At 44.9% G+C, this 288,358-nt stretch overlaps 1 long non-coding RNA gene across 4 annotated transcripts; it reads left to right on the top strand.

Annotated features, from left to right (window-relative positions):
• The first annotated feature begins 95,216 nt into the window (after positions 1 to 95,216).
• On the top strand, positions 95,217 to 217,994 carry LOC130297470 (uncharacterized). 4 transcript variants are annotated; one of them, XR_008849556.1, is made up of 7 exons: positions 95,265 to 95,577; positions 159,636 to 159,785; positions 175,536 to 175,666; positions 203,385 to 203,424; positions 204,680 to 204,800; positions 217,067 to 217,136; positions 217,426 to 217,994. It is a non-coding gene; the product is annotated as an uncharacterized LOC130297470 (long non-coding RNA). The 4 variants fall into 4 exon arrangements; XR_008849554.1 differs by lacking the exons at positions 95,265 to 95,577; positions 217,067 to 217,136 and adding an exon at positions 95,217 to 95,264; XR_008849553.1 differs by lacking the exon at positions 217,067 to 217,136.
• The last annotated feature ends 70,364 nt before the right edge of the window (positions 217,995 to 288,358 follow it).

Here is a 288,358-nt window from a genome sequence, read left to right as displayed (position 1 = left end):
GTGAAAAACGTATCCCCTATCCTAAGGATAGGGGATAAGTTTGAGATCGCGGGGGGTCCGACCGCTGGGGCCCCCTGCGATCTCTCTGTATGGGGCCCCGGCTCTCCGCCCAGATAGCGGGTGTTGACCCCCGCACGAAGCGGCGGCCGACACGCCCCCTCAATACATCTCAATTGCAGAGCCATAGATTGCCGAAGGCAGCGCTTCGGCTCTGCCATAGAGTTGTATTGAGGGGGCGTGTCGGCCGCCGCCTCGTGCGGAAGTCGACACGCCCCCTTCCCGCGGGCTGTCGGGGCTCTGTACAGAGAGATCGCAGAGGGCCCCAGCGGTCGGACCCCCCGCGATCTGCAACTTATCCCCTATCCTTAAGATAGGGGATAAGTTGTTCACCACTGAGTCACCACTGGACTACTCCTTTAAGGTGTAAAAGGGCTCAGTCCTTAAGGGGTTAAAGGGTGCCAGAAAGTTAAACAGATTTGTAAATTACTTCTATTTAAAAACCTTAATCCTTTCAGTACTTATCAGCTCCTGTATGCTCCACAGTAAATTGTTATTTTTTAAACGTCTTTTCTGTCTGACCTCAGTGCTCTCTGCTGACACCTCTGTCCAGGTCAGGAACTGTCCAGAGCAGGATAGGTTTGCTAAAGGGATTGGCTTCTGCTCTGGACAGTTCCTGACATGGACAGAGGTGTCAGCAGAGAGCACTGTGGTTAGACAAAAAGAAATTTACAAAGAAAAGAACTTCCTGTGGAGCAAACAGCAGCTGATAAGTACTGGAAGGGTTAAGATTTTAAATAGAAGTTTACAAATATTATTTACAAATAATGTCACCGGAGTACTCCTTTAAACACTATTACTTCTTAACCCATTACTAAAATGTGACCACTGTCCAGTTTTTTTGTGACATATTCTACTCTATGTTAGTGGTAATTTTTTGTTGATACTTGCATCATTTCTTTGTGAAAACTTCCAAAATTTGCTGAAACATTTGAAAATTTGCATTTTTTTTTAAACTTTGAAACTCGCTGCTTAAAGGGGTACTCCGGTGCTTAAACATCTTATCCCCTATCCAAAGGATAGGGGATAAGATGCTTGATCACGGGAGTCCCGCAGCTGGGGACCCCCGGGATCATGCACGCGACACCCCGTTTGTAATCAGTGCCCGGAGCGTGTTCGCTCCGGGACTGATTACCGGCGACCGCAGGGCCGGTGGTGTGTGACGTCACGCGTCCAGCCCCGTGTGACGTCACGCTCCGCCCCTCAATGCAAGCCGACAGGAGGGGGCGTGATAGCTATCATGCCCCCTCCCGTAGGCTTGCATTGAGGGGCGGAGCATGATGTCACACGGGGGCGGAGGCGTGACGTCACACGCTGCCCGCCCTGCGGTCAACCATAATTAGACCCGGAGCGAACACGTTCCGGGCACTGATTACAAACGGGGTGCCGCGTGCATGATCCCGGGGGTCCCCAGCTGCGGGACTCCCGTGATCAAGCATCTTATCCCCTATCCTTTGGATAGGGGATAAGATGTGTAAGCACCGGAGTACCCCTTTAAAAGGAAAATGGACATCCCAAATAAATGATATATTGATTCACATATACAATATGTCTACTTCATATTTGCATCATAAAGTTGACATGTTTTTATTTTTGGAAGACATCAGAGGACTTCAAAGTTCAGCAGCAATTTTCCAATTTTTCCAAAATCAGAATTTTTCAGGGACCAGTTCAGTTTTGAAGTAGATTTGAGTGGTCTTCATATTAGAAATACCCCATAAATTACCACATTATAAAAACTGCACCCCTCAAAGTATTCAAAATGACATTCAGAAAGTGTGTTAACCCTTTAGGTGTTTCACAGGAATAGAAGCAAAAGGAAGGAGAAAATTCAAAATCTAAAATTTTTACACTGGCATGTTCTTATAGACCCAGTTTTTGAATTTTTACAAGGTGTAAAAGGAGAGAAATCTCGCTAAAAGTTGTAACCCAATTTCTCTCGAGTAAGGAAATACCTCATATGTGTATGTAATGTGTTCGGCGGGCTCAGAAGGGAAGGAGCGACAATGGGATTTTGGAGAGTGAGTTTTTCTGAAATGGTTTTTGGGGGCATGTCACATTTAGGAAGCCCCATTGGTGCCAGAACAGCAAAAAATGACATACTATTTTGGAAACTACATCCCTAAAGGAACGTAACAATGGGTATAGTGAGCCTTCACACCTCACAGATGTGTAAATTAATTTTATTTATCACAAAAATGCTGTTTTTCCCCAAATTCTACATTTTTACAAGGGGTAATAAGAGAAAATGTCCCCCAAAATGTGTAACTCGATCTCTTCTGAGTATGGAAATACCCCATGTGTGGACATAAAGTACACTGTGGGCGCACAACAGTGCTCAGAAGAGAAGGAGTCACAAGTGTTTGACGATTTTTCTTTAAGGTCGGATGTGTAAATTAAATTGTTTTTTTTTCACTTAAATGCTGGTGTTACCCCAAATTTTTCATTTTCACAAGGGGTAATAGGAAGCAAATCTTCCCAATTTTTTTTACCCCATTTCTTCTTAGTATGGAAATACCCCATGTGTGGATGTAAAGTGCTCTGTGAACTCTACAATGTTCAGAAGAGAAGGAGCACCATTGGGCTTTTGGAGAGACAATTTGTTTGGATTGGAAGTTAGGGGCCATGTGCGTATACAAAGCTCCCATGGTGCCAGAACAGTGGACCCCCCCCCCACATGTGACCCTATTTTGGAAACTACACCCCTCACAGAATTTAGCATTTACACCCCACTGGCATTTGACAGATCTTTGGAACAGTGGGCTGTGCAAATAAAAAATAAAATTTTTCATTTTCATGGACCACTGTTCAAAAAAACTGTCAGACACCTGTGCGTATTAATGCTCACTGTACCCCTTATTACATTACCTGAGGGGTGTAGTTTCCAAAATGGGGTCGCATGTGGGGGGTCCACTGTTCTGGCACCATGGGGCTTTGTAAACGCACATGGCCTTCAAGTCCAGACACTTTCTTTCTCCAAAAGCCCAAAGGCGCTCCTTCTCTTCTGAGCCCTGTAATGAGCCGCAGAGCACATTACGTCAACACATGGGGTATTACCTCAAATGTACATTGCGCTCTCACTGCTGCCTTGTTATGCGCCTGAAGAGCATTTTACGTTCACATATGGGGTATGTCCGTACTCGGGAGAAATTGCGTTACAAATTTTGGGGTTCTTTTTTTCCTTTTACCTCTTGTGAAAATGAAAAGTATGGGGCAACACCAGCATGTTAGTGTGAAAAGTAAAAAATTTTCACAATAACATGCTGGAGTAGACATCAACTTTACCTTTTCATAAGGGGTGAGCCTCCCAAAATAAGTAAGGAAATTTCTCCCGACTACGGAAATACCCCATATGTGGCCCTACACTGTTGCCTTGAAATACGACAGAGCTCTGAAGTGAGAGAGCGCCATGCACATTTGAGGCCTAAATTGGGGATTTGCATAGGGACGGAACCGAATGCAAGAATTAGACTTGCCTCTGATACCAAAATTTACCTACGGCAGTGTTTCCTAAGCAGGGTGCCTCCAGCTGTTGCAAAACTCCCATCATGCCTGGACAGTCAATGGCTGTCCAGCAATGCTGGGAGTTGTTGTTTTGCAGCTGTTTTGGAAACAGTGCCGTACCAGACATTTTTCATTTCTATATGGGAGGGGGGGGGGGGGGATTAACAGTGTAGGGGTATGTGGGTACTTTTCATTCCATGTAGTGTAGTGTAGTGTTTTTTAGTGTTTTTGTAGTGTAAATTCACATGGCCGGGGGTTTACAGTGAGTTTCCCACTGGGAGTTTGAGTCCAGCGGAAAATTTGCTGCATCTCAAACTTGCAGTGAGAATCTCACTGTAAACCCCTGTCTGTGTAAATGTACCCTGTACATTCACATGGACGGGGGGGCAAACCTCCAGCTGTGGCAAAACTACAACTCTCAGCATTCCCTTTGCATGCTGGGGGTTGTAGTTATGCAACAGCTGGAGGAACACTGGTTGCAAAACACTGAGAGTTTGTTACTTAACTCAGTGTTTTGCAACCAGTGTGCCTCCAGCTGTTGCAAAACTACAACTATGTACAGTCTGCTGGGATAGGGGATAGGATGTCTAGGGGCGGAGTAACCCTTTAACAGTAAGAAAGTGTAAACTGGAACTAGAGGGTCTAAAGATGCGGCAAGTGTATCACAGTGGTAATTTGAGTTTAACTTAAAAATCCATGCCTATATTGTGGAAATAGAAAGGGGAGAAGGTGCTCTCATGTTCAGGACTCCAAGTAATCCCACAGGGAGGAGGGGGAGGAGGAAGATGGCCTCTTACCACAGTTGATTGTGTAACATACACAACAATAGATTTTGACTGCAGCCGTCCTGTCAAGAGGTAGTATCGAGTAGGAAAGGATTTCAGAGGATACACAGGATCAACAGGGGCTGTCCGGAACAGGAGAACAGGAAAAGTGGAGCCACAGATACTTCAGGTGAGTAGCTTTATTGCATAAAACATGCAACGTGTTTCGCTGTGCATGCGCAGCTTCATCAGGCATATCACATGGGTAACATACACCTGGTTAAATATATATATATATATATATATATATATATATATATATATATAAACTCTCAGTTACCGTAATTATCCTATAATGTCCGCTCAAAGAACTAGATATATATACAAAAGCATGATTTAAACAGGGATAACGGCTTCATGTGAACAAACACATACAGTAAACATGAAGACTGGCTCCATGTGAACAGAGGCATATACAGAAATTAAATAGTTTCCGTAAGGTCAGCGGCAAACAGGTTCAATGGTACAACTTTTATCCTATGAATAGTAAAAATGTGTACCGCATGGATAGAACTAGCATATGAACAAACACATAGATATGGGTTAAACACCAGCCAAAAAATAAACAAGAACAAAGGTACAGCATAGACATCACCTGCAGATGAAAAAAATGCATGGAGGGAGCATGCATAATTATCACATACAAACAAACACATAAACAATACAAAAATAAAACACAATAAAAGTGTATACAGTATGTTCTTTATGGTAAAGTCACATGTAGCACATCCCCTGTGGGTTCCCTGCAGCTAAAATTCCGCTTGCAGATTTTCTATTGCGGAATTTACGCAGGTGAATATCTTCAAGCAAAACCTATTGACTTCAACTAAGTAGCAACATAATCTGCTTGCAGAAATTCTGCAACGGTAAATCCACAAGCAGAAACCTGCGGGAAACGTGCTGCAGATGAACTCCTTGTGACCCTACCCTTAAGCAGCTTCCTATCTGTTTTTTTGACCAGTATTTTACTCAGCCCCAAGATAAAACATATCATCAAAATAAGCATTAATTCAGCAATAAATAATGACATTTTATTTTAAGCAATCCAATGTCAAATGAAATAATTTATGTATACAATATTATGTATTGCTGAATGAATGCTTATTTGGATTATATGTTTTATCTTGGGGCTGGGTAAAATACTGGTCAAGCTGCTTGCCTATTGCAGATTCAGTCTTCCCAGTCTGGTGCAGGTCTACAATTTTGTTTTTGGTGTCCTTCGACAGCTCTTTGGTCTTGGCCATAATAGAGTTTGGAGTGTGACTGTTTGAGGTTGTGGACAGGTGTCTTTTATACTGATAACAAGTTCAAACAGGTGCCATTAATACAGGTAATGAGGGGAGGACAGAGGAGACTCTTAATGGGGTACCCTTCTGTTCAGCGTTTGGAACAAAACAACCGTCACGCCCCCTCCCATAGACTTGCATTGAGGGTGTGGGGCGTGGCTTCATGAGGGGGTGGGGCTATGACATCACAAGCTCCCAATGCCGGCTCCAGCATTCGGAACAGTTTGTACCAAAGTACCCCAGTTTGAGCAGAGTACCCCTTTAAAGAAGAAGTTACAGGTGTGTGAGATCCAGAAATCTTGCTTGTTTGTAGGTGACCAAATACTTATTTTCCACCATAATTTGAAAATAAATTCTTAAAAAAATAGACAATGTGATTTCATGGGTTTTATTTTCTAATTCTGTCTCTCATAGTTGAGGTATACCTATGATGAAAATTACAGGCCTCTCTCATCTTTTTAAGTGGGAGAACTTGCACAATTGGTGGCTGACTAAAAACTTTTTTGCCCCACTATAACTATATACCTGGATGTCTAACTACCTACCTACATACCTGGCTACCTAACTACCTACATACCTGGCTGCCTAACTACCTACCTACATACCTGGCTACCTAACTACCTACATACATACCTGGCTACCTAACTACACACCTGACTATTTACCTACCTACATACCTGGCTACCTTACTATGTACATACCTGGCCTACATACCTGGCTGCTCTAAACCTACCTATATATCTGGCTACAGAACTATATACCTGGCTAACTACCCAGCTATCTAGTTACCTACATACATGGATACCTAAATAGCTACCTACATACCTGGTAGCTGGTATCTACTGCTATATGGCCCTGTATATAATCACTTATATGTTATACAGATCTGTGTACAGCTGGTATCTACCACTATATGGTCTGGTATATAATCACTTATATGGTATACAGAACCTGTATACTGCTGGTATCTCTATATGGTCACTGTATGGGGAATACTGTATGGGATTTTATTAAGTACAGTATGGTGGTATTATCCAGTTATTGTGTGGTGGTATATATATCCTCCTCATATAATAGTATTATTGGTCATAGAAAATGATCTTACCTACGTTAATATGTTATATCTATATATTCATACAATTTATGCATTTAAATGTTATTTTATTAGATTTTGTATGTAGGGGTGGTGTATGAGGAGGGAGTCTCAGTCTCAATGGTAGAGTGTTGTCAGTCCGCTCCTGCCTCTATCTGTTCTTCTTTTTATCCAGCGCTTTATTAGACACTCTTCTTTGCCTCAAATTTTATTAGGCCATGGTGTGCAGCCGCACTCTGCCAGGTCGCCGTACTGTGCCCTTCTATGTCCTGATACTCACCCTTTATTACTGTGAACCCCCTTCTAGGCCCCAACAACAATGTTCATTTTTTTTGCCCTTTCACCATGACTAACACCACCATTAGTTGTGAAAACGAGAAAAAAACAACAACTCACCTCTCAGATCTCAATACAAAACCTGCGCCAGGTAGACATCCTCAGATGCTCCAGATCACTTGTAGGCCACAAAGAAGGCCTTAACAAGCCTTTTGCCTGAAGGGGAAAATCAGAAGACAGAAAGCTGATGGTCTTCCGCTCTATGGTAGCTTTTACCTGTGTTTACATCTTGAAGGCGCAAACACAATTAACCCATTAAGGATGCTGCCTGTTTTGACCTTAAAATGGTTATCCATCATAAGGGATTTTAGTACTTCTCTGCTAGACAGTAATGGACATGCTTAGGAAGGTACTGTGCTTATCTTAAAGTCTTGAAGTGGTTTCGCTTTGTGAAATTTCCAGCTGGAGTTCCCTCCTTCCAATTAAAAGTCCCAGGATCCCTTATTTGTAAGTGTGAGGTCACTTTTCTCCATCCCACACATCAGCCACCCCACCCATTGAAGCATACCTGGGACAATTCCTTGCAGTCCTGTGGAGAATTATTCCCCCCACCCAGCGGTCGCTCCACCCATTGAAGCAGACAGGCTCCCTTTCAACACCTGACTAGTGTTGTAATGTCTCTGGCTGCACTGCAGCCCAGGAAAACCTGAGATAAAACTCATTTTGTATACTGTTAAAATAAAAATTGGGACAAAGATCACAAAAGAATTGTGAGACCAGCCATCAAACACAGGTAGAGAAACTATATTATGAAGTATTGAAGTATACAAACTTTACAGCCCCTGTAGCATAGTCTAATAAAAAAAAATCCTGGAATACCCCTTCAATGACCAAGCCCCATTTTTTAAATCTCACATTTGTCTCTTTAAAGGGGAACTCCGCCCCTAGACATCTTATCTCCTATCCAAAGGATAGGGGATAAGATGTCAGTGCGCCGCGGTCCCGCTGCTGGGGATCCCCGGGATCCCCGCTGCGGCACTGCGCTATCATTACAGCACAGAGCGAGTTCGCTCTGTGCGTAATGACGGGCGATACAGGGGACGGAGCCGCGTGATGTCATGGCTCCGCCCCTCATGACATCACCGCCCATATCCTTAATGCAAGTCTATGGCAGGGGGCGTGACGACCGCCATGCCCCCTCCCATAGACTTGTATTGAAAGGGGCGGGCCGTGACATCACGAGGGGTGGAGCCGTGACGTAACGATGCTCCGGCCCCTGTATTACGTGTCATTACGTGCAGAGCGAACTCGCTCTGTGCTGTAATAATAGCGCAGTGCCGCAGGGGGATCCCGGGGCTCCCCAGCAGCGGCACCGCGGCGATCTGACACCTTATCCCCTATCCTTTGGATAGGGGATAAGATGTCTAGGGGCGGAGTACCCCTTTAAGTGGTAATAACTTTAAAATGTTTCTACTGATCAAAGCAATTCTGAGATTGTTTTTTTTCCGTGAACTCGCTCTGTGCTGTAATAATAGCGCAGTGCCGCAGCGGGGATCCCGGGGCTCCCCAGCAGCGGCACCGCGGCGATCTGACACCTTATCCCCTATCCTTTGGATAGGGGATAAGATGTCTAGGGGCGGAGTACCCCTTTAAGTGGTAATAACTTTGAAATGTTTCTACTGATCAAAGCAATTCTGAGATTGTTTTTTTCCGTGATATATTGTACTTTCTGTTAGAGATGAGCGAATTTTAGAAAAATTTGATTTGGCCGATTCACCAAATTTTCCCAAAAATTTATTTGTGGCAAATCTGTCTTAAAAATGGCTATTTCTGACCTACAGAGAGCCTCAATAGGGGTGTAGAACACTTTGCCTTGCTGTTACGATAATAGGGTGTGTGCTGGGTTAGTGAAATAATACTGTTATTCAGTATGACATGCAGATTAGAGGCATCGCTATTAGAATCACTGTCGCAGAGCTGCACAGTGACAGAGCCTGGACGTAGCATCAGTATGAGGAGACCATATAGTGGTTTAATGGCACAGCGTGGAGGTGGCGGCACCATGCGGAGACATATAGTGGCTGAATGACACAGCGTGGAGGTGGCGGTAGCATGAGGAGACCATATAGTGGTTTAATGACACAGCCTGGAGGTGGCAACAGCCTGAAGAAACCATAGGGCCTCACAATTGAAAAGATTAAAGATATTTTTTAACATTTAAATAGAAAATGTCAAATAGATGAACCTTAAAACTTTTATTTAATGTGCCAGCAGAATGAGGAGACCACATGGCGGTACAGTGACACAGCCTGAAGGTGGCGGAAGCATGAGGAGACCATATAGTGGCTGAATGACACAGCCTGTAGTTGGCGGAAGCATGAAGAGACCATATAGTGGCTGAATGGCACAGCCTGTAGTTGGCGGCAGCATGAGGAGACCATATAGTGGCTGAATGACACAGCCTGGAGTTGGTAGAAGCAAGAGCAGACCATATAGTGGCTGAATTACACAGCCTGGAGTTGGCGGCAGCATAAGGAGACCATATAGTGGCTGACTGACACAGCCTGGACTTGGTGGCTGCATGAAGAGACCATAGAGTAGCTGAATGAAACATCCTGGAGGTGGTGGAAGCATGAGGAGACCATATAGTTGCAGAATGAGACAGCCTGGAGGTGGCAGCAGCAAGAGGAGAACATATGTGGCAGAATGAGACAGCCTGGAGCTGACATCAGCATGAGGAGAACATATGGTGGCAGTATGAGACAGCCTGGAGGTGCCAGCAGCAGAATCAGGAGTCCTGAAAGTGACCTGGTGACATAGTAGGGCGTGGGTGGCAATTCCAGTACCCGATGACGAAGGTGGGTGAAAAAAGGAGAACTTGGCATCAGTTGTGTGGCATCAGGCGGGTGGCAGGATCAGAATAGTAGCTGAGGCAGGTAGGCCGAAGAAAACGGTCTCTTTTGTAAAAGTGTTAGTGTGCACAAGTAAGTATTGAGGATATGCATTACGTAAAACTGGACCCAATTTTTTTTTTAAATCAAACAAAAGGAAAGGTGTGCAAAAAACACCATGTGCCACCTACACCACCAAGTATACATGTGATGCAGAGACCTCTAAAAGGTGGAAGGGAACAACGTATTGTCCATTGTAACTGGTGGGGGTAAAAACTTCCCCTGTAAGGCCCTACTCTCGCATTATTAATTCCCTTCTTGGCAAGTGTTACTCGCCCTAAAAAGGGCAGCCCCACACAGGAAACTCCCTATTTCCACCTAAAAACCCCGTGAAATGGCAGTGTTTGTAGATGGGAACGGGAAGAGGTTCCTGTGTGGGGCCACCCTTTTTAGGGCGGGTAACACTTGCCAAGAATGGAATTAATAATGAGAGAGTAGGGCCTTACAGGGGAAGTTTTTACCCCCACCGGCATATCCTCAATACTTACTTGTGGTCTGATGCTGAGGAATGTCTGTAACTGGGGAGCAGCACCTTAAATATGTTTTGCTCAATTCATATTTGTGAAGTGTTGGTGTGGTACCATGGTCAATCTACTCTGATGCATCAGGCATTGGTGGGTGGAAATCCTGGCTGATCCATGCCTGATTAATCTTCACAAAGATCAGTCTCTCCACATTTTTCGTGGACAGACGAGTTCTCCTTGGGGTTACTATAGCCCCTGCCACACTAAACACCCGCTCTGATGGCACACTACTGGCCAGGCAGTGCAGCTTTTCCAGGGCAAACTCTGCTAGACTACGTAAAATGTCTCTGTAGTAGGTCAGTTTGTCCTCCCTCTCAGTGGGTGTAAAAAAGGTCCCCATTATGTGCTGGTAGGTCCAATAAGGTGGAGAGCCAGAAGTCATCCCGCTGCCGAATGTTGACAATTCGACAGTTACTACGCAAGCAAGTGAGCATGCATCGTGCCATTTGTGCAAGTGACTCGGAGGGACTGCCTGCCCCCATCTCCACTGCATACAGCCACAGTGTGTCTGGGTCCTCTGTCTCACCTTCCTCATAACCCTCTGGCTGTTCCTGCTCCTCCTCTCCTGTCAGATGACTAGAAAAACCGCACATCTTGCGAAACCTGTGCTCCACTGTGCCCCTCCCCCTCCTCCTCCAGTTCAGCTCCCACAGGGCTCATGTGGCCGTGAGATGTAGGCACCACTTTACCAGTGCCCTGATCAGCCATCATTTCCAACACGTGTTGTAGTAAATGAAGCAGTGGAATGACGTTGTTCATCCCGTAATCCTGGTGACTGACTAATAAGGTGGCTTCCTCAAAGGGCCTGAGAAAACGGCAGGTTTCAGGTATGAGCTGCCACTGGTTGACTTTGAAGTTACACAGGGGAGTCACCCTATGCGCTTGGATCAACAATAAATTGGTGATAACTTTTCTCTGTTCGTATAGTTGGTCCAACATATGGAGGGTGGAATTCCAACGTGTGAAAATGTCGCAAATCAGGAGGGGATACCGTTCTGACGCTGCAGCTCAAGGAAGGTGTGCTTTGCGGTGCACGAGTGGCTGAAGTGCATGCAAAGTTTCCTTCCCATTGTTAGTATGTCTTGCAGATGGGGAGAACACTTCAGGAACCGCTTGACAACCACATTGAACACGAGTGCAATGCAGGGCGCATGCCTCAGGCTTCCTTGTCGCAGCGCAGACAAGATGTTCTTCACGTTGTCGGTCACCATGGTTCCCATTGCCAGTTTTCGTGGAGTAAGCCATGATTTGATTTCTTGATGAATGACTTTTAGCAGTTCCTCCCCTGTGTGACTCTGTTTGCCAGGGCAAACCATGTAAAGAACAGCGTGGGACCACCTTGCCCTGCACACAGGGTATGCTGGAGGGGCACTGAGACTTGTCTGTGCAGTGGAGGCTGAGGGCATGGAGGAGGATGAGGATGCAGAGTCGCACACTGTCACAGGACCAACGGCCTGAGAGAGTGGAGGCGGAAGTGGCATGACCTGTCCAAATTGCTGTTGTGGCTGTGCAGGAACCCCATTCACCCAGTGGGCCGTAAAGGACATCTATTGTCCCTGACCGTAGTTACAGCTCAACACAATGGCGATGCCGCGCACTTTGGTGCACACCGACAGGCTCAAGGACTGGCTCAAATGATGACTTGGGACTCTCCACCTCGGCTCGACACAAGCCATCAGTTCTCTGAAAGGTGCCGAGTCCACCACTTGAAAAGAGAGGGACTGCAGCACCAGCAACTTGGACAGGAGCACATTCAGCTTCTGCGCCATTGGATGAGTGGGCGCATACTGTTGTCTCTTGGACATGGCTTCGCCGATGGATTGCTGGCGGAATTACTGACTCGAAATAGGAGGAGCAGGAGCATCTGGAGCGACAGAAGATGGGTATGACACACAGCTCCCTTTACGGCTAAGGTGGTGGAGCCTTGGCTGGCTGAAACAGGGAGCGGCGTGCCACTGCTGGGTGATGCAGCAGACTGGACCACCACATCGGAGCCACAGTTTTCCCAGGCCGCTGCATATGGTGACGCAGGGCCGTGGTGCCAACATTGGGACCCTGGCCATGCTTCACCTTCTGCCGACACATCTTGCATGTGTCCAGGTTAACATCCTCTGGATACTTGATGAAACACTGCCACACCACCGAGTAGCTGATTTTCCCACCAACAGTCCGCACTGATTGACTGCTACTGCCGCCGACTCTAGGAACCCCTGTTCCACTACCTCCTGGGAAGTTTGGCTGCCGTGAAGCAGGTAGTCTACCCTGGGCACGTTTGGCTCCAGACTTTCCACTTCTGCAACCATGCTGACTGCCAACCATGCTACCACCTTGCTGGCTCAGCTGCTGCCTGACGGGCAACCTACAACCCTCTTCTCCTGATGATGATGAAACCCCTTCTGCACCCTGCTCCCAAGTGCCATCGGCTTCATCATTATCAAGTTTTGTCTGCACGTCACTGATGTCCTCCTTCGGTCCCTCAACAGTGTCTTCTTCAGGAGCCTGAATGCTTGCAACACCACTTCCCACGCCACTCTCCTCATCACTACTTGCCCGCCTAGCGGAGGAAGCGGCGGATGTCTCCTCCACTTCTTGGCTGGGCAGTAACTTCTGACTGTCCGTTAGTAGATCATCCTCACTAATAGTGGAGCTGAACTCACAGCATAAGATACTTCTGTGGGGGAGGGAACAGAATAGGATAGAGGCAATGGGAGGACAGGGACTGCTACCGGGCCATGCCAACTGAGGTTTGTGTCTGAAGAACCCACCGACTGTTGACTGGGGGTGTCAGAGGTCACTTGTGATGAAGTGGATGACCGTGTTAAGTAATTGATGACAGCAGATGGATTGCTGGTCAAGACAAGACCGCAAGCTGATACCAGGAGCTCAGGCCTCTCGCTTCGACGCCTGCTGCCACTCACCCCTAGTCTGCTGCGACCTCTGCCTGCGCCTGATGAATTTAGGTCTCTGCCACTCCTCTGTGCATGTCCTGGCACTTCTCTGCCTGACATACTTAGTGCGTATATGAGGGGATTAAAATATGCTCCACTACGCTTAAAACAGTATTTGTCTACACCACCAGCAGGTGTGTACTTTGGGCTGGCCTTTCACAGTATCAAGGTCCTTAAGACTTTAACAGGAACAAATTGGTACACCACTTAGATGTTCTTATGTTGTATGCACTTATGAGGGGAGGCCAATGCGCTCCAGTAGGCTTAAAACAGTATTTGTCTACAACACCAGCAGGTGTGTACTTTTGGCTGGCCTTTCACAGTATCTAGGCCCTTCAGACTTTAACAGGCACAAAATGGTACACCACTTAGATGTACGCACAGGTTACACTTAATCGAGGACAATACACATTTAGTGCTCTACTCACCCGCTCTGCTCACCCTAACTGGCTGGCTACTATTAGCTTTTCAGTTGTTGTACACACCAGTGCTGCAGCACACAGTCGCTGTGTACTACACCCAAAATTGCACTTTCTCTCTCAATCTCACTCCCTTCCCTATTACTGCTTCTAGGCTGGATTTGAGCCTGAGGTGAATCGCTGCTGTAAAATAGCTTTTCTGTGCAACACACTGCTCCCTGTCCCTCTCTCTCTGCAATAGAATGCTGGTGGGACTGGGAGGTGAATCGCTGCTGTAAAAGTGTTTTTCTGGGTAACACACACTGCTGTCTGTCCCTCTTTCTCTGTAACAGAATGCTGATGTGAATGGCCGCAAGATGGCTGCCGATTATATAGGGCTGTGACATCACAGGGGTGGCTGGCTGCTGATAAGCAGCATCCTGCATGTGATTCAGGGTCATCCCGCTGACCCTTGTTCCCGCCTTCCCAGGATTCCTTGCCCTGTGTCCTCTCATGTGGTGGATCTGCCATTTTAGATGCCCTGGAGCCTGGATCGCACTAAATGGAGTTTAATGAAGCAATTTGCTAGATCGAATCGCGGCGATATTTGCATTAGTTGCAAATCAAATTTTTCCTGAAATACGTAACTAATTCGGATTCGTCAGATGCGATTCGCTCATCTCTACTTTCTATTAGTGGTAAATCTTTGTTGATACATGCAACGGTTTTTGTGAAAAATTCCAAAATATTGTAAAGAAATTGGACGATTTCTGACTTTAAAAAAAATATTTTCTTTTATGGCATTCGATGTTTGGTAAACATGATTTTATCTTTATTCTGTGGGTTGGTAATACACAATTTTTATAGCTTTTTAGGTTTCTTTCCTTTTCACAACAAAATCCTTTTTTCCCTTTTACATGTCACCATGTTCTGACAGCCATTACCTTTTCTTATTTTTTATCTGATAGCATTGTGGGAGGCCTGATTTTTTGCAGGACGAGCTGTACTTTTTTTTTGTCTGCTGGGCCTGGTTGTGTTCACACTATTTGCCACTTAAAATTTTGCACCACTGTTTATGTAGGTGCTACATGTCAAAGTAGCAAAGCACTTTGTTTTGACACCTTTGTTCCATAGTACTGCATTACAGTAGAATCTCCCATTTATCACCCCTCTTTATGAAGTAACACAGGGGGATAAAGGGGGAATGAAATGGCACAGGGGGATAAAGGGGGAATGAAATGGCACAGGGGGTGGTAAAGAGGAGGTGATGAATTTGCACAGAGAGTAATAAAGGGGGAATTAAATAGTACGGGGGATCAAGAGGAAATGACGTGACACAGGGGGTAATGAAGGGTGAGGGGTTAATTTGGCACAGGGTAAATAAAGTGGCATGGGGGGATTAGGGAAGTAGCGGGATGAATGATGTGGCCGCCGCATGGACAGAAGCAGGAGACCACTGTTTAAACAGCAGTCTTCTGCTTCTGTGCTGGGCCTTCTGCAGGGGGTGCAGCCAGCAGGGGCCTTAGCCCCTTACTGGTGTATTGGCTGTACCCTCTGACGGCGGCCCTGTGTATAAGGTAAGGCCAGCATATAAGCTTGGTTGTCTCCTTTTGGGAGTGATTCCTCCCATAGTGGGAGTGTTTTATCCCCTATTGTCCCCTATTGGGAGTGTTTTGTCCCCTATTGGGAGTGTTTTGTCCCCTTTCGGAGGTGTCCGCCATTCGGAAGGGTGCAAATACATTAAGTCTTATGGGACTCTGCCAGGAAATTTTTTGCCATTGGGAGGTGTCCACTAAAGGAGATTTTACTGTAGTTCTAGACCAGCCAGATCATCCTTCTCTTCCCATGTGCATCAGTGAGACTTGGGCAACTATGATCCTGTCATTGGTTCACCAGTTGTCTTTTCTTTGACCACTTTTGGCAGGTACTAACCACTCCTGTCTGTAATACGCTTTGACTCAGCCAACTTGCTATCTTAAATTGGCCTTTGTCAAAGTCATTAAGAAAAACTGGAGAACTTTAACAACCAATCACAGCTCAGCTTTCCTACCTTAACAAGATCTGGTAAAGGCCATAAAGTTCAAGAACTGACTTTACTTGCCGATCAATGTTATTCGCTGATATGTTGTGGATGATAACTGTATATGTGGAATACTACATCCAATGTTACTTTCAAAGCTTGAAGAAATACTTTCACTGAGGTTCCAAAACTGGTTCAGAAAATGCTGAGAATCTAAATAAAACATCATTCAAAAGGACAAATGTACTCAATGCCCTGATTATGTTTTCTGCTTGTGCTTATATTAATGACAATGTATCCATAAGTGCTGATTGTGCAATATTATGTAGGACAGAGAGGGAATGAAACAGTGTATATGTGTACATAGCATAGCAAAATAATAGCGGTTGAAGCAATGTTTTATTCATCATATATATATATATATATATATATATATATATATATATATATGGTGAGGAACTGTGTGAAAAGCCTTGTGGGGTATAGGCTTGTTGGAGTGTTGCTGTTCTAGATACTGAAAGGGCGCTGTTAACCCTTGTCACTCGTGACGCCAAGGTGAGGGTTAAAACTCTGTATTGGTGCTGGGCCTATCGTCACCCTTCCCAAGAGCGATAGGTGAGTGTGAAATAAAGAGATTGTCCACAGCAGTGCTGAACTTAAAACTTGCGGAAACAGCACAGCAGTGATTGACAGATGCTTAGGACCGGAAAGTTCTCTTTAGCTTTAGAGGATTGTATTTGCAGAGATCCACTGGATTTAGGGGTTTGATTAGGTCCGGAGATCTTGCTGAGGTAACATGGAATTGTATGAACTATCTGTCTCTAGCGCAGGCTAAGGCCGCAAGGCTTAGGCCTAGTAATTTGTCTTGTAAGCTGCGGAGATCCTACCTCATCCAGAGTCAGCAACCCAAGAGAGGGATCAAAATGGCGCAGGTCCCTTATATGGGCAGGGGCTGACCGTTTTGGATTGGTCCATAACAACTGTCACTCACCGTTACAGTGCATTGTGGGTTAACATGTCATGGGAACCTCCAAAGGTCCTGTAGCAAAACCATAGAGTTCTAACCTAATCACGTGACTAATCACGTGACTACGCTTGAATAGGTAGGCAATTAAATATATACATATATCTATACTTATATTTATGAAAACTTCTTTTCAGTTATGGACTAACTGAGGGGTGACAAGGGGATAACTATAGGAGAAGGACCCCGACGTTCCTAGGGACTCTGACTATGGGGACCTCTACAAAGGTAACGTATAAAATACGGTACCGGGACACCCACATATGTATATATATATATATATATATATATATTTCACTTGTATATACCATAGCTCTGTTTATACAGCAGGATCCCCTACTGTTGGACTGTTGGAGGGGTTGTTAACTAAAAAAATCTTACCCCACGTAGGCAGGCTTCTAAAATTAAAGGGGTACTTCAGTGGAATTTTTTTTTTTCAATTCAACTGGTGCCAGAAAGATTTTCTTCTATTTAAAAATCTTAACAGGGTACTTCGGTGGAATAATTTTTTTTTTCTTTTAAATCAACTAGTGCCAGAAAGTTAAGCAGATTTGTAAATTACTTCTATTTAAAAACAATCTTAATCCTTCCAGTACTTATCAGCTGCTGTATGCTTCACAGGAAGTTATTTTCTTTTTTTAAGGGGCATTCCAGGATTTTTTTTATTTGACTATGCTACAGGGGCTGTAAAGTTAGTGTAGTTCATAATATAGTGTCTGTACATGTGTGTGATGGTTTTCTCCCAATTCTTCTTGTGATTTTCACCTCTATATTTATTTTTAACAGCATACAAAATGACTGTTGTCTCAGATTTTTCCCAGGTTGCAATGCGGCCAAGACCTGACTCACTAGTCAGCTGATGACAGGGAGCCTGTATGCTTCAATGGCGGGAGCGATCGCTTGGTGGGGGAGAGGGGGACAGAACGGGCAGCGGCGCCGATAGCCAGGGGGAGAGAAGGACCGGCAGCAGGGCTCTAGACCCCAGGAAAGGCAGGGGGAGAGAAGCGGGCAGCGATGGCCTCTCTCCCCCTGCCTTTCCTGGGGGTGTATCGGGTATACACGCGCACACACGCACCCTCATTTTACCATGGATATTTGGGTAAAAAAACTTTTTTTACCCAAATATCCTTGGTAAAATGAGGGTGCGTGTTATAGGCCGGTGCGTGGTATACCCCGATAAATACGGTACTTATTCTTGATTTCTAAATTTCATATGGTTTTATACACTCGCTGGCCACTTTATTAGATACACCTGTTAAATTGCTTGTGAACACAAATCAGCAAAACACATGGCAGCAACTCATCGCATTGAGGCATGTTCATAGGGTCGGGAAGAAAAAGGTTCTAGTGACTTTGAATTTGGTTGTTGGTATAAGACAGGCTAGTCTGAGTATTTCAAAAACTGCTCAATTACTATCTCTAGGGTTTACAGAGAATGGTCCGAAATAGAGAAAATATCCAGTGAGTTGCAATTGTGTGGACGATGCCTTGTTGATGTCAGAGGAGAATGGACAGACTGGTTAGGGATGACAGAAAGGCAACAGTAACTAAAAAAAAAACACTTGTTACAACCAAGGTATGCAGAATAACATTTCTGAATGTATAACACCTTGAAGCCGATGGGTTACAGCAGTCGAAGCCAACACCAGGTGCCATTCCTGTTTGTTACTGAACTGGTAACTGAGGCTACAATTCACTCAGGCTAACTAAAATTGGACAATGGCAATCTAGATAAATGTTGCCTGGTTTGATGAGTAGATATGAGCAAACTTTGGTTCTACTGGTTCGCCAAACCCTGGCAAAATGTTTTGGTTTTGACCAGACTATTTCTGTCAGAACCTTTACTTCACCATTAGCCCAATGACATTTGTATTATGCTAAAAGCCAAAAAAGCCTGTTTAACACGGTTAGGTCACCTGGGAGTGTATCTATATACTTCTGAGCTAAAATTAATTTCAAAGTTATGGCAACATGTATGGCAATGGGTAAACAGATGGTGCCCGGTGGTAACTAACAGGTTAAACAAAAACAAACAGCACTCAGACTTTTTATGCTCTTTTAAAATTATTGTAAAAAACTATCCCTTTTTGGAGGCAGATGCCTGCCAGTATTAATATTCGGAAGAAGCTATGGCTTTTTCAATGTGGTACAAAAATTGTCCCTTTTTGGCAGTAGCAACAGGTTTTGTGCCTTTAAAGTGAAGAAGCAATGGCTTTTAACATGCTGTAAAAAAAAATTCTGTTCTAGGGTAGAACAACAGGATTGGTGGCCTACAAAGATTGTAAAAGGGACACAAAACCCTCAATGCAGCTTTTTCACAATTTGTTTGAAACAATAAAAAACTGGCAGACAACTTTCAGTTAAAACAGATTTTGCACTGACAGACAAACTGCAGAACACTCTTTGCTGATTTACTTCAATTATTAAATATGTGTTTCCCTATCTGTGTTGTTTAATGCTTAGTGTCCCTCACAGAGATCTTCACCTAATACCTGTTATCTCTAAAATGGCTGCTGAAGCTACGTACATAGGTATTTATAGTGACTTTGACATCAATCCTATAGAGCAGGAGCAAATCCCTATAGCAAATCTTTCCTGATCTTAAAAGTTCCTAAGACAGACAGAGGTATCAGCAGAGAGCACTGCGGTCAGACAGAAAAGAAATTCAAAAAGAAATACACCTTCCTCTGGAGCATACAGCAGCTGATAAGTACTGGAAGGATCAAGATTCTTAAATAGAAGTAATTTAAAAATCTGTTTAACATTCTGGCACCTGTTGATTTAAAATTTTTTTTTTTTTTACCAGAGCATCCCTTTAAAAGGAGCTTGTTTTTCCATGAGATTACACACCACCACCTCTGTTATCTGACTTCAATCTGACTATGAACTTCTGCTGTTAAGTCTCTTGGGTGTGAATTGAGATAAAGTGTTATGTGCTTGTGCTGACCACTAAGTTATCTTGCTGTTCTGCTCTGAACATGCTGCAATTTACTCTTCATCGATATAGAGACATGGAGTCGGACGACTTGGAAAGTAGCAAAAATGCAATTACAACATTATGAATTGTGCAGTATAAGAGGGAAACAAAGATGCCAGTGTCTTTTTTACTCTTTATAATCAAATGGATGCTTAACAATTAATGAGTTTTAAGAATCTCGACCACAAAGTGTCTATGTTATCTGAAAAAGAAATACTGTACTTCTCTTTCGGATTATTAAATCACTTAAATCATAAGAGAAATGCAATCGTGTTCCCAGGGGATTGAGAAATTTTAAAGAACCATCTGAGTTTGCAGAGGACTCTGTGTTCATCCATCAATGGAATCAAGACTACTTAGATTATTCCATAAATATGATGTAAATGATAAATGCTCGCAATGAACAAGAATACAAGCTCATCAAGAGCGATCTCTGCAAGAATAGAACCAAACTACGAATTCGTATTGCTGATGGTCAACTTTACATTTTTTTTTAAATAGAAAAACTGAAACATAAACTGGTATCCATTTTAGCAACAATAAAAGATCAAAAACAAGATAATTTCCTATGAGAAAAGTCTGACCCCAACAAAAATTTATAAAATTAATAACAAAAAAAAACAAACGGATGCAGTGGAATAAAAAGAAATGCAGGGGTACAAACTTCTGGACAACAGTGATTCCAAGGATATGGGTCTTGTTCTACTATTCTTGATAAGTGTCCTGATACAACACATTGTGATCATAGCATTGACGCTACCCCTTTAGTGTACGTTCATACGTGCCGTAGTTTGCTGCGTATTTGCTGCTGTGTATTTTCTTACCCATTGCAGTCAATGGGTAGAAAAATCAGCTGTGTAATTTGCTACCCATTGAGTTCAATGGGAAAGAAAATACACAGCAGCAAATGGTCAGAAAAGTACAGCATGTGGGAACGTGCCCTTTGGAGAAGAGTCAGGAGGGGAAAAATGAAGAAAACCAAAAAAGAAGGGCACATAGGTAAGAAGGTGTCTTGGCAGCATCAAAAAACATAAACATGAAAATCTCACTCTAGATATAGTTTCTTTTATCTAAGGGGTTGAACAATAGTCTGTCAGATGTCAGGTTGAATCTGAAGTCAACCTTTTCAGATCATCTGTGAAATTAAAGGGGTACTCCGGTGGAAAACATTTATTTATTTATTTATTTTAAATCAAAGGGTTCCAGAAAGTTATACAGATTTGCAAATTACTACTATTTCCAGTTCTTTCCAGTCTGACCACAGTGCTCTCTTCTGACACCTCTGTCCATGTCAGGAACTGTTCAAAGTAGGAGCAAATCCCCATAGAAAACCTCTCCTGCTCCGGACAGTTCCTGACATGGAAAGAAGTGTCAGCAGAGAGCACTGTGGTCAGACTGAAAAGAACAACTCAACTTCCTCTGTAGTATACAGCAGCTGATAAGTACTGGAAGGATTAAGATTTTCTGGAGCCAGTTGATTTGAAAAAAAATTGTTTTCTACCAGAGTACCACTTTGATTTAGTATAAAAGAAGGAAAAAATCCTTATGACCTGGCGCTGCTTCCTCTGTGGTAAAGGATGGAATTCAGAGATTCAGGAGTATTTCTTAAAATGTTTATTGTAGAATGCAATTACGCATTTTGGGGGTCACCTCCCCCTTTTTCAGATTGCTAAAGCAATGGGATCCAAGAGTACTTCTTAAAACATTAATTGTAAAAAACAGTAAAAGATGCATACAGAGGGTTTAAAGATGGGCAACTAGAGTAATATGGGGAATGGGAGGACTACAATACCCAGAAAGATTATTAGTATTAAGGTTATTTAGTTTAGAAAAAAGACGCCTCAAGGGCGACCTAATAACTATGTATAAATATAACAGGGGACCGTACAGAGATCTCTTGATGGACATATGTCTTTTCTTGATGGACATATGTCTTTTTTCGACCGTACTAACTATATGTAACTATGTAACCTATTTATACCCAGGACTGTATCCATAACAAGGGGTCATCCTCCATGTCTGGAGGAAAGAAGGTTTTTACACCAGCACAGATGAAGATTCTTTACTGTAAGAGCAGTGAGACTGTAGAACTCTCTGCCAGAGGAGGTGGTCATGGTGAACTCAATAAAATTATTCAAAAGAGGCCAAAAGAGGACATATTTCTTGAGTGTAATCACATTACAGGTTATGGATAATAACTTAATAGGGACAGAATGTTGATCCAGGAATTTATTCTGATTGCCATATTTGGAGTTGGGAAGGATTTTTCCCCCTAGTATAGGGCAATTGTCATCAACCTTATAAGGGTTTTTTGTCTTCTTCTGGATCAACACCGGAGGGACAACATAAGGTTATAGGTTGAACTTGCTGAACTCTTGTTTTTATTTTAACCTTAAGAACTATGTAACAATGTACATGCTTCAGGGGTCACCTCGCCCTTCTTCAGATTACAAACATAGTAACATAGTTTGTAAGGTTGAAAAAAGGACATGAATTCATTGAGTTAAACCAAACCCCTACTGTGTTGATCCAGAGGAAGGGAAAAAACCCCTATGAGGCTGATGCTTATTGCCCCATGACAGAGGAAAAATATGGCAATTGGAATAAATCCCTAGATCAACGTTCTATCCATATAAATCTAGTATCCATGGTATGGATGCCATGAGACAGTGAATGTCTGGCTACTAATGGTAACCAACAATCACTGCTCTGAAGCAAGCGCCGCTCCTGCGCTTGCTTCAAAGTTACTTAATGCTTTAAAGCATTAAGGCCCAGGGGACAAGGGCATACCTGCACTCCCAATGTCCCCAATAGGTTGAAAATGTCATGCTGTCTTTTGTAAACATCTCCTTGTCTTACATCACAGAATGCATGCATTTATTCACCTGGTCATAAGTGAATGGGCATGGTCTGATGAAGCATGAGAGATGTAAGAAACAGCTGTAACCAAGCTGAATTCACTGGCGCCTGCACCAAGTTTATGTCTCTACTGTACTGAAAGTAAATTAAGAGCTATCTTCTGCGGTGGGGGGGGGGGGGGGGAGGGGGATGCCTCTCTATTTCCCCTTGAGGAAGGGGTGATTGTACCCCGAAATGCATCATTGGTCCTTTTGTTATTTTATTGTACTTATTGTATTAATTTATTATGCCTCTCTTTTTCCCCTTGAGCTAGGGTGAGTGCACCCCAAAATGCATCATTTGTCCTTTTATACTTTCATAAGTCCACTTTGGATTTGAACATTACTCCTGACTTGGAATGCATTTTCATTGGGATAAGCAGCTCCTGACATTAGAAGGGTATTCTTTAACATGCATTACAATTGATGGAGCACACAAATGATAAAGTTATTGCTTTCATCTGTATTAATGCAGTCACAGTTGTCTGTTTTTAACATAGCCATCACATGGGGCGTAGGTCATCCTTCCAATTTTGGTGTTCTTATGTGAGATATCTGTGCTGCCTACTTACCTGAATCCTAATGGTGGTGGGAACTGACAATGCTCCTGCATCAGTGTGCTTAGCCCACATGGTCTCACTTGATTCTGGATTAGTAGCTAGCATAATTTGTGTGCTTAAAAACTTTTGTCCAAATCAAGCAATATATAGATGGGATGGTCTGCCACAATCACTCACACATGTATTCCCATTTCAAAAATTATTATAGTTAAAGTTGAAATTTGAATAATTACAGTTTGAAAATACAAGACTATCCATACGGACTTTCATATTGCCCATGCATATTGTTAAAATAAAAAAATGAATAATTTTGTAAGACCGGTGTAAGCACACAAGCAGTACTTGCCCACCCATTGCCCACTAAGCTCTTTGTAAAGGACACCCTACTTGGCAACACTCGGCATGAAAGCGCAGCCGAAAATCAGACAGCTTGGCCCTGATCTACTAAGAGTGGAGTGTTTGTTTTGTCGGGTTTTCAGATTTCCTGACTGTTTTTTTGTCATGGTATTTACTAATCTGTCCCTTGCTTCTGATGTTTTCTGTCACCCGGAAAAATTCTGTCCCATGGGAACTTTTGTTGTGCGGGAACTTCTGTTGCAATGCGCCAGTTTTTTTAAAACAAAGCCCGGGAAAAAAAACTATGAGGCTGTGCTGCACTAACCAGAGTACAAGAACCTGTGTTCACTGAGGGCTTGTTGGAATCGAAAAAGAAGACGTGCAGCTAGAAGCAATTTTGCAAGCTTTTGCTGCTTTCCTTGAAAAACATTTCCCACAGTAGGGAGACGCTAGCAATGCCCGTGGCAGTTCACCAATAGCCTTAACAAGACCAATGGAGGAAATACCTCAGGTAAACATTACTGATGAGGAGGAATCTGAAGACGATGATGTACTTGGTCAAGATATAAGGAATATAAGGAAACAGCGTTTAAAAGCTGAAGAGAAAAAAATACCGGTTGAGGAGGTAGGTCCACGTATTCACCTTTTGTTTACAAGATTAAAGCTAATGCTATTAAAGTTGATAAATGCATACTCCCCCCCCCCACCAAGTACTAGCTAAAATATGTCTACTTCTTTGTAATCAAATTTTTTTGTCAAAAGGATTAACCATCATGGGATGACCACAGTTTATAAATTGTAGTCCATTAGCCTGAGCTTTCTTTAATCGGTCACTCACTGTGAATTAAGATCTATACCTTGAATTTTTACTGGACATGACTTGAATTCTGTTTTGCAGATACCAGTCTTGTCATAATGTAGTCTATTGTTTGCCATGAACTCTTTTTGCGTTAGAAACTGCAAATTGCAGAGGATGAAAATTTGGACCCTCTTGGCGCTCACCCGATGAAAGAATTAGCCGTGGAGGACAGTGGATAAAATATTAAACATTACTTTAATCAGCGCTAGAGACTACGCGTTTCAAGGGGTGGGACCCCCTCTTCGTCAGGTCAGGGTCCCACCCCTTGAAACGCATAGTCTCTAGCGCTGATTAAAGTAATGTTTAATATTTTATCCACTGTCCTCCACGGCTAATTCTTTCATCGGGTGAGCGCCAAGAGGGTCCAAATTTTCATCCTCTGCAATTTGCAGTTTCTAACGCTGATTTCCCCGATCGCTACTGTGGAACACAGAGACGGGCAGAATCCAGGCTGCTTCCTGACTTCTTACCCTATCATTGGGTTACAAGCATCAATAGGTGTTGTGCTCTAAGCATAACGCCCTTAGATGAGCGGTTATCCTTACTGTTGCTTTCATTTATCTCTGTACCATCGGAGTAACGGCACATGTCCTTTGCGCTTTTGTCTGTTTTATTTCTTTTTCATATTGTACAAGTATGAACTCTTTTTGGTGTAACTATGTACTTCCTTTTTGGCCCATATTAAGGTTCTTTTTACTCATTGAAAATAACACTTTATTATTGTTTCATCAATTATTTGATATAAATCTTCTTAATTTTTCAGGTATCCACACATTTTGAATACTTTTTTGGCAGGGAGGCAGACTGGCTTCCCCTCACTAACAGCAAAAAAATGTGGCAGGGTATAGTGCGAAAAGTAAATGCATTGGGGGTGGAAAAGCGGTCATCCGGAGATTTACAGAGAAAATGGTATCATGTGAAGTGGCAAGTTAAGTTAAAAATGGTAAAAATACACCAACATGCCAAACATACTGGTGGTGGACCACCATGCAAACTGAAACTTACTGAATTGGAGGAATAAGTAGGTGAAGCCTTAGAATGTGAGCAAATTAAAGGGATGGGTAATTATGATGTCATAGCTGGATTGAATGGTAAACTGATGGATGATTGCAGTGAAAAATTGAAATGTCATCTCCAAAATCAGTTTAAAAAAAAAATTAACATTATACACCTCTCTCAAATAGTATATTATTCAGTGCAAGACTTTGATAAATTACCGTATATACTCGAGTATAAGCCGAGTTTTTCATCACGATTTTTCGTGCTGAAAACACCCCCCTCGGCTTATACTCGAGTGAACTCTCCACCCGCAGTGGTCTTCAATTTGCGGACCTCCAGAGGTTTCAAAACTATAACTCCCAGCAAGCCCGGGCAGCCATCGGCTGTCCGGGCTTGCTGGGAGTTGTAGTTTTGAAACCTCCGGAGGTCCGCAGGTTGAAGACCACTGCGGCCTTCGACATCATCCAGCCCCCTCTCACCCCCTTTAGTTCTGTACAGTACTCGTCTCCGCTCGGCGCTGGTCCGGTGCTGCAGGACTGTCCGGAGAGGAGGTCGTCCGGTGGGATAGTGGTTCCGGGCTGCTATCTTCACCGGGGAGGCCTCTTCTAAGCGCTTCGGGCCCGGCCACAGAATAGTCACGTTGCCTTGACAACGACGCAGAGGTACGTTCATTGCCAACGTACTTCTGCGTCATCGTCAAGGCAACGCCTCTATTCTGGGCCCGAAGCGCGGAAAAGAGGCGCCCCCAGTGAAGATAGCAGCCCGGAACCACTATCCCACCGGACGACCTACTCACCGGACAGTCCTGCAGCACCGGACCAGCGCCAAGCGGAGGCGAGTACTGTGCAGAACTAAAGGGGGTGAGAGGGGGCTGGATGATGTCGAAGGCCGCAGTGGTCTTCAACCTGCGGACCTCCGGAGGTTTCAAAACTACAACTCCCAGCAAGCCCGGACAGCCGATGGCTGCCCGGGCTTGCTGGGAGTTGTAGTTTTGAAACCTCTGGAGGTCCGCCGGTTGAAGACCACTGAGGGCGGTTGATGACAAGAGGATGATGAAGGGGGGGGTGTGGGATGATGACAAGAGGATGATGAAGGGGGGTGTGGGATGATGAAGGGGGGTGGGGATGATGACAAGGGGATGATGAAGGGTGTGTGTGGGATGATTACAAGGGGATGATGAAGGGGGTGGGGATGATGACAAGGGGATGATGAAGGGGGGGGTGTGGGATGATGACAAGGGGATGATGACAGGTGATGATGACAGGTGATGATGAGGAGGGTCTGGATGATGACAGGCGGTGATGATGATGAGGATGTTAATGACTGGTCTGGATGATGACAGGGGGGGGTGATGTATTTCCCACCCTAGGCTTATACTCGAGTCAATAACTTTTCCTGGGATTTTGGGTTGAAATTAGGGGTCTCGGCTTATACTCGGGTCGGCTTATACTCGAGTATATACGGTACCTGTTTTTTTTTACGCATGCATTTTATTCAAAACAAAAATAGGTAATGGATTATCTACTTTAGGTTTGGAATAGAATGTTAAAAATTACATTTACTAGGACGATAGCATTATGTATTTCAAGTATAAGCTTTTTTTGGTATTCTTAATTTTAGTGTTTAATCTTATTGATTCAAATAAGTCAAGTGGATGTCTTCTTTATTTATTTTTTTGTTTAGTTTTGAAATCATTAAAAAAGTAAAAAATCTGGATCAAAATGTATAATTATATAATATCCCCCTGCCTTTTTTGGTTGATTTGAGTGGTATCTCCTATCAAAGAACATCTCAAATCATGATTGCTCTGGATAGCATCAATAACTTCTTTAAAGAAAAAAATATATAAGCCATTATTCTAAAACTGCATGTACTGGTGCTCAAATTCTGGAAGTGCTGGGTGTACATAGAAATGACGTTGATCTTGGAATCCCTGTCCAAAAAAACAGTGTTTACAGTATGGCTACTTTATGGCTCCTGCATTTCCCCACTGCCAGATTTCAGTATCCATAACACAGTCTGACTTTGCCCCTATGCTGATGAACCACTGAAGATTTTTGAATAAAGTAAAAAAAAATTTGCTCCAAAATGTACCCATGTAATTAAAATTAAAGTGCAAACTACATTAAATGGGATTTAAAAGTACGTGCTTGGCATGAAATGTATAAATTGTTTTAGAAAAAAAATATTTTTCATTAAGTGCATCCACAGAACTAACAATGTCGTGAAGAAGATAGTTTGCAGGAAAGAATTAGTGTGGACTTAGAATGTGAAACCCCTGCAACTCCTGACGTTTCAGTTCGAAGTCCAGACCACACACACGGAGTAAATGTTGCTGCAGATGATGTGCAGATATTAAAAGGGCTTGGTTAGAACCTATATGGAAAAGAATGAGGCCAATTTTCACCACATCATTAATACACAAACTAATTTAAATAACACTCTTCTTCAAACATCTGAAAACTTATGTATGGAACTAAGAGGTATTCACAGTGCAATTTCGGTCCTGCAGAAACCAATGCAGCAGATTGCAGACTACTTGTCAAATAATCGTAAAATTGATCCGAATCCAGAGAATGTCACTGGAAGTTCGCCAGCACGCATATTGGACAGATCAGTGAAAACTACTCCACAACACCCATCTTTTCATAACAGTCCACTAATCGATAAGGACGTGTGTCCCGTTCCTCGCGATACTGGCAGTCCAACATTCTTGTCCAATATTCTTGTCTAGCCTAAGTGACTTGAGTGACTTCATTTTAACTAAAAGCAACCCAAAGCCAAGTGAGGTAGAGTTGACAAAAAGCCACATCGGCCAAACTCGGAAAGCCACTAGTTGCTTACCTGGGCCTTCTGGCCATGCAAAATATCTTCTGAATGTTAAACAAGAAATTTGTATGCATGAAACCTCTGCTGTAGTAAAAGATCCTGTAAAAGTCCGGACGAAGAGAGATGCTGTCCTTGCAAGTGGATCATTGAAAACTGATGCACTTCCACATCACGGGAAAGCCAAAAAAAAAAAACATCTCAAAAGAATCTAAGCGTGGACGTTTCAAAAAAAAATAAAAAAATAAAAAATTGTCCATAATCTAAATATTTCCAATAAGAAAATATATTAGCAATAGGCTGTTTTAAAATCCTGCCATAAGTTAGACTCCTTTCTTCCCTTTTATGAAAAATGCAGGTTTTCTAATTATATCAATGTGACTGGTTTATGACATTTTGTTGTTAATCTTGTTATATTCCTTTCTTTGGTTTAAGCAAGGGTGGGATTTTCCAAAAGATAGGGAGAGGAAAATTGTTCTCGTTGCCGATAGTAACCAAACTGGCGGCTTCTCTCATTTTAATCAAGGCATGTTAAACATGAAAGATGCATTAAGATTACTTGCTATGGGCAATGGGGCAAATCTGCCTCTCAACAGCTTTTCCGAACTCTCAACCAAAAAAGATTCTGCTTTCATAAGATTTAACTGAATATTTGTGGGTGAGATGTAAATGTCAGCAATGGATAACCTTCCACCCTGAAATGTGTTATCTTTTCTTTAACGTCTGCTTTGTTACTTTTAAAACTCCAGGTTTAGAAGGGTGCCTTATTTCAAAGTAAAATTTTATATTTCAACATACGTTTATTTAAAAAAAATATATGGTTCTACACATACAGTATGATAATGGAATGACAAGTAGAATATTTTAAGAATACTTACCTGTTGATTGCCCAATGTGATTTATTTTTGAAAAATAAAATTCTGTTGCTGTTTGTGTTTAAAGTAGGGATCAATTTGCAGTCTTGTTCAATTTTCTAAAAGCTGTTTGCTATTTGATCAAAAACATCACCAAAAAATGACAAACCAAACAATGACATGCTCACACGTCACTAGACTTTAGATTGTGAGATTATCTTACTACATTAGCAAGATGGGCAATTTGCAATTTAAAAACCGAATTAAATTTCTTTAAAAAAAAAAACAATTCTTAATGCAAATTTTTTGTACAGTAAACATGGATTATAAAATATAAAATGCTCCAAAAGGCGGCTGTTGGAAGATCCTGATGTTTACATACTTTGAGGAATACTTCGGTGTAGGTTTAATTTACCCGCTGTGCCCGGGCTTTCAAGCAACACATAATAAAATTTAATACACTACGTTCCCCCCTCGTAGATCTCAATGTCCCCCTCTCCGGGCCCTATCTTCTTCTGCTTCCTGTAAGTCGGTGTGTTACATTGTACTCAGCATATGAACGGGCGCAACAATGTCCCCCTGTGGCCCGTGATACGCTGAAAGCAACGTGACTCACCGACTTACAGGAAGTGGAAGAAGACAGGGACCGGAAAACGGAACACCAATATCAGTGCAACGGGGAAATGTAGGAAGTTAATTAAAAGTTAGTTTTGGGTCGCCTGGCAGCCCGGGAACATAGGGTTTCAAATACAACCCACAACATAGTAGTGTGAATGTAGCCTTATTCATTGTATGGGGTATTGTTCAAAACAAAAAGGGGAAACAACAAAGTCTAAGGCCATATTTATTAGTCCAAAAAAAAGATAAAATGCCAGACCCCCAAGCGTGGGGGGGAGGGGGGTTTGGGGAGTGGCAAATTGGGGCAAAAAAGGCATAGCCTCTGGCCGTCCACGCTCCCCAGCAGAAACCTTCAGACCACCCGTGCAAACATGTTAAATGTTTGAGATACATTTATATATTACTCTCTCTCTTCTCTCTCTCTCTCTCTCTCTCTCTCTCTCTCTCTCTCTCTCTATATATATATTTGTGGTCAGGACTTTTTACCGTGCATGAGCTTACCTGTTAACATCTACCAAAGATACCTGAAAGAAACTAGATTAAGAAATCTCAACACTTCTATATATATGACTTAGAATAGCGGTTGAGGTGTGCCTGAAAACCATGCCGAGGGTCCGCCTTTAGAAGGCATTCCCTCAGGTAGTGAAATGGTGAACAGATGGGTGAGGCGGGTGGGTTTCGCCAACCCGGCATACGCACAGAGGGCGGGGTCGGCGGTTGTTAAATAGCCAAAACCCCTCCCACAAATTCAGCCTTATAGGCTTCCTACTTGTGGTCAGGACTTTTTACCGTGCATGAGCTTACCTGTTAACTTCTACCAAAGATACCTGAAAGAAACTAGATTAAGAAATCTCAACACTTAAATTCAATATATATGACAGCGGTTGAGGTGTGCCTGAAAACCGCGCCGAGGGTCCGCCTTTAGAGGGCAAAAATACACCACCATTTAGGGTAATTGAATGATATTTATTTATAGTGCCAAATATTGAAATGCATCTGCCATCTCCCTAGAGGGATCTGGGACATAAGTGGTGTACGCGTCCGAGCGCCACCTACCCAACTTCTGGATTACATGTACCGGTACCTTATGCCTAGAAGCTGCCGACGCTGCTCCTATACGAAAGGAGTGACCTGAGAACTCCCTGGGGTTGTGCCCTAATGTGCGAATCAATGTGCGGACATGAGATGTGAATAAAGAAGTAGTAAGAGCCCCCCCACCGAACGGCAAAAGTGGCCACTCCGGAGGCTCCTCGTGTAGGAAGTTTGCCAGCTGTGACAGCACCGCCACCGGGCACAACTTGTTGCCTGAAGGGAAGAACTTCACCACAGCACCCCACCTGCATGTTTTGGTGACAGACAGTGAAACTTCGAACCAAGAACCCTGCCACCTTAAGTGAGCTTTCTGTAAATGTGCCGCGCCCTGCCTGGCACATGAAAATGTGCCCGGCCGAAGGAAGCCGTAGAACGCAAGATATATGGCAGACTTCAATATTAGGCTGCGCTCAAAGCCAAACGGGTTGTTGTCTAATGCGTCGGACATGGCTCTGAACAGTTCACCGCTAATAGGTCTCCTGAGAGGCAGCGCTGTGGAGCTGCGAGCCACCACCCCTCTTAGTGTGGCCTTGACCGCCTGAGATGACAATATGGACGGCCTATCTGGGTGAGATAAAGAAATGAAATGCTGTACGCCCAAAAGGTAAGATTTAATGGTGCTGTGAGATAGATGCAGAGAAGAGTGGCAGAACCCGATAAAATATAGGATGACAGTGGTGTCATAGGAGAAAGGAATACTGTGTTGAGATAGATAAGAACTAAAGGTGTTGTGAGCTGCATGATAAGCCTTCTTGGTGTTGGGTGCCAAGGCGTCGGATATTAACTCCTGGGCCACTTGTGTGTAGTAACTCAGTCCAGGATTAATTGTTCCAAGCATGGGGCCTGTGCTCCTACCGCCTCCGCTTGCGGAGCCACCTGCGAAAAGAGATGGAAATTAGCCCTGGACAGAGCATCTGCGGCCGTGTTGTCCACCCCTGGTATGTGACTGGCCACAAAGTTGAAGTTATACTGCAAGGACACCCACACTAACCTAAGCACATATCTCATGACAGTGGCGTGTTTGGAATTGCCCTTGTTGACTATAGCCACTGTCGCCTGATTGTCACATAGAAACTCCACCATCTGCCCTGACCACTTGTCGCCCCATACCACTGCCGCCGCTACAATAGGGAACACCTCAAAAAGTGCCGAAGTGCTGCCAAAGCCCGCCAACGACAACACCTGTCTGGACCATTGTCCCGCCATCCACCTGCTGCCCCACACTGCACCATACCCGGTGGAAGACGCATCGTTGCGGATCTTGGGGGACAATTCTGAGGCCGGCAGGACAAACATAGCTGTCCCGTTCCATTGCGCCATGTATCTGTCCCACATGTGCAGATCTGCCAGGGCTTGGTGATCTAAAGACACCCTGCTGTGTTGTTGTGGGACTCCATGCAGCAGAGACAAGATACTGGACATGAAGGCTCTGCCCTACGGAATTGCCCTCATAGCAAATGCAAGCATGCCCAACAAGCTCTGAAATTCGACCTTGGTCGTGACACGAGAGACCGTGTACTTTTGGATGGTGTCCCTGATACGATTGAGCTTGTCGGTGGGCAAACTGACTTGCATGGAGACCGAATCTAGGACTACTCCCAGAAAGGTGAGGCACTTGGCTGAACCAACCGTTTTCTTAGGAGACACCGGCACCCCAATATCTGCAAACAGTTTAAGCAATCTGACCAATTGGTCCGGCTCTTCCCTCGGGCGACTGAGCAGAAGAAAGTCATCCAGGTAGTGGATGACCTGGCTTGGCTGCATCCCGAGACATTAACCAGCAGCCAGTGCAATGCCTGGGCCAGTTGGTCAAACAGCCACGGGCTGCTCTTGCATCCGAACGTCAACTTGGTGGCAAAGTAGTATGAACCCTGCCACTTGAGACCGAACCATTGCCACTGGTCCCTGAGCAAAGGAAGCATCTTGAAGGCATCCGTAATATCTGTCTTTGCCATCCAGGTCCCTGGACAGAGTGCCAAGATGACCTGTATGGCCTGGTCAATGGATGCGTACTGCATGCTAAACTCCTCAGATGGGATTGATGCTGGGAATCGCTGACCCGTGAGGAGCCGACAAGTCAAATATCATCCTCTTCTTCCCGTCACCACCCCTACCGGGCTGACCCTCCATGACGTAAAGGGAGACACTTCAAAGGGCCCAATCATATAACCTTTAACTAGCTCTGCATTTATTAATTCAGTGACAACATCGGGGACAAGCACAGCAGACAGCAGATTGTCACATTCGTATGTGGATTGCGGCAGAGTTACCATACCGGTGTGGAAGCCCCTGTCAAAACTGTTGACCAACCATTTCACCCAGTCCGGGTCTGGGTGGTCCATGAGCAGTGCGGCAAGGACCGGGGCTCAAACCCCGCCTAGTCATGCTGGCCCTTTCTGCCTGCATGCAGAGCCCGGATGTGCTCTGAAACAGTAGAGACAGACATGCAATAATCTGCAATTACTATAATTGCAAGACGCCATGAAAGAATTATTGCATATGTGTGAGCCGCCGAGGTAGTGTACAGGACGTCCCAACTTGTCCACGGAAGGCGCGGACCTGGAGGAACTATCCATGGAGGTGGAAGGTCTGGCACCACTATGGTCACGCTGCTGCGCAAGCCCTGCACACCACGCAGTGGTATGCGTGATTGATTGACAGGAGGCACATGACGGGAACTTGAGATTCGCGAAGTGGCTGCAGAACATCTGCGAATCTTCAATGCTCCAATCCGTGACATACCCATCCTGGCTATAAGCCGCCGCTGCCATGGCCGAGAAACTCCTATGATAATCGTAGAAGTGGGTCCCACCGTACTTCAGTAACCCTCAGCAAATACAGGTCGAGCTCCTCCCTGCGCTCCGGCCTGACAGAGCATATGACCTCCCTGTATTTGCTGAAGGCAATCACAAATTCGTGAATGTTTAACTTCCGCTTCAGCCTGGTGTCCTTGCTCCTAAGGACAACTGATAAATCAGCACACGCTACAGTCCTAGTGTCCTCCACGTCAAAGGCCGACATCAAAAGTGAAGCCAGATTTATATCCTTCTCCTCAAGTATGTCCTTTCTCAGGGTTGCTTGGACAAAGTGGACTGGTGACACCCTAGGCGGCCCTGAGCGTCTACCTGGGTTGACTCCCGGTACTGGGGCCAACACCGGTGTTGGAGCCGGCACTAACGGTACTGCTGGAGCTGGAGGTTGCTGAATGTCCCTCTTCTCGAGAGACTCCAGCCTGGCCAACATAGAAGTCATCATAGAATGCAGTTCGGACAGGGTGGACTGGTTCGAGGTCCCCTCTTGACTTTCAATAGCACCCTGATCTGCCATGAGGAGCTTGTATAGAACCGCTTTACAGGCGGTTGCTGGGAACGGAATCGCCCTCTTGCGCAACTCCTCCATTAGCTTGGGGATCGTCCAAGCTCTGTATGCTGCAGCGGTGGACAATCCTTGCACGGAGCTCCTAGCTGGCGTCTCAGGGATAGATAACGGTTCCTCTATGTCTGATACGTGAGACATGACCTGTCCGGGCCGTACCAGGTGCCGGGGAAACAAAAGCGGTAATAAAGAGAACCCTGACTGAAACTTACACCCCTCTCACTGAACCCTGACTGACCTTACCACCACAGTAACACCACAGCAAGTTGAATGAATCGAATGGGACCGACTGCACCACCTGCGAATAACCGATCATATGCTTAGATTAAGCGTACTGCTAAACGTGAATGTAACGTACGAACGGTGCCCAAACTAACGAGTGTTGACCGTAATGCCAGTGCAATTCCCCGAGTCCACCTGGAGCGTTTAAATGAACTGTCAGTGAGCTTAACCGTAAATGTATACATGATACGTGTAGCCATGAAGTAACTGTAGAACGGTGAACACCTCCTGACGATGAGCCAAGATTACAGTATGCACCATCCCTAACTAACTAGCAATGGCTCTGAAGACATGTCAGCAACCACCGCAGGCAAGTGGTCACCCTTGAAGAAGAGTCAAGATAGCAGTGACTACTACCCGTGTAACGAAAAATGATCTGAGTACGTGACAGTAGCAAATGACGCACTGAACCCTATCTGACGGTCATGTCAGATTAGCAGTGATTCAGTGCCTATGTGTACCAGCTGCTGTGCTTAACGTATATCAAGTGTAGCGGGAGTATTGAGTATTTCACCGGTGATGACGGGCCTTAGCGCCTACTAGCGGAAGTGCTGATAATCGTGCAACAAAAAATAGCATGAATAAACCGACGTACGGTTGGTAATGACCATAGCCAACAACTGTATCTTGCAATGAAACAGGAACGTGACGACCACCTAACCGGATACAGACCACGCAATCTGCAAAAGAAACAACCAGTATTCTAGACCACAAGAGTTGCCATCGCGCTTACCGCCTCTGACTGATAGTTACGGCTGACTCCTACTAGCCCTCCCCCTATACCTACGACTATCCCCGCCACACTACCTTATGCATGCCATGCACCAGTCCCAGTACCCCAAAATATGTCTCTTTTTTTTTTTCATCCCCCCCACCGTGTAACCGGAAGGATGCATGTGTATGGTGCCCCGTGCACCTACCCGGTGCCCATGAAACCACAGCCTCCTCAACAGCAAATATTGTGACGTCAGCCTGATACTGTAAGGGAACCCAGCTCTACCCTTGACTGAGACCGTGCATGTGTCCTGACAACGCCGGGCCAGCAGTGCATGATCAGCGCCAGGCCTCCCCCACACATACCTACTCACCTGCATACATATATATACTTTGCCCTTTTTTTTTTGAGCGGCACAGCACTGTTCAGCTGTGACGTACCCAACCCGCTGGGACTCCGCCCACCCGGAGTCCAGCGTGTCACGTGAGACGCCGGAGCCAGGCGGCCCACGTGGGTCGCATCCCCCCCCCCGCTCCGGCTCCCCACTCCGTGCCGTCGGATCCCAGATGCCGGCGCGTGACACGGTAAGCCCAGGCACATGCCGCCCCGCTGAGACCCGCCGCCTGGTTTTCGCGCTAGGTGCCGGAGCCTGCCCGCCATGCGAGGGGAGCAACCGCTACAGACCAGGGCACCCCATGTGAAACCTGCCAGTCACCCGGCACTTACCTGTACCACCACGCACACTGCCCAGCGTACACAGCGAAAGAACCCCTGCAATTTCGCCAACCCGGCATACGCACAGAGGGCGGGGTCGGCGGTTGTTAAATAGCCAAAGCCCCTCCCACAAATTCAGCCTGATAGGCTTCCTACATGTATATGTATTTACCCATAACATTGAATAGATTGATAAATAAATATCCATTACAAATAAACATTAGCACGATCTGTGTTGAAAAGACTCAATAATTTAATAAGAAAGCCAAATTTTTTTTATTTAAAAAGAAAAAGAACCCAAAAAAAAATAAAGTAAAAAAAAATAAAAATAAAAGTAAAATGCTTTTTACAGACTGTTTTGGCTAGGGAGCCAACAGCAAAAGAATTTCCTCTGAATTCTGAAACTTTATACATGCTTTAAAGTGTAGGGTTTTCTTTACCAAAAGTTCACTTGATATTCAGAGTATTTTTCTTAAAAGACAAGAGTTTTTGGAAGAAATGTGGGGAACATGCCCCTTTTCCCTTAAGCCACTCCCATTTTGTAGTTTTTTTTTGCACTCCGAGTGTTTCTGAATCTGTTGGTTTTTTTCTGTCACACATTCTGTCGCAGGGTCCGTGACAGAATTTAGGTGCACAACCCGACAAAAAGAGTCGGGATGTTGTTAGTAAATCAGGGCCAGCTTGTGTGCATTATATTATCCTAGCAATGCAACATAAAGCACAATAAGTGATAGCGGAGATATACAATGATGACAACACCGGAGGAATTCTCATATATTAACTCCCTTCTTGCATGTGCAAATTTAATGTTTTTTATTTCAATTTTTTTCTCTTCAAAGAGTCATATGAGGGCTTACTTTTTGATGAACATAATGTACTAGCTACCTTGTAAAAGTTACATGTTACATATGTTCTATAGGTCAGTATAACCCTAGTACTCGGCGTTGCCCAGTCTTCCTGCCTAAACCTTGTGGGAAAGGAAAAGTAACAATGACGCTCTTGTCCAGATATCCCGACCTCATTTCTTATCTGCATATCCGGACTTCATATCCCATCCTCATATCCCGTCCACCTATCCTGACCTCATAACCCAACCTCATATCCCGTCCTCATCTCAAGTTCTCATATTACAACCTCATATCCTTTCCTCAAATCCTGCCCTCATATCTTGACTTCATATCCCATCCACCTATCCTGACCTCATATCCTGTTCTCATATTAAGGTTCTCGTATCCTGACCTCATATGTTGTCCTCAGTTGAGACTGAGCTGTGAGAAAGAGATTGTAGGGCAAAAATAAAAGTTGGCGTTGCTTTGCAGGAGCCTTTGGGAGGGGGCGTGGCTTGCAAGCTGAACTAACACATTAAGCGGGATGTGGGTGTATTGAATGTAAATGGTGCTTTCGACTTTGAGCAGAAACAAAAAAAAAAGGGGAAAAATAAAGAAAGGGAATCGTTTATTGTAGAGGCGGGGCTTGCAAGTTGGACCTAAAAAGTGCCAGGGGATGCAGAGTGGAGCTTTTGGAATTAGGTACCGGAAGTCCCATAGACTTGCATGGGACTTTAGACAAAAATCCCAACCCTGCAAATAGGGTTAATTTACCTATCCAATAGTTTTAGTTGACATAAGTAATGTGTATCAATTTTCATTTAACTATCTCCAGTGATGCTGAAACATGCATACATACATACACACGCACATACATTGGCCCTGATTTACTATCATAAACCTGACATGTTTTATTGGGTTGTGCGACAGATTCTGTCTCATTGCGACAGAATTCTGTCTGCACCAGAAATGAAAAACCCGACCAACTCTCCATTTTACTGAGAGAACCTGAAAAGGGGGCATGGCTGTCGAGGAAAGGGGGCGTGATTACAGAAAAGGGGTGTTTTCACAAAAACCCAAAATCTTTACTAAGGTTTCCACAGAAAATGTGGTGGAAAACCGGACAGATCAGAACATGTGTAAAAAGAGCAAAATGTAGGGAAAGTGGAAAATGTAGGGAAACCTTAGTAAATACTATGGAAATAAAATTGTTGCGAATTAAAACCCACAATGAAACCTACACAACACTCTTAATAAATCAGGGCCATTGAGTTTTATATAAATAGATAAAGCATATGCTTTGCATTGCCATATTCTAAATCTTATAGATTTTTATTTTTCCATCAATGGAGTTACGCGGGGACTTGATTTTTGTGCAGTGAGCGGAGTTTTTACTAGCACCATTTTGGAGTAGATGGGACTACTATTTGCATTTTTATCAATTTTTTTGGGACACAAAGGAAGCAGAAATCATCAGTTCTAGCACTGAGTATTTTTTGTTGTATATTGAGTTCACATTTGGGACAACAAAACATCATATCTTTGGTTGTATATTGCCACATATGGCATAATATTAATTGCTCTGTAGTTTAGATTTGCCTTAAGCAGGGTAGAATAGCAGCACAAATATAGCAACAACTAAGGCTTTCAAAAGGCCCTTAGCTGTCATAACTGATCCACATCCTGTGACTGCATCTTATTGGGGGGGGGGGGGAGCTTTTAATCAGAGGCCAGACAAGACCAGCATCTGACCTCCTAGATGCCATGGTCGCTATTGACCTTGGCATCTTTGGGGTTAAACAGCCACTGATGGCACTTGCCAGTTACAGATATCATCCAGTTCTGTACCATACACCCATACTTGTCAGGAAGGGGTTAAACCAATTGCCTTCTTGTTCCATTTTGTTGCTTCAAAAACAATTGCCAGTTTTTGATTTATTTATCTTTTTGCCATTTGGAAGGCAATCATTTTGTTTATTAGGAGTTATTACACTACTGGTTAAGATCTGTTTTTTTCCTCTGTTCTTCTCCTATGAAAGACTATATGTTCAGGCAGACCATGCCATGTCCCTGCAGGCACCTAATTCACATTCCTTAAAGGAAGAACCTGTAGACCAGCAAAAATAGAAAAATCAATGCAGCAGCCTACAAATGATAAATTCACACATGTGTTACGCCGAGCGCTCCGGGTCCCCGCTCCTCCCCGGAGCGCTCGCTACACTTCCCTCACTGCAGCGCCCCGGTCGGTTCCACGGACCCGGGGCGCTGCGTTACCACCTCCGGCCGGGATGCGATTCGCGATGCGGGTAGCGCCCGCTCGCGATGCGCACCCCGGCTCCCGTACCTTACTCGCTCCCCGTCAGTTCTGTCCCGGCGCGCGCGGCCCCGCTCCCTAGGGCGCGCGCGCGCCGGGTCTTTGCGATTTAAAGGGCCACTGCACCGCTGATTGGTGCAGTGGTTCCAATTAGTGTTTACACCTGTGCACTTCCCTATATCACCTCACTTCCCCTTCACTCCCTCGCCGGATCTTGTTGCCCTAGTGCCAGTGAAAGCGTTCCTTGTGTGTTCCTTGCCTGTGATTCCAGACCTTCTGCCGTTGCCCCTGACTACGATCCTTGCTGCCTGCCCCGACCTTCTGCTACGTCCGACCTTGCTTCTGTCTACTCCCTTGTACCGCGCCTATCTTCAGCAGCCAGAGAGGTTGAGCCGTTGCTAGGGGATACGACCTGGTCACTACCGCCGCAGCAAGACCATCCCGCTTTGCGGCGGGCTCTGGTGAAAACCAGTAGTGACTTAGAACCGATCCTCTAGCACGGTCCACGCCAATCCCTCTCTGGCACAGAGGATCCACCACCTGCCAGCCGGCATCGTGACAGTAGATCCGGCCATGGATCCCGCTGAAGTTCCTCTGCCAGTTGTCGCTGACCTCACCACGGTGGTCGCCCAGCAGTCACAACAGATTGCGCAACAAGGCCAACAGCTGTCTCAACTGACTGTTATGCTACAACAGTTACTACCACAGCTCCAGCAATCATCTCCTCCGCCAGCTCCTGTACCTCCTCCGCAGCGAGTGGCCGCTTCTGGAATACGACTATCCTTGCCGGATAAATTTGATGGGGACTCTAAGTTTTGCCGTGGCTTTCTTTCCCAATGTTCATTACACTTGGAGATGATGTCGGACCAGTTCCCCACTGAAAGGTCTAAGGTGGCTTTCGTAGTCAGCCTGCTGTCTGGAAAAGCCCTGGCTTGGGCCACACCGCTCTGGGACCGCAATGACCCCGTCACTGCCTCTGTACACTCCTTCTTCTCGGAAATTCGAAGTGTCTTTGAGGAACCTGCCCGAGCCTCTTCTGCTGAGACTGCCCTGTTGAACCTGGTCCAGGGTAATTCTTCCGTTGGCGAGTATGCCGTACAGTTCCGTACCCTTGCTTCAGAATTATCCTGGAATAATGAGGCACTCTGCGCGACCTTTAAAAAAGGCCTATCCAGCAACATTAAAGATGTTCTGGCCGCACGAGAAATCCCTGCTAACCTACATGAACTCATCCATCTTGCCACTCGCATTGACATGCGTTTTTCCGAACGGCGTCAGGAGCTCCGCCAGGATATGGACTCTGTTCGCACGAGGCGTTTCTTCTCCCCGGCTCCTCTCTCCTCTGGTCCCCTGCAATCTGTTCCTGTGCCTCCCGCCGTGGAGGCTATGCAGGTCGACCGGTCTCGCCTGACACCCCTAGAGAGGACACGACGCCGCATGGAGAATCTCTGCCTGTACTGTGCTAGTACCGAACACTTCCTGAAGGATTGTCCTATCCGTCCTCCCCGCCTGGAAAGACGTCCGCTGACTCCGCACAAAGGTGAGACAGTCCTTGATGTCTACTCTGCTTCTCCACGTCTTACTGTGCCTGTGCGGATGTCTGCCTCTGCCTTCTCCTTCTCTGCGGTGGCCTTCTTGGACTCTGGATCTGCAGGAAATTTTATCTTAGCCTCTCTCGTCAACAGGTTCAACATCCCGGTGACCAGTCTCGCCAGACCCCTCTACATCAATTGTGTAAACAATGAAAGATTGGACTGTACTATACGTTTCCGCACGGAGCCCCTTCTAATGTGCATCGGATCTCATCACGAGAGGATTGAACTGTTGGTCCTTCCCAATTGCACTTCTGAAATCCTTCTTGGACTTCCCTGGCTTCAACTCCATTCCCCAATCCTGGATTGGTCCACTGGGGAGATCAAGAGTTGGGGGCCCTCTTGTTCCAAGGACTGCTTAAAACCGGTTCCCAGTAAACCTTGCCGTGTCCCTGTGCTTCCTCATGTAACCGGTCTCCCTAAGGCCTATATGGACTTTGCGGACGTTTTTTGCAAAAAACAAGCTGAGACTCTACCTCCTCACAGGCCTTATGATTGTCCCATTGACCTCCTCCCGGGCACTACTCCACCCCGGGGCAGAATCTATCCTCTGTCCGTCCCAGAGACTCTTGCCATGTCTGAATACGTCCAAGAAAATTTAAAAAAGGGCTTTATCCGTAAATCCTCCTCTCCTGCCGGAGCCGGATTTTTCTTTGTGTCCAAAAAAGATGGCTCTCTACGTCCTTGCATTGACTACCGCGGTCTTAATAAAATCACGGTCAAGAACCGCTACCCCCTACCCCTCATCTCTGAACTCTTTGATCGTCTCCAAGGTGCCCATATTTTTACCAAACTGGACTTAAGAGGTGCTTATAATCTCATCCGCATCAGAGAGGGGGATGAATGGAAAACGGCATTTAACACCAGAGATGGACACTTTGAGTATCTGGTCATGCCCTTTGGTCTATGCAACGCCCCTGCCGTCTTCCAAGACTTTGTTAATGAAATTTTTCGTGATCTCCTATACTCCTGTGTTGTTGTATATCTGGACGATATCCTGATTTTTTCTGCCAATCTTGAAGAACACCGCCAGCATGTCCGTATGGTTCTTCAGAGACTTCGTGATAATCAACTCTATGCCAAAATAGAGAAATGTCTGTTTGAATGCCAATCTCTTCCTTTTCTAGGATACTTGGTCTCTGGCCAGGGACTACAAATGGACCCAGATAAACTCTCTGCCGTCTTAGATTGGCCACGCCCCTCCGGACTCCGTGCCATCCAACGTTTTTTGGGGTTCGCCAATTATTACAGGCAATTTATTCCACATTTTTCTACCATTGTGGCTCCTATTGTGGCTTTAACAAAAAAAAATGCCGATCCCAAGTCTTGGCCTCCTCAAGCGGAAGACGCCTTTAAACGACTCAAGTCTGCCTTTTCTTCGGCTCCCGTGCTCTCCAGACCTGACCCATCTAAACCCTTCCTATTGGAGGTTGATGCCTCCTCAGTGGGAGCTGGAGCTGTCCTTCTACAAAAAAACTCTTCCGGGCATGCTGTTACTTGTGGTTTTTTTTCCAGGACCTTCTCTCCGGCGGAGAGGAACTACTCCATCGGGGATCGAGAGCTTCTAGCCATTAAATTAGCACTTGAGGAATGGAGGCATCTGCTGGAGGGATCAAGATTTCCAGTTATTATTTACACCGATCACAAGAACCTCTCCTACCTCCAGTCTGCCCAACGGCTGAATCCTCGTCAGGCCAGGTGGTCTCTGTTCTTTGCCCGATTTAATTTTGAAATTCACTTTCGGCCTGCTGATAAGAACATTAGGGCCGATGCTCTCTCTCGTTCCTCAGACGCCTCTGAAATTGAACTCTCTCCTCAACACATCATTCCTCCTGACTGCCTGATTTCCACTTCTCCAGCCTCCATCAGGCAAACTCCTCCAGGAAAGACCTTTGTTTCTCCACGCCAACGCCTTGGGATCCTCAAATGGGGTCACTCCTCCCATCTCGCAGGTCATGCGGGCATCAAGAAATCTGTGCAACTCATCTCTCGCTTCTATTGGTGGCCGACTCTAGAGACTGATGTGGTGGACTTTGTGCGAGCCTGCACTATCTGTGCCCGGGATAAGACTCCTCGCCAGAAGCCCGCTGGTTTTCTTCATCCTCTACCTGTCCCCGAACAACCTTGGTCTCTGATTGGTATGGATTTTATTACTGACTTACCCCCATCCCATGGCAACACTGTTATTTGGGTGGTCGTTGATCGATTCTCCAAAATGGCACATTTCATCCCTCTTCCTGGTCTTCCTTCAGCGCCTCAGTTGGCTAAACAATTTTTTGTACACATTTTTCGTCTTCACGGGTTGCCTACACAGATCGTCTCGGATAGAGGCGTCCAATTTGTGTCTAAATTCTGGAGGGCTCTCTGTAAACAACTCAAGATTAAATTAAATTTTTCTTCTGCATACCATCCTCAATCCAATGGACAAGTAGAGAGAATTAACCAGATCTTGGGTGACTATTTACGACATTTTGTTTCCTCCCGCCAGGATGACTGGGCAGATCTTCTACCTTGGGCCGAGTTCTCGTATAATTTCAGAATCTCTGAATCTTCCTCCAAATCTCCGTTTTTCGTGGTGTACGGCCGTCACCCTCTTCCCCCCCTCCCTACCCCCTTGCCCTCTGGTCTGCCCGCTGTGGATGAAATTTCTCGTGATCTTTCCACCATATGGAAAGAGACCCAAAACTCTCTCTTACAGGCTTCTTCTCGCATGAAGAGATTCGCAGATAAGAAAAGAAGAGCTCCTCCCATTTTTTCCCCTGGAGACAAGGTATGGCTCTCCGCTAAATATGTCCGTTTCCGTGTCCCGAGCTATAAGTTGGGACCACGCTATCTTGGTCCTTTTAAAGTTTTGTGTCAAATTAATCCTGTCTCTTACAAACTTCTTCTTCCTCCTTCTCTTCGTATCCCTAATGCCTTTCACGTCTCTCTTCTTAAACCTCTCATCCTCAACCGTTTTTCTCCTAAATCTGTTCCTCCCACTCCTGTTTCCGGCTCCTCGGACATCTTCTCTGTCAAAGAGATTTTGGCCTCTAAAAAGGTCAGGGGAAGAACTTTTTTTTTAGTGGATTGGGAGGGTTGTGGTCCAGAAGAGAGGTCCTGGGAACCTGAGGACAATATCCTGGACAAAAGTCTGATCCTCAGGTTCTCAGGCCCCAAGAAGAGGGGGAGACCCAAGGGGGGGGGTACTGTTACGCCGAGCGCTCCGGGTCCCCGCTCCTCCCCGGAGCGCTCGCTACACTTCCCTCACTGCAGCGCCCCGGTCGGTTCCACGGACCCGGGGCGCTGCGTTACCACCTCCGGCCGGGATGCGATTCGCGATGCGGGTAGCGCCCGCTCGCGATGCGCACCCCGGCTCCCGTACCTTACTCGCTCCCCGTCAGTTCTGTCCCGGCGCGCGCGGCCCCGCTCCCTAGGGCGCGCGCGCGCCGGGTCTTTGCGATTTAAAGGGCCACTGCACCGCTGATTGGTGCAGTGGTTCCAATTAGTGTTTACACCTGTGCACTTCCCTATATCACCTCACTTCCCCTTCACTCCCTCGCCGGATCTTGTTGCCCTAGTGCCAGTGAAAGCGTTCCTTGTGTGTTCCTTGCCTGTGATTCCAGACCTTCTGCCGTTGCCCCTGACTACGATCCTTGCTGCCTGCCCCGACCTTCTGCTACGTCCGACCTTGCTTCTGTCTACTCCCTTGTACCGCGCCTATCTTCAGCAGCCAGAGAGGTTGAGCCGTTGCTAGGGGATACGACCTGGTCACTACCGCCGCAGCAAGACCATCCCGCTTTGCGGCGGGCTCTGGTGAAAACCAGTAGTGACTTAGAACCGATCCTCTAGCACGGTCCACGCCAATCCCTCTCTGGCACAGAGGATCCACCACCTGCCAGCCGGCATCGTGACAACATGGATACATCTAACCACTTCTGTTCCACTGTAGAAGTTGCGATGAGGATTTTTTTCTGAGAGCATTAACATTACCTGTATGTTGCTATTGGATTGCATTCATTTCTATCTTGTCTATCACTAATAATTGCTTAATATTTTTGACGTCTTCTTACATCTCATGTAATACATGTGAGAGGAATATTCCCCAATATAACCTCTACCTGGCAGAGGTATAGTAAGACCTGGAGAGTCTGGTCAGAATCAATAGCTTAAGATGAGAAACATAAAGGAATTGTAAATCCGGAGGGAAGGATATGGTCAAAGTTTGTAGGTAATTACTAAGTTGATTAGATTTAAGACCTTATAAAAGACCTAAAAACTAAGAAACAAAGTTAAAATTGGGTATTCTGAGTCACATTCAGCAAATTGAGGAGGTCTATGTTTCAGATTAGAATTCAGAGAGAGAGAGAGAGCGAGAGAGAGAGAGAGAGAGAGAGAGAGAGAGAGAGAGACAGGTGATACTGAGGAAGAAGTCATTCCTACTTCGAAACACACAGAAATGGGCATTAAACCATGTTTTAGTAAACCAGCGTTTTCTCACCCAAGCAATACCTTATTTAGAGCCATTTTTTTAAATAAGTTTGGACAAGGCATTTCAAAAGGCAAAGTCCTTTCTTCAGGTCCATGATGATGGACCCGAAGAAGAAAGGACTTTGCCTTTCGAAATGCATTGTCCAAACTTATGTACAAACAAACATTTTGCTTTCTGCACCCAATGCACTGTTCTAGACTTATTGTAGAAGCGCTACCAGCTCTGGTTGTTTTTTAGGGGCATTCCCCACCAGGAACACACCACACTCTTTCTACAATTCTGCATCTTCTACTGATCCAGTACAGATCCAGTACCGATGGGCCAGCCGCTCCCACGAACCCTACGACGTTGAATGCTTTAATCAGTGTTGTGCCTGCCAGCTCAACAAACAAAAATAAGCATACCCTTTGTTCCACATTCTACTATACACCCGCCAAGGGTAACGGTAGACCGCTAACTCTGTGTTTTCTTTTTCTACGCTTCTACAAGGTAAGAATGAGGGCAGTTCAACTGACAAAAATCAGAAGGGATACATTTTGTCATTCAGTTGGGCAGCCACAAGTTTTCGGCCTGTAAATTCAGTAAATAGTATTGTAGAAATTAAGAAAGATTAAATCATATACTGTGGAAAACTATAATGTAATTGGGATATAGATTGGCACTGCCCTAAATGTTTTTATATAATTGATAGGCTGCTACGATCACATGTCCAGGTTCCTGTAAAGATCAGTGACAGACCTGTTACAGGAACAACGGGGGGTTATTCTGAGCCATTTAAAAAAGCATATATATATATATATATATATATATATATATATATATATATATATATAGATACATATGTGATAATGATTTACATAGCAACACAACTGATAAAGAGCAAAACTGAAAAGGGTCCTTCCAGTCCAGCCCTATAAACCTATCGTGTTGATCCAGTAGAAGAAAAATCTTATATGGCAGTTACTAATTGCCTCATAATAGGGTCAACAATGCCTACAACTCCTAAAAGATGAGGCCAAGCCTCTATGATGTTTTACTTACAAGGTGGTGCTTATACCCCTTTCCAGCCTTCTTCTTCATTTTGTACTTCATTTTGAGTTTTATTTATTTTCATGTAATTTATACATTAGCAAGATGAACTTCTTCAAGTGAATAAAGCTTTGTGAAATTATGCCGTTCCAGTATTATTCAAGATTAGTAATGAAGGATTATACATAGGAAAACCAGCTCTGAATATTATGACAACCAGAGAGTTAGCGTCAAGAGAACAGGAGTGGCAAACTCTTTTATCCGTGGTTGATACAGATGCAGCCCATAGCAATTTGAATGTGTTTTATTTAGCATTTTTGGCCTTTCCCTTGTAATGGTGAAGTTAAAATATTCAAATGTCGTGTATTGTAGAACATACTTGCAGATGATAGTCACAATTCCCAATCTTTTCTAGCAAAAGTTAAAATGAAACCGACATTCAAAAATAAAAAAAAATGTGAGCTGTAACATTTAAATTTGACCCTTCAAACACTGGGCCAATTTTCTTTTATTGCACTTTTGTTTTTTCATTCTCATCTTTTAAAGGGGTACTCTGGCGCTAAGACATCTTATCACCTATCCAAAGGATAGGGGATAAGATGCCTGATCACGGGGGTCCTGCAGTTTGGGACTCCCGTGTTCTTTCATGCAGCACCCCGCTACCATCAGCCTCCGGAGCATGTTCGCTCTGGGGGCTGATGACTGCCGATCACGGGGCCGGAGTATTGTGATGTCACGGCTCCGCCCCCGTGTGATGTCACTCTCTGCCCCCAAAATGCAAGCCTATGGGAGGGGGCGTGACAGCTGTGTGTGGGTGCTGCCTGAAAGATCGCGGGGGTCCTGCTGCTGGGGACCCCCGTGATCTTTCAAGCAGCACCCACACACAGCTGGAATCTTATCCCCTATCCTTTGAATAGGGGATAAGATGTCTTAGCGGCGGAGTACCCCTTTAAGAGCCATAACTGTTTTCTTTTTTCATCTACATGCCCACATGAGAGCTTGTTTTTGGTGGGACCATTTGTACTTTGCAATGACTTCTTTAATTTTTTTCCACAACATATGCTCCAAAACAAAACAAAAAATTATGCTGTTCACCATACAGTCCGATTGACAACAATGTGTATAGTTTCCATCATAATTTACTACTACTGAAAAATATTGCAATGCCGGGGTTTGCTAATATTTTTTAATACATTTAGCCATAATGTTATATTTCAATAGTTAGGACAATTCTGTATCCAGTGATACCAAAGAATATTTATTTTTATTATGTTTACGATCCACACAACTGCACCACCTCTGACAGCTGTAACTGGCATCTAGACAACTTTGAACTTTGAAATTTGACAGCGGCATCTAAATGGTTAATACCTGGCCACAACGTCGGGGACTCGTCAAATCAGTTCATAGTAGAAATAGACTCGGCACTCATATGCAATCAAGAATGTGTAGGTTATTGCTGCGGAGATTGCTGCGGAGGCTTGTGCTAGAAAACGGCCTAACCCCGTTTTCTAGCACAAGCCTCCGCAGCAATCCTAGACATCTGATGTAGATCCTCTTATGGATCAAAACGTCATATTATAATTTGTTGGATTGCTGAATATGCGGAATAAACCTACACATACTTGATTGCATATGAGTGCCGAGTCTATTTCTACTATGAATTAAGGTGTGGGATCCTACTTGAGCACCATAATCATAGGAGAGTGCCATATATTATGTAAAAGGGAAATCAGTTCCAGCATAACCGGTGGGGAGGGTGAGCAAGTCAAGGCTTTCTACCTTCACTGGGAGGCCCTCTTCTCTGCTTCGACCCAGTCCCGGGGTAGGGAGGCTGCTGTGCATTGATGCCACCGGCTTCTAGGCAACAGGAAAAGACCTGCGCCGCTTAGAACAACAACTGGGGGTGAATAGATGATGGGAGGGGGATGGATGATGACAGGGGTGATGGATGATGACAGGGGGATGGGTGTTTGTGGCAGTGGATGATGACAGGGGGGATGGGTGTTTGTAGCAGTGGATGATGACTGGGGGATGGATGTTTGTGGCAGTGGATGATGATTGGCTTATACTCGAGTCAATATGTTTTTTCCCAGGTTTTTGGGGTGAAATTAGGAGCCTCGGTTTATAATCGGCTTATACTCGAGTATATACAGTACTTTAGTGGAGGCCAGACTCTCAGCAACCCTGCTGATCAGTTGTTTAATAGAGGTTGTGGTGCTCCATCAAATATGTACCCCCTGCGCCCTCTCCTGTTGTATGAAGTGCATTTAACAGCCAGGACCCACGGCTAATGGAGAACATTGCTTATCGGGCCGATGTCTGACATTAACCCTTTAAATGCTGCGATCAAAGTGCTGAAGATCAGTTACTGGTAGAATAAAAGGTGTCATTACAAAGTAAAATTGGTCTCGCAAAATACAAGCCCTCATAAATCTCCGAACTATCAAAATATAATGTTAATTATCTTGTACGGTAAACAGTGTAAACATAAAAAAAGAAAAAAAGTCTGAAATTGCTGCTTTTTGGTCACATCACATCCCAAAAAAATTAAATAAAAAGTGATAAAAAATTTACATATATGCAGTGGTACCAATAAAATCTACAGATTACTGTGCAAAAAATGAGCCCTTATATAGCCCTGTAGATGGAAAAATGTGAGAGTTAGAGGGGTCACAATAGGGCGCTGTACATTTTATGGTAGAATGAAAGGTGTCATTACAAAGTACAATTGGTCTCACAAAAAACAAACCCTCATATGGGTCTGTGGATGGATAATAAAAAATATATATACATTTTGGAAGGCAAGGAGGAAAAAACAAAAATGCAAAAATAAAACTGGCTTCGTCCTCAAGGGGTTAATTGACATAATGTGATACAATAGACATAATAAATGGTCAGGCCTGGGGCATTATGTATAAGATGCTAAATAAACCAATAAAAAGTGATGAATTATACAATTAAATAAATAGTGAGTCTAACTCATTTTTGAAAAAGGTATATGCAAATGCAATAGATACAAGGATACCGTAAGGGAAAGAATAATTAGATGCAATCCTATACACCAATTAATATATTTTTTAAATGCACACAAAGTTGAGATGCATAAATATTAGCATAAATATAAATTAAAAGTAAAGATAAAGGCTAAGTTTTCACTTGTTTTTTTTTTTCTAGCAGTTTTTGAAAACTGTCACTGCAGTTTTTGAGCCAAAGTCAGAAGTGGATCCATAAGGGAGGAGAAGTGTAAGTTCTTCCTTTATATGTCCTATTCCTTTTTAATACACTTCTGGCTTTGGCTCAAAAACTGGAAAAAAAAAAAACCAAGTGGAAACTTAGCCAAATCCATCCACATACGTACACTCCATCATAGTGACTTTATGTAAATAGTGTACACTAGACCATAGAAGGAATGTCAAAGTCTATGGTAGTTACTATATGTAGAATAGTATGCACAAGATGGAGTGTAAAGATCCACATATGAGTGATTAAAAACTCACCGCATTATGATAACTGTACAATAAGTTCTGGACAAGCCAAGAACAGATATAAAATATAATTATAATAGCATAAATGAATAAAAGAAATATAAAAACATAAATAGCAGCGTCTATTAATAACGGTGATTATCCGATGCTCTCAATAATTTCTTTTAAACCTAACGGTACAAGGGTTTGCATCTTATAAATCCAATAATCCTTTGAGGATTATCCTTTGGGATACGTTCAATAGGAACCACTGACTTACAATTAAAATCAAAGTTATGACACTGGGTTACATGTCTGGAGACGCTGTGTAGAAGGAAGCCCCGGGTAGTATTGCTTCTGTATTTCTTTACCCTCTGTCTTAGATAGTATGCCCTATATACTGCAGCCCACAGGGACATTCCAGAAGGTAAACAACAAATTGGCTGTTATAATTCTGGTTACTCTGGTGGAAAAAAAATTTTTCAAGTTAACTGGTGCCAGAAAGTTAAACAGATTTGTAAATTACTTCTATTAAAAAATCTTAATCCTTCCAGTACTTATCATCTGCTGTATACTACAAAGGAAGTTCTTTTTTTAAAATTTCCTTTCTGCCTGACCACAGTGCTCTCTGCTGACACCTCTGTCAATGTCAGGAACTGTCCAGAGCAGGAGAGGTTTGCTATGGAGATTTTCTCCTGCTCTGAACAGTTCCTGACATGGACAGAGGTGTCAGCAGAGAGCACTTCCTGTAGTTCAGAGCAGTTCAGTGTGTCATTCATTTCGGGTGTGTCTCTTTGTGTGTGCTCCAGAGACTTCCAGCAGACCCGAGCAGGTGTTTCATCAGCCTCCCCAGGAGTGTGCAGCCTCCTCGGGAGAGCCTCCCTGCATGGCATCCCTGGCCTCCACCTCCCGTTCTTCGGGACATACTGCTCCCGCATGACCGCGCGGTTTGCGGAGTATGAGCAGTGTGGTAAAGAGCTCAGGCTGGCCAGAGAGGACCTGCGCGGGGCACAGAATCTCGCAAACACGTGTTCCAAAAAGAACCGGCCTGAGCTGAAGAGAAGAGTCACGGCACTGAAAAGTAAAATCGCGAAGTTGGAGGAAAGGAGGGCAGAGATCCTGGAGGGGAGCAGTCTCTTCCAAGAGAAATTGGAGAATAGAGACCGGTTTGCCGCCATGAAATCCCCAGGTAAGGTGGAGGTGGAGGATGGGGAGAGTAGTGGCGGTGAAGAAAGGGAGGATGGTGGTGATGGTGTAAAGGAGGAGGAGGAGAAGTTGGAGGAAAGTGTAAAGGTTGTGGAAGATAAGGACGCATTGCCTGTCCCTGCTCCCTGTGACACCCGGACTCAGGACAGTTACATCGAGCCGGCACAGGTGGCGCTGCCGCTTAGTGAAAGCGAAGAGGAAGATGTGGAGAGTGAGGCTGGGGGATTTCTGAGGGCTATAATGATGCAGGTGTCCCCAGCCCACCTCCAGAATTTTACTTTTGGTGATGACCTGTGCGAGGATGTGGCAGTAAAGCGCAGGTCAAAGAGGCAGAAGATCCAGGAATCCATACAACATGTGTTTGTTCGTTTCCAGCAGTCGGGGCCAGCTGCAAAGCTGGTTCAGACCGCTGGGCCCCCCAGACTGCCAGACCCCGTTTCTGTGGTGGAACGGAGCCAGCATGGGGGGTACAGCATGGCATCAGTAAAGGCTGTGGACGCAATAGATGTGAAGCCCACCCATCCTGCCGGTAGGGAGGGGCAGGATGGGCTCATGGTGGGCAGTGGCGAGGTAAGCTATGCTGCCGTGTGCTCAGGGGGAGGTTCCCCGAGTGCTATGGGCATTACTGGCGCTGCGGGGCATTCCCCTGTGAGGGGGGGGGGGGTGTCCGGGTGCCGGTGGAGGAGAGTGGTAGATCTGTTTGCTCGGGGGGCAGTCCTCCGAGTACTGTGTATTCTGTGGGTGCTGCGGGGCACTCCTCTGTGAGGGGGGGGGGAGTGTCCGGGCGCCGGCATCATCCCCAGAACCCGTGCGGTCGGGCAAAGCGGGCACTGTGGGAGGAGCTGGGGTGCGCCTGGAGGGGCAGCCTCAGACTCCGGAAGTGACTTCAGCTATGGAGAAGGAACCACCAGCATCAACCCCGGCAGCTATGCCAGTAAAGAAGAGTATAATAAAACCTGCAACACTACAAGTCCCAGCCAGCCCAGAATCTGTTAGTCAGAATAAGAGTGCAGGATGTGAGAATGCTGAGTGTGGAAGTGTTGCGGATGAGAGGAGTGTATGCGGGAGTGTCAGTGCAGTGAATGATGGTGGGAGTAGTAGTGGTATGAATGGAAAGTCTGGTATGGATAGGAAGAAAGATGATGAGAGTAGTGTTGTGAATGGTGTTATTAGTGGTTCTGGGTCAGGTTCTCGGTCTGGTACGGCTGCCCCCCCGGTAGTGACTGCTCCTAGGAGCTATGCTAATGTCACTGCCGGGGGTTCAGGGGGGTCCCCATCTCCATCCGGCCCTGGGGGTCATTTGCAACAGCGCCTCCTGGAGGCTCTACGCAGGGGTGACAGGTCGATCCAGGTAGAGGGAAGGGGTGAGGTCGACCTGTCTTTTTGGATAGAGAGGCACGGTTTGGGGGCTTTCCGAGAGCGGAATAGGGAGGTGGTCTGGTCCTTCCTGACACCCGGGCAGGACAATAACCATAGGAATGTGGTCCGTCTGATTTGGAGGGGCGAGGATGCGATAGGATCCAAGTCTTCTACCAGGGGCTGCCTAAGGTCTGTCACATGTGTGGCAGCCCCACCCACTTTAGCGCAGCCTGTACTGTGCAGGTCTGCGCTGTGTGTGGTGGGGTAGGTCATCTGGCCGCATCCTGTAGACAGATCAGGTGCCACCTGTGTGGTGTCCTTGGACACCCTTTCAGCCGTTGTCCTAGCGCCTTCGCCCATGCAGCGGCCGCTCCGGCTGAGGAGAGCTGTGAAGTGGCCTCGGCTGGAGAGGGTACGAGCATGGATGGGGGTGCAACAAGGCTAGTGAGGAGGAAAAAGGGCCGTGCCAAACTAAGGCGGGAGGAAAATTGGAGGAGGAGTAAGGAGCTGGAGAGTGCCCAGGTGACGGGGATAGCTCCGGACCCTGCTCCTGAAGCTGGCCCTGTAACTGCTGAAGCCCTGGAGGAGAATGTGTTGGATGAGGAGATCAGGAGACTTCACAGAGAGGATGGCAATATGGCCGACCCTTCCGATTCCTCCCACTATGAAAGTGTGGATGAGGAGAGTGGGGTGAGGCCCAAAAAGAAAGTTAAGGGCAAAAGGAAAGGGAGAAAGAAGAGGTCAGAGCCCTCTTTTCCTTGTACTGCGGGCCAGGTCTAAAACGGAAGCCTGACTGCCCCCCCCTCTGATTGACCTGTCAAACAGGTACCTCATCCTCGATACCATCTCCTCTCCCTCCTTGGCTGGGGAGGGTGAGGGCGGGGTGCCTAGGGAGAAAGAGCGTCTGGGAGAAACTGGGCCCTGTCCTGTTGAGGCACCTTCCTCAGAGGGCAGGGCTCGACCAGGGCCGGAAGGAGACGGGGACCATATGGATCAATCTGAATCTAAAAAAAGAACTAAGAGTGGTCCTGCCCTCTCATCTTCTTCCGGGGATGAGGGGACCAAAAAGAAAGGGAAGCAAAGGTAAAGAGTGTGGCCGTCTAATTTAACCACCCTGTATGGCGGCACTCCCCCCATTGACGCTGGCATCTATTAATTGTGCCAGCATAAAGATGGATACGGCTAGATTCGCAGCCTTTGATTTTCTCGGCTGTGTTGAAGCCAACATTTTCTTTTTACAGGAAACCAGGTTGTCAGATCTAGCCTCTCTGGTAAAAGCCAGAAGAGAGTGGAGGCGTGGTCCCTCCCACTGCTCTCTTGCGGCTGAGTCGTATAGTGGGGTGGCGGTCCTTTTTACCGCTCCTGTTGAATGCCGACGGGTTATTGAATTAAAAATGGGGAGGTGCCTGATCTTAGATGTCTTCATGAAGGGACAGGAGCTCCGGCTCATTAACATCTACGCCCCGCAAAATAAACGGGGTCATAAAGATCTCTTTGAGGATTAAGCCCTTTCTTTTTACGAGTTGGCAGGTGATCTTTGGAGGGGACTTCAATAATGTCACGAGGTCCCAAGATAGGAGAGGCTCCAATGGTCCGCTGACTTGCGATAGTGTGGCACTGATTAGCATAGCTAGAGAAGCTCGCCTAGAGGACGCCCACATCCGGAGCCCCTCAGGCCACGGGGTTTTCACCTATCATCAAGGTAGTCGCAGGTCTAGGATAGATAGGTTTCATTTAAAGGAGGAAGCCATCTCTTCCGCAGTGTCCGTGGTTCAGGTGGAGTTCTCCGATCACTGTATGATTTTGTTTTCCCTGAATGTTTCAGAGACCCCCCGGATGGGAAAAGGTTATTGGAAGCTGAATTCGTCCCTCCTGGAAGAAGCGGAGATAAGACAGTCCTTTGAGGATTTTCTTCAGAGTCAGGTACCTTTACTGGGCCTATGTAGTAGTAACTCAAAGTGGTGGGAGATGTTCAAGAAGCGGGTTGTGGGGTTCTTCCGCCAGCTCTCGAGCCTCAGGTCCCTGAACAGGTATCGCTTGTATCAGGGTCTGAGGAGGAAACTCGAGCTTCTCGTTTCGTCTGGAGGTAGCCGAGAGGATATCTCCAGAGTGAAATCCTTGCTGATGAGGTGTCAGTACGATAGGCACGCATCTATGGTTTTTGAGGGGGATTTCGGGAAATACCGCTCGCCCGATCCTTACATAAACTGTAAGATGTCAGTGAGTGGTAAAATAATTTCAGGACTGTTTGATAGTACAGGATCTCTGAATCGGTCCAGATCAGGGATCTTGGAGGTCGTCAGATCCTTCTACTGGCACCTCTTGGGGAGGAAGGCTCTAGATCGAGACAAGATGTCGGTTTTCCTGACTGAAACCATTCCTGAGCCAGGGGTAGACCCCTCTCTTAATGTTTTGGCAGAAGAAATCAGGAAAGAGGAAGTGAGACTGGTGATCGAGGGGCTTGCCCCTAAGAAGTTGCCAGGTCCAGATGGCTTAACATCCGAGTGGTACAGGACCTTTAAGGAGTCTTTAGCTCCCCTCTTGACTGAGGTATTCAATGAGTGTCTCTCCTCGGGCACTCTGCCAAAGTCAATGAGGAGGTCAGCCCTGATTCTTCTCTCAAAGGGTAAAGATCCCAGCCGTATTGAGAATTGGAGGCCCATAGCTCTTCTCAATACGGACAGGAAGCTTCTGGCCAAGATACTGTTTAATCGGTTGGTGAAGTTTGCACCCCGGCTCGTTTCGGAGGCCCAGCACTGCACTGTTCCAGGCCGAAGCACCTTAAGTGCTGTCCTTAGTGTCAGGGAGGCAGTGGAGCGGAGTAGTGCAGGTCTCTGGAAGGGGTACATGCTGTCCTTGGATCAGGCCAAAGCATTTGATCAGGTGAACCACGAGTACCTCTGGTCCGACCTCCTGAGATATGGCTTACCGAGTACTTTTGTTAATTGGCCTAAGATCTTGTATGCAGGGGCAGAGAGTTTCCCGCTGGTGAATGGGTGGTCTGGCCACTCTTTTGAGGTGGGGTCCGGAGTCCGTCAGGGTTGTCCTTTGAGCCCGCTCTTATATGTGTTCGCGATCGATCCCTTCCTTAGGAGGGTGAGTCGTGGACCATTGGCGGGAGTCGGGATGAGTCTGGCGGAGCTGGATGTCACCCAGAGAGTGAAGGCGTACGCTGATGATGTCACTATTTTCGGCTCCTCGAGAGAGAGGAGTCCACATTTGATCTCTCGGACACCCTCCCAGGGCCCCAAGAATCAGCAAAAGTCTTAGGCATCACATTCGGCCAGGATGATTATCCCACCAAAAACTGGGATGGTAAGCTCCAGGATGCCGCCCAGAAGGTGGACCAGTGGAAGGGTTGGTCTATGACCCTCAGGGAAAAGGTACACCTGATCAAATCGTACCTGCTCCCCTTGTTTATTTATCTGGGCAGCGTATGTATCTTGCCAGAGGCTTACTACACTAGGATCTACAGCCTGTTTTTCCAACTGTTATGGGGGAACAGGATGAACCTAGTCAAGAGGGAGGTTACGTACCGCACAAGGAGACTAGGGGGTTTATCTATGGTAAACCCTGTGGTGTTCTTTACGAACACCTTCCTCAAAGCTAACATCTCAAACCTCTGGTCAGAGAGGGCTCCTCCGTGGGTACTCTCCTGCAAGGAATGGTTTCGGCCTTTCTTCCAGGAATGGACCTCCGTATGCCCCATGGATATCTTCCGGCTTACGCTACCCCGACTCTGAAGGCGATACGTCGGTGGGGTCTGGGAGTGTGGTAGATCAGGACCCAGTCAAGGCAGTTCCTTGACAAAAGGGTTCTGTTGACCCACTTCCAGAAGCATCTGGTGCTCAGGGACTGCCCAGACGGGATCTGAGGGTGGGGTTGTATCTTTTAAACATGAAAAGGATCCCCCAGAAGTTTTGGGACTTGGCCTGGCACTGCTTTCAGGGGAAGCTATATGTAAAGGACAACCTGAAGTGTAGGAACTCTGATGAACGGGGATGTCCCCGAGAAGAGTGCGGGGACACGCTGGAAAGCATGGACCACTTCCTGCTTCATTGTCCCTTTAATATAGGGGTTTACAACAGGGTGGGTGCTTCCATCGGTTGGAGTCAACTTGCCGGCCTTAGCTAACCGGAGTGGGCTTATGGGGCATTTAGGACCCTGGGGCACTTTATTCTTAGTTAGCTTAGTGGTTAGGTACTACACGTGGAATGCACAGTGTTTAGTATCGAAAAAAAATAATAATTTTTTTTCCAAGTTGAATTCTTTTAGTTACGGCAGCTAGCCATATTTTTGTTTTGTTACGGGGAGGGGAAAAATAAATAAATTGTGAGGTTATGTTTCCTAGTTTGGATATTTTTAGTTTTTTATCACAGTGAAGAAAGCTTTATTTATGTTCATTATGTGTGTGTGTGTTGGACTGTAGTAGATAATAATTTTTTTTAAATTTTTAAATTTATTTATTTTCTGGTTTATCTGGGCTGGCCGGTTAGGAAGGTTTCAGTTGTTCTTTTGAGACGGATAGTTTTTTTTATGTTCAGTTTTGTTAATTTTGTTACAGTGAAATGAACTTGTTTTGTGTTTTGTAAAGTTTTGTACTTTTATAATAAAAAAGAGTGTCAGCAGAGAGCAATGTGGACAGACAGAAAATAAATTAAAAAAGAAAAGAACTTCCTCTGTAGTATACTGCAGCTGATAAGTACTGGAAGGGTTAAAGGTTATCCAGGTAAAAACTTTTTTTTATATATCAACTGGCTCCAGAAAGTTAAACAGATTTGTAAATTACTTCTATTAAAAAATATTAATCCTTTCAGTACTTATGAGCTTCTGAAGTTAAGGTTGTTCTTTTCTGTCTAAGTGCTCTCTGATGACACGTGTCTCAGGAACCGCCCAGTTTAGAAGCAAATTCTCATAGCAAACCTCTTCTAAACTGGGCGGTTCCCGAGACAGGTGTCATCAGAGAGCACTTAGACAGAAAAGAACCACTTAACTTCATCAGCTCATAAGTACTGAAAGGCTTAAGATTTTTTAATAGAAGTAATTTACAAATCTGTTTAACTTTCTGGAGCCAGTTGATATAAAAAAATTTTTTTTCCTGGAATACCCCTTTACGATTTTTTAACAGTAATTTGCAAATCTGTTTAATTTTCTGGAGCCAGTTAATATACAAATTTTTTTTTTCATCCAGAGTACCTCTTTAATGATGAATGTTCCTTGTGTGAGTTGAAGTTTTTGCATCAATATTTTATAACAGTGCAGCACTTACATCTCGGATGCCCACATTTGTAGCTCCTAGTAGTGGACAAAAAATTTAATTTTTTTTCCTTTTTAGACTTCAATGTACTTAAGGCAATGATATTTCTCAAGGTCCCACTCCTCCGGAAGGACACAGTTGGTTTTGGTGGAAGGACGGCCCAGATGGTCGTGTAATAAAATTGGGCCAGTGCTTCAATAAAATACTTTTGATGTGCACCTTATAATAACAGTTGTTAATACAGTATCTCCCATAAGTGAGTCCACCCCTCACATTATATATACAGTATCTCCCATAAGTGAGTCCACCCCTCACATTATATATACAGTATCTCCCATAAGTGAGTCCACCCCTCACATTATATATACAGCATCTCCCATAAGTGAGTCCACCCCTCACATTATATATATACAGTATCTCCCATAAGTGAGTCCACCCCTCACATTATATATATACAGTATCTCCCATAAGTGAGTCCACCCCTCACATTATATACAGTATCTCCTATAAGTGAGTCCCCCCTCACATTATATATATATATACAGTATCTCCCATAAGTGAGCTGCTATCAGCAGCCAGAACCTGTGGCTAATGCCGGAGATTGGCGGTTGGGCCGATGTCCGGCAAAAACCCTTTAGACGATGCAATCAAAGTTAAATGCTGTGTCTAAACTGCAGAAAATCTAGTGCAGGTAGCTCAACGGAGCTGATCAAGACCACAGCGGTGAAAACAGCTGAAAGGACGGCGGGAGGGCTCTTACCTTCTTCCTCACTGTCTAATCGGCACTCCAATGCTCCAGTCAGCCATAGCAGGTTGGAGCAATGGAGTGCCTATAACACTGATCAATGGCATAACATTGTTCAGTGTGAATGCAATATTAGGATTGCATCTCATAGTCTCTTACGGGGACTAAAAAATTGTTAAAAAAGTTTAGAATCACCCCCCTTTTCTCATTTTGAAAAAAAAACCAATGTAAACAAAAATAAACATAAACATATGTGGCATGCATAAATGTCCAGACTATTAAAATATAATGTTAATTTAACCAGACGGTCAATGGTGTATGCATAAAAAAAATGCCAAAGTCCAGAATTACATATTTTTGGAAACTTCATAAACCATTAAAAAATTTCTAAAAGCAATCAAAAATCTCATCAAAACAAAAATGGTACAGATAAAAGCTACAGATCACAGTGCATGAGCCCTCATACAGCCCCTTATAAAGAAAAATTAGTTATAAGGATGAGTAAAGGACAATATTAAGCATCCTACTTTTCGTATAAAAAGTTATCTTTTTCAAAAGTAGTAAAGTAAAATAAACCTGTACAATGTATTCGTATGGACCTCCAGAATAAAGATAACATGTCATTTTTACCAAAAAGTGCCCTACATAGAAACAGAAGCCCCAGAAAGTAGCTGAGTTCCTTTTTTTTTTTATTTCTCCACACAAATATTTTTTATTTCGTTTCACCATATTTTTTATAGTAAAATGAGTGATGTCATTATAAAGTACAATTGGGGGTGCACAAAACAAGCCCTCATATAGATCCGTACGTGAAAAATTTTAAAGTTATGGCTTTTAGAAGGCGGAGAGGAAAAAGCAAAACCCCTACTAAAATTTGCTCAGTTCTTAAGAGGCTAAGTGAATCTAAAGCTTAAGTGTCAAGGAGGCAGTGCTGAGCCACAGCAGACACCCCTCCTCCCTTTCTTACCTCTCCCTTCCTTGACTGGTTGATGTAAAGTGTTTAGTATGTCAATCAATCAAGACTGGCAGGGAGAAGATGGACATGCTGTGGTTCAGCACCGGCTCTATGACACTTGAGCTCTGAGCATCTTATAGAGCTGAGAGACTCCCTTGTAACTCCCAATAGTAGTCATAGCTGATAGCTTGGGGTCTTAACAGCCACAGCGATCAGCCAATTACACATCTTATCCCCTATCCAGAGGGGACCCCCGCGATCTCCGCTGCAGCATCCTTGTCATTCGGTGCACGGAGCAAACTCCGCTCCATACCCAATGACTGGTAAACACGGCCACCACACCCCCTCCATTCATGTTTATGGGAGGAGACGTGATGACTACGTACTAGCCGTCACGCCTTCTCCCATAGACATGAATGGAGGGGCGTAGTGTGACATCACGAATGCGGAAGCTCCAAGCTTTCATGTTCCGGATGCTGCCGCTGGCAGCCTGCCGATTGCAGGGGTCCACAGCGGCGGGACCCCTGCGATTAGACATCTTATCCTTTATATAGGGGATAACATGTTTTCAGCAGAGTACCCCTTTAAAGGGGAACTCTGGTGGAAAACAAGTAGAAAACAAATGTATTGAAATCAACTGATTCCAGAAAGTTATACATATTTGTAAATGACTTCTATTCTTCCAGTACTTATCAGCTGTGGTATACTACAGAGGAAGTTGTGTAGTTCTTTCAAGTCTGACCACAAGCTTTTAGCAAACCTCTCCTGTTTTGGACAGCTATTGACATGGACAGAGGTTTCAGCAAAGAGCACTGTGGTCAGACAGTAAATAACTACACGACTATTCTGTAGTAGATCTGTAGAATACAGCAGCTGACAAGTACTGGAAGGATTAAGGGGGTATTCCAGGAAAAAACTTTTTTTATGTATCAACTGGCTCCAGAAAGTTAAACAGATTTGTAAATTACTTCTATTAAAACATCTTAATCCTTACAGTACTTATGAGCTTCTGAAGTTAAGGTTGTTCTTTTCTGTCTAAATCCTCTCTGATGACACCTGTCTTGGGAAACGACTAGTTTAGAAGCAAATCCCCATAGCAAACCTCTTCTAAACTGGGCGTTTCCCGAGACAGGTGTCATCAGAGAGGATTTAGACAGAAAAGAACAACCTTAACTTCAGAAGCTCATAAGTACTGAAAGGATTAAGATTTTTTAATAGAAGTCATTTACAAATCTGTTTAACTTTCTGGAGCCAGCTGATATATATAAAAAAGTTTTTTCCTGGAATACCCCTTTAAGATTTTTTGTTAGAAGTAATTTACCAATCTGTTCAACTATCTCGCACCAGTTGATTTGAAAACATTATTTTTTCCACCAGAGTACCCCTTTAAGTTTTAGTGTTGTATTAGTCTGGATTTTTGTAAAAAATAAAATAAAAAATGAAACGGTGTATGGAAACTTATTTTAAGGCATGGTTTCATGGAAAACAAATATGTAAATTAAATAATTTCCATTAATCATGCCATCAGGCCACCAAAGCATTCCTATAACATTAGCACAATGATGACACATCGTGCTTAATTAATTCTTCCATTTATTTGTCCTTTAATTATAATAATCCGTAATATAGTTTACATGGTAATGTTTTGAGAGAGATGCATTTATAACCAATCTTTCTTCTTGTTTTCCCACCACCTTTTTTTTTTAACAACCAGCGCATTTTGTATTTATTTCCTGAATACAAAAAGTTTTACAAAATGCTCAGTATCTGTGAATGCCAGACAGGAACAATGACAACCAGAGATTAACAAAGGCAAATGAAGGAAAGGTGACAACAAAGCAGAAACGTAATAAAATATAGAGCAATGATGAAAAGAAAGAGCTCAAAGTCTTTTCCAACACTGCTGAGTCCTGGGGAAATTAGCAGTTTCATCATTTTCCCGAGTATATGAAGCTGACAAACACTTTCTGGGTGCTATGTGGAGAAACATGCACCCATTGAGATAAAGAGATTTTAGATAAACATTCACAGCCTCTGCTTGGCATATTTCATTCATGAGACAAAGAACCACACAGACATATAAAAAGGTTCGTTCTGTAAATGTTCTTTATTGCTATAATGTCTAGAGAGAAATGTAAAAATCCAAAAAAGTGCTTAAAAAATATTTTTTAGAGACCTTTTGTCTATTCACATGAAAACTTTTGATGCTAAAGTTTAAAACTTACACACAGTCAGTGCTTAAAGGGGTACTCCCCTAGACATCTTGGGGGAGATTCAAGACCTGTGCTGAGAAAAAATGGACCAGTTACCCATAGAAAATTTTCATATATGAAAGAAGCGATCTGATTGGTTGCTATGGGCAACTGGCCAACTTTCCTCTGCATAAGTTTTGATGAATCTCCCCCTTATCCCCTATCCAAAAGATAGGGGATAAGATGGCTGATTGAAGGAGTCCCGCCGCTGGGGATGCCCGCGATCTCCCTGTTGCACCTGGCGTTCGTTTAGAGCATCGGGTGCATCGCCACAGGCTCATGACATCACGACCATGCCCACTCAATGCAAGTCTATGGGAGGATGTCACGCACCCTCCCATAGACTTGCATTGAGGGGGCATGGCCGTGAGGTCACGAGCGGGCGCCCTGCATTGCCAGTCATCCAGCACGGCGCTGGATAGGGGATACGATTCTTTGGATAGGGGATAAGATGTCTAGGGGCAGAGTACCCCTTTAAGGAAAGGTTAAGGAAATGGAGATATAGCCTAGTTATAGTCAGAATTATGGGCTAGGAGTCTAAATGAGGAGTTGTCATCTGATTTATGATTATTGGTACTAGGCTGGTGTCACACAGTGTCACTACAATTTTTGAGTCAAATATAGAAGTGACACAAAGGAGGGCACATCAGGCTCCCGTCCCACATCTACCCAGGTTGTCCCTCCCTGCTCCACCTCCTGGGTCACCAATTAGTCACCAAAGACTTATACTTCTCCCGCTTGCTGGATCCACTTCCAGCTTGGGATCAAAAACTTCAGTGGCATTTTATTTTATTTTTTGAAACTGCCATAAGTGACACAAGCCTGAAGGGCTGAAAACTGTGCTAATTCTCCCAAGGGATGATAGGGTAAGTACAGGCGCTGAAAAAGCATCCACAAGCAAGGTCAGGTAAAATACAGGTTTATTCCCAGAATGCTATACGTTTCATGGTGACCGATTAACTGCTTCAGTTACCTGAGGAAGCAGTTGTTGATTCACTGCAAAACACGTTGCATTTACCTAACCTTGCTTGTGGAAGCTATTTCAGTGCCTGTATTTATCTTGTCACCCCTTGTTGGAATTAGCACAGTTTTCAGTTACTATCTGTTGGATTTTATATACATTTTCCAATGTTGTGCTTGGTCCATACAACCATTCATCATAAGCGCTATACTACATTAAGCGTTTGCCTTTATCTGCAGTATTATGCATTGGAACACTTTCCTTTTCCTTAAAGAAAGGATAGGGGATAACATGTCTGATCGTGGGGGTTCGACAGCTGGTATCAGCTGTCACGATCCCCCCCAAAGACATGAATGGAGGGGGTGTGGCGTGACCTCACGAACATGGAAGTCTCAGTGCCGGCCCAGAGATTGCGGGGCGTCCCACGATCAGACATGTTATAGGGGATAACTTGTCTAGGGGGGGGGGGGAATACTCCTTTAAGGACTACCTTAAGCATGTGGCATAGTAAAAGTAAAATAGCACTGAATGCATGGTCACTGGCTCAAGGATATTTTGGAAAAGCCGTAGAGAGACTGTTAATAAAGAATACAACAAAATTAATTTTGTGGAAAGCTCCAGAGATGGTCATGGACAGTAAACTGTAATATGTAGTGGGTGTGGACCTTCTTTGGGGAATGGATATTGTCCTTTGTCTCCCATGAAATATCGGAATATGCCACCATCTCTCTTGGAATGAAGGATGTGTCTGGGCATCCATTGGATAGACTAAGTGTCTGGGCATCCACTTGGCAAATGAGGTTCAATGTGGATAAATGTAAAGTTATGCATCTGGGTACTAATAACCTGCATGCATCGTATGTCTTAGGGGGGATTAAACTGGCAGAGTCACTGGTAGAGAAGGATCTGGGTGTACTTGTAGATCACAGACTACAGAATAGCATGCAATGTCAGGCTGCTGCTTCCAAAGCCAGCAGGATATTGTCATGTATCAAAAGAGGCATGGACTCGAGGGACAGGGACATAATACTCCCCCTTTATAAAGCATTGGTACGGCCTCAACTGGAATATGCTGTTCAGTTTTGGTCACCTGTACATAAAAGGGACACTGTGGAGCTGGAAAGGGTGCAGAGACGCGCGACTAAACTAATATGGGGCATGAAATATCTTAGCTATGAGGAGCGATTAAAGGAGTTACAATTGTTTAGTCTTGAGAAGAGACATTTAAGGGGGGATATGATAAACGTATATAAGTATATTAATGGCCCATACAAAAAATATGGAGAAAAACTGTTCCAGGCTAAACCCCCCCAAAGGACGAGGGGGCACTCCCTCCGTCTGGAGAAGAAAAGGTTTAGTCTCAAGGGGCGACACGCCTTCTTTACCGTGAGGACTGTGAATTTATGGAACGGTCTACCTCAGGAAGTGGTAACAGCAGGAATAATTTACAGCTTTAAAACAAGATTAGATACATTCCTGGAACAAAATAACATTGATGCTTATGAAGAAATATAAAATCCCATCCCTTCCCCAATATCGCGCCACACCCCTACCCTTCAATTCCCTGGTTGAACTTGATGGATATAGGTCTTTTTTCGACCGTACTAACTATGTAACTATGCTCTCGAACTCAAACTCAAAGGACTTGTTGCAGGCACAAGTTGTACAAGCTGATACAAAGTCCCAGATAGGCCATCAATAATGGCAAGAAAGCAAGTCAAGAGTCTTATGGGTAACCAGCACACTTTAAACTCTGACCCCATGTCAGTGCACTCTTCTTATTGGCTGGATGAACAAAGATCTCACTTACAACCATGATTTCTTTCGCTCCCCTTTTCTTATTACAGACTAAACCCATCTACAATAGTCGGAATTACAGAGGGAGGACAACAGAGAATTTTTATTTGCCAATAAGGAATGATTCTATTAAAGGGGTACTCCGGTGCTGCAGCGCTATTAGAGTTTTGTTCAGAACGCTTGAAGCTGGATGCCGCGATCATGATGTCACAGCCACGCCCCTCATGAAGTCACATCACACCCCCTCATTCATGTCTATGATATATAGACCACCTGGCCAAGTTAAAGTAGTAGATGATCTACTAGTTGAAGAAATATCTAAAATGACAATGAAAGGAGAAGTTATCATTATGGGAGACTTCAATCTTCCGGATATTAACTGGAAAACCAAAATAGCTAGTTCTGCCAGGAGTACAGATATTCTAAATTCTCTACTGGGATTATCTCTACAACATGTGGTTGGGGAGCCAACCCAGAGGGAGGCCATTTTGGATTTGGTATTCACAAATGGGGATTTGGTATATGATGTTATTGTAGGTGAAAGCTTGGGATCTAGTGGTCACCAATCAGTGTGGTTTAATATAAGAACAGTGAAGGAGTCACACCACACAAAAACAAAAGTTTTAGATTTTAGAAAAACAGACTTTTCAAAAATGAGATTAGTCATAAGTGAGTCCCTATCAGACTGGAACAAATTACATGGAGTTCAGGAGAAATGGGACTACTTAAAAGACGTTTTATTGAAGGCAACAGAAAATTGCACTAGACTTGTCAGTAAAAGCAGAAAAAGGAAGAGACCACTGTGGTACTCAGCAGAAGTGGATAAAATCATTAAAAAAAAAATAAAAACTAGCATTTAGTAATTATAAAACAACCCAGAGCAATGAAGATAGGGAAATCTACAAGACTAGGCAGAAAGAGGCCAAGCAAGTTATAAGAACTTCTAAAGCACAGGCAGAAGAAAAACTAGCTCAGACTGTGAAAAAAGGGGATAAGACATTCTTCAGATATATAAATGAAAAAAGGAAATCAAAACAAGGAATAAATAAATTAAAAGCAAAGGAAGGAAGGTATGTAGAAGAGAATAAGGGGCTAGCCGACTGCCTTAATGAATACTTCTGTTCAGTTTTTACAGAAGAAAAAGAAGGAAAAGGACCTTCATTAGAGAGAAAAACTAAGGAATCGTTTGATGCATGTATCTTTACAGAAGAAGAGGTTCTATGTTTGCTTTCTAAAGTGAAGACAAATAAATCACAGGGGCCTGATGGGATACACCCAAAATAATTAACCCCTTAAGCACACATGACGTTCTCATACGTCTCCATTTCCGAGTCCTTAAGGACACATGACGTATGAGAACATCATGCGCTTTCCCGGCCCCCCGCAGCCATCTGGAGCGGAGACGGTGCCCGATACCTGCAGAAATCATTCAGAAGGCATCGCGGCATATCGCCCAGGGGGGTCATGATGACCCCCCCATGTCGGCGTTGGCCGCAGATCGCTGAACAATTCAGCCCAGCGATCTGCGGCGGATTCCGGGTCAATCGGGTCTCCAGTGACCCGGTGAACCGGAATTACTGGCTCCTGACTGGCTACTGACGGCCCCGAACAGCCATAGCCAGCAGGGGAGAGGGAGGGGAGGGAGCCATAGCAATCAGGGTGTCACTCCCGCAACCCGCTCCGCCCCTCTTCAGGAGGACGTGAGCGGGTGCGGGACGTGGACCCGGGCAGCTGGGGACCCTGATCCCCGGCGTCCCTGTTGGGATCGGGGCCCCAGGAGCGGCGGCGGTGGCGAGGGACTGACCTGCAGCGTGGATCAGCAGTTGGACGTGAGTGACAGCCTCCTGCTGTTGCTTAGCAACAGCTCCCAGCATGCAAAAAGGGCATGCTGGGAGCTGTAGTTATGCAACAGCAGAAGGCAGACCACCACAATCCCCAGCATTCCCTTATGAGCATGCTGGAACTTATAGTTTTGCAACAGCTGGAGGCACATTTTTTCTATGGAAAAGTTTACCTTCAGCTGTTGTATAACTACAACTCCCAGCTTGCACAATCAGCTAAAGTGCATGCTGGGAGTTGTAGAGGTGCATCTGCTGGTTGTATAACTACAACTCCCAGCATGCCCATTGGCTGTCGGTGACTGCTGAGAGTTGTAGTTTTGCAACAGCTGAAGGCACACTGGTTGTGAAACACAGAGTTTTTTTTTTTTTACTTAACTCCGGTGTGCCTCCAGCTGTTGCAAACTACAACTCCCAGCATGCACCGGACATGCTGGGAGTTGTAGTTTTGCAACAGCTGGAGGCACACTGGTTAAGTAGCAAACCAGTGTGTCTCCAGCTGTTGCATAACTACAATCCCTAGCATTCCCAGCCAAAGTAGTATGCCTCCATCTGTTGCAAAACTACAACTCCCAGCATGCACTGATAGACCATACATACTGGGAGTTGTAGTTTTGCAACAGCTGGATGTCCCCCCCCCCCCACCCAATGTGAATGTAGAGGGTACACTCACATGGGCGGAGGTTTACAGTAAGTATCCGGCTGCAAGTTTGAGCTGCGGCAAATTTTCTGCCACAGCTCAAACTGCCAGCGAGAAACTACTGTGAACCCCCGCCTGTGCGACTGTACCCTAAAAACACTACACTACACTAACACAAAATAAAATAAAAAGTAAAAAACACTACATATACACATACCCCTACACAGCTTCCCTCCCCTCCCCAATAAAAATGAAAAACGTCTGGTACGCCACTGTTTCCAAAACGGAGCCTCCAGCTGTTGCAAAACAACTACTCCCAGTATTGCCAGACAGCCACTGACTGTTCAGGCATGCTGGGAGTTAAACAACAGCTGGAGGCTGTTTGGAAATCACTGGCGTAGAATACCCCTATGTCCACCCCTATGCAAGTCCCTAATTTAGGCCTCAAATGCGCATAGCGCTCTCACATTGGAGCCTTGTCGTATTTCAAGGCAACAGTTTGGGGTCACATATGGGGTATCGCCATACTCGGGAGAAATTGTGTTACAAATTTTGGGGGGTATTTTCTGCTATTACCCTTTTTAAAAATGTAAAATATTTGGGAAACCAAGCATTTTAGGTAAAATTTTTTTTTTTTTACATATGCAAAAGTCGTGAAACACCTGTGGGGTATTAAGGTTCACTTTACCCCTTGTTACGTTCCCCGAGGGGTGTAGTTTACAAAATGGTATGCCATGTGTTTTTTTGTTGTTGCTGTTTTTGTTTTTCTCCTTCACTTTGCTGTTATTCCTGTGAAACACCTAAGGGTTAAAACACTTACTGAATGCCATTTTGAATACTTTGGGGGGGGGGGGGGGTGCAGTTTTTATAATGGGGTCATTTGTGGGGTATTTCTAATATGAAGACCCTTCAAATCCACTTCAAATCTGAACTGGTCACTGAAAAATAGTGAGTTTGAAAACTTTTTTTGAAAAATGTGAAAATTGCTGCTGAACTTTGAAGCCCTCTGGTGTCTTCCAAAAGTAAAAACTCATAAATTTTATGATGCAAACATAAAGTAGACATATGGTTTTTGTGAATAAAAATAAAATGTATTTGGAATATCCATTTTTCTTACAAGCAAAGAGCTTCAAAGTTAGAAAAATGCAAAATTCTCGATTTTTTCATCAAATTTTGGAATTGTTTCACCAAGAAAGGATGCAATTTACCACACAAAATTACCACCATGTTAAAGTAGAATATGTCACGAAAAAACTGTCTCGGTATCAGAATGATATGTGAAAGCATTCCAGAGTTATTAATGTTTAAAGTGACAGTGGTCAGATGTTCAAAAAATGCTCTGGTCCTAAGGTGTAAAATGGCTGGGTCCTTAAGGGGTTAAACAAGCTTAGTGGTGGGCTAGCAAAACTGTTAACAGTTTTATTTAACCAATCAATGGTAACAGGAGTCGTCCCGGAAGATTGGAAATTAGCAAATGTTGTGCCCATTCACAAGAAAGGTAGTAGGGAGGAATGAAGCAACTATAGGCCAGTAAGTCTGACATCAATAGTGGGGAAATTAATGGAAACCCTACCAAAGGATAGGATTGTGGAACATCTAAAATCCCATGGATTGCAAGATGAAAAACAACATGGGTTTACTTCAGGGAGATCATGTCAAACAAATCTTATTGATTTTTTTGACTGGGTGACTAAAATAATAGATGGCGGAGGGACAGAAGACATTGCATATCTAGATTTTAGTAAGGCTTTTGACATTATCCCAGATAGAAGACTTATGAATAAACTACAGTCATTGTGCTTGGACTCCAATATTGTTGAGTGGATTAGGCAGTGGCTGAGTAACAGACAACAGAGGGTTATAGACAATGGAGAATATTCAGAGCAAGGTCTTGTTACCAGTGGGGACCTCAGGGATCTGTACTGGGACCAATATTGTTTAATATCTTCATTAGTGATATTACAGAAGGTCTCGATTGTTACGCCTAGCGCTCCGGGTCCCCGCTCCTCCCCGGAGCGCTCACGGCGTCTTTCTCCCTGCAGCGCCCCGGTCAGTCCCGCTGACCGGGAGCGCTGCACTGTCATGGCCGTCGGGGATGCGATTTGCACAGCGGGACGCGCCCGCTCGCGAATCGCATCCCAGGTCACTTACCCGTCCCGGTCCCCTGCTGTCTTGTGCTGGCCAGCTCTCTGAGACTTAAAGGGCCAGTGCACCAATGATTGGTGCCTGGCCCAATTAGCTTAATTGGCTTCCATCTGCTCCCTGGCTATATCTGATCTCCTCCCTTGCACTCCCTTGCCGGATCTTGTTGCCTTGTGCCAGTGAAAGCGTTTAGTGTGTCCAAAGCCTGTGTTACCTGAACTTCTGCTATCCATCCTGACTACGAACCTTGCCGCCTGCCCCCGACCTTCTGCTACGTCTGACCTTGCCTCTGCCTAGTCCTTCTGTCCCACGCCTTCTCAGCAGTCAGCGAGGTTGAGCCGTTGCTAGTGGATACGACCTGGTTGCTACTGCCGCAGCAAGACCATCCCGCTTTGCGGCGGGCTCTGGTGAAAACCAGTAGCCTCTTAGAACCGGTCCACTAGCACGGTCCACGCCAATCCCTCGCTGACACAGCGGATCCACAACCCGTAAGCCGAATCGTGACAGTAGATCCGGCCATGGATCCCGCTGAGGTGCCGCTGCCAAGTCTCGCTGACCTTCCCACGGTGGTCGCAGATTGCCCAACAAGGACAGCAGCTGTCGCAGTTGACCGCCATGTTACAGCAACTTCTGCCTCTGCTACAGCAGCAACCATCTCCTCCGCCAGCTCCTGCACCTCCTCCGCAGCGAGTGGCCGCTCCTAGCCTCCGCCTGTCCCTGCCGGACAAATTTGATGGGGACTCTAGACTCTGCCGTGGATTTCTGTCTCAGTGTTCCCTGCATATGGAGATGTTGTCGGACTTGTTTCCTTCAGAACGGTCTAAGGTGGCGTTCGTAGTGTGCCTTCTTTCAGGAAAGGCCTTGTCTTGGGCCACACCGCTTTGGGACCGCAATGATCCTGCCACAGCCACAGTCCAGTCCTTCTTCGCTGAAATCCGAGACTGCCCTGTTGAACCTGGTCCAGGGTAATTCTTCAGTGGGCGAGTACGCCATCCAATTTCGTACTCTTGCTTCCGAGTTATCATGGAATAACGAGGCTCTCTGCGCGACCTTTAAAAAAGGCCTATCCAGTCGCATCAAGGATGTGCTGGCCGCACGAGAGATTCCTGCCAACCTGCAAGAACTCATCCATTTGGCTACCCGCATTGACATGCGTTTTTCTGAGCGACACCAAGAGCTCCGCCAGGAAAAAGACTTAGATCTCTGGGCACCTCTCCCACAGCATCCTTTGCAGTCTACGCCTGGGCCTCCCACCGAGGAGGCCATGCAAGTGGATCGGTCCCGCCTGACCCAGGAAGAGAGGAATCGCCGTAGGGAAGAAAATCTCTGTCTTTACTGTGCCAGTACCGAGCATTTCTTGGTGGATTGCCCTATCCGTCCTCCACGTCTGGGAAACGCACGCACGCACCCAGCTCACGTGGGTGTGGCGTCTCTTGGTTCTAAGTCTGCTTCTCCACGTCTCACGGTGCCCGTGCGGATTTCTCCTTCTGCCAACACCTCCCTCTCAGCCGTGGCCTGCTTGGACTCTGGTGCCTCTGGGAATTTTATTTTGGAGTCCTTTGTGAACAAATTCCGCATCACGGTGACCCGTCTCGTCAAGCCGCTCTACATTTCCGCGGTCAATGGAGTCAGACTGGATTGCACCGTGCGTTACCGCACAGAACCCCTCCTGATGTGTATTGGACCCCACCACGAAAGGATTGAGCTCTTTGTTCTCCCCAACTGTACCTCTGAGGTCCTCCTCGGTCTGCCGTGGCTCCGGCTTCATTCTCCCACCCTTGATTGGACCACCGGGGAGATCAAGAACTGGGACTCTGCCTGCCTTAGGAAGTGCCTCTCCCCCCCTCCCAGTCCCGTCAGGCAAGCCTCTGTGCCTCCTCATGGCTCCCGTCCTTGTGTCACCCTGCCCCGTGCCAGGCTTCACCCTCTGCCCTCCCTCCCCATTCCAACTCCTGCTGCACTGCCTGCCGTTGAGGAAACCCTCCATTCTTTCCCGGTGTCCTCATCCCAGGGGAGGCAGTTACCGGACAAAAAAAAGGGGAGACCTAAGGGGGGGGTACTGTTACGCTTAGCGCTCCGGGTCCCCGCTCCTCCCCGGAGCGCTCACGGCGTCTTTCTCCCTGCAGCGCCCCGGTCAGTCCCGCTGACCGGGAGCGCTGCACTGTCATGGCCGTCGGGGATGCGATTTGCACAGCGGGACGCGCCCGCTCGCTAATCGCATCCCAGGTCACTTACCCGTCCCGGTCCCCTGCTGTCTTGTGCCGGCACGCGCGGCTCCGCTCTCTAGGGCGCGCGCGCGCCAGCTCTCTGAGACTTAAAGGGCCAGTGCACCAATGATTGGTGCCTGGCCCAATTAGCTTAATTGGCTTCCATCTGCTCCCTGGCTATATCTGATCTCCTCCCTTGCACTCCCTTGCCGGATCTTGTTGCCTTGTGCCAGTGAAAGCGTTTAGTGTGTCCAAAGCCTGTGTTACCTGAACTTCTGCTATCCATCCTGACTACGAACCTTGCCGCCTGCCCCCGACCTTCTGCTACGTCTGACCTTGCCTCTGCCTAGTCCTTCTGTCCCACGCCTTCTCAGCAGTCAGCGAGGTTGAGCCGTTGCTAGTGGATACGACCTGGTTGCTACTGCCGCAGCAAGACCATCCCGCTTTGCGGCGGGCTCTGGTGAAAACCAGTAGCCTCTTAGAACCGGTCCACTAGCACGGTCCACGCCAATCCCTCGCTGACACAGCGGATCCACAACCCGTAAGCCGAATCGTGACATCGATGGTAAAGTATGTATTTTTGCTGATGACACAAAGATATGTAACAGGGTTGATGTTCCTGTAGGGATCCGCCAAATGGAAAAGGATTTAGGGGCAAACTAGAAGAATGGTCAGAACTCTAGCAACTGAAATTTTATGTGGATAAGTGCAAAATAATGCATCTGGGGCGTAAGAACCCAAGGGCAGAATATAGATTTTTTGACACAGCCCTGACCTCAGTATCTGAGGAGAGGGATTTAGGAGTAATTATTTCAGAAGACTTAAAGGTAGGAAAACAATGTAATAGAGCAGCAGGAAATGCTAGCAGAATGCTTGGATGTATAGGGAGAGGTATAAGCAGTAGAAAGAGAGAAGTGCTCATGCCATTGTACAGAACACTGGTGAGACCTCACTTGGAGTATTGTGCGCAGTACTGGAGGCCGTATCTCCAGAAGGATATAGATATTCTAGAGAGAGTTCAGAGATACTAAACTAGTACATGGATTGCAGGATAAAACTTACCAGGAAAGGTTAAAGGACCTTAACATGTATAGAAGAAAGAAGAGACAGAGGGGAAATTATAGAGACTTTTATATACATAAAGGGAATCAACACGGTAAAGGAGGAGAGGAGATTTAAGAGAAGAAAAACTACCACAAGAAGACATAGTTTTATATTAGAGGGGCAAAGGTTCAAAAGTAATATCAGGAAGTATTATTTTACTGAGAGAGTAGTGGATGCATGAAATAGCTTTCCTGCAGAAGTGGTCGCTGCAAATACAGTGAAGGAGTTTTATACATGCATGGGATAGGCATAAGGCTATCCTTCATATAAGATAGGGCCAGGGACTATTCATAGTATTCAGATTATTGGGCAGACTAGATGGGCCAAATGGTTCTTATCTGCCGACACATTCTATGTTTCTATGTGTGATGTGACATCACGAGGGGGCGTGGTCGTGACATCACGACCACTGCCGCAGGAATCCGGCGTTTGTTTATAATGCCGGATCCTGCAGGAGATCACAGATGCCCCAGCAGCGGGACCCCTGCAATCAGACATCTTATTTCCTATCCTTTGGATAGAGGATAAGATGTCTAGCAGCGGAGTACCCCTTTAATGTCTTAATAGAATGAATTTCTTGACATTTACCTATACCGTTAATTCTCAGAAATAATGTTACTCTTTACATGCCCTTGTAAATAAGTGCATATTTAACTTACCTTCTTATTCTTATACTTCTAGATTCTCCCTTCTCTAGGTACATGAGTAACAATGCCATCCACTTTTTTTTTTATACATTTTTATCAAATAAATGTTTGAAGATGAAAACATTTTTCAGATGAGTTTGAAGACTAGGATTGAAATGCAGGTGAATAGTAGACTTGTGCACGACCAAAATATTTGTTTCGTTTTTTTTTTTGGGATAATTTTTTTTTCGGTTCTGTTAAACCTTCGGCATACAGTAATTTGTTTTATTCTGTTTTCGAACGCATTCGTATATATTTTTTGGTTCTGTTCGGAAACTGTTCGGCTGTCGTATGCATTCGTTATTTTGGATCTATTCGTTATATATATCATTCGTTTCACTTTCATTTTCGGACGATTTCGGTATTCGTTTTAATGCTTATTTCTAACGCTTATTTCTAACGCAGGCCTTGCTGATCCTCTCTTGTAAAAAATAGCAGGTGTTACCTTAGCTTGTTTTGCAGTTGTCTCTGTGCCAGAAGCCAAGTTTTCCTCAGGTAAACTGTCCATTTCTGCAAATCCAGTAACTCCACACTCCAGTTACACCAGGCAAACTCTCACAGGATGACCTCACAACTAAATATACAGCCTCACTGTCTGTGATACAGTAGGGATCGACTGGAATAAGCTAATTGGCTAAAAGGTATCATGTGACAAAAAACTCAGATCATGTGACCTCCCAAGGACCAATTGAAAAAATCAATTTATTATTTACTTTTGTTTTACGGTTAACGAATGCATTCGTTATTTTATGAATGCATTCATTATTTTACGAATGTATTCATTAATCTGATGTTCGTATTTATTTGGAAATGTTCCAAACATGTTTTCATGCGTTCGGATCAATCCCGAACGCCTGAAAATGGTAACATTCGTATAAATTAGCATTCATGCCGAAACTAAGTGCACATGTCTAGTGAATAGAATGGTAAGGTAGGTGGCAGTGAAATATGTTTTGCTGGCTATGTTTTATAGCTGTCACCTGCATGTAGTTGCTAAAATTGGTTGCTAAAAGGTCCCAGCCTTCAATAGTAGCCGTAAAATCGAAGGGGTTAGACAGTGGGGCTCCTTCCACCACCTAATTACCTCTGAAATTATGTTATCATATTTGGTGTGGCGAGTGAACACTGTAGATGGTATTAGTGCAGCAACATAGTCTCATGAAGCAGAGCAAACTCAGTGTTGTAGATGAGCTGGAGCTGTTAGAACAGAAGTCTCGATCAGCAGATAAAGGCATGGTCGTCAATCCAGGTCATGCACTGGAGAATCAGGAAGGTACAAGAATCAGACAGAGGTAGAACCAAGTAACAGGCTTAGGACAGGATCATAGGAACACAGTAGATCAGAACAGCAGCAGATACCATCGCTAGTAGAAAACGACACATGAAGGGAGGAGTGCTCTCATATATTTGGTTCCTGGCAGGGATTGGACGAGGACAGGAATCAGAGACGTGCACGGACCCTTATAGAAACAGTCGTTGCATATGTGGGCCCCTACAGGGTGCACCAGAAGCTGTCACTGTCTGCGACAGTACAAAAGATGATGTTAGGAATCCACCAGCATTACAAATATAACAACATTAACATTAAAAAAAACAACATTAACATAAAAATATAAAAAACTTTGGATGTCAGAATGTAGTGATACAAATCAATTCTTTTCCAGTTGCTTATTTTTTAAAAGTAGTGAAACATAAATAATAAATAGTAATAATCTCAATAAATTATATGGTACATCAAATGATGCCCTAAAGGGCTTTTTCACACTATAGCTGAGCAACTTTAGCGAAAGTTCTGTTGTAAAATGACGGGAGTTTAGCAGGAGAAAAATTACTGCATGTCCCGTAATTTTCTCCCGTTACCTCCTCTAAAATAATGGACACCTAATGGACCCCATGCAAAGCGATGTGACCTGTTGTGCTCTGATCCATTCAATTAAGCTAAAAAAAAACAAAAAACCTTAAAGGGTTACTCCGCTGCTCAGCATTTGGAACAAACTGTTCCGAACACTGGAGCCGGTGTCGGGAGCTTGGGACGCCATAGCCCCGCCCCCTCATGATGTCACATCCCGCCCCCTGAATGCAAGTCTATGGGATGGGGTGTGACAGCCATCATGCCCCCTTCCCTAGACTTGTATTGAGGGGTCGGGGCTATGACGTCACGAGCTCCAGGTGCCGGCTCCAGCGTTTGGAACAGTTTGTTCCAAATGCTGAGCAGCGGAGTACCCCTTTAACGGGACGGAGCATAGCGGTAGTGTGAACCTAGTCTAAAAAGTACATGTCCTGTAAAAAACAAGCTCTCCAGCTACTTCTAACAACAAATACAAAAGTTATTTATCTCTTAAGGGGAGATGAAAAGAAGTAAACATTTTCTGTATTTCAGTAAAATTTTTACAATTATTTGAAATACCTAGCTGGCAGCTGCATTATTATAGAGCCTGTAATGTCTTGGAGAGTGGTTCAGAGATGAAGATTTGCAGAGGCAGAAAACAATCATCACTGTATTTTTCATTGTAACAATATAATGGTATGAGCTATAAGCAACCTTATTAGTAGACCCTTCCCGGTTTGTGTATGTGGACTATATACATTATTCTTTATCTTGATATGTTTTGTTGTATTATGTATGTTCTAGTTTTTATTCTATAATGTATGTCCTATTGTTATGATGTCCTAGTGACCTCCTTTCCTAGTCTTTCGCAGTGTCAGGAGTAACATCATCCTATCCTACTTTCATCCAGTCCACAATGTCATCTGATACTTCTTAATAATATACCTGTCGAAGAAGATAGTTTGTAGATTTTCTGTTGACACGGAAGGCAAAAGGACCTCGTTGGCGGCGCTCTCTTGGGCGGTTCTGGTCGTAGGTGCACAGGTAAGTTAGGCTACAGTGCTCAATAACCGATGCAGACAGATAAAATAATAAAATCAAGGTGTGATTTATTGGAAGCTTAAAGGGGTCCAAAGGATAGGGGATAAGATGCTTGATCGCGGGGGTCCCGCCGCTGGGGACCCCCGTGATCTTGCATGCTGCACCCTGTTATAATCAGTCACCGGAGCATGTTCACTCCGGGTCTGATTACTGGCGATCACGGGGGCGGAGCATTATGACATCGCAGCTCCGCCCCGTGTGATATCACGCTCCGCCCCCTCCATGCAAGCCTATGGGAGGGGGCGTGACAACTGTGAACATGCTCCGGGGACTGATTATAACGGGGTGCTGCGTGCAAGATTACGGGGGTCCCCAGCGGCGGATAGGGGATAAGATGTCTTAGCGCAGGAGTTACCCTTTAAAAGTGAAGGGCAACGTGTTTAAGGGGTGGGACCCCCTCTTCATCAGGTCCAATAGACCTATTGGACCTGATGAACAGGGGGTCCCGCCCCTTGAAATGCGTTGTCCGTCACTTTTAAGCTTCCAATAAATCGCACCTAGATTTTATTATTTCATCTGTCCGCATTGGTTATTGAGCATCGTAGCCTAACTTACCTGTGCACCTACAACCAGAACCGCCCAAGAGAGCGCTGCCAATGAGGTCCTTTTGCCTTCTGTATCCACGGAAAATCTGCAAGCTTCCTACCACCATACTGAGACATCCTCTATTACGGGAACTCCTTGGGCTGTTCCAGGCTTCCTACCCTTGAATCGGGTGATACACGCTGATAGATGTTGTGCTCTGAGCACAACATCAGAAGGTGAGCACAATCTACTGTTTTTGCAACTATCCATCAGAGCAACGGCACAAGTTGCGCTTTTTGTCTGTCTTCCCCCTTCCCTTAATTTTTTTGTATCGAAGAACTGTGGCCTGCTACCACTGCCTAACTAAAGCTATTTTTGACTGCTTTCACTGCTGCCACTCACATTCTTTACGGAATTATGTGAGGGTTTCCACTTACAGTTACATTAACTCATCATTTGCCACTCTATCTTTGACCAGACATTTTATTTTTAATTTAGGTATCTGGACCTATAATCCCTTATAATTGGTTGTGCTTGAAGAGGACTGGCTGCAAGACCTTATGAGGAAGCCCAATGGGCCAACACCAGAGGTCACGTGATCCTTCTTTTTCTTTCCCGCCACCATTTTAAGCAATTTGTCGGAGACAAATCCCAAAATGTTGAAAATGCAATTCGATTGGTGCTTAATCAATTCACACATTTCTATACTTTACGTGAGACACATATGGATCTTCTGATAACGAATTTAGAAAATGTGAGTGTTACGCCGAGCGCTCCGGGTCCCTGCTCCTCCCCGGAGCGCTCACGGCGTCTCTCTCCCTGCAGCGCCCCGGTCGGTCCCGCTGACCGGGAGCGCTGCACTGATATGGCCGTCGGGGATGCGATTCGCACAGCGGGACGCGCCCGCTCGCGAATCGCATCCCAAGTCACTTACCCGTCCCGGTCCCCTGCTGTCTTGTGCTGGCGCGCGCGGCTCCGCTCTCTAGGGCGTGCGCGCGCCAGCTCTCTGAGACTTAAAGGGCCAGTGCACCAATGATTGGTGCCTGGCCCAATTAGCTTAATTGGCTTCCATCTGCTCCCAGGCTATATCTGCTCTCTGCCCCTGCACTCCCTTGCCGGATCTTGTTGCCTTGTGCCAGTGAAAGCGTTTAGTGTTGTCCAAAGCCTATGTTACCTGAACTCCTGCTACCCATCTTGACTACGAACCTTGCCGCCTGCCCCGACCTTCTGCTACGTCTGACCTTGCCTCTGCCTAGTCCTTCTGTCCCACGCCTTCTCAGCAGTCAGTGAGGTTGAGCCGTTGCTAGTGGATACGACCTGGTTGCTACTGCCGCAGCAAGACCATCCCGCTTTGCGGCGGGCTCTGGTGAACACCAGTAGCCTCTTAGAACCGGTCCACCAGCATGGTCCACGCCAATCCCTCGCTGACACAGAGGATCCACTACCTGTAAGCCGAATCGTGACAGTAGATCCGGCCATGGATCCCGCTGAGGTGCCGCTGCCAAGTCTCGCTGACCTTACCACGGTGGTCGCTCAGCAATCGCAGCAAATTGCCCAACAAGGACAGCAGCTGTCGCAGTTGACCGCCACGTTTCAGCAACTTCTGCCTCTGCTACAGCAACAACCATCCTCTCCGCCAGCTCCTGCACCTCCTCCGCAGCGAGTGGCCGCTCCTAGCCTCCGCTTGTCCCTGCCGGACAAATTTGATGGGGACTCTAGACTCTGCCGTGGATTTCTGTCTCAATGTTCCCTGCATATGGAGATGTTGTCGGACTTGTTTCCTACAGAACGGTCTAAGGTGGCGTTCGTAGTGAGCCTTCTTTCAGGAAAGGCCTTGTCTTGGGCCACACCGCTCTGGGACCGCAATGATCCTGCCACAGCCACAGTCCAGTCCTTCTTCGCTGAAGTCCGTAGTGTCTTCGAGGAACCAGCCCGAGCTTCTTCTGCCGAGACTGCCCTGCTGAACCTGGTCCAGGGTAATTCTTCAGTGTGCGAGTACGCCATCCAATTTCGTACTCTTGCTTCCGAATTATCATGGAATAACGAGGCTCTCTGCGCGACCTTTAAAAAAGGCCTATCCAGTAGCATCAAGGATGTGCTGGCCGCACGAGAGATTCCTGCCAACCTGCAAGAACTTATCCATTTGGCCACCCGCATTGACATGCGTTTTTCGGAGAGACATCAGGAGCTCCGCCAGGAAAAAGACTTAGATCTCTGGGCACCTCTCCCACAGCATCCTTTGCAGTCTACGCCTGGGCCTCCCGCCGAGGAGGCCATGCAAGTGGATCGGTCTCGCCTGACCCAGGAAGAGAGGAATCGCCGTAGGGAAGAAAATCTTTGTCTGTACTGTGCCAGTACCGAGCATTTCTTGGTGGATTGCCCTATTCGTCCTCCACGTCTGGGAAACGCACGCACGCACCCAGCTCACGTGGGTGTGGCGTCCCTTGGTTCAAAGTCTGCTTCTCCACGTCTCACGGTGCCCGTGCGGATTTCTCCTTCAGCCAATTCCTCCCTCTCAGCCGTGGCCTGCTTGGACTCTGGTGCCTCTGGGAATTTCATTTTGGAGTCTTTGGTGAATAAGTTCTGCATCCCGGTGACTCGTCTCGTCAAGCCGCTCTACATTTCCGCGGTCAACGGAGTTAGATTGGATTGCACCGTGCGTTACCGCACAAAACCCCTCTTAATGTGCATTGGACCCCCACCACGAAAGGATTGAATTTTTCGTCCTCCCCAACTGAACCTCTGAAGTCCTCCTCGGTCTGCCATGGCTCCAGCTTCATTCTCCCACCCTTGACTGGACCACCGGGGAGATCAACAACTGGGACTCTGCTTGCCACAAGAAATGCCTCTCCCCCCCTCCCAGTCCCGTCAGGCAAGCCTCAGTGCCTCCTCATGGCCCCCGTCCTGGTGTCACCCTGCCCCGTGCCAAGCTTCACCCTCTGCCCTCCCTCCCCATTCCCACTCCTGCTGTACTGCCTGCCGTTGAGGAAACCCTCCATTCTTTCCCGGTGTCCTCGTCCCAGGTAAAGCAGTTGTCGGACAAAAAAAGGGGGAGACCTAAGGGGGGGGGGGTACTGTTACGCTGAGCGCTCCGGGTCCCTGCTCCTCCCCGGAGCGCTCACGGCGTCTCTCTCCCTGCAGCGCCCCGGTCGGTCCCGCTGACCGGAAGCGCTGCACTGATATGGCCGTCGGGGATGCGATTCGCACAGCGGGACGCGCCCGCTCGCGAATCGCATCCCAAGTCGCTTACCCGTCCCGGTCCCCTGCTGTCTTGTGCTGGCGCGCGCGGCTCCGCTCTCTAGGGCGCGCGCGCGCCAGCTCTCTGAGACTTAAAGGGCCAGTGCACCAATGATTGGTGCCTGGCCCAATTAGCTTAATTGGCTTCCATCTGCTCCCAGGCTATATCTGCTCTCTGCCCCTGCACTCCCTTGCTGGATATTGTTGCCTTGTGCCAGTGAAAGCGTTTAGTGTTGTCCAAAGCCTGTGTTACCTGAACTCCTGCTACCCATCTTGACTACGAACCTTGCCGCCTGCCCCGACCTTCTGCTACGTCTGACCTTGCCTCTGCCTAGTCCTTCTGTCCCACGCCTTCTCAGCAGTCAGTGAGGTTGAGCCGTTGCTAGTGGATACGACCTGGTTGCTACTGCCGCAGCAAGACCATCCCGCTTTGCGGCGGGCTCTGGTGAACACCAGTAGCCTCTTAGAACCGGTCCACCAGCACGGTCCACGCCAATCCCTCGCTGACACAGAGGATCCACTACCTGTAAGCCGAATCGTGACAGTGAGCCCAATGTTTAACACTCAAAATAAATGTCAGCCCAAAAATATTTTTTATTTCACGTAAAGTAATATATTATCATAAAATGTTATCAACTTCAGTAAAGGAGTAATTGCTAATCTAAAAAAAATATATTTTATGCCATTTTTCCTTTAAAGATTTCTGTGGCTTCAGAAATTAGTCAGGCACTGCCTTTGTAGCTCACTAATGGTAGCCTGAAAGAGCTGACCTACTTAAATAGGTTTATGCCTTTATCACCCACTGTCTGATCTACATACTGAACTGAAAACACCTGGGTTATTTTATCTTGGTTTCCCCCTACTGAGATTACATAAAGAAGTTTTACTTACCTGGATTGAAGAAGAAATCTAAAGCACTACGGAAAAAAAAATGTTTGTATTCTGTTCTCTTACCACAAGTTTAAAAAGTTAAATTCAAAAGATATAAGTATATAGCTAAATTAGTTATTTTCTGTAAAATCGAAGATTTTATAATTATAAAGGCTTAACACATTGATGACTGCCAACAATTTTGTTAACCTTGAAAACCCCTTTAAAGAAAGTGTTTCATCAATTTTTTTACAGATTTTTTTTTTTTTTTTTACTTATTTGTTCTTTTTTCCTATTTGGTTTATATTTTCAGATTGCAATTTCTATTTTCTTTCTTTCTTTCTTTAATTAATTAATACAAAAAACTTTTTTGGGACATACTGATGAGCCCCCTCAATGTAAGTCTATGGGAGGGGGCGTGACATCATGAAGGGCGGGGCTATGACGTCACGAGCTCCCGGCGCCGGCTCTAAGCATTCGGAACATTTTTGTTACGCCGAGCGCTCCGGGTCCCCGCTCCTCCCCGGAGCGCTCGCAGCGTTTACCTGCTCGCAGCGCCCCGGTCAGACCCGCTGACCGGGAGCGCTGCGATAGTGTCCTTAGCAGGGATGCGATCCGCGATGCCGGACGCGCCCGCTCGCGGTTCGCATCCCAGCCTGCTTACCAGACCCGTTTCCCGTCTGTACAGTCCCGGCGCTCGCGGCCCTGCTCCCTAGGGCTCGCGCGCGCCGGCTCTCTGCGATTTAAAGGGCCAGTGTGCCGCTGATTGGCGCCTGGCCCAAATTAGTGAAATCACCTGTGCACCGCTCTATATCACCTCACTTCCCCTTCCCTGTATTGCCGGATCTTGTTGCCAATGTGCCAGTGAAAGAGTTCCTTGTATGTCCCAAGCCAGTGTTCCAGACCTCCTGTCGTTGCCCCTGACTATTATCCTTGTTGCCTGCCCTGACCTTCTGCTACGTCCGACCTTGCTTTTGCCTAATCCCTTGTACCACGCCTATCTCAGCCGTCAGTCGGGTTTGAGTCACTATCGGGTGGAACGACCTGGGGGTTACCTGCCGCAGCAAGTCCATCCCGCTTTGTGGCGGGCTCTGGTGAATACCAGTAACCCCTTAGACTCCGTTCCCCTGGTACGGCCCACGTCATCACCCCACTGACACAGAGGATCCACCACCAGTATCCTCACAGTACCCTGATCCTGACAATTTTATTCCAAACGCTGAGCAGTGGAGTACCCTTTTAAAGACATGCTTCACTCCAAACCCCATAGGGACATAGGCAATAATAGTCTGAAGCACTGTGGTGGCAGCATCATGCAGTGGGGGGTGTTTTTTAGTTGCTGGCACAGAAAGACTGGTGAGGGTACTGAGATATTCTTAATGAAAACCTCTGGACCTCAGACTGGGCTGAAGGTTTACCTTTTAACAAGACACTGACCATAACCACACAGACATGACAACACACAAGTGGCCTAGGAACAACTTTGTGAATGTCCTTGTGTGGCCCAGCCAGAGCCCGGACTAAAAATTGGTGTCCACCGACAGTCTTCTTCCAATCTGACAGGTCTTGAGAGGATTTGCAGAGAAGAATGGCAGATAATCTCCAAATCCAGGTATGAAAACCTTTTGACGTCATGACCGAGAAGACTTGAGGCTATACTCACTGCCACTTCAACTAAGTGCTTGAATACTTATGTGTCTGCAAAATTTATATTTTTCCTGATTGGATTAAAACTTGAATTTTATTGATTTTGCACAAGACCGCAAAATAAAATATTAAAAAAGTTAAAGGTTCTGCAGCCTTTTTTCTTAAAAAGACAACAAAAAAAAAACACAAAAAACAACAACAAAAAAAAAACATTATTGAATCAAAACCCCTAAGGCTCTTTTTATTAAGTAAATTAAAAAAATATTTTTTCTTTGTCTTTGTATCTTGATCCCCCATAGTCCAGCCTTCACCCAAAATAGTCTGGTCTTCTTACTGAAAACATAAAAGCCGAAAAGGTTATCATACTTACTGTACCTCTCCTATCCAGCATTGTCTGTGCTTACCACCACAGGGTCTCCCAGGCAGAATAAGGATTTGTCCAATAATTTGGCACATGGTTCACCAAAAGCTTACTGCTTCTTCCCAGGGAACCATGTAGCAGTTGGCAGTTGGCAGCAAGTCAATGTTCTGTACAGAAGCATTGACTTATTATAGTAGGGTAGTTAGGACAGTAAGACTTACTGTCCCTTACTGTAGTATACATTGGGCTCTATGCTAATAGTGAAATTACGTATGGACATCTCTCAAAGGCAGATGACCCTACACCTTGCAAAGTGTGCTTGTTGTTGAAAAAGTCCAGCCTGATATATATGTGGTGGCTCAGTACGGGAGATGTTGCCCCGTACCCTTGCTGCCCTGTCAGGCAGACTGCTTCAGTTTCTCCAGGGTCCCTTGCACCTGTCCCCCCCCTCCCCGACATATGTTCTACAGTGTATTGTATTATAAAATTTGTTGTATCTTTAATGTCATGTGATTGTTACCTAGCAGGTACCAGTGACCAGGTGATCCCAAGAGTGACCTATGGGCTCCCTGCTAGTCTCCCCCATATAAGCCCTGGGTTGAGCAAGCTTCTCCCCTTTTCTCTCTTGGAGCTTAAAGCTCTTGCTTCCTGCTGAGGTCCAGTGCAGTCGTGCCTAGTGTGTGTGTCCAGAGTGGTGGAGGCCTTAAAGTCAAGTCCTGCAGCCACCATCAATTCAAGTAAGCTAAAGTCGCAGCTTTATGAGTCAAGTCATTCCCTGTCATCTGTCAAGTCAGGGTGGTCTGAATTCAATTGTTCAGTCCTACTACAAGTCCCAGCAAGCCCAGTCCCTTCGTCACTGGTCACCTCCTTGGGCCCTGGCGGAACTATATAGACTTTACCAACTGTCTACCCTCAGTAAAGCTACTGTTGTTGGTAACTTGGCATCAGAGTCTTTATTGCCCCTGTGCCTAGCCCAGGATCCAGCTGTTTACCTTCGGGTGGTTTGATGCTAAACCATGCCTTGGCGTCACAAATAAAAGGGGTTAATGCCTTCTGCCCCTAGGGTAACAACATCTGCCCTCATCACACCCACTACCTCATATAGTTAATTCACCACTTCATCTCTGCTCAGATGTCCCTACGCAAGTAAAGTTAAAGAGTACCTGCCATTAACAAAATGTTTTGATATAATGTAGATAATACTATTATCTGTATATTTGTAATATACATTGATTAAAAAATGTGTATATTTTTGGGTACAAAAAAAGCTGTCCCTGCAGCTATTGTCTGAGGAGTCCAAATGCAGGAAATGAGAGCGGAACAAGCAGAGCTCTGTGCATCTCCTGGCTTGTCAATCATCCTGATGTGTGAGACAGAAGCATGTCACTGAGCCTCAGTGTACAGAGCCCTGCTTGCCTTTAGTGTACACAGCCCTGCTTGTCCATAGTGCACAAATCCCTGCTTGTCCTCAGTGTACAGAGCCCTGCTTGTCCTTAGTGCACAGATTCCTGCTTGATCTCCCTGCACAGAGCCCTGCTAGTCCTCAGTGTACAGAGCCCTGCTTGTCCTCAGTGTACAGAGCCCTGCTTGTCCTTAGTGCACAGAGTCCTGCTTGATCTCACTGCACAGAGCCCTGCTTGTCCTCAGTGTACAGAGCCCTGCTTGTCCTCAGTATACAGAGCCCTGCTTGTCCTCAGTGTACAAAGCCCTGCTTGTCCTCAGTGTATAGAGCCCTGCTTGCCCTCAGTGTACAGAGCCCCGCTTGTCCTCACTGAACAGAACCCTGATTGTGCTCAGTGCACAGAGCCCTGCTTGTCCTCAGTCCACAGAGCCCTGCTTGTCCTCAGTGTACAGAGCCCTGCTTGTCCTCAGTGTGCAGAGCCCTGCTTGTCCTCAGTGTACAGAACCCTGCTTATCCTCAGTGTACAGGGCCCTGCTTGTCCTCAGTGTACAGGGCCCTGCTTGTCCTTAGTGTACAGAGCCCTGCTAGTCCTCAGTGTACAGAGCCCTGCTTGTCCTTAGTGTACAGAGCCCTGCTTGTCCTCAGTGTACAGAGCCCTGCTCGTCCTCAGTGTACAGAGCCCTGCTTGTCCTCAGTGTACAGAGTCCTGCTTGTCCTCAGTGTACAGAGCCCTGCTTGTCCTCAATGTACAGAGCCCTGCTTGTCCTCAGTGTACAGAGCCCTGCTTGTCCTCAGTGTGCAGAGCCCTGCTTGTCCTCAGTGTACAGAACCCTGCTTATCCTCAGTGTACAGGGCCCTGCTTGTCCTCAGTGTACAGGGCCCTGCTTGTCCTTAGTGTACAGAGCCCTGCTAGTCCTCAGTGTACAGAGCCCTGCTTGTCCTTAGTGTACAGAGCCCTGCTTGTCCTCAGTGTACAGAGCCCTGCTTGTCCTCAGTGCACAGAGCCCTGCTCATCCTCAGTGTACAGAGCCCTGCTTGTCCTCAGTGTACAGAGCCCTGCTTGTCCTCAGTGTACAGAGCCCTGCTTGTCCTCAATGTACAGAGCCCTGCTTGTCCTCAGTGTACAGAGCCCTGCTTGTCCTCAGTGTACAGAGCCCAGCTTGTCCTCACTGCATAGAGCCCTGCTTGTCTTCAGTGTGTGGTGTTCCGGTACCGTATTGCATACCATACCTAGTGTCGTGGTCCCCAAAGTCAGAGTAACTACGCTCAGGTAGGGTCCCCCAGGTGGGACAGCCCCTAGTCGCCTCTCCTCTACTCTAATTCTACAGTGTTGATACATGTACATATTTAGTAATAATGTATATTTAATATAATGTATAGTGCTTACCTTGTTTAGCATCGCAGCACCTTCGGTCATGTGACTATGTTAATATCCTCTATGGTATGTTGGAGGACCTTTGGAGGTCCTTGGGTCACATGTTACCCATAATCCTTTGTAATGGTGATTGACATAAGTATTGGACCAATTAGCACTAGTCCAGCCCCTGCCCATATTAGGGAGCTGTAGCCAATTATCGCTCTCTTGTTGCTGCTGCTCTCGTGGATGCCGGACTAGTAGGACGGATCTGCGCAACTTCCAAAGACACGCTAGGCCTGAAAACCTACTGGCCTCAGCGGAACTAAACCATGAGTTCTAAACTACTCCCTGCTAAAGCTAGCGTGACTACTGGACCGCAACTAAATCCCCTAAATCCAGTGCAACAGTGCATATTTTCCTAAAGACTCTAAATTGCTAAAGTCCCAACCTTTTTAAATCTCCAAAGAAAGCTTGCATATATAGCAACTGTTCCGGTTATGAAGCTTGCATAAAATCTTCAGTAAAAGTTCCAACTGTTTCAGCAAGCTCTCCGGTTGCGGACATTACATTATTATCTACCTCCCTATCACTATTGGGAAGGGTGGCGGTAGGACAAGCATTACTGAGGAGCCCTCACCCTGGCGTCACGGATAGCAAGGGTTAACAAGTACCCTTTAGTCACCGCACAGCTACACTCCCCATACCCTACTCCACCAGGCTATCACAAGTGCACAGAGCCCTGCTTGTCCTCAGTGCACAGAGCCCTGCTTGTCCTCAGTGTACAGAGCCCTGCTTGTCCTCAGTGTACAGAGCCCTGCTCACCCTGGCGTCACAAATAGCAAGGGTTAACAAGTACCCTTTAGTCAACGCACAGCTACACTCTACATACCCTACCCCCCAGGCTATCACATAGCTTTTGGTGTCACGAACAGGATTCGGGAGTGTGCCTACAGCTGCCATCAAGTAAAGTGTACTCCCCCTATGTAAAATAATGTATTAATGTGTTACGAAGCACCATCCAAGTGTACGAAATCGTGTGTATGGTGCGGCTTGCAGAGAGCACACGTGAAAAGTAAGGGGGGGGGAGGCGAAAATTTATTAGCTGCGACAACGTGTAAAGTGAGAAGTGAATTTATGCTACGATCCTCTAGTCCAGTCAGCGATGCAAGAGTTAACCCGCTGATGGAAAAGCGCACAAAGAAAGCCCGCGCTGCGTCACGACCCGCCTCTGGGCTACCAAGTAAATGTGTCGCAGCCGAAAGGGAACTTAAATTCACTGCTGTTGTTTCCGGGGGAACCAGAAGTCGGGGCTGCACCAATGTCGTCCTTCCGTCCAGCAGCCATTTTGGAGAAGCCCATTATAAAAGGAGCCCTGCACAGCGACCTCTTCAGTCTGCACAAAGGAGAGCCGGAAGGTACAGTCATGGCGGAGAGCAGCGTTCCACATGGTGAGAGTACTAAGATTGCACCTGAAGAAAGGAAAGTTGCGGCGGTCGCAGCCCAACTGTTCCACGATCTAGCCGATCGTCTGCAGCGGTTATGATTGGATGAAGAGGAGGCCAGCAATCTCCCCCCACTGCCCGATGATGATGACGACTAGCCTTATACCCCTCCAGGGGAAGTCACTGAGACATCTGGAGCACCTTCACCGGTGAGACCGTCCCCTCATCACCGGACATGGGGTTAGTGTGCTGAGATCCCGACGGAGGAATCCTCTGTAAGTACACCATCAGAGGCTGCTCACCAAAATTGCCCCAATGGGTCTTTGGGGATGAACCTGATTTGATCCAGTACATGCATGATGTCCTTCAACCCCTGCCTGGGAAGCCCCTTCCACCGGTCCCTAAGGCACAGAGGGAAAGGGCCCGTCAGGATGCCGAAATAGCCGACTTGATGGAAAAGTTAAAGGCCCAACACAGAGAACTTTATGCTCCTAAGCACGTCCATCTGCCTTTTGAGGAGATGATCCGCTATCAAGAAAACACCAAAGAGCTGGAGGCACTCTTCATCTGCATGTGGGATCATCCCCGAGAAGCAAAGAAGCCCTTGGAACGTCGTAGAGCAACAGTGGCCAAGTTCGACAAGGTCAGAGATTATGATACCCTCATTGATTGCCACACCGGCTATACCATCCTTGTAAACCGGCGAGCTGTACAAAGGCAATATATCCACAAAAAGTTCCATTCCTTGGAGGTGGGTGAGATGGTGGAGTACACCCCCAGGGCCTGCGAGGGGAGTGGGCTGCCGCAGTCACCAGACCAGCCGCTCCAACCCAGCTTCCTTTCAAGTACTTTCCTTCTACTGATTGGGAGGCGGACCCCTTCCAGATGAGGCCGAAATGGCCTTCTCCTGATGCCTCCACCTACGAACCCGAGGAGAAATGACTACAGCAGCAGCCACTTCCTTCTACCTTCAGCAAAGTACCCAGGCCTACTCCTATTAAGGAGGTTTGGCCTACCCAGCGGGTACCAACCAATGTACCTAGGCCAACTCCCGATGCAGAGGTTTGGCCTGCCCACCAGATACCAACAAAAGTGCTGCAGCCCACTGCCGACGAGGAGGTGGGGCCGAATCAACCAGCACCAACTGTCTCAATCCTACAGTGTCACACTTTACCCTTACTAATGTGGTGTGGGAGAGCCACATAAATGTTTTGCCTGCTCGTGATCCTGAGAGGGGTAGAGGCTCCAGGCGAGGAGCAGGACGTCATCGCAAGAGTTTCATCTGAACTGTGACACTTATCTTGTCTTAAATTTTTTTTCGTCTTCACAGACTTTCTGCAACGTTTAAGAAGTGTGCCTAACAGGACTATGCTAAGACTGTTCAAGTTGAAACCGTAACCATCAAGCTTTTGTGCCTGGTCCTTAGAAAAAGAGACTCCAAGCAGTAGGAGATTCGTAAGTGTGTGCCCGGTTAATAGCGCTAGCCGTGATATTTGGACTCAATGAGGGACATTTATCACTGTTTGCTTATGTATTCTTTTTTTTTAGTAATTTTTTCCTTACTTTTTTTTTTGCTTATGTGTGACTTATTTATCAACTGGTTTCAGCCTATTGATAATTTTCTTTCACATAAGCAATTTTTCCTTTTTTACTTTGGTAGTAGCTTTTTCTGCTCCATGCCTGAGCTGGAGTAAATTTTGTCAATTTTTAACCTTGTTGCAACTTTTTTTTGCGCAGTTGCGACTGTCGCAGTTGATAAATACCCGACTAAAGCAAATCCATTTTGAAAAATTTACTACGTAAGCAAGTTAGAATTTTCTTGCTTTTCTTGTTCTTCATGCAAATTGTCGCCCGAAAACACATGTAGTCGCAGTAAAGAAATAGTAAACAAAACCTGACTAAACCTGTTGATAAATGTCCATCTTAGTGCAGGTGGACTGCTGATCCTTGCACGTCTGTTTACGTGTATATACCTCAATAGTAACGTGACATTCTTTGCTAAAATTGCACTTATCAGGTGAATGCACCTGAACCATGTTGGAGTGTTTAATAAATATTTGTGCTAAGGTAACTCAATGTAAATGGTTATATGTAAATGGTCCATAGGATAGGGGATAAGATGTCTGATCGTGGTGGTCCCGCCGCTGTGGACCCCCGCTATCTCACATGCAGCGTGCAGCACCCACCTCTGGGAGCTGCACATGACCGCCACGCCCCCTCCCATATACTTGCATTGCGGGGGCGGGGCGTGGCATCACGATACTCTGGCCCCGTAGTCGTGACCCGGTGCACTCTGAGGCTGCAGCGCTGCGTGCAGCTCCCAGAGGTGGGTGCTGCTTGCAAGATAGCAGGCGTCCCCAGCGGCGGGACCCCCGCGATCAGACATTTTATCCCCTATCCTTTGAATAGGGGGTAAGATGTCTTAGGGCAGGAGTACCCCTTTAAACATATAACAAGGTTTTGTATATTCACATTGAATATATGCTGGCTGATCGCTAGACTGCAGAACTTGGCTTCACCTACAGTATAGCAGTCACCTCAGATACTCCCAAGACCTATAGTAGGGTAAAACAGAATGACCAAACACCAACCTGCAAAAAAGTAATATAACCATGTATCAATCTAAATCAGAACAAAATGACAACTCACCAATAAATGCCTAAAACCATAGACTGTGAAATGATTTCAAAGAATGACAGTCCTAGATGGAACAAACATACTTGACTACAGAGTCACACTGGGAACTCTTTGGGCCATTTGGTTGAGTTGTGCTTAGTTTTATATGTATTTGTACTTTAATGTTGTTTTGTACTGTATGTTTTAGGTTTGGCTGTGAACTAAAGTTTTAACCTAGGTACTACATACACACACATACACTACAGGAAAGTTTCTAGAGATGAGAGGAGCTTGCTCTGAGCCTTTCATATCTTTATGCAGAGAGTGTTAGTTACACATAGTACAGTGGGAAAGTTGGAGGGGCCAACTAATCTATTCCCCTCTTAGCATTACACCCATGATTGTTGGAGGTATCATGGTTTCTCCTGCAGAAAAGTAATGAAAAAGTTAAAAGGAGAAACATTGTTATACAGCCTGTGGGAAGAAGGTGTACATGTACCCCAAAGTGTCATCCTGGGACCCTACTTCAGGCCCAGCCAAGGACCTAGTTGCTGCCAAGCAACAAATCTTTCAGAAACCTGCACCCTGCAGGTGGCAATGCAGTAAGAAAAGTAAGTAGAGACTTTCTGGCACCAATTGGGACCCAACCAAATGCTATACACCTCCCAAAGAGATAGGGACAGGACTAGTGACACAGTGTGGGATAGAGCAACATCTGTGAATCCCTTTAGACCCTAACATATACCTCACCAAAAATGTTAACGCCAGCTTCAGCCATACCAGTCTGTTTTATTGTTGCAGAGACTATGCTTACAATTTGGATATAATCAAGCCTGTTTTTATAATCTGCTATCCTGGTGTTTAAAGGAGTTCTCTCTTGGGAAACATATTTTTTTTTAAATCAACTGGTGCAAGAAAGTTAAACAGATTTGTAAATGACTTCTATTAAAAAAATCTTAATCCTTCCAGTAATTATCAGCTGCTATATGCTCCACAGGAAGTTCTTTTCTTTTTAAATTTCCTTTCTGTCTGACCTCAGTGCTCTCTGCTCACACCTCTGTCTGTCATTTTTATAACTGTCTGAAGCAGGATAGGTTTGCTATGGGGATTATATACAGGACCATACGGCAGTTGATATCAGCTGTACACAGGATCTGTATACCAACATTTAGGGACTCACAATTATATATTTTCTGATCAGCGGCATCCTCTTTCATTTTCTTCTCTGTGCGGGTCAGACCGCCATGTCAATCTCTTAACATCTGCAGGACAAACATCTGCATTTTTCCAGTGCCCTCCCCTCCTCCAACAATCTACCCATCTATAGGCCCACAAACTGTAATAATGCCCTCCTTGGTGTCCTGCACAGTAAAAGGGCAGGTAGGTAGCCAGGTAAATATGTAACTTGGTAGGTAGATCAGGAAGCCAGATATGTAGGTAGGTTACTAGCCAGGAAGGTAGGTATGTGGCTAGCTAGGTAGTTAGGCAGCCATATTTGAAGGCCAGGTATGTACATAGGTAGTTAGGTATGTAGGTAGGTAGCAAGATATACAGGTAGGTAGTTAGGCAGCAGCAGTGACCCCTAGTAGATCATGCCCCCAGGTTGGTAATGTACCCCAGGTTGGTAGTCATGTCCCCTGTAGGTATATCCCCAGATAGCTTTGCTTCCCCTTTATGAAAATCCCCTCTGCAGGTAGTAGGTAGTCATACTATTAGTTTTGTAGTTTGTCCCCATATTAGCTAAGCAGGAAAATAGTAGATAGTACCCCCTATATAGGTGTAGGCAGCAGAGCTCCCCCATATAAATGTAGGCAGCAGAGCTCCCCCATATAGGTGTAGGCAGCAGAGTTTCCCCTCATATAAGTGAAGGCAGCAGAGTCCCCCCCATATAGGTGTGAGCAGCAGAGTCCCACCCCCCATATAGGTATAGGCAGCAGGGTTCCCCCCTATAGGTGTAGGCAGTAGAGTCCCCCCAGTAGGTGTAGGCAGCAGAGTTAGAGTACCCCCCCCCCCAGTAGGTGTAGGCAGCAGAGTTAGAGTCCCCCCCAGTAGGTGTAGACAGCAGAGTCCCCCCCAGTAGGTGTAGGCAGCAGAGTTGGAGCCCCCCCCCACCCAAGTAGGTGAAGGCAGCAGAGTTTTTCCCCCTCCCCCTTCCCAGGTTGTAAAAAAAATTATGCTTACCTGATGTCCCACGCAGCGATCTTCTCCTCTGGAGCACAGCAGGGGCCCACGTCTCCCTTCCTCCACAGTGCAGGTGCCGATGAGTGACATCATCAGCACCTGCACTGCGTGCTGCGGTGGGTGGAGGTCTCGTCTCTTCTGTATAGGTCGCAGATACGGCTCACTCAGAGGGGACACCTTCTCCTGTATGTGCATGTACCGCACATACAGGAAAAGGCAGCGCTGTCCGCTGGGGATCCGGGAAAAGTGTCCTAGATCCTCAGGAGCAGAGGCCGTGGCAGGCCCTGTACCCGTCCAATTGGACCGGCCGGTAAGTCCGCCCCTGTATATATACAAACTATGATGTAAATTTACAACAAAGTTACCAATAGAAGAACATCAGAGCTGTTCTATATTATTCTATGCCACCATAATAAAACATTGGAATGTTGAGATTTTTTTGATGCCAAGATCATATAGAAAAAATTCAAAATTAGTAAATGAACATTTGTTGAAGCAAATAACACACTTTTTAGTTTCAGACATTTTAAACTTTTTTTTTGCTGAATCTTTTGCAAGACATTATAAATTATTTTGAAATAAAGCCTCCCATTAAGAAAAGATGGGCTCATTACAAAATCCTGCCGCACTTCTCCATCCTACCAGAGTCCGGAGTTGGGACATTAATTGCCAGGCAAATGATATTTTCAGAGGCAAGATGACTGAGACAATTTTTCACCTCAAAGAAATGAAAAATGTGTTGGGTAGGAAAGAAGGACTTACCATGGTGCGGATCATTAGATAATTGTCCGGGCTTCTTTAAATCACAGCTATTGTGAACACAGCAACGCAGCAAAATCTTCGTACTGCATATACATTATGCTAGCACCAAGTATAATTTGTAATACATAAAAAAATGCCACGGACACATTTATCAAGCATTTCTTATTCTTACTTTTTTACTTATTATGGTGCTAAAAGCATTAAGTCTATAGGTCTTTTACTTTTGCCTCAACTCAATAGCCATTGTAACTTGCTGTGTAAGCAATTTTTTCTTTCTATATGTGTATACAGCGGATATGGTTCTCCATTGCAAAACTGCCTTTCGTGTGCTTTCCTCTCTCTACAGCTTAGAACTATTCTGCGGAGGCAGGTAGGAAAAATCCTCATATCGGCGATCGCCCGAGGTCCTCTTGTCTTGTGTGAAGCAGTGACAAATTAAAAAGTAACCAATACGGACAAGTAAAATAACAAAATCAAAAGGTGATTTAATAGGTAATAAATGACGGACTACTCGTTTCAAGGGGCGGGACCCCCTCTTCCTCAGGTCCAATCATGATTGGACCTGAGGAAGAGGGGGTCCCGACCCTTAGCATAACCTCATTAACTGCTTTGTATTCTGTGTAATGGAGTCCTTTTGTTCACATACTTACAAGTTCCTCTCTCTACAGCCTGTTTCAGCTTTTTTAAATAATAGAGCAACTGATTTCTATTATTTGGCAGGGATTTAGTTTGTTTTCTTTTGCATGTACGGGATATATGAAGCTTATTCACAAGCTAAGTCTGATTCACATCTGGTGAGTACCAACTGCTATCAGCAGCCTGGACTCACCACTTATGCCAGACATAAAGAATTACATGATGCTGATGCCTGGCATTAACCCTTTAGATGCCGCGATCAATTGAAAAAAACGTAAACAATATCTAAAAGTTGAAATTACATGTGCCAGTGGGGTCAAGGGACTGACTGGGACATCTGCAGTGCAAAGTGGCAGTCTTGATCAGTTAAAATGGCCGCCAGAGAGCTTCTCTTTACTTTACTATGGCATCACTGAACAGTACAAGCAGTTGAAGGATTGCTTATAATAGTCATCTTTTAAAGTGTAAAGTAAATATTTAAAAAATGTTTGACTTCACATTGCAACTATCTGATTATGTAAGCATAGGCTCCTAATGATTTCTGGATACTTGAATTCAATAACAATCCTTTCTCTACAGAAAAAGAAATAACCCCTTCATGACACAAAAAACAAACATACAAACAAACAAAAAACAACAATTTACTCACTCTCCACCCCATTTCTCACCCGAAGGTTACATTAATATGCTTTACCACATACTTATTTCCTTTAAAAAGTGGTAAAATAAAACAAAACCTAAATAAATCGAGTATCATTGTACTCATATTGACCTACAGAAAAAAGATAGCATGACAATTTCACCATAAAATGTGCTGCATAGAAACAAACTCCCCCCGCACCCAACGTTGCAAAATTTAAGGGGTTTTTCAATTTCATCCCATAAGGAATTTCTTTTTGGTTTTGCTGTAGATTATGTGGTAAAATGAGTGATGTCATTATAAAGTATCATTGGTCCAATATAAAAAAAGCCCTCATATGGCCTTGTAGATGGAAAATTTTAAAAATGATGGCTCTTGAAGGTGAGGAGTAAAAAGTAAAAACACAAAAATTAAAATAGTCTTTGTCATGAAAGGGTTAAGTTTATTACCATAAACCAGCACTGGTTAACCATAGTGCAGGGCACAGATTCCCTAGGTTGAGCACAGAGCGACCAGCCAAGAGGGATCTATAAACAGTAAACCAGAGAGGCATAACATGTCCATGGCTTACTATTTAGTATGTTGAGTAGGAACTATTAATGCCCCTCCTCCTCTTTCCATGGTGCCATATGCTAAAAGTTTAGGGTTCTTTGAAAAATACCCAAGGTAGTATGAACATCTGTAAAAGACAGGTGTCCCTGATCCTTGCAAAGAATGTAACACTGATAGCATGCTTTAAATAGATGTAGCACGCTATCTATAAGATGGCGCTGGCTACATCTGTATATAGTTAACAGTGGTGTGCTATGCATGACTGTTCACTCCATGGCCCGCAGAGGTAAGTGGCAATGCATAAGCAAATGGTACTTTGCACCTAGTCCAGAGAGTGTAGGGCGAAAACTGAACTGAAAAAAAAATTCTGATTCTATGTCACAAGTCATTATCATCAAAAGAAGTTCAGTGCTTAGTGTAATCCCTTCCTTTCTGTTGTGTCTTTATTTTCTACTCACATATCACCTTGCAAACCCAGTGTATTAATAACCAGCTTCTCCCCCACATGCCACCTATAGTGGTGTACTATGAATCATCCCCAAACATAGGGCCAGACTGTTCAGTCCAATGCACCATGGACTGTTATCTAGCACTATGTAATGGCATAGCAGAGAGTAGTAAGTTCTTTCCTATGAATGGCTATAGAAGTAAGGGAAAGTAAGTCCCTGTGTGGATACTGCTCGCAAACAGCCAAAACAGCTCTGGCCTCAGCCACTTAAATTGAGAGACTAAAATATAGCTGTTCTGCATGGAGGGGCCTCTCACAGGCTCAATTACAGTAGTGACAATTCAAAAACCAACTTGCCTAATCCTAATCCTAAAACCTAATCTAACAAAATTATGGAGTTGTTTTTTTAAATTTTTTGGGAAATTTTGCAATCACATCATATATTTCTAGTTATACACACTGTTATGTCTCGTTTGATGTCTCCTTTTCATACCAATTTAGCGGAATAGCTTGACTCACAAATGTTACCTCTGATAATGTCAGTATAGTCAAATTTCTGACTATCCATACCGGTTGTGTCTCAGCATAACAGCAAGCTTTTGTTTCCTTAGAAGCTCTTCTTTCTTTGTCGCTAAAGCCTACACCTCCCCTTCTACTCTATTTTATTTTGCAGCTCCAAGGATGCACAGCATAATTCCGTTTACTGTGAAGTGTAACTATAGAAACAGGATTCAGATATTAAATATCAAGCTACGAAGTCCTGTTCTTATTCTCACAAAGAAGGAAATGTTCCTAGCAGGAGTAAGTGCACTTCGACACTGAACTGATAATTTTTTATACAAAAAGAAAAGCCATATTTTTTTTCACAAAGAGGCCGTAAGAACATTCCAGCACCGGAAATTGATTTGAGAAAAATCTAAACGTGAACAAAATCGATTGATGTCAATATTACATTTTATAAAGGCATCAGGGCCCATGCATGAGTATAAGATTGACAATACAGTACATCTGGGAGGTAGCACACGCAGGGACGTCACTGATGTCCCGTGCGTGCGCCCTTACGATTGGAGGAATGGGGGAGCGGTGCATCGAGGAGGAGGACGACGCGCACATGGTAAGTTAAACGTCATCTTCGGTGTTACAACCACCGCTACTCCAGTCCCGGGACCTACTGCTATGGCCTATAGGCCATAGCAGTAGATCGTGACCCCGGTTTCCGGACCGGAGAAGCGGTGGCCGGAACACTGAAGTGGGGCAGTGCACAGACATACAGCCTCCAGCCAAACACTGTATATGGTTGAAGACTGTATGTCTTTGGGGGAACTATACTGCACCTAATGTGGGGGAACTATACTGCATCTAATGTGGGGAACTATACTGCACCTAATGTGGGGGAACTATACTGCATCTAATGTGGGGAACTATACTGCACCTAATGTGGGGGAACTATACTGCACCTAATGTGGGGGAACTATACTGCACCAAATGTGGGGTAACTATACTGCAACTAATGTGGGGGAACTATACTGCATCTAATGTGGGGAACTATACTGCACCTAATGTGGGGAACTATACTGCCCCTAATGTGGGGAACTATACTGCACCTAATGTGGGGAACTAAACTGCCTACCTAATGTGGGGGACTATACTGCACCTAATGTGGCGAACTATACTGCACCTGATGTGGGGGAACTATACTGCACCTAATGTGGGGGAACTATACTGCACCAAATGTAGGGTAACTATACTGCACCTAATGTGGGGAAACTATACTGCATCTAATGTGGGGAACTATACTGCACCTAATGTGGGGAACTATACTGCCCCTAATGTGGGGAACTATACTGCACCTAATGTGGCGAACTATACTGCACCTAATGTGAGGAACTATGCTGCACCTAATGTGGGAAACTATACTGCACCTAATGTGGCGAACTATACTGCACCTAATGTGAGGAACTATACTGCACCTAATGTGGGGAACTATACTGCCCCTAATGTGGGGAACTGTACTGCACCTAATGTGGGGAACTAAACTGCCTACCTAATGTGGGGGACTATACTGCACCTAATGTGGCGAACTATACTGCACCTAATGTGGGGGAACTATACTGCATCTAATGTGAGGAACTATACTGCACCTAATGTGGGGGAACTATACTGCATCTAATGTGGGGAACTATACTGCACCTAATGTGCTCTGCCTACCTAATGTGGGGGACTATACTGCACCTAATGTGAGGAACTATGCTGCACCTAATGTGGGAAACTATACTGCACCTAATGTGGGGAACTATACTGTCAACCTTAATGTGGGGGAACTGTACTGCACCTAATGTGGGAGAACTGTACTGCACCTAATGTGGGGGAACTGTACTGCACCTAATATGGGGGAACTATACTGCACCTAATGTGGGGTAATGTGGGGGAACTGTACTGCACCTAATGTGGGGGAACTGTACTGCACCTCATGTGGGGTACTTACTGCACCTAATGCGGGGAACTAAACTGCACACCTAATGTGGGGAACTAAACTGCACACCTAATGTGGGGAACTAAACTGCACACCTAATGTGGGGGAACTGTACAGCACACCTAATGTGGGGGAACTGTACTGCACACCTAATGTGGGGGAACTGTACTGCCAATGTAATGTGGGGGAACTGTACTGCCAACCTAATGTGGGGGAACTGCACTGCCAACCTAATGTGTTGAACCATATGTATATGTGTGTGTGTATATATATATATATATATATATATATTGTGAGACAGTGACAGGCAGAGTTATTGAGGCAATGTATATTTCTCCTAGGATGCTCTCCTATGCTTAGGCAGCTTGTGGACAGATACGTGTCACCAAAATGCCCGGGTTTCGGTGAAGGAAAACCGAAGTTATGTGTGTCAATGATACTATGTTACTGGCACATTCTAGTTGTAGTATAGCGGATCCAACCCGCTTAATCCGGGTCGGTTTTTCCTGGAGTGACCAAGTGCCGGGTGGGAGGTCACTCCCACATACCAGGTGAGGCTGATTGCAGGCTCCATAAACCTGGGTCTGCAGGCCTGTGTGCGGCTGCTGGAATGCTAAGAACCATGATGTAAGTGGCCGTGTTCTACTGTTTTGTTTCACGTTCGGGGGCACCTAGTGTGTCTCTAGTATAGTTAGGGTCGTACTTTGTTTAGTCAGAGCTCAGCCGAGCAGGTATTTATTTTGTATGTTTGGCCTGATGTTAAGGCCGTATTATTGTGTTGACACTTAAAATAAACCCAGGCACAGCCTGGACTTGGACTTTACCTACAGTGTCCCTGTCTCTACTTGTGAAGCCCAGGCTGCCAAGCGACATTTGATGCTGTCCCTCTCACATATGGTGTCGGATGCGGGCAAAGAGACTCTTAAAGAGACATACACGTGTTAATGGACATTTGTAGCAACCGTTGCTAAGGACAACAGGCGCTTGGAAAAAGTGTTGAAAATCTATGTCCTGGATAAAAGCTGCAGCTGTGCAGCAATCAGAGACAGCCAGGATGGATGAACTTTTGAAACAGCTTATCCAAGCTAACAGTAACCTCCAGCTGATGACAGCAAACCAGCAGAAGGTACATGAGGAGGCCATGCGGGCCCAGGCGGAAACCAATGCCTTGCTGATAGAGGCTAACCAGCTTGCATTAAGGGAGCAGCAGCACATTAACAAGCAACTCCAAGAGCAAGTCCTGGCTGTGGCGCAAAATGTGCAGAGGCCGCCAAGCTCGCTTCCCACCACTCGTGCTGCTGTACAGTCGTCCATGCAGAAAATGACGCTCACCGATGATGTTGAGGCTTATCTCATGGTCTTCGAAAGAGTGGTAGAGCGAGAGAAATTACCCGTGGCACAGTGGGCTGAGGTAGTGGCACCTTTCCTGACCGGTGAACCACAGAAAGCCTATTTTGACCTCGGCGAGCAAGATGCCCAGGACTACGCAAAATTAAAGGGTGAGATCCTGGCTCGTTTGGGGGTGAACACCAATGTCCGAGCCCGACGTGTGCATAATTGGACCTTCTTTGATCACCTACCAGCACGCTCCCAGATGTACGACCTAGTCCACCTGGTTAAAAAGTGGCTACAGCCAGAGGAGTCTACACCAGCACAGATAGTGGAAAAGGTGGTTTTGGACAAGTTTGTCCGCTCGTTGCCCCCGGAGATCCAGCGCTGGGTTGGACAAGGCGACCCCAAAGATGCGGAGCACCTTGTAAACCTCGTTGAGAGATATAAAGCAACCGAGGATTTACTCCAGACCACACCTCCTGGACGGTCCAACTCCGGGAACAGCAAATCGTCCGGAACCTCCGGTAAGACTGTTCCATGCATAAGGGGGGTGAAAAATGTGCCAAAGGGAGGTGGTTCACAAGGGGAGGGCACAGAGGAGAAAATGGGAACTAAGTGGACAGTACGGACCAGGCCAGAGTCACAAGGGGATCAGGGCCACATAATATGTTGGCGGTGTCGTGGACCTGGGCATATTGCAGCAAACTGTCCCCTTACCGTTGAGCCAATGGAGTGTGACTCAGCAAGGCGGAGGTCTTTGTTCACACGGCCGGTTTGCTCGGCAGGGACTGTATTAGAAACTGAACAACAAATGTGTCATATCAAAGTGAATGACCATCCTGTAGAGGCTCTACTGGACTCTGGGAGCTTGGTCACACTGGTGCATGCCAGCCTGGTGGACCCTACATCATTCACCGGACATGTTATAGGGGTTCTGTGCATCCATGGGGACACCAAGGCGTACCCCACTGCCCTAGTAAAGCTAGAGACTCCATGTGGACTCGCCTCTCATGAGGTGTGTGTTGTGAGGTCCCTAATGCACACAGTAATCCTGGGAAGAGACTTTCCCCTGTTTTGGGACTTGTGGCAAACCAAGGCTTCATGTACTATGAAAAATAATAATGTAGGTAATGCAGGCCCTATTGTTGATCCAGAACCGTTTGACCCCGATGCTATGGTTCAGACTGTAGGGGTGACTCAGGAAAATAGTGATAATTTTCCCCTAGCAGTTCTTGCAGGTGAAACTGAGGAACAGGAAGAGGTGGCTGCTATACCTGAACTGGGGGTCTCACGGGATAATTTTGGGACTGCCCAGCTCAGAGATCCCACCTTAGTGAAAGCTAGGGAAAATGTTAAGGTTGTGAATGGAGAACCTCAATATCCCGGGGCTGATGCAGTGCTTCCTCACATGGCAGTAAACCAGGAGTTATTGTATCAGGTTGACAAGGACCGTGGGGAGATATTGGAACAGCTAGCAGTGCCACAGCCTTTTCGTAGAATGGTCTTAGACCTTGCCCACAATCATGTGTTAGGAGGTCACTTAGGGACCGAAAAGACAAAGGAGCGCATCCTTCAAAGGTTTTTCTGGCCAGGTCTACATGTTGATATAAAGCGGTATTGTGAGTCCTGCCCCAAGTGTCAGCTAACAGCTCCTATGCCCCATTACAGAAGTCCCCTGATACCATTGCCCATCATAGAGGTACCGTTTGAGAGGATTGCAATGGACTTCGTTGGCCCAATAGTGAAGTCTGCCACGGGCCATCAGTATATATTGGTGGTGGTAGACTATGCCACGCGTTACCCTGAGGCCATACCTTTACGAAATACCCCCTCCAAGCTTATTGCCAAAGAGCTGTTCCATATGTTTTCCCGTACTGGCATACCAAAAGAGATCCTTACTGATCAAGGGACCCCCTTTATGTCCAAGGTCACAAGGGAGTTATGTAAGTTGCTTAACATCAAACATTTGTGTACACCAGTATATCACCCCCAAACTGACGGTCTTGTGGAGAGATTTAATAAGATGCTAAAGAGTATGTTAAAAAAAGGTGGTTGGGAAGGATGGGAAGGACTGGGACTGTCTTTTGCCTTATTTAATGTTTTCAGTCCGCAAAGTTCCCCAGGCATCCACAGGTTTTTCTCCCTTTGAGCTAGTTTATGGTAGACGTCCACGGGGTCTCCTTGACATTGCCAAAGAAACCTGGGAGCAAGAGTCCACAACCCATAGGAGTGTAATCGAACACATTTCTCAGATGCAAGATAGGATTTCTGCAGTTATGCCCATAGTCAGGGAGCACCTACAGCAAGCCCAGGAAGCTCAAAGCAGAGTGAATAATAGGTCAGCCAAAATAAGAAGCTTCAACCCAGGTGATCGGGTATTAGTTTTGGTACCTACTGTAGAAAGTAAATTCCTGGCCAAGTGGCAAGGGCCTTATGAAATCATTGAAAAGGTAGGAAATGTGAATTACAAGGTGTACCAACCAGATAAACGTAAGCCAGAACAGTTGTACCACGTTAACTTAATTAAGCAGTGGAAGAACAGGGAGACACTGACTGCAGTGGGCATACCCCATAGTAAGGCCCCAGATGTGTATTTGTCTGAGTCCCTGTCAAAGTCGCAGAAACAGGAGACCCTGGAGTTCATACAGAGAAATAATGATGTGTTCTCTGAATTGCCAGGGCGTACCAACGTCATAAAGCATGACATTTTGACTGAGCCAGGGGTAAAGGTCAATTTGAAACCTTACCGAGTCCCAGAAGCTCGTAGACTAGCTATATCAGAGGAAGTTAAGAAAAATGTTGGACCTCGGAGTGATTGAAGAGTCAAAGAGTGAATGGTCAAGTTCTATTGTGCTCATCCCAAAACCGGATGGCTCATTACGCTTCTGTAATGATTTCTGGAAGCTGAATGAGGCATCAAAGTTTGACGCATATCCAATGCCGAGGGTAGACGAACTAATTGAGAGACTCGGTCATGCCAGATATTTCTCTACCCTCGACCTGACTAAAGGCTACTGGCAGGTTCCTCTAACCGATAGGGCCAAAGAAATGCCCGGGTTTCGATGAAGGAAAACCGAAGTTATGTGTGTCAGTGATACTATGTTACTGGCACATTCTAGTTGTAGTATAGCGGATCCAACCCACTTAATCCGGGTCGGTTTTTCCTGGAGTGACCAAGTGCCGGGTGGGAGGTCACTCCCACATACCAGGTGAGGCTGATTGCAGGCTCCATAAACCTGGGTCTGCAGGCCTGTGTGCGGCTGTTGGAATGCTAAGAACCATGATGTAAGTGGCCGTGTTCTACTGTTTTGTTTCACGTTCGGGGGCACCTAGTGTGTCTCTAGTATAGTTAGGGTCGCACCTTGTTTAGTCAGAGCTCAGCCGAGCAGGTATTTATTTTGTATGTTTGGCCTGATGTTAAGGCCGTATTATTGTGTTGACACTTAAAATAAACCCAGGCACAGCCTGGACTTGGACTTTACCTACAGTGTCCCTGTCTCTACTTGTGAAGCCCAGGCTGCCAAGCGACATTTGATGCTGTCCCTCTCACAATATATATATATATATATATATATATATATATATATGTATATACAGTGCGCATGCATGCGGAGTGAGTTTGTGCTGTAGGGTGCACACCCTAATGCAATAGGCTGCGCAAGCCTATGTATGCAATGCAAATTACATAGTTCATAAGGTTGAAAAAAGACCAGAGTCCATCAAGTTCAACCTATATCCCTAATGAGTCCCTACTGAGTTGATCCAGAGGAAGGCAAAAAAAAATCCTCATTTTAGATCTAAAAATTCCTTCCCGACTCCAAATATGGCATCAGAATAAATCTCTGGATCAACCTTCTGTCCTATAAATCTAGTATACATAACCAGCAAAGTTATTATTCTCCAAAAATGCATCCAGACCCTTTTGAACTCTCTTACAGCGTTCACCATGACCACCTCCTTCGGGAGAGAATTCGACAGTCTCACTGCTCTTACAGTAAAGAACCCCCGTCTGTGCTGGTGTAGGAACCTTCTTTCCTCTAGAAGATGTCCCCTTGTAGAGGATGTCCCCTTGTTATAGATACAGTCCTGGGTATAAATAGATCATGGGAGAGATCTCTGTACTGTCCCCTGAGATATTTATATATAGTTATTAGGTCTCCCCTAAGCCTTCTTTTTTCTAAACTAAATAACCCTAATTCTGATAATCTTTCTGGGTACTGTAGTCCTCCCATTCCCCGTAATACCCTGGTTGCCCGTCTTTGAACCCTCTCCAGCTCCACTATATCTTTCTTGTACACTGGTGCCCAGTACTGTACACAGTATTCTATGTGTTATCTGACTAGTGATTTGTACAGTGGTAGAATTATTTCCTTGTCGTGGGCATCTATGCCCCTATTGATGCACCCCATGATTTTATTTGCCTTGGCAGCAGCTGTCTGACACTGGTCACTACAGCTAAATTTACTATTAACTAAGACTCCCAAGTCCTTTTTCCATGTCAGTCTTCCCAAGTGTTCTCCCATTTAATAAATAATCCCAGCCCGGATTTTTCCTCCCCATGTGCATTACCTTACATTTATCAGTGTTGAACCTCATCTGCCACTTCCCAGCCCAAACCTCCAACCTATGCAGATCCATTTGTAAAAGTACACTGTCCTCTATTGTGTTAACCACTTTACAAAGTTTAGTGTCATCTGCAAAGATTGCTACTTTACTATACAACCCCTCTACAAGGTCATTAATAAATACATTAAATAGAACAGGACCCAAGCCTGACCCCTGTGGTACCCCACTAGAAACAGTCACCCGATCAGAATAAGTACCATTAATAACCACCTTCGGAGCCAGTTACTTACCCACTTACACACATTCTCCCCCTGACCCATCCTTCTCATTTTATACACCAACCTTTTATGTGGCACCGTATTAAATGCTTTGCATGCCCATGGTGCAGAAGACTTCCAGGTTGGCAGTGCATCTAACACATGCACAACCCATGTCTTGGCAATCCCCAGGGACACCGGGCATTACACAATACACACGCCAATGGTGATCATATGATAAAGTGGCCTTGTGAAACCTCTTAGTGTTACATAAACCTACAAACTGACCACATTATATATCTCACAAAAATAACTTTATTAATTCCTCTATGTAAGAAAACATCAGTGACCCCCCCCCCCCCCCCAAACTCAAAGAAAGAGGTGGGGTAACATTACTTTTTGAATAGTGGGTTCTTTTTTTCCCTTTATTATTTCATTTTTAATTGCAATACACAAAAATACTATTATACAATTTACCATATTATCACCAATAGTCCCATTGAACTTTAATAGGTAAATGTATTATTACTTGTCCAAATCTTCAAAAATGTACAATATTAGTGCAATCAATTAAATGAATTTTTTTTTTATCCTAGCCAATTTGTTTTTAAGGCCCTGTCTCACCTGATTGGCACAATTATCAAATTCCCCAATAATTCTCAAATGAGGCCATTCCTAGGCTAAATGTGTCTCCTGTTGGGGGGGGGGGGGGGAAGGGGTCTAAGAAAGATACAATAAAGCTAATAAAGCTACATTCCTGGCAGAAAACATGCTCAGATGATTCTGTACACAGGCTGTATTAATTAACAAGTCACGGTAGACTAAGGTAGACCTAGCTAAGGCCTCGGCTTTCCCGACCATCGATCAGCACACTGCCCCACCAATTCTGCATATATAAACTGTTTCACTGCTGGAAATGCTATTAATCGCGGCATATAAAACAGTTAAATGACCAGCATCAGAGTGATCTCTGATGTCATTCCTTACCGGCAGGTAACAGCTGCAGAGAGCAGCTGGCACCTGCTAGGTATGACACAGACCTGACTCCCAAGCATGCTCCATACGCCCCCATCTGATCCATGACATAAATGTATGTCATAAGTCAGGAAGCGGTTAAATTGGTGCCAGAAAGTTAAACAGATTTGTAAATTACTTCTATTAAAAAATCTTAATCTTTCCAGTACTTTATAGGGTCTGTATACTACAGAGGAAATGGTTTTCTTTTTGGAACACAGAGCTCTCTGCTGATATCATGACCACAGTGCTCTCAGCTGACATCTCTGTCCATATTAGGAGCTGTCCAGAGCAGCATATGTTTGCTATGGGGATTTTTTCCTACTCAGGACAGTTCTTAAAGTGGACAGAGGTGTCAGCAGAGAACACTGTGGTCATGATGTCAGCAGAGAGCTCTGTGTTCCAAAAAGAAAATAATTTCCTCTGTAGTATTGAGCAGTGAATAAGTACTAAAAGGATTAAGTTTTTTTTAATAGAAGTAATTTACAAATCTGTTTAACTTGCTGGCACCAGTTGATTGAAAAAAAAAAAATAGTTTTCCACCGGAGTACCCCTTTAACCCCTTAACGACGCAGGACGTATATTTACGTCCTGCGCCGGCTCCCGCGATATGAAGCGGGATCGCGCCGCGATCCCGCATCATATCGCGTGGGTCCCGGCGCTAATCAACGGCCGGGACCCGCGGCTAATACCACACATCGCCGATCGCGGCGATGTGCGGTGTTAACCCTTTAGAAGCGGCGGTCAAAGCTGACCGCCGCTTCTAAAGTGAAACTGAAAGTATCCCGGCTGCTCAGTCGGGCTGTTCGGGACCGCCGCGGTGAAATCGCGGCGTCCCGAACAGCTGATCGGACACCGGGAGGGCTCTTACCTGCCTCCTCGGTGTCCGATCGACGAATGACTGCTCCGTGCCTGAGATCCAGGCAGGAGTAGTCAAGCGCCGATAATGCTGATCACAGGCGTGTTAATACACGCCTGTGATCAGGATGAGAGATCAGTGTGTGCAGTGTTATAGGTCCCTATGGGACCTATAACACTGCAAAAAAAAGTAAAAAAAAAGTGCTAATAAAGGTCATTTAACCCCTTCCCTAATAAAAGTTTGAATCACCCCCCTTTTCCCATAAAAAAAATAAAACAGTGTAAAAAAAAAATAAATAAACATATGTGGTATCGCCGCGTGCGTAAATGTCCAAACTATAAAAATATATCATTAATTAAGCCGTACGGTCAATGGCGTACGCGCAAAAAAATTCCAAAGTCCAAAAAAGCGTATTTTGGTAACTTTTTATAACATTAAAAAATGAATAAAAAGTGATCAAAATGTCAGATCAAAACAAAAATCATACCAATAAAAACTTCAGATCACGGCGCAAAAAATGAGTCCTCATACCGCCCCGTACGTGGAAAAATAAAAAAGTTATAGGGGTCAGAAGATGACATTTTTAAACGTATAAATTTTCCTGCATGTAGTTATGATTTTTTCCAGAAGTGCGACAAAATCAAACCTATATAATTAGGGTATCATTTTAACCGTATGGACCTACAGAATAATAAGTTGTAATTTTTACCGAAATATGCACTGCGTAGAAACGTAAGCCCCCAAAAGTTACAAAATGGCGTTTTTTTTTTCGATTTTGTCGCACAATGATTTTTTTTTCCGTTTCGCCGTGCATTTTTCGGTAAAATGACTAATGTCACTGCAAAGTAGAATTGGCGACGCAAAAAATAAGCCATAATATGGATTTTTAGGTGGAAAATTGAAAGGGTTATGATTTTTAAAAGGTAAGGAGGAAAAAACGAAAGTGCAAAAACGGAAAAACCCTGAGTCCTTAAGGGGTTAAGGACCAGGCCATTTTACACCTTAGGACCAGAGCATTTTTTGCACATCTGACCACTGTCACTTTAAACATTAATAACTCTGGAATGCTTTTAGTTATCATTCTGATTCCGAGATTGCTTTTTCGTGACATATTCTACTTTAACATAGTGGTAAAATTTTGTGGTAACTTGCATCCTTTCTTGGTGAAAAATCCCCAAATTTTATGAAAAATTTGAAAATTTTGCATTTTTCTAACTTTGAAGCTTTCTGCTTGTAAGGAAAATGGATATTCAAAATATATATTTTTTTAATTCACATTTCCAATATGTCTACTTTATGTTTGCATCATAAAATTGACGTATTTTTACTTTTGGAAGACATCAGAGGGCTTCAAAGTTCAGCAGCACTTTTCCAATTTTTCACAAAATTTTGAACCTCGCTTTTTTTCAGAGACCAGTTCAGGTTTGAAGTGGATTTGAAGGGTCTTCCCATTAGAAATACCCCACAAATGACCCCATTATAAAAACTGCACCCCACAAAGTATTCAAAATGACAATCAGTAAGTGTTTTAACCCTTTAGGTGTTTCACAGGAATAGCACCAAAGTGAAGGAGAAAATTCAAAATCTTTATTTTTTACACTCGCATGTTCTTGTAAACCCAATTTTTGAATTTTTGCAAGGGGTAAAAGGAGAAAATGTATACTTATATGTGTAGCCCAATTTCTCTAGAGTAAGCACATACCTCATATGTCTATGTCAAGTGTTCGGCGGGCGCAGTAGAGGGCTCAGAAGCGAAGGAGCGACAAGGGGATTTTGGAGAGTACGTTTTTCAGAAATGGTTTTTGGGGGGCATGTTGCATTTAGGAAGCCCCTATGGTGCCAGAACAGCAAAAATAACCCACATGGCATACCATTTTGGAAACTAGACCCCTTGGGGAACGTAACAAGGAATAAAGTGAGCCTTAATACCCCACAGGTGTTTCACGACTTTTGCATATGTAAATTTTTTTTTATTTTTTTTCACTAAAATGTGTGTTTCCCCCCAAATTTCACATTTTTGCAAGGGATAATAGCAGAAAATACCCCCTAAAATTTGTAACCCCATCTCTTCTGAGTATGGAGGCACCCCATAAGTTGGCATGAAGTGCATTACGGGCGAACTACAATGCTCCGAAGAGAAGGAGTGATATTTGACTTTTTGAGAGCAAATTTTGCTCGGGGGGCATGTCGCATTTAGGAAGCCCCTATGGTGCCAGAACAGCAAAAAAAAAAACACATGGCATACCATTTTGGAAACGAGACCCCTTGAGGAATGTAACAAGGAATAAAGTGAGCCTTAATACCCCACACGGGTTTCACGACTTTTGCATATGTAAAAAAATATATATATATTTTTCACTAAAATGTGTGTTTCCCCCCCAAATTTCAAATTTTTGCAAGAGTTAATAACAGAAAATACCCCCCAAAATTTGTAACCCCATCTCTTCTGAGTATGGAGGTACCCCATAAGTGGACCTGAAGTGCACTACGGGCGAACTACAATGCTCAGAAGAGGAGGAGCACCATTGAGCTTTTGGAAAGAGAATTCATTTGGAATGGTAGTCAGGGGCCATGTGCATTTACAAAGCCCCCCGTGGTGCCAGAACAGTGGACCCCCCCCCACATGTGACCCCATTTTGGAAACTACACCCCTTACAGAATTTAATAAGTGATGCAGTGAGCATTTACACCCCACTGGCGTTTGACAGATCTTTGGAACAGTGGGCTGTGCAAATGGAAAATTAAATTTTTCATTTTCACGGATCACTGTTCCAAAAATCTGTCAGACACCTGTGGGGCGTAAATGCTCACTGTACCCCTTATTACATTACATGAGGGGTGTAGTTTCCAAAATGGGGTCACATATGGGGGGGGGGGGTCCGTTTTTCTGGTACCATGGGGGCTTTGTAAACACAAGTGGCCTTCAATTCCGGACAAATTTTCTCTTCAAAATCCAAATGGCGCTCCTTCTCTTCTGAGCATTGTAGTGCACCCATAGAGCACTTTACATCCACATATGGGGTATGCTCTTACTCAGAAGAAATTGGGTTACAAATTTTGGGGGGATTTTTTTTATTTTCCCTTGTGAAAATGAAAAATTTAGGGTGACACCAGCATTTTAGTGAAAAAAATTTTTTTTTTTTCATTTTCCCATCCAACTTTAATGAAAATTTGTCAAACACCTGTGGGGTGTTCAGGCTCACTATACCCCTTGTTACGTTCCGTGAGGGGTGTCGTTTCCAAAATGGGGTCACATGTGGATATTTATTGTTTTGTGTTTATGTCAGAACCGCTGTAAAATCAGCCACCCCTGTGCAAATCACCAATTTAGGCCTCAAATGTACATGGTGCGCTCTCACTCCTGAGCCTTGTTGTGCGTCCGCAGAGCATTTTACGTCCACATCTGGGGTATCTCCGTACTCAGGAGAAATTGCGTTACAAATTTTGGGGGTCTTTTTTTCCTTTTACCTCCCATGAAAATAAAAAGTAAAGGACAACACCAGCATGTTAGTGTAAAAAAATTTTTTTTTTTACACTAACAGGCTGGTGTAGACCCCAACTTTTCTTTTTCATAAGGGGTAAAAGGAAAATAAGCCCCCAAAATTAGTAGTGTAATTTCTCCCGAGTACGGAAATACCCCATATGTGGCACTAAACTGTTTCCTTGAAATACGACAGGGCTCTGAAGTGAGAGAGCGCCATGCGCATTTGAGGACTAAATTAGGGATTGCACAGGGGTGGACATAGGGGTATTCTACGCTAGTGATTCACAAACAGGGTGCCTCCAGCTGTTGCTAAACTCCCAGCATGCCTGGACAGTTAGTGGCTGTCCGGAAATGCTGGGAGTTGTTGTTTTGCAACAGCTGGAGGCTCTGTTTTGGAAACACTGCCGTACAATACGTTTTTTTATTTTTTATTAGGGGGACAGTGTAAGGGGGTGTATATGTAGTGTTTTACTCTTTATTATGTGTAAGTGTAGTGTTTTTAGGGTACAGTCACACTGGCGGGTTTACAGTGAATTTACCGCTAGGAGTTTGCGCTGCGGTGAAAAATTTGCCACAGCCCAAACTTGAAGCAGAAAATTTACTGTAAACCCGCCCGTGTGAATGTACCCTGTACGTTCACATGGGGGGGCGGGGCAAACCTCCAGCTGTTTCAAAACTACAACTCCCAACATGTACTGACAGACCGTGCATGCTGGGAGTTGTACTTTTGCAACAGCTGGAGACACACTGGTTGGAAAACCTTCAGTTAGGTTACCTAACTCAGTATTTTCCAACCAGTGTGCCTTCAGCTGTTGCAAAACTTCAACTCCCAGCATGTACTGATCGCCGAAAGGCATGCTGGGAGATGTAGTTATGCAACAGCTGGAGGGATCGCAACTACAACTCCCAGCATGCAGAGACAGCTGTTTGCTGTTTAGGCTTGCTGGGAGTTGCAGTTTTGCAACATCTGGAGAGCTATAGTTTAGAGACCACTGCACAGTGGTCTCCAAACTGTGGACCTCCAGATGTTGCAAAACTACAACTCCCAGCATGCCCAGACAGCAAACTGCTGTCTGGGCATGCTGGGAGTTGTAGTTTTGCAAGATCTGGAGGTGCACAGTATAGAGATCACTTTGCAGTGGTCTCAAACTGTAGACCTCCAGCTGTTGCAAAACTGCAACTCCCAGCAAGCCTAAACAGCTCTCTGGGCATGCTGGGAGTTGTAGTTTTGCAACATCTGGAGGGTTACAGTTTAGAGACCACTATAGTGGTCTCAGACTGTAGCCCTCCAGATGTTGCTAAGTAACTCACCGTCTTCCATCGGATCCAGGAAGCTGCGTCGCGGTCCTCTTCTTCCGCTGATCGTCGCCCGCTGCCGCCGCTGATCGTCGCCCGCTGCCGTCGCCGATGGGTAAGTGGATCTTCGGCGCCGGTCCCTGTCGGTTTCCCCGTCCTGCCCCGCCTATTGTGGGAGGGCAGGACGGGGAAACCGAAAGTAAACCCCTCCGCCCCCGATCTGCTATTGGTGGTCACGTCTAGGGGTTGCAACCCTGCCACCTCACTCCTATCGCTACAGGGGGATCGTGGGTGTCTAGAACACCCGCGATCCCCCTTCTATTCCGGGTCACCGGGTCACCATAGACCCGTATGACCCAGAATCCGCGCAAATCGCAAGTGTGAATTCACTTGCGATTTGCGCCGATCGCCGACATGGGGGGGTCTAATGACCCCCCTGGGCATTTGCGCGGGGTGCCTGCTGATAGATATCAGCAGTCACCCCGGCGCGATCCCTGCCCGGTGCACGGCGGGGACTGAAATTCCCACGGGCATACAGGTACGCCCTTGGTCCTTAAGTACCAGGGAGCAAAGGCGTACCTGTACGCCCTTGGTCCTTAAGGGGTTAAGGGACAGAACCAGCAGAGGCTTCCACCACCTCCAGCCAGTTCAGGAAACCTGCTAGAGGTAATAGAGCTCCACTCTGCAGAAGCTCAGCACACTTGTGCTTTAGTTTGAAAAGGTTTTTGTGCGTGATGCCATTTTTCTTCTTAAATGCTAAAACTCTCCATAAAATATGTTTGTTTCGAGGCCTCAAAAACCTCAACAGAGTACCTGTCACTAAATAAACTTTTCTAAACTAACTAGGCTATGTTCCATAACTACTCCTAACAACCCCCCTCCCCCGCCCTTAAAAATGTTTTAAGAGCTTAAAAAAGCTCTGTATCTTACCTTTCTTCTTGCTCACGTAGCGTGAGCTGCTGGCAGGAGGATGTGGGCGTGTCCCAGCAGTCACCACATCACTGAAACCTGATGGGGGAATTGCTTCCGCCCTCACTTTGCCGAGGAGAGCAGCGGAATTACACCAGCCTTGAGAAGGGGAGAAGATGAGACCACTCTGATCCTCATTGCCTCCAGTCGCATTGACTAGCCCTTACATCTCCCTGTCCTATACTCATAACTTTATTTAGACAGTTATGGAGAATAAGGTGTGTTTATACCATGCTGCCATGTGCTGAAAAGTGACACAGTTAGAGGATCAGACAGGGAATGAATACAGCAGGTGCTGCAGATTTACTGACTGCAGATCAATAGTCTGCTATGTTATGCAGTAGCTCTATTCCTGTAGGATGGATGGAAAGGCTGTGGTGAAGAGCTAAGGGAAAGCAATGGATTGTGGGAATTGTAGTACTGAGCAGCTGCTAAACCAGCAAGTAGCAAAAAGGACACAGTAGGGGAGCGAATTACATACCCACAAAACAAATGTATTTTTGGTGATTTACAAAACTAGGGCAGACAGGTAAGCAATGTTATCTGCTTCTGCAGCATTTGTAAGCTGACACTGGCACGTTGACTTGGCAGTGTTGCTCTCTCTATACTTCTGACTGTCTCTGACAAAGCCATAATCTTCTTCATTAAGAGTAGATTTATCACCTGCTGGGCCTGCATTGTCTCCTCGTGGGCTTTCCTCTGCTGCTTGTGCTGCATATTTGCTTGTACCAGCTGTTAAATCATCTGCTCCATACTTGGAGACGCTGCCGCCTTCACCCAGGACATTCCACACCTGGTTCTTCTAGAAATAATATGCCCACATATAAACACCAGCTTGTGGGGTTTTAGCTCACAGTTCACACACACCGACACAAGTTCATTTCTGAAAACAAAGAACATGATTTCAGTGGGTGTAAATGCATCGGGGTGTGGGTGTAAATGCACCGGGTGTGGGTGTAAATGCACCGGGGTGTGGGTGTAAATGCACCGGGGTGTGGGTGTAAATGCACCACAAAGAACCCTGAACTCACTGCTTCACTGTCGGCTTCGCATTCCAACACTGGAAAGACTGGACGAGGCTGCAGGGACGACTTGGGGCGCTCAGAGGCGACTGCCGGTGGTTTTGCGCAGTTCCGCAAAACTGCCGGCAGTCGCCTCTGAGCGCCCCAAGTCGTCCCTACAGCCTCGTCCGGTCCGTCCAGCATTGGAATGCGAAGCCGACAGTGAAGCAGTGAGTTCAGGGTTCTTTGCGGTGCATTTACACCCACACCCCCATGCATTTACACCCACTTCTACTAATACTTGTTATTACTTACGTTATTCCCCAGCACCACTAAATCCAGGACCCAAATTCCAGTTAGTACAGAAACCATTGAGCAACCTGATGTTTTTGGTATACTACATCACTGAAGCAAGCAGTCTCGGTGACACATGCACATGATACGCAACTTCTTCTCCTGGACTATCATACCAGAAGTTCACACAGATAACACAAGCGCAAGATACACTACAGAAAAAAAAAATGTTTGGGCTAAAAAAAACAGTAAAGTCTCCAATAGAAGACAACAATTTAGTCAACAACAGTTAGAACTAACACAGATCTTCGAGGAAAACCAATGATGTCATTCACAAATGTTAGATTCAACCCAAGCATATTGATGTGAAGTTCTATTCTCTGAAGGATCTTAAACGGGTATTCCAGGCAAAACCTTTTTTTATATATATCAACTGGCTCCGGAAAGTTAAACAGATTTGTAAATTACTTCTATTAAAAAATCTTAATCCTTCCAATAGTTATTACGGTTTTCTGTCTAACTGCTCAATGATGATGTCACGTCCCGGGAGCTGTGCATGATGGGAGAATATCCCCATAGGAACTGCACAGCTCCCGGGACGCGAGTCATCAGAGAGCAGTTAGACAGAAAACAACAACTCAACTTCAGAAGCTAATAACTATTGGAAGGATTAAGATTTTTTAATAGAAGTAATTTACAAATCTGTTTAACTTTCCGGAGCCAGTTGATATTTAAAAAAAGTTTTGGCCTGGAATACTCCTTTAAGGAACAAGGACTACTGGAAGTGTAGATATCTTCACAAAGAATCTTATTAAGTCTTAATAAAGACTTTTTTTTAGATTGATGAAGAATGTAAGTCTAATATAGGCATCAGCTAAAGACTTTTTCTGTGCTGGATGAAGTATATTGAACTGACAGTAGATGGTGCCGTGTTAATTGTTAATGTTTATTGATTTGTACACTAATATGCTGCTCTCCGACGTAATTCCTCATTATTGTTATCCTCTATCTTGATGTATGTAGTACATTATCCTCTGTATGTTTTACGTAAAGTTATTTCTCACACAATGTCTAAATGCTGATGCTTCCAATGCTTACCAAATACTTACCAAATCTGCAACAAATATCCCACTGCATGATGCAATTTGGACAACAGTCTTTAAATTGTCACTTGGACACAGTCTGGTGTATAATGTTAAAGGGTAAATTAACGCTAACTTTAATTATACTGAAATATACTGTAACGCCATGGTTTAAATGTGTGCCTGACTCTCAACAATATAATGTTTGATGGCACAATGAATTAAATAGAAATTCCCCCTTCATGGTTCTATGGTCAACAAGTGTTTAAATTTCCACTTGGATGCAAGCGAGTGTATTATGTCATGGTGTGAAAGCATGGATGACACTGATCAATAAAATATCTGATGGAACTATCAAATAAATGAAAATATCCCACTGCATGAGGCTATGTACAACTGTGTAAATCACCTTTTGGCAAAGGCTGGCATATAACAACACAGTAAATGTGTGTGTGTGTGGTGCTGAATAGAGATAAGCGAACTTACAGTAAATTCGATTCGTTGATTGGCTGGAAAAGGTGAATACAGTCCTAGGAAAGAGTCTCCTAGGAATGTATCCACCTTTTCCAGCCCACGGGAGCACCTGAAAGCTGAACTAATTTATGCAGGATAAGTCATCAACTGCCGAGCCGAGAAGTTCGTGACGAATCAAATTTACTGTAAGTTCGGCCATCTCTAGTGCTGAACAATAACATTATGGCATTTTTAAATAAAAGAAAATATCCTACTGTACTATGGACAGCAGTGTTTAAATTGAACCTCTCCCTGAGGGTAGCATTAAAGGGGTACTCTGGTGGAAAACATTTTTTTTTAAATGAACTGGTGCCAAAAAGTTAAACAGATTTGTAAATTACTTCAATTTAAACATCTTAATCCTTTCAGTACTTATTAGCAGCTGTATACTACAGAGGAAATTATTTTCTTTTTCAATTTATTTTTTGTCTTGTCCACAATGCTCTCTGCTGACACCTCTGTCCATGTCAGGAACTATCCAGAGCAGCATAGGTTAGCTATGGGGATTTTCTCCTGCTCTGGAAAGTTCCTGATACGGGCATCAGGTGTCAGCAGAGAGCACTGTGGACAAGACAAAAAAGAAATTAATAAAGAAAAGTATATCCTCTGTAGCACACAGCTGCTAATAAATATTGGAAGGGTAAAGATATTTTAATAGAAGTAATTTACAAATCTGTTTAACTTTCTGGCACCAGAGTACCCCTTTAAAGCAGAGAAAAAAAAAACACTTACAGGAGCTGCATGAATGTGGAATTTATGAGTTAGACGTAGCTGTCAGACAAAAGATCTGGCGAAGGATTATATACCGGATTATATACCCGAAAACTGTTTTAAGACATTATTTCCCATTGAGGAGGAAAAGTTGTAGATTTGGATACGTAGGCTAACACGCCTCCTCCCATAGACATGAATGGAGGGGGCGTGGTGTGACGGCACGAGGGGGCTTGGCCATGACATCACGACCACTGCCACTGGAACACGCATTTGTTTAGAACGCCGGGTGCTGTAGGAGATCGCAGGGGGCCCCAGGAGGTCTAGCAGTGGAGTACCCCTTTAAGCCACATTGGTCTTACAGATGCCCTCAAAGACTCTGGTTCCTCCAGAAAAGATGCTCCTATTTTTCTAGAAAGGGATTAGCCAGTTGCCATTTGTTATTTATGACAATTCATTTCAAGAACGTGGTTTATTTGTACTGTTCGTGCGCTTATTTCTCATCATTTTTCATGTTTTTTATGATTTCAAAATACCATGGTCATCCGCAACCAAATAATATTGTATTTTAACCCCTTAAGGACTCAGGGTTTTTCCGTTTTTGCACTTTCGTTTTTTCCTCCTAACCTTTTAAAAATCATAACCCTTTCAATTTTCCACCTAAAAATCCATATTATGGCTTATTTTTTGCGTCGACAATTCTACTTTGCAGTGACATTAGTCATTTTACCCAAAAATGCACGGCGAAACGGAAAAAAAAATCATTGTGCGACAAAATCGAAAAAAAAAACGCCATTTTGTAACTTTTGGGGGCTTTCGTTTCTACGCAGTGCATATTTCGGTAAAAATTACACCTTATCATTATTCTGTAGGTCCATATGGTTAAAATGATACCCTACTTATATAGGTTTGATTTTGTCGCACTTCTGGAAAAAATCATAACTACATGCAGGAAAATTTATACGTTTAAAAATGTCATCTTCTGACCCCTATAACTTTTTTATTTTTCCATGTATGGGGTGGTATGAGGACTCATTTTTTGCGCCGTGATCTGAAGTTTTTATCGGTATGATTTTTGTTTTGATCGGACTTTTTGATCACTTTTTATTCATTTTTTAATGATATAAAAAGTGACCAAAATACGCTTTTTTGGACTTTGGAATTTTTTTGCTCGTACGCCATTGACCGTACGGCTTAATTAATGATATATTTTTATAGTTCGGACATTTACGCACGCGGCGATACCACATATGTTTATTTTTTATTTTTTTTACACTGTTTTATTTTTTTTATGGGAAAAGGGGGGTGATTCAAACTTTTATTAGGGAAGGGGTTAAATGACCTTTATTAACACTTTTTTTTTACATTTTTTTTGCAGTGTTATAGGTCCCATAGGGACCTATAACACTGCACACACTGATCTCTAATGCTGATCACTGGCGTGCATTAACACGCCTGTGATCAGCATTATCGGCGCTTGACTGCTCCTGCCTGGATCTCAGGCACGGAGCAGTCATTCGTCGATCGGACACCGGGGAGGCAGGTAAGAGCCCTCCCGGTGTCCGATCAGCTGTTCGGGACGCCGCGATTTCACCGCGGCGGTCCCGAACAGCCCGACTGAGCAGCCGGGTCACTTTCACTTTCACTTTAGAAGCGGCGGTCAGCTTTGACCGCCGCTTCTAAAGGGTTAATACCGCACATCGCCGCGATCGGCGATGTGTGGTATTAGCCGCGGGTCCCGGCCGTTGATTAGCGCCGGGACCCACGCGATATGATGCGGGATCGCGGCGCGATCCCGCTTCATATCGCGGGAGCCGGCGCAGGACGTAAATATACGTCCTGCGTCGTTAAGGGGTTAAAGGGTACCTCTCATCAAAAAAAAACTTTTGATATATTATAGATTAATGTATGCAGAATAACTTTACAATTGCATGTTATTAAAAAATATGCTTCTTTCTATTTAATTTTCCACTTTGAAGAAATGACCACTAGGGGTCTCCCTACCAGTCCTGGCAGCAAGCATTTCAGACTCATGCTGGAGTCCTAAACACTACGAGCTGCCAGTCTGCTTTGTTCACAAAGGAGAACACTCAGAGCTGCCAGCCTGCTTTGTTCACAGCCTGTTTGGCTGTGAACAAAGCAGGCTGGCAGCTCTGAGTGTTTAGGACTCCAGCATGAGTCAGAAATGCTTGCTGACAGGACTGATCGGGAAAAATACAATAGAAAGAAGCATATTTTTCATTAACATGCTATTGGAAAGTTATTCAACATTCATTAATCTAAAATATATCAAAAGTTTATTTGATGAGAGGTACCCTTTAAGGAACCACTCTATCTCCCAGTAGCCTGTAGATCAATGAATTCAATAAAGGCAGAACTATGTTCTTGCTTGGCTTTTGGAGCAGCTTGTGACAGAAGTTATCTGTAGTTTATCAGCTATAGTATCGTAGGTCAGCCCCCCGGCCCCCCTGTGCAGGAATTTGCAGCATACTTCCTGTTTACAAGGGCCTACCTTTATATGTTATAATAGTTAGATAGCTGATCGTTGGATGCCGCTAGCTTGTTTTTCCTAAGTGATTTAGTGCAGGTTTCTTTTGACTCCTTCCAGTGACTAAAGCTAGTCCTAATCCCTACTCATGGCCACTCCAGGATGCAGCTCCGCCTCTTGGGCCACCCCAATTTCTGCAAGTGAACATTTTGGGCATAAGAAAATGCACTCATATGATTTATGGATGGTTTAAGATTGAGGTACATTAAGGATAAGTGTGAATTTTATATACCCTGTTTCCCCGAAAATACACCCTACCCCGAAAATAAACCCTAGCTGGATTATCGAGGTGGGCTGCAATATAAGCCATACCCCGAAAATAAGACCTAGGGCCAGGGGTACTCAAATGGTGGACTGCGGTCCAGATCCGGACCGCGGCCGCCAGTAATGTAGCAGTGTGGAGGATGGTGGGCTGCAGGAGTGTGGAGGATGGGGGGCTGCGGGAGTGTGCAGGATGGGGGCTGTATAGCAGTGTGGAGGATGGGGGGCTGTGGGAGGATGGGGGGCTGTATAGCAGTGTGAAGGATGGGGGGCTATAGCAGTGTGGAAGATGGAGGGTGCGGCATCCTCCACACTGCTAATGTATGCTACAAGTGGAGGTAGAGGGAGAAAAACAGTACTGATGGAGTACACATAAACCAGCAAGTATAGTTATGTAACGGTCAGTAACCAAATAATAAAGTGCCCCTGCCTACATATACCTACATACCAACTGCTCAAGCATTATAACAAATATACATAAAGAGATAAATGTGACACCCCCCTCCCCCCAGTTACCCATCAGTCATCCGACGTGTTTCTCAAGGCAAGCTTTTTCCAGGAGTAATGTGTTATTTATGGTGTAGACCAATGGGAAAAGTATTAACTCACTTGAAAGAGACATGTATTCCTAAACAGAAGGATATCATTGTATATAACGTCATAAAAAGGAAAAACTAGAGGTTAGTATGAGAAAAGGTAGACGGACTACACTGAAACGGCGCTGTACATGGACTAAGGCAAAATGGCAGCTGCGTATGTGCGCACCAAACATATGCTCCGCCATTGCAGTAGACAGCAAACTACTGGATTATATCACACGATTTTGTTTATGATTTTGCTCAGTGTTCTTCTTTGATAGGTGTATATTATAGGCCAGTAAAAGAGTGCGTCCTCTTAGTACAGTTGCTTAGTGACACCCGCCCATAATTTTACTTTTAATTAATATTTGTGGTGAGCCATGGTGAATGGCGGGACAACGGGCTGTAGAGGTGTAGGTGGATGGGGCAAGATGGTATTAACCCCAGGCGAAAGGTGTTGTTAACCCCTAATGTTCGTGACGCCAGAGTGAGTTTGGGTACCGGAACCACACGAACGGTATCTCCGCTATTCCAATGGTTATACAGTGAAAATGAGAGTCCACGACAGGTTATGGTTTAATGGAGGCTTTACTGAGGTCAGATAGGTGTTATTATCTGCACAGCTAGGCCAGAATCCCAGAGAGGTGGCCAGGAACACGGAAGTACCTCCCAGCTTGCTGGGGCCAATTATACTTTTAACAGACTTTAGATAATTGACCTGAGGCTTGACTAGACCATAGAAAGTGACAGCAGACATAGACTTGACTTACTGGAATGACTAGATTAAGACCTGTAGATTTGAGGCCTTCCAGGTACTGGACACTAGCACTGAGATCTTGTTTGCTAGTCTCAGTAAAGTGATGATGGTACAAGAGAGAGAATTGTAATGGCTGCCCCCTTATATAGAGGGGGGGCTGAGCCAAAGCCCATTGGTCAAGCTGCGGGTCATGTGTTAAACTGGTGCCCTCTGGGTAACATGTGATAACATAACCATAACATGTGACATCTCACAGGTCCTTTAGAGATTTACTGGAGACCTCCAAAGGTCCTTTATACTGACTATACATTGACATACTGAATATAATCCTATTACTTTAAATAACACTATAATAACAGCAGGGGAGACACTGCAGGAGAGCCCCCAGGTCAGCGAGGGACTCAACCTGAAAGGGCCTAAGTGTAGTACAGGACCATGTCCTGTACTGGGACATCACATATTCTTCAAAGCATACTGTTTGAAAAGGCTACTCCAGTACTCAATACCATATTGTGAGTTCTACAGTTCTAGAACATGAACCCTTAAAGGGGTATTCCAGCCATAGACATCTTATGCCCTATTCAATGGATACGGGATAAGATGTCTGATCGCAGGAGGCCTGCTGCTGGGACCCCCGTGATCTCCGTGCAGCACCCACATTCTCTGCCGGCTGCTGCTCCAGTCTTGGAAACCACTGTGTTTCCTTGACTGGAGAAGTGACCTCATGCTACGTCCCCTCCCATAGACATTAATGGAGGGGGCGTAGCATGACGTCACTTCTTTAGTCAAGGAAACAAAGAGGTTTCCAAGACTGGAGCAGCAGCTGGCAGAAAATGCAGGTGCTGCACGGAGATCACGGGGGTCCCAGCAGACGACTGTAACGCCCCTTCTCATAGACATTAATGGAGGGGGAATGGCATCAAGAGGGGGCGTGGCATGACTTTGGATAGGGGATAAGATGCCTATGGCTGGAATACCCCTGAAACATATCCAGCATTTCCTCCTGGAGGAGTACATAAATGTAACTGGTTTAGTGCAGCTCATGCAGGAGTAAGTTGACTTCTTTGTATTCTGTGAACACTGTGAGATGGTGAAAGGTATGGTGGTTGATGGGCGATATGTGTCACCAAGGCTCCCGGTATTTATCCAGTGTCCCTGCTGCGATTCAGACTGACACTGTAGCCGTAGTATGGCTGGAAGGCCAATCTGGGACAGCTCTTACTGGGAACGGTCAAGTGCTGGGGGGGGGGGGGGGGGGCATTCCCCACAATCCAGGGCGCCTTTTGTTGGCCTTAAAGGCCGCCTGCTTCACCAGCTGAGGGGGATTTGCCAGAGAGAGCTGAATGTGGAGTTCTTCCCTGCAATTGCTCCAAGGTTGGAAGCTGGGGAACAGCCTGCCTGGAGGCCTGGAAAAGACTTGCTTGATGCCGCATGGCATGGACTCAGGTTGGAACAAACACCTATGGAATACAGGTGGACGTTTGTTACATTTTCCTTTGTTCTGCATTTTAAGACTGTTTGCTGTGTCCCAAAGTGTGAATAAAACACTGAACTTTGATTTGAAAAGTACTGTTTCCTTGCCTCCATACTGCAACCGCACCTATCTGCAAGAGCGATTCATCACAACACATATTCCCAGACCATGTCATAGCCAAGTTCCCCATTGCTTTTTGGCTGAACTTCTAGCAGTGCAGTAAACATACAGTACATATATAATACCGATGCATTCCGAACAGCTACATGACGAGTTGTGTCCCAATGAATAGAATATGTCACTGAATAACTCTAAGGGTTTTTCCTTTGTAATTCAATTTGGTTGTTTTGGTGAATCCAGTCAGTGTGACATTCTGTATGTAACATTATAATCTATTTTTAAAACCCAGTGCATTGAAAATATAATTTGTCTGTCTGGAATATGCTTGAAAGCAGATGTGAGCGCCTAATTCATAATGCTCTCATAATGGAAATTAATTTAACTCTTTCTTCCGTGTATGTGCCCAGTATGCCATTCACACATTACGGCATGCACGCATTTCTTTATTTTACTGGGTGGGAGATTATTTCTCGAAATTCCGAATTTCTATCACCTTGGTAGGCGAGCTATTTTTAACTGCTTGTTGACAATTCTTTTCCTTTGTACTCCGCTAAACATGTGCTGAATAATCCGGATTGATACAGTAAGCTGCCACAAGGTCCCAAAATATGTACCTCCAGTGAGACATGAAGTTGGACATGCCTGTCTCCTCTGCTGAACTCAGAATAACATGAGAATGTGAGGAAAAGTAAAATAAATACCAGTTACCTTGTAACATCTGCTCTCACTCTCCCAAAATCTGCTTCCAATTTACATTCCATGCTGCAGATTTTGATCGGAATATTGTGAGAGCTAGAGCCAAGGGCTGGGGTTCATTTACTCAGCTCCTTCCCTGAGCAGCCAAGTCACGCGATTTGTGGAGTGGGGATCCCCACCCGTGATCAGCCAGGACGTCTAGGTTTCCAAACTCAGCCACAGAGGCCTCTGCCTTCCCCTGGCCCCTTTAAATAACTAATTCCAGAATTGGAACTCGGGGCTGCATGTACCTGATTTGCCCGAATTCTTAAAAGTGTTTACAATTCCTATAGTGTCTCTGTTTCTTGCCATGCTGCAGGCTTATTAAACCAGAAGGGATTTACTGTATAGAAAATATTCGGTCTAGCACGTTACTATAAACAGAACTTTAAACCTGGATTTATTAAGAAGGTTGTCGGAGTAATTGCGAAATGCACAAGATTCATATAGCAGAACCATACGGCTCCTACTCACACGGAGGCAACTACTATTACTACATGTAAAGTACAGTTTTATTTACCCTCAGGTTACGTTCTTATTTTGTTTTTTGAGCATTTTTAAAGGGGTACTCCCGTGGAAAACTTTTTTTTTATTTTTTTAAATCAACTGGTGGCAGAAAGTTAAAATAGACTTGTAAATTACTTCTATTAAAAAATCTTAATCCTTCCAGTACTTTTTAGGTGCTGTATACTACAGAGGAAATGCTTTTCTTTTTTGGATTTCTCTTCTGTCATGACCACAGTGCTCTCTGTTGACCTCTGCTGTCCATTTTAGGAACTGTCCAGAGCAGCATATGTTTGCTATGGGGATTTTCTCCTGCTCTGGACAGTTCCTAAAATGGACAGCAGTGGTCAGCAGTTCCCCCCTAAAGTTGCAGACGCGCCCAAAGCCTAATGGGGCTGAACAGGCTCCATAGGAGAAGACAAGTACTCTAAATGACACATAATAGTTATTAGTTAGGGATTCTGAACCAGAATTTGCATTTTATCCAGTAATTTACATAGTTACATCGTTAATGATTACCAAAAGAAAATGGAGCTTCTCAAAACAGTTCATGAATAAATCACAATATCTTTAATCGAAAAACAATTAAACAATTAAAATACACATAAAAGGAGGAAATGGACATCAGAAATGGACCTCGTAATAGATATTATATATTATATGTACCGTGTATATACTCGAGTATAAGCAGAGTTTTTCAGCACGATTTTTCGTGCTGAAAACACCCCCCTCGGCTTATACTCGAGTGAACTCTTCGCCCTCAGTGGTTTTCAACCTGTAGCCATCGGCTGTCCAGGCTTGCTGGGAGTTGTAGTTTTGAAACCTCTGGAGGTCCGCAGACCACTGCGGCCTCCGACATCATCCAGACCCCCCACCCCCACCCCCTTTAGTTTTGTACTCACCTCCACTCGGTAGGACGTTAGGGTGCGCTGGTCCGGTGCTGCGGGACCGTCCGATGGGGAGGGATACCGGGAGAGCGTACCGGGCTGTCCATCTTCACCAGGGGGGCCTCTTCTCCGCGCTTCGGGCCCGGCCCCGGAATAGTCACGTTGCCTTGACGACGACGCACAGGGACGTTCATTAGCAACGTCCCTGTGCGTCGTCGTCAAGGCAACGCCTCTATTCCGGGCCCGAAGCACGGAGAAGAGGCCCCCCCGGTGAAGATGGACAGCACGGAACAACTATCCCTCCCCACCGGACGGTCCTGCAGCACCGGACCAGTGCACCCTAACGTCCCGCCGAGCGGAGGTGAGTACAAAACTAAAGGGGGTAGGGGGTCTGGATGATGTCGAAGGCCGCAGTGGTCTTCAACCTGCGGACCTCCAGATGTTTCAAAACTACAACTCCCAGCAAGCCCGGACAGCCGATGGCTGCCCGGGGCTTGCTGGGAGTTGTAGTTTTGAAACATCTGGAGATCCGCAGGTTGAAGACCACTGTATCAGACATTGACAAGCGGCATGATGAAGGGGGGGGGGGGCTGATGACATGTGGTGATGATGAAGGGGGGTGGGGATGATGACAAGGGGATGATGAAGGGGGGTGGGGATGATGACAAGGGGATGATGAAGGGGGTGTGTAGGATGATGACAAGGGGATAATGAAGGGGGGGTGTGGGATGATGACAAGGGGATGATGAAGGGGGGTGTGGGATGATGACAAGGGGATGATGACAGGCAGTGATGATGAAGGGGGGATGATGACAGGGTAATGATGAAGGGGGATGATGACAGGTGGTGATGAAGGGGGGGGATGATGACAGGGTGATGATGATGAGGGTGTTAATGACGGGGGTCTGGATGATGTGATGGGGGGATGATGTATTTCCCACCCTAGGCTTATAGTCGAGTCAATAACTTTTCCTGGGATTTTGGGGTGAAATTAGGGGCCTCGGCTTATATTCGGGTCGGCTTATACTCGAGTATATATGGTAATCAGCTGACAATTACAGCATGGTACAGAAAGCTATATGTAAAAAGAAAGGTGTTCTGTTCATTTGCAAAAATATGCAAATAGTGCTAATAAGTACAGTGGATATCGTGATCAACAGTGGGTATCGTGATCCATAACAACTTTATGTAACAGAAATACCAACCAAACTGCAGTGATAGGGTGTCAGGAGTCCCGGGATGCCGCCATCCCAACACGTGTTTTGGTCCTGCGACCTTCGTCCGGGGGTTGTTCTTGTTGTTTTTTGTCTCTCACTGTTTATATTAACTGACCATTACAAGTCTATAGTAATTATTTAATTGTCAGTGAGCAAACATACAAAATCAGCATATACTTTTTTCTTTTACTGTAAAATATATCAACTCTTCCATTTCAGGTTAAAGTATAAACTAATGTCACATGTACTTGACATGCATTCTGTATAGATAATAACATTTAACCCCTTTCCAAAAATGGACGTATATTTACGTCCACTGGGGGCTCCTGCTGTATGACGCGCGTTTAGCAGTTGAGCGCGCATCATACCCGGTGGGACTCACGGCTAATGCCGGACATCGCAGATCGGGCTGATGTCCAGCATTAACCCTTTAGATGCTGCAATCAAAGTTGATTGTGCCATCTAAAATGGGAAAAAACAGTTGCTGGTTTGCTCAGTGGGTTTTTCGGGTCAGCCACTGCATCCCCAACAGCTGGGAGGACAGCAGGAGGCTTCTTACCTCACTTCCCGCTGTCCGATCAGTGTTCTATTGCTCCAAGCCTGCCATGCAGGCTGGAGCAGCAGAGCACCAATAACACTGGTCAATGCTCTCCTATGGAGATGCATTGATCAATGGTATAGTACCCCATGGGGACAAAAAAAAAAAAAAAAAAAAAGGCAATAAATAAGCATTAACCCCTTCCCTAATAAAAGTATAAATCACCCCCCTTTTCCCATTTAAATTTTTTTTTTTTATGAAAATGAAACCTAAACTTGTGTGGTATTACCGCATGCGTAAATGTCCGAAGTATTACATTTAATGTTAATTAAACTGCATAGTCAAAGGCGCAAGTGTAAAAGTCCAGAATATTTTTGGTCACTTCATATACTAGAAAAAAATGAATAAAATGCAATCAAAAGGTGCCATCAAAATAAAAATGGTCCAATAAAAACGTCAGATCATGGCGCAAAAAATGAGCCCTGTAAACGGAAAAATAAAAAAGTTATAGGGGTCGGAAGTGGACAAATTTAAACATACTAATTTTGGTGCATATAGTTATAATTTTTTTAAGTAGTAAAATAAAACCTATATAAATTAGGTATCCTTGTAAATGTGTGGACCTACAAAATAGAGATAAGGTGTCATTTGCACTGAAAAGTGCACTGCGTAGAATCGGAAGCCCCAAAAATTTACAAAATGGTGTTTTTTATTTTTTTTATTTTGCCCCACAAATTTTTATTTTCTGGTTTCGATGTAGATTTTGTGGTGAAATTATTAATGGTATTACAAAGTAAAATTGGTGTCACAAAAAACAAGCCCTCATATGGGTCTTCAGGTGGAAAATTGAAAGTGTTACGATTTTTAGAAGGTGAGGAGGAAAAAACAAAAGGGCAAAAATGAAAAATGGCCCGAGAGGGAAGGGGTTAATGTTAATATTTACAGTATTCTCATCTCAGGCTTAACTCAAAAACAAAAATATGCAGTGCAGATTTCACACCAAAAAAGCTATAGTAATGTACAGTTTAAAGGGGCATCAGGTAAAGACAGAGGCAGCTCTCCTATTAGGCCTAATTCGCCTTACTTGCCCCCCATGTGAGTGGCGATGCACACAACGTACCACTGGTGTACTAAATAAAACTGTTTCCCTGTAGCGGAATGTGATCCTTTACACAGGGACACAGTTTTCTGTCTTACAGATTGCTCCCTCTCATTCCATTGGGCCACTCAGCTGTGTTGACAGAGTGAAGAGCCATTGGCTCCTCGCTCTGTCAATCACTCTTTTGGCCGCCCACATTAAGTGAGCAACCACAAGAGGCATAGTGTCCTTCCTCTGTGCTCTGGCGCATGAGTGACATTATGATGCTCAGAGCGGAGGGGAAAAAAAAGAAGTGAGGACATGCCACTGACTATGGGATCCAGGTGAGTATCTTTGGCTTTTTTTATTTATTTTTTAACATTGTCAAAGGGGGCTGGTGCTATCAAAAGGAGACTGCTGCTACCTGAACGGGACTGCTGCTACCTGAAGGGGACTTCTGCTACCTAAAGTGGACTGCTGCTACCTAAAGGGGGCTGCTGCTAGCTAACGGGGGCTGCTGCTACCTAAAGGGGACTGCTGCTACCTAAAGAGGGCTGCTGCTACCTATAGGGGACTACTGCTACCTAAAGGAAGCTGCCACTGCTGCTACTTAGAGGAGGCTGCTGCTGTTACCTAGGGAGGGCTGCTGCTACCTAGAGGGGGCTGACGCTTCTGCTACATAATATGGTCTGCTGTTGCTGCTACCTAAAGGGGGTTGCTGCTGCTACCTAAATAGGGTTGCTGCTGCTTCCTAAAGGGGGTTGCTGCTGCTGCTACTTAAAGGGGGTTACTGCTACAACCTAAAGGGGGCTACTGCTTCTACAACCACTTCTTCCTAAAGGGGGCTGTTACTACTACTTAAAGGGGGCTTCTTCTACCACTACATAAAGGGGGACTGCTACTACTATATGGGGGGGGGGGGAACTGCTGCTGCTATATATGAAGGGGCTGCACCTAACTACCTAATGGGGGGAGGATACCTACTGTTCCCCTAACGCACTTATTTACCCACTCTACTGTTTAGGTCACCCAGGGAGTTAGTATTACTGTCTGGAGTACTATAAGTGATGAAAAAGTGCACATCCTAAAATGTTTGTCTGGCAGGTTCTGTGGAGATGAGTTGGCTGGAAGAAATGGTCATGGCGGTCTGGGCCAGCTGGAGAAAAATACTAAAAGGAAAATTACTCCGATCAGAGATTATTTCACCTGATGTAACTATATGTAATCACTTATGGTATGCAGAGTCTTCGTAGAGGCGTGGTCACTAACATCTATGTACAGTGTTTTATTCAGTGTCGGTATGGTAGTATTATCCTGTTACTATGTGGGGGCAATGTATAGTCATGGTGTGGTATAATTATTTGTTCCTTGTATAGTAGTGTTGCTGGTGATACTGGTCTTTGTATAATGGTTTTATTCAGTGTCAGTATGGTAGTATTATCCCATTACTATGTAGGGATATTGTGTAGTTATGGTGTGCAGGGCCGTTTGAAGGAATTTGGGGGCCCCAAGCAAAATTGACAGGGAGGCCCCCCCTTGATATTCACGCACGTCACGCTCTAGGGCCGGCGTCAGGACGTAGTAACCCCCCTCATTAGGTGCAGCAGAGTTCCCCCCACATTAGGTGCAGCTGAGTTCCCCCCCACATTAGGTGCAGAAGAGTTCCCCCCACATTAGGTGCAGCAGAGTTCCCCCACATTAGGTTGGCAGTGTTCCCCCCACATTAGGTGCAGCATAGTGCTCCACACATTAGGCTGGCAGTGTTCCTCCCACATTAGGTGCAGCATAGTTCTCCCCACATTAGGCTGGCAGAGTTCCCCCCACATTAGGTGCAGCATAGTTCTCGCCACATTAGGCTGGCAGTGTTCCCCCCACATTAGGTGCAGCATTGTTCTCCCCACATTAGGCTGGCAGTGTTCCCCACAGACATACAGCCTCCAAACATATACAGTGTATGGCTGGAGGCTGTATGCCTGTGTACTGCCCCACTTCAGTGCTCTGACCCCCGCTTCTCCCGTCCGGCCATAGCATTAGTTCCGGGACCGGAGAAGCAGTGGTCGGAACACCGAAGATGACGTGCCGCTGGTCACTTACCAAGCTGGCCAGCGCACGTCTTCCTCCTCCTCAATGCTCCGGTCCATCAGCCGGTGGCCCCTGCATTTTTAAACTTAACGCAGGCCCGCAGAAAGTTAACGGGGGCATCCCTGTGTCCAGAAAACTTCTTTCAGGACACAGGGATGTCTTTAATAGTGATGGGGGGGAATTGCCCTGTCGCTACAGGACGGGCAAGCACCAGCTCTGCTCGGGGCCCTTGGCCAGCTCGGGGCCCCAAGCAATTGCTTGGTTTGCCTGTCATGTTACGACGGGCCTGATGGTGTGGTATAATTATTTGTTCCACCACTGGTGGTAATGATAGTAATGGCAGTAGTTATGGTGTCGGGCAAATATTTATCCCTTTTATAGTGTTGAAATTGGTCTGTCTATAATGTTCTCTATATATTAACAGTATGAAGGTATTAGCAGGAGTAATGGTGTCCTGGTGTGGAGGTATTATTTTGGGAAAAGTTGCTGAGTTGCCCATAGCAGCCAATCAGATTGCTTTTCATAGGCCTTTTAAAAATTGAATCCCTCCACCTGTGAGAAAATCCTGTGTGCGCCCCTGGTGAGGGGCAATAAATACACTGTATACACCTCATGATTGAGTTTCGCCTAAGGCCTCACAAAGTCTAGAGCTGCCTCTGGGTAAATGGGGGAGATTTATCAAAACTTGTAAACATAAAAGTTGACCAGTTGCCCATAGAAACCAACCAGATTGCTTCTGTAGAAGCAATTGTTTGGTTGATATGGGCAACTGGTCGTCTTTTCCTCTGCACAGGTTTTGATATGTAATTCTCTCTCCTCCTCCCATTACTACCTGGTTGAGCAGCTGCTTGGTACTACAATTCCCAGAATGTATTGCTTTCCCTCCTGCTCCTTATCACAGTCCTCCAACACTGCCTACTCCCCTCCCACAGCACTTTTGCCAGTTCCCCACCCAGAGTTTTATATCCCTGCTATCAGTAAATATGCGGAAGCTGCTGTATTCATTCCCTGTCTCTTCCCCTGACTATGGCATTGTTTAGCACATGGCTGCATGCTATTCACATGCGCTGTTCAGAGGTGATGACATCCCTTGTGGGTGGAGCTTGAGTTTAAGATCCAGCTACACCCTCTGAGACAGCAGATAATGATGCATCATCTCAGTAGAGCGCGAAGAGCTGAGGAACTGCTGAGGCAACACTACACTGCTAATAAAAGGACAATGCAACTTCCTGTCAGGGGTATTTTAAGCAAAATCATGCTGAAGCAAGTACAATTAATAATAACAATATGTTAGTAAGTTATATATTTTTGGGTGGAAGTTTTATGAAATTGCAATTTTCTGATACCAGATATATGTTTCTATCTGCTTGTCGAGGAAAAAATTTACAGAGGAAATAGTCATGCTGCATATTTTTTATGCAGAAAAAGCCATAGATTTTTTGTCACTTTTAACTCCTTAAGGATGCAGGGTATACCTGTAAGCTCTTTGTAACACTCACATTTTAGAAGACAGGAACACTGGTGGTAGTGGATCCGCTGGACCTGTGTGGCAGATGACATGGACCGTACCAGGGAGCGGAGTCTAAGGTGCTGCTGGTTTCTCACCAGAGCCCGCCACAAAACAGGATAGACTTTCTACGGCAGGCGGCACCAAGGTCGCTACCCCTAGCATGTCTCGACCACACAGGCGGCTGAGGAAATTTGAGGCACAGAAAGGATAAGGCAACTCGTGGTCAGGATAGCAGAAGGTCAGGGCAAATTGGCACAGTAGCATAGTCAGGAACATAGCAGGTGGTCAGTAGGTAGGCTGCAAAGGAGCAAGGTCAGGTCACAGAACAAAGGGTAAGATACACGGCAAGGCAATACTCAGGAACGTTTTCTCTCAGGCACTAGGGCAACAAAGATCTGGCAGGGAAGTGTGGGAGGTGGAGGAAATTATTAACTGAGACACAGGTGATTACTTAATTAATTGGTGCACTGGCCCTTTAAATCTCAGAGCTCCGGCGCGCGTGCACCCTAGGGGATGGGGGCATGCATGACGGAGCATAGATACAGAGGAGCAGGCAGGAGGGGCAGGAGGTAAGTAAAGGGCTGGGATTCTCATGCGGGCACATCCCCCGATGCGAATCCCAGCCCCGCCAGCAGCAGAGGGAAACGGGATGATGCGCTCACGGCTGGCGTGTGCGGCCGGAGCGCAGAACCTAACAGTACCCCCCCCTTGGTCTCCCCCTCCTTTTATGGTTCAGAAAACACCTGAGAAGGTCACGGAACTGAATATTCTCCTCTGGCTCCCAAGATCTCTCCTCAGGACCATAACCCTCCCGGTCAACCAGAAAAACCTCTCACGTTTTTGTGGCAAGAATCTCTTTAACTTTGTAAACATCAGAAGAGACGGAGACAGGCGTGGGAACAAGATTCTTTTGAGAAAAACTATTTATGACAAGAGGCTTGAGGAAAGAGACGTGGAAGGAATTGGGAATATGTAACGTAGCAGGCAGACGGAGTTTGTAGGAGACAGGATTAATTTTTTGCAGAACCTGAAAGGGACCAAGGTAGCGAGGACCAAGTTTGTAGCAGGGCATCTTGAAGCGGATGTATTTGGTGGAAAGCCATATCATGTCACCAGGAGAGAAGGACGGAGGAGGTTTTCTACTCTTATCAGTCAGCGCTTTCATATGTGAGGAAGCCTGAGATAACGACTGTTGGGTTTGTTGCCAGATGGTGGAGAAGTCACAAACCAGCTCATCAACAGCAGGCACACCGGAGGAAACCGGGAGTGGAAGAGGAGAACGGAGATGGAGTCCGTAGACAACAAAAAAGGAGACGACCTCGAGGACTTGGAATTAAAATGCTGAAGATAATTCTCAAGAAATTGATTTAACCTCTCCACCTGACCGTTGCAATGAGGGGGGTAGGCCGAGGAGAAGTTCAGATTGATGTCCAGACTGGTACAGAGGGCTCAACAGAACTGCACTCCACGATCCGAAACAATATGCTGAGGAAGACCATGGAAGCGAAAGATATACAGCAAGAAGTACTTTGCCAGCTGTGGGGCAGAGGGAAGACCAGGTAGGGGAATGAAATGAGCCATCTTGGAAAACCGATCTACAACGACCCAATTGACAGTGTTATTACGAGATTTCGGCAAATCAGTGATAAAATCCATAGCAATATTGGACCAGGGAGTCTCTAGAATGGGTAAAGGCTGTAAGAGTCCTGCAGGTCTCTGCCGAGAAGAACAAACAAAATCAGAAACATGAATGAATTGACGATAATAGTTAGTGAATCCCAGAAAGCGTTACATAGTTACATAGTTAGTACGGTTGAAAAAAGACGTCCATCAAGTTCAACCAGGGAATTGAAGGGTAGGGGTGTGACGCGATATTGGGGAAGGGATGGGATTTTATATTTCTTCATAAACATTAATGTTATTTTGTTCCAGGAATGTATCTAACCCTGTTTTTAAGCTTAAATTTTCCTGCTGTGACCAGTTCCTGAGGTAGACTGTTCCATAAGTTCACAGTTCTTATGGTAAAGAAGGCGTGTCGCCCCTTGAGACTAAACCTTTTCTTGTCCAGACGGAGGGAGTGCCCTCTCGTCCTTTGGGGGGTTTAACCTTTTCTCCATATTTTTTGTATGGGCCATTAATATACTTATATACATTTATCATATCCCCCCTTAAACGTCTCTTCTCAAAACTAAACAATTGTAACTCCATTAATCGCTCCTCATAGCTAAGATGTTCCATGCCCTATATTAGTTTAGTCGCGCGTCTCTGCACCCTTTCCAGCTCCACAGTGTCCCTTTTATGGACTGGTGCCCAAAACTGAACAGCATATTCCAGATGAGGCCATACCAATGCTTTATAAAGGGGGAGTATTATGTCCGTGTCCCTTGAGTCCATGCCTCTTTTTATACATGACAATATCCTGCCGGCCTTGGAAGCAGCAGCCTGACATTGCATGCTATTCTGTAGTCTATGATCTACAAGTACACCCAGATCCTTCTCTGCCAGTGACTATGCCAGTTTAATCCCCCCTAAGACATACGGCCCATGCATGTTATTAGTACCCAGCATAACTTTACATTTATCCACATTGAACCTCATTTGCCAAGTGGATGCCCAGACACTTAGTCTATCCAAGTCATCTTGTAACCTATACACCTCCTCTATATACTGTACCGTGCTACAAATTTGGTGTCATCTGCAAAGATAGAAACAGAGCTTTTAATACCGTCCTCTATATCATTGATAAATAAATTAAACAACAGCGGGCCCAGTACTGAACCTTGGGGTACACCACTAATTACCGGGGACCAATCAGAGTACGAATCATTGACCACTAGTGTTGCTCGCGAATATTCGCCATGCGAATTATGAATATTCGTTTTTTGTTTTTTTTTTTGTAATTTTTTTTTTCACAGTAAACATCACAGTGATCATCCCTCTCTGCTTCCAGCTTGTGTGGTGTAAAGAAGGCTCTAATACTACTGTGTGAGACTGGCGTGCGAATTTTCGAATACGCGAATTTTCACATACGCAAATTTTTGTTTATGCAAAAATAAACCGCGAATATTACGAATATGCGAATTTTGCGAATATATGACGAATATTCGTCCATATATTCGCGAAATATCGCGAATTCGAATATGGCCTATGCCGCTCAACACTATTGACCACCCCTCTCTGGGTACAATCCATGAGCCAGTGTTCAATCCAGTTACAAACTAAAGTTTCCAAGCTCAAAGACCTTAACTTACCTGTCAGATGTCTATGAGGGACAGTATCAAACGCTTTAGCAAAATCCAGAAACACTATATCCACAGCCATTCCTCTGTCAAGGCTTCTACTCACCTCTTCATAAAAGCAAATTAGATTGGTTTGACAACTTCTATCCTTAGTAAACCCATGCTGGCTATCACTTATAATACAATTATCCCCTATGTATTCCTGTATGTAATCCCTTATAAGTCCTTCAAACAATTTACCCACAATGCACGTTAAACTTACCGGTCTATAGTTTCCTGGGGAAGACCTAGAGCCCTTTGAAGATTGGCACCACATTCGCCTTGCGCCAGTCCCTTGGCACAATACCAGACACCAGTGAATCTCTAAATATCATGAACAGGGGTACAGATATTACTGAACTTACCTCTCTAAGAACTCTTGGGTGCAATCCATCCGGCCCTGGAGATTTGCTTACATTTAAATTACTTAACTTACCTTGTACCATCTCTACATTAAGCCAGTTCAGTACATTACACGATGCGCTACCAGCACTGACCTGTCCAATGTCAGCTCCTCCTTCTTCCCTAGTATATACAGAACTAAAGAACCCATTCAGTAGCTCCGCCTTCTCTTGATCGCCTGTGACAACCTCCCCATTATCATTATTAAGGGGTCCTACATGCTCTGTCCTTGTTTTTTTTTGCATTTATATATCTAAAAAAATATTTAGGGTTAGTTTTGCTTTCTTTGGCCACCTGTCTCTCATTTAGAATTTTTGCTCTTTTTATTACATTTTTACAGATTTTATTTATTAAGCTCCTTGTAAATGTTTAAATGTTATAGCTGACCCATCAGATTTGTATTTTTTGAAGGCAATTTTTTTGTTGTTTATTGCTCTTTTAACATCATGTGTCAGCCATGTAGGATTTAGTTTTAATCGTTTATATTTGTTCCCCTTTGGTATATATTTAGCTGTATAGTTATTTAGAGTTGATTTAAAGATGTCCCATTTACCTTCTGTATCAGTATTTGACAACACCTCCCCCCAGTCTATGTCCTGTAGTGCAGCCCTCAGCCCAGGGAAATTTGCCTTTTTAAAGTTATATGTTTTTGCCTTCCCCGCCTGTCTTTGTTTTCTACATTTTACGTCAAAAGTAACTATATTGTGGTCGCTATTACCAAGGTTTTCCCGCACAGTTACATTACCAACCAGCTCTGCATTGTTGGAAATGATCAGATCCAACAAGGCATCACTTCTTGTTGGGTCCTCCACAAACTGGCCCATAAAATTATCCTGCAATAAATTTAGGTATTGTCGCCCCTTTGAAGTTTTAGCCAACCCCGGACCCCAATCTATATCAGGATAGTTAAAATCTCCCATTATTACCACTGTACCTGCCCAGGCGGCCCTCTCTATTTGTTTATACAGCCGACCTTCTATTTCTTCAGTGATATTAGGGGGTCTGTAGATTACACCAAGTATTATTTTTTCAATATTTCTACCCACAGTGATTCCACCTCCTCAGAATCATCACACACTATGGCATCGTTCACACTGGCTTTCATACCACTTCTTACATACAGACAGACTCCACCACCTTTTCTGTTCATTCTATTCTTGCAAAACAATGTAAACCCCTGCAGATTGATAGCCCAGTCATGCGAGGAGTCCAGCCATGTCTCAGTGACCCCAACTATATCAATATGTTCCTCCAGTATCAAGGCCTCAAGCTCCCCAATTTTATTTGCTAGGCTTCTGGCATTTGTGAACATACACTTTACATTTCCATCCTTTATGTTTATGGGGTAAATGGGATTCAAGGGTGTAAGTTTTATTTTCCTATGAAGCCTATTCCTATTAACTATTCTAACCCCTCCCTCCGCTCCACTCCCAGGTACATTAATAATTCCCACCTCTCTATCTACACTATCTTCCCCCTCTTTGCTGCAGGTTCCCTCCCCCCAAGTCCCTAGTTTAAACACTCCTCCACCCTTCTAGCCATCTTCACTCCAGGCACAGCTGCACCCTCCCCATTAAGGTGCAGCCCTTCCCTTCGGTAGAGGCAGTAGCCGACAGTAAAGTCTGCCCAGTTCTCCATGAACCCAAACCCCTCCTTCCTACACCAGCTTCTGAGCCACTTGTTTACCTCCCTAATCTCCCTCTGCCTCTCTGGTGTGGCTCGTGGTACTGGCAGTATTTCAGAAAATACTACCTTGGAGGTCCTTGTCTTAAGCTTGCGGCCTAAGTCCCTGAAATCATTTTTAAGGACACTCCACCTACCTCTTACTTTGTCATTGGTGCCAATATGTACCATGACTGCTGGGTCCTCTACAGCCCCACCCAGCAACCTGTCAACACGATCCGCGATGTGCAGAACTCGAGCGCCAGGCAGACAACACACTGTTCGGAGATCCCGGTCTTTGTGACAGATTGCCCTGTCTGTCCCCCTAATAGTTGAGTCCCCCACCACTAGTACCTGTCTGGCCTTCCCTGCACTCCTCCCTCCCTCCTTACTGGAGCAGACACCCACCTGGTGGTCAGAGGCAGTATCCTGCTGCAGTTCTGCTAGCTCTGTAAGGGCATCCCCCTCATCTGCCAAGCGGGCAAACTTGTTGGGGTGTGCCAGTTCAGGACTAGCCTCCCTGACACTTTTTCTCCTACCCCGCTTTCTAACTGTAACTCAGCTAACTGCCTGACTGTCCTGCACCTCCGTCCCACTATCCTCCCCCACCTCTACCCCAGAGAGTACCTGCTCAGTGAGCAGGAGACTCCTCTCCGGGTTGTCAATGCGTCTCAATGTTGCAAAGCTGTTCCTCTACATCCATGCGTTAAATAGCATGTAAGTCAGAAGGACGAGGCATTTCTCCAGTTTGGCTCCAGTAGAGATGATTCTTCTGTAAATGGTGAAGAACCAGACGAAGTTGGTGGAGAAGTTCAGAATGTCATCCGGGTATAATGCAACACAGGTGTAGAGAAGATCATGGAAGATATCATTGACAAACTCTTGAAAAACGTCTGGAGCATTGCAGAGACCAAAAGGCATTACAAGATAATCAAAATGTCCATCATGAGTATTGAAAGTTGCTTTCCATTCATCTCCCTTGCGGAATGTGGTGGAATCGCAGTGTCCGATCAGCTGAGAGGACAAGGGGAGGGCCCTTATCTGTCTCCTCACCGTCCGATTGGTGCTTCAGTACTCCAGTAAGCCATGGCAGGCTGAAGCAATGGAGCACCGATAACACTGGTCAATGCTATGCTACGGCATAGCATTGTACAGTGTATGCAATATAAGGATTGCATATAATAGTCCCCTATGGGGACAAAAAAAATGGTGTTGTTTTTTTTTTTTTTTTTTTTTTTTGTTATAAATATGAACTCTTTCCCTTATAAAAGTTTGAATCACCAACTTTTCCCAATAAAGAAAGATTATGTAAACAAAAATAAACATAAACAAATGTGGTATCGCCTCATGCATAAATGTCCGAACTATAAAAAAAATGACATTAATTAAACTGCATGGTCAATGGTGAATGCGTTAAAAAATACCAAAATCCAGAATTGCATATTTTTGGTCCCTTTATATATACCTATCAAAAAATGGTACTGATAAAAACTACAGATCACTGCACAAAAAATTTGCCCTCACATATCCCAGTATACGAAAAAAATAAAGTTATAGGGGTCAGAAGAGGATAATTTTAAACATGCTAATTTTCATACAAAAAGTTATAATTTTTTAAAAGTACAAAATAAAACCTATATAAATTTGGTATCATTGTAACCATATGGACCTACAGAATAAAGAAAACATGTCACAGCCGTCACGCCCCCTCCCATAGACTTGCATTGAGGGGACGGGGCGTGATGTCATGAGGGGGCGGGGCTATGCCCTCACGAGCTCCCGGCGCCGGCTCTAGCATTCGGAACAGTTTGTTCCAAATGCTGAGCAGTGGAGTACCCCTTTAAATATCCTCCCAGTGCTGCAAAGTTAACTCTTCCCAAACTTGGGAGAATTAGCACAGAAACTGTTGAGACACAAACCTAATGTCTGAACAGGACCAACAATTACTTACCTAGGATTACTTTTCTTGGCAAGGGTTACATTCTGGGTTATTGCCATGCCTTCTCTTTTGCATTATCTTTTATTAGGCATACCCTCTTGCTTATCTGAAATTTTTTGGCTACTAAAGCAAAATTAGGGAAAGCGGATTTCCAACTCCGTCAGCTTGTGTGCAGCTAAAAATGAAATCTGTACAAAACTCATCTGACATTCCCACCTAATCTGACATAATGCAAGCTGCTATGGGGAATTTATCCCAAAACATAGAGGATTCTCTGCAGTTTTGGTTTCATCTCTATTTTCTTAAAACTATATTTTGTGTTCATTGAAATAGTGATATTTATTACACTAAACCATTTTTGATCTTTTAACAAAATTAAAATATTTTACAAAGGAAACACAGGATATCTCCGTTATTTTTTGTATTATTTCTCCCTTTATTATATTAACCGTTAACCTTCCATATAACCCATGCAAAAAAGATTTCAATAATCCACAGCAGTGTTTCTTAAAGAAGATATCTCATGGAATAAGACTTATTGTGCGAATAAGGGATAAGTTTTAGATCGCGGGGGGTCCAAATGCTGGGGTGGAGACCCCCCTGCCTGTACGGAGACCCGACTCTCCCGTGGAGCACCGCTTCACGACCCCCGCCTGAAGCAGGGCGCCACCACTCCCCCTCCATATATCTCTATGGGAGAGCCGTTCGGCAATTTTCGGCTCTCCCATAGAGATATTTGGAGGGGTCGTGGCGTCCCCTGCTTCGGGCAGGGGTACTGACTATCAAATGTGCATCGTGGCCTCCTGACTCTCCCCAAAGGATTTGTGACTTCAACTGGCCACTGTAAAAGCCATCTTCAAACTGTTTTATCCTTAGCGGGGATTAGTGGAGGTCAAATGTCCAGCACTCCCTGCTGATCCGCTGATTTGGTAGCACTATACCTGGTATTGCATCTCATCTCTTTCCCTTCAAGCCCCAGGAGATCCATTTAATGATAGGCAGCCTTCCCTGTATGAGCCTGCATACAGAGATAATAGTAAATCATTGAATAGAACTGTCTACAGGACCCTTAAATCCAGAGAAAGCTGCTAAGTAAATCAATATTGGTGTCACTTCAATGTGCACAGATGGATAATTTAAGCACCAGGTGATGCATGAGAATGGCTGCATAGGGAGAATCGGTAAGGTAAGTATTTTATAATATTATAAAATATTCTAAAATATGTTTTATGTAATTCTGCAGGCCTATTACTTATTGGTAAAGAGAACAATTCTAGCAATGACATTATACTTTAGAACTGAACAAAAGGCAATTTCCTATTGCCAGAATTGGATTACATCCAGGGTTAGATTGGGATTCTTTCATCTCACCAATCCAAATAATTCTGAGGGCCCATACACCATCTATTCAGTGTGCACTTTAAACTATGTCTGTTAGCTACGTTATCAGTGCATATGCAGAACATGTCAACATTATGTTCTAAGGATTTTTGAGAATCAGCCCATCAGGAGGGGGGTGAACTGGGACATGTGCCAGTTTAGGGGAGTTGCTATCTGGCGGAATACTAACTTGGTGACATAGGAACATAGTTTATAAGGTTGAAAAAAGACCATCAAAAGAGTCCATCAAGTTCAACCTAAAACCCTACTGTCTTGATCTCGAGAAAGGCAACCCCCCCCCCCTGAGGCTGATGCCAATTGCCCCATGAGAGAGCAAAAATGTCTTCCTGACTCCAATATAACATCAGAATAAGTCCCTGGATCAATGTTCTATCCCCATAAATCGAACTTGTTTTTTGAGTCAGACATCACAACATCATGTTGCAGAGAGTTCCATAGTCTTACTGCTCTTACAGTAAAGAATCTCTGTCTGTGATTATGGTGAAACCTTTCCTCTTCCTCTTTCCTCTAGACGTAGAGGATGTCCCCTTGTTATGGTTACCGGTCTAGGTATAAAAAGATCACTAGAAAGATCTCTGTACTGTCCATTCATATATTTGTACATTGCGATCAGATTACCCTAAGACGTATTTTCTCCAAACTAAATAACCCCAATCTTGATAACCTGTCTTGATCCTGTAATCCTCCTATACCATTAATTATCCTTGTCCCCCTCCTCTGTACCCTCTCCAGTTCAGTCATGTCCATCTTATATACAGGTGCCCAGAATTGGACACAATACTCCCTATTTGGTCTGACTAATGATTTATACAGAGGCAAAGCTATGTCCTTATCATAAGCTTCTATGGCTCTCTCGATCCTTTCCATGACGTTGTTAGCATTTGTAGCAGCTGCCTGGCACTGATCACTAAAGTTATGTTTACTGGCCACCAGTTCCCCCAAGTCCTTTTCGGTAGAAGTTTTTCCTAATGGCTTATTATTTAGCACATAATTGTATGTTTTGTTTTAACAGTCCAAGTGCATAACCTTACATTTATCCAGATTAAATTTAATTTGCCATGTCAGTGCCCAAGCCTCCAGCTTCCCCAGATCCCTCTGTAATATTATGTTATCATCCTCTGTGGTGATTACCTTACCCAGTTTAGTGTCATCTACAAATGTTTAAATTCTACTCTGTAATCCCTCTACAAGGTCATTAATAAACATATTGAAAAGAAGTGGACCCAGTACTGACCCCTGTGGTCCCCACTTGTAACTGCCCCCCAACCAGTAAGTTCCATTGATCCCCACCCTCTGCTTCCTATCACTGAGCCAGTTGCTACCCCATTTTCACATATCAGCCCTTAGTCCCAGTTTCCTTATGTTATGCACTAACCTTTTGTGTGGCACAGTATCAAATGCCTTAGAAAAGTCCAGATATATAACATCCACAGCTTCACCCCGGTCCAATCTATAACTGACCTCATCATAGAAGCTGATCAGATTAGTCTGACAGACCGGTCCCGCATTAAACCCATGTAGGAGCTGTGTCAGAAGGTTATCTTTGTTAAGATATTATAGAATAGTGTGGTGTCCCGGTACCGTATTTCATAAGTTACCTTTGTAGAGGTCCCCATAGTCAGAGTCCCTAGGACGTCGGGGTCCCTCTTCTGTAGTTATCCCCTTGTCATCCCTCAGTTAGTCAATAACTATATAGAAGTTCATATAAGTATAAGTGTAGATATTTAATTGCCTACCTGTTCAAGCATAGCAGGACCTGCGGGTCACGTGATTAGATTAGAACTCTATGGTTTTGCTACAGGACCTTTGGTGGTTCCCATGACATGTTCACCCACAATGCAATGTAACGGTGAGTGACAGTTGTTATGGACCAATCCAAAACGGCCAGCCCCTGCCCATATAAGGGACCTGCGCCATCTTGATCCCTCTCTTGGGTTGCTGACTCTGGAAGAGGTAGGACCTCCGCAGCTTACATGATGATTTACTAGGCCAAAGCCTTGCGGCCTCGGCCTCTAACATAGGGGATAGATTAAGCAATTCCCCGCTACTCACCGCAAGACCACTGGACCTAAAAGCACCCTTAAATCCAGCGGATCTCTGCTATACCATCCCTAAGAAGCTAAATTGAGCTTATCTGATCCCAACCAACTGTCAATCGCTGCTCAAGCTATATGTAAAGGGACTCTGTTATCTGGACTGTTACTATTGCTGCATGTACAGAAATTCTTCAGTAAAAGTTTCTGCAAGTTTTCAGTTAACAGTGGTTGTGGACAATCCTTTATTTCTGCATCACCTATTGCTCTTGGGAAGGGTGGCAATAGGCCTGTCAAGATTACAGTATTTAACCCTCACCCTGGTGTCACGAGTGACAAGTGTTAATAGCGCCCTTAACTATCCTGAACAGCAACACCCTAACTACCCTACACCCCCGCAAGGCTTTATTCCCAAATCCATCACCACAATAGCATCCCTCAGAAACCCCTTAAAAATCTTACCCACAACAGATGTTAAAGGGGTACTCTGGCGTAAAACATCTTATCCCCTATCAAAAGGATAGGGGATATGATGGTAGATCGCGGGGATCCCGCCGCTGGGGGCCCCCATGATCTCTCCTGCAGCACCCCCTTTTTTCAGCTGCACAAAGCAAGGAGCGCTTTGTGGCTGATGATGGGCGGTGCAAGGGACGGAGTATCGTGACATCACAGCTCTGCTCCCTCATAACATCACGCCCACCCCCTCAATGCAAGTCTATGGGAGGGGGCATGGCGTGCGTAGGGTAGGGGCCCCCGGGTAGGGGCCCCCAGCAGTGGCGTTGCTAGAGGGGCCCGCCGCTGCCAACCGTCATTTTTTAGGCCCTCAAGGGCAACACCAGCCGCTGGTGTCTATCCGGGGCCCTTTAAAGGCACAGGGTATGCTGGTAAAATATTTGTGGAACAAAAAAAAAATTGCCATTTTGTAATTTTGGGGGCTTTCGATTCTACACAGTGCACCTTTTGGTAAAAATGACATCTTATCTTTATTCTGTAGGTCTATACGGTCACAAGGATACCTAATTTATATAGGTTTTATTTTATTTTACTACTCAAAAAGAAATTATAACTACTGTACATGCACCAAAATTAATATGTTTAAAATTGTCATCTTCTGGCCTCTATAATTAATTTTTCTGCATATGGGGATGTATGAGGGCTAATTTTTTTTATTTAAGTTTTTATTGGTACTATTTTTGCTTTGATGGGACTCTTTGATCGCTTTTTATAAATTTTTTAAGGGTATGCAAAATGACCAAAAATAAGCAATTTTGGATTTTTTATGTGAACGCCATTGAACGTTTGGTTTAATTAACATGATATTTTTATAGTTCGGACATTTATACACACAGCAATAGGGGGGGGGGGTGATTCAAACTTCTATTAGGGAAGGGGTTAAATCATATTTATTAACTTTTTTTTTACTGTTTTTACACAATTTTTTGGGGGGACTGTTACATGCAATCTTCTGATTGCAGACACTGATCAATGCTATGCCATAGCATTGGTGCTCTTCTGTTCCAGCATGGATCTCAGGCATGGAGCAGCAGAGCACCGATCGGACAGAGATGGAGGAAGGTAGGGACCCTCCCCTGTCCTCTCAGCTCTTCAGGATGCCATGATTTCACCGTGGCAGTTCCAAACAGCCAGACTGAGCTGCCGGGAACGGTTTACTTTAGTTTTAGATACGGCGATCAACTATGATCACCACGTCTAAGGGGTTAATGTCGGGCATCACCGGCTCGATCGGGGATGTCCGGCATTAGACAAGGGTCCTGGCGGCTGATAGCCGCCAGGACCACCCGGCTATAAGGCAGGGTCAGCCCGTGACCTTCCCAGTTCCTTTGCGGCTTGAGACAACAGCTGATGACAGGGGGCTTGGCTCCTTCTTATCTTTCCTGACAAGCCAGCCCCCCCTGATGACGTGTGTGGTCCATCTGTATGTCCCGACATGCCAAAATCATGTGATCTCGCCAATCTGCAGAATGCGGGGATGTAGTGAACGCCGACTTGTCAGGATGAACAGATGGACCGTACGCATCATCAGGGGGGCTGGATATTCAGAAAAGACAAAAAGGACCTAAGCCCCCTGACATCAGTTGCTGTCTCAAGCAGCATAGAAATAGGCTCGAAACAACCGCGGAATTGGCTCGCGACAATGGTCACCAATAAGGCAATGGAATGCTGAACCTGAAGGACCATATAAACATCAAAAAGTGGACAATCTGTGTCAGAGCCATACAGCAAGTAAATGTAGAACTAACTTTGCATAATGGGCAGGATAGTTTAAAGTTAGTAAACCCCGGAATACTCCATTAATGTAGAACCTGGAAAAAACAATTCTGCCCTTTGTAGTTCAGGTTCATTAAACAATAAGTCTTTACTCCTTACTTTGTATCTGTCCTAACTCTATGGACAAAAAAAAGATTGGTATTATCTTTCATTAAAAAAAAAAAAGAAAAATTAATGTGAGAAGATGTGAGTCAAAGATCACATTTCTATTGTGATGTATATTGTTTCCATTCTCTGTCTACATGAAGCCTTTTCACAAAGCAAGAGCAGTACCCAGTTCCAGGCTTAGTACTAATAGAGATCTACAGAGTAATTGACAAAGTCTGATAAGCTTGTCACAGTTGATTAATTTAAGTTCCCTCCAGCATTAAGTTCTCCACAGCTGAGACTCAGGTGCATTTAATCTCCTTTGTTTGGGCAGAATACGGCTTAAATTCACATAGCACCTGAGTCTGGAAAAAGAGGGGGAAGTAGCGTGTGAGCGGAGATTTACTAGAATTCTTCTCTCTCAACTCCATATCCCTGGCACTCAGGATTTTAACACCAAGTTTAGAAAAATGATTCGCTGCTGGTTCGCATTCCAGAGCAGCCATTCTAAGCATGGATCACGCAATGTCAGATTAATTTCACATGTGGACATTTTTAATATTCTTCCATAAATATTCATAAACTGTGAAAAATGGGGAATTGTTCACTTAACAGAGAAAAGAAATTAGGAGAAAATTTTGAAAGAGACTTAGGGAAACGACCTGCAGACAGTCCTACAGCTCCTGTCTAATTCTCAGTGAGTTTTTTCCCCACTATTAAGAAAAACAATCATAAAAGAGGCTTTAACCACTAGAGAACATGCAATGTAAGTGTACATGTGCCCTGGTACTTAGAGCACTGCGATATACATGTACTGCATCTACTCGAGTATAAGCCTACCTAAATATAAGCCAAGGCCCCTCATTTCACCCCAAAAACCTGGGAAAACTTATTGACTCGAGTATAAGTCTAGGGTGGGAAATCCCCCCGCTGTCATCATCCATCATCTCCCCTGTTATCATCCCGACCCCTACTTTCATCATCCCGACCCACACTGTCATCATCCCCCCGTCATCATCCAGACCCCCCTCGTCCCCCCTGTCATAATCCAGACCCCCTCATCCCCTCTGTCATCATCCAAACCCCCCTCCATCATCATACAACCCCCCCTCTCTTGTTGTCTACTCACCTCCCCAGTTGTTGCTCTGTCAATCCTTCCCTGTTGCCTAGCACAGCTGCGTACGGACGTTCCTGAGTGGCGACGTCAATGCAGAGTCACTAGTCCGGGGCCGACTCGGAGCGGAGAAAAGAGCCCTCCTGGTCAAGATAGATGGCCCGGATCGGCTCACCCTCCCCACTGGAATTTGGACAGTCCCTGCAGCATAGGTAGGCAATGATTAATGGCCTGGCCCCTCCCCTCACCACCCCCACCAGTATGCCTGAAGCGATTTATCATTATTATTTTTTTGTTCAGTCGAGTATAAGCCGAGGGGGGCGTTTAAAAAAAAAAAAAACTCGGCTTATACTCGAGTATATACAGTATGTTGCGGCGGGTTTACCATCTATAGGGACTTAAAAAGTGTAAAATAAAACATTTAAAAAATGTTTGAAAAATTATATAAAGGCCTATCCCCTAATCAAAATTGAAATCACCCCCTTTTCCAATTTTTCTAAAGAATAAGTGAAATATTTGGTATTGCCACATGTCCAGAGGATGTTAACATAGCCACATGCAATATGTGTCGGCAGAAGGTGAAGCGTGGCCAGGGTCCCAATGTTGGCACTACGGCCCTGCGTCAACATATACAGCATCACCATAAAGGGGCCTGGGAGAACTGTGGCTCCAATGCGGTGGTCCAGCCTGCTGCATCACCCAGTGGCACGCCGGTCCCTGTTTCAGCCAGCCAAGGCTCCACCACCTCAGGCAAAGGGAGCTGTCTGTCATACCCATCTTCTGTCAGTCCAGATGCTCCTGCTCCTCCTACTTCTCGTCAGTCATTTCGGCAGCAATCCATCAGTGAAGGGATGTCCAAGAGACAACAGTATGTGCCCACTTATCCAACAGTGCAGAAGGTGAATATGCTCCTGTCCAAGTTGCTGGTGCTGCAGTCCCTCCCTATTCAAGTGGTGGACTCTGCACCTTTCAGAGAACTGATGGCTTGTGCCAAGCCGAGGTGAAAAGCCATAATTTCTTTGCAAAAAAGGCAGTACCAGCCCTGCACAAATATGTGGAACAGGAGGTGAGCCAGTCCTTGAGCCTGTCGGTGAGTACCAAAGTGCATGGCAGCATCAACATGTGGAGCTGTAACTACGGTCAGGAACAATGCATGTCGTTTACGGCCACTGGGGTGAATGTGGTTCCTGCACAGCAGCACCAGAAACTTGGCTAGGTCACGCCTCTTCCGCCTCCACACTCTCAGGCTGTTGGTCCTGCGACAGTGTCCGACTCTGCCTCCTCATCCTCCACCGCGTCCTCAGCCTCCAGTGCACGGACAAGTCTCAGTGCCCCTCCAGCATACCATGTGTGCATGGCGGTGTCACGCTGTTCTTTACATGGTTTGCCTTGGCGAACAGAGTCACACAGGGGATGAACTGCTAAAAGTGATTAGTCAAGAAATCGAATCATAGCTTACTCTATGAAAACTGTAAATGGGAACCATGGTGACCGACAACGGGAAGAACATCTTGTCTGTGCTGCGTTAAGGAAGCCTGAGCCATGTGCCCTGCATGGCACACGTGCTCAATCTGGTTGTCAAGCGATTTTTACTCCCACCTTTTACAATGGACCATATGTTGTTGCCTTCTACCTTTTAAAGGCTTTTGCATCACATCTATACTTGGTGGTGTAGGTGGCACATGGTGTTTTTTTTTGCATTCAGCCACTTTATACTCTCCTCATGCTGCCGCCACCTCCAGGCTGTGTCATTCAGCCACTGTATGGTCTCCTCATGCTGCTGCCACCTCCAGGCTATGTCATTCTGCCGCCATTTGGTCTCCTCGTGCTTCCCCCACTTTCAGTCTTTGTCATTCAGCCACTACATGGTCTTTTCATGCTGCCGCTACCTCTAGGCTGTGTCATTCAGCCACTATATGGTCTCCTCATGCTGCCACCACCTCCGGGCTGTGTTATTCAGCCACTATATGGTCTCCTCATGCTGCCACCACCTCCAGACTGTGTCATTCAGCCACTATATGATTTCCACATGCTGCTGCCACCTCGAGGCTGTGTCATTCTGCCGCCATTTGGTCTCCTCTTGCTTCTGCCACCTCCAGGCTGTGTCATTCAGTCACTATATGGTCTCCTCTTGCTGCCGCCACCTCCAGGCTGTGTCATTCTGCCACTTTATGGTCTCCTCATGCTGGTGCCACCTCCAGGCTGTGTCATTCTGCCACCATTTGGTCTCCTCATGTTTCTGCCACCTCCAGGCTGTGTCATTCAGCCACTATATGTTCTCCACATGCTGCCGCCACCTCAAGGCTGTGTTATTCAGCCACTATATGGTCTCCTCATGCTGCCACCACCTCCAAGCCGTGTCATTCTGCCACCATATGGTCTTCTCATCCTGCTGGCACATTAAATTAAAATTTTCTTGTTCATTATCTATTTAAAATCTTAAATTTAAAAAACATTTCTTTACTCTTTTCAATTGTGAGGCCTTATGGTCTTGTCAGGCTGCTGCCAACTCTAGGCTCTGTCATTGTACCGCCATGTTATATTGATCTTGTAGTTCGACAGTATTTTTTCAAAGTAAACATTTTGAGCACCCGGGACACTCAGTCATGAGCATTTTTTTTGGGGGGGGGGGGGGGTCGCTTAGAAGCAGGGTCTTGGACAGGTGGTAGCTGGCCTCGTTGCAGACTGCCAGCTTCATTTTAAGATACAAGTACAAGCTTTTTTACTGCAGCAACTTATAGCAGTATGCACCCACTCATTCAATGGCACAGAAAATGGATGTGCTCCTGTCCAAGCTGCTGGTGCTGCAGTCCCTCCCTTTTCAAGTGGACACTCAGTCATGAGCATGGGGGTGCGCTGAGAGGCAGGGGCTGGAACAGGCGGTATCTGGTCTCACGTCGGACCGCCAGCTCGATTTTAAGATACAAGTAGAAGCTTTTTCACTGCAGCAACGTATACACTGTAGTAATTATACACTATTAGAGCTGGAATTACCGCGGCAGCTGGCATCAGACTTGCCGTCCAATGGGTCCTGAAAAAAGGAATAACAGTATTGTTTCACTAACACAGCACACTCCCTATGTGTGTTACGACAGGGCAAAGTGTTCTACACCCCCTATTGAGGCTCTCTGTAGTCCATTTTTAATAGCAATTTGCCACAAATAAATTCTTATCAAACCAAAATTTTGGGGAAAATTCGGTAAATCGTCTGAATCGAATTTTTCAAAAATTTGCCCATCTCTAGTGTACTCATTTATGGGATATACTGTATGTCTTAACAATGGAACATAATTTCTCTTTTTAAATTAAGACTTTAATTTACATCTAAATGGTAGATTCACAAAGCTTCACTATCTAGTAAGACGCCTGAAAGATCTTCTCCTCTAGGTAGCTTTCTAACATAACGCGCCAGAACAAATCAAAAGACCTGTCTGGGCATGCTGGGATTTGTAGTTTTGCAACTTCTGGAGGTTCACAGTTTGGAGATCACTGTGCACTGGTCTCTAACTGTAGCCCTCCAGATGTTGCAAAACTGCAAATCCCAGCATACCCAAACAGCAAACAGCTGTCTCTGCATGCTGGGAGTTGTAGTTGCGTACCTCCAGCTGTTGCATAACTAGATCTCCCTTCGGCGATCAGTACATGCTGGGAGTTTAAGTTTTGCAACTGCTGGAGGCACACTGGTTTGTAAAATACTGAGTTAGGTAAGAGAACCTAACTGAAGGTTTTCCAACCAGTGTGCCTCCAGCTGTTGCAAAAGTACAACTCCCAGCATGCACGGTCTATCAGTACATGCTGGGAATTGTAGTTTTGAAACAGCTGGAGGTTTGCCCCCCCCCCCCCCCCCCATGTGAATGTACAGGGTACATTCACATGGGTCGGTTTACAGTAAGTTTCCTGCTTCAAGTTTGGGCTGCGGCAAATTTTTCGCAGCAGCACAAACTCTTAGCGGGATACTCACCGTAACCCGCCAGTGCGAATGTACCCTAAAAACACTACACTACACTAACACAAAAAAAGGGTAAAACACTACATATACACCCCCTTACAATGCCCCCCCTCCCCATAAAAATGATAAAAATGAAAAACATATCGTACGGCAGTATTTCCAAAACGGAGCCTCCAGCTGTAGCAAAACAACAACTCCCAGCATTTAAGGTCAGCCACTGACTGTCCAGGCATGCTGGGAGTTTAGCAACAGCTGGAGGCAACCTGTTTGGGAATCACTGGCGTAGAATACCCCTATGTCCACCCCTATGCAATCCCTAATTTAGTCCTCAAATGTGCATGGCGCTCTCTCACTTCAGAGCCCTGTCGTATTTCAAGGAAACAGTTTACGCCCACATATGGGGTATTTCTGTACTCGGGAGAAATTGCACTACAAATTTTGGGGGGCTTTTTCTCCTTTTATCCCTTATGAAAAGGAAACGTTGGGGTCTACACCAGCCTGTTAGTGTAAATTTTTTTTTATTTTTTACACTAACATGCTGGTGTTGCCCCATACTTTTTATTTTCACAAGTGGTTAAAGCAAAAAAAGACCCCCAAAATTTGTAACGCAAATATGGAAATACCCAATATGTGGGCGTAAAATGCTCTGCGGGTGCACAACAAGGCTCAGGAGTGAGAGCGCACCATGTACATTTGAGGCCTAAATTGGTGATTTGCACAGGGGTGGCTGATTTTACAGCAGTTCTGACATAAACACAAAAATATAAATACCGGCATGTGACCCCATTTTGGAAACTACACCCCTCACGGAACGTAACAAGGGGTATATTGAGCCTTAACACCCCACAGGGGTTTAATGAAAATTCTTCAAAGTATGGATGGAAAAATGAAGAAAAAAAATTTCACTAAAACACTAATGGTGTTACCCTAAATTTTTCATTTTCACAAAGGAAAATAGGCAAAAATCCCCCCACAATTTGTAACCCCATTTCTTCTGAATAACAACATACCTCATATGGCGATGTAAAGTGCTCTGCTGGCGCACTACAATGCTCAGAAGAGAAGCAGCGCCATTGGGATTTTGAAGAGAAAATTTGTCCGGAATTGAAGGCCACGTGTGTTTACAAAGCACCCATAGTGCCAGAACAATGCCCCCCCCCCACATTTGACCCCATTTTGGAAACTACACCCCTCATGTAATGTAATAAGGGGTACAGTGAGCATTTACGCCTCACAGGTGTTTTTGGAACAGTGGTCCGTGAAATTAAAAATGTAATTTTTAATTTGCACAGCCCACTGTTCCAAAGATCTGTCAAACGCCAGTGGGGTGTAAATACTCACTGCACCCCATATTAAATTCTGTGAGGGGTGCAGTTTCCAAAATGGGGTCACTATTCCAACCAAATTCTGTCTCCAAAAGCTCAATGGTGCTCCTCCTCTTCTGAGCAGTGTAGTGCGCCAGCAGAGCACTTGACGTCCACACATTGGGTATGTCCATACTCAGAAGAAATGGGGTTACAAATTTTGGGGGTCATTTTCTCCTATTACCCCTTGTAAAAATGTAAAATATGGGGAAAAAACAGCATTTTTGTGAAAAATTTTTTTTTTTCCATTTACACATCCAACTTTAACGAAAAGTCATAAAACACCTGTGGGGTGTTAAGGCTCACTGTACCCCTTGTTGCTTTCCTTGAGGGGTGTAGTTTCCAAAATAGTATGCCATGTGTTTTTTTTTTTTTTTTTTTTGCTGTTCTGGCACCATAGGGGCTTCCTAAATGTGACATGCCCCTCAAAAACCATTTCAGAAAAACTCCCTCTCCAAAATCCCACTGTCGCCCCTTCCCTTCTGAGCCTTCTACTGCGCCCACCGAACACTATGACATATACATATGAGGTATTTCCTTACTCGAGAGAAATTGGGTTACACCTTTTAGGAAGATTTCTCTCCTTTTACCCCTTAAAAATTCAATAACTGGGTCTACAAGAATATGCCAGTGTAAAAAATGAAGATTTTGAATTTTCAATTTGCTGCTATTCCTGTGAAACACCTAAAGGGTTAGCAAACCTTTTGATTGTCATTTTGAATACTTTGAGGGGTGCAGTTTTTATAATGGTGTCATTTATGGGGTATTTCTAATATAAAATCCCTTCAAATCCACTTCAAAACTGAACAGGTCCCTGAAAAATTTTGATTTTGAATTTTTTTTTTTATTGGAAAATGACTGCTATACTTTGAAGTATAAGTTTAAAGTAGACATATTGTATATGTGAATCAATATATAATTTATTTGGAATATTCATTTTCCTTATAAGCAGAGAGCTTCAAAGTAAAAAAAAATTTCAAAATTTTCAATTTTTTCATAACATTTTGGAATTTTTCACCAAGAAATTAAGTATCGACAAAATTTTACCACTAACATAAAGTAGAATATGTCAGGAAAAAACAATCTCGGAATCAGAATGAAAGGTAAAAGCATCCCAGAGTTATTAATGCTTAAAGTGACAGTGGTCAGATGTGCAAAAAAATGGCCGGGTCCTACAGTGAAAATTGGCTGGGTCCTTAGGGAGTTAAATAATCCCCACAAAGACCAAATAAGGAGCAGGTCATCTATGAATTTTCCATAACAGCATATGTTAGAGCCCTGAGCTGGACAGGTTTTTTTTTTATTCCCGCTCCTGCTTGATTTTTGATTATTACCGCCTACTCCCTCCTGCAACATGTGTGTCCAATCCCACTGGCCCCCTGTGCCATTTTAACTCCTCTCTCCTCTTCCCCGTCCCTCTGATCCCCTTGCTGTTTCTTACCTGTCCTATGTCCTCCGGTGGGCTCCCACAGGCTCAGGTACGGGGTCTCAGTGGGTCCAACCTCCTCTGCGCTGCACTGGTGAGTGATGTTCTCCTGCTCTGCTGCTCTCACTGATTTAAAGTGTCCGCTGTCCATTCTGCAGATCCCGAACAGGCTACTGGTGCCGAGACCACTTTGAATGAGTGGCGGCACCAAATTTGTAGGCTGTCATAGGTATGTGGGGCGGGATTTCTAAGACCCACGAGCATAGTGCCTGAATGCCCACTCCCGCCCGCAGCAGCCTCATTCCTGCCCACACCTGCATGTTTTTCATTGGGTCCCACGGGATATCAATGCAGGGCTCTAGCGTATGTGATAAAAAAAAAAAAGTATTACTGACATCAAAATAGATACATTTATACTGTAACAATGAACCATGGCTAAGCTAGCCAAGGATGAAGATTATGCTGCACTCCCTGTGTTTGTTAATAACACACCATTGAAGAAAAAACTACAAGTTCCAGGCTTCCTTCCTTGTTATCTGTACTATCTCTTGGTTGGTTGTCTTAATAGTGTGGTGGTTAGAGGGAGGGGTTAGTTATTTTTGGCTGTCAGCTGATGCTGCTTCAAGCAAGGGGACACAAGAGCCAAAAAGGAGCATTACATCTTTAGCACAGATGTTTTAGATGATGCCACTCTACATTTAAGCTAAGGTGGCAGCAGCAGGGGCGGGGATTTATTGTCAACGGTTCTCACCAGGGGCAAGGTTCAAATTTTTAACAGGCTTCCTACTTGACGTGATAGATGCCCAGAGTGACGGGTGTTGCAGAAAATTATTTCAACAGCGATTATCAAATATATTAATGGGCAAGTAAGTATCAGGCTGCAGGCAATATGTCTGTAAACTGCCCAGCTACTGTGCTCGGGCGGTATGAGGGCTAATTTTTTTGCGCCATGATCTGAAGTTTTTAGTGGTACCATATTTGTATCGATCAGACTTTTTGATCGCTTTTTATTAATTTTTTCATGATCGAAAAAGTTACCAAAAATATGCAATTTTGGACTTTGGAATTTTTTTGCAGGTACACCATTGACCTTGCAGTTTAATTAACAATATATTTTTATAGTTCGGACATTTACGCAAGCGGCGATATCACATATGTTTATTTTTATTATGGCTTTATCATTCAGAGCGCAGGAGCCGTCGCAGCAGGAGAGGTAAGCCCTCAGGCTACCTCAGCAATGGATTGCCAGCATTGGACCACCAGGGAGCGTTTAAATGTCCCTTTTGACGCCACTGTCAACTTATACAATGGCGATCTAAAGGGTTAATAGTGTTGAGCATGAATATTCGTAATGCAAACTTTTATCGCGAATATTGGCACTTCACGATTTCGTCTGCAACCGGTTGTGTTCCCTTTAATTTTTTTGAGCAGTGTATATGGCCCCACAATTTATAAAACACTTTATCTCAAATGCATCACAGTAGTGTTAGAATTAAATTGTTTAACCCCTTGTATAATTCTGGATTAGCATTTAAAGTGTTTCTGTCATTAGCAAAAACCTTTTATATAATGTAGAAATATTATTATATGTATTTTGTAATATACATTGGTTAAAAAATTTGTATATTTTTGTCCCTGCAGATATTGCCTGTGTGTCTCTATGAGGAGTCCAAATACAGGAAGTGTGGCTGGACAAGCAGGGCTCTGTACACTGAGGACAAGCAGGGCTATGTACACTGAGGACAGGAAGGGCTCTGTACACTGAGGACAAGCAGGGCTCTGTTCACTGAGGACTAGCAGGGCTCTGTGCACTGAGGACAAGCAGGTCTCTGTGCACTGAGGACAAGCAGGGCTCTGTACACTGAGGACAGGAAGGGCTCTGTACACTGAGGACAAGCAGGGCTCTGTACACTGAGGACAAGCAGGGCTCTGTGCAGTGAGGACAAGTAGGGCTCTGTGCACTGAGGACAAGCAGGGCTCTGTGCACTGAGGACAAGCAGGGCTCTGTGCAGTGAGGACAAGCAGGGCTCTGTGCACTGAGGACAAGCGGGGCTCTGTACACTGAGGACAAGCAGGGCTCTGTTCACTGAGGACAAGCAGGGCTCTGTACACTGAGAAAAAGCAGGGCTCTGTACACTGAGGACAAGCAGGTCTCTGTGCACTGAGGACAAGCAGGGCTCTGTACACTGGGGACAAGCAGGGCTCTGTACACTGAGGGCAGGCAGGGCTCTGTACACTGAGGACAGGCAGGGCTCTGTGCACTGAGGACAAGCAGGTCTCTGTCCACTGAGGACAAGCAGGGCTCTGTACACTGGGGACAAGCAGGGCTCTGTACACTGAGGGCAGGCAGGGCTCTGTACACTGAGGACAGGCAGGGCTCTGTGCACTGAGGACAAGCAGGGCTCTGTACACTGGGGACAAGCAGGGCTCTGTACACTGAGAGCAGGCAGGGCTCTGTACGCTGAGGACAGGCAGGGCTCTGTGCGCTGAGGACAAGCAGGACTCTGTGCACTGAGGACAAACAGGGCTCTGTGCAGTGAGGACAAGCAGGGCTCTGTGCACTGAGGACAGGCAGGGCTCTGTGCACTGAGGACAGGCAGGGCTCTGTGCACTGAGGACAGGCAGGGCTCTGTGCACTGAGGACAAGCAGGGCTCTGTACACTGAGGACAAGCAGGGCTCTGTACACTGAGGACAAGCAGGGCTCTGTACACTGAGGACAAACAAGGCTCTGTGCAGTGAGGACAAGCAGGTCTCTGTGCACTGAGGACAAGCAGGGCTCTGTGCAGTGAGGACAAGCAGGGCTCTGTGCACTGAGGACAAGCAGGGCTCTGTACACTGAGGACAAGCAGGGCTCTGTACACTGAGGACAAGCAGGGGTCTGTACACTGAGGACAAGCAGGGCTCTGTTCACTGAGGACAAGCAGGGCTCTGTTCACTGAGGACAAGCAGGGGTATGTACACTGAGGACAGGCAGGGCTCTGTACACTGAGGACAAGCAGAGACCCTACCCTAAAACTAAGTAATATAAAACCAATAGGTTCTTTGAGTGTAAAAAAAATGTATTTCAATATTTATGTCCCTTGTTTAGAAAACCTTTACTTTTTATATTGAATAGAAAAACCATCCAGAAAGCATTTGCAAGATTCCAGTACTTTTATGTAATTAGGTTCTTTGTTTCCTTCATGGAGGATGGAGGATTTCTGTAGATGAGAATCTCTTCAACTTATTATACCTTTCCAGATTGCGTATTGTGAAGTGCATCTGTGTGGGAGTCGTTCATGTATATGTGCGTTAGATGTTATCTGATGTTGTGTTCTTTTTTTTATTGCTATTTACATGGCTACCATGGTGTTCATGTAAGGGATATATGATGTCATTCAAGTTGAACTGTTTCTATGGAAATCATGTAAATAAATTACCGTATATAAGGCTGTATTGTTCTGCCATATTTGGAGCTTAGAGATGTTTTTTGCTGTACCAGTAAAAAACTGAAAAACTTGCTTATCAGAGAATTCAGACCCATTTTTGGAGTTAAATGGGTGTGCCTTTTTATGTAGGCTCCTCCCCTCCGCTGTCCAGAGATTTCTGAACATACAGCAAGGGGAGGGGGAAGGTAGAGATGGGCAGGACCCAGTTCTGCACCTCCATCAGCCCCGTACACAGCTCCCTCCTCGCCTCTCCCTCAGGAGGAGGGACGTAGATTCTCATAGCCCTGGACGTAGAGTTTGACAGGTGTGATAATCTACATCCTCCTCCTGAGGGGGGTGCATGAAAATTTACATCCAGGAGCGGGGCTGTGAGTATCCCTCTCCTGCCGAGGGAGGTGCACAGCCCCCTGGACGTAGATTTACACAATGGCTCAGTCACACAACCACAACTAGAGATTTTTACAGCCCCGATCCTGGACGTGGATTATCACAGCTGTCAAAATCTCCATCCAGGAGCGAGGCTGTGAAAATCGATGTCCTCTTCCTGATTGAGGGGCGAGGAGGGAGCTGTGTACAGGGCAAGGGAGGTTCAGAACTGCGTCCTGCCCATCACTGCCCTCTCCTCGCTGTATGTTCAGAAATCTCCAGACAGCTGAGGGGAGGGGTTGACGTAAAAATGCATGGGTCGCAGTTCTGCACCTCACATGGGCACTATCATTTAAACTAATTTTTGCTATTGCACTCCTTATGGTAAATAAAGCATATTTCTAATGTACTTTGTTTTAAAAAAAAATTCAGTTTTCTATGTTTTATTTGTGTTTAAAAAAGCTGCCACTAGGTGTCTCCCTATTTGTCCAGAGAACATTTCCCCTATCTCTTGCACAGACTTTAGACTCCTGCTGGCCTGGCAGGAGTCCAAAATCCGGAAATGCAGTCTGGAGTGCTGAGGGGTGTGTGTGCAGCCTTAGCCAATCATAGCTCATCTCACACTGAACTGCTCTAGGCTGTGTTTAGCAGAGTTAGAGAGGAAGTTCTCCCCTGTATGGCTTCAGATGATGTCACGCATGCTTGGGAACGCCCCTTCCCAGTCTGTGAATCTGACTGAGACTGAGCAGAAAATACAGAGCAATATCAAGGTAGAAAACTAAAAAATAATAAAAAATAAAGACAGGGGGTGGTGTATCATGATGGGGGCAGTGAACTGTGAGGATTAACTCTCGGATCTCTGCGGAGCCTGTCATTGGTTGTCGATCAGTCAATGCCTTGTTTAATATGGGTTTTACATATTTATTTTGTCTTTTAATATATGCACAGGTGTTATGCTATTACTGTATTCTACCTGGAATACAATAAACCCATATGTCCTGGAGCTATTTCTTCTTCAAATTCTACCCTATGTATGTGAACAATACCTCTTATTACTCAAGTACCTGCTACACAAATAAAAAGGCCCCCGTATAAGCACAAAGCAAGAAAAAATAAATGCTTTTCAAGGGTGCCCAAGGAGATTCCACACTATAATAATTCATCTCCTGTCCACAGGATAACATAGGAGACTAAAAGAGGGAAACGAGCGCTTCATGCCCATAGCCAATAAAAGAGAGATCACACTAAGACTATGTTCACACGGCGGAATTTCTGAATGGAATTTTGCCAGAATATTCTGCTGCAGCAGATTCCAAGTGATTTTAATGGGATTCTGCTGCACTGTGCACACGGCGGAATTTCCGCTGCGCTTGTTTCTGCCATGGAAATCCCGATTCCACCATCTGCAGAAAGAATAGGCATGTCTATTCTTTTTGCGGATTCCACTCAGAAATGCATTTGCAGTCTATGAGACGGCGCATTTCCGAGCAGTCCTAGTGGCTGCCAGAACATTTAAATGTACGGAATGGGTGCCTGTGTTGTCCAGGCAGACATTCTGCAAATTTTCGGCCATGTTAGGATGGCCTGAAAATCCAAGGAATCCATTAACCTTTTTTCCTCTGCAACGATATTCTTTTTTTTTTTTTCTTTTTTCCTGCTTGCCTTGTAAGGGAATTATTTTGTGAGATGTACCAATCAGTGCACATAAATGCATAAAATCATTATAAATCCACATACTTTATTGAACTCACAAAGTCAAAACATACATAGAAAAAGTACAGAATACATAAAATGAGAGGCACTGGATCACTATAGAAAGGCAGGTATAGGTCTGTATGTGATATAGTATACAGGAATAGTCACATGTATATATGGCAATAAGGGCTAAGGATACAAGTAACTTACAGTATAAGACTGTAACAAACATGTGTCAAAATAAAAGGAACATAGCCCAATGCCCAAGCAGATTATCAAGAATGCCAGACCATACCTACCAACCCCAACGATCGTTTTGCTTCTAAAATGCTTGAAGCAATGCATCCCTTCCCCCAAAAAATGTATTTAATTGTGGGGGGAAATAATAAAACAGAATTACGTAATATTTTATACTGACAGAGTACCCGGTATTGCCCAGTCTTCCTAACCTAGAGAGAAAAGTAACACGTCATAATGCTCTTGTCCTCATATCCGGTCCTCATATCCAAACCTTATATCCTGTCCTTATATCTCATCCTCATATCTCGTCCTCATATCCCATCCTCATATTCCGTACTCATATCCTGTTTTCTTTTTTTTTCGTTAATAATTTTTATTAAAGAGTTTTGAATGGTTACAATCAATGCACACCAACGGGTGTGGGAACAATGCAGGGTATGACATCATGTTAATACGCTGACATCGGGAAGTCAGCCATTAGCTTCATATTTAACAGTTACAAATAGTCAACAAATAACCTTAACTTAGGTGTTATTTCAAGAGAACTATTGGATACCTCAGGCATATAAGGTCTACAATATTACTGATAAGGAATATATGGAAGTGTACATAACTGTGTGCTCGGTGAATTACATGTCTCAGCATTGGTTATCGACTCTGATGTCGAGTATGATGAACGGCAAATGCTAGGGGAAAGGAAAATGGGTGTAAGAAGTTTTTATCCATAGGAGGATTATATGTCTGCACAGTGTGGGGATGAACGCCAGCGTCTCCATCTTTTCTCAAAACGATGGAATCTATTGGAACCCAAAGCTATTATTTTTTCAAAAGAGTAAGTAGTGTTGATTTTAGCGACTATGGAGGTAATCGATGGTGTGTTGGACGTCTTCCAATGACACAATAGTGCTATTTTAGCTATCGTGCAAATAATGCAGTACAATTCACGTTCATGAGAAGGAATGGGTGAGATGGAGAGGAATAGCAATACCGACTGAGGGGACCATGGGACCTTAGCCCCCAGGGCTTCTCTTATTAAGTCAGCACATGCACACCAGTAAGTTTGGATAAGAGGGCACGTCCACAGGATGTGATAGAGTGTACCCTTGAGACCGCAGCCCCGCCAACATTTGTCAGAGGTAGAGTGATAGAATATGGCTAACTTGTCAGGAGTGTGGTACCAGCGTAGGAATGTTTTATAAGCCGATTCTATGTGGGATGAGCATTGGAGAGCTGATTGAATGTTTCTGAAGGCTTCTTGCCAGCCCGTCATTGTGAATGACGTTCGTAACTCTGTTTCCCATATCCTTAAAGGATAAGGTTTAGAGAGTGTTTCCGTGTGCAGTAGAGCTGCGTATATGGGTTTCAGCTCTTTCCTTGGAGATGTAAGTAATCGGATGGTCAACCCGGCCAGACCTCCCTGTGAGGGAGATAGGCTTTGTAGGAGGTGTCTAACCTGTAGGTACTTATAAAAATCATGGGATGGGGTTCCATATTTGTGTGCCAGATCTGAATATGTCATCAGTCCCCCTTCTTCGTACAGGTGTTTGATCTGGAGTATGCCTCTCTTTGTCCAGGAGGATAGGTCTAGGTCTGGGATTTGAGCTTGCAGGAAAGATAAAGGCACATCGTTCAATGTCATGGGGACTGGGTTTGACATATGAGATACAAAGAATGTCCAGGCTACGTACGACACCTTAACAATAGGGTTTGAAAGTGGGGGTGGGGAGACATTCCAGAAGGGCGTGTAGAGTATGTCTCTTAATGAGTAAGGGGCCACGTCTATGTTTTCTATTTCTACCCAAGGGAGGGATGCTTTGTTGCACCACCAATGCTTAATCATAGATACCAGAGTAGCAACATAATAAAAGTAAAGGTTTGGCTCACTTAGTCCCCCTGCCAGTCTGGGACGAGACAGTATTTGCGAGGACAGCCTGGGTTTCCTACCTGCCCAGATGAAAGAAGAAAGCCCTTTTTGTGCTTTAGTAAAGAAGGAAGAAGGAAGAGGTATTGGGAGGGTCCGAAATAGGTACAGAAGTTTAGGTAGGAGAAACATTTTGTAAGTTGCCACCCTGCCCACCCATGAGATTTCTGAATTAGCATAGTGTTCCATGTCTTTCTGTATGGAGAGCAATAATTTTTCATAATTGTCCACGTAAAGTGATTTAGAAGGGTAGGAAAGAGAAATGCCTAAGTATTGGAGACTGGAAGGTTGCCATTGAAAAGGGTATGTGTCCTTCAACTCGTGCAGCATAGTAGGGGAGAGGTTGATGGGTAAAGCTTGTGTTTTAGTGTCGTTAAGATGATAGTAAGACAGTGTTCCATAATATGAGATGTTCGACATAACTGCTGGGAGTGAAGTCTCAGGGTTCGTCAAGGTTAGTATGACATCATCTGCGTAGAGCGAGATGACATGTTCTTGTCCCCCTACTGTAACCCCATGTATTCTCTTGTCTTGTCTAATTGATTGTGCCAGCGGTTCCATGGAAAGGACATAGATCAATGGGGAAAGGGGACACCCCTGACGTGAGCCATTCGTGATAGGGAATGGATCAGAAAGGGTACCATTCACCGATACCCTGGCCGTCGGGGTGGAATACAGGGAGGTGAGAGCAGACAGTATGTTACCCGAGAATCCCATATGTGAAAGGACAGAAAAAGCGAACGACCAACGTAGTCGGTCGAACGCTTTCTCCGCATCCAGCGCTACAATGACCGCTTTAGTCGAGAAGCGTTCTAAGTGGTAAAAAATATTAAGAAGACGGCGCGTGTTGTCCGAACTTTGACGTCCAGCAATAAATCCTGATTGGTCCCTGTGCACTATAGATGGGAGGATTTTTGACAGGCGGCAGGCCAAGAGCTTTGCATAGATTTTGACGTCCTGGTTTAGGAGCGAGATAGGCCGGAAATTCTGAGGTCTATCAGGCTCCTTCCCCGGTTTCGGCTCATATCCTGTTTTCATATCCCGACCTGATATCCCGACCTCATTTTCCATCCTCAGGTGGGGCCTTGTGGCTTAGTGGCTTTGTAAAAGGAGGTTTAGCTTGCAAACTGGACCACCACTCAAAAAACAATGTCGAAAATAGAGGGGGCGTGGCTTTGCGGGCGAGGTCTCGGTTTTCAAGCAGGACCAATGCACAATAAAGGGCCGACAATAGGAAAGGGTGTGGCTTGTGGAGAGGGTGTGGCTTGCAGACAGGAACAACACATTCACATGGAGATGCGGGGCTTGTAGAGTAAAGTGGGACTGAGCCGTGATGAAGAGATTGTGGTTGAAGAAACTGTGATGTGGGGGTATCAGGTGAAAATTGTGTTTTTGGCCTTGAGCCGAAGCAAAAAAACAAGGGGTGTGGCTAAATCCTGGGACATGACTTGCAAGAGAGCTATGGCTTTGTGTGAGGGGGCGTGGCTAGCAAACCGGAGTGACACACTCACCGGTAGTGTATAATTTAAGTTACATGGCTATGTTTACATCAGCATTTGGAGCTCTGTTAGAGAACTCCATTTGCTGATTCAGTTAAAATAACCAGATTTAAGCAGAAAAAAAAAGGTTTTGTTCTCCGCTAAAATCATAAACAATAACGGGCATCTAATAGAACCTCGACCGACTCAATTTAAAGTGAGTGAATGGGGCATGTCGGGTTCCATTGGTGTCCGGTGTCACAACCTCCATCCCAGCCCCATTATCAGCAGTTGATATGGAGCTCCACAATGCTGATGTGAACACAGTCTTATACTTCTTTAATTATAGCAATAATAAATTGATATAGTTCTTGCTTAATTTTACTACTTTTAATAACTATAAAAGCTTAAAGGGGAACTCTGGTAGAACTGGTGCGAGAAAGTTAAACAGATTTGTAAATTACTTCTATTTAAAAATCTTAACCCTTTCAGTACTTATCAGCTGCTGTATACTACATATATAGTTTTTAAAGAGAAATTTGTGAAGTTCTTTCCAGTCTGACCACAGTGCTCTCTTTGTTCATGTCAGGAACTGTCCAGAGCAGGAGAAGTTTCTGTAGGGATATGCTTCTGGGCAGTTCCTGATATGGACAGAGGTGTCAGCAGAGAGCACTGTGGTCAGACTGAAAAGAACTGCACAATATTCTCTGTAGTATACAGCCGTACTATATAAGTACAGGAAGGCTTCAGATTTTTTAAATAGAAGTAATTTACAAATCTGTTTAACTTTCTGGCACCAGTTGATATGAAAACATTTGTTTTCCACTTGTTTCCACCGAGTTCCCCTTTAAGTAAAAAAAGCAATTCTGGCTCTGGGCATTTTTTTTTTGTTCTCCAACAGTTTTACCATAAGTGATAACTGACATTAAATATGCTTTGTTTATATTATATATTAATAGTTTGGACTCATTGCCTGCCTCAGTGATGTCCCACCTTGGACGGCAAAAGGCTGAGTGGCAGCATGACGTGCTGATTACAGCCAGACCAGGAAGAAGACGGCGGGGAAGAAACAAAGCGGGATCCCGGGACACCGGGGGGAGCGATTGCAGGTGAGTCATGTTTATTGTTTATTTTATTGCAGCTCGGGCACTATGGAAAACATTTTTGTAGGTGAGACTTCTCCTTTAAGACTGTATTTGTAAGAAAGGGTCATTCTCTATGTCTAGAGGTAAGAAGGTTTTTACACCAGCACAGACGGGGTTCTTTGCTCTAAGAGCAGTGAGACTATGGAACTTTTTGCCAGAGGAAATGGTCATGGTGAGCTCAATAAAAAAAAGTCCAAAAGGGGCCTAGATGCACTTATGGAGTGTACTATATATATTAGATTCTGGGGAAGGGTCATTGATTCAAGGATTTATTGTAATTTCCTAAAATGAAGTCAGGAAGAATTTTTTTCTCCAATAAAATGAGTAACAATTTGGCTTCTACCCCAGAAGGCTATGTTTACATGTCAGAAATTCTGCAGAAGAATTCTGCACGGACATTTCAACTGATTTCAATGGGATTCTGTTGCAGTGTGCACACAGCGGAATTTCCGTAGCAGATGTTCCTGCCATGGAAATCCCGATTCCGATGTCCATTCTTTCTGTGAAGTCTACTCAGAAATGCATTGCCATCAATGGAAATGTTGACTTTCTCTGGATCAACATTGCAGTGTAATAGACTAAACTGAATGGAAGTATGTCTTTTATCAGCCTTAAAAACTTACAGACTATGTTATTACGTTAGATGCCAATGAAAGAAATTCAGGTGGCCCAGTACAGGAGTTGCACCCATGTACCCTTGCTGTTCTATCTGGCGGACTCTATTGCATTGTCTCTTGAGTTCTCCCTTAAGTTGAATTTTATAAAAGGTTGACAAGTGCCTTGTATTATCTAATGTAATGTATATATAATGTTATGTAAATTTAATTGTTGTTACTAAGTGTTGTAACCAAGAAAGGTTCCGGTGATCAGATGACTTGTGGGTGACCCATAGGACCCCTCCAGAGTCTCCCCCATATAAACCCTGGGAGGAGCTAGCTAGTCATTCTTATCTGAGCTACAGTAAAGTCTAAACCTGGAGAGAGTGTCTGGTGTCCTTAGGAGACCCAAGGCCGACCACGCAGCCATGCTTCTGCCAACCAAGTGCCCTACAGGTGAAAGTCAAAACCTGGTAAGCTACATACGGGGTGAAGTCTGTCTAGTCAGTCCTAGTCAAGTCAGTCAAGATCAGTCTGCATAAAGTCAGCATGGGCCTGCAGCAAATTGTCCATAATCCACTTAGCACTAAAGTCTCTGAAGTCACTGGTCACCTCCTTGGGCCTAACTGAGCAATAAAGACTACTCCATCTGTCTGCCTCAGTAAAGCTGCCATTGTCCCATAACTTGGCATTTGAGTCAATATTTGCCCCGTGCCTAGCCCAGGATCCAGCAGCCATATCTTCGGGTGGTATCTTTCTATCTATCTATCTATCCATCAAGAAGATCTCACTGCAGAACACAGTCCATAGTAAAGTGCAGTATGTTAGTGTGGAGTTGTCCCTGGCCAAAACTCCAGAAGGCTTTGCACCAGGCACTTTTTTCATGTGAATTTGGTTGTGCTGCCTTTCTACATTTTTTTAATCTATCTATCTATCCATCCATCCCTCTATCTAGCTAAAAAATAGTGTAGTACATATGGGGGGAGTGGCTACCTCCATGTTGGTTCGTGCACCCCACCCATTTTATAAGGTGCAGGATGTCCCAGATCTTACAAGCCTGGTTACTGAATGCTCAGAGGCTGTTCATAGTGTAGGGTCCATCCCAATGAGGTCACCTTATCGTGGTGGGATGGTACACGCCATTTGGCCAAAGGGTAAGCCAAGTGCCTCAATTGTTCACTATACCAATATAGCATTTCATATATATCTTTGTGCTAGCAGTGTGCTGCTGTATTCTCCTGCTTGCTGTATCTATCTATCTATCTCTTTATCTATCTATCTATTTATCTATCTATCTCATATCTATCTATCCTTTAGGGGTCTTTAGCAGGCATCTGTTTATACACATCTCTCTTAAACGGAATGTATCATAAGAAACTCCCTTATTGTTTAAATTATGTTTTTATGCTAAAGATATCTTTAATCATTTTTGGCAATTGATTTTTAAATTTCCCATTTTACTTTGTATATTACCGAAATAATCCTGAAATGTTGCAGTTTTCATTTTCATTTTCATCACAGACAGGATTAAAGTGAAAGATGACCCCATTAGATAGATAATACAGTATCAGGCCTTTTCCAATAGTTGATTGCCAGAGCTCAGCCTCCCTCCTCCCTGCACATTGACCTCTACACAGGTCACAGAGCGTGCCTGCAAAATCTACCCATAGAGATGAATTGGATTTCCTCCAGTCTTTTGTGTCTATGTCTATAGGGTTTGCTTTAAATCATATCACTAAATATTGATAAAAGCAGCTCAGTAGTCACTATACTAAAGTACTAAAAAAAAAAAAATGGTCGATCAGAAAAAAGAAACAAGCATACTTCAGTATCTGGCTCAAATCAGGAAAACTTTAATATAGTTGCATTAAATGACTCATTTTTAGATCTGAACAAAATGATTTGACTTTTCGAGAGTCTTCTGTTTTCAAATAACTCATGAATATCATTTTCTTCTGTATTATTCCCAGAAACACGGAGAACAATTAGAATGCGAAATCATGCACTGTACTATTGGGATGAGCCATTTCACCTATCTGCAGGACATTTAGCCATAATAAAGTAGTGCTAAGGTGGAGTTAGGGTAGATTTGGAAAGGGTGCTCTATCTAATGATATATACAGTATGTATACAATGGTTTATACAGAGTGAAGACTAAGGGCTTATTCACACTACGTATTTTCTGAGCAAAATTCCGCTCCAGTGTTCTGTTGCGGTGGAGCAACCCCCCATTGTTTTCATTGGGAATCTACTGCACCATTTACACTACAGAATTTTCTCTGCAGACTGTTCGCCTGGCTTAGGTCCCGCTACAGATAAAATCTCCGCCTGGAATATCTATAGTGTGAATGAACCCTAATTCTAAGTACGGAAAATAAGGAGAGTTGGGATTTTCCGATAAACTTGTGTCTAGCTAAAGTATGCACATTCAATCTTCCGTATTAAAGGGGTATTCCGGGCAAAAACATTTTATCCCCTATCCAAAGGATAGGGGATAAGAGGTCTGATCGCGGGTGCTGCATCTCCAGTTTCGGAAACCTCCGGGATTGGGGATGTGACGTCATGCCACGCCCCCTCCATTCATGTCATTCATAGACATGAATGGAGGGGGCGTGAATGCGGGTGCTGCAGGCAGATCGTGGGAGTCTCAGCAGCAGGGCCCCCGCGATCAGACATCTTATCCCCTATCCTTTGGATAGGGGATAAAATGTTTTTGCCCGGAATACCCCTTTAATGAAAGTTACAGAAAAGTCAAGAAAGTTACAGAAAAGTCAAGCGTACATTTCTCCATACAGTTTAGCTTTTTGAACACTACTGTGGATGAATTGTAAAAAAGCTTTAAACTATTTTGTCTAATACCGTATTTTTCGTCCTATAGGACGCACCGGCGTATAAGACACACCCAATTTATAGGTGCAAAATCTAAAAAAATTAAGATTTTAAACCCAATAGTGGTCTTCAACCTGCGGACCTCCAGATGTTGCAAAACTACAACTCCCAGCATGCCCGGACAGCCGTTGGCTGTCTGGGCATGCTGGGAGTTGTAGTTTTGCAACATCTGGAGGTCCGCAGATTGAAGACCACTGCATAGGAGGTAATACTCACGTGTCCCCGCCGCTCCGGACCCGTCACCGCTGCCCTGGATGTCGCTCCATCGCTGTCGCCGTGTCCCCGTCGCTCCGGAACGTCTCTGCTGCCGGCCGGGTATCCTTGCTCTCTGTCGCCGCCATCACGTTGTTACGCACGCCGACGCACGTACGCGACGACGTGATGACAAGGAAGGAGGGCGCCGGCCATACAGGGGATCCCTGAACGGAGAAGACACGAAGAGGCAGGTAAGGTCCCTCCCCGTGTCCTGTAAGCACTAACCCAGCTATTCAGTCAGGCTGTTCGGGACCGCCACGGTGAAATCGCGGCGGTCCCGAACAGCCCGACTGAACAGCCGGGTTAGTGTCACTTTCCCTTCAAACGCGGCGGTAAGCTTTGATCGCCGCGTCTGAAGGGTTAATACAGGGCATCACCGCGATCGGTGATGTCCTGTATTAGCCGCGGGTCCCGGCCATTGATGGCCGCAGGGACCGCCGCGATAAGGGTGTATTCGCCGTATAAGACGCACCGACTTTTTCCCCCCAATTTTGTTCACCAAGAAATGATGCAAGTATGAACGAAAATGTATCACTAACATAAAGTAGAATATGTCACAAAAAAATTTCTCAGAATCAGAATGATTAGGAAAAGCATCTCAGAGTTATTAATGCTTAATGCTAAATGCTAAGTGACAGTGGTCAGATGTGCAAAAAATGCTCTGGTCCTTAAGGTCACAATGGGCTTAAGGGGTTAAGTTGCTATTGATTTTTAAGTATATAAATGGCTGTGATTAGAGTGATCCTGGCAATTGTAGCAGGAACAGTTCAATAATGGAAGTGTACATCATGGGGGAGCCACTTTTGATGTGTTGTTAAGAGGGGAAAAGACATAGTTAAAACAGATGTTGGTCTCTCAAAGGTAAAACAAAAAGTTGTTTTTCATTTATAAGTGTTATGTATGGAAAAGGAAATGGTAAAGTCCTGCACTTGCCCACAACCTCTTTTCCTATCTATTGCGTATCCGCCCAAACTGATGGACCCACAACCACGAAGACGGTCCCTGCCTATCTACGTGCTTGGACTTCAAAATTAGAAACTACAAAAATACTCACAGATCAGGGAATTTTTCAGGAATACAGAAGTAAATGTACACTAATAATACAGAGGGAGAAAAACAAACCAACAGATAATTCAGTGTCAGCAAGCCGAAGTCAGAACCGAGAGAACAAGAGAGATGTCGTCTCAGAAAGCAAAATGTTAATCCAGGAAAACATAGAAGTACAGAAAGCTAGCTAAAAAAAATGTATCTTCTTTCACTGGCAAAGGTGCACAATCCATTGAAGGTTTAAATAGCCAGCTGAACAGGTGCGGTCAAATCCAAATTCCTTGTGTATTTAATACAATGCAAACTACTGTATGTCCAGGAAACTTTGTTAGATGTAAAAACACAATAAGATAACTACAGATCTGCTATACATAAAAAGAGATGGATTTACCAACTCTCAGATATGTTTTTGAAATGGGTCATACTGAGAAGGAAATTACATTTCAGGTTATTGATATTATTCCCGCACTTAGATACAATGGTGACAGACAATCTTTAATGAAAAAAGACAGAACTTTGGTTGACATTCCATTCAAACACCAGGAAACCAAATTGTCCAAATGTGGGATAAAAATAGGTTCAGTAATATTATAGTTAGTATAGTTAAAAAAAAACACATTTAAATTGGAGTGGAAAGTTGTGATTAGACTGGATCCATATTTAAGAAAATAATGTTATGCTTTACATATTATTGCTATTTTTATGTTAGGCTTTTTGTGAAGCCCTCACCTAGTCCTGATGTGATCAGCTTCTGAGGCTGCATTCACACCACGTTTTTTACACACGGGTGCTGGATCTGGTGGGGGAGGGGCAAACAGGGCGCTCCCGTACCCCAGCCGAATCAGTCCGTGACTCCATTTACTTTAATGAGCCGTCCGGAGTCAAACGGTGACTCCGGTCGGCTCAGTTTTGACCCGTATGCGGTTTTGGACTGGCCCAATCTACTTGGTTATCCTTTCTGTAGAGACCTATGCTTGCAACGGGGACAAATAACTGTATTGGAGATTAGATATGACAAGGAAGATAGTGGCCTTCCTTGATAAGGTGTGTCAGACTCTAGCTTCACCTGAGACTCACTAACTAGCTGCTGTCTCCCTCCTCAGATTAGTAGAGCTAATCGCTAAACACTAGACTGACTAGAATGTGGGTTTTGCACTCCCTATATCCCTATCCTAGAAATAGGGGTGGAGCTGAATGACTATTGGACAGGACTGAAAACTTGAACAATTTGGCATAACTTAAAGGAGTACTCCGCTGCTCAGCGTTTGGAACAAAAAGTTTTAAACGCTGGAGATGGAGTCGGGAGCTTGAGACATCATAGCCACGCCCTCATGATGTCACACCCCCTCAATGCAAGTCTATGTGAGGGGGCATGGCGGCAGCATTGAGGAGGCGTTGCGTGACAACATGAAGGGTGGTGCTATGACGTCACGAGCTTCTGGCATTGGCTCCAGTGTTTGGAACAGTTTGTTCCAAATGCTGAGCAGCGGAGTACCCCTTTAATCCCCTTACACTCTTTAGAGAACTTAGTGTATGCGTGGTTCAACACAGAAACCTAGCAATATACATGCACAAGGCATAAAAAAACAAATAGATAGGCCTCAGCATTTCAAGCATTTGCTGTCCAGCAACCCATAAGACTACAGCCACCTGAGTTAAACTTTATGTAGCAACTGGTGCAGCTGCACTGGACCACCACACTGACTGTTGAACACAAAAGGAGGAAAATATTAAGACCCGCATTCAATGGTGTAACTTGTAGCTTCTGGGCCCCGATGCAAAATCTGCAATAGGGCCCCATGTGCCAATTATAATACTGTTCTCTTGGGTCAGATGTAGTTTTGGGCCCCTTTAGGCACCAGAGCCCTGGTGTGACTGGTACCTCTGCACCACCTATAGCTACGCCACTGCCCCCATTTGATACACCGGTCTTAAGTAAACCCCTGCCAGTGACTTTGGTGTGTCTATTGGCCGGGTTACTATATGGTGATATAGATCGTCATCAAACACCATCTTTGCAGAAGATCTAATCTGAAATATCATATTGTTTTGAGCATGGTAACATACAACCCACAAACCCTGTACAGTGACCCCCCAACCTACGATGGCCCCGACATACGATCATTTCAGCATACGATGACCTCTCAGAGGCCATCGCATGTTGAAGGCAGCATCAACATACGATGCTTTTGTATGTCGGGGCCATGCTTTTGTATGTCGGGGCACCTACTGCTCCAGGTGCCACCGGATAGCCATTTACGGTGCCCCGTGTGGTCCGCTGACGATCACTTACCTGTCCTCGGGTCTCCGGCGCGTCCTCTTCGGGATCCCCTGCATTGTCGGCGTTCTCCATCGTCGTCATCACGTCGCCATCACGTCGTCATCACGTCATCCAATAGGAGCGGCGTACGTAGCGACGTGATGGTGGTGACGGAGAGCGAGGATGCCGGGGAAGCAGAGGCCTTGCCGGAGAGTCGGGGACACCACGAGGACGCGGAGACAGCGATGGGCGGCGACATCCAGGGCAGCGGTGACGAGCGGTGACGGTCCGAAGCAGCGGGGACAGGTGAGTACAACTTCCTCTAACAGTGGTCTACAACCTGCGAACCTCCAGATGTTGCAAAACTACAACTCCCAGCATGCCCGGACAGCCGTTGGCTGTCCGGGCATGCTGGGTGTTGTAGTTTTGCAACATCTGGAGGTTCGCAGGTTTTAGACCACTGTCCTATACTTTGCATTGCACGGATCCCTCAACATACGATGGTTTCAAAAAACGATGGTCCATTTGGAACGGATTACCATCGTATGTTGAGGAACCACTGTACATTATAAGGAATTAGCCATTCCTTCTTCCATTTGTTCTAACACCATGAACTAACATACACTTGAATACCAGAGTGCCTCCAGCTGTTGCAAAACTACAACTCCCAGCATGCCCGAGCTGTCCTGGCATCCTGTTGTAATTGTAGTTTTGCAACAGCTGGAGGCACCCTTGTTGGGAAACACTGCAATAACTTATTAAGAAGAAAAGGGCTGATGGAGGAAAGTATGTCTGTAGCATCACACCTGCATGGGAATTGGATTAAAGGGGAACTCCGCCTCTAGACAACTTATCCCCTATCCACGGTCGTGACATGACCTATTCATGGTCGTGATGTCACACCACACCCCCTCCATTCATGTCTATCGGAATCAAATTTATAAGTAAAAGCATCCCAGAGTTATTAAAGGGGTAGTCCAGTGGTGAAAAACTTATCCCCTATCCCAAGGATAGGGGATACGTTTGAGATCGCGGGGGGTCCGACCGCTGGGGCCCCCTGCGATCTCTCTGTATGGGGGCCAGGCTCTCCGGCCAGATAGCGGGTGTCGACCCCCGCACGAAGCGGCGGCCGACACGCCCCCTCAATACAACTCTATGGCAGAGCCGGAGATTGCCGAAGGCAGCGCTCCGGCTCTGCCATAGAGATGTATTGAGGGGGCGTGTCGGCCGCTGCTTCGTGCGGAGGTCGACACGCCCCCTTCCCGCGGGCTGTCGGGGCTCCGTACAGGAGATCGCAGGGCGCCTCAGCAGTCGGACCCCCCGCCATCTCAAACTTATCCCCTATCATTAGGATAGGGGATAAGTTGTTCATCACTGGGTCACCACTGGACTACTCCTTTAATGCATAACAGTGGTCAGATTTGAAAAAAAGGCTCCAGTCCTTAGGGTCAAAATGGGCTCCGTCCCCAAGGGCTTAAATTGGATTTCATTGATACAAAACATACAACATAATAATAAATCAAGGAAAATATCATGAGAATACACAGTACAGGATCTATTGCTAAATTACTTTATTACTTTTTCATTCCGACACAATGGCACGATGTATTTAACTTTTAACCTTGTTTTTTTTGTTCTTTTATGCTGACTGGAGGGATCTAGGTATCTGTACTTACAATATCATTTGATGATATTGTGGAGAGATGTTAAACAACAACACCTCAGAACACCTTCACAGCTGCCGTCTGCATCCCCCGGGAATGTGTGCGAATCTTAATCAGCCATATAATTCATCTGCAGATCATAAAACAGCTTTCCCCTAAAGGCACAATTGTTACATGTCATTGGGGTATAAAATCTCAAAGCCTGTTTACTAACAGCCTGAAAACAAACGCCCATCTATTATTGACGCTTCGCTAACAAGGATATTATTTGGAATATTGGTAGATCACATTGGCCGTCTAAAATGGTCTCATTATTGTTGGCACAGTATAAATCTGTGAATAATAACAATTATTAATAATAACTCTCTTGTAGATCCTCGTACAATTATTCGTTCACTAAAATATATAACAGTTGTTGTGGGTTAAAGGCATATTTAAAGCGTATACCTGTCATATCACAGAAAAAAATTATGTTTATATATATTACTTATGTGTCTACTAGCAGTGCTTTAAGTGGGCCAAAAGAGGTGTTGGTACTCTATTAGTCTCCTGGGAGTTGTAGTTCACAAATACCTCTATTGTATCTCAGTAGTCTCCTGGGAGTTGTAGATCACCAACACTTCTATTGTATCTCAGTAGTCTCCTGGGGGTTGTAGTTCACCAACACCTCTATTGTATCTCAATAGTCTCCTGGGAGTTGTAGTTCATACACCAGAGTTTCCCAACCGGGGTGCCTCCAGATGTTGCAAAACTACTACTACCAGCATTCCCTGGCTGGAAAATACTGGCATACATACACATAACAGGGACTACAACTTCCAGCATGTGTCATTCAGGAGTCCCCCCCCCCCCCCCCCCAACACACACACATAGAAATCATCCCCAGTATGATATTTATTCCCCCGCAGTCTATACATCCCCAGCCCGTGTAATATGTCTCCTTCACACACAGAAATCATCCCCAGCTTTCATACTGCGATGTCCCCCCTTATCCCCAGCCTGTGCAGTGCAGTATGTCCTCCTTCACACATAGAAGTCATTATGGAGGTGAGGAGCTGTGCACGTACGTCCTCTCTCTCCCCTGCTCTGTGTTTTCCCCATGCAAACTTGCAACCTCCCCGTGGTAAGTTAGGTCCTCTGGAGACAGAGCAGGGGGAGGGGAGGAGCTGTGTACGTCCTCTCTCTCCCCCTGCTGTGTCTTCTTGTCTAATGCAGAGCTGCGTCCTCCATCCTCCGGGAGGGGGAGATAAGGGGGCGTGGCTTAATTATCTCATGCAGACGTGCGACCTCGGGCTCTGTCCTCGCTCCTCCCCGCTCTAGCTTCGGAAAACTTTGGGAAGCGGTCTGACTTTTGCATGGGTTCGCCTAGGCGAGAGGTCAAGGCGGTGGCGGAGAGAGGGGAGTGTTCATGCGTTCCGGTACGATGAAACCATGTTCTGGGCGCGCAGAGAAGTGCTGGTACTCTCAAGACTACTGCCGCTTACCGGCCCACTTAAAGCACTGTCTACTAGAGACAATTTATTTGCGGCGAATCGCTATTAAAATGATTCCTCCTTATTAGACCACAAGTAAGTATTGAGGATATGCATTAGCTAACACTTAACTTTTATTAACATAAAATATATGGACCCAAAAATATTTTGAAATCTAACAAAAGGAAAGGTGTGCAAAAAAACTCCATGTGCCACCTAAACCACCAAGTATTGATGCAATGCAAAGACCGATAAAAGGTGGAAGGGAACAACGTATGGTCCATTGTAACCGGTGGGGGTAAAAACTTCCCCCGTAAGGCCCTACTCTCACCCTATTAATTCCCTTTTTGGCAAGTGTTACTCGCCCTAAAAAGGGTGGCCCCACACAGGAACCTCTCCCTATTTCACACTAAAAACCCTGGGAAATGGCAATGTTTTTTAGGTGGAAATTGGGAGAGGTTCCTGTGGGGCGAGTAACACTTGCCAAGAAGGGAATTAATAGTGTGAGAGTAGGACCTTACAGGAGAAGTTTTTACCCCATACCTGTTACAATGGACCATACATTGTTCCCTTCCACCTTTTTTTTTTTTTGCACACCTTTCCTTTTGTTTGATTTCAAACAAATTTTGGGTCCATATATTTTATCCTAAGAAAAGTTACATTTTAGCTAATGCATATCCTCAATACTTACTTGTGGTCTAATAAGGAGGAATTTCTAAAACGGGGACCAGCACCTGGATTATGTTTTGCAGTATCCATGGCAGCACAATGAGAGATCCTGGAGGTGGTAGCATCAGCATGAGGAGACCATATGGTGGCACAATGACAGAGCCGGGAGGTGGCAGCATCAGTATGAGGAGTCCATATAGAGGCACAATGACAGAGCCTGGAGGTGGCAGCATCAGTCTGAGGAGACCATATAGCAGCAAAATCAGAGAGCCTGGAGATGGCAGCATCAGCATGAGGAGACCATATAGTGGCACAATGACAGAGCCTGGAGGTGGCAGCAGCAGCATGAGGGCCATGCCAACTGAGGTCTGAGTCTGAGGAACCCACGGAATGTTGACTGGGAGTGTCAGATGTCACTTGGGATGAAGTGCATGACCGAGTGAACCAATCAATCACGGCTGCTGGGTTGCTGGTCAAGACACGACTGCTAGCTGACGCCAGGAGCTCAGACCTCTCGCTGTGACTCTTGCTGCCACTCGCCCCTACTCTGCTGCGACCTCTGCCTGCACTTGATGAATTTAGACCTTTGCCACTTCTCTGTACATCTTAACACTTCTCTGCCTGACGCACCAGCTGCGTGCGTTTATGTTACACTATTGAGAGGAGGACAATGCGCTCCACTACGCGTAAAACTGTATTAGACTACAGAAACCAGGGTGTAGATTTGGCTGGCCTTTCACAGTAACTAGGCCCAAATTAGTTTTTCAGGGGAAAAAAATGCACCCATAGGTGTACGTACAGTTTAAACTTATGAGAGGAGGACTATGCGCTCCACTACAAACTGTATAAGGATACAGAAACAAGTGGGTAGCTTTGGCTGGCCTTTCACAGTAACTAGGCCCAAAAAAAAATTCTGGGAAAAAAAACGTACACCACCTATGTACGCACAGGTTACACTTATGAGAGGACAAAAAGCTCCACCTAGCAACCTGTATTAGGCACTGTAATCAGGTGACTGGCTTTTCGTGCTCACCCTAACTGGCCCCTGTTAGCTTTACAGTTGTTGCACAACCAACTGCAGCAGTACAGAATCCCTGTGTAGTAGAGTCCAGTACAGTATTATTAGGCACTTATAGCAGGTGGAAATGGCTTTTAGTGCTCTGCCTGACTGGCCCCTTTAAGCTTTAAAATTGCTGTACACCCCACTGCAGCAGTGGAGTCGCTGTGTATTACACCCAAAATTTACTCTCTCTCTCTCTCAGTGCTTTTATGCAGTAACGTGACGAAGAGAAAATGAAAGCCGGCCACTCACCATTTCTTGTCTTCAAACTTCTTTATTTGGACGAAAAGATACTCACATAACATGCAGGGAAGAGGGACAAGAACAGGGGTGTACCGATAAGCAACAAGCTCTGTTTCACACCAAGTGCTTCTTCCGGCCATACAACCTTGTCTGAATTAGTGCATCATATATACAGGTAAGAACTACAGGTGACCATTCACATTCAGTTACACCCACACACGTGATTTCTAACGTCAGTGATGGGCATGTCTAGAAATCAGAAGCACGCTGCTATGTCAGTTCTATCAGTTAAATCTGTTGCGTTGGATCTAATGATCCAATGCATCTCCCTTTGAAGGAGTTTTTTTTATCCATCGTTCTCTTGCCTTTGCTTCTACTTTTTCAAGTCCTGCAAAGCGCAGGACCTCTGGGTTATTCTCATGCGTTTCTCTTATGTGGGATAATAAGCGGGGTGCACCCTGTTTCCCCATGCGAATGGAGTAAAAATTCTCCCTGATGCGCACAAACAATTGGCTTCCCGCCTACCCTACATAATAAAAACTGCATGGACAGAAAATAGCATACACTATGGCCCTCATTTACTATTGAAAACCCAACATGATTTGTCGGGTTGTGCACCAGATTTTGTCGCATTGCACCAGAAATTCTGTCGGTGCCAGAATTTGTGCCAGAATTAAAAAAAAAATATGACTAATAGTGTTGAGCGGCATAGGCCATATTCGAATTCGCGAATATTCGCGAATATATGGACGAATATTCGTCATATATTCGCGAATATTCGCATATTCGTTATATTCTCTTTTTATTTTCGCATATGTGAATATTCGCGTATGCGAAAATTAACATATGTGAATATTGGCATATACAAAATTAACACGCACGTAAATTCGCATATGCGAAAAGTAGCGTATGCTAATTTTCGCATATGCGAATTCCCGTATATGCGAATTTTCGCACGTCAGTCTCACACAGTAGTATTAGAGCCTTCTTTACACCACACAAGCTGGAAGCAGAGAGGGATGATCACTGTGATGTGTACTGTGAATAAAAAAAAAAAAAAAAAAGAATATTCGTAATTACGAATATATAGCGCTATATTCGCGAAATTCGCGAATATGCGATATTCGCGAATAATCTTCGAATTGCGAATATTCGCGAGCAACACTAATGACTAACTCTCTATTTTACTAAGAAAACCCAAAAAAGGGGACTGGTCACCGGAAAGGGACATTTTCACAAAAACCCAACATATTTACTGAGGATTCCACATAAAATGTGGTGGATTTGAGCTGAGGAAAACCCAACAGATCAGGGCATGTGTAAAAAAGGCAAAATGTAGGGAAAAGGGGAAAATGTAGGGAAACCTTATTAAATACTGTGGAAAAAAAATTGTAGGGAATTAAAACCCACAAAGAAACCTACACTCCACTCTTAGTAAATCAGGGTCTATGTTTTTAGAACGGCACGTTATTAATTCATTAACAGTGTGATGGATAGGACCTATCATCAAGTTTCTAGTTGACATGTTATAATTGCAAAAGTAGCAATTTTTGTATTTTAGATTTCCTTTTGGCGATAGGTCTCCCATCCATGTAATTTTTGTTCTATTCTGCTCTGCTTCTTTTGTAATCTTCAGTGCATCACCAATTGTTTTGTTATTTTTGTATGTAATTATTGTTTTTCTACTGGCTACATTTTTCAAGTCCTCGTCTACTCCTAGTACATACCAGTTGCGTCTTATGGCTGATTCTATAATCCTATTCATAGGAGAATTATTAAAGACGAAAGTAAAACGTTTTTCTTGGTTCTGTCTAGATTTAATCTGTAGGAGATCCTGTCTTCTTTTTGATCTGCTCTTAGTCTACTCTTCTTTATTAAATTTTCTGGGTATGACCTTTCTTCAATCTTTTTTCTAGGTCATCTGTCTGTTCATGGTAAGATCCTTCATTTGTGTTGTTACGTTTTAACCTGAGGAATTGTTCATAGGGTATTCCTTTTTTTTACTGTGTTTTGGTGAGAACTATTGTAGTGGAGTAGGGTGTTCCTAGCGACTTCCTTTCTGTAACCTTCTGTGAATAGACTGTTATTATTACTCCCCCATATTGATACGTAAAGACCATATTTACTGTATTGCTAGCATTAAGATAAGCAACGAAATCTGAAAACTGTTGTTCAGAACCTGACCATATAACTAGGATGTCATCCACATACCTCGCGTAGGTTTTTATGTACTGCAGATAAGGATCGAGGGAAGTGTAGACTGTTTTCAAAAAATGCTAAAAACTAATTATTATAAGTGCAGGAAACCGGGTCCCCATAGGAGTCCCCGTCTCCTGCCTATACCATTTTCATCTAACTTAAATGCACTGTTGGAGAGTATGAACTGTAAGCCCTCACATTCAAAATCAATGAACACTGCAGATCTGTCTGTATATTGGAAAAACTCTCTTATTGCCTGTTCACCCGCATCATGCGGGATGCAGGTGTACAGGCTATCTACATCAACAGAGCACAATTTGTACCCCTCCTCCCAATGGATATCTTTGACCATTTGTAGCAAATGCCTAGTATCTTATATGTAAGATGGGATAGAGGTCAAAAGAGGGTTCAAAAGCCAATCAATATACTGAGATAAGTGCTCAGTCACTTAGCCAATCTCCATCACTATGGGTCTTCCAGGGGGTCGGTTAAGTGACTTATGCACTTTTGGTAAGTGGTACCATTTTGGTGGTTTAGGGGAGTCAGGGATCAGCTTCTCTGCATCTCTTTTAGGTATGAAGGAAGGACTTTAAGTTGGACAGAATATTCCAGGTAGGATCCACATCTTTCTCATAGGCTTTCACATGATTCTGCCGCTTGACTGCTCATGCCAGTACCAGATTCTCCGTATTACCGCAGTGCCGAACTATTCTACATGCTGGATTTTATGCAGTGATTTGGGCTTATGGTGAATCGCTGCTGTGAAGCTGTTTTTTCTGTGCAACGCACACAATGCTCTATCTCTCCCTGCATTGAAACTCTCTCTCTGAAATAAAACACTTATGTGACTGGCCGCAAGATGGCTGCTGATTATATAGGGCTGTGACATCACAGGGGTGGCTGGCTGCTGATAGGCTGCATCCTGTATGTGATTCAGGGTAATCCCGCCTACCCGCCTTCCCAGGATTCCTTGCCCCATGTCCTCACATGTGGATCTGCCATTTTAGATGCCCTGGAGCCTGGACCGCACTAAATGAAGCAATTTGTGTGATTGAATGGCGGCGATGTTCGGATTCATTGCAAAGCAACATTTTCCTGAAATTTGTAACGAATTTGGATTAGTCAGATTAGATTCGCTCATCCCTAGTGTCTACCTTCTGTATTTGACTCACAAATCCCTCCATTCTGCTGCTCACTCATTTTGAAAGCTGCTCAGGAAGGGGTGCATCTGAGGCAAGCAATGAGCCCACCCTCACTCACCATGCATTCACTTCCTCCCTGAGTCTGCTGTGCTCTGCGGGGTCTCTTCAACTAATCACTGTAGGCTGCTCTGTAACCCTTTCTCTCTGTTTTCCGACAGGAATCTGATAGAAAGGACAGTAGAGAGCTAAGAAGATGCTTGTTCACCCACATTTCATGGAGTTTGTCCCACCCTGTTCTTCAGCTGGAACGAAGAGGATGCTGCAGCAGGACACGATTATATTCTGGATGGTATGGAGACTCCTAGTGGTCTTTTCTTTTTATAAGCCATGATTTCTATAAAAAGGAGATACTTTTTTATGAGGTATATTAGGCTCCTTTAACACCTGTTATAAAATCGCAGGCGATCGTGGGGTAAAATGGCCATTAGAAAAGCCCTAACTTACGTAAGTAAATCCCATTATAGTCTATGGGATTGTTCTAATACACGTTTTAACCTGTTCTCGCCCATACTATCTCCCATCCCAAAATAAAGTGCGTTATGAATGACGGGCGAGAATGGGTTAAAACGTGTATTAGAACAATCCCATAAAAACTTTTTTATATATGTATCAACTGGCTCCAGAAAGTTAAACAGATTTGTAAATTACTTCTATTAAAAAATCTTAATCCTTTCAGTACTTATGAGCTGAGGAAGTTGAGTTCTTCTTTTCTGTCTAAGTGGTCTCTGATGACACGTGTCTCAGGAACCGCCTAGTTTAGAAGCAAATCCCCATATCAAACCTCTTCTACTCTGTGCAGTTCCCGAGACAAGCAGAGATGTCAGCAGAGAGCACCGTTACCAGACAGAAAACAACAACTCAACTTCAGCAGCTGATAATTATTGAAAGGATTAAGATTTTTTAATAGAAGTAATTTACAAATCTGTTTACCTTTCTGGAGCCAGTTGATATATAAAAAAAAGTTTTTTTCCTGGAATACCCCTTTAAGTCTAAACTGCCTTCTTCCCATTTTCCTATTATTACCTGTCTCTAAGTCAAAAATTAACAGGGTGTGGTCTGAAACGGATCTGGATTCATAATTGACATTCTTTATATATTTTAATCCTTCATCATTACACAATAATATGTCGATGCGTGATGCAGTATTATGTGAAGACGAAAAGCATGAGAAAATATTCTTTTCAGGATTAATTAGACGCCAGGGATCGTTCCACACCATTTCAACCGCGACTTTATTTCATAATGTTTCACCCCTATGCGCCCCCCCCCCCCCTCTCTTCCCCCATCCTTACTCTATCCATATCAGGATTCAGTATACAATTAAAAAAATAAAATAAAATAAAGCTCACAAACAGGTCCATCAATGTAAACATACAGTTAGGGATTTCAAAATGTGTAAACACAAAAGCAAATAGGTTTTAAAAGTTTTATTTTTCAAACATAGTAAAACATAAGAGAAACTATACAAATGGTGAACTTCATAAAAACAAAACACTGCGATTGTGTTTTTTGTTTCCCCACCACACTTTCATATATTAATTGATACAATAACTAAACAAATGCTTATACAGCGGTCCCTCAAGTTACAATATTAATTGGTTCCAGGACGACCATTGTATGTTGAAACCATTGTATGTTAAGACCATAACTCTATGGAAACCTGGTAATTGGTTCTGAAGCCACCAAAATGTCATCCAAAAATAGGAAAAAGTGAGGATTAAAGAAAAAGAAGTAGATAACTAATATAGCATGAAGCAAATCCTTACATATAAAAGTAATAAAGATCTGCTGAATGCTGTAAATCACTGGTCTATGTAGAGGACAGGAGCTTCTTCAGGGTCCAGTACAGAACACACAGTGTCCTAAAAAAGTTAAATGAAGCCGCCCCCACCTGGTGTCCAAAGGAGCAGCTAACCCTGGTACAGGTAAAGAGTAGTACAGAACATGTAATTCCTTCCTGTACTGTAAGGGGCGCTACCAGACACCAGTCAGTGCATGCACTTCAGTAATACAGGGGTTTTACCAGTGAATGCCCATTCTGATTGGTCGGTTCTTCCAGCCATTGACACGTTTCGTAGATCTGGACTGTCTGTAGTATTGTATGGTGAGTCTGGCTTCAAGTTACAATGGTCCAGAAAAGACCATTGTATGTTGAAACTATTGTATGTAGAGGCCATTGTAAGTTGAGGGATCACTGTATAGAAAAATAAAAAGCAATAGCTTTTGGAAGGTGGGAATTTGAAAACCAAAAATGTTGTCTCAACAATTTTTGCACCACTAGGGGTTAAAGCCAGTATGATACACTAGAATGTATAGTCATTTTATTTGTTTCATTACAAAGCATATTTCCCTTTTATGTACCTTTTGTGAAATATCAATCTTTAGTGTTTTAGTTTCATGTTTATGAAGATGGGATATAAACCTTTTTTGCTATAAAACTGATTGAATGTGTCATTTTAAAGGTCAGCGACCTGTATAGAAGCTCTTGGCCTGTGGCGTTACGCTGATCTATGGTAATAAAGGCCTTTTGGCGTGTCACCAGGAAATATGGCTTGATCATATTATCTGGGACATTAACAATGCTGCTATTGTTTATGAGGCATTCTAATAGTTACTTGTCTTTGTAATCCAAGGCTGTACCTCACATTCTCAAAGCTCAGTCACAGTGCCTCGTATTTCTGCATCTTTAGGCAAGGTTTCTACACAGGTTTTTTTTTTTCTGGTGTTTTTTTGGAATAAGGCCACTGCAGTTTTTGAGCCAAAGTTAGAAGTGGATCCAGTAGGAAGGGGAAGTATAAGTCCCCCCTTTTTGTTTCCCATTCCTTTTGAATACATTTCTGGCTTTGGCTCAAATTCTGCAGTGGTACCTTTAAAAAGACAAAAACACCAGAAAAAAAACTATGTGGAAACCAACCTAGCCTTAGACTCATATTGTCAAATTTTTTTTTAACCTGCGCTGTCATATTGTTCTTTCTTTTCATTTTTTTTCTGCCATTCTCCAAGTGGTTATTTGATCTAATTGTGCACAAATGTTCCTGTATTGTTGTCCTGGGAGCCAGGGGGCACCAAAAAAAGATTTATGCTCTGACCTATGACTTTAAAGGGGTACTCTGGCGCTTAGACATCTTATCCCTTATCCAAAGGCCGGAGCGCTCCACCCCTCAATGCAAGCCTATGGGAGGGGGTGTGTCACGCCCCCTCCCATAGGCTTGCATTGAGGCGGCGGAGCGTGACGGTACACAGGGGCGGAGCGTGACATCACAATGCTCCGGCCCCGTGATCGACAGTAATCAGACCCAGAGCGAACACTGATTTTATCGGGGTGCGGCGTGCAAGATCACGGGGGTCCCCAGCGGCGGGACCCCCACGATCAGAAGATGTCTAAGTGCCGGAGTACCCCTTTAAATATATGGCTAGGCCAATGAACAACCGTTGTCCTGGAGGGAGCAACTTAGCCGCAAAAGAAGCCACCTGCATTGCTCAGGCTGATAACAAGGAGCTAAGAAGGAAAGTGGGATTTTTATTATTGTTTGGAGGAATCCAAATTGAGAACCTGCCATATCTACTTAATGGGGAAAGAGGGGTTACCAACCCACTCGGGTCAATTATTTAATGGGGGGGGGGGGGTATCTATCTACTGAAGGCTTCTACTAAATTGGGGGATTACCTACCCAGTGGAGTCTGATACTTAATGAATTTTTTTCCCTGAGTTGGGAAATGCAGCCCATTATATTTCCACAGATACAAATGTCAGCTGACCTTGTTGTCTGTACATTATGTCGTATTAGAATTAGGCTTCATTCACGCAGCTGTATGAGCTGTAGGCTTTGTGCCAACCCGGGATCGTGCTTTCCTCTGGCAGAATTGAGCTCAGTATTTGGCACAAGGCAGACAGTGCATCTCTTACATTGGCTGTTCATACAACCATATGACTGATGCCTAAGGATTAACATATTTACTTTTATTTATCAGTTGTTTACAATAACATTTTGTAATTTTTCTATGTAAGTTTCATGGCTTGTCTTTTAAAGTATATATATATATATATATATATATATATATATATATATATATATAGTGATGGCCATATATACGTTAATATAACAAAGCAGGGAGCATTAAGCCAGGGGCAATTTTGATATGGGAACCTTTGACCCCTTCACAACCACGGATGTAATGTCTGCGATTGTGCGGATGTCTGCCATTAACCCCTCAGATGCTGTGATTAATACAAGATCACGGCATCTGCGGCAGTGCGGCTACATTTTATGCTGATCTGATTGCTAACATGGTGGTCAAAGGCTGTCCAGGCATGCTGGGAGTTGTAGTCTTGCAACATCTGTAGGCATACATATAAAGTGCCAATATTTATTTGTATGTTCCCATACCATGCAAAATTAGAACATCAAAGAAAAAACCAGGGTATTCAGGGACACAAATTTCAAACTTTATTGTTTTAGAAAAAAGGACATACATTTAAAAACATTTTTAAAAAAGGGGGTTACAGAATACCAAGATGGTCCTACAAATGCACAACCGGAGGTCCATAAAGCAACAGGTTAATCACCAGGAAATATCTATATATACAGATGGCTAAAAAGAGCCTACTTTATAATAGCAAAAAGTGTCCCAGCTAATGGCTATGATAGCAAAAGTATCCCAGCTAGTGGCTATATTTAATAAAGTAACAGCCATATACATTCATACATATAGCAAGAGGATGTTAGTATCACCTTCTAAGGACACACCAGGACCTCCGTCACCCAACGTTTCGCAATTAAATGCTTCTTCCGGGGCAACCTGGTTGGGAAACACTGGCCTAAAACAGTGTTTCCCAACCAAGGTGCCTCCAGATGTTGCAAAACTACAAGTCCCAGCATGCCTGGACAGTCAAAGGCTGTCTAGGCATGCTGGGAGTTGTAGTTTTGCAACATCTGGAGGCAACCTGGCTGGGAAACACTGGCCTAAAACAGTGTTTCCCAACCAGGGTGCCTCCAGATGTTGCAATACTACAACTCCCAGCATGCCTAGACAGCCTTTGGCTGTCCAGGCATGCTGGGAGTTGTAGTCTTGCAACATCTGGAGGCACCCTGGTTGGGAAACACTGGCCTAAAACAGTGTTTCCCAACCAGGGTGCCTCCAGATGTTGCAAGACTACAACTCCCAGCATGCCTAGACAGCCTTTGGCTGTCCAGGCATGCTGGGAGTTGTAGTCTTGCAACATCTGTAGGCAACCTGGTTGGGAAACACTGGCCTAAAACAGTGTTTCCCAACCAAGGTGCCTCCAGATGTTGCAAAACTACAAGTCCCACCATGTCTGTGCAGTCCAAGGCTGTCTAGGCATGCTGGGAGTTGTAGTTTTGCAACATCTGGAGGCACCCTGGTTGGGAAACACTGTTTTAGGCCAGTGTTTCCCAACAAGGGTGCCTCCAGCTGTTGCAAAACTACAACTCCCAGCATGCCTGGACAGCCAAAGGGTGTCCAGGCATGCTGGGAGTTGTAGTCTTGCAACATTTGGAGGCACCCTGGTTGGGAAGCTTGCGCAACTTACCGGCTTCCGTAGGATCCAGCGCTGCACGACACTGCCGCGCGACACTGCGATCTCCGACAGCGATCGTCGCTGGAGCCTCGGAAGGGTAAGTGAACGTCTTCGCCGGTCCCCTTCAGCTGTTTAGTTTTGCAACAGCTGGAGGACTACAGTTTACAGACCACAAACCAGTGGTCTGCAAACTGTGGCCCTCCAGCTGTTGCAAAACTACAACTCCCAGCATGCCTGGACAGCCAATGGCTGTCCAGGCATGCTGGGAGTTGTAGTCTTGCAACATCTGGAGGCACCCTGGTTGGGAAACACTGTTTTAGGCCAGTGTTTCCCAACAAGGGTGCCTCCAGCTCTTGCAAAACTACAACTCCCAGCATGCCTGGACAGCCAAAGGGTGTCCAGGCATGCTGGGAGTTGTAGTCTTGCAACATTTGGAGGCACCCTGGTTGGGAAGCTTGCGCAACTTACCGGCTTCCGTAGGATCCAGCGCTGCACGACACTGCCGCGCGACACTGCAATCTCTGACAGCGATCGTCGCTGGAGCCTCGGAAGGGTAAGTGAACGTCTTCGCCGGTCCCCTTCAGCTGTTTAGTTTTGCAACAGCTGGAGGACTACAGTTTACAGACCACAAACCAGTGGTCTGCAAACTGTGGCCCTCCAGCTGTTGCAAAACTACAACTCCCAGCATGCCTGGACAGCCAATGGCTGTCCAGGCATGCTGGGAGTTGTAGTCTTGCAACATCTGGAGGCACCCTGGTTGGGAAACACTGTTTTAGGCCAGTGTTTCCCAACAAGGGTGCCTCCAGCTGTTGCAAAACTACAACTCCCAGCATGCCTGGACAGCCAAAGGGTGTCCAGGCATGCTGGGAGTTGTAGTCTTGCAACATTTGGAGGCACCCTGGTTGGGAAGCTTGCGCAACTTACCGGCTTCCGTAGGATCCAGCGCTGCACGACACTGCCGCGCGACACTGCGATCTCCGACAGCGATCGTCGCTGGAGCCTCGGAAGGGTAAGTGAACGTCTTCGCCGGTCCCCTTCAGCTGTTTAGTTTTGCAACAGCTGGAGGACTACAGTTTACAGACCACAAACCAGTGGTCTGCAAACTGTGGCCCTCCAGCTGTTGCAAAACTACAACTCCCAGCATGCCTGGACAGCCAATGGCTGTCCAGGCATGCTGGGAGTTGTAGTCTTGCAACATCTGGAGGCACCCTGGTTGGGAAACACTGTTTTAGGCCAGTGTTTCCCAACAAGGGTGCCTCCAGCTGTTGCAAAACTACAACTCCCAGCATGCCTGGACAGCCAAAGGGTGTCCAGGCATGCTGGGAGTTGTAGTCTTGCAACATTTGGAGGCACCCTGGTTGGGAAGCTTGCGCAACTTACCGGCTTCCGTAGGATCCAGCGCTGCACGACACTGCCGCGCGACGATCTCCGTCAGCGATCGTCGCTGGAGCCTCGGAAGGGTAAGTGAACGTTTTCGCCGGTCCCCTTCAGCTGTTTAGTTTTGCAACAGCTGGAGGACTACAGTTTACAGACCACACACCAGTGGTCTGCAAACTGTGGCCCTCCAGCTGTTGCAAAACTACAACACCCGGCATGCCCTGACAGCCAAAGCCTATGGCTCTCAGGGCAGGAGGCCGGGCTGACATTACAGTGCAGCCGCCCGGGCTCCTCATACGGCCTCCCCGCTACCCCCCCCCCCCTTGTCTCCCGCCCGGGCTCCTCATACGGCCTCCCCGCTACCCCCCTCCCCTTGTCTCCCGCGCCGCTCAGTTCCCGCTGCTACAAGACTACAACTCCCTCACTGTAAGGGCATGCTGGGACTTGTAGTCTTGCAACAGCAGACAGATGGAAGTTGTGTGGCGCTGGCAGGTGAGAGGGGGGGGGGGGGATGTAAATCACTGCAGTGCCCCGGTAGCGCAGTGAGGGTAGCGGGGAGAAAGTATGTCGGAGCCCGGGCGGCAGTAGCTTTTCCTGCTCCATGTTGGAGCTGGAGTAAATTTAGTCAATTTTTGTGGCCGTTGCGACAGTTTATTGCGCAACTGCGACTGTCTCAGTTAATAAATTCCTGACCACTGCAAGTAAAAACTGAAAACTTGCGTAAATTAAGCGGGGAAAAAAAATTTGACTTTCTAGCTCTTGCTAGGGAAAGTCGCACAATTTATAGGGTAGGCGCAATTGTGACAATTTTGCGCCAAAAAATAGTCAGAAAAAAATGACTAAACCCCTTAGTAAATGCCCCTCATAGTGATTATACCATTTGGACCACCTATAGTATTGGGCAGTGTGCAGACTATTTGTGTCATTTGTGTAATACTGTATCCCCCCACCTCTATATACCTCCATATATATTTTTACTCTATGTCCTATGTGTGTATATATTTTTTATGGGGGTTCTTTTGGGAAATTTAGTTTGATAATTTTGTGATATTTTCTATGAAACATTTCTCACCCTCCTCCCCTCTGCGGTCCTTCCTCTATCATCCTGCTTTTCCTCCTGGTCAGTCTTCTGTTATGGTTTGGGAATGGGGTTCTCGGGGACTTTTCTGCTGGACTGATGTGGTAGACCCTATCTCTCGTTCCCTCCTGTCCTTTGATCAGTTGATGGCTCGGTGGGAGCTCCCCTCGTCTGAGCACTTCCACTTCTTACAATTGCGGTACTATATGTCTTCTACTGGCTTTGAGAGATTGTGCCGTGGTGGTCCGCAGACGAGGGGTCTTCTCTCCGCAATCTATTCTTTGCTTCTTCATCCCCCTATTGGCGACCCCCTGTCACACCGTTACATGGACCGTTGGGAGGCTGCTCTGAACACTACTATCTCCTTGCCACAGTGGCGTGTCATATGGGAGAGGGCTTCCAAGGCCTCGATATGCACGGCTTATAAGGAAACTCAGTACAAACTGATTATGGGCTGGTATCCCACTCCGGAGTTATTAAATAGATTGAACCCTGACATCCCTCCTCAATGCTGGCGTTATGGGGTGGGGTTGGGTACGGTGCTTCATATTTTTTGGTCCTGTCCTCTTCTTATAAACTATTGGAAAATAGTGCAGCGTTTATTATCTGAGGTCCTGGGTGTGTTGGTTCCTTTGAACCCTCTGACTTACCTACTTCACCTATCTCCTCCTACTCTCTAGGAAGCCGTTTAAGTTATTTATGTCTATAGCTTTGGCTGCTAAAACTTTGGTGGCGAAGTGCTGGAAGAGGACTTTTCCTCCTTCTGAAGCTGACTTGTTGGCCCATATATGTGAGATTTGCTCCTTGGAATTCCTCATCGCCTCTCTGAACAATTCTATCCCCTCTTTTCTCTCTGTTTGGGAAGCTTGGGACCGATTCTCCGATAGGCAGCTGCCTTAAGTTCTATCCCTTTCTTTCAACTCTTCTTTCATCCTTTTTTCTCTCCATCCTTCTCCTCCTCTTGTGTCTTGTGGTTGTTCTGTGTTATTTTGTGTTTTATTTTTGATTTGGGGTCTAATTTTTGATTTGTGGCCTCCTTCATATGCATAGGGTGTCTTTGCCTACTGAGGTACTCCTTATTGTTGTTTATATATTCCTTGTCGTGCTGCTGCTTTTTGGGCCTTGGCCCTATTGAAGTGGCCTGTATGCTCTTATTTTTTGTTGGATTTGTATTTCTGAAAAATTCTTAATAAAAATTTACAGTTGGAAAAAAAAAAAGTAAAACTATGAAAGATATATTTAAAAATATATATGGCATTATAGGTTATGTTTTATTAGGGCCTTTTTGCATTACAGTTTTCATTGACTGTTCCTATTTAAGTGCATGAATGTAGCTTGTTACTGGTTTACAGTAACCTAAACTTAGAGGCCTTTTTTTAAGATCGGCACCACATTTGCCTTGCACCAATCCTTCGGCACGATATCAGACACCAGAGAATCTCTAAATATTATAAACAAGGGTGCAAAAAGGACAAAAAAGGATGAAAAAGAGGATCAAATGTCAGGAAATGTAAAAAAAAAAACTGTGATAAGACGTAAGTAAACTGTGTATGGATATACTTTATTTCACCTAGAGCAGTCTAGTTCAGTTTTTCATGCATCGCAACATCCACCATCAACTCGCTTGGTAAAATCTCTTACTCGCTGGGACCTCCTCCTCCTGCAGGATAGCGGCCCTGAAATGCTGTTGCTGTTGTCATCGACTAATCCAGGAATGGTGACACTATTGGAACAAGTTCCTACTATATGTGCAAGGGGGTGCCTGGACTCTGTGAATACAATGGCATTACAACCTAATCTTATATATATATATATATATATATATATATATATATATATATAACATTATCATATGTAAAGACACAGTAACACATTTCTTAACAGTGCATTAAAATATGACATAACATTGCAACATAGTAAGGGGGGATTTACGTGCTTGCAGTGGGGATACCCGTTTCACTTTGCTGTTTACTTATTTTATTATACGCACTATTACCCACTGAATAATTGACTTCCTTTAGTCTAAGCGACTCAAAATTGCTGAACGGTAAGACCGGATGTACCACAGCCTATTCATTAAATAAACCTAAAAATATAAACAAATTGCAAACCACCCAAGTTCTCAGTAATGGGATTTCCCCTTTGCTCTGTGCAGTGGTTTTCTATTGAGATGCCATCTGTACAAAATGTGACCCTGTCCTTGCATATTTAATTTGCAGCTTCATGATTTTACAAGCTACTCTGTTAAGCTGCTTGTCTGATCCCACAAATCTGATCCCCTGAACCAGAACATAATCCTAACAAGCTCCCAACAGCAGCTGAGGCGCAAACTGTGAAACATTGATTAGCTGCTCAGCCTCAAGGGTTTGTGAACACGACTTTAAGTCTGCTTTTTACTTACTCAGCCAATGTTAATAAATATCTCAAACCTGTGGAGAATGTTCTGGACTCAAAAGGGTTTCACCGAATTAAAATGACATGTCATCTTTCTTCCAAAAATAGTGCCACGTCTGTTCACAGGCTGTAAGTGACATTGCATCTCAGCCCTGTTCACTTTAATGAAGCCTAGCTTTCACTTGGGGTCAGAAAGCAGTGCAACCCTGCTCTCATCCACAGCCACTTGCAGAACCATCCTAGAAAGCAGATCCACAACTGGACGACAGTCCCTGCACTGGAATAAAGTGCAGGGGTTTAACATGGTTCAAAATAATAAATTACACTATATGCAGGTCAGGGAAACAGGTCAGGACACAAACGGTAAACAGGCACTGAACGGGATACAAAACACACAAACATACAAAAATGAACTAGGAATAAACAGACAAACAGAAATAGAGTAATCTAACAAGCCAGATCAAAACTGAGATAGCAGCATAAGGTACCAAATCACTAAGCATAAAATGAACATATAGGTCAGAGGTCAGAATATACAAAAAAAAATTAAAAAAAATAAAACATAAATAGCAGTGTAAAAGCTAGTGCAGATGAACTAAACATTAGCAAGGCCTGAGCAGACTAGCAAAGTATTTCTGTGCACTTGGAGTGGGTGTGGACGCTGAGATCAGATGTGATAAGCTCTAGGTTAATGCCCACTGATAGGACCGGGCATCCTCACAGCAACGCATGATGTTTTGATGAACACAGGAAAATTAACCCTGAACTTAGAACCAGACATGTATTTCCAATCCTGGAGAACACAGGTGAAATCTGGGGCATTTAATATTTAAATAAAAAAAAAGTGTTCCAGCTATTTATTCTTTAACCTCTTAAGGGCATAGCGATTTTTTTTTTTGCATTTTAATCTTTTCCTCCTTGCTTTCTCATTGCTGTAATGCATTCAGTTTTCCATTTACAAACCTATATGGGGGACGAAACAAAAAAAATTATTTGTGGGACGAAATTGAAGCCATAATTTTTTGGGGCTCTCATTTCCACACACTTTTCGATAAAAATTACATGTTCTCTTTTTTCTGTAGGTCCAAATTCATATAGATTTGGTTTTACTTCTGTTAAAAATCTATAATTTTTTAATAACAAAATAAGTTTGCACAAAATTGCACTTTTTTCTGTATATGGGGCTGTATGAGGGCTAAATTTTTGCAGTTTGAGCTGTAGTTTTTATTGTTAGCCATTTTGTTTTAATTGAACTTTTTCTTTATTTTTTTAATATATAGATATATGAACTGAAATTTTTTTTTTAGGCAATTCATCGGGTTTTATTAACATTCTACTTTAATATTTTGGACATTACTGCATGTGGCGATACTAAATGTGTTTTTTACATTATTTTATTTGAAAAATGGGACATGGGGGTGATTTCAACTATTATTAGGGGAGGATCTTATTCACATTTATTAACATTTTTCTTTTCCATTTTCTCACAATGCTGTGTAATGGCATTATCAGCACTCCACCTATACAGGCTGCCTGTCTCTTCAGAGTGCCAATCTGACGGCACAAAAGTAGGTAGGGACCCTCCATTCATAATCTGAAGTGATTGAGACCATGCGATACATGTACACACATTGGGGGAGATTTATCAAAACCTGTTCAGAGAAAAGTTGCCCATAGCAACCAATCAGATTGCGTCTTTCATTTTTGAAAAGACCTCTGGAAAATGAAAGAAGCGATCTGATTGGTTGCTATGGGCAACTCAGCAACTTTTCCTCTGGACAGGTTTTGATAAATCTCCCCCTATGTCCTTAAAAAGATAATGAAACCTTTCAATTAACCCTATTAGTTTTAAAGTTCTCTGTCTGTAATTCAGTGGGAGCCCAGGTCATTTTATCATCTGACCAAAAATGGAGTTTCCCATCCAAAGGGAATCTGTCTGCTGCAAATCACAATCACACAAACTGCTGACGTAGTTTGGACATGGGTGGCACATGGTACCTTTCATATATCTGTGTGTGTTTCCATACCATAGAAAAGGCTTTTTTTCTCTGTTGGAAACAGTCAAAAAGGCTTTTCCAAGACCCTATTATTTTGTGCTGATGGATGGAACACCTCCTTGCTCCACCTTCTATCCCTGGTTGACAGTCAGCTGAAGCAGAGCCCTGTTTCCAAATGTCATTACTGCATACAAACATGTGCAGGTGTGAGATTTGGAAACAGGGCTCAGCTTTCAGATACTTGTCAATCAAGATGGGGCAGGGATGGGAGGAAGAACGAGGAGATGTTGCAGCCCTTACCATTTCAGGATCTTGAAGATGCTGCTTTGACAGAGATTAAAACGGTTTTTCTATGGTGTGGAAGCAAAGACAGGACCATCTTTTTCTGTCAACATGGCAACTATGAAATGTGCAAACATACCCTTTGGATCAGTCAGTCACCATGCACATGGTTCCGCCAACAGCTGTTCATTCTGACGCCATATAATATATACACATTTGGCTGACCAGACGTACATTTGATCTCAGTAAGAAGAAGGAAATAAGCCACTGTCAAGCATCTTTGGTCCTCAGGGGGAGAGTTTGAATACCCCAATACACATTATATCAGCTGGATCATTATCCAGGTTTAGTCAAAATCAATTAATCTAAACTACACTGCTCAAAAAAATTAAAGGGAACACTAAGATAACACATTCTAGATCTAAATGAATGAACTAATCGTATGAAATACTTTCGTCTTTACATAGTTGAATGTGCTGACAACAAAATCACACAAAAATTATCAATGGAAATCAAATTTATCAACCCATGGAGGTCTGGATATGGAGTCACACTCAAAATCAAAGTGGAAAACCCCACTACAGGCTGATCCAACTTTGATGTAATGACCTTAAAACAAGTCAAAATGAGGCTTGGTAGTGTGTGTGGCCTCCACGTGCCCGTATGACCTCCCTACAATGCCTGGGCATGCTCCTGATGAGGTGGCGGATGGTCACCTGAGGGATGTCCTCCCAGACCTGGACTAAAGCATCCGCCAACTCCTGGACAGTCTGTGTTGCAACGTGGCATTGGTTGATGGAGTGAGACATGATGTCCCAGATGTGCTCAATTGTATTAAGGTCTGGGGAACGTGCAGGTCAGTCCATAACATCAATGCTTTCCTCTTGCAGGAACTGCTGACACACAACAGCCACATGAGGTCTATAATTGTCTTGCATTAGGAGGAACCCAGGGCAAACCGCACCAGCATATGGTCTCACCAGGGGTCTGAAGATGTCATCTCTGTACCTAATGGCAGTCAGGCTACCACTGGCCAGCACATGGAGGGCTGTGCAGTCCCGCAAAGAAATGCCACCCAACACCAATACTGACCCACCGCCAAACTGGTCATGCTGGAGGATGTTGCAGACAGCAGAACGTTCTCCAAAGCGTCTCCAGACTCTTTCACATCTGTCACGTGTGCTCAGTGTGAACCTGCTTTCATTTGTAAAGAGCACAGGGTGCCAGTGGTAAATCTGCCAATCTTGGTGTTCTCTGGCAAATGCCAAACGTCCTGTATGGTGTTGGGCTGTAAGCACAACCCCCACCTGTGGATGTCGGGCCCTCATACCACCCTAACGGAGTCTGTTTCTGACCGTTTGAGGTGACATATGCACATTTGTGGCCTGCTGGAGTTCATTTTGCAGGGCTCTGGCAGTGCTCCTCCTGCTCATCCTTGCACAAAGGTGGAGGTAGCGGTCCTGCTGCTGGATTGTTGCCCTCCTACTGCCTTCTCCACTTCTCCTGATGGGCCTGTCTCCTGGTAGCGCCTCCATGCTCTGGACACTGACAGACACAGCAAACCTTCTTCCCACAGTTCGCATTGATGTGCCATCCTGGATGAGCTGCACTACCTGAGCCACGTGTGGGTTGTAGACTCCGTCTCATGCTACCACTAGAGTGAAAGCACCGCAAGCATTCAAAAGTGACCAAAACATTAGCCAGGAAGCTTAGGAACTGAGAAGTGGTCTGTGGTTAACACCTGCTGAACTACTCCTTTATTGGGGTGTCTTGCTAATTGCCTATAATTTCCACATGTTGTCTGTTCCATTTGCATAACAGCATGTGAAATTGATTGTCAATCAGTGTTGCTTCCTGAGTGGACAGTGTGATTTCACAGAAGTGTCATTGACTTGAAGTTACATTGTGTTGTTTAAGTGTTCCCTTTATTTTTTTGTGCAGGGTAGTAACTGATAAGTCTCTGAATGCATCTCTTCTGTCATTCCCTTGAGGAAATTAAATCTCTAGGCCTAAAGCTCTATTGGGTCCTGTTCTAGAGCTCTTGTACAACTTCTCCCCAAAATCTCTGGTTTCTGTTTCGGTATCTCATCTTTGTTAATCTATCAGGTTGATTGGGTATAAACTCCAGGATATAAAGTTCTTATTCTTTTTCACTCTCAGCTAGACTCATAATCAAAATAATTTCCTTTCTCTGGGGAAAAAGTAAGGTTTGAATAGGGAGTTCCTCCCACTATACGGAATGTTCCTCAATTTAATGTAGTAATGTAAATGTGTAGGCTACCTCTCTCCCAGCCAGATAACAAAAGTGCAAAACAGTATAGTGTAGCTACACGGGACCAATTAAACACAGGGTAATTTCATTCAGATACAATGGTCCCTCAACATACTATGGTAATTCGTTCCAAACGAGCCATCGTTTGTTGAATCCATCGTATGTTGAGGGATTCGTGCAATGTAAAGTATAGGAAGCTGTACTCACCTGTTCTCGCCGCTCGAGATGGTGTCCCCGCCGCTCCCGATGGTGACCCCGGCCTCCGCTGGGCTCTCCGCTGTCTTCTCCGGTCCTCCGCTGTCTTCTCCGGTCCTCTGCTGTCTTCTCCGGTCCTTAGCTTTCTTCCGCAAGGCCTTACTGGGCCTGCGTAGTGATGTCATTACGCCGCTGAGTACGCCATTCCTATTGGATGACGTGCGCAGCAGCGTATTGACGTCATCAGAGAGGGCCGAGAAGACACCGGAAGACCAGCGCTGGACCCGGAGGGCACCCCGGAGCATCGTGGAGGGGTAAGTAATACTTACCGCACCACACGGGGAACATTAAGCTGCTATCCGGCAGCAGCTTAAGCATTTGGCGCTGCCGGATAGCACTTAATTCGATGGCCCCGACATAAAAAAGCATCGTATGTCGATGCTTACATCGACATGCGATGACCTCTGAGAGGCCATCGTATGTCGATTTGATCATATGTCGGGGCCATCGTAGGTCGGGGGGTCACTGTAATATAAAACAGTATAACTTCAGTAATGCAACTACAGTACAAAATGAAAGCTGAAGACAGCATCAGGTGGAAGCCTCTGTGCAAATGTTCAGCCAGGTGGCCAACCCAGGTGAATAAAGTGCATATATATATATATATATATATATATATATATATACCTAAGTTACATTTCATTGGTCACACAACAAGTAGTGTTACAATTATAACAATCAATGATGTGAACACCCTCCTTCTCTAGCATAAGTCTGTTTAACATGTCAATTACCATGATGTCATGTCACCATGGCAATCGTACACATAACATGGATTCCATTTATTACAGTGTTAAATAGTGCTTACACGTGAATAATATAAATAAATATGGTGGTACCTTCACTATTAGCCAGCATACTTAAATTATCTCACATCACTGGCGCCGATCGTCCCATGTTAGCGGGCTCAATGTGCTAATAAACAAAATTCAGAGTCGGCGTGATGTGCCGGAACCGCCTCCAGAATGCAGCTATTGGGGAAAATATATCCCTGCCAATACTAGACGAAAATTCTCTAGTGCGTCTGTGCTGGCTTAAGCCGTGCAGGCACACGAAATGCCAGCACCCGAATGAGTCACAAAGAATATAAGGCGCATGCGTGCAAAATGTCACGCATGCGCAGCAACCAATTTTCCGGACTTAGTACGAATCTGCTACAGACTTCTAATACAATATGGGGTTTTGGAAAACATATAAACAATAAAATATGCAAATCTTGAGGCGATGTTCACAAGGTGATCCTGGCTATAGGGAAGGTTCCCAATTTATAATCAATTGATGATATCCAGTATGGTGAATGCTTAAAATCAAAAGAAATACAGGTTAAAAAACATAAAACCAATAACTTGCAAAGAGAATGTGAACAGGACGCATAAAAATGATAGATAAAGAAAATTAACTAGACGAAAATAAACAACAAATAATAGAAAACAAAAAACTAAATGCAAAAAATACAAAAAGTAAATACAAAAAAGTAAGAAATAAAAAGTAAGAATAAAAAAAAAAAAAATGTAAACTGCATAATAAAAAATTACAAATAAAAAAATAATAAATAAAATATATTAAATGGTTAAAAAAAATTCTGGAAAAAAGGAGAACTAGAAAAAGAAAAAATTTTGAAAATGTTTTGAAAAAAGGAAAAAGAACAGGACCATGAACAAAATAAAGTGTCCAATGTATAGATTCATTCTAATTCTTACTGGTTTAATAATTTTTCCCGATCACCCCCGACGCAAGATGGGTACATGATCAATTATACGAAACCTAATCTGACTGATGTTATGTCCCATTTCTAGATAGTATTTTGGGATAGGTAAATCCATCCTTTGTGTTCTAATAGAAGACATATGTCCGTTAAGACGGACTCTACACTCATTTGTGTCATGTCTGTCTTGGTCTGTGTTCACACACAGCTATTGTATTTGCTTGTGTGTGAACAGTTTTATGTTCCCCTGTTAGGGAATAGTTAAAGCCTGTCACGATTCGGCTGGCAGGAGGTGGATCCTCTGTGCCAGAGAGGGATTGGCGTGGACCGTGTTGGTGGACCGGTTCTAAGTTGCTACTGGTATTCACCAGAGCCCGCCGCAAAGCGGGATGGTCTTGCAGCGGCGGTAGCAACCAGGTCGTATCCACCAGCAACGGCTCAACCTCTCTGACTGCTGAAGATAGGCACGGTACAAGGGAGTAGACAAGAGCAAGGTCGGACGTAGCAGAAGGTCAGGGCAGGCAGCAAGGATCGTAGTCAGGGGCAACGGCAGGAGGTCTGGAACACAGGCTAGGAACACACAAGGAAACGCTTTCACTGGCACAATGGCAACAAGATCCGGCGAGGGAGTGCAGGGGAAGTGAGGTATAAGTAGGGAGTGCACAGGTGAACACACTGATTAAGCCTGCTGCGCCAATCAGTGGCGCAGTGGCCCTTTAACCCCTTAAGGACGCAGGACGTAAATGTACGTCCTGGTGAGGTGGTACTTAACGCACCAGGACGTACATTTACGTCCTAAGCATAACCGCGGGCATCGGAGCGATGCCCGTGTCATGCGCGGCTGATCCCGGCTGCTGATCGCAGCCAGGGACCCGCCGGCAATGGCCGACGCCCGCGATCTCGCGGGCGTCCGCCATTAACCCCTCAGGTGCCGGGATCAATACAGATCCCGGCATCTGCGGGAGTTCGCGATTTAAATGAACGATCGGATCGCCCGCAGCGCTGCTGCGGGGATCCGATCATTCATAACGCCGCACGGAGGTCCCCTCTCCTTCCTCCGTGCGGCTCTCGGCGTCTTCTGCTCTGGTCTGTGATCGAGCAGACCAGAGCAGAAGATGACCGATAATACTGATCTGTTCTGTGTCCTATACATAGAACAGATCAGTATTAGCAATCATGGTATTGCTATGAATAGTCCCCTATGGGGACTATTCAAGTGTAAAAAAAAATGAAAAAAAATGTAAAAGTAAAAGTAAAAAAAAAGTGAAAAATCCCCTCCCCCAATAAAAAAGTAAAACGTCCGTTTTTCCTATTTTACACCCAAAAAGCGTAAAAAACATTTTTTATAGACATATTTGGTTACGCCGCGTGCGTAAATGTCCGAACTATTAAAATAAAATGTTAATGATCCCGTACGGTGAACGGCGTGAACGAAAAAAAATAAAAAAAAGTCCAAAATTCCTACTTTTTTAATACATTTTATAAAAAATAAAATTATAAAAAGTGTATTAAAAGTTTTTTATATGCAAATGTGGTATCAAAAAAAAGTACAGATCATGGCGCAAAAAATGAGCCCCCATACCGCCGCTTATACGGAAAAATAAAAAAGTTAGAGGTCATCAAAATAAAGGGATTATAAACGTACTAATTTGGTTAAAAAGTTTGTGATTTTTTTTAAGCACAACAATAATATAAAAGTATATAATAATGGGTATCATTTTAATTGTATTGACCCTAAGAATAAAGAACACATGTCATTTTTACCATAAATTGTACGGCGTGAAAACAAAACCTTCCAAAATTAGCAAAATTGCGTTTTTCGTTTTAATTTCCCCACAAAAATAGTGTTTTTTGGTTGCGCCATACATTTTATGATATAATGAGTGATGTCATTACAAAGGACAACTGGTCACGCAAAAAATAAGCCCTCATACTAGTCTGTGGATGAAAATATAAAAGAGTTATGATTTTTAGAAGGCGAGGAGGAAAAAATGAAAATGTAAAAATTAAATTGTCTGAGTCCTTAAGGCCAAAATGGGCTGAGTCCTTAAGGGGTTAAATTGCAGAGACCCGGCGCGCGCGCGCCCTAAGGAGCGGGGCCGCGCGCGCCGGGACAAGACAGACGGGGAACGAGTCAGGTACGAGAGCCGGGATGCGCATCACGAGCGGGCGCCTCCCGCATCGCGAATCGCATCCCGGCTGAGAGTGATATTGCAGCGCACCCGGTCAGCAGGTCTGACCGGGGCGCTGCGAATGAGAGGATGCTGCAAGCGCTCCGGGGAGGAGCGGGGACCCGGAGCGCTCGGCGTAACAGTACCCCCCCCTTGGGTCTCCCCCTCTTCTTGGAGCCTGAGAACCTGAGGATAAGACTTTTGTCTAGGATGTTGTCCTCAGGTTCCCAGGATCTCTCTTCTGGGCCACAACCTTCCCAATCCACCAAAAATTTATTTTTTTTCTCTGACAGTCTTGGAGGCCAGAATCTCCTTCACGGAGAAGACGTCAGAAGAACCAGAAACAGGAGTGGGAGAAACAAGTTTGGGAGAGAAGCGGTTAATGATGAGTGGTTTAAGGAGAGAGACATGGAAGGCATTGGGAATACGAAGAGAAGGAGGAAGAAGAAGTTTGTAAGAGACAGGGTTAATCTGGCACAAGACTTTGAAAGGGCCAAGATAGCGTGGTCCCAGTTTGTAACTGGGGACACGAAAGCGGACATATTTAGCGGAGAGCCATACCTTGTCTCCGGGAGCAAAAATGGGGGGAGTTCTTCTTTTCTTATCGGCAAATCTTTTCATCCGGGATGAAGCCTGTAAAAGAGAATTTTGGGTCTCTTTCCATATGGTGGAAAGATCACGAGTCACTTCATCCACAGCGGGCAAACCAGAGGGCAAGGGAGTAGGGAGGGGGGGAAGAGGGTGACGGCCGTACACCACGAAAAATGGGGACTTAGCAGAAGATTCGGAGACTCTGAAGTTGTATGAGAATTCGGCCCATGGTAGAAGATCTGCCCAGTCATCCTGGCGGGAGGAAACAAAATGCCGTAAATAGTCACCCAGGACCTGATTAATTCTTTCTACTTGCCCATTGGATTGGGGAAGATAAGAAGAAGAGAAGTTTAATTTGATCTTGAGCTGTTTACAGAGGGCCCTCCAGAATTTAGACACGAATTGGACGCCTCTATCCGAGACGATATGCGAGGGCAAACCGTGAAGGCGAAAAATGTGTACAAAAAATTGCTTTGCCAACTGAGGCGCTGAAGGAAGACCAGGAAGAGGAATAAAATGTGCCATCTTGGAAATTCGATCAACGACCACCCAAACAACTGTGTTACCACGGGATGAGGGCAAGTCTGTAATAAAGTCCATACCAATCTGTGACCAAGGCTGTTCAGGGACAGGCAGAGGATGAAGGAGACCAGCAGGCTTCTGGCGAGGAGTCTTATCCCGGGCACAGACAGTACAGGCCCGCACAAAATCAACAACATCAGTCTCCAGAGTCGGCCACCAATAAAAACGAGAGATGAGTTGCAAGGATTTTTTGATGCCCGCATGGCCTGCGAGGTGGGAGGAGTGTCCCCATTTGAGAATCCCGAGACGCTGGCGTGGAGAAACGAAGGTCTTCCCTGGAGGAGTTTGCCTGATGGAGGCTGGAGAAGTGGAGATCAGACAGTCAGGAGGAATGATGTGTTGTGGGGAGACCTCTACTTCAGAGGCATCAGAAGAACGAGAGAGGGCATCGGCCCTAATGTTCTTGTCAGCAGGGCGAAAATGGATTTCAAAGTTAAAACGGGCAAAGAACAACGACCACCTAGCCTGGCGAGGGTTCAGTCGTTGGGCAGACTGGAGATAGGAGAGATTCTTGTGATCAGTGTATATGATAACTGGAAATTTTGATCCCTCCAGCAGGTGCCTCCATTCCTCAAGCGCCAATTTAATGGCCAGTAGTTCTCGATCACCGATGGAGTAGTTTCTCTCCGCCGGAGAGAAGGTCCTAGAAAAAACCCACAAGTCACAGCATGCCCGGAAGAATTTTTTTGTAGAAGGACAGCTCCAGCTCCCACTGGGGAGGCATCAACCTCCAATAGGAAGGGTTTAGATGGGTCAGGTCTGGAGAGCACGGGAGCAGAAGAAAAGGCAGACTTGAGATGTTTAAATGCGTCTTCCGCTTGGGGAGACCAGGACTTGGGATTGGCATTTTTCTTGGTTAAAGCCACGATAGGAGCCACAATAGTGGAAAAGTGTGGAATAAATTGTCTGTAATAATTGTCGAACCCCAAAAAACGTTGGATAGCACAGAGTCCGGAGGGGCGTGGCCAATCTAAGACGGCAGAAAGTTTATCTGGTTCCATTTGTAGTCCCTGGCCAGAGACCAAGTATCCTAGGAAAGGAAGAGATTGACATTCGAAGAGACATTTCTCCATTTTGGCATAAAGTTGATTGCCCCGAAGTCTCTGAAGAACCATGCGGACATGCTGGCGGTGTTCTTCTAAGTTGGCAGAAAAAATCAGAATATCGTCCAGATAAACAACAACACAGGAATATAGGAGATCACGAAAAATTTCATTAACAAAGTCTTGGAAGACGGCAGGGGCGTTGCACACGCCAAAGGGCATGACCAGATACTCAAAGTGTCCATCTCTGGTGTTAAATGCAGTCTTCCATTCGTCCCCCTCCCTGATGCGGATGAGATTATAAGCACCTCTTAAGTCCAGTTTGGTAAAGATGTGGGCACCTTGTAAGTGATCAAAGAGTTCCGAGATAAGAGGTAAGGGGTAGCGTTTTTTTACCGTGATTTTATTAAGTCCACAGTAATCAATGCAAGGGCGTAGGGAGCCATCTTTTTTGGACACAAAAAAAAATCCAGCTCCGGCAGGAGAGGAGGACTTGCGGATAACCCCCTTTTTTAAATTCTCCTGGATGTACTCCGACATGGCAAGAGTCTCTGGAGCAGACAGAGGATAGATTCTGCCCCGGGGTGGAGTAGTACCCGGGAGGAGGTCAATAGGACAGTCATAAGGCCTGTGAGGAGGTAAAGTCTCAGCTTGCTTTTTGCAAAAAACGTCAGCATAGTCCATATAAGCCTTAGGAAGACCGGATACAGGAGGAACCACAGGGTCATGACAGGGAGTACTGGGAACCGGTTTAAGACAGTCCTTGTGACAAGAAGTACCCCAGTTCTTGATTTCTCCTGTGGACCAATCAAGGGTTGGGGAATGGCGTTGAAGCCACGGTAATCCGAGAAGAATTTCAGAAGTGCAGTTGGAGAGGACCAAAAATTTAATTTTTTCGTGATGGGGTCCGATGCACATTAGGAGAGGTTCCGTGCGGTAACGCACGGTACAGTCCAATCTTTCATTGTTAACAGAATTGATGTAGAGGGGTCTGGCGAGACTGGTCACCGGGATGTTGAACCTGTTGATGAGAGAGGCCAAAATAAAATTTCCTGCAGATCCGGAATCCAAGAAGGCCATAGCAGAGAAGGAGAAGGTAAAAGAAGATATCCGCACAGGCACAGTAAGGCGTGGAGAAGCAGAGTTCACATCAAGAACTGTCTCACCTTTGTGCGGAGTCAGCGTACGTCTTTCCAGGCGGGGAGGACGGATAGGACAATCCTTCAAGAAGTGTTCGGTACCGACACAGTACAGGCACAGATTCTCCATGCGGCGTCGTGTCCTCTCTTGAGGTGTCAAGCGAGACCGGTCAACTTGCATAGCCTCCACGGCGGGAGGCACAGGAACGGATTGCAGTGGACCAGAGGAGAGAGGAGCCGGGGAGAGAAACCACCTCGTGCGAACAAAGTCCATATCCTGGCGGAGCTCCTGACGCCTTTCGGAAAAACGCATGTCAATGCGGGTGGCAAGGAATTTCTCGTGCGGCCAGCACATCTTTAATGTTGCTGGATAGGCCTTTTTTAAAGGTCGCGCAGAGGGCCTCATTATTCCAGGATAATTCGGAGGCAAGAGTACGGAATTGGATGGCATACTCGCCAACAGAAGAATTACCCTGGACCAGGTTCAGCAGGGCAGTCTCAGCAGAAGAGGCTCGGCAGGTTCCTCAAAGACACTTCGAATCTCCGTGAAGAAGGAGTGTACAGAGGCAGTGACAGGGTCATTGCGGTCCCAGAGCGGTGTTGCCCATGACAGAGCTTTCCCAGACAGAAGGCTGACTACGAAAGCCACCTTAGACCTTTCAGTAGGAAACTGGTCCGACATCATCTCCAAGTGCAGGGAACATTGCGAAAGAAAGCCACAGCAAAACTTAGAGTCCCCATCAAATTTATCCGGCAAGGATAATCGTAGGCCGGAAGCGGCCACTCGCTGCGGAGGAGGTGCAGGAGCTGGCGGAGGAGATTGTTGCTGGAGCTGTGGTAATAGCTGCTGTAGCATCACGGTCAGTTGAGACAGCTGGTGGCCTTGTTGCGCTATCTGTTGCGACTGCTGGGCGACCACCGTGGTGAGGTCGGCGACAACTGGCAGTGGGACTTCAGCGGGATCCATGGCCGGATCTACTGTCACGATTCGGCTGGCAGGAGGTGGATCCTCTGTGCCAGAGAGGGATTGGCGTGGACCGTGTTGGTGGACCGGTTCTAAGTTGCTACTGGTATTCACCAGAGCCCGCCGCAAAGCGGGATGGTCTTGCAGCGGCGGTAGCAACCAGGTCGTATCCACCAGCAACGGCTCAACCTCTCTGACTGCTGAAGATAGGCGCGGTACAAGGGAGTAGACAAGAGCAAGGTCGGACGTAGCAGAAGGTCAGGGCAGGCAGCAAGGATCGTAGTCAGGGGCAACGGCAGGAGGTCTGGAACACAGGCTAGGAACACACAAGGAAATGCTTTCACTGGCACAATGGCAACAAGATCCGGCGAGGGAGTGCAGGGGAAGTGAGGTATAAGTAGGGAGTGCACAGGTGAACACACTGATTAAGCCTGCTGCGCCAATCAGTGGCGCAGTGGCCCTTTAAATTGCAGAGACCCGGGGCGCGTGCGCCCTAAGGAGCGGGGCCGCGCGCGCCGGGACAAGACAGACGGGGAACGAGTCAGGTACGGGAGCCGGGATGCGCATCGCGAGCGGGCGCCTCCCGCATCGCGAATCGCATCCCGGCTGAGAGTGATATTGCAGCGCACCCGGTCAGCAGGTCTGACCGGGGCGCTGCGAATGAGAGGATGCTGCGAGCGCTCCGGGGAGGAGCGGGGACCCGGAGCGCTCGGCGTAACAAAGCCTTTGGCATTCTATTCCATAGCTCTTAGGGTGTGTCTAGATAAGGATCAGCTCAGCCTAGCTTCTGGGCTGGTGATTGAGACATTTGAAATTTTCACTTCCTGAGATCCTGACATGCTGCTATGGAGCTTTTGGTGAAACACTCTTTATTTGAGCGATATCTGTCTTAGCATGCACCTAGTATGTTCTGGTTTTAGCCATGGTTATGTGGCATGCTCTTAGTAGATTGTAAGCTGTGATTTTAAGTTTGTTTAGTCGGTTTTAGGATTTGTATATTCTTTCTGTTATGTATCTGTTCACACTGTATTTTCTCTTGTATCCGTTTTCTGTGTTATTGCTCCATAAGGACATTCCTGTGTCTACAGGAGGCTCTGAGCTAGAGATCCCTATTACCTGTCCATGTGGACTTCGTGTATACTGGAGGCTTTCTGAGGGATTGTGATTCCTGTCTTGTGTTCAGTGTGAACAGTGTTCTATAATTATATCCTGTTGTATCTGTTTTCTGAGTTGTAACTAGGGATCCATGTTACCTATCCATAGGGACTCTGTGTCTACTGGAGGTTGTAAGAGGGATTGCGATTATTTCTGTTTAGCAATAGATCCCTGTTACTGGTCCCTGGGGACTTTGTGTCTATGAGGTTCTGGGGGATTATGCTATATTCCTGTCTGTTCCTGGAGTCTGTTTAGACTCATCGGTTTTCCTGTCTGGTGTTTTGAACTCTATTTGCTTATTAGTTCTTTGTTCAGATCTTTGGAGTTTTTTTACATGCACGGATCTTAGAGTATATGATCACTTAGCTAGTGTTTTCCTCTGTGCTTTACCATAGGTCTATATTGTCATCTATGCTTCTCACTGATTTGTGCTCTTAACTTAATACTTTAGAGTTCTATGTTCTTGCTATGTTTCTGGTTTGTGACTGACTGTTTATTAGTAAGTATTTTTAAGCCCACTGCACTTTAACTCAGGGAGGGACCGGCCCCCAGTTGTCGATCCATCATTTAGGGTGGATAGGCAAGTAGGTAGGGAGAGTTGTTTTAGGGTCAGTTTAGGACTCCCTCTCCCTGTCCCCCTGGTCGGTCCCTGACAATTGGTAGTTTCTCCTGCATAAAATAAACCACATGGGCATTACAACATATAGATAACAAAACTAGAACGACATGTATAACGACCATTAATCTTAAAGGGATGACCTATATATGGATGATGTAAGGTGTCACCTTTTATTATGCTATTCCAATGACTATATGACATGCAAGGAAAATTAGATTGCCCACTAGAGGACTGCTTGAAGCTGTCTACATCGGCCTGTGTCAGACAATCTTTAAGAAATTTTCCTTTCCCATAAGCCACTACAGGATACTCAGTGATACCAAGTGTTTTACTCAATAGAACCCAATAATCACGTATAATGTTAGTAATCTTATTGATATTGTTACTATATGAGGAAACAAATGGAATCCTATTACTAGATTTTTTAGGACAGGGTTGTAATATAGTCTCACCATCCATTATAGATAATTCATTTCTGTGGGAGTTTAATAATGTCTTAGGGTAACTTCTATGTCTAAATTTTATACACATTTCCCCTAGACGAATCTTGGCTTGTCTAAGATCAGAAACTACAGTACAATGTTGATGGCAGAAAACAGTACAACTTCAGTAAAACAGACCTTCAACCAACATTCTTGTCCTACAGGTCCATGTAGTGGGACACTGCAATTACGCACTGTTTTTAAATATATTGACCACACATTTGTTGACTTTTACCCTTATTATACTCTTAAGAAAGCTTTTGTGTATGTTTCCATTATTAGGACATTGTTATTACTTTAATTATCTGTTTCGATTTTTAGATGTGGGAAAACTTAAGAAATGTTACATATCTGTATCAATATGTGTCTTTTAGTAATGTTACATTACTTTCCATGATATATAAAATAATACTTTAATTAGGCCACTAACTGACTCTTGGTAAGTTTTTAGGCTGGAAAAGGAACAATATGACCCAATGAGACCCTGACTTGTCATGGTCACACACTGCAGTCATTCACATGAAGTCAGAGTGGAAGCAACGTTCTCTATGATGCGCTGACAAGTTGATAACTTCTGCACATTTTGAATTAGCAGTCAGCCCAGCAACAATGTCACAGCCAGCAAACCAGAAAGACTAAGGAACTCCAGCATACTTCAGACTTTGGAGGACACTATCAATATTTCTATTCCACTATGGTTTCCATTAGGGATGTCCCGATACCATTTTTTAAGACCGAGCACCAGTACCGATACCAATTACTGATACTTTTTTCAATGTCATGTGACAGTTTTTTTTTTCTTCATTAAGGAAACAGGGGCAGATCCAAAGCGTATTTTATGCTGCGGATCCGCTGCTGAAGGACCGCTACGTGGTGTCTTTAGATGTGCCTGCTCGGAGCAGCAATACGCTTGAGTGTTTCTGCTCGAAGCGGCATATTGCTGCTCCGAGCAGGCACATCTAAAGGCAGCATGTAGCAGTCTTTCAGCGGTGGATCCGCAGCGTAAAATACGCTGTGGATCCACCCGTATGAATAGGAAAAAGGGGTGTTTTTAAGTTTTTATAAGAGAAAGGGCTTTTTATATTAAAAAATATATATTTTTTTTAATTTTATTTAAACTTTTTTTTAAAAGGGGGTGATTAAATTAAATCTTTTTTAGTCCACATAGGGGACTATTACATGCAATCTGTAGATTGCATGCACTGATCAATGCTATGCCATAGCATAGCAGTGATCAGTGTTATCGGCGCTTCTTTGCTAATGCCCGCCATGTCTGGCAGCAGTACCAGATCGACGATCGGACGAGCACCAGTCATCCTCACAGCTGATCGGGACACCGCGAATAAACCGCAGTGATCCCGATCAGCATCCCTGAGCTAACCGGCTGTTAATCTCAGGACTTTTAGACGCCGCGATCAACTTTGATCGCGGTGTCTAAAGGCGGTCCCGGCTATGATGTGTGCTCTGCTGCAGAGTGTACTGCATAGCTCAGGAGCAGAGGGTGCAGGCTGCTTACCACAACTCTGTGATACCTGCCGGCGGGACTCCCACGGCAGGTATCAGATTAGGTATCAGGGACATATGCACTAGTACAAGTACTCGTGCAAATGTCCAGTATCGGTATCGGGACATCCCTAGTTGCTATTGGCAATAACCTTTTTTGGCTCCAATAAGTTGAGCCAATCTATAGGGTCTAGTTTATTAGGTTTATAACAGATTGGATTGACTTTTAACCAATTCATGTGCATGTCTATTCTTTAATGATTTCACACATTTGGCTAGATCGTAAATCAAATTCTAGTATTTTCCAACTGCCACCTTAATTTAACTCTAGTACATAACAGCTTATCCCCTATCAACAAAATAGGGGATAAGTGTCCAACTACGGGGCTTCTGACCACTGGGACCCACCGTGATCTTCTGCCCGGCCCCCAAAACTCCTCATGCACTGAGCGACCACCACACGACGTTGTGGTCAACATGCCCCCTCCATGCATCTCTATGGGAGAGCCAGAGATACACAAGCTCTGTTTTTTTCACCTCTCCCATATAGATACATGGCGTGGACGTGTCGACTACCGCAGCTCAGAGCAAAAGAAGAGTCAGTGTTCTGAACACAGGGGCATCAGACAGAAGATCGAGCAGGTCCCAGCGGTCAGCCGCGCCGCGATCAGACACTTATCCCTTATGTTGTGGATAGGGGATAAAATGTTGTGTTCCAAAGTTCCCCTAAATTATTTAACACCAAATATATTTGAAGGGCACATTTTTTTAGGTGCAATATGTTGATACTGAGCTTCCTAAAGGTTATGTTTGGCCAAATTATTTTTATTGTCTCGATGCCTTTGTTTTGTCTCTACAGCTCCTATGTGGACAATGTGGCCCATATTTATCATTGTAGTGTAAGTGAAGCATTTTTTTTACACCTTTTTTGTGTGTGTTGGTAATGTGTAGGAACACAAAACTTATTAAATGGTCGCAGAGCATTTGATACATTTTGTGCAGGTCACATTTTCTGAAATTTCTATCTTCACATACACCAAAAAGCTACACCAAGTCTGGGCTGGTGTAGTTTTAGAGACTTTTCAGTGGCTTTGCGCCTTTTTTACACCTTTTCACAAAAAGGCGCAGTTGATAAAACCCTTCCATATCATGTGTATTGTCAAAATCAGTGGATTGCAACTCAAAATCAGCAGAAATGTGTAAACAAAAAGGTGCAAAAAAGGCGCAAATAAACCCTGCTTGCGCCTTTTTGTGCCTTTTGTAGACACAAAAAACTGTCTAAACACAATGATAAATGTCGGCCTGTATCTCCATGAAAGCAAATAAATAAACTCTCTGTACTCATTCATGGAGTCATTCTTTTTCCCCTTTTTCCACTATTATATGCTACAATGGATAGGTTATCAAAGTAAAGAACAGATTATACCAAGTCCATATGTCATCTATTACCATGAAAACACATAAGGCTGTATAGAAGATATAGAAAAAAAAAAACAATAGGAAACATTAAGTTATGACCTCCTGTAAAGTTGTTCAGTTTCTCATTTATACATTGGGACAATAAAACATGTTTATGGACCCTCTGTTTTCTTATAAGCCGACAAACCCAACGGCTTAAGAAACCAGACCCACAAACTATCCAAGTTTATCTGCATGGCTGCTGGAATTCATACAGCTTCCCATTTCTACAAATCTCTGTTATATTAAAATTATCTTAAGACTTGGCAACCCTGGATATCACCAGGCCTCTTTTACCACCTTACATCCTGACACCAAACTATATATGTTCCCTTCTTACCTTTATAGAATCTTTATGATTTTGGTACCTGGCACTCATTCTATACCTGCTCCCCTTGCTTTGCACATATATTGCCCGTTTACCTATCATGATGGATAATTATGTTAGTTTTTCTGATACTGCCATCATGTATTCTTTATGAAGCTGAATGGTAGATACATATAGATACATTCAATTGCTTATTTCAGTAACCTTACAGCTTTACTATGATCTCCCCATGATCATAGGCATAATGGGGGGGGGGGGGGGTCAGATTATCATGACATTTTCAATGTTTTATTTATTTTTTATTCAGTAGTATGGTGCTAGTGTTTTACACGATGTGTTTTTATGACAAAGCTGTAGTTTTCATTTAGGAGCCAAAAGACAGACCAGAGAAGAAGACTGCAGCAGAGCGGCAGAGGGCAGCCCCATCTTGACTCTTGGGACCCCCAAGATTACACTGAGGAATCCAACTGTAAATTCCAGGAGCTGTGGGTACGTCTCTCTCAATCCAAATATAATAGTTGTTACAGTAGTATTCCCAGCAGTGGGCTGCTAACACACTCTCTTGACAGTAGAGCTCTGGAGCCTGTGTGACTGAAAAGTTGTAGTATTTTAGAGTGACACAACTGTGCCAATTGTCCCCAAATGGGTAATGGTTCAGTGTCTCTACTTAGCTTGATCAAATGAGATTAATTTCTTTGAGATTCTAAATCAAACTCAGCTTGTACGAGGCACCAAAATGCGTTATCACCTTCCTTTGGAGGTGTCATCTCTGTATGCACTATACACATCTACACATATATATGTGACAGGGGTATACCACAAAATATATGATATCCATATTTGTACAATAATCTTTTGGTCAAGTTCTCTGATCTGACCTGGCATAGCCTTTAAAGATCTGTAATGTGTTAGGAAAGATTCTGGTTCCTAAAAGGTATTTTAGGCGTATAGCTGAAGAAAATTGCTTGAGAGGCATAACATGATGCAAAATCTCTTATGGTGCTCTGTAACTATAACACATCATTTATAGTACTGGGGTTTCCTATGGAACAGAGGAACCATTCGGTTTGCTCAAGCTTCATGCCACAACTGCTATAATGGGGAGAACAAGTATTTGATACAAGGCCGATTTTTCAGGTTTTCCTACTTACAAAGCATGTATAGATCTATAATTTTAATCATAGGTACTCTTAATAGACGAAATCTAAAACAAAAATCCTGAAAATCACATTGTATGATTTAAAAAAAATGTATTCACATTTTATTGCATGACCTAAGTATTTAATACATCAGAAAAGCATAACTTATTATTTGGTACAGAAAACTTTGTTTGCAGTTACAGAGATGAAATGTTTCCTGTAGTTCTTGACCAGGTTTGCACACACTGCAGCATTTTTGCCCACTCCTCGGGATTTTGGCCCACTCCTCCATACAGACCTTCTCCAGATCCTTCAGGTTGGGCAATACGGACTTTCAGATCCCTTCAAAGATTTTCTATTGGGTTCAGGTCTAGAGACTGGCTAGGTCACCCCAGGACCTTGAGATGCTTCTTACGGAGCCACTCCTTATTTGTCATGCTGGAAGACCTAGCCAGGACCCATTTTCAATGCTCTTACTGGGGGAAAGAGGTGTTTGGCAAAGATCTTGAGATGCATGGCCCCATCCATCCTCCCCTCAATACGGTGCAGTCGTCCTGTCCCCTCTGCAGAAAAGCAGCCCCAAAGAATTGTGTTTCCACTTCCATGCTTCACAGTTGGGATGGTGTTCTTTGAGTTGTACTCATTTTTCTTCATCCTCCAAACACGGCGAGTGAAATTAAGACCAAAAAGCTCTATTTTTGTCTCATCAGACCACAGGACCTTGTCCCATTGGCAACCTTCAGAGAGGCCTGGACATACGCTGGCTTGAGCAGGTGGCCCTTGAGTGTACTGCAAGAATTGAATCCACAATGGCAGAGTATGTTACTAATGGTTTTCTTGGAGACTATCATCCCAACTCTCTTCATGTCATTGACCAGGTCCTGCCGTGTAGTTCTGGGCAGATCCCTCACCTTCCTTATGATAATTGATGCCCCACAAGGTGAGATCTTGCATGGAGCCCCAGACCGAGGGAGATTGACTGTCACCTTGAACTTCTTCCATTTTTTTTTTTATGATTACGCCAATAGTTGTTGCCTTCTCATCAAGCTGCTTGCCTATTATCCTGTAGCCCATCCAAGCCTTGTGCAGGTTACAATTTTATCCCTGATGTCTTTACACAGCTCTCTGGTATTGGCCATTGTGGAAAGGTTGGAGTCTGTTTGTTTGTGGACAGGTGTCTTTTAAAAAAGATAGAGTTTATACAGATAATGAGTGGAGAACAGGCTTCTTAAAAAAAAAAATAACAGGCCTGTGAGAGCCAGAATTCTTACTGGTTGGTAGGTGATCAAATACTTATTTCATGCAATAAAATGCAACAGATTTTTTTTTAAATCATACAATGTGATTTTCTGGATTTTTGTTTTAGATTCCTTCTCTCATGGTTTAAGAGTACCTATGATATGCTTTCTAAGTAGGAAAACCTTCACAATCGGCAGTGTCTTAAATACTTGTTGTCCCCACTGTACATAACCTATGCTTGTGGTCAGTAACACCTGGGTCCATTCATCCACCAGGGGCCAATGTAACTGCTTCCTTTGTTCTTCCTATAGTTATCAGCTGTGCTCATGACTAGAGATGAGCGAATTTTAGAAAAATTTGATTCTGCCGATTAGCCAAATTTTCTGAAAAAATTAGGTTCGGTACGAATTTATTCGCGGGGAATCTGTATTAAAAATGGCTATTTCTGGCCTACAGAGAGCCTCAATAGGGGTGTAGAACACTTTACCTTGAGGAGACCATATAGTGGCTGAATGACACAGCCTGGAGTTGGGAGCAGCATAAGGAGACCATATAGTGGCTGAATGACACAGCGTGGAGGTGGCAAAAGCATGAGGAGACCATATAGTTGCAGAATGAGACAGCCTGGAGGTGGCGGCAGCATGAGGAGAACATATGGTGGCTGTATGAGACAGCCTGGAGGTGGCATCAGCAGCATCAGGAGTCCTGAAAGTGACCCGGTGACATAGTGGGGCGGTGGGTGGCAATACCAGTACCCGGTGACAAAGGTGGGTGAAAAAGGAGAACTTGGCATCAGATGTGTGGCATCAGGCGGGTGGCAGGATCAGAATAGTAGCTGAGGCAGGTAGGCAGAAGAAACCAGTCTCTTTTGTAAAAGTGTTAGTGTGCACAAGTAAGTATGGAGGATATGTATTACGTAAAACTTAAAGGGGTATTCCAGGCAAAAACCCAACGGTTTCTGAAACTGGAGATGCAGCTCCCGCATAGAATGCGGGTGCTGCAGGGAGATCACAGGTCTCAGCGGCGGGCCCCCCGCGATCAGACATCTTATCCCCTATCCTTTGGATAGGGGATGAAATGTTTTTGCACGGAATACCCCTTTAACTTTTAATAATATTGTTAGGATAAAATATATGTACCCCAAATTTTTGGGAAATCAAACAAAAGGAAAGGTGTGCAAAAAACACCATGTGCCACCTACAGCACCAAGTATTGATGTGATGCAAAGACCTCTAAAAGGTGGAAAGGAACAACGTATAGTTCATTGTAACCTGTGGGGGTAAAAACTTCCCCTGTAAGACCCTACTCTCGCATTATTAATTCCCTTCTTGACAAGTTTTACTCGCCCTGAAAAGGGCAGTCCCACACAGGAAACTCTCCCTATTTCCACCTAAAAACCCTGTGAAATGGTAGTGTTTGTAGGTGGAAATAGGAAGAGGTTCCTGTGTGCGGCCACCCTTTTTAGGGCGAGTAACACTTGCCGAGAAGGGAATCAATAATGCGAGAGTAGGGCCTTACAGGGGAAGTTTTTACCCCCACTGGTTACAATGGACCATACGTTGTTCCCTTCCACCTTTTAGAGGTCTTTGCATCACATCAATACTTGGTGGTGTAGGTGGCCCATGGTGTTTTTTGCACATCTTTCCTTTTGTTTGATTTAAAAAAAAATTGGGGGTTCATATATTTTATCCTAAGAAAAGTTAAGTTTTAGCTAATGCATATACTCTGATGCGGAGGAATGTCTGTAACTGGGGAGCAGCACTTTAAATATATTTTGCACTATCCATATTTGTTAAGGGTTGGTGTGGCACCATGGTCAATCTACGCTGATGCATCAGGCATTGGTGGGTGGAAATCCTGGTGGATCCATGCCTAATTCATCTTGAAAAAAGGTCAGTCTTTCCACATTTTTCGTGGACAGACGAGTTCTCCTTGGGGCTACTATGGCACCGGCTACAAATCAAGTTTGGCTTCCCAGAAGTCCAGCGGATCTTCAAGGTGTGTTGACATGGTCATGTCAAGGTGGTGGCCTTCTGGTTCAGGTCCTGCTCCAGGTCTACCTGCTGCTTATGAGTTGCTTCACTATGCGGGTGAAGAAAGCTACACATCAGCGATGGTAGACTCAGGCTGCTGCTGATGGAGCTGGTACTGCTCCTGCAACCCCCCCCCCCTCCACAGCAGCTATGGCAGTGGAAGGTGAACGCAGAGGGCCCCCCGAGTCAGACCTGCGTGAGGATGGACGATGGCGCAGATAGGCATCGGCCAACTGACTACGTAGGATGTCTCTGTAGTAGGTCAGTTTGTCCTCCCTCTTAGTGGGTGTAAAAAAGGCCCCCATTTGGTGGCAGAAGCGAGGGACAAATAAGGTAGAAAGCCAGAAGTCATCCAGCTGCCGAATGGTGACAATTCGGCGGTCACTACGCAAGCAAATGAGCATGCATCGTGCCATTTGTGCAAGTGACTCGGAGGGACTCCCTGCCTCCATCTCTGATGCATACTGCCTCATAACCCTCTAGCTCCTCTGGCTGCTCCTGCTCCTCGTCTCCTGTCAGATGACTAGAAAAACCATGCATCTCGCAAAACTTAAAATGTTCTCCACTGTGCCCCTCCCCCTCCTCCTCCAGTTCAGCCCTCACAGGGCTCATGCGGCCGTGAGATGTAGGTGCCACTTCACCAGTGCCGTGACCAGCCATCGTTTCCAACACGTGTTGTAGTAAATGAAACAGTGGAATGACGTCATTCATCCCGTAATCCTGGTGACTGACTGATAATGTGGCTTCCTCAAAGTACCTGAGCAAATGGCAGGTGTCACATATGAGCTGCTACTTGTTGACATTGAAGTTACACATGAGAGTCCCCCTATCCTCTTGGATCATCAAGAAATCGGTGATGGCTTTTCTCTTATAATAGTCGGTCCAACATATGGAGGGTGGAATTCCAACGTGTGGAAACGTCTCAAATCAGGGGGGATGCCGTTCTGATGCTGCAGCTCAAGGAGGGTGTGCTTTGCAGTGTACGAGTGGCTGAAGTGCATGCAAAGTTTCCTTCCCATTGTTAGGATGTCTTGCAGATGGGGGGAAAACTTCAGGAACCGCTTGACAACCAGATTGAACACCTGTGCCATGCAGGGCGCATGCCTCAGGATTCCTTGTCGCAGCGCAGACAAGATGTTCTTCCCGTTGTTTAGTTCCACTATTTAGTGACGACGATCTACTAGAGGGACCGGCAGCTACTGCCCAGCCAAAAAGTGGAGGAGTCATCTGCCGCTTCCTCCGCTAGGCGGGCAAGTAGTGATGAGGAGAGTGGCGTGGGAGGTGGTGTTGCGATCGTTCAGCGTTCAGCTTGTGACTGGCCGCAAACTGCCAACTATATAGGGCTGTGACATCACAGGGGTGGCTGGCTGCTGATGGGCTGCATGCTGCATGTGATTCAGGGTCATCCCGCCTACCCCTCATTCATGCCTTCCCAGGATTCCTTGCCCCATGTCCTCACATGTGGATCCTCCATTTTAGATGCCCTGCCCCTGGAGCCTGGACCGCACTAAATGGAGTTTAATGAAGCAATTTTTCCTGAAATTCGTAACGAATTTGGACAACAGAAGGCTTGGTTGGCCTTTTACACACCAACAGCTGATTTATCAAGAAAAGGACCCTTCATTCATAGGACATTCATTCAAGCGAAAATTCTGCCGTAGGAATAGACCCTTGGCTAGGTTCACTGTGGAATTTCTGGGCAGATTTTGTGACGGCGGCACTAGGACCGCGTGGACTACATTGCCGTCTGCTCGGTCCTACCGCCGCCGGCTCGATCTCCGGCAGAAATTCTGCCCAGAAATTATGCAGTGTGAACCCAGCCTTAGGCTTCCAAGTGGTAGGAGTTCAACAGTTTAGCATGTAAAGGCAGGCAATACACCAGGAGTCTAGGACTTACTAGCCTGGCTGTGCGTGCTGAATAGCTTTGCTTCCTCATAAACATTGTAAGTAAATCTAAATCTTGTTTAAAGCAAGTTATTTGAAAAAATAATAAAATAGATAAAAACAGAACCAAATTACAGATTGGAACTGACCTTTATAATTCTAACTTTTAAAATTTTTTTTTTTTAAATAATCCTGTTTTTTTTTTTACACACACACACACACACACACACACACACACACATATATATATCACTAGTCCTACTATTGCCATTTGTTTTCTTCCAGTGCAACCTCATCTATGTGTTTTACTACTCTAATTTGTTCATATGATCACATTGCTGACCTTCCAAATCTTCCAGTGCCTAATGGTTACAACAAGATGACATCATCATCAACCAATTCCCTCCTTCTAGCTCCCACACCCCTCCCCACCCTCCCAGCTCCATCTGCTATCTCTATGGGATCAGGATATGGAAGTCATACACCTCCCTTGAGGCTGTATTCACACATTGGCGACATTGGAGACAGAAACTGGAGTGATTTTCCCAAGCAACCAATCACAGCTCATGTTTAATATCTTAAGGAGCTCAGGTAAAATGAAAGCTTAGCTGTGATTGGTTGCTTGAGAAAATCACTGCAGTTCCTGTCTCAGACAGATTGATAAGTCAGGGCCCTTATGTTTTTTCTTCTTGTGTTTTTTTCTGTTTTTAATGTGATTTTCCCCAAAGAAAGGCAAAAATATATGGTACGATATATGGATATCGTACAACAATTGTGCAAAATTGTGAAATTGATACCAGAATATTTGCAACAACAGCAAATATGCAGTAAAAATTTGTGAAACATTCAGTATTAATTTAACTTTCACCTTATGGAAATATTTCTCTAAAAACACACTTTGAGTAAGAAATCGCATCAGAACTGCACAGTGTGAACTGACACCTTCCTACTTGTGGGTAATCTTCAGCACCAGCAGCCTGATGAAATGACCAGCTGCAATAATCACGTGTGGGTAGGAAAGGCAGGGACGGCACCAAATGCTTAACACAGGCAACAGATAGGCATATAGATAGCCAGCAATCGAAATGGCCGGGTGGAGGTGCTAGGATAAATGAAAGGGTAGGTAGCAATATCAAAAGTATGAAGAAAAAAAAGTGTATATCCGCACTCACCACCGGATTCGGCAACTGGAGCTCCTATCTGCTCCTATAGCTGCAATAATCAAACACCCCAACCAAAGTAAGAGGATTCATAGGGAATGTAGGCTGCACTACAGAGTCACAAATCATGGTGCATTTGTAAACCAAAATGGAACCTTTCCCAGGCCACATCAGCAAAAAGATATAAGCAAAAGGCACAAAAACCTCCAAATTATTCTTAAATATTAGCCTATGCTCCACTATATAGGTAACACATAGTCAATACATCTTTGCATAACGCCCCCTCCTATAGACTTACATTGAGGGGTGTGGCCATGATGTCACAAGTGGGGCGTGGCCGTGACGTAAGGAGCCTCCGGCGCTACACCCTACACTCTAAACGAATGCCGAGTGCAGCAGGGAGATCCCAGGGATCCCCAGTGGCGGGACCCCAGTGATTAGACTTCTTATATAAGATGTCTTGGGGCAGAGTACCTCTTTAATGACGGATGAAACTCTATAATTACTGAGTCTGCAAAGCATTGGTGGCTTTTATGCACTAGGTGCCCCAACGCTTGTCAACCCTGCACCACAGCTTTATGTAGTCTTCTGTGATCACATCTGATAACATTTCTGACTTTCAATAAATGTGTCAAATCCAGGCTCCAGATATACCCAATCTAAATTCACTACATAGCAAAACCCTCCACGGGATATAATTCACAAATACTTGGTGACCACATGGAGACACTTATAGACATAAGTCCATTATACACATAAATATGTCCCAAAATCTTGATTGAGCCAAGAGGAAATATAAGACACAATGCATTAGTTTCTAATAGACCACAAACTGCACTTCTGGAGACAGTTCGAGTTCAACCGATATGCCTCAGCACGGACGATTCAGGATTCCACCCAGGAACCTTGGAGTTCAATCCATCATATAGACACACAATAGAACACGACAGGACAGCGAGTGACGCGTTTCAAGTACACCTGCATTTTTTTTCATATTTCCATATTATAATTTTTCTCTCATTTCACATAGGTACATTGTGGACCCATACATTTATATTTCTATATTATTATTTTTCTCTCATTTCAGATAGGTACATTGTGGACCCAAACATTTATATTTTTGTTGTATTATTTCTTACAGCATGAGACCATAGAAGAAATGAGCATTTTTAATTAATCTGAAATAAATCCTACAGTAGAGGAACTCATTGTTGACTGAACAAATAAATGCAATGTATGCATATGATTGAATACAAATTAAAATTTATTTTGGGTTTAAGAGATACTTCTACTATAATAAATTGCAAAATGAATTCACATTATCTCTCAGGTAAGCAATGAAAAAGAAAACATAATGGGGGAGATTTATCAAAGGATTTAGACAGTTTTTTCCTGTCTAAATTTGTCACATAGAAAGTCGCAGTCTAAATATGTGCGACTTTTTCGCAACTTTTGCTTTAGAGGATTTTTTTGCTTTAGATGATGCATTCTAGTCTATTTTAGATAGAAAATGCATTGGTGCTGAATTTATCAAAAGCGACTTTCCGGCGAAAAGTCGCATTGGCCTAAAGTACGTTGAAATGTCAGACCATGCTGGAGCAGGTTTAAATGTAGTCTGAACCATAGATCCTGAAGTCTGTGCGCAGAATTTATCAAGCGCACAATTGACCGGCCTAACGCTCTGTAGTTTGGTCTATATTGATGCGGGAAATAGACAACTTTGATAAATCTCCCCCAATGTCTCCATGATCGATTAAAAAAAGAATTTTAGAGGAGAAGCAGAGTCTGAGGCTTTGCTCACACACTGTTTCTTTAACCTCATTAACAGCGAAAAATTTAAAAAATTAATAAATAAATTAAAAAAATGAACAAAAGCAAAAATCTGCTAAAGAACAACTGTGTGAACACCAAAACAGCTGAAAATGGTTCAATATAAGGCTCAAAAAACAGTGTGTGAACACCTCCTTCACATGGAGAAAGAGGTATAGAACGAAGCTTCTCTCTATAACCTTGTTTGCCCCAGCTATAATAGCTTGTTTACCATGGAAAAAATAAGAGAAGGTAAAACCAGTGTAATGCTCTCCACACATAGGCTGGCTTCAGTATGTTGCTCAGTATTTTTAGGCAAAATCAGGAGTATGCCCAAAACACAGAAAAAGAGGAATATCTTTACATTATAGAGTCTCTATGTGTGGTGGTTCCACTCCTGGTTTGTTCTAATAATACTGAGCAAAATGCTATGTGTGAAGCCAGCCTTATACAACAAAAATCACAATCTGAAATAGATAAATACATGAACTGGGCTATATACAGGGACGTTACAGTAGTCAGAATAGTCAAATGAATTAAGACGGCAACACATGAGCAAATAAGGTACAAAATCACAACACAAAGGCAGAATCAGGACAGGCAATGGGTCAAATCTAGATAGCGGTGTAGTACAAAGTCAGCAAATGAAGGGATAGTCAAGTCACAAGCAAAAATCAGGTCTCAGAAAGTCAAAAGCCCTATACAAAGACTAGGATCAAAAACTCTGATGTAGGGAATTAAAGTTAATTACAGGCACAGAAGGATATATACAGTAAGTTTATTTATCCTGCCTCTGGGAAGCGTGAGATTCAGGGATGGTTCTTACTGGCCCAGGGCTCATATCTGTTCATTGACCTGGCCAGTAACGCAAACAGCCATGCAATATGCAAGGTCATTATCTGGACGACAGAGAACCCTTCTGAAAAGGTCACACAGAATGCCCAAGAACATCGCCAGTTCACGTGATTTAGACAGGTCCTGTACGTTGTTCTTTATCTTTGTGCTGTATCTTTAAATGCTGTTTAAAGGGTACCTCTCATCAAAAAAACTTTTGATATATTATAGATTAATGTATGCAGAATAACTTTACAATTGCATGTTATTAAAAAATATGCTTCTTTCTATTAAATTTTCCACTTTGAAGAAATGACCACTAGGGGTCTCCCTACCAGTCCTGGCAGCAAGCATTTCAGACTCATGCTGGAGTCCTAAACACTACGAGCTGCCAGTCTGCTTTGTTCACAAAGGAGAACACTCAGAGCTGCCAGCCTGCTTTGTTCACAGCCTGTTTGTCTGTGAACAAAGCAGGCTGGCAGCTCTGAGTGTTTAGGACTCCAGCATGAGTCAGAAATGCTTGCTGACAGGACTGATCGGGAAAAATACAATAGAAAGAAGCATATTTTTCATTAACATGCTATTGGAAAGTTATTCAACATTTATTAATCTAAAATATATCAAAAGTTTATTTGATGAGAGGTACCCTTTAAACAGCTAGGGCAATATGGTCACCACCATATGTTTGTACAAAAAAATGTAACAAAAAAAATGTACAATCAGAAAATAGAAACAATTGTGAAAACAGAAAATGTTTTAGTGTCACCTGTGAGGCCTGCTATAAATGAACCAACCAGGGGTGGGGCTTGTAGCTTGTCTCCTCCCTCCCATTGTATGTGTGCTTAGTCCACACTGGAGGTGACTGAGGAGCAATCTGCAAGTCGGACCTATGGCTGCCGTATTTTGGTTCCTGGTTTTATTTATCTGGCCAGGTAGGTTAGCGGATAAGTCCCGCACCATCTGAGAAACCTTGGCGTGGTGTGCGGGCTCAAGTGTGTTCTTCATATAAGGATATACTGGCTAATGTCTCAGTTTTACATCAGTTTTGAGGGTTAGCTAATGTCATTGTTTACATTAACCACAGCAGTGAAACAACATTGTGATCCATAGGTGCAGGTCCTCCACTCCAACGTAGGTGCACAACTGCACTTGGGGTTGAGCACCTTGTGCCACCTTAGATCACGTCAATGTAATTGTTTGTTTAAAGTCAGTCATGTTTAACGCATCCACATACACATTTATTTAGTGTCAGGATGCCACTGTGGTGCTTGTGACCATTTGCAGGCATCCTCCATTGTATGCAATTTTTGCTGGGGATATCGCCCTTAGCAACAGTTTACAAGTGCAGGACCTCCGCCCCAGCAAAGGTGCACAACTGCACTTGGGGTTGAGTTTCCTGCTATAGCCATTTTCATGCAAATATAAGCCGATATGTCTTTGCTTAAGGCGTATACTAATGCACCCTTTTATCTTGCTGGGTAGCATTAGGGTTTCACCTGTGAGGCCTGCTATAAATGAACCAAGCAGGGGTGGGGCTTGTAGCCTGTCTCCCCCCTTCCATTGTATGGTGTGCCTAGTCCACACTGGAGGTGACTGAGGAGCAATCTGCAATTCGGACCTATGGCTGCCTTATTTTGGTTCCTGGTTTTATTTTTCTGGCTAGGTAGGTTAGCGGATAGGTCCCGCACCATCTGAATAACCTTGGCGTGGTGTGCGGGCTCAAGTGTGTCCTTCATATAAGGATACACTGGCTAATGTCTCAGTTTTACATCAGTTTTGAGGGTTAGCTAATGTCATTGTATACATTAACCACAGTAGTGAAACCACATTGTGATCCATAGGTGCAGGTCCTCCACTCCAACGTAGGTGCACAACTGCACTTGGGGTTGAGCACCTTGTATCACCTTAGATCACGTCAATGTAATTGTTTGTTTTAGTGTCTGTCTCTTTTATGGAAAAAAAACTCCTAGGTGATAAATTCCCTTTTAATGCACAAATGTACTAAAAATTTCTGTTGCTTTCCCTTATATCTATGAAATTACCAGCATTAACTCACAATTGTACCATGGGTATTTAACTCTGAATTCAGTATTGCAGCTCCTTAAATTACCAGGGGATTACACCTATTTATCCGGGTTCAGTTCTTGAAAAGAAGGGCGTGAATTAGTTTACAGACAATTCTTCTTTTGGGAATGAGGGTCACAGTTCTAGTGGTTAAGAGGCAATTCCTACAAAAGTGCTGCAAACCTCTAATATCGGCTTTATGATGTGTTTTTAATGGATAGTCAAGCTGTATAGCGTATAATGACTTGGCCTCTGTGTATTACAGTGCAGTTATTAGAGCTGTGTCTTGCAATGAACCAGGCACCTATGTGCCTATATGTCCATCACATGACCGGGATGGATTTGTGTGCCTATATGTCCATCACATGACCGGGATGGATTTGTAACCTCCCGGAAGTAAATAGCTGAATGTTCAGTTCGTTAGAACTGTAATCAATTGAAGGTATAACAATCAAAAGAATAATAAAGAATAATATATTTTGCTTAAACCGTAATACTACTTTAAGAGATGGTGAAACACATTTTTCGGTGTTTTGTAGTACTATTATGTCACTTAGTTTCCCACACTTGTACTGTTTGCTGTCTTTATTTAGTACTATCCTTAGAGGCATCACTGTACTATAGCTCGCAAATGCTTTAGAAACATCATTCTTTTCCTTGCAAGTAAGTCTCTGGTGGTCTATAAAGGATCATAATGTTAAAAAAATAATTAGGTCTCTTCTGTTATACTCCCGAGTTGTCTAAGGAATGATCACAGTAAGAGGTGACTAATGTTAACCCCTGGGTCTGCCGTGTATATTTTATTGAGCTCTATTTTACATGTGAACCCTTAGAACTGGGGGGGGGGGGAGGAGAGACACTTGCAGGGAACACTAACCTGTTTTACTTATTCAGTTTAAATTACGATGAAAGCAAATTTGTGACTTGTGAAGTGTCAAATTTTGTGCCCCAGATTCTGAACAAATGGATTTTCCAGCTCCCTGAGGAGCATCCACTGCTTTCCTGAGGAGAGTTCAGGGAGGCGCTTCCTATATTTGGCAAGAAGAGGAACCATTAACAGATGAGAAAACATATCTCACCCATCTAATCTGCTCGCCATCAGTTTGCCTATTTGTGCAGAAAGCAGCAATTTCTTCTATAAGCAATGCAAAGAAAACTGTTAAAACCCAACATACTAGCTCTGGCCTTTCTTTTCTTTTATTATTGGCTTCCCAAGACTTACTTGGCATAACATTTTGTTATGATTATTATCTGTGCCAGGTGGGGGAGCACAGATCAGTGTTCTCTGAAGTGGCAACGTGCGGTGCAAATGGCCAAATCACCAGCAACTGGTCGTAACAGCATTATTTATACACATGTTCCCCATGGAGTCCATTGGTGCATTAACTAAGCCAGGAGGCTAGCCCACCCTAGTGGCTTTCAAGAAGCAACTGCATAAAAAAATGTGTACTGAAAAGCATCCTCTGATTTTCCAGTTTGTAAAGAAAAGTCCATCTTTGTCTCAATGAAAAATACAGTAAATATCAGATAAGGAGCATCAGCGTCTCATGTACTATGTTTCCCTTTTTTTTCCTTTTCCCCCTAATCTCAGCATGCTTATTGGCAAAATGCGAATTGGCAAAATGTGCGTGAGCCGCACATACAGCAGAAAGCAGCGCTGTCTGCCTGGGGTTCCGGGATGAGTGTCCTGAATCCTCAGTAGCAGCAGTGGTGGCAGTGGGCCCTTTACCCAGCTGGGCCCTCGAACCAAGTCGACTCGCCGGTCAGTCTGCCCCTGGTAACATCAGACTGTTGCTACTTGGTTGGTATCTGGCTGAAAATGAAAATATGGTGAACCCAATGCATTTTTTTTTTAAATAAATAATTCAAAAAAACGCTTGGATTCCCCATCTTCCGGCCAGATACCAACCAAGCAGCAACAGCCTGACGTTAACATTGTAACTGGCCCTAAATAACACCAGCTTTACAGCCTAGGCACAGGGGCTCCATTTTTGACACTCTGGGTCTGTTGGTACCGGTACTCTTACCGGTATCCCAGTGGCGATGGGTATCGAGGTTATAATTGGTGGTTAATGCTAGCTGTTTTTGGGGCTAACACTAAGCCGCAGCTTCCACTACTAAGCCTGAAAATTTTATGTAAAAAAACATAGGCCCTGATTTACTAAGATTGGAGTTGAGTTTTCTTTGTGGGTTTTAATTTGCCTACAAGTATTTTACCACAGTATTTAATAATGTTTCCCTACATTTTGCTTTTTTTTTTTTTTTTTTTTTTTTACACATGCACTGATCTGTGGGGTTTTCCTCAACTCAAATCCACAACATTTTCTGTGGAAACCTTAGTTAATATGTTGTTTTTTAATGGCGGGGACACACCCCTTTTGCATGGCCACACCCCCTTTCCCAGATGGACACAGAGAGTGTCCATGGAGAGTTGGTTGGGTTTTTACATTTTTTGGCACATACACAATTTGTGGGGCAATGTGCCAAATTCTGGCCCACAACCCTACAAAACAGGTCAAGTTTTCAATAGTAAATCAGGGCCATAGTTTTCTGCATGCACAAACAGGGAGCCTCCAATTGTTGCAAAACATGCTAAGAGTTGTAGTTTAGCAACAGCGGGAGTCTCCCTTTCTGGGAAGACACTGCCAGAACGGTCTGTTCACATTATACAAAATGAGCCTTACACTTAACACCCATGGCTCCTGGCTGTAGCTCCACCCCTAATGATGTTATCAATATTGGCGGAGCTACACTGACCCTGTCGGAGCAGCAGGATGAGGTAAGTAGATGTTGGCTTCTGTTTACAGTATACACAGCCATTTATAGATACACAGTATAGCCCCCAATATGGGCTATAGGAGATGGGGGTCCCTTCAGTATAGTGATGGGATTCCTAGCTCCTGTATTGTATACACAGGTACACTATGCCCCTATCTATACTACACAGCTGGCAGAGGTGAGTAGTGATGCTGTACATCACTCATCACCTCCTAACACTCTGTGGACCGGGTGCTCAGCATCTGACCCACAGAGTGGTACCCTGAAGGAAGTGAAAAAACTGCAACAGGGTCCAAAATTGTCTGTTTCCAAATTGTCTGTCACCAAAAAAAAATGCCAGGAAAACTGCCAAAACTGTGGCAAGTACAAACTTAGGATAGGTTCACATTGCCATTTGCATCTGATCTTTTAAGATCTTTTTTTTTTTTTATGAGCCGAATGGACCTAGAAATGGGTCAGATACAAACGGCTACTTGCATGGGGTCCATCAGTGATTCGGCAATTTTACAGGAGTTAAGCAGAGAAAAAAAGAGTGCTTGCGCTATTTTTGCATCCGCTAAACTTGGCAGAACTGCTGACGGAGCTCCACCTAACAGAGTGTGATTGAGCCTCTTAGTGATTTTTTTCTTGTTTCCTTCATATATATATGTTGTGAAACATTTGCAGTTTTCATGTACTTAACCTTTCTGTTAGTAAAGTGAAAGTAAAAAATCACAGGCTGAGAAGACAGCAAAAACAGCGTGAACAATTTAATACATTGCAAAGATTGTGAAAGAAATTGAAAAAATGCCCACTTTTTTTTTTGGGGGGCAAAAATGGTAAACAGGGTGAATAAATTGGAAACCATAGGAAAGAAAATTTATAAATATTTGAATTAATGAGAGTACCCTACAAAGTAAAATCAGCATGGTATTACCAGAACATTCAAGGATTCTAAAAGTATTACAACTAGAATTTATTTATATATTTCCAAATATACAGTATACTAAATAAGGCCATAAAGATTTCTAGTCTAAATTAATAAATTTATTTTAATGTTTTGCTAAGGCCTTGTTCACATCACTGCTGAGCTCCGCAAAGGGGAGTTGAGCAGAGAAAAAACTTACTGTATATTACTGTATTTTTCTTCACTCAACTCCCCAAAAATAATAGACACCCGACAGACCCTAATTTGAACAGATTCCATTCAGCAAAGTTCGCTGAACGGAATTGAGTTGGAATTCTGTGTTGTCTCAGCATAGAATTTCGCCAAAATTCAAGCCCCATTGACTTTAATAGAATTCTGCCACAGAATTCGATTACAGTATATAAAAAGCAGAATTGCATTACAGTATATAAAAAAAGAGACAATATTTTCTTATGAAGTATATTAGAAAGATTAAAGTGTATCTATGTACAAAAATGTTCTATAAAAGGTAGATAATACCTATATATATATATATATATATATATATATATATATATATATATATATACATATACATTTTTTAATATATATATACACACATATATATGTATATATATATATATATATATATATATATATATATATGTATATGTATAGGTAATATACATTGGATAGAAAATTTTGGTCCCTGCAGCTATTGCCTGTCTGTCTCGGGGAGGATTCCAAATAGAGGAAGTGTGGATGGACAAGCAATGTACTATAGAGACAAAAAGACAGGAGGAGTGCGATCCTAGTGAAATACCATTAAAAATGCGGGCAATGTTGGCAATAATATTATGCTCAACGGATTGTGTTATGCTTAGAGCACAACATCTATAACAGCTCATCAGATAGTGGGTCAGCAGCCTTGGAGCACCCGATCCTCCAGGAGAGTCGGCAGACAGAGATAGAACTTGGTAGCAAAGAAAATAAAGAATTTCTCCAAAAACAGGCGCTTCTCCCAATAAAAGGTTTTCTGCTCTGTGCCAATGTGAAAAGAGGAAGAAAGAACATATGTTAAGTAGTGTCACACTCCTAAACATATGGAGAAAGGTTTATTAAAACCAGTCCAAAGGAAAAGTTGCCCAGTTGCCCATAGCAACCAATCAGATTGCTTCTTTCATTTTGCAGATACCTTGTTAAAAATGGAAGAAGCAATCTGATTGGTTGCTATGGGAAACTGGGCAACTTTTCCTCTGGACAGTTTTTGATAAATCTCCCCCATGTTCTTTCTTCCTCTTTCCACATTGGCACAGAGCAGAAAACCTTTTATTGCGAGAAGTGCCTGTTTTTGGAGAAATTATTATTTTTTTTTTTTTTGCTACCAAGTTCTATGGATGGACAAGCAGGGCTCTGTGCAGTGAGGACAAGCAGGGCTCTATGTACTAAGAACGAGCAGGGTTCTGTACACTGAGGACAAGCAGGGTTCTGTACACTGAGGACAAGCAGGGCTCTGTACACTGAGGACAAGCAGGGCTCTGTGCACTAAGGACAAGCAGGGCTCTGTACACTGAGGACAAGCAGGGCTCTGTTCACTGAGGACAAGCAGGGCTCTGTGCACTAAGGACAAGCAGGGCTCTGTACACTGAGGACAAGCAGGGCTCTGTTCACTAAGGACAAGCAGGGCTCTGCACCCTGAGGACAAGCAGGGCTCTATACACTGAGGACAAGCAGGGCTCTGTGCAGTAAGGACAAGCAGGGCTCTGTGCAGTGAGGACAAGCAGGGCTCTATACACTGAAGACAAGCCAGGCTCTTTATACTGAGGACAAGCAGGGCTCTGTGCAGTGAGGACAAGCAGGGCTCTGTGCAGTGAGTACAAGCAGGGTTCTGTACACTGAGGACAAGCAGGGCTCTATACACTGAGGACAAGCAGGGCTCTATACACTGAGGACAAGCAGGGCTCTGTACACTGAGGACAAGCAGGGCTCTGTACAGTGAGGACAAGCAGGGCTCTGTACAATGAGGACAAGCATGGCTCTGTGCAGTGAGGACAAGCAGGGCTCTGTGCACTGAGGACAAGCAGGGCTCTGTACACTGAGGACAAGCAGGGCTCTATGCACTGAGGACAAGCAGGGTTCTGTGCACTGAGGAAAAGCAGGGTTCTCTGCACTGAGGGCAAGCAGGGCTCTGTGCAGTGAGGACAAGCAGGGCTCTGTGCACTGAGGACAAGCAGGGCTCTGTACACTGAAGACAAGCAGGGCTCTGTATACTGAGGGCAAGCAGAGCTATGTACACTGAGGACAAGCAGGGCTCTGTATACTGAGGACAAGCAGGGCTCTGTGCACTGAGGACAAGCATGGCTCTGTGCAGTGAGGACAAGCAGGGCTCTGTGCACTGAGGACAAGCAGAGCTCTGTACACTGAGGACAAGCAGGGCTTTGTACACTGAGGACAAGCAGGGCTCTATACACTGAGGACAAGCAGGGCTCTGTGCAGTGAGGACAAGCAGGGCTCTGTGCACTGAGGACATGTAGGGCTCTGTGCACTGAGGACAAGCAGGGCCCTGTACACTGAAGACAAGCAGGGCTCTTTATACTGAGGACAAGCATGGCTCTGTGCACTGAGGACAAGCAGGGATCTGTGCTGTGAGGACAAGCAGGGCTCTGTGCCGTGAGGACAAGCAGGGCTCTGTGCAGTGAGGACAAGCAGAGCTCTGTACACTGAGGACAAGCAGGCTCTATACACTGAGGACAAGGAGGGCTCTATACACTGTGGACAAGCAGGGCTCTGTGCACTGAGGACAAGCAGGGCTCTGTGCAGTGAGGACAAGCAGGGCTCTGTGCAGTGAGGACAAGCAGGGCTCTGTGCAGTGAGGACAAATAGGGCTCTGTACACTGAAGACAAGCAGGGCTCTGTATACTGAGGACAAGCAGAGCTCTGTACACTGAGGACAAGCAGGGCTCTGTATACTGAGGACAAGCAGGGCTCTGTGCACTGAGGACAAGCATGGCTCTGTGCAGTGAGGACAAGCAGGGCTCTGTACACTGAGGACAAGCAGGGCTCTGTATACTGAGGACAAGCAGGGCTCTGTGCACTGAGGACAAGCATGGCTCTAAGCACTGAGGACAAGCAGAGCTCTGTACACTGAGGACAGGGCTTTGTACACTGAGGACAAGCAGGGCTCTATACACTAAGGACAAGCAGGGCTCTGTGCACTGAGAACAAGCAGGGTTATCTGCACTGAGGACAAGCAAGGCTCTGTGCAGTGAGGACAAGCAGGGCTCTGTGCACTGAGGACAAGCAGGGCTCTGTGCACTGAGGACAAGCAGGGCTCTGTACACTGAAGACAAGCAGGGCTCTGTATACTGAGGACAAGCATGGCTCTGTGCACTGAGAACAAGCAGGGATCTGTGCTGTTAGGACAAGCAGGGATCTCTGCTGTGAGGACAAGCAGGGCTCTGTGCAGTGAGGACAAGCAGGGCTTTGTGCAGTGAGGACAAGCAGGGCTCTGTGCACTGAGGGCAAGCAGGGCTCTGTGCACTGAGGACAAGCAGAGCTCTGTACACTGAGGACAAGCAGGCTCTATACACTGAGGACAAGTAGGGCTCTATACACTGAGGACAAGTAGGGCTCTATACACTGCGGACAAGCAGGGCTCTGTGCAGTGAGGACAAACAGGGCTCTGTACACTGAAGACAAGCGGGGCTCTGTATACTGAGGATAAGCAGGGCTCTGTGCAGTGAGGAGAAGCAGGGCTCTGTTCAGTGAGGACAAGCAGGGTTCTCTGCACTGAGGACAAGCAGGGCTCTGTGCAGTGAGGACAAGCAGGGCTCTGTGCAGTGAGGACACACAGGGCTCTGTACACTGAAGACAAGCAGGGCTCTGTATACTGAGGACAAGCAGGGCTCTGTGCAGTGAGGACAAGCAGGGCTCTGTGCATTGAGGAGAAGCAGGGCTCTGTGCAGTGAGAACAAGCAGGGCTCTGTGCACTGAGGACAAGCAGGGCTCTGTGCACTGAGGACAAGCAGGGCTCTGTACACTGAAGACAAGCAGGGCTCTGTATACTGAGGACAAGCATGGCTCTGTGCACTGAGAACAAGCAGGGATCTGTGCTGTGAGGACAAGCAGGGATCTCTGCTGTGAGGACAAGCAGGGCTCTGTGCAGTGAGGACAAGCAGGGCTCTGTGCAGTGAGGACAAGCAGGGCTCTGTGCACAGAGGGCAAGCAGGGCTCTGTGCACTGAGGACAAGCAGAGCTCTGTACACTGAGGACAAGCAGGCTCTATACACTGAGGACAAGTAGGGCTCTATACACTGCGGACAAGCAGGGCTCTGTGCAGTGAGGACAAACAGGGCTCTGTACACTGAAGACAAGCGGGGCTCTGTATACTGAGGATAAGCAGGGCTCTGTGCAGTGAGGAGAAGCAGGGCTCTGTTCAGTGAGGACAAGCAGGGTTCTCTGCACTGAGGACAAGCAGGGCTCTGTGCAGTGAGGACAAGCAGGGCTCTGTGCAGTGAGGACACACAGGGCTCTGTACACTGAAGACAAGCAGGGCTCTGTATACTGAGGACAAGCAGGGCTCTGTGCAGTGAGGACAAGCAGGGCTCTGTGCATTGAGGAGAAGCAGGGCTCTGTGCAGTGAGAACAAGCAGGGCTCTGTACACTGAGGACAAGCAGGGCTCTGTGCAGTGAGGACAAGCAGGGCTCTGTACACTTATAACAAGCAGGGCTCTGCACTGAGGACAAGCAGGGCTCTGTACACTGAGGACAAGCAGGGCTCTGTGCAGTGAGGACATGCAGGGCTCTGTACACTGAGGACAAGCAGGGCTCTGTACACTGAGGACAAGCAGGGCTCTGTGCAGTGAGGACAAACAGGGCTCTGTACACTGAAGACAAGCGGGGCTCTGTATACTGAGGACAAGCAGGGCTCTGTGCAGTGAGGAGAAGCAGGGCTCTGTGCAGTGAGGAGAAGCAGGGCTCTGTGCAGTGAGGACAAGCAGGGCTCAGTACACTGAGGATAAGTAGGGCTCTGTGCAGTGAGGACAAGCAGGGCTCTGTACACTTATAACAAGCAGTGCTCTGTGCACTGAGGACAAGCAGGGCTCTGCACTGAAGACAAGCAGGGCTCTGTGCACTGAGGACATGCAGGGCTCTGTACACAGAGGACAAGCAGGGCTCTGTGCAGTGAGGACAAGCAGGGCTCTGTGCACTGAGGAAAAGCAGGGCTCTGTACAGTGAGGACAAGCAAGACTCTGTGCAGTGAGGACAAGCAGGGCTCTGTGCAGTGAGGACAAGCAGGGCTCTGTGCACTGAGGAAAAGCAGGGCTCTGTACAGTGAGGACAAGCAAGACTCTGTGCAGTGAGGACAAGCAGGGCTCTGTACACTTATAACAAGCAGGGCTCTGTGCACTGAGGACAAGCAGGGCTCTGTGCACTAAGGATAAGCAGGGCTCTTTACACTGAGGATAAGCAGGGCTCTGTTCACTAAGGACAAGCAGGGCTCTGTACCCTGAGGACAAGCAGGGCTCTATACACTGAGGACAGGCAGGGCTCTGTGCAGTAAGGACAAGCAGGGCTCTGTGCATTGAGGACAAGCAGGGCTCTGTACACTGAAGACAAGCCAGGCTCTTTATACTGAGGACAAGCAGGGCTCTGTGCAGTGAGGACAAGCAGGGCTCTGTGCAGTGAGTACAAGCAGGGTTCTGTACACTGAGGACAAGCAGGGCTCTATACACTGAGGACAAGCAGGGCTCTGTACACTGAGGACAAGCAGGACTCTGTACAGCGAGGACAAGCAGGGCTCTGTGCAATGAGGATAAGCATGGCTCTGTGCAGTGAGGACAAGCAGGGCTCTGTGCACTGAAGACAAGCAGGACTCTGTATACTGAGGACAAGCAGGGCTCTATACACTGAGGACAAGCAGGGTTCTGTGCACTGAGGAAAAGCAGAGTTCTCTGCACTGAGGGCAAGCAGGTCTCTGTGCAGTGAGGACAAGCAGGGCTCTGTGCACTGGGGACAAGCAGGGCTCTGTTCACTGAAGAAAAGCAGGGCTCTGTATACTGAGGACAAGCAGGGCTCTGTGCAGTGAGGACAAACAGGGCTCTGTACACTGAAGACAAGCGGGGCTCTGTATACTGAGGACAAGCAGGGCTCTGTGCAGTGAGGACAAGCAGGGCTCTGTGCAGTGAGGAGAAGCAGGGCTCTGTGCAGTGAGGACAAGCAGGGCTCAGTACACTGAGGACAAGCAGGGCTCTGTGCAGTGAGGACAAGCAGGGCTCTGTACACTTATAACAAGCAGTGCTCTGTGCACTGAGGACAAGCAGGGCTCTACACTGAGGACAAGAAGGGCTCTGTGCACTGAGGACCTCCAGGGCTCTGTACACAGAGGACAAGCAGGGCTCTGTGCAGTGAGGACAAGCAGGGCTCTGTGCACTGAGAACAAGCAGGGCTCTGTACAGTGAGGACAAGCAAGACTCTGTGCAGTGAGGACAAGCAGGGCTCTGTACACTTATAACAAGCAGGGCTCTGTGCACTGAGAACAAGCAGGGCTCTGTGCAGTGAGGACAAGCAAGACTCTGTGCAGTGAGGACAAGCAGGGCTCTGTACACTTATAACAAGCAGGGCTCTGTGCACTGAGGACAAGCAGGGCTCTGTGCACTAAGGACAAGCAAGGCTCTGTACACTGAGGACAAGCAGGGCTCTGTTCACTAAGGACAAGCAGGGCTCTGTACACTGAGGACAAGCAGGGCTCTGTGCACTAAGGACAAGCAGGGCTCTGTACACTGAGGACAATTAGGGCTCTGTTCACTAAGGACAAGCAGGGCTCTATGCACTGAGGACAAGCAGGGCTCTGTGCAGTAAGGACAAGCAGGGCTCTGTGCAGTGAGGACAAGCAGGGCTCTGTACACTGAAGACAAGCCAGGCTCTTTATACTGAGGACAAGCAGGGCTCTGTGTAGTGAGGACAAGCAGGGCTCTGTGCAGTGAGTACAAGCAGGGTTCTGTACACTGATGACAAGCAGGGCTCTATACACTGAGGACAAGCAGAGCTCTGTACACTGAGGACAAGCAGGGCTCTGTACAGAGAGGACAAGCAGGGCTCTGTGCAATGAGGACAAGCATGGCTCTGTGCAGTGAGGACAAGCAGGGCTCTGTGCACTGAAGACAAGCAGGGCTCTGTACACTGAGGACAAGCAGGGCTCTATACACTGAAGACAAGCCAGGCTCTTTATACTGAGGACAAGCAGGGCTCTGTGCAGTGAGGACAAGCAGGGCTCTGTGCAGTGAGTACAAGCAGGGTTCTGTACACTGAGGACAAGCAGGGCTCTATACACTGAGGACAAGCAGGGCTCTATACACTGAGGACAAGCAGGGCTCTGTACACTGAGGACAAGCAGGGCTCTGTACAGTGAGGACAAGCAGGGCTCTGTACAATGAGGACAAGCATGGCTCTGTGCAGTGAGGACAAGCAGGGCTCTGTGCACTGAGGACAAGCAGGGCTCTGTACACTGAGGACAAGCAGGGCTCTATGCACTGAGGACAAGCAGGGTTCTGTGCACTGAGGAAAAGCAGGGTTCTCTGCACTGAGGGCAAGCAGGGCTCTGTGCAGTGAGGACAAGCAGGGCTCTGTGCACTGAGGACAAGCAGGGCTCTGTACACTGAAGACAAGCAGGGCTCTGTATACTGAGGGCAAGCAGAGCTATGTACACTGAGGACAAGCAGGGCTCTGTATACTGAGGACAAGCAGGGCTCTGTGCACTGAGGACAAGCATGGCTCTGTGCAGTGAGGACAAGCAGGGCTCTGTGCACTGAGGACAAGCAGAGCTCTGTACACTGAGGACAAGCAGGGCTTTGTACACTGAGGACAAGCAGGGCTCTATACACTGAGGACAAGCAGGGCTCTGTGCAGTGAGGACAAGCAGGGCTCTGTGCACTGAGGACATGTAGGGCTCTGTGCACTGAGGACAAGCAGGGCCCTGTACACTGAAGACAAGCAGGGCTCTTTATACTGAGGACAAGCATGGCTCTGTGCACTGAGGACAAGCAGGGATCTGTGCTGTGAGGACAAGCAGGGCTCTGTGCCGTGAGGACAAGCAGGGCTCTGTGCAGTGAGGACAAGCAGAGCTCTGTACACTGAGGACAAGCAGGCTCTATACACTGAGGACAAGGAGGGCTCTATACACTGTGGACAAGCAGGGCTCTGTGCACTGAGGACAAGCAGGGCTCTGTGCAGTGAGGACAAGCAGGGCTCTGTGCAGTGAGGACAAGCAGGGCTCTGTGCAGTGAGGACAAATAGGGCTCTGTACACTGAAGACAAGCAGGGCTCTGTATACTGAGGACAAGCAGAGCTCTGTACACTGAGGACAAGCAGGGCTCTGTATACTGAGGACAAGCAGGGCTCTGTGCACTGAGGACAAGCATGGCTCTGTGCAGTGAGGACAAGCAGGGCTCTGTACACTGAGGACAAGCAGGGCTCTGTATACTGAGGACAAGCAGGGCTCTGTGCACTGAGGACAAGCATGGCTCTAAGCACTGAGGACAAGCAGAGCTCTGTACACTGAGGACAGGGCTTTGTACACTGAGGACAAGCAGGGCTCTATACACTAAGGACAAGCAGGGCTCTGTGCACTGAGAACAAGCAGGGTTATCTGCACTGAGGACAAGCAAGGCTCTGTGCAGTGAGGACAAGCAGGGCTCTGTGCACTGAGGACAAGCAGGGCTCTGTGCACTGAGGACAAGCAGGGCTCTGTACACTGAAGACAAGCAGGGCTCTGTATACTGAGGACAAGCATGGCTCTGTGCACTGAGAACAAGCAGGGATCTGTGCTGTTAGGACAAGCAGGGATCTCTGCTGTGAGGACAAGCAGGGCTCTGTGCAGTGAGGACAAGCAGGGCTTTGTGCAGTGAGGACAAGCAGGGCTCTGTGCACTGAGGGCAAGCAGGGCTCTGTGCACTGAGGACAAGCAGAGCTCTGTACACTGAGGACAAGCAGGCTCTATACACTGAGGACAAGTAGGGCTCTATACACTGAGGACAAGTAGGGCTCTATACACTGCGGACAAGCAGGGCTCTGTGCAGTGAGGACAAACAGGGCTCTGTACACTGAAGACAAGCGGGGCTCTGTATACTGAGGATAAGCAGGGCTCTGTGCAGTGAGGAGAAGCAGGGCTCTGTTCAGTGAGGACAAGCAGGGTTCTCTGCACTGAGGACAAGCAGGGCTCTGTGCAGTGAGGACAAGCAGGGCTCTGTGCAGTGAGGACACACAGGGCTCTGTACACTGAAGACAAGCAGGGCTCTGTATACTGAGGACAAGCAGGGCTCTGTGCAGTGAGGACAAGCAGGGCTCTGTGCATTGAGGAGAAGCAGGGCTCTGTGCAGTGAGAACAAGCAGGGCTCTGTGCACTGAGGACAAGCAGGGCTCTGTGCACTGAGGACAAGCAGGGCTCTGTACACTGAAGACAAGCAGGGCTCTGTATACTGAGGACAAGCATGGCTCTGTGCACTGAGAACAAGCAGGGATCTGTGCTGTGAGGACAAGCAGGGATCTCTGCTGTGAGGACAAGCAGGGCTCTGTGCAGTGAGGACAAGCAGGGCTCTGTGCAGTGAGGACAAGCAGGGCTCTGTGCACAGAGGGCAAGCAGGGCTCTGTGCACTGAGGACAAGCAGAGCTCTGTACACTGAGGACAAGCAGGCTCTATACACTGAGGACAAGTAGGGCTCTATACACTGCGGACAAGCAGGGCTCTGTGCAGTGAGGACAAACAGGGCTCTGTACACTGAAGACAAGCGGGGCTCTGTATACTGAGGATAAGCAGGGCTCTGTGCAGTGAGGAGAAGCAGGGCTCTGTTCAGTGAGGACAAGCAGGGTTCTCTGCACTGAGGACAAGCAGGGCTCTGTGCAGTGAGGACAAGCAGGGCTCTGTGCAGTGAGGACACACAGGGCTCTGTACACTGAAGACAAGCAGGGCTCTGTATACTGAGGACAAGCAGGGCTCTGTGCAGTGAGGACAAGCAGGGCTCTGTGCATTGAGGAGAAGCAGGGCTCTGTGCAGTGAGAACAAGCAGGGCTCTGTACACTGAGGACAAGCAGGGCTCTGTGCAGTGAGGACAAGCAGGGCTCTGTACACTTATAACAAGCAGGGCTCTGCACTGAGGACAAGCAGGGCTCTGTACACTGAGGACAAGCAGGGCTCTGTGCAGTGAGGACATGCAGGGCTCTGTACACTGAGGACAAGCAGGGCTCTGTACACTGAGGACAAGCAGGGCTCTGTGCAGTGAGGACAAACAGGGCTCTGTACACTGAAGACAAGCGGGGCTCTGTATACTGAGGACAAGCAGGGCTCTGTGCAGTGAGGAGAAGCAGGGCTCTGTGCAGTGAGGAGAAGCAGGGCTCTGTGCAGTGAGGACAAGCAGGGCTCAGTACACTGAGGATAAGTAGGGCTCTGTGCAGTGAGGACAAGCAGGGCTCTGTACACTTATAACAAGCAGTGCTCTGTGCACTGAGGACAAGCAGGGCTCTGCACTGAAGACAAGCAGGGCTCTGTGCACTGAGGACATGCAGGGCTCTGTACACAGAGGACAAGCAGGGCTCTGTGCAGTGAGGACAAGCAGGGCTCTGTGCACTGAGGAAAAGCAGGGCTCTGTACAGTGAGGACAAGCAAGACTCTGTGCAGTGAGGACAAGCAGGGCTCTGTGCAGTGAGGACAAGCAGGGCTCTGTGCACTGAGGAAAAGCAGGGCTCTGTACAGTGAGGACAAGCAAGACTCTGTGCAGTGAGGACAAGCAGGGCTCTGTACACTTATAACAAGCAGGGCTCTGTGCACTGAGGACAAGCAGGGCTCTGTGCACTAAGGATAAGCAGGGCTCTTTACACTGAGGATAAGCAGGGCTCTGTTCACTAAGGACAAGCAGGGCTCTGTACCCTGAGGACAAGCAGGGCTCTATACACTGAGGACAGGCAGGGCTCTGTGCAGTAAGGACAAGCAGGGCTCTGTGCATTGAGGACAAGCAGGGCTCTGTACACTGAAGACAAGCCAGGCTCTTTATACTGAGGACAAGCAGGGCTCTGTGCAGTGAGGACAAGCAGGGCTCTGTGCAGTGAGTACAAGCAGGGTTCTGTACACTGAGGACAAGCAGGGCTCTATACACTGAGGACAAGCAGGGCTCTGTACACTGAGGACAAGCAGGGCTCTGTACAGCGAGGACAAGCAGGGCTCTGTGCAATGAGGATAAGCATGGCTCTGTGCAGTGAGGACAAGCAGGGCTCTGTGCACTGAAGACAAGCAGGGCTCTGTATACTGAGGACAAGCAGGGCTCTATACACTGAGGACAAGCAGGGTTCTGTGCACTGAGGAAAAGCAGAGTTCTCTGCACTGAGGGCAAGCAGGTCTCTGTGCAGTGAGGACAAGCAGGGCTCTGTGCACTGGGGACAAGCAGGGCTCTGTTCACTGAAGAAAAGCAGGGCTCTGTATACTGAGGACAAGCAGGGCTCTGTGCAGTGAGGACAAACAGGGCTCTGTACACTGAAGACAAGCGGGGCTCTGTATACTGAGGACAAGCAGGGCTCTGTGCAGTGAGGACAAGCAGGGCTCTGTGCAGTGAGGAGAAGCAGGGCTCTGTGCAGTGAGGACAAGCAGGGCTCAGTACACTGAGGACAAGCAGGGCTCTGTGCAGTGAGGACAAGCAGGGCTCTGTACACTTATAACAAGCAGTGCTCTGTGCACTGAGGACAAGCAGGGCTCTACACTGAGGACAAGAAGGGCTCTGTGCACTGAGGACCTCCAGGGCTCTGTACACAGAGGACAAGCAGGGCTCTGTGCAGTGAGGACAAGCAGGGCTCTGTGCACTGAGAACAAGCAGGGCTCTGTACAGTGAGGACAAGCAAGACTCTGTGCAGTGAGGACAAGCAGGGCTCTGTACACTTATAACAAGCAGGGCTCTGTGCACTGAGAACAAGCAGGGCTCTGTACAGTGAGGACAAGCAAGACTCTGTGCAGTGAGGACAAGCAGGGCTCTGTACACTTATAACAAGCAGGGCTCTGTGCACTGAGGACAAGCAGGGCTCTGTGCACTAAGGACAAGCAAGGCTCTGTACACTGAGGACAAGCAGGGCTCTGTTCACTAAGGACAAGCAGGGCTCTGTACACTGAGGACAAGCAGGGCTCTGTGCACTAAGGACAAGCAGGGCTCTGTACACTGAGGACAATTAGGGCTCTGTTCACTAAGGACAAGCAGGGCTCTATGCACTGAGGACAAGCAGGGCTCTGTGCAGTAAGGACAAGCAGGGCTCTGTGCAGTGAGGACAAGCAGGGCTCTGTACACTGAAGACAAGCCAGGCTCTTTATACTGAGGACAAGCAGGGCTCTGTGTAGTGAGGACAAGCAGGGCTCTGTGCAGTGAGTACAAGCAGGGTTCTGTACACTGATGACAAGCAGGGCTCTATACACTGAGGACAAGCAGAGCTCTGTACACTGAGGACAAGCAGGGCTCTGTACAGAGAGGACAAGCAGGGCTCTGTGCAATGAGGACAAGCATGGCTCTGTGCAGTGAGGACAAGCAGGGCTCTGTGCACTGAAGACAAGCAGGGCTCTGTACACTGAGGACAAACAGGGCTCTATACACTGAGGACAAGCAGGGTTCTGTGCACTGAGGAAAAGCAGGGTTCTCTGCACTGAGGGCAAGCAGGGCTCTGTGCAGTGAGGACAAGCAGGGCTCTGTGCAGTGAGGACAAGCAGGGCTCTGTACACTGAAGAGAAGCAGGGCTCTGTATACTGAGGACAAGCAGAGCTCTGTACACTGAGGACAAGCAGGGCTCTGTATACTGAGGACAAGCAGGGCTCTATGCACTGAGGACAAGCATGGCTCTGTGCAGTGAGGACAAGCAGGGCTCTGTGCACTGAGGACAAGCAGAGCTCTGTACACTGAGGACAAGCAGGGCTTTGTACACTGAGGACAAGCAGGGCTCTATACACTGAGGACAAGCAGGGCTCTGTGCAGTGAGAACAAGCAGGGTTATCTGCACTGAGGACAAGCAAGGCTCTGTACACTGAAGACAAGCAGGGCTCTGTATACTGAGGACAAGCATGGCTCTGTGCACTGAGGACAAGCATGGCTCTGTGCACTGAGGACAAGCAGGGATCTGTGCTGTGAGGACAAGCAGGGCTCTGTGCAGTGAGGACAAGCAGGGCTCTGTGCAGTGAGGACAAGCAGGGCTCTGTGCACTGAGGACAAGCAGGGCTCTGTGCACTGAGGACAAGCAGAGCTCTGTACACTGAGGACAAGCAGGGCTCTGTACACTGACGACAAGGAGGGCTCTATACACTGCGGACAAGCAGGGCTCTGTGCACTGAGGACAAGCAGGGCTCTGTGCACTGAGGACAAGCAGGGCCCTGTACACTGAAGACAAGCAGGGCTCTGTATACTGAGGACAAGCATGGCTCTGTGCACTGAAGATAAGCAGGGATCTGTGCAGTGAGGACAAGCAGGGCTCTGTGCAGTGAGGACAAGCAGGGCTCTGTGCAGTGAGGACAAGCAGGGCTCTGTGCACTGAGGACAAGCAGGGCTCTGTGCACTCAGGACAAGCAGAGCTCTGTACACTGAGGACAAGCAGGGCTCTATAGACTGAGGACAAGGAGGGCTCTATACACTGCGGACAAGCAGGGCTCTGTGCACTGAGGACAAGCAGGGTTCTCTGCACTGAGGACAAGTAGGGCTCTGTGTAGTGAGCATAAGCAGGGCTCTGTGCAGTGAGGACAAACAGGGCTCTGTACACTGAAGACAAGCAGGGCTCTTTATACTGAGGACAAGCAGGGCTCGGTGCAGTGAGGACAAGCAGGGCTCTGTGCAGTGAGGACAAGCAGGGCTCTGTACACTGAGGACAAGCAGGGCTCTGTGCAGTGAGGACAAGCAGGGCTCTGTACACTTATAACAAGCAGGGCTCTGTGCACTGAGGACAAGCAGGGCTCTGTGCACTGAGGACAAGCAGGACTCTTTGCACTGAGAACAAGCAGGGCTCTGTACACTGAGGACAAGCAGGGCTCTGTACACTGAGGACAAGCATGGCTCTGTGCACTGAGGACAAGCAGGGCTCTGTACATTGAGGACAAGCAGGACTCTGTGACATGTTCCGGGTCCGCACATCTGGATGATTGACAAGCCAGGAGCCTGTATAGAGCCCTTCTTGTCTTGCCCTCTCTTCCTGCATTTGGACTCCTCATAGAGACACACAGGCATTAGCTCCAGGGACAGCATTTTTTTACCCAAATATATACGCATTTTTTAATCAATGCATATTGCTGTATATTACAAATATAGAAATAATGGTATTCTACATTATATCAAAAGTTTTTGTTAGTGACAGGTACACCTTTTAAGACGTACAACACATAAAAAGTGTTTGATTCCGACAGTGCTTATTTAAATATGTTTTTCCCTTATTCAAGTAGGTTTTATTAAACAGAAACAAAATTGACAGTAACATGTACAAGAACAAGGTATAACAGCACAGTGTTCAAACAAGTGCGGCATAGCTACCGCCAGTCAGTATGCTCGTAAGGCTGCATATCAGAGCACAATTAGGTAGAGTGTGAGCTCTATTTAGTGTAAACTCTTCAATAAAGAACAGAAACGGGAGAATAGAGAAGTAGAGGAGGAAGGTGAAGGAAAGCTAGGGAACCACCGACCTGTGTATCCCTGGTCGCCATAAACCGTCTCCGTTGCCACCCATATCCCAGAATAGGAAAAAGAGGGAGCCCGTCCGAGCCCCATCAGCGAGGTTGGGGTAAGGGGTAGGGGGAAAGTCATGGATTCCTGTGGAGGGGGGTTTCCAGGAAGGCCAACCAGGGCCTCCAGATCGCTCCGAAGCGCTCAACTCGACCCGTGGAGTCTGCCGTCAGCTCCTCCATCCGACAGAGAAAGAGCATCTCCGTGTACCATTCAGTGATCGTCAGGGGGCTGGTGGATTTCCAACACCTGGGAATCACCGTTCGAGCTGCCATCAAGAGAAAGTGGGTGAGGACTTTTGAGGGAGTCTTACGGGAGAGTGGGAGGATAGTCAGGAGTAGCACTTTCGGGTCGTTCGGGTACAGCACCCCAGAGATAGTGTCAATACGAGAAATTACCTATGCCCAGAAGGGGGAAAGCAAAGGACAGTACCACCAAATGTGAGACATCGTACCCCACTCCCCCCCACAGCGCCAGCATAAATCAGATACAGAGGGGAACATTTTGTGAAGTGTCACGGGGACCCTGTACCATCGGGAAAGAAGCTTAAAGTTAGTTTCCCGAGCTCTGCAGGATATCGATAGCTTATGACACATGGCGAATGCTCTGGACCAGTCAGACTGAAAGATAGAGATCTGCAACTCCGCTTCCCATGCCGCAACATATGTCGCCAGTGTTGCTGGGCTGCTTCTTCCAGGAGTAGACCATAAATTATGGACACCGCCTTTGGAGACGGGGAGGCCGAGATGCGGAGTTTCTCAAAGTGGGGGAGCGTCCTGTCAAATTTTAGACGTGCATGTTCTATCCTAACATAATGTGCCAATTGTAGGTAGTGCATATGTCTCGTGGGGTTGCAGACACGGTCCGGGACTAGTGTGTCATAAGGGCGAAGTAGTGTTCCCTCCAGGAATAGGTGTATTGGCAACGCCGGAGGGTCAGAAAGTCCAAGGAAGGAGGAGCTAGATCGTCCCGGGTGGAAGTCCGTCAGGGGAAATGAGCAGTGTTTTGGATAGATAACGCTGAATGCTGGTGACCAGTTCCCTGGATACCCACGGAAATTGACTAAGTCTCTGAGGTGAGATAGCTCCCCTAGGTAACCAGGGTTTTGATGTGATTACCAAGTCTGTTCACGCGGTCTCAATCTCAACCCAGCGTTTTGAGGAGCGGCCCCAGAAGAAATCCAAAAACCTTGTCGATGGAAGCTGTGATATAATAAGCCCTACAATCAGGGACAGCTAACCCACCCGCCTGCTTCTGTCTAGTCAGAATTTGTTTGGCAATCCTCGAGGGTCGCCCCGCCCAAACGAATGAGCAAAATGCATCCAGCTTTTTAAAAAAATGTGAAAGGGGCACCGCCTGGAAAAGGAAGAGCAGGTGTGGGAGGACATTTATTTTTAGAATATTTGCCCTGCCTAACCAGGAGAACGTCCCCAAAGTCCCGCTCTAATGTGGCAAGGATGGGTGAGAAGTTGAGTGCATAACCAACTCGGGGATCGGCCGGGACGTGGATGCCTAGGTATTTAAGGGATTTAGCGGCCCATCGAAATGGGTAGGCTCCTTGTATGGCCAGCTCATCAGTTGACGGCAGCGTGATGTTTAAGGCCCCGCTCTTGGTCATATTATTTTTGTGGTTGCTAAGTTGAGAGAACGTGCAGTGGGGTCTGAGTAATGGAAGGCAGGGAGGTCATAGGGGAAGAAACGAAGAGGAAGAGATCATCCGCAAATGCCGAACAGAGGTGCTCACTCCCAACCCCCCCCCCCCCACTCGGAGGCCCGTAACAGTCCGGTTTCTCCTCAGAGCATTCTAGAGGTGTTCCATGCACAACACATAAAGAAGGGGGGAGAGCAGGCACCCCTGCCTTGTGCCGTTGCGGATGGGAAAGGGGAGGAGAGACATCCGTTAACCCTAACTTGTGCAGTGGGGACTTTATAAAGGCCCAGTATTCGACTCAACATAGTGGGTCCCAAGCCTATCTGGGCCAGAGAGGCCTCCATGAACCTCCAATTCACCCGGTGAAACGCCTTTTTGGCGTCTAAAGAGAGGATCATTAACGGTTTATTCTGGGCTATGGCCCTGTGTATTACTGAGAAGGCACGGACTGTGTTATCATGCGCCTCACGCGAATGAAGCCGGACTGATCCGGGTGAATCAGAGGTCCAAGGACCGACGCTAACCTATTCCCCAACAGTTTGGCAAAAATTTTGTGTCTACGATAAGGAGGGATATGGGGCGGTAGCTGGCACATTGGTTAGGGTCACGGCCCTCTTTCGGGTATGACTGTGATGTGTGCGGAGAGGGAGGAGGTGGGGAATCCTGTTGTGGGGGCAATGCTATTAAAGTTGCGACACATGAAGGGAGCCAGTTCGGTTTTCAATGTCTTGTAAAACTTCCCGGTGTACCCGACAGGGCCCGGGCTCTTGCCTGCCGGCAGGTTGAGCGGGTCCTCTGTGCGTGACAGTGCCTCCTGTAGTCTGGTCGGCTGGATTGGAGGATCGAGGTGACCGCCAGGCAGGTGGTCCAGGCTTATGATAGGACCCCCAGGAAAACGGACAGAACACGGTGTAGCAGGGTCCTGAAACTGTGAGCTGGGGACACATGGGAGACGTCGGTCAACGCTCCCCACAGGGAAGTCAGGCTTCATGGCAACCTCCTCTCCAGCTAACTCCCCATCGGAGGATGACAGGAGCAGGTCAGGTGAGTTAGGGGGGCTTCTGAAAATGGAGGGAATGCTCTGGGTGAGAGAGGGAGCCCTTGTAGTGGCACTGTGGGTTGAGGAACCTTCCCCTCCATGAGCAGGCCGGGGCTGAGCAGCATGCCCCTCAGGTGGTTTATCCCTCCTACCTGTGACTGTCCAGGGGTGTACAGTGTCTTGCTTCTCCCGACTTGTCTGAGGCACAGAGGAAGGTGTGAGGGCCCCCAGCAGCGGAGTCTGCATTCCGGTGCTTGCGGTGGAGTCTCGGCAGGCCAGGGAGGAGGGAGATAAGGCCCAGGTGTAGGCTCCGACGAGGAGGAGAATTTCGGCACTTGCGCAGCGGGCACCTGCAGAGCCAGTCCCCGGGCAGACTGTGTTTGCTGGGGGAGATCCAGCAGGGCCGGTAAGTGTTGTGGCCTCGGTCTGGCACCTTCACTGGCATTCCTGTGCCGGGCAGTCAGCGTGCAAGAAGCGGATTTTTTTTCAGCGCAGGGCTCCCGCGCCATCTTAGACTGCCCCGTCATGACCTCCGGTGCTCCCGGGACCTCCTGCAGTGGCCCGAAAAAGTTCCGAATCAGGGTAGGAGCAGATTGGGGTGACCCCTGTGGCCTGCAGTCCCTGCCCAATCTCCTTGAGCCCACATAGACAGCAAATTTCCCCCAAATAACGGCCGTATGGATGGAGCGCAGGAGTCCTGCGTCTTGCTGCCTCACATGTCAGGCCACGCCCCCATTTAAATATTTTTTAATAAAAAATTAATGAAAATAAATCATATAAGAAACAGTAATGCAGGTAATGAGCTTTGATCAGTTTATCAGTTTAAGGCATGTGGAAAAAGTGAAAACATTAAATGAACAACCTAAGAGCTGTATTTACACTTGTATCTTGCTAAGTTTAGTTCTGTCTCTTAAAGGGTTATATCGACAAACCAGGATCAAGACTTCTCCCCAAACAGCAGGACTCAGAGTGGGACTGAATACGATGACCAAGTAAGATCAGGAGTCAAGTTTAATGGACCATCATGCTGCACATTTCACTGTGCTAAGGCAGCTTCATCAGGCCTGGACCAAAAACGCTTGAACTGCCCATGTTTTTTTTTTTTTTTTGTAAAAAAAAATGACAGCTAGCTATTATGTGCAAGTCAAATGGGAATTGTAAAACACAACACTCCCTTGTTGTTTTTCTGTTTGCCATTTTTTTTCTACTCTTTTTTTTATTTTGCACTTTTGGCAGTTTTTTCACTAAAATCTTGATGTTTTTCTCACTTAGTCTTTGGGAGACGAAAAACGCCATTAAAAAGGCATTGTGGGATTTGTTTTTGCCTTAAAAAAAAAAAAAAAAAGTGTTGACACAGGAAACGGAAAAGATTGTCAAAAGAGAAAAAAAAATTTTGTCTAAAAAAATGCAGGCAAAAAAAAAAAAAAAAAAAAAAAAACAACAACTGGAAGCCTAGCCTCATGGTGTGAAAACCTAAAAAATTTGGATTTAGCTTTTTGCTTTTTTTAAGTTTTCCAGTGTTATATATTGCATTTTTAAACCTGATATTGCAAAATACTACTATAAGTATTTTTAAACTATATTCATTTATTTATTTTAAATGGGGTCCATACATACCATCTGATGTGGCTTTCTTTCAACTGGAGGCATGTTTGGATTTGCTGTTTGCGGTACTTTTGTAGTACCGGTGTGTTTTTGCTGCATTTTATAGTGAATAGCCAAAATTTGGCAAAATAGGCAAAATGCACATATATGCAAATTACCTATACTACATGTATATGTTTTCCAACATGGGAAAATCTTTTGGAGTAGATTTTAACTTTTTTTTTTTTTTTTGGCTATAGCAGGTGTCTTTTCACCTTACATCATTATTGGATTCAGATTTTGATGCTTCAGATACATCTTCTTCAGTTGCCTCCTGAACATTCTTCCTTGTTTTTTTTTTTTTGCTTTTCCTTCCTGCTTTTTTCCTATATGTATTTTTCAGTTTTTGTAGATTGTACACCGTTAAAAGGGGATGCAGCTTTTTTGGTTACATTGGTTATATAGGTTACAGCTTGAATTTGGTTACAGCTTGAATTTGTATTCACATCCATTTTTCAAGTGTTCCTTAATTTTTTGCATTTCTAATATCACCTCTTTGACCCATGTTTGAACCATAAGGGTCTATTAACACAGCGGAATTCTGCCTCAAATTAAAGCCCATAGACTTCCGTGGGATTCCTCACTCCCATTCACACTTTTCAATTTCTGCTCTATGGGCTTTAATTTGAGGCGGAACTTCCGCCGTGTGAATAGACCCTAAAGGTCTCTGAAAAAAATGCAATAAATATATCTCACAATCATTTCACGTGTGATTTTTTTTTAGGGTTTTTAAAATTGGCCAAAAATTTTATATTGGCCTGAAATGGAAAAATGGCACTATGAAAATATGATAAGAATAAAAAAAAAAGACAAGAATTATATGACTGTAGCATAAATTATACAGGTGTTTTAACATGTTGCCAAATGTAATTCCCCAAAATAGAATAAGGCAATAGAAATGGAAACCTACAGGAGGTAAGAGCTATCTTCCTGGAAGAGAATGATAAATAGGACAAACACATACCATGTGTCATAGATGAATGCATGATTAAATATTTATCTGGAATGTCTGTGATAAATGTGTGCAGTACCTTTGAGAATTGTAAACCTGACAACATTGTCTTCCTACCAAATCTTACACACATTGTATGATCTTTGCATCTCTAGATACATCTTTACTAGACTAGCCTTATGGAAGACAAAACAACGTCATGATCACTGGGTATGGTAATAACTGTTCTCTACAATGAACATACAGGTTTATTTATACCATACTTGTGTCCATGTTTAAGCCTTTTTGCTTTCTGCTGAAAGCGTGTTTCGGGTCCCTGGAAAAGAATAAAAGGGAATTTATTGAGTGATGCTTTTGTCAAAGCAAAAATTGGAGTGTGAAAATGTGTGTCCTTGCAGCAAGTCATACAGTTATCTATTCCTATTCTGAATACTTGTTACTGTGTCCTCTGAATTCACTTTTGTTATTGTTTCTGTTCCATTGTATGGACTGTTACCACATAACATGGACCAGAAGAAGGATAAATAAGGAGTTGGTTGCAGGAAGTGGTTAGTGTGTAAATTAAGCCACTAGTAGTTCCTGAGGAATCTGTGTAGTTCAGCGAGTAGACTGTTGTGTCTGCACTTACACTACCCATGTCCAGGGTACATCACGTTTTCAGATTACCCCTTTATGACCCTATAGAAAGAGCAGACAATTTCAAGTCATGCTTTCACTGATGAAGGACCTAGAGGGTCCGAAACACGTCTGATCAAGTCATCCTACACAAAAAGAACATTATCTGCACCATTGCTTCACCTTACCATCACTTCAGCCCCAAATCTGAGGAAACACTGTGTCATCAAGTATCGCTACCACCATCATCAGAGCGCACACTCCCACGAGGACCTACAGCCAGTGAACATCCTGAGAAGCAGCTTTTTCAATTTTGGGAAACTTGTCTGTTGGAAGGCAGACTCCGTCACCCGAATATAGGAACGCCAACATTGCCAGGACACCACAGGACCTAACAAACTCGATCCCCTTCGTGCCACCAAGAAGGACGGGTAAGTTGTACATTGTACCCGTGATCTATTACTATTATCTACGGCAGCCGAGCTGTGTTTGCGAGACTAACTATCTCTGCATTACGCTACAAGCTATCTGTGAATGCGATACTTAGTTGCTATTTACCTGCTACTGTGTGTTGATAGTAACTCTGTAATTCAGCTCTATAGCACTATTCCATCTTATCAAGTGAGCAGAATCTTGCAGGACTGCAGCGCTTGCGAGCACAGCACACAGCGAATAACAGCAAAGCAGCCTTTGAAGATTCTGTAGACTTAACCTCAGAGACTAAAACTGTTTATTACATTGCACTTTTTATTGCTACTATTTTACATGTTAAACTATTTTATCTGTATTCATCTATATCCTTAACGGAGGGGATTGCAAGGATCCTGCATCCCGGCCCCCCCGCCCCCCCCCCCCCCTCGATTTTATTTTGTGTAATAACTAATAAATTTGCATTGTACCTTGGACATTAGCATATGCTCTCTATTTACACTTACATTCTTACACATTGACCATTTAATCCTTTTATGCACTTACCTTTCACTTACTCCTCCTATCTATTATTTTATCCAATTGACCCATACCACAGGACACATATATTCAGCTACTATTATTTATTAAACATCCTAATTTACCAAACTGACACCTACATTCCCAATTAACATTAACTTACTCCATATCCCACTATCATTTACGACGACACATATAGAGTAGTCCTTGAGGACCTGCCATTTGCCATTTTTTCCTTTTAAACTTTATTGTGGGTGTTAGGAGGATCTCACCAGTGCAGAGTTCTCGGACATTTTATAGATAGAGTACCTCCACTCCTTGCTCTTTTTTCAAGTATAGACAGGCAGAGCAAGAAGAGAGTGCAGTAAAACACATAAAGTGCCCGGAGAGATTGGTTTGTAAGAGAAGCGGGTCTGAGCTTGTCCACCACCTAAGCTGGACAGTGAGCTTGTGTGGAAGCTGTCCAATAAGGCTAAGTCCACACGTCGGAATGTCCACACAGAACACCGCTCCATGCGTGAGGAAAGGAGCGATGTACAGGAGATTGCGAGGGTGTTCCAGCAGTTGGACCCCCCACATTCACACACTTATTCCCTAACCTTTGTTTAGATTCACACACTTATTCCCTAACCTTTGTTTAGGGTAAAATTGTCCTTTACTGCAGCACTCTGTTTAGCCCTTGGGAGGAGAGGATATTGTTGTGTGTCCTGTACAGTGGCCTCTAGAACTGAAAACCAAACTACTGTCTATTGTATTATTTTTTGCATTATTAGTATTTGATCAAAAATTATCTTCTTGATGTGACTAGATTGAGTTTGAGTATTTTTCATGCACTTTTCTTAGTTACTTGAATTGTTTATTTCCCTATTTTCTCTCCTGGTTAGATCTCCTTGCACATGTAGTTTAAATTGAAAATGCCAGCAAATAGTTCAAGAAGTAAAGGATTCACTCACCCGGGAGATTTGCTTGAAGAAATCTTTATTCTCATGTAGTAAAAGCATACAGAGGGGAGAAGCAGAGGAGCGGCCTCCCAGCGACAGACTGTTTCCTGCTTGTGCCGAGCCAAGGTGGAGAGTCCAAAGCCGTCATTTCTTTGCGAAAAAGGCAGTACCAGCCCTGCACAATTTTGTGGAGAAAAAGGGGGGCCAGTCCTTGAGTCTGTCGGTGTGTACCAAAGTGCACGGCAGCACCTATGTGTCTAGCTGTAATTACGGTCAGGGACAATACATGTCCTTTACGGCCCACTGGGTGAATGGGATACCGATGCATCAGTATCCGTTGGATACTGTTGTCTTTTGGACATGGCTTCACTGATGGATTGCTGGCGGAATGACTGACTCAAAGTAGGAGGAGTAGGAGCATCTGGAGAGACAGAAGATGGGTATGACACACAGCTCCCTTCGGTTGAGGTGGTGGAGCCTTGGCTGGCTGAAAGAGGGAGCGGCGTGCCACTGAGTGATGCAGCAGGCTGGAGCACCACTTTGGAGCCACGGTTCTCCCAGGCCGCTTTATGGTGATGCTGCATATGTTGATGCAGGGCCGTGTTGTGAAAAAATTGGGACCCTGGCTACGCTTCACCTTCTGCCAACACATGTTCCATGTGGCAAGGTTAGCATCCTCCAGATGCTTGATGAAAAACTGCCACACCTCCGAGTAGCCGATTTTCCCACCAACAGTCCGCAGTCATTGACTGTTACTGCTGCTGTCTCCAGGAACCCCTCCCAGGAAGAAAGGCTGCCACGAAGCAGGTTGTCTACCCGGGGAATGTTTGGCTTCAGACTTTACTCTTCTGTCACTATGCTGACAGACTGCCAACCATGCTACCACCTTGCTGGCTCATCTGCTGCCTCACCGGTCCTGCAACCTGCAACCCTCTTCTCCTGATGATGATGAAGCCCCTTCTGCTCCCATTTGTGATCGGCTTCATCATCATGTAGTTGTGTCTGCATGTCACTGATGTCCTCCTCAGGTTCCTCAACAGTGTCTGCTTTAGGAGCCTGAACGCTTGCACCACCACCTCCCACGCCACTCTCCTCATCACTACTTGGAGAAGACATCCGCCTAGCGGAGGAAGAGGCGGATGTCTCCTCCACTTCTTGGCTGGGCAGTAGCTGCTGACTTTCCTCTAGTAGAACATCCTCACTAAATAGTGGAGCTGAACCCACAGCAAAAGACACTTCTGTGGGGGAGGGAACAGCATAGGACAGAGGCAATGGGAGGACAGGGACTGCTCCCGGGCCATGCCAACTGAGGGTTGTGGCTGAGGTTGTCAGATGTTGGCAGATGTCACTTGCGATGAAGTGGATGACCGTGTTAACCAATCGATGACGGCAGATGCGTTGCTGGTCAAGACATGACCACTAGCTGATACCGTGAGCTCAGGCCTCTCGCTGCGACTCCTGCTGCCACTCGCCCCTAGTATGCTGCGGCCTCTGCCTGATGAATTTAGGCCTCTGCCACTCCTCTGTGCACAGCCTAGCCGTTCTCTGCCTGACATACTTAGTGCGTATATGAGGGGAGGACAATGTGATCCACAACGCTTAAAACAGTATTTGTCTACAACACCAGCCAGTGTGTACTTTTGCCTGACTTTTCACAGTATCTAGGCCCTTAAGACTTTAACAGGAACAAAATTGTACACCACTTAGCTGTATGTATGTGGTATGCACTTATGAGGGGAGAACAATGCGCTCCAGTACGCTTAAAAGAGTATTTGTGTACGACACCAGCCAGTGTGTACTTTTTCCTGGCCTTTCACAGTATATAGGCCCTTAAGACTTTAACAGGAACAAAATAGTACACTACTTAGATGTACGTATGTTGTATGCACTTATGAGGGGAGAACAATGCGCTCCAGTACGCTGAAAACGGCATTTGTGTATGACACCAGCCGGTGTGTACTTTTTCCTGACCTTTCACAGTATCTAGGCTCTTAAGACTTTAACAAGAACAAAATAGTACACCACTTAGATGTCGATATGTGGTATGCACTTATGAGGGGAGGACAATGCGCTCCAGTATGCCTAAAACAGTATTTGTGTACAACACCAGCCGGTGTGTACTTTTGCCTGGCCTTTCACAGTATCTAGGCTCTTAAGACTTTAACAGGAACAAAATAGTACACCATTTAAATGTACGCATGTGGTATGCACTTATGAGGGGAGGACAATGTGCTCCAGTACGCTTAAAACAGTATTTGTGTACAACATCAATAGTACACACAAGTGCTGCAGCACACAGTCGCTATGTACTACACCCAAAATTGCACTAATTTTCTCTCTCAATCTCACTCCCTTCCCTATCAGTGCTTCTACGCTGGATTTGGGCTTGAGGTGAATCGCTGCTGTAATCAGAGGGAAACTGATGCTAGAACTGATCTCATTCATTTTAATGGGACAGCTCACAATCATCCAGCATCTCAAATTTGACGCCGGATAGTTGGACACGCAGGAGGGCACCGGACAGGGGAACGCTGTGCCGTGTCCGCTGTCCAGAAACAATGAATGCCGGATGCCATGCAACCGATGACAACTTGGCATCAGTTGTGTTGTGATCAAGGTTGAGTTCACCTATGCCGGATGCTAGCCTAAGAGAGTAGATAGAATTTGGTGATGACATCTTGACCACATACTTTCACAAGTTTCACAGTCCTCTCAACTGCTACTGTATAGCATGGGTATTTAGTGAAAGACCACCCTGTCACTGTCAGGCAGGGAAAGCTTGTCTATGAGTTGTTTGTTTGAAACACATCGCAACACAGGACTGTGACGCTGACATTTGAATTATTCCTGGTTATTATTTAACTATAATTCTTAGCTTTATAATTGAGAAAAGCGCAATTCAAGGTACATTTCCTATATAAAACATGAAGCTCACAGTGGAGACAGAAGATATTGTCCGGTCGGAACCACATCCTTTGTGGGTTGGCAACTTTTGCCAGGTATTAGGATTCTATCAGAGAAAAAAGTGGAAAAACAAGCCACCTTATGGTGCAGTAATGTGCTTCACTCTCCAGTTTCCCAGTGCTATATGTCCTGCTTTACAGGACATCCTTATAGACATATAATGGGCCCCCCCTTGAAGCTTGATATAGATCGAAACAAGCCGGGAAGTGAAGCATGCTATTTTTTTTATTCACATTACAGGTGAAATAGAATGTTGAACTCTTTTGAACTTGTTCTGCAGTTTCTCTATAGGACTGATAAAATGCAGGTGGCAGCGCTCGTCTGATCCATGTCTTCAATAACATCCTAATGTGGTTGTGAACTAGACAGACAAGAGAAGAGAGTAAAAAATTAAATGGGTATTCCATGAAAAAAAAAAAAATTTCATATCAACTGGCCCCAGAAAGTTAAACAGATTTGTAAATTACTTCTATTAAGAAATCTTAATCCTTCCAGTACTTATCAGCTGCTGAAGTTGACTTGTTCTTTTCTGTCTGACAACAGTGATCTCTGCTGACACCTCTGTCTGTCTCAGGAACTGTCCAGAGCAGGAGAGGTTTGCTATGGGGATTTGCTGCTACTCTGGACAGTTCCAGAGACAAACAGAGATGTCAGCAGAGAGCACTGTTGTCAGACAGAAGAGAACAACTCAACTTCAGCAGCTGCTAAGTACTGGAAGGATTAATATTTCTTAATAGAAGTAACTTACAAATCTGTTTAACTTTCTGGGTCCAAATGATATGAAAAGAAAATAATTTTTTTTTCATGGAATACCCCTTTAAGGGTCTGAAGACTTTCTGAATGCATTGTATTTACCTCGAATAGATAACACTAGAGAGGTGACTTTTGTAATGAGCAATGGGTTTGGACCAGCTGTAGTACCCAACTAGCTTGACTTTGGACCAAATTCCGGAGGAGACTCTAAGTACCCTGTAGGTTTGTACACTTTATGCCTCTCCAGGACGAGAAAAGTGAACCTGGACAGAGACCTGCCTTTGCCTGATTCTATTGGTGCCTTGCCTTCTATTGGTCCAGCTGCATCCCACACCGAGATCACCCTTGGGGTAGCAACCTGATACCTTCTGTATCAGATACTCTAGTCCCGGTCTGGGTAGCTGTTTGACCAGGAGATCAGAAGACAAGGTACCAATAGAATTAGGCAAAGGCAGGTCTTGGTCCATGAGAGGGTCATGGGCAGGCAACATAGTGGCATGGTCAGAGACAGGCAGAATGGTCATGGCAGGCCTCTCAGGTTCGTGGTCAAATCTGGGTCAAAAACAGAAGTGGCAATTAGGTACAGAGGATTAGACACAGACAAATTTAGGAAGCAACACCTTCACAGAAACCCTAAGGAACCTCCAGTCGGGCAAAGATGAAGGCATTTGAAAATGGTAATTGGCTGGGAACAATTCTGGGGTGCACTCTTGCCCTTTAAAGTGTCTCTGTCAGTTTTGACATGTTACACAGACTTGTCAAAATGTTTGGTTGATGTCTGGGTGTTCAGATGACAACCGATTGTTAAATCAGAGGGAAGCACGTGGCCAAATGTTTCCATCGCACCCCCCTTACTCCCTCACCCCCATTCCAAGGTCTCACTGCAGAAGATGGGCACGTCATTGTAAGGGAGAGAGGGAGCACAACAAATCAGGGAGAGAAACCCTTAGCCAGAGTTACTCCTGGGTCTATGTAATGATCCTGGGGGTCTGAACACCCAGACATCAACCAATCACAACGTTCTACATGTCTGTCTGTGGGACATGTTAAAAGTTTTTTGAAGTTACAAGGAAAGTTGGATTGTCAGAGAGCAATTGTGCATTCACCATCCAGGTTGACACAGGACATAAAGAGGCAGCAGAAGCAGTGAGGAGGGGGAGGCCCAGGCCGGACTATGATGGTGACAGGTAAGCCATCAGCTGCATTTTCTGGGAGGTGTCGCACATTAACAGGAAAGAGACAACGGCAATACAATTTTCTTCCTTTTTGAAGAATGCTAATTTGTATACCTCTTTTCCCAGAGAGCATTGCCTGGTCTATAAGAAACTCAATGCCAGCTGGTGGGCTCCACAAAGACAAAATATTTCCCCCTAGAGATTCTTAGCATAAGAATTATAAAAATCTATGCATTGCTTTACAGTATGGAATAAAGATCATTTTTGTAACCAGAATGAGATGTACAACATTTATTGAAGTTTTTCATTGTTTTGTGTGTTGGGCTTCGTAATGCAGTATTTTCATCTCAATACACTGTGTTCTATTGTGTTAGGTTACCTTTAATATAGAGCTGCTACCAGAGCGCGTTCCCAGCAGTTGCAGCTCTAATTCTCCCCTGCTGCTCCGACATCACAGACAACAGATGGTTTTCAAGGCTTTGTTTGATGTAACATCTTTACACAGCCGTTCCGAGCGAGGTCTCTCCCAAAGTCACTAAAGAAATGTCATGCATTGCTCATAATGACATGTCTGATAAGTCAAACTAATCTTATTCTCTCCCAAATGGGGCTGTTCTCATTGGGTGATAAATTGTGAGGACATATGCAACTGATGAATATTTCATCTGGTATTCTGGAGCTGCCCACCACTTGTCTGCATGTCTGGACACCTCGACAAAGGTTTGCCGAAACGCCACGTTGGGGGTGGTGTCACTCCAGTGTCCGGGTGCCCTGCTATTCATGTATGGCTAGGTATAGCACTTTAATATTGATGTGATTACTTTATTTCTATGTAACATCCTGCTTTATGGTGTACTTAGCTAATGCCCACTTTGGGATGGTGCTATGTTTGTGTGTGTATGTAGGCAATTTCTATGACACCTGAGTGACACCCTGTTTGTTCTTATTGTTAGGGTAGTGGTCTCAAACTGCGGTCCTCCAGGTGTTGCAACACTTCAACTCCCAGCATGCCTGGACAGGAAATCGGACTTTCTGTGCCAGAAACATGGCACAGAAATTCCGCTGTGTGCACAGTCCAGCAGAATCCTGTATTACTTCTCTGGTATGTTTGTGTTCCTTCTCCTGTACATCCCTGCTGCTGCTGGGGGCGGAGCTCCTTCTTGTGGACGTCCCTGCTGCTGCTGGTGGGAGGAGCTCATTATCCTGGATGTCCCTGTTGCTGTTGGGGGGCGGAGCCAATCATGGCAGCTCACACACTGCACTGCTCTTGGTTCTGTGTTTGGAAATCTATGGCGAGCTGAGGGCAGGAGCAGACGCACAAACGTCTGGGCACCGGAATTTGAATTTCCACGCCAGATGTTTCCGGCATGGCAATTTTACTATGTCAACAGCGCAACAGAATCCCATTGAAATCCATTGCTGCAGAATCTCCATTCCACACGGAAATTCCATCATGTGCACATAGCCTCACAGATTTTTTTTTACAAGGTGAAACTGGAAGCCATAATGTGACTACACATAGATATAAGATTTATATTCTCCAACTCAGGGGAGATTGTATCCTAGCTCATTAAGACCTAAATGAAGTTGAACACTTTGCTGTATCTCCACTTCATATCCTTCACACACCATGTCATTGATCTTCAAATCCCTAGTCTGCCAAGTATTGCAAGGCAAGGGAAAGGGAACTTGGAAACTAATTCTTTGATATCAAATGAAGTTAATGCTTTTAACTAACGCATATAGTATCATTTGCAAATCAGGCTCAGGAAATGCGTTTCAAAGGGCTTCACATAGTCCCAAAAGTTTTTTTGGCATGGGGCTGTGTACAACTCCCGCTCCCCCCAATTCTTTAGTTCTGGGGAGAAAATCATTCACATATTCTAAAGCAGTACTTCTGCCATAGTTCCGCTCTCTGGTGCTGAGTATTGAAAAAATATCCAGTCTTGGCTCATACTTTTTAAATAACTATTGGTCAAACTTTTATTCAGCTGGCAGTTATTATTCCCTGTCCCCCCATAAACAGGAACATCAACATCCTGGATCAACAACCATGACTAAGAACCGGACGGGTCCAAAGAGCGTCAGCGTTTAAACCTAGCTTTTACCCTTTGGATTTTTGATCATATTTGAATCATGTATTAATACATTATTGTATTTTTTATATTTTTTCTTTTTTTGGGAGCTGGAGTTTTTTGCTAATATTTTTGCACCTTTTGCTTAGATCCTCGATCAACAACCCCTGTCCAGAATCAAGTGACTATAACCTATTATAATACTCTCTCCAGCTCCACTATATCTTTCTTGTACACTGGTGCCCAGTATTGTACACAGTATTCAATGTGTGGTCTGACTAGTGATTTATAAAGTGGTAAAATGATTTCTTTGTTGTAGGCATTTATGCCCCTTTTGATGCCTTAATGGTTTTATTTGCATTGGCAGCAGCCGTCTGACACTGGATTTTCCTTCTACATGTGCATAACCTTACATTTATCTGCGTTGAACCTCATCTGCCATTTCTCAGCACAAGCCTCCAACCTATTCAGATTTATTTGCAATGGTGCACTCTTCTCTATTGTGTTATCTACTATACACAGAGCACTGTCCTCTTTTGTGTTATCTACTATATACAGTGAACTGTCCTCTATTGTGTTAACCACTTTACAGAACTTAGTATCATCTGCAAAGATTGACACTTCCCTATACAATCCCTTTTAATAAATATATTATAAAGAATAGGACCCAGAACTAACCCTTGTGGTATCCCACTAGTATAACTATTAATGCATACAGAGTACAGAGTATGTACCCTCTGTTTCCTATTACTAAACCAGTTACTTACCCCCCAGCCTAAGCATTCTCATTTGATGTTCCAACCTTTTATGCAGCACAGTATTAATTACTTTACAAAAATCAAGGTATACAACATCCAGCGATTGACCCAGGTCCAATCTGTTTGACAGGACTGATCCCTCATAAGCCCATGTTCATAAACACGCCTGCCCCTTCTCTCCAACATCATTTGTCAGTGAAGTGTCAGGGCGTCATCGTACACTTTCGACAGTCTGCTAAATCACCCGAAGTAAGCAGGTTTGTCCCACTTTAGTCTAAGGTGTATGGACTCTTTAACTTGTGGATGGTTCAGGAATGATGGTTATCCATGGGAGATTCTGGGCTTTTCTGAAGTCCAGGCAACACTCTGTCAACATGAAGAAGATGGTGCACCAGATGTTTTTTTAATCCCTTAAGGACTAAGCCCATTTGGGCCTTAACCCCTTAAGGACGCAGGGTTTTTCAGTTTTTGCATTTTCGTTTTTTCCTCCTTACCTTTTAAAAATCATAACCCTTTCAATTTTCCACCTAAAAATCCATATTATGGCTTATTTTTTGCATCACCAATTCTACTTTGCAGTGACATCAGTCATTTTACCCAAAAATCCACGGAGAAATGGGGAAAAAAATCATTGTGTGACAAAATCAAAGAAAAAACACCATTTTGTAACTTTTGGGGGCTTCCATTTCTACGCAGTGCATATTTAGGTCAAAATGACACTTTATCATTATTCTGTAGGTCCATACGGTTAAAATGGTACCCTACTTATACAGGTTTAATTTTGTCGGACTTCTGGAAAAAATCATAACTACATGCAGGAAAATGTATACGTTTAAAAATGTCCTCTTCTGACCCCTATAACTTTTTTATTTTTATGAGGGCTCATTTTTTGCGCCGTGATTTGACGTTTTTATCAGTACCATTTTTTTTTTTGATTTGACTTTTTGATAACTTTTTATGAATTTTTTAATGGTATAAAAAGGGACCAAAAATAAGCTTTTTTGGACTTTTGAATTTTTTTTACGTGTACGCCATTGACCGTGCGGTTTAATTAACAATATATTTTTATAGTTCAGACATTTACGCACGTGGCAATACCACATATGTTTATTTTTATTTACACTGTTTTATTTTTTTATGGGAAAAGGGGGGTGATTCAAACTTTAATATGGAAGGAGTTAAATGATCTTTATTAACACTTTTTTTTACTTTTTTTTTTGCAATGTTATAGCTCCCATAGGGACCTATAACACTGCACACACTGATCTTCTATGCTGATCACTGGCGTGTATTAACACGCCTGTGATCAGTGTTATCGGTGCTTGACTGCTTCTGCCTGGATCTCAGGCACGAAGCAGTCATTCGCCGATCGGACACAGAGGAGGCAGGTAAGGGCCCTCCCGGTGTCCTTTAAGCTGTTCGGGACGTCCCGATTTCACCGCGGCGGTCCCGAACAGCTCGACTGAGCAGCCGGGATACTTTCACTTTCGCTTTAGACGCGGTGGTCAGATTTGATCACCGCGTCTGAAGGGTTAATACAGGGCATCACCGCAATCGGTGATGTCCTGTATTAGCTGCGGGTCCCGGCCATTGATGGCTGCCGGGACCTACCCAATATGACGTGGGGTCACCGCGTGACTCCGCGGCAAATCGCGGGAGCCGGCGGAGGACGTAAATATAAAGGGGTTATCCACCATAAGGTGATTTTAGTACGTACCTGGCAGACAGCAATGGACAAGCTTAGGAAGGATCTGCGCTTGTCTTGGGCTAAATTGCTATGTCATGAGATTACCATAACAATATCCAATAGCTTTTTGTGAACTTGTATTTCCTATTTGACTTTTCTTTTTTTGACTACAAACCCCACAATTCAATTTTCCTTCTTCCCACACATCAGCCACCCCACCCATTGAAACATTAATGAGCTGCAGACCTGTGGTTTTCAATCAGGGTGCCTCCAGCTGTTGCATTAGTTGCAGATTGATCCCTCCACCCATTGAAGCAGACAGGCTCCCTGTCATCAGCTGACTAGTGAGTCAGGTCTCGGCCGCATTGCAAGCTGGGAAAAATCATTGACAACAGTCATTTTGTATGCTGGTAAAAATAAATATTGGGGTGAAAATCACAGAAGAATTGTGAGAAAACCGTCACACACAGGTACAGACACCATATTATGAACTACGCAAACTTTACAGCCCCTGTAGCATAGTCAAATAAAAAAAATTCCCGGAACACCCCTTTAAGGACTTCTCGCCTTCTAAAATCCATAACTTTTTAATTTTTCCATCCACAAACCCACATGGGGCTTATTTTTTGTGTGACCAATTGTACTTTGTAATGACACCTTTATTTTACCATAAAACGTACAGCGCAACCAAAAATAATTTATTTTGTGGGGAAATTAAAAAGAAAACCCCAATTTTGCAAATTTGGAGGGTTTAGTTTTTACGCAGTGCACTTTACGGTAAAAAGGACATGTTCTATATATTATGTGGATCAATACGATTAAAATGATACCCATTTTCACGCACTTTACTATTATTGTACCAATTTAAAAAAATCTCAAACTCTTTTTAAACAAAATTTGTATGTTTCAGATCGCCCTATTATGACCCCTATAGCTTTCAAAATGAAGATATTTATGACCTTTTTTTACTTTTTTACGTTTACGCCGTTCACCATACGGGATCATTAACATTATACTTTAATAGTTTGGGCATTTGCGCACACGGTGATACCAGATATGTTCATTTTTTTATTTATTTTTTTGTAAAAAGAGAAAAGGGGGAATTTTTTTTATTGGGGGATGGGCTTATTCACATTTTTGGAAACTTTTTCTTTTTTTTTCTACCTTTATTACACTTATATAGTCCCCATAGGGGACTATTTATAGCAATCACTTGATTGCTAATACTGTTCAGTGCATTAGGATGACAGCGGGACGCAGATAAGGTGACCTCTGCCCGCCATCTTTGGTGATTGGATCCCCACTGCAGTGCCCCGGGCGGTCTGATCACCTGTTCAAAGTGCCGCATTGCCGCAGATGCCGTGATCAGTATTGATAACGGCATCTGAGGGGTTAATGGTGGACATCAGCACGATGGCTGTTGTCCGCCATTACCGGTGGGTCCCTGGCTGCTGATAGCAGCCGCGACCAGCCGCACATGATTCCAACACCGGTCTGGTGCTCGTGTCATGTATAGGAGGTAAATGTACGTCCTAGTGCATTAACCCCTTAAGGACTCAGACCATTTTGGCCTTAAGGACTCAGACAATTAAATTTTTACGTTTTCATTTTTTCCTCCTCGCCTTCTAAAAATCATAACTCTTTTATATTTTCATCCACAGACTAGTATGAGGGCTTGTTTTTTGTGTGACCAGTTGTCCTTTGTAATTACATAACTCATTATATCATAAAATGTATGGCGCAACCAAAAACACTATTTTTAAGTGGAAATTAAAAAGAAAAACGCAATTTTGCTAATTTTGGAAGGTTTCGTTTTCACGCCGTACAATTTATGGTAAAAATGATGTGTGTTCTTTATTTTGAGGGTCAATACGATTAAAATGATACCCATCATTACATACTTATCTCTTATTGTTGTGCTTAAAAAAAATCACAAACTTTTTAACCAAATTAGTACGTTTATAATCCCTTTATTTTGATGACCTCTAACTTTTTTATTTTTCCGTATAAGCGGCGATATGAGGGCTCATTTTTTGCGCCATGATCTGTAATTTTGTTTGATACCACATTTGCATGTAAAAAACTTTTAATACATTTTTAATAATTTTTTTTAAATAAAATGTATTAAAAAAGGAGCTATTTTGGACTTTTTTTTTTATGTTCACGCCATTCTCCGTACGGGATCATTAACATTTTATTTTAATAGTTCAGACATTTACGCACTCGGCGATACCAAATATGTCTATTAAATTTATTTTTTACGCTTTTTGGGGGTAAAATAGGAAAAAACGGACGTTTTACTTTTATATTGGGGGAGGGGATTTTTCACTTTTTTTTTACTTTTACTTTTACATTTTTTTTACACTTGAATAGTCCCCATAGGGGACTATTCATAGCAATACCATGATTGCTAATACTGATCTGTTCTATTTATAGGACATAGAACAGATCAGTGTTATCGGTCATCTTCTGTTCTGGTCTGCTCGATCTCAGACCAGAGCAGAAGACGCCGGGAGCCGGAAGGAGGAAGGTGAGGGGACTTCCGTGCTGCGTTCTGAACAATCCGATCATTCATTGAAATCGCGCACTGCCGCAGATGCCGGGATCTGTATTGATCCCGGCACCTGAGGGGTTAATGGCGGACGCCCGCGAGATCGCGGGCATCGGCCATTGCCAGCGGGTCCCTGGCTGCGATCAGCAGCCGGGATCAGCCGTGCATGACATGGGGATCGCTCCGGTTATGCACAGGACGTAAATGTACGTCCTGGTGCGTTAAGTACCACCGCACCAGGACGTACATTTACGTCCTGCGTCCTTAAGGGGTTAAGTACCACCGCACCAGGATGTACATTTACGTCCAAAGTCGTTAAGGGGATAAGTTGGCTTAGCTGTAAGAAGGATAAACCCCTTTTTGTTTATAAAACAATGTGTTTTCAATATTTGGACTCGTCTCTTCTGTGTTAGTACATAAGGTGCTTGTTATTCTTAATAGTACATTAGGATACAGGATAGCAAAGTTTTACATGAAGGCTGATATGGGAGAGCATGGCATGTCTTGTGTAATGCAAGGATCAGTTTATGTAACCTGCCAGACTGAAGAAAGGCGGCAGGATGCCCAGACCTGGGTTTTGTCGTTCTCTCCTCTCTTCCTGGGGTCCGGCTTTCTGATTAATTAGACCTCTCAAATCTACACTACATAATTCATTGTGTCTCTCTCCTGAGGCATTGCCGCACACACAGATAAGGTGTACAGTAAGCTTCTGGCTTTGTGTGCAAAACACGTTATGACATTTTTCATAATTATCCCTGAGCAATTAACAGACCCGAGAATTAATGAAAGGAAATGTGCTTTGATACCACTAAAAACAGTCCAAGGTAATTGGAAAATGTGGAGCAGAAATGAATGCTATGAAGACAGAACCATTTGCAGTCTGTCCTACTGAGTTATAATAAGGGCCTGTTATAGCATGTATAAGATGATAATGCTGCCATTACATTTAATGAGAGGCAATCTATTTTTCTGAAACCTTATAAGTTATGGTGTTCTTTAAAATATTCATGAAAAATAAAATTTTATACAGACTTCAGTGCAAACAAGGAAGCCCGAGCCAGACCAAGAAAAGTCACTCATACAGAAAAAGCAGTCCCCTCTGTCCCCTGCAACTCCAGACTCCTCTGCCCACACCAGGCCCCTCTGTCCCCTCCTCCTTCAGACTCCTGTCTCCCCAGACCACTCTGATCCCCCAGACCCCTTAGTCCTCCTCCAGTCGCCTCTGTCCCCCACGGACCCCTAAGTTCTCCTTCAGATTCGTCTGCCCACTCCTCCTCCAGACTCCTCTTTACCCTTAGACCCCGATGTCCACTCTGAACCCCTAAGTTCTCCTCCAGAACCTTCTGCCCTCCAGATCCATAAATCCTTATGCAGACACATCTGTCCCCACTAGACCCCTCGGTCCTCCTTCTCGAAACCCTCTGTCCTCTCCTGCCCCAGATTTTTTCTAGACCCCTCTGTCCCCTCCCCCATTCCCTCATTACCCTCCTCCTTCAGACTCCTTAGTCCCCCCACAGACCCCTTTGTCTCCTGCACGTGGCTTGTCTGCTACTAGCAGCCACTGCTGCTCTTAAAGCGGCATACCACCTCTTTCCCGGATGATTGTACATGTGGCCGGCTCATATTGAGGCCCCCTCCAGCGCAACCACCCCAGAGCTAAATTGAAGAACTTCACAGAATGGTAGAGCCAGAGCCACTGATTTTTTATTTAAAAAAATAATAATAATAATAATAATAATAATAATAAAAAATGTATGACATAGGAAGCAGATGAATAACCTGGCAGATGCCTGGTATGTGCAATGGCAAGTCTGGACCTGGCAGTAGGTAACTAGGTCCAGACACAAGTTTGTCCCTTTTACTCACATAGAGCAAGGGCAAAAAACAACTGTTTAAAAAACATAGGAAGGAAACATAGGAAGCCAACAAGGGGTAAAAACCTGCGGAGCGAAGGAATGGTCGTCACATTAGATGTATTAAATCTGTCATCTAAAATGTTGTGTCCCAGCAAATTTGAAGTCTTCTAGTTGGGTTTGAATTTTGTGCCTAAAAAGACCTTGAACCTATTCTCCATTTGTGAAGATATTCATAAATTCTTCGAACCTATGGATACATTACAACAGTTAGTATTTAGAGATCCCAGATTACTGTATGATGTTACAGGAACTAAAAACTATTTTCCAATTTAACACAAACTCAAAGTAAAGGTCTTGAATGACATAGTAATTAGGAAATCTGATAAAGTTGGAACTATTGTTGGGTTGGAACGACAATGAAGAATATGTTAGCAGATGCTACAATTTGTGAAAAATTACCATGTAATCCTACGTCTAGATATCTGCTAGATCCTAAAACACTACTAAATAATGGCATTTCCTTGGGGGTGATCTCCCAGAGGGAATACAATCATAATTCGAATTATACATGGCCTACCCAAGGTCAACAAGAGTATCCATTAGCCACTGATGCAGCCAATTATAATGGGCATGGGCTCTGAAAGTTAAGTAGTTGAGTCGATCACCTCCTGCAATCTTTGGTGGGCTGTATTCTGGGGTTTTTGCAGTATACAAGAAAATGCGTATGTTTAATTGTGATGTATGCGTCTATACCTCATGAATTAGCCCTATTCTTAGGACTCAGGGCCGCTCTGCTGCCACAAGAAAGTTAGACAGCCAGCATCTGAACCACTTGCTCAACCAGCTCAGCCAGCAACACCACCAATTTAGAGCTAGCAGTGCTGCAGCAAGATACTACCTCTGACTGCCAGGGGGTGTCTGCTCCAGTAAGGATGGAAGGAGGAGTGCAAGGCAGGCCAGACAGGTACTGGTAGTGGGGACTCAATTATTAGGGGGACAGACAGGGCGATCTGTCACAAAGGCCGGGATCGCTGAACAGTGTGTTGTCTTCCTGGCGCTCGAGTTCGGCACATCGCGGATAGGGCTGACAGGTTGCAGGGTGGGGCTGGAGAGGATCAAGCAGTCATGGAACATATTGGCACCAATGACAAAGTAAGAGGTAGGTGGAGTGTCCTTAAAAATGATTTCAGGGACTTAGGCCGCAAGCTTAAGGCAAGGACCTCCAAGATAATATTTTCGGAAATATTACCTGTACCACAAGCCACACCAGAGAGGCAGCGGGAGATCAGGGAGGTAAACAAGTGGCTCAGAAGCTGGTGTAGGAAGGAGGGGTTTGGGTTCATGGAGAACTGGGCCGACTTTGCTGTCGGTTACCAGGTCTACCGTAGAGACGGGCTACACCTCAATGGGGAGGGTGCAGCTGTGAGGGTGGGGAGAAGTTGGCTAGAAGGGTGGAGGAGTGTTTAAACTAGGGACTGGGGGGGAGGGAACCTACAACATGGAGGGGGAAGATAGTGTAGATAGAGAGGGGGGACTTAGTAATATACCTGGGGGTGGAGCTGAGGGAGGGGTTAGATTAGTTAATAGAGATAGACATCATAGGAAGAAACAACATATACCATTGAATTGCATGTTGACTAATGCCAGAAGTCTGACCAATAAAACTGACGAACTGGAGTGGTTGATGTCTGAAGTAAATTATGACATAGTGGGTATAACAGAGACTTGGTTGAATGATTGCTGTGACTGGGCATTATAGTCCATTCAGGAAGGATCGGACAAATGGAAAGGGGGAGGAGTTTGTCTTTATGTGAAATCGAGTCTGAAGGCCGCACTGCGGGAGGATACATGGGAGGGAAACAATAATGTGGAGTCATTATGGGTAGAAATATATGGAGATAAAAATAAAAAATTCTAATAGGGGTTTGCTATAAGCCACCAAACATAATGGAAGAAGCAGAAGATCAATTACTGAGGCAAATAAAGAAGGCAGCAAATCAGAATGAGGTGATAATAATGGGGGACTTTAACTATCCTGATATAAATTAGGAGACTGAGTCCTGTGAATCTCATAAAGGAAACAGGTTTTTGACTATAGCTAAAGACAATTATCTGTCCCAAATGGTGCAGGGCCCGACCAGAGGGGGCGCCCTACAAGACTTAATATTATTTTTTCTAACTTTGAAACTCTATGCTTGTAAGGAAAATTGATATTCCAAATAAATTATATATTGATTCACATAAACAATAGTCTACTTTATATGTGCATCATAAAGTTGACATGTTTTTTCTTTTGGAAGACATCAGAGGGCTTCAAAGTTTAGCAGCAATTTTCCAATTTTTCACAAAATTTTCAAAATCGGAATTTTTCGGGGACCATTTAAGTTTTGAAGTGGATTTGACGGGTCTTCATATTAGAAATACCCCATAAATTACCCCATCATAAAAACTGCACCCCCCCCTCAAGTATTCAAAATGACATTCAGAAAGTGTGTTAACCCTTTAGGTGTTTCACAGGAATAGCAGCAAGGTAAAGGAGAAAATTCAAAATCTTCAAAATTCATTTTTTACACTCGCATGTTCTTGTAGACCCAGTTTTTGAAATTTTACAAGGGGTAAAAGGAAAAAAAGCCCCCCAAAATTTGTAAGGAAGTAAGGAGTAAGGAAATACCTCATATATGTATGTCAAGTGCTCTGTGGGTGCACAAGAGGCCTCAGAAGGGAAGGAGCGACAATGGGATTTTGGAGAGTGAGTTTCTCTGAAATGGCTTTTTTTTTGGGGGGGGGGCATGTCCCATTTAGGAAGCCCCTACGGTGCCAGAACAGCAAAAAACAACATGGCCTACCATTTTGGAAACTACACCCCTCAAGGAACGTAACAAGGGGTCCGATGAGCCTTAATACCCCACAGGTGTTTGACTACTTTTGCGTTAAAGTTGGATGTGTAAATTAATATTTTTTTTTCACTAAAATGCTGGTTTTCCCCAACATTTTACATATTTCAAGGGGTTATAGGAGAAAATGCCCCCCAGAATTTGTAACCTCATCTCTTCTGAGTATGGAAATACCCCATGTGTGGACGTCAAGTGCACTGCGGGCGCACCACAATGCTCAGAAAAGTCACATTTGGATTTTAGAAAGCAAATTTTTCTGAAATGGTTTTTGGGGGGCATGTCGCATTTAGGAAGCCCCTATGGTGCCAGAACAGCAAAAAAAAACACATGGCATACTATTTTGGAAACTACACCCCTCAAGGAACGTAACAAGGGGTACAGTGATCCTTAACACCCCACAGGTGCTTGACAAATGTCCGCGAAATGTCAACGTGAAAATGAAAAATTAGATTTTTATCACTAATATGCTGGTTTTACCCCAAATTTTTCATTTTCACAAGGGGTAATTGGAGAAAAAGCCTACCAAAATTGTGTGTAGAAATACCCCATATGTAATTGTAAAGTGCTCTGCGGGCAAACTACAATGCTCAGAAGAGAAGGAGCGCCATTGAGCTTTTGGTGAGAGAATTTGGTTGGAATAGAAGTGGGAGGCCATGTGCGATTACAAAGCCCCCCATGGTGCCAGAACAATGGACCCCCCCCCACATGTGACCCCATTTTGGAAACTACACCCCTCACAGAATTTAATAAGGGGTGCAGTTATCATTTACACCCCACTGGCGTTTGACAGATCTTTGGAACAGTGGGCTGTTTTCCTATTCTCCCTTGTGAAAATGGAAAATGTAGGGTAACACCAGCATTTTAGTGAAAATTCTTAATTTTTTTATTTTCACATCCAACTTTAACGGAAATTTGTCAAACACCTGTGGGGTGTTAAGGCTCACTATACCCCTTGCTACATTCCGTGAGGGGTGTAGCTTCCAAAATGGGTCACATGTGGGTATTTATTGTTTTGCGTTTATGTCAGAACCGCTGTAAAATCAGCCACCCCTGTGCAAATCACCAATTTAGACCTCAAATGTACATGGCACGCTCTCACTTCTGAGCCATGTTGTGCGCCCGCAGAGCACTTTATGCCCACATATGGGGTAGTTCTGTACTCAGGAGAAATTGTATTACAAATTTTGGGGGTCTTTTTTTCCTTTTACCGCTTGTGAAAATTAAAAGTATGGGGCAACACCAGCATATTAGTGTAAAAATATTTTTTTTTACACTAACATACTGGGGTAAAAGGAGAAAAAGCCCCCCAAAATTTGTAACGCAATTTCTCCCGAGTACGGAGATACTAAACTGTTTCTTGAAATACGACAGGGCTTTGATGTGAGAGAGCACCATGCGCATTTGAGGACTAAATTGGGGATTTGAATCTGCCACAAAAATACCCCACGGCAGTGTTTCCCAGCTGTTGCAAAACTCCTAGCATGCCTTGACAGTCAATGTCTGTCCGGCAATACTGTGATTTGTTGTTTTTCAACAGCTGGAGGCACATTGGTAGCAAAACACAGAGTTTGTTACTTAACTCAGTGTATCACAACCAGTGTGCCTCCAGCTGTTGCAAAACTAGAACTCCCAGCACATACAGTCTCTCAGTGTTGTATTTTTGCAACAAACTCGGTTTCACAACCAATGTGTATCCAGCTGTTGCAAAACCGCAACAATCAGCATGCATTGACAGTTGAAGGGCATGCTGGGAGTTGTATTTTTACAACAGCTGGAGGCACACTGCAACAACTCCCAGCATGCCCTTTGGTAGTCTGTGCATGCTGGGAGTTGTAGTTATGCAACAGCTGGATGCACACTTTTTCATAGAAAAAAAAGTGCCTCCCGCTGCTGCATAACTTCAACCCTCAGCATGCGCAGACTACCAAAAGGCATGCTGGGAGTTGTAGTTGGAACTACAGCTGCTTCAAAACTACAACTCGCGGCATGCCCTTTTGCTGTGCATGCTGCGAGTTGTTGCTAAGCCTCACCTTCTGCTGTATCCTGCTGCCGGGACCGCTGCTGTCGATCCTGCTGCTCCTGTCGGACCAGGGCAAGGTAGGAGACCCCCGCCGGCGCCGATTGCCACCATCTTCGCCGTCCCGATTGCCGCCCAGCAGGGTAGTGATTGGTCTGTCGTTCTGACCGATCAATCACGTGATCGTGAGGCGGCACCCGTGCCACCCCACTCCTGCTGGGTAAGGGTGAATGGGGCTGTCTCGGACAGCCCCATTCACCCTTTTTTTCCAGGTCACTGGCTCACCAGAGACCCGATTATCACGGAAAAGACGCAAATCGTTGATCTGAATTGACCGGTTTCAGGACCCCCCCAGGGGTTTGCACAGGGTGCCTGCTGATAGACATCAGCAGTCACCCTGGTCCGGTCCCCACCCGGCGAGCAGCAGCGACAGGAATTCCCACGGGCATACCCATACGCCCTCAGTCCTTAAAGATTTTAAAACAGGGATAAGGGGTTAAACTACTTAAACAGGATGGCAATGAGGAAGCATTAAAAAGCTATAGAGAAAAAATTTAAAATATGTAAAAAAACAGATACCCCCCCCCCCCCCCCAGGGGTTTGCACAGGGTGCCTGCTGATAGACATCAGCAGTCACCCCGGTCCGGTCCCCACCCGGCGAGCAGAAGGGACAGGAATTCCCACGGGCGTACCCATACGCCCTCAGTCCTTGAGGATTTTAAAACAGGGATAAGGGGTTAAACTACTAAAACAGGACGGCAATGTGGAAGCATTATAAAGCTATAGAGAAAAATGTAAAATATGTAAAAAAACAGATAAAAACCACAAAAAAATAAATAAATAACTCATTGCCAAAGAGAGTAAAATTAACCTCAATATGTTATTTAACTATATTAATAGGCCCTTTAAAAAATGATGAAGAAGAAATTATAAACAGGGATCAGGAAAAAGCTAATATATTAAATAAATTCTTCTCCACTGTGTTCACCGAGGAAAATGCCAGGTGAAATACAGAGAGATAAGGTAAACTCCCAAGTACAGGTCACCTGTCTAACCCAGGAAGAAGTACAGTGCCGCCTACAAAAAAACAAAATAGACAAATCACCAGGTCCAGATAGTATTCACCCCCGTGTTCTAAAGGAATTAAGTAATGTGATAGACAGACCCCTATTTTTAAAATTTCTATAGTAACAGGGACTGTTCCCCAGGACTGGCGCATGGCAAATGTGGTACCAATATTTAAAAAGGGATCAAAAGGTGACCCCTGGAATTATGGACCTGTTAGTTTAACCTCATTGTTTGTAAATTGTTTGAGGGTTTTCTAAGGGATGCAGTTCGGGAGTATCTTAATAAAAATAAATGTATGACCCCATATCAGCACGGCTTTATGAGGGATCGGTCCTGTCAAACTAACCGGATCAGCTTTTATGAGGAGGTGAACTCCAGACAGGACCAGGGGCAATCGCTGGATGTCATATATCTGGATTTTTCCAAAGCATTTGATATGGTGCCACATAAAAGATTGGTGCATAAAATGAGAAAGATGGGGCTGGTGGAGAATGTGTGTAAGTGGTAAGTAACTGGCTCAGTGATAGGAAACAGAGGGTGGTTATTAATGGTACTTATTCTGATTGTGTGACTGTTACTAGTGGGGTACCACAGGGGTCCGTCTTGGGTCCTGTTCTATTTAATATATTTATTAATGACCTTGTAAAGGGGTTGAATAGTAAAGTAGCAATATTTTCAGATGATACTAAACTCTGAAAAGCGGTAAACACTATAGAGGACCTTGCACTGTTACAAATGGATCTGGATAGGTTAGAGGTTTGGGCTGGGAAGTGGCAGATGAGGTTCAACACTGATAAATGTAAGGTAATGCACATGGGGGGAAAAAATCCGGGCTGGGATTGTGTATTAAATGGGAGAACACTTGGGACGACTGACATGGAAAAGGATTTAGGAGTCTTAGTTAATAGTAAATTTAGCTGTAGTGACCAGTGTCGGGCAGCTGCTGCCAAGGCTAATAAAATCATGGGATGCATCAATAGGGGAATAGTTGTCCACGTCAAGGAAATTATTCTACCGCTGTACAAAACACTAGTCAGACCACACATAGAATACTGTGTACAGTACTGGGCACCAGTGTACAACAAAGATATAGTGGAGCTGGAGAGGGTTCAAAGACGGGCAACCAGAGTAATAAGGGGAATGGGAGGACTAAAGTACCCAGAAAGATTATCAGAACTGGGGTTATTTAGTTAAGAAAAAAGAAGGCTTAGGGGGCGACCTAATAACTATATATAAATATCTCAGGGGACAGTACAGAGATCTCTCCCATGATCAATTTATACCCAGGACTGTATCTATAACAAGGGGGCATCCTCTACGTCTAGAGGAAATAAGGTTTCTACACCAGCACAGATGGGGTTCTTTACTGTAAGAGCAGTGAGACTGTGGAATTCTCTCCCGGAGGAGGTGGTCATGGTGAACTCTGTAAAATAGTTAAAAAAGGGGCTGGATGCATTTTTGGAGAGTAATAACATTGCTGGTTATGTATACTAGATTTATAGGGACAGAAGTTTGATCCAGGGATTTATTCTGATGCCATATTGGAGTCGGGAAATAATTTTTACCTCTAGCATGAGGTTTTTTTTGCCTTCCTCAGGATCAACTCAGTAGGGACTCATTAGGGATATAGGTTGAACTTGATGGACTCTGGTCTTTTTTCAACCTTATGAACTATGTTACTATGTAACCACAAACACCCCCCCCCCCCCTCTCATTTGTGTGACCTTAGTAGTAAGGTAATTACATAAGGAGGAGGCTTGTTACAGTGTGTCACCCCATTAGTAAGGAGATAACATGGGGAGGAGGTTTATTACAGTGTCATTTATGGACATTTATCAACGGGTTTAGTCAGGTTTTCTTTACTATAATTGTCGCAAAATTGTCGCAACTGCGACTACACGATTTTTCATGCAACATTTTGACTGGAAAGCGAGAAAAGCAAGTTTTCCCAAAAATTAACTACGTAGTAATAATTTTAAAATGGACTACGGGTAGTCAGGTATTTATTAACTGCGACAGTCGCAACTGCGCAAAAAAAAGTCGCAACAGGGTTAAAAATTGACTAAATTTACTCCAGCTCAAACATGGAGCAGAAAAAGCTACTACCAAAGTAAAAAAGGAAAAATTGTTTTCGTGAAAGAAAATTATCAACAGGCTGAAAGCAGTTGATAAATAAGTCACAGATAAGCAAAAAAAAAGTAAGGAAAAAATTACTAAAAAAAAGAATACATAAGCAAACAGTGATAAATGTCCCTCTATATGATCAAATAGCAAAGGATGAACACCGTGCACAGTACTATAGTAGTTCTTGTAATGCAAATCTGCTTAGTGGAAATATCCGGACAATCAAAGCATGGTATGCTGTATATGCAACTTGTGGTATTCTACCTAAGCAGGTAAGTCCGTATATAATCAATGAATATAGATAAGAGTAATAGACAGAACACAAACCATTGATATTGCATTAAAATGGCTTCTTTATTGGATCTTGAAATGACCTAAAAACGAACAGCTACAGTGCAGAGACATGTTGATCAGCAGGACTTGGAGCGACGTTTCACACCAAACAAGTGCTTCTTTTGGCTTCCCAGAAGCCAGAAGAAGCACCTCTATGGTGTAAAACATCAATGGTGAGTTTTCCGTCTATGGCTGGGTCCACACTACGTTTTGTCCCATACGGGAGCGCATACGGCAGGGGGGAGCTAAAAGCTCGCGCTCCCGTATGTGACCGTATGCGCTCCCGTATGCCATTCACTTCAATGAGCCGACCGGAGTGAAACGTTCGGTCCGGTCGGCTCATTTTTGCGCCGTATGCGCTTTTACAACCGGACCTAAAACCGTGGTTGACCACAGTTTTAGGTCCGGTTGTAAAAGCGCATACGGCGCAAAAATGAGCCGACCGGACCGAACGTTTCACTCCGGTCGGCTCATTGAAGTGAATGGCATACGGGAGCGCATACGGTCACATACGGGAGCGCAAGCTTATAGCTCGCCCCTGCCGTATGCGCTCCCGTATGGGACAAAACGTAGTGTGGACCCAGCCTATTACTCTCATCTATATTCATAGGTTTGTTACAGTGTGTCTCCCCAGTAGTAAGGTGGGGCGTGTCAAAGAGCAGGCCAAGAGGTAGAATCAAGGGGTGATAAAATTAGTTTTTGCCTAGGGTGGCGAAAATCCTTGCACCACCCCTGTAAGGACCACAGCAGTTTGCAGGACACACATGGGTAGTAAATCCACTGGACCTGTGTGGCAGATGACACGGCCGTGCCAGGGAGCAGAGTCTAAGGTGCCACTGGTTTTCACCAGAGCCTGCTGCAAAGGTGCAAGTTAATACACTAATTATGAGCTTACTGGCCCTTTAAATCTGAGAGCTCTGGCACGCGCGTGCCCTAGGAGGAGCTGAGGAAGGACGGGGGAAGCAGGAGAGCACGGAGGTAAGAGACGGGCTTGGGCTCGCATGCAGGCGCGTCCCGCGATACGAATCCCAGCCCTGCCGGCTGGAGAGGGGACAGGAAGAGGGCGCTCACGGCCAGAGTGTCTGGCCATAGCCCGGGTTGCAACAGATGCTGTATGGCATCTCATTCACAATCACAACTTTTTTATGTTTTGAGTCTGGATTTTATCGTCCATGCTGGGGAGTGTCGATGGGTGCCAAACACTTTCCCTCCTTGGCGAATATGGTTATGTATTATAAAACGGCTTATGTCATATGAAACGGCTTTTATGCACACAATATAATCTATTTCTTGAACATGTGGAATGGAATGGCAGGTTCAAAGAAGACCTTCTCCTAATCTGGAGGAGGGATGTCAGTTAGATACCTGAGTTTATAAGTTATCCAAATAAAAGTACTTTAAAGAGTACCTATCATCAACTAAACTGTCCCTAATCCACATAAACCCCCTCTTCCTACCTCTTTTCATGGCTTGATTGCTGCTCATTCTGCCATCCTAGTGTGAGGGAGGCCTGCCTGGGCTCACTTCCGCCCTTCCTCCTCTAGCTATATGTATTGAAGAAATCCAAAAAAGCAGCACATCCGCCAGTTCACACTCTATAGTATTAAGGTGTATGCAGTCGTAGGAGGCTTGGTTAAGGACTCCAACTTCAATAAAAGCAGAAAAAACTGCAGCACACAAAAGTGTCTTCAGTGCAAATAAAGTGGTATTTATTCCATCCTCAGCAAGAAAAAAGCACTGGTGGAATAAATACCACTTTTTTTGCACTGAAGACACTTTTGTGTGCTGCATTTTGATGCTTTTATGTGTATATTGAGATATATGAATAATTCTTTGTGCAAAATAAGCATACTTTAGTATTGAATTACAAAGGAAGACCTTGATCAGACATATGAAGACCTCCATCAGTGTAGGGAAGGCAGACCCGATGTTTCCACAGTGCAGAGCAGCGCTACACTGACTTTGGCAAGCGCACACCGACTCTCCTTGTAAGGGGGCGGAGCCTGATGATGCAGCTGGCTGTCCAGTCGAGGTGTGCTACGAGCACAGCGCTCGCTCCCGCATGTCTGATTCACAGGCAGGGAGCTGCGGTGAGCTTGTCAGTGTCCTGGCTGCACTATGAGATTTCGGACTTTACGAAATCTATGAGACTTGCGGCCATAACAGGTAGGGAGACCCATTTTTTCTAAGTAAAAAAAGAAATAGAACGAAAGATATTTTTTAAACACACTCAATTTGAAAGTTATTCAGCATACTTTAATCTATAAAATACCAAAAGTTTTTTTGATGAAAGGTACTCTTTAACTGATGTTTGACACACCATTGTGATTCTAAATGTATCCCCTCCTTGGATTTCACCTTGCGGGGGTCTCGGGTGAAACTATACAGTCTTGTACGTATCGAAAAGCAACTGCTTGAAACACCATACTACATGCTCGCAGTCATCACCCAGGACACACTGTCAGATTAATTCAAGTTGGGGGGACGATTGGGAAACTATATCAGAAGAAAATGAAAATATTAAATAATTATATATTATATACTAATCACTTATAAATGGCTAGTGAATAATATTTATATAATATATATATATATATATATATATATATATATATATACATAAATAAACATATATCAATTATGGTAATACAGGAATGCACTATGGAACGTAAGCTGAGGTCAAAGATTGGTCTTGCATTTGTGTTTGTATTCATCTACTCTTTTATATATTTATTAATTCTTTAATGCTACTATATCGTCCATTTTTTCCAATAGAGTTTACTGCCATTATTTAAGGAATTACTAGAATGTATATTATTTAAGTTTGGGCACAATTCATATAATGCTGCTCTTTTCTTATACGACATGTTCCTATGAGTGAGAAAAGGGTTAACCCTCTCAAGACCTCTCAAATTTTAATTTTTGGCTTACAGTTTCTTCCTCCTCACCTTTCTTCCTCCTCACCTTCTAAAACTTTTTTTTTATTTTTCCACTGAGCTGTATTTAGGCATACAGGACAAGTTGTACTGTTCATTGGCACACTTTATTTCATCATATAATGTATGAAGCCAGAAACAAATTATATGTAAGGCAAAATTTTAGAAAGAAAAAATGGAATTGTGCAATTTTGTGAGGTAATAATTTTTTCGGAGTTCAAATTACAAGTTCAATAAAAATGACATGCTAACTTTATTCTATGGCTCAGTACAATTCCAATGATACCAAACTTGAAAGATGGATGTTTTGTTTTATGTTTTAAAAAAAAAGATAACTTAAAATCTGTTAACTGTCATGTTCTGACTCCTATTACTTTTTTAGGGTTTATTTATGTGCCATGAGCTTAAAGGGGTACTAAGGCACATAGACATCTTATCCCCTATCCAAAGGATAGGGGATAAGATGCCTGATCGCGGGGGTCCCGCCGCTGGGGATCTTGCACACTGCACCCCATTAAAATCAGTCCCAGGAGCGTGTTCGCTCCGGGTCTGATTACTGTCGATCAAGGGGACGGAGCGTTGTGACGTCACGGCTCCACCCTGTGTGACATCACACTCCGTCCCCTCAATCAAGCCTATAGGAGGGGGCGTCACAGCTGTCACGCCCCCTCCCATAGGTTTGCATTGAGGGGCGGAGCCGTGATGTCACACGGGGGGCGGAGCCGTGACGTCACAACGCTCCGTCCCCGTGATCGACAGTAATCAGACCCGGAGCGAACACGCTCCTGGGACTGATTTTAATGGGGTGCGGCGTGCAAGATCACGGGGGTCCCTCCTTTGATAGGGGATAAGATGTCTAAGCACCGGAGTACCCCTTTAAGCTTTTAACAGTACCACTTTTGTGTAGTTCTGGCTTTTTGATCAGCAATTTTGACATTTGGAATTATTTAAGTTTACACCATTAACCGTGCAGAATCAGAAATGTATTAATTCAATAGTTTGTGCAATTATGCACCCATTGGGGGAGATTTATCAAAACCTGTGCAGAGGAAGAGTGGTGTCGTTGCCCATAGCAACCAATCAGATTGCTTCTTTCAAATGAAAGAAGCAATCTGATAGGTTGCTATGGGCAACTGCACCACTCTTCCTCTACACAGGTTTTGATAAATCTCCCCCATTGACACCAAATACATTTATATATTTTTTACAGTGTTTTATTTAAAAAATGGGAAAAGGATGGTGAATAAAATTTTTGTTAGGGTGGATTATTTCTATATTTAAAAGCAGTTTTGAAACTTTTTCTTTTACAAATGTTTTTGGCTAGATGGCTTACATAGATCAATGGAATCTTATTACATTACATTGATCTATGTTCTCTGCACTCGATTGCTAAAGCCTGCCTGGTAAAGCCCTGGAGTTCCCCAATACCACTATACTACATTGTGGGGGTGCTGATGGGACCCCTGGTGCCCTGGGATTACCATCATTTAATGTTCAAATGCCTTGATCTGTATAGAATCAAAGGCGAATGACCAGGGAGTCAGGAGTTTGTCTGGCGCAGAGAGGAACCATCAGACAGCCAAGTAAAATCAATGGATTTATTAGATGCAACGCGTTTCGCTGCGCATGCGCAGCTTCATCAGGCGCATGCGCAGCGAAACGCGTTGCATCTAATAAATCCATTGATTTTACTTGGCTGTCTGATGGTTCCTCTCTGCGCCAGACAAACTCCTGACTCCCTGGTCATTCGCCTTTGATTCTACACCTATCCAGGAGGGCTGCAGTGGACCTGCCTTCATATCTCTTCTGCTCCTAACCGTGTTGTGTGTGGGCGCACAACCTACTTCGGAAAGCGGCTTGGGAATCACCTTCCCCTACCCCCACCTGCAAGATCTACTGATCCCGCACATGAGGCGCCTTCCTTCCTTTCTCTTGATCTGTATAGAGTGCAGCATTTAACCATTTAAATAGTGGACCTCAGAGCGATCTCCAATGTCATTCATTACTAGCAGATCTCTGCTGCTGATAGCAGTGGGCTTTGGCTGCGTTTGATGCAGACCCGACTCGTGGACCCAAACCATATTCCCCTAACCCGACCTATGACATACAGGGAGTATTGACTGAAAGGGAATCTATTAACTCCATTGCTGCTAATAGCTATAGATGCCTTTAGGATATAAAAGCAAAATGTACCTTTTTTGGAGCTGATGGTGGTTGCCAAATGTACAAAATTGCCTTTTTATTTTTCAGCCAAATGTCAAATAGATGGTGCAAAGCTGCTCAAGTGCCACAGCCAGGCATGCCTCCTCACAGAGACATGTAAAAAGTTTAAATCAGTCAGGGTCTTAGTGCTGAGACCCCTACTGATTACTATAGAAAGGGGAAGCCTGTGGCTGTGGACTTTACTCCGAGACTTAAGGTGGAAAAGGTGAAATAAGCACCATCATTTTCTGTCTAGGTGACCAAATCAGATGCCATAATAAAAGTTTTAGATATTTTTGGACACTTATGCATTACACATGGTAAGGGTTGAGACTTAGTAGGAAATTATTATGGCTTGCACGCACCTCCCAGTGTGTAAGTATCTTATTCCTTTCTCTGCATTATGACTCACGGATATGTTGCTGTGTCCTACTATAACCCACACAGCAAGTATATCATAATAAAATGGTATGATGCCAGGTTTCACTGAGGTACCATAAATTCCACTAAAATTAAGCTCTAGTAATAACCAATAGAATTTTGTAATACACTGCAGGTGTTGCTGAGTCTAGAACAAGAAGTACCACAAAACATATGCATATCAGCATATCAAACTAGGAAATTATGCAAATTGTAACCTATACTTATACCTTGTATTAAAAGGGTACTCCGCCCCTGGCATCTTATCCCCTATCCAAAGGATAGGGGATAAGATGTTAGATCGCTGCGGTCCAGCTGCTGGGGACCCCGGGGATCGCTGCTGCAGTACCCCGCTATCATTACTGCACAGAGCGAGTTCGCTCTGTGCGTAATGACGGGCGATACAGGGGCCGGAGCATTGTGATGTCATGGCTCCGCCCCTCATGACATCACGGCCCGTCCCCTTAATGCAAGTCTATGGCAGGGGGCGTCCCTTTTCCATAGACTTATATTGACGGGGGCGGGCCCTGACGTCACGAGGGGCGGAGCTGTGACGTAACGATGCTCCGGCCCCTGTATTGCCCGTCATTACGTGCAGAGCGATCTCGCTCTGAGCAGTAATGATAGCGTGGTGCTACAGCAGCGATCCCTGGGGTCCCCAGCAGTGGGACCGTGGTGATCTGACATCTTATCCCCTATCCTTTGGATAGGGGATAAGATGTCTAGGGGCGGAGTACCCATTTAACAAGTTAAAAACAAACAAACAAATGAACGTCTACTTGGGATGAAGCAAATAAAGAATCTATCCTACCTATATGGGTTCAGACATTGTGCATTCTATACAATACATGTGGATAAGGTGTCCATAACCAATAGTGGAAAAAAAAAACACAAAGAAGTATATACCAGCTGTACCCAGGCCTTGCAAACAGTAAATAGGATTACACTTACATTTAGTAACACACAGGTGACATCTTCTCTGCTCGGAGTTGTACATTGTTCCTTTTCTCAACTTAATGGCCTAGACCACCATGAAGAATTCTCCTGGCCAAGACTCGTCTCCACAGAACCTGCAGGACAAATATTTGATGTTTTTTTTTCTCTGGCACAAGGCTCACCTCTATACAAACTCCCCATGTGCATTGTCCTACACAGTAATAGTACCTGCTTTGTGGCCATATACATAGCTTTAGGCCCCTATGTATAGTTGTAGGCCCCATATATAGTTGAAAGCCCATTCTGTGCCACTATATATAGTTGATGGGCCTTTTCCTCTAGGCCGCTTGATTTTAATTTTAAGTCTTGAATCCCTTCTTGAACATATTAGTACATTGTGATTAAATTGACATCTTATAGGCGATTTGATCGCAATATACAAATATATGAATGGACATTACAGAGATCTTTCTGGCGACAATGGGGCATCCTCTACGTTTAGAGGAAAGAAGATTTCACCATCATCCCAGACAGGGGTTCTTTACTGGAAGAGCAGTGAGACTATGGAACTCTCTGCCCCATAGTGTTGCGATGGCTGTATCAATAAACAAGTTCCAGGGGGGCCTGGATGTTTTTCTGTAAAAATAAAATACTACAAGTTATGCATACTAGATTTATGGGGATAGAACATTGAGCCAGGGACTTAATTTGATTGCCATACTGGAGTCAGGAAGTGGGGCAATTGGTATCAGCCTCATAGGGTTCTTTAGTCTTTATCCCTTGGATCTCCTTGCCTAACCTGCTGTCTGTACTGAAGGATTATATCACGTGGACAAACTAAATGAATCATCACAATTTTGTGGTCCTGTCTCTCTACCCCAAATTTTAGTATCCTGACTTGCAAAGCTTTCCGTTGGCCCTAAGACTCTTTTTGCTAATTAGAGTCACGTTTGACAGGTGACATCTCAAGTTAAAATTCAGAAAGCAGCATTGGGCTTCCTGATATCACCACCTATCATCACGCCTCCCAATAAAAATTTTTTTTTTATCACGCTGTTAAAAAAAATAATAAATGTTGTACTTGCCTACCCTGATCCCTCACTTGTCACTTCTTTTTGCTTTCTAGATTACGTGTGGGAGCAGGACCTGCCCATTCAGCCACTCACTGGCCACAGCATTATCCTGTCTCAGCCAGTGACTAGCTGAGCGGGCAGGTCCTGCTCCACTGTGTCCTCTGGAAAGCAGGAAGAAGAAACATGCAGTGAGGAACCTGTGGGGGCAGCAGCAGGACCTCTGTGGGCAGGGATAGGCAAGTATGACTTTTTTTCATTTTTATAGCAGTCTGTTTTGGACTTGGTGCAGAGGGTTTCATGTGAACAGGGCATGGCTGCTACACGCTGAATTTATGACAATTAATGCTGCACAGATCGATCAAAAAGTCCCAAATTTTTGCCCAAGCCTAGTGTTACAACTTTTTTCCAATCTGTCTGATGCTGTCTTAAAGGAGAACTTCAGCCAAATTAAATTACCTTTATATAGCTGCACATGATAAAGTTATATAACTTTGCAATGTGAACTGTAATCTTTTGTTGAGCATATACCCTGTTTCTCTCCAGGTAGGAAGTCCAGGGGATCTTATCACATCGATGACTAGTGTCTACCGTAGACGACACATCACACTCCCTTCTCCCCATGCTTGACAAAGGCTACACTATAGCCAAAACATTGCACTGCTGATGACCTAAATAAAGACCACAGCCTTTTTGAAATTGGGAGTCTGCATACTTTTTGCTGTGACCTATACCATTTGGATTTTCTGTATCTGGACTGGTTATCCGGATGGTCACGGGCATAAGAGCAGGGACTAGTACTGTCTTCCCTCCTTGACGTATATATATATATATATATATATATATTATTTTTTATTTATTTTTTTACAACCTTTGGCTGGATATTTCCTTTATATACATTTCCCCTCATTATTTTTACTCACACTTTAAAACTTTTTAGTTAAAATACATACCTAAATATTCTGAAAAGAAAATACGTTTAACTTGTTGGTTTGTAGCTTTATATGTTCGTATTGTGGGAGTAAGTGCCATTCTGATTATACAGACTTAAACTGAGATCAGGGGCAAAAACAGACAGCAGTTCGCTCTGTGCCGGATTACTGGCCATGCAGGGAACAGGCTTGTGATGTCATGGTCATGCCCCACTAGTGACATCATGGTCATACCCCCTTAATGCAAGTCTATGGGAGGGGGCATGACGGCCATCACGCCCCCTCCCATAGACTTGCATTGAGAGGTCGTGGCCATGATGTCATGAGCGGAGCACGACCATGACATCACGAGCCTCCGGCGCTGCACCTGACACTTTAAATGAATGCCGGGTGCAGCAGGGAGATCGCGGGGGTCCCCAGCATTGGGACTCCCGCAATCAAATATCTTATCCCCTATCCTTTCGACAGGGGATAAGATGTCTAGGGGTGGAGTACCCCTTTAATATTGAAGTAATGTAGGGGAAATACACTAATTTTAAAGAGCCAATGCTATAAAGAAAAGCATTCCAGAGTCCAGGTGCAGTACAGGAGAAGACTTGGAAACAAGTATGGAGATTGTGATAAAGCCAATGGGAAGCCAAGAGAATTTTCTGATTAGAGACCATAGGCAGGATGAAGACAGATAAAAGAATCCTTCGGGGCAGGGTTCTGGAGAGTGCTAGAGATGAGCCACAACAATTTCAAATTGTTATTTTAGATGGAACAAGTAACCAATGTAAAGGCAGACACAGAGTAATAATGTTGGTATACTATTAGGAAGGTCACCTTGGTTAATAGACTGAAGCAATAATGATTTGGTGAACCTATTTTCATCTAAGAAAATGTCTCTTTTCCATGAATTATACTATATTTAACTTGAATATATACGATTACTTTGCAAATAAGACAATGGTGGCTTTCTATGATGAAATAGCAATAAGCAAGAATTTTAGCTTCTACATTAAAGTGATTGTCACATCAAAGACAGCCCCTTTAATATTAGAGCTGGTTTCTTAGTATTCCTGCAAAATTGAACATATGGCTGGTAAAATGTTTCCACTGCAGAAACCTTTGCAAAAGAAATGTAACATTATATGCAGCCATTTATAGGAATGACATGGAAGGAGAAGGCTCACACCCTGTTCCAAATTATTATTCAAATTTTATTTTTCTCATTTACCTAAATAATTGATGTAAATAACAGTCAGCATAATTCTCATGTTATCAACTATTAAGAGTACAATTCAAATTTAATTGAAAAAACCTCTGAATGATAGCAGTATTTTTTTAAAACATAAAAAATTTACAATCCACTGTTCCAAATTATTATAGAACTGAAAATTTTCATTTGTTGTGTTTGCATCATATTTACAGAAATCAAATGCTATTTCAATTAAACTTTTAACAACCTTTAACCTTTTTAAACATTTTAACAGGTCCCGTTACATTTTAACATAGGACCCCTTATTTGATGGCAGATTCACAAGTCTTGCATCCACTGAACTTGTGAGTTTTTGGACAGTTTCTGCTTGAATTTGTGTGCAAGATGTCAGAATAGCCTCCCAGAGCTGCTGTTTGGATGTAAACTACATCCCACCCTCATAGATCTTTTGCTTGAGGATGCTCCAAAGGTTCTCAATAGGATTGAGGTCAGGGGAGGATAGAGGCCCCACCATGACTTTCTCTCCTTTTAACTCCATAGCAGCCATTGATGCAGAGATATTCTTTGCAGCATGATATGGTGCATTGTCATGCATGAAGAGGATTTTATTACAGAGAGCATAGTTCTTCCTTCTGTACCAGGGAAGAAAGTGGTCAGACAGAAACTCCACATACTTTGCAGAGCTCATTTTTACACCTTCGGGGACCCTAAAGGGGCGACCAGCTCTCTTCCCATGATTGCGGCCCAAAACATGACTCCCCCACTGCCTTGTTGGAACAGGGTGGCCATCCACCAACCATCTACTACTCTATTCATCTGGACAATCCAGGGTTGCACGGCACTCATCAGTGAACAGGACTGTTTGAAAATTAGTCTTCATATATTTTTCTGCCCAATGCAGCCATTTCTGCTGTGTTTATGCACAGTTGCAAGACTCTGGAGGAATCTACACCTTGATGTCTGTGGGACTCCAGAGGCACCAGCAGCTTCAAATCACTGTTTGATGCTATGTAATGGTATTTTAATAGCTGCTCTCTTGATCTGATGCATGGATCTGGTAGAAATTCCTCAATGTGTCTTTATCTGCACAAACCCTACTGTGCTCTGAATAAGCCACAAATATCGTAATAGTGCGATGATCACGCTTAAGTTTTCAAACCTCGTCCAAGGCATTGTACTATTTCACTCTTTTCGGCAGCAGCAGAGAGATCTTTTTTCTTCCCCATATTGCTTAAAAATGGTGGAACATCCACCTTTAGTAGTTTTTCCTTAAATTGGGCTCACCTGGCAATCTAATTATCACAGGTGTCCGAGTTTTTTTTCAGTGATCAAAAGAGCCCTGAGACACAATGCCATTCATGAGTTAAACTGAAAACAAAATATTTAATCTTTGTGACACTTAAATAGAATTTGCATAATAATTTGGAGCAGGGTGTATAGAAGAGGATCCCTAACAGGATTTGTCACAATAATGATTATCCAATCTCTTTACCTATTGTTAAATAACTAAGCATTTCTAGTGCTACCTCCATATATTAGCAGATTCTCAAAATCTACCTAGGTTAAAGGGATTGTGTGTTGCCCTTCCTTTCGGAGCTCCGCACGCAGCGTCCGGCAGTTCATTATTCCAAACGCTGTGTGCGGGCCTCCGTGTTCGCGGCCGCCGAGCGTGACGTCACGAGGGGGCTGGGCGTGACGTCACGCTCAGCGTCCGCGAACACGGAAGCCCGCACACAGCGTTCGGAGTAATGAACTTCCGGACGCTGCGTGCGGAGCTCCGAAAGGCAGGGCAGCGCACAACCCCTTTAAGGAGTTGTCAAAGTAAAGTATTACAGGTCAAGGAACACATTCCACATAATAAGTGACAAATATGAATTGCTTTTATTGGTAGTGATAGCCAAATGATATCCTGTGAGAATGCTGAAAAAACACAAATGCAGCAAGATGTTGTACGATGGTTAATCTGGGTTCTGATCATTGCCAGCACAAACATCAACTCTTCTGTTATCAGCATGTTGCTGGCATGTATTACTGGAAAAACAATCCGTAGTGCGTACAGAGCGTATAAAATGAACTGCAAACAAAATAAAATATGTATAATCACTAAATGTGCAATTTAGGCAAAGGAAATCAAAGAGCACAAAGTGCATTTCCAAGAAATTAGAAATGAGCTCTGCGAGAGTCTGAAGCAGGAAATGGGGGTGTATATAAACCCATGGTAAGTCTTGTATAAAGAACAATTGGCACTCCACTTGGTGAATATATGCTTAGAATTTAATTGGCAATGGCAAATCAAACAAAAAGTAATTTCGGTCAAAAGACCTTGCTTAGTACTGTCAGTAACCCTCCATTGAGAGATACAAGGAGGATATAAAGAACAATAAAGTAAAGAAGCGAAGCATAAAACAAACTAAACGTTATCCTTATTAGAAGAGTACATATGGTTATATACATATATATATATATATATATATATATATATATATATATATATATGTATAATGTTATACATAAAGGAGATACAGTGATAGTAAATTACACATCATGGTGGCTGAAGTTCATAAAGAGAAAACATAAACATTTTAGGAAACAGAACAAACATATTCACACACACAGCTGGGAAACGTGTAAATCTTTACCATAGACATATCAACTTGGAAAAACACTAGAAGCAGACATCTACAGAAATATCTATAAGGCTAAGGATAAATATTACCAACAAGTAAATGCAATCTGGACATTCAGAGAAATGTACAAAAGCAAAGCAAGTAAATGTACAAAAAAGCAAAGCAAGTAAATATACAAAAGCAAAGCAAGTAAATGTACAAAGGCAAGGTATACATCACAGAGTAAGTTAATGAAAATGTAAAATCTAGGACGAGATAAAGGCCAAACAAAAACAAGCTGCAGAGTCAGGAGGATAGGCAGGCGTGAAGAGGTGAAAGGTCAGATACCGTGCAGTAAGGGTGTAGTGAACAGGCGACCTGTAGTACCGAGTCCTTGATGGAGGCCCATGTATATATACACCTATATACCACACAGCACTCTACATGTACGTATACCTTCTCACAGTATAGCCATCATTCCATCACAGACAATCCTTTTTCTCACTTATCTTCGGATCATTCTCTTCCTTTTCCAATAATAACCTTATGTTCACATCTTTATTTGCCTGTTGATATATTTTCCATACTGTGTTAGTATTAGCCTTTATTGCCACATGTTATGTATTCATACTCTGTACTTCTGGCCTCTGAGGACCACTGTTTCTCGTATTGTGGTCAAACGCAAAGTGCATTCCCCCTGATGCTCTTCTGGCAACTCAGTACACTGTTACGCCGAGCGCTCCGGGTCCCCGCTCCTCCCCGGAGCGCTCGCTACACTCTCGCTACTGCAGCGCTCCGGTCAGATCCACTGACCCAGGGCGCTGCGTTACCGCCTCCAGCCGGGATGCGATTCGCGATGCGGGTGGCGCCCGCTCGCGATGCGCACCCCGGCTCCCGTACCTGACTCGCTCTCCGTCGGTCCTGTCCCGGCGCGCGCGGCCCCGCTCCCTAGGGCGCGCGCGCGCCGGGTCTCTGCGATTTAAAGGGCCACTGCGCCGCTGATTGGCGCAGTGGTTCCAATTAGTGTGTTCACCTGTGCACTCCCTAATTATACCTCACTTCCCCTGCACTCCCTCGCCGGATCTTGTTGCCATTGTGCCAGTGAAAGCGTTTCCTTGTGTGTTCCTAGCCTGTGTTCCAGACCTCCTGCCGTTGCCCCTGACTACGATCCTTGCTGCCTGCCCCGACCTTCTGCTACGTCCGACCTTGCTTCTGTCTACTCCCTTGTACCGCGCCTATCTTCAGCAGTCAGAGAGGTTGAGCCGTTGCTAGTGGATACGACCTGGTCACTACCGCCGCAGCAAGACCATCCCGCTTTGCGGCGGGCTCTGGTGAAAACCAGTAGTGACTTAGAACCGGTCCACTAGCACGGTCCACGCCAATCCCTCTCTGGCACAGAGGATCCACCTCCTGCCAGCCGGCATCGTGACAGTAGATCCGGCCATGGATCCCGCTGAAGTTCCTCTGCCAGTTGTCGCCGACCTCACCACGGTGGTCGCCCAGCAGTCACAACAGATAGCGCAACAAGGCCAACAGCTGTCTCAACTGACCGTGATGCTACAGCAGCTACTACCACAGCTTCAGCAATCATCTCCTCCACCAGCTCCTGCACCTCCTCCGCAGCGAGTGGCCGCTTCTGGCCTACGACTATCCTTGCCGGATAAATTTGATGGGGACTCTAAATTTTGTCGTGGCTTTCTTTCCCAATGTTCCCTGCACTTGGAGATGATGTCGGACCAGTTTCCTACTGAAAGGTCTAAGGTGGCTTTCGTAGTCAGCCTTCTGTCTGGAAAAGCTCTGTCATGGGCCACACCGCTCTGGGACCGCAATGACCCCGTCACTGCCTCTATACACTCCTTCTTCTCGGAAATTCGAAGTGTCTTTGAGGAACCTGCCCGAGCCTCTTCTGCTGAGACTGCCCTGTTGAACCTGGTCCAGGGTAATTCTTCCGTTGGCGAGTACGCCGTACAATTCCGTACTCTTGCTTCAGAACTATCCTGGAATAATGAGGCCCTCTGCGCGACCTTTAAAAAAGGCCTATCCAGCAACATTAAAGATGTTCTGGCCGCACGAGAAATCCCTGCTAACCTACATGAACTCATTCATCTCGCCACTCGCATTGACATGCGTTTTTCCGAAAGGCGTCAGGAGCTCCGCCAGGATATGGACTTTGTTCGCACGAGGCGTTTTTTCTCCCCGGCTCCTCTCTCCTCTGGTCCCCTGCAATCCGTTCCTGTGCCTCCCGCCGTGGAGGCTATGCAGGTCGACCGGTCTCGCCTGACACCTCAAGAGAGGACACGACGCCGCATGGAGAATCTCTGCCTGTACTGTGCCGGTACCGAACACTTCCTGAAGGATTGTCCTATCCGTCCTCCCCGCCTGGAAAGACGTTCGCTGACTCCGCACAAAGGTGAGACAGTCCTTGATGTCAACTCTGCTTCTCCACGTCTTACTGTGCCTGTGCGGATATCTGCCTCTACCTTCTCCTTCTCTACTATGGCCTTCTTGGATTCCGGATCTGCAGGAAATTTTATTTTGGCCTCTCTCGTCAACAGGTTCAACATCCCGGTGACCAGTCTCACCAGACCCCTCTACATCAATTGTGTTAACAATGAAAGATTGGACTGTACCATACGTTTCCGCACGGAGCCCCTTCTAATGTGCATCGGACCTCATCACGAGAAAATTGAATTTTTGGTCCTCCCCAATTGCACTTCCGAAATTCTCCTTGGACTACCCTGGCTTCAACACCATTCCCCAACCCTGGATTGGTCCACTGGGGAGATCAAGAGTTGGGGCCCCTCTTGTTTCAAGGACTGCCTTAAACCGGTTCCCAGTACTCCTTGCCGTGACTCTGTGGTTCCCCCTGTAACTGGTCTCCCTGAGGCCTATATGGACTTTGCAGATGTTTTTTGCAAAAAACAAGCTGAGACTCTACCTCCTCACAGGCCTTATGATTGTCCTATTGACCTCCTCCCGGGCACTACTCCACCCCGGGGCAGAATTTATCCTCTCTCTGCCCCAGAGACTCTTGCTATGTCTGAGTACATCCAGGAAAATTTAAAAAAGGGCTTTATCCGCAAATCCTCCTCTCCTGCCGGAGCCGGATTTTTCTTTGTGTCCAAAAAAGATGGCTCTCTACGTCCTTGCATTGACTACCGCGGTCTTAATAAAATCACGGTAAAGAACCGCTACCCCCTACCTCTCATCTCTGAACTCTTTGATCGCCTCCAAGGTGCCCACATCTTTACCAAACTGGACTTAAGAGGTGCTTATAATCTCATCCGCATCAGAGAGGGGGATGAATGGAAAACGGCATTTAACACTAGAGATGGACACTTTGAGTATCTGGTCATGCCCTTTGGCCTGTGCAACGCCCCTGCCGTCTTCCAAGACTTTGTTAATGAAATTTTTCGTGATCTCTTATACTCCTGTGTTGTTGTATATCTGGACGATATCCTGATTTTTTCTGCCAATCTAGAAGAACACCGCCAGCATGTCCGTATGGTTCTTCAGAGACTTCGTGACAATCAACTTTATGCCAAAATGGAGAAATGTCTGTTTGAATGCCAATCTCTTCCTTTCCTAGGATACTTGGTCTCTGGCCAAGGACTACAAATGGATCCAGACAAACTCTCTGCCGTCTTAGATTGGCCACGCCCCTCCGGACTCCGTGCTATCCAACGTTTTTTGGGGTTCGCCAATTATTACAGACAATTTATTCCACATTTTTCCACCATTGTGGCTCCTATCGTGGCTTTAACCAAAAAGAATGCCAATCCTAAGTCATGGCCTCCTCAAGCGGAAGACGCCTTTAAACAGCTCAAGTCTGCCTTTTCTTCGGCTCCCGTGCTCTCCAGACCTGACCCATCTAAACCCTTCCTATTGGAGGTTGATGCCTCCTCAGTAGGAGCTGGAGCGGTCCTTCTACAGAAAAATTCTTCCGGGCATGCTGTTACTTGTGGTTTTTTTCTAGGACCTTCTCTCCGGCGGAGAGGAACTACTCCATCGGGGATCGAGAGCTTCTAGCCATTAAATTAGCACTTAAGGAATGGAAGCATCTGCTGGAGGGATCAAGATTTCCAGTTATTATTTACACCGATCACAAGAACCTCTCCTATCTCCAGTCTGCCCAACGGCTGAATCCTCGCCAGGCCAGGTGGTCTCTGTTCTTTGCCCGATTTAATTTTGAAATTCACTTTCGGCCTGCCGATAAGAACATTAGGGCCGATGCTCTCTCTCGTTCCTCGGATGCCTCGGAAGTAGAGCTCTCTCCGCAACACATCATTCCTCCTGACTGCCTGATCTCCACTTCTCCAGCCTCCATCAGGCAAACTCCTCCAGGGAAGACCTTCGTCTCTCCACGCCAACGCCTCGGAATCCTCAAATGGGGTCACTCCTCCCATCTCGCAGGTCATGCGGGCATCAAGAAATCCGCGCAACTCATCTCTCGTTTCTATTGGTGGCCGACTCTGGAGACGGATGTCGTGGATTTTGTACGAGCCTGCACTGTCTGTGCCCGGGATAAGACTCCTCGCCAGAAGCCCGCTGGTCTTCTTCATCCTCTGCCTGTCCCCGAACAGCCTTGGTCTCTGATTGGTATGGACTTTATTACTGACTTACCCCATCCCGTGGCAACACTGTTGTTTGGGTGGTCGTTGATCGATTCTCCAAAATGGCACATTTCATCCCTCTTCCTGGTCTTCCTTCAGCGCCTCAGTTGGCAAAACAATTTTTTGTACACATTTTTCGTCTTCACGGGTTGCCCACGCAGATCGTCTCGGATAGAGGCGTCCAATTCGTGTCAAAATTCTGGAGGGCTCTCTGTAAACAGCTCAAGATTAAATTAAACTTTTCTTCTGCATATCATCCTCAATCCAATGGGCAAGTAGAAAGAATTAACCAGGTCTTGGGTGATTATTTACGGCATTTTGTTTCCTCACGCCAGGATGACTGGGCAGATCTTCTACCATGGGCCGAATTCTCGTATAACTTCAGAGTCTCTGAATCTTCCTCCAAATCCCCATTTTTCGTGGTGTACGGCCGTCACCCTCTTCCCCCCCTCCCTACTCCCTTGCCCTCTGGTTTACCCGCTGTGGATGAAATATCTCGTGATCTTTCCACCATATGGAAAGAGACCCAAAATTCTCTCTTACAGGCTTCATCACGCATGAAGAAGTTTGCTGATAAGAAAAGAAGAGCTCCCCCCATTTTTTCTCCTGGAGACAAGGTATGGCTCTCCGCTAAATATGTCCGCTTCCGTGTCCCTAGCTACAAATTGGGACCACGCTATCTTGGTCCTTTCAAAATTTTGTGCCAGATTAATCCTGTCTCTTACAAACTTCTTCTTCCTCCTTCTCTTCGTATTCCTAATGCCTTTCACGTTTCTCTTCTTAAACCACTCATCATCAACCGTTTCTCTCCCAAACTTGTTCCTCCCACTCCTGTTTCCGGCTCCTCGGACATCTTCTCCGTAAAGGAGATACTGGCCTCCAAGAAGGTCAGAGGGAAAACTTTTTTTTTAGTCGATTGGGAGGGTTGTGGTCCTGAAGAGAGATCCTGGGAACCTGAGGACAATATCCTAGACAAAAGTCTGCTCCTCAGGTTCTCAGGCTCTAAGAAGAGGGGGAGACCCAAGGGGGGGGGTACTGTTACGCCGAGCGCTCCGGGTCCCCGCTCCTCCCCGGAGCGCTCGCTACACTCTCGCTACTGCAGCGCTCCGGTCAGATCCACTGACCCGGGGCGCTGCGTTACCGCCTCCAGCCGGGATGCGATTCGCGATGCGGGTGGCGCCCGCTCGCGATGTGCACCCCGGCTCCCGTACCTGACTCGCTCTCCGTCGGTCCTGTCCCGGCGCGCGCGGCCCCGCTCCCTAGGGCGCGCGCGCGCCGGGTCTCTGCGATTTAAAGGGCCACTGCGCCGCTGATTGGCGCAGTGGTTCCAATTAGTGTGTTCACCTGTGCACTCCCTATTTATACCTCACTTCCCCTGCACTCCCTCGCCGGATCTTGTTGCCATTGTGCCAGTGAAAGCGTTTCCTTGTGTGTTCCTAGCCTGTGTTCCAGACCTCCTGCCGTTGCCCCTGACTACGATCCTTGCTGCCTGCCCCGACCTTCTGCTACGTCCGACCTTGCTTCTGTCTACTCCCTTGTACCGCGCCTATCTTCAGCAGTCAGAGAGGTTGAGCCGTTGCTAGTGGATACGACCTGGTCACTACCGCCGCAGCAAGACCATCCCGCTTTGCGGCGGGCTCTGGTGAAAACCAGTAGTGACTTAGAACCGGTCCACTAGCACGGTCCACGCCAATCCCTCTCTGGCACAGAGGATCCACCTCCTGCCAGCCGGCATCGTGACATACACACTTTTATTTAACGTAATCTACTCTGCTGAAAAGCCATCTGCATTTCATATAATCTACTTCTGGTACCAAACCTTACTGCATGGTATCTGATGGCTCACCTCTTCATGCCCACCTACCTCTGCAGACACATCTTGGATAACAAGAGGAACACATAGGCCAGAAAAACACAGTAAACTAGGGATGAGCATGCAATGTGGGTGGAGGCTCATTGGGATGCAGGTGGATGGATAATGATTGTAGTAGTTTACCAAGTGTCCCAGTGTGGCCATAGTTGGGTTCACAGTGGTATCGGTGACTGAGGTCTTTCTACCAGACCTTCTATCCTTCTTGGGCTGGAGAAGAATGGGTTGCACTCAGGGCCGGCCTTAGGTGTTCAGGCGCCCTGTGCGAGCTAACCTTGTGGCGCCCCCCCCCTTCCTTATTAACCCATAAACATACACAAAGAGGAAAAAAATCTTTGTAACAAATATTTTTTTTTATATTTAATCATTCCCCAGCCCCCTTAATCAGTCTCATGTCCCCCTTAATCAGATGCAGTATAGTTCCCCCACATTAGGTGCAGTATAGTTCCCCCACATTAGGTGTAGTATAGTTACCCCACATTAAGTGCAGTATAGTTACCCCACATTAGGTGCAGTATAGTTCCCCACATTAGGTGCAGTATAGTTCCCCCACATTAGGTGCAGTATAGCTCCCCACATTAGGTGCAGTATAGTTACCCCACATAAGGTGCAGTATAGTCCCCCACATTAGGTGCAGTATAGTTCCCCGACATTAGGTGCCATATAGTTCCTCACATTAGGTGCAGTATGGTTCCCCCACATTAGGTGCAGTATAGTTCCCCGACATTAGGTGCAGTATAGTTCCCCACATTAGGTGCAGTATAGTTCCCCACATTAGGTGCAGTATCGTTCCCCACATTAGGTGCAGTATAGTTCTCCACATTAGGTGCAGTATAGTTCCTCCACATTAGGTGCAGTACAGTTCCCCCACAATAGGTGCAGAACAGTTCCCCCACATTAGGTGCAGTATGTTCATCCACATTAGGTGCAGTATAGTTCTCCACATTAGGTGCAGTATAGCTCTCCACATTAGGTTGGCAGTATAGCTCCCCACATTAGGTGCAGTATAGTTCTCCACATTAGGTGCAGTACAGCTCCCCCACATTAGGTGCAGTATAGTTCCCCACATTAGGTGCAGTATAGCTCTCCACATTAGGTTGGCAGTATAGCTCCCCACATTAGGTGCAGTATAGTTCTCCACATTAGGTGCGGTATAGCTCCCCCACATTAGGTGCAGTATAGTTCCCCACATTAGGTGCAGTATAGCTCCCCACATTAGGTGCAGTATAGCCCCACATTAGGAAGAAGCATGTTCCCCACATTAGGTAGTAGCAGGTTCCCCAAATTCGGTAGCATTGTCGTTCCCCCATCAGACTCCCCCCCCCACCGACTCATACACACACAGACAGGCAACCACAAATGCACACACACACACAGACAACCACACATGCACACATACACACAGACAGACAGACAATCACACATGCACACACACACACACACACACACACACAGACAGACACCCACACATACACATAGACAACCTTACCTGACCTGCGCTGCGCTTCTCTTCTCTCCGGCGACAGCCTGACGAGTGACGTCACTGACGTCCTGTGCGGGTCTGCGGAGGGGCGACACATGCGCGACGTCCCTCTTTAGACTCGGGCCGCCAGCCAACCGGAGACGCGGAGGAGGGCAGGGTAAGTGAAGCCTTCCAGTGTAATGAAGAAAACTGTGCCCTGAAGCGGAATGTGACCCTCCGCATAGGGACAAAGTTGAGGGAGGGTAGTTCAAATGGAATGAGAGGGAGAGGCCTGCAAAGCAGAAAACTGTGTCCCTGTGCGGAGGGTCACATTCTGCTACAGGGCACAGTTTTCTTCATTACACCGGCATTTAGCGCTGCTTGCCCGTAGCAGGGCTAAATCCCGGGCGTTGGGCAATACAAATTATATATACTTGGTGCGAGCTGTGTTGGACGCCCGGCGCCCCTGGTGCTATGGCGCCCTGTGCGGCCACACAGCTCGCACACCCCTAAGGCCGGACCTGGTTGCACTTATGGCAGAGACTGCAGAATCTTAAAAACGGCAACTTCTACTTTAAAGGGGTTATCCAGGAAAAACGTTTTTTTATATATATATCAACTGGCTCCAGAAAGTCAAACTGATTTGTAAATTACTTCTATTAAAAAATCTTAACCCTTTCAGTACTTATGAGCTTCGGAAGTTAAGGTTGTTCTTTTCTGTCTAAGTGCTCTCTGATGACACGTGTCTCGGCAACCGCCCAGTTTAGACCAAATCCGCATAGCAAACCTCTTCTAAACCCGGGAGGTTCCCGAGACACGTGTCATCAGAGAGCACTTAGACAGGAAAGAACAACCTTAACTTCAGAAGCTCCTAAGTACTGAAAGGATTAAGATTTTTTTAATAGAAGTAATTTACAAATCTGTTTAACTTTCTGGAGCCAGTTGATATATAAAAAAAACGTTTTTTTACTGGATAACCCCTTTAAGCTGGAGACTCACCATCTTTAATAAGGTTCTAAACAGATTTTGCAGTTTTCCAAAAATCCTGATTTTATCTAAAACAAAAATATAGAAGAATGACTAAAAGACTACCTGGTCCATTTAGTCGGCCTCTATATTAGTTTCTTCATTTTTTATTTTAAAATAGATACAATGCATTCGGAAAGTTTGCAGACCACTTTTTTTATATCATTATGTTCTACTAAAATTCTATACTCAGTCCCTCATCATTCTACTTTCAATCCTCCATAATAACAAAGTAAACACAGAATGTTAGAAATCTTAGCTAAGTTATTGAAAAATAAAAAATAAAATATATCACTGACATAAGTATTCAGACCCTTTACTCAATATATTGTTGAAGCCGCTTTAGCAGTGCTTCCAGCCTCCAGTCTTTTTAAAAAGGATGCTACAAGGTTAACACAACGGGATTGGAGGATTTTGTGCCATTCTTCTTTGCAGATCCTCTCGCTCTGTCAGGTTGGATGGGGACTATCGGTGAAAGCCATTTTCAGGTCTCACCAGAGATGTTCCACTGGGTACAAGTCAGGAGCTTGGAGATTCAGCAGGAGCCACAGCTTGGAGAGCATAATAAAGAAACAGTGAGCAGTCTAAACCGTGTATAAAGCCCTGTGTGGTGTCCCAGTACAGCATTTCATACGGTACTTATTTATCTATGGGTCCCCGTAGCCAAAGTCTCTAAGACTTAGTAATATCTGTTAGTCAGTCCGCCCCTAGTCGCCTCTATTATAGTGTATATATTCCTAATTTATCCATAGAATAACGTAAATAGTATTATTTCTGTATATAAATGGTTAATTACTGGTTTCCATGGTGTCGCAGGGCCTTCGGGTCATGTGATGTGTTCCAAGCCTCATTCTGGATGCGTTCCAGGCCTCACTTTGGTATCTCTAGCCTCATTTTGGGTTTTGCAATGTATATAGATCCTGTGATGTAAGCAATCCCATGATACCATGTAAAGTGAGTGGCAGACATTCGGACCAATCAAAATCGCCACGCCCCCTGCCCATATAAGGGAGCGGCGGCCATCTTATCGCTCTCTTTCTCCTGGCTCTTGATGAGAGAAGACCTATATCTCAGTAATCGCAGTGAATTAGGCCTGAGCCTTGCGGCAACGGCTGAATGATCTAAATTATAGAGTGTATCATCCCCTAAGCACTCTGCAGTATCACCGGACTCAATATTTCCCCTAAATCCGGACGGATCTGCACATCATTCTCTAAATTCAGAGACTATAAGTTTCATGCAAGGTCCGCAACTTCTGTCAGTCTCTAAGCAACCTAAGAACTGTTATATGAGACTGTTACTACGTATTGGATATTGCAAGCACTGCAGTAAAGTTATTCAAGTTTAAGTTAAATCTACTTGTGGACCTTCAGTCATTTCATTGCACCTACCGCTTCTGGGAAGGGCGGCGATAGGCCGGAACGTAGATTCAGCATACCAGCCCTCACCCTGGTGTCACGAGTGACTGGGTTAATATTAACCCCTCATATACCAACATCATACCATCCCTACCATACACCCCCCAAGGGCTACCACACCTGTGTATAAAGATCTCTCACACAGTTATCTCTATGGTCTCTCTGCAGTGTACCCTCCCATCTTCCTCAACCCCCTCCATAAACTTGTATTATTTGTAATTTGATGCTTGAATGAGCTGCAGGACAAACACTGATGAGACACAGGACCAAACTGAACTGATTGTTAGAGTGGACGACAATCTAGTAAGAGGGGGGAGAGAGAGGGAAGAAGCTTTATAACAGGAGAAAGAAGCATTTTGTCCAATAAGATATATTACAAAGTCTCCTATATATGTTTATACTATTGATCTTTGCAAAGTTGGTTGAAATGACCCTACACCATTTTTGCCCTTCTTTGGACCCATTTTATTTTATCAATATCTTTTTGCAGATGAGGCCTTAAAGGGGTACTCCACCCATAGACATCTTATCCCCTATCCAAAGGTCGGAACCAATGGCAACCAATATAAAATAAAAAAGTCATCAGGGAGTGATAACTCCCAAAGGACACAAAAAAGATAAATAAACTGTATAAACAGATGAGTTGGCACTCACAGATTCTGTAGTGTGACAGGTAACTTTATAGTGGCAATAAAAGTGGTGCTTCCATGGCGGACTTAGATCTTTTGGATGCCGGTGTCTAAAACATCTAAGTCTGTTAGATG

The sequence above is a fragment of the Hyla sarda genome, chromosome 13 (assembly GCF_029499605.1).
Source record: "Hyla sarda isolate aHylSar1 chromosome 13, aHylSar1.hap1, whole genome shotgun sequence".
Taxonomy (NCBI): domain Eukaryota; kingdom Metazoa; phylum Chordata; class Amphibia; order Anura; family Hylidae; genus Hyla; species Hyla sarda.
The sequence above is the reverse complement of the archived record's forward strand: the minus strand, read 5'-3'. Positions and strand labels throughout refer to the sequence as shown.